Consider the following 288,358-nt stretch of genomic DNA (forward strand, 5'->3'; position numbering starts at 1 on the left):
AAAATGATACTAAAGTACTCTCCCATCTTTTCAGATTGAGAAACTTTTATCTTTCTGCCTAATTTGATTCTTCTCATTCGTTCTGCCATACATCGAGACTTTTCCAATGCTTCAGAATTATACTTAAACTTATAAGTGTAAGTATATTTACTAAACTTTAGTAAATCATGACGAATAGTCTTAATGAGCTTTATGGTGGACTTGACCAGTGCACAAGAATGTGTACTCGATCCCTTAGTCCTACACTTGAGTCACATATACATGTGAACAAGGACTTAGTCTTAATTTCCCAAAGATGACAATTCTCATTCATCATACTATACAACTTGCATGATTCCAAGTTTCGGTCCAATTGAGAACTTGGGTGATGAGAATCTTTCCTTATTTGGTAAATTTAGACACTACCACAAATGAAAGAATCAATTTCATATTCCGATGTTGCTATCAATGGAATCATATAAACAATAATTTTCCACAAATGCCACTGTAAGGATATATATAAAAATAAATAAAACAAAATTTTCTTTTATTTAAAACTTGCGGAAAAACTTATCCTTACAATGCAAATGCATATGAAAACTATGTTGTTATCTATTCCTAAGCAATCTATCACAACTCTTAAGCAGTAGCTCAAAAATTCTGATCACCGAACCATGCAATCGAAATCTATCTTCGCGATCAGAATCAACATATACTTCCTTTAAGTTTCTTCACATTTCTTCGATTCTTAAAACATCAACATGTGACCCAGTCATATCATGTAACAAGAATCTCAGAATAGAAACTTAACAGAGTTAGATAGTGGACTTTACTTGAAGTAGAGTCAAACTTCTTGACTTGATCAACCTTATGATCTTTCAGGTAAATAGGCAGCTTCGCAATCAATGCCTCTTCCTTTGGCAAGAGAAACATATGGACTCTTTGGGAATGGTGTACTGGACTATCACAGACTTGCCTTTTTTCTTTACCATTTGGTCAACCGAGTTGACTATGGCCAATCCCTTTCCAATGGGAAGCGAATGCTTTTTTCTGGGTATCCAATGTTACCATTGTCAATGTCCATTGAAGGTTTTGGGACGTTGATCTACTAATCAAATTTGCTTTACTAGTCCTTAAATCATTTCTGATTCAGTAGCACCTAGCAAATAGATAAGATCATTTAAGGGTCATGTCATAGTCTATTTCATAGTAGTCCCAAAGGAACTCACTATGTGACTTAGAGAGTGATTGAACATCCAACTTTCTCAAGACTTTGACACCCAGCTCTCCCGGCTTGTCAATATGTGACTTCATCTCTAAGATGTGATCACACATAGACCTTGCTTGCCATTAGGGCTTGAGTGACCTTGAACTTGTGGGTTAGGGAGAATAATTGGAGGAGGTGGAGGAAGTAAAGTTCTTTAAAGTCCTTAATATAACACCCAATATGAAATATTAAGGCTAAACACAATATTTTATAACTTGGAAGAGGGATGCCGTAATCCAGGCTATAAAATATTTGAAGGTAGGTGAATGACGATTCACCAATTTCCACCATGAAAACGAAATAATTTATTAGGTTTTAATTGGTTTTGAAACTCCTTGTTCCTTTGAGATTCATTGAACTGTTCAATGGCATGTTTCAATCTCGAGTGTACCCTTCAGGTTTTGTGATTGGGATGCCGAGGATCACAAAATAAGGTGTGAAGTAACCATGCAAATTACTTGGTACTATTAAATGTTTATCACCCAACCGATGTGCTGGTAAACCACACACGCTCCACCGGCCTATGATAAACTTTAAGAAACCCTTTACCTACCTTGTTAAATCAAGCTAGTGTGCCGGTAAACCACACGCGCTCCACTAACCGACTTAAGCAAAGTGCAAAGTGTAATTTCATGGGTTAGCACCTTATTCACATTTTCCTAAGTAACTAAGATTGGGAATTTATAAGTGTTTAGTTACTTAGTATTTATCATTAATACTTTTAATGAAGGGAGAATTATAGTCCTTGTCCTACCTGTTCGGCTAACGACCCTCCACCAGTCAAGGAAGCTGTGGGTGAGAGTGGACACCCATTAAGCTGCCATTTTATAGGCAACAACCTTATACCCCCTTATAGACCGGCTTCGTGAATGAGGCCTACTAATGGTAAGACTGACTTGCTCTTACATATATATATATATATATATATATATATATATATATATATATATATATATATATATATATATATATATATATTATTCACTTATAATATTATAAAGTATAAGGGTTGAATTTTAACTTTTAAAATTCTAAGGGCTTAACTTGGAATTAAAGTATTCTTGAGGGAAACTTTACAAATTCCAAAACTTGAGGGCAAGTTTTTGAAACTATTCAAAACTAATTAATTCCATAACTTATGTGTTTAAAGTAGTTTTAATTAAAACTCTTCAAGTTCCATAACTTGAGGACAAGTTATGGAAGACTTTAAACTATTAAAGAATGTAACTCTTCTTCTTTTGCAACTTATGGAACTAATTAAGGTTACACATTTTAATGATTTAATGAAGTGACTCTTGAACCTCCATAACTTGAGGACAAGTTATGGAGTCATAAAACCATTTAATGAGGACAAGACTCTTCATTTTGTAACCATTGCCAACTTTTATGAGTTTTAAGAAACTTTAATGTGACTTTTCATGTAACTTGAGGACAAGTTACACAAACACATTTTAGAATCCACTCTTAGATTAAAATGGATCAAAGACACATAATCAAACAACCTTTTCTAATAATCTAAGAAACTCATATGAACAAAATAATTGGAATCAAACTTTTTCATGTAATTAGGATAACATTTAAACTAATACAAAACATGAATCTATTGACAATTATCTTTGAAATTCGAATAGTATGAACATTACCACATCAAAAACAAGTTTATAAGTTCAAAAAAAGCTTAGGGTAATGTTCCTAGTCCATTTCTAGCCAAAACAGTCGAATATATGCTGTCAGGGAGTCCAACTCGTCGAGTGCATGAACCAACTCGGCGAGTTGGATGCATTTTGCCTTGGACTCGTCGACTCCCTTCATGGACTCGGCGAGTCTGCTGTTCAGACAGCAACAAAATTCGATTTTTCAGCCATTTTTTCAAGTATAACAAGAAAACAAGCCTTGGCTCTGATACCACTGTTGGGTATTGAGCATTCTAACACTCCTAAGTGTACATGCAACCCTAAATACGTTGGATCTATGTTTTCTCTATTATACATGCAAATATGAACTTTCCAAGGTATTCATCCTAACTAGCATAATAACATTGATTCATATGAATATATCAAGTTAGAATTACATACCTCTTTGATGTAGAATGACTTCATGAAGCTTGAGTGCCTAGTGCCCCAAGTGTGACACCTCAAATGGTTCACACAACACCAAATACACTTGGAATAACTTGAGAGAATTAGAACACTTCATCAAATCGGCTAGCCCTTTTTATCACACATAGTAGCCGATTTTGTCAACAATAAGATGCTAATATAGTTAGTGACAATTAGGGTAAACCCTAATTGTCATGGCTTTCCATTTCCTTGGATCCATGGGTTCAAACATACCATGGAGCATCCATGGAGCATCTTATGGATTTTAGCCCAACTTGACAATCTATGGAGCATTAGCCCACTATACAAGTATGGGTGATTTACACAATCAACCCATATATTTAATTAGTCTTCTTTTGATCACTTAATTAATTCCAAACTAATTCTTGATCAATACTAATTAAATAATCTTATTAATATATTATAACTTATAATATATTAACAAATCTTAAGTGTTATTTCTCTCATTATAGTCTATCCAAATGCATGATGCCATGCAACCCAAATGGACCATGCCGGGTCGGGTCAAGTCTTACCAATTATAGTTATGGACTTAGACATTAATCCAACAGGTACTTCGGTGGATACTGACTTCTAAGACTACTTCGGTGTTTTTCGTTTGTAGTTTCCTGTCTACTGAGTAGGATAGAAGGGCGTGGTACCCTTCGCATGGGTACTTCTGAAGTTTTGAAATGAGAGACAACCTAAGGGTTTGCGTTATGGATTGGAAGAATTTCATCTTACGGCTGATTAAGGAAAAAGTTCTCTTACACAGTATAAGAATTTTCACATGGTAAGGACCAGGCCAAACCATGTCGAATGAGGATGTCGGAATTTTCTCGACGAAACAGATATTAAGTCGTTCTGGGTGGAATGATTACTAGGATGATGAACTATCCTATGTACATAAGTTTTTAGCGCTTCTAGTTTTATTCTGTTATTATCGCTACGAACCCCTTTTTGATTCGAAATTGGCGGGTACTACCAATACGAGGGTTCTGATAATTTCAAATTATGAACTTTCATGAAACGATCCTTACTAGGTCTCTCTATAATCACTTGGTGTATACAAGTCATGTATAATTAAGATTGGTAAGACTTTTGACTGAGCAACCCAGCCCTAAATCCACAACCAAACAAGGAACAGGAAATGAGGCGGGATTACTCACTCTAAGTCTACAAATCTTAATTATAAATAACCCTTATCTATATACTAAGCCATCATAGCTTACCTGTTAGGGTTTGAAATTTTATATGAATGCTATGATTTAATTTGAACAGGAGAGTAATATAGATAATTATCGGGGTTTGGAAGTGTACCAAAATATAGCAGGGTTCTTTGATGCCTTCCCATGCATTGGGGTCAAACTCCTCCCGCTCCCCCGTCGTTCTTCTCTGTTGGACAGTCCCTCTTGTAATGTCCTATTTCACCACAATGGTGACATATAGGAATGGTTCCAACATTGGTAGTTGAAGTGATGAACTCAACCGAAGTTCTACAGATGCGGGCGGTATGCTCCTTCATGTTGCATCTATTGCAATGCAGCTCTCGACAAACTCCATGATGATGGTAATTGCACTTGCTGCAGTGTGGGAGGTTTCCTAAGTACAGCGTGGTCGGTGCTAGAATAACAGGGATGATGGGGGTATTGACTGCCCCAGTTCGTTGCCCTATGTTAGGTTCTTGAGTTGAACAACTCCCATTCTTGTTCTCGAACTTTCGTTTCAGGATATTAGGCTTAAGGTTCGAAGTGTCCTTACAAATAGGTACTCGTTGCTGTACTTGGTCATCACCACGATCGGGATTGCCGATAGTATTACCACTAACATTTGCGTTGTTAGCATTAAGGTGTGCCATGACAGCTGCTACAACTGCTGTGGCTGCAGCTTGAAACGTAGCCGCATCTATTTGAAGGATTGGTGTTTTGCCGGTAGGTTGGTTTTGTTTCTTCGGAGGCATGATTCTGTTACATGATAAGAAAATGAGCTCGTGAGCGACTATCGTTGGCTCTAGATGTATTCTAATCATTTGTATCTACATATAAATCTTTCGTTTTGTTATACTGTTCTTAATGATTCGACCTGCATCCCTATTCTAATCATTTGTATCTACATATAAATCTTTCGTTTTGTTATACAGCGTGGTCGGTGCTAGAATAACAGGGATGATGGGGGTATTGACTGCCCCAGTTCGTTGCCCTATGTTAGGTTCTTGAGTTGAACAACTCCCATTCTTGTTCTCGAACTTTCGTTTCAGGATATTAGGCTTAAGGTTCGAAGTGTCCTTACAAATAGGTACTCGTTGCTGTACTTGGTCATCACCACGATCGGGATTGCCGATAGTATTACCACTAACATTTGCGTTGTTAGCATTAAGGTGTGCCATGACAGCTGCTACAACTGCTGTGGCTGCAGCTTGAAACGTAGCCGCATCTATTTGAAGGATTGGTGTTTTGCCGGTAGGTTGGTTTTGTTTCTTCGGAGGCATGATTCTGTTACATGATAAGAAAATGAGCTCGTGAGCGACTATCGTTGGCTCTAGATGTATTCTAATCATTTGTATCTACATATAAATCTTTCGTTTTGTTATACTGTTCTTAATGATTCGACCTGCATCCCTATGATGCAGTCCTGGTAAGGATCAAAAATAAGTTTCTAGAATGGTTATGAACTGAGTGTCATCCGAACTAAGTTACCTTCGATTGGTGGATATCGTTTTCCAACTTTTGAAATGATTTGAAAACAATTCATAATAAAGTCTACATAAAATAGACTTATGAATTTGAGAAGTAATCACTATCAATTGAGATTTCGTGATCCGATTTATTGTTATTAGTCGTGACAGGAAAAGAAGATAAGCTCAAAACCTAACGTGAGTGGTATAAATACTAACTCACTAGGTTGTATTATTTATTAGTTATTACTTAGATGAAAAGGCGCTCAAACACTTTACATGAATCATGCGTGGTTTTCCTCTGTTCTCAGTTCTATTCTGGGCGGTAATGATTTGTTCTCTCCTGGTATCTATTGGGTTTCCTTCTCCTGCGTAGGTATATTGAATTCCTGAGTTGTCTTACTTCCGATTCTGACACTGATCCCCATTACTTTGTAATGAAGATTTTGAATCTCGGAAGTTCATGCGAATCTCTCATCGGTGTCCTTAATAGGTTAAGGGCACTAAATGATTTCTATAGTTTCTTTACTTCTCATCTGTTTCTTTCTCGGTATTCTCCTAATGAAATTCTGTTGGATCCTCCTTGACTCTTCTATTGATTGCTGGAGTGACTACATTTATCTATGGGGTTTATACGAGAATGGGAATGTCTATGAGAAAATTTAAATTTTTACAAAGATGATCCTTTCTGGTCCTTCTATAATCACATGGTGTGTACCAATTATATATAATCCAGATCAAATAGACCTTCGAATAAGTAATCCTACTCTAAAACCACATCCAAACAAGGAAAAGGAAATAGAGTGAAAATCACATATTCTAAGTCTATAAAATCTCAACTATATATAACCTTAACGTATCCACTTAGTAATTATAGACGTACCAGAGAAGATCTTTTTAACATTTCCCAAAAGTTTATTTATGGTATCTAAAATACTTCCTTGGTATTTTAATTATAAGTTTAGACTTCTAGATATAAGAAGTTGATAAGTTTTCAGTTTTCTTGTTATAGCATCCTAAAATACTCCTATAGTATTTTAACCTTTATGTTTGGTTCTAGAATTCTTCTGGTACCTAGGTAAGTTTTAGACTTGTTGCAACACTACAATCACTCCCAAAAACATGTTGGTCATATATCAAATGATTATAGCTGATCAGGCTATATTGATCCCAGATATGATTACGTCACTGTCTAGGTTTAACTGTAATGTCCAACATCCAAATACTGTTGTTTTGTTCTTCTTGTGATACTCATTCTAGTATATATATTTTGCATGTACTTATACTTTTATAAAATATTGTTATATTTTTAAAGTATAACTCTTGGTCAGAGTGTTTTTATGCCAATGGGTTTATAGTTGTATATATCTTTTATGACTGATATAACGAGTTCACTATAAACAATGCTCTGATACCAATCTGTCCCACCCCCAAACCAGAACGGCGGAAACATTCGGGGGCGGAGGACTTCATGTAAGTATCACAACACATGCAATATATTAATCAAAGTACAAACAATCATTGCATTAATAAGTATAAGTTTTACATAAGTATTTAAACATTACATATTCAAACACCAAAGTAGATATAGTAGAAGACAAGAGTCGCAGTACGGTACTAGGTAGTCTTCTCAAAAGCTTCGGGAGTGTACCCGTCTACTGGATTCCTGAGAATACAAGTTATTTTAAAAGAGTAGATCAGCATTTAAGCTGGTGAGTTCATAAGTATTTTAGTTCTATAAAGTATACTCTAAGTTCTTGGAAAAGTTTGCTGGTTCCTCCAGAAAATCCAATATTTCCTGAGCTGATAAACTGATAACCTCAATAGTTCCCTCTACAATTACTTAGTTTATTCTAGTTATATATAACCTAATATCGAATGGACAGTTAAATGGGTGTATCTGCCCTAAGCCCACAACCAAACAAGGAACAGGAAGTAAGGCGGAAGTCACACATTTCACTGTCAATCGGATATTACTTATGTATAACTATGATGTAAAAACTAAGGAATTATAGAATTAACCACTAAAGGTCCTTCATGTTATACTAGTTTAAAGAGAGTGAATGACTAAGTTCTATCTGATAAGTAGTTTTAATTCCCCATAAAACCGTTTCTGAATAGTAGTTTGAATTCCCCATAAAACCGTTTCTGAATAGTAGTTTTAATTCCCCATAAAACCGTTTCTGAATAGTAGTTTTAAATCCCCATAAAACCGTTCCATTTGTAAAAGTAGTTTAATCCCATAAACCGTTTCATTTGTAAAAGTATGCTTAGTTATATCTGTTCTACAATAAAACATTGGTATTAATCCTGGAAAATATTATATTATCCATAATACTGATTTGTGGTTTTAAATGTTCCAAAACCAAAAGTACAAGTACATTTGCCATACTTGATTTCATGATACATAGTTCTTACTGTAAGTAAAAACTAACAGAAGGTATATTTGGTCAGTAAAATAGATAGGATGTAATTATCTTTTCTTACTGTTTTAAGAGAAGTATATTACTAAGTAATTTACTCGTTGTTTTTGTTGGATTAGGTGTCTAAGCCCATAACTATAATTGGTATGTACTTGAATTGATAGCAGCACAGTCCTTTTAGGTTGCCCTCAACCTAGCAACTGGACAAGGAAATTATAAAAGGAGAGATATTAATTTATAAGATTAATAAATTAATATATAAATGATTTATTAATATGTTAATGGATTAATATATTAATTAGAAATCATTATGTTTAATTAATAGTTAGCCATAAATTAATCAGAATTAATTTTGGGGTTAAAAGAATTAATTATAAAGTGCAGGGACTAGTTTGCAATTAACTAATAGTTGAGTGGAAGGATCCAGAACCTCCTTGGAAGGAGGTGGACGAAATCCATAGGGGAAACCCTAGAGATTTCGTCCAAGGGTTCTAGATAAGGCCCTTGGGCTTTGCTTAGGCCTTAAGCAAGGAGCATTAGGGTTTTCCTAAAACCCTAGATCCCTCAGCTATTTAAGGAGCCTCCTGGCTCTCATTTTCGACCACTCTGTTCTTTGGAATAAACCCTAGGCCGAATTTCATACTCCCTCCCTCTCTCTCTTCTTCTACTTTCCTTCTTGCTAGTTCTTGGGTGTGATTCCATTAGAGGCATTACACTTGTGGTCCTAAGCTTCCAAGAAGATCAAGATCAAGATCAAGGGAATTATCAATTGTTTGCTATAACAATTGAAAGGTATGTAACTCCTAAACCCTAGTTTACTATTTTCGAAAATAGCCTCCTCCTCTAGGGTTCTTGTTTTGCAATTCAAAGTTGTATGTTCAATAGTTAAAACATAGATCCAAAGTAGGTTGCATGTGAACTTAGGAATTGTTTTTCTGGTTTATTTGTTTTACCTAAAACCCATCAGTGGTATCAGAGCCATTGTTTGTTTTAAATTGAATTGCTATAATTGCTGAATTGCAAAATAGGGTTTATAGCTATTAAACCCTAAAGGCCAAATTTTCGCAATTAGGGTTTTGGATTGAAGGGTTTTCGAAAACCCTAGCCTCCAAAGAACCCTAATCGAAATTAGGGTTAGGGTTTTGAAAACCCTAGCCTCCTCCCTTGTAAATTTCGAAATATGCTAGAAGTTTTAGGGTTTCTTGTTTTGGATAATTGTTACTTGATTAGATTAATTGGATAATTATCCTTACCCTAATTTTCGAAATTTAGAGGGATAAGGATTAGGATTAAATTAATTGATTAATTTGATTAGATAATCCTTACAAGATTTAATAAATTGATTAAAAGTTAATTAATAGATAAAATATTAAATCTAGTTAATTGGTTTATTTAAATTCAAATTTAATAGTTTGAATTTCGAAATTTATATAAACCTTAAAGTTTTAAAAGGTTTAAAACACACCTTATATATGTATTATAATTAAAAGTTTAATATTATATATTTATAAGAATATGGTCAGTCAAATCGCTAGTATGCCTCATTTACGAAGCTAGTCTATAAGGGGGGTATAAGGAAACTGTCTATAAAATGGTAGTTGAATGGGTGTCCACTCTCACCCACCGCTCCCTTGATTAGTGGAGGCTCGTTAGCAGAACGGATTTGATAGGACAACTACTTCTCATTAAAAGTATAATGCTATTAAAGAAAGTACTAGAACATTATTTTTCAAAAATCCCAACTCTAGTTACTTTAGGAAAAATGTGAAAAGTATGCTAATCCATGAAATTGCACATTATGCTTTATTGGTCGTTAGTGGAGCATGTGTGGTTAACCAGCACACTAAAAGGCACTAATAAAGAGTAGTAATGGGTATCTCATAATTGTCATTTTGATGGAGCATGTGTGGTTTACCAACACATCAATAGTTAATGATAAAGACAATGAGGTTACCAAGCACATTTGCATGGTTATTCACATCTTGTTTGTGATCCTCGGCATCCCAGTCACAAATAGAAGAGCATAATCTGAGATTAAAACATACCATTGAATAGTTTCAATGTATCTCAAAAGAATTAGGAATTTCACTTCGTTTGTTTCGTCTAATGGTGGAATTGGTGAATCGTCATTCACCTACCTTTATGAAATTTACTCTTGGATCTCGGCATCCCATTTCTAAGTTGTGAATCTTCATAGTTGGATCCTAACCTTGATATTTTATCTTTGGGTTATTATATTGAGGTATCTTGAAATCTAACTAAAACTTTCTTTCTTTTCAGATGTCTACTCCTGGACACACTTCTGCTTCATCCTCCTCCAACCAAAACTTCTCTTTGCTCAATATCTGCTCCAAAGTCGTTATGGATGGCTCTAACTATAACGATTGGATGCGCAACATCAAGATGGCTCTTCGTTTTGAGAACAAAGAATATGTTCTTGAAAAGGAGCTCAAAGAACTTGATGAGTCTGAAGCTACTCCTGAAGAACTTGCTGCCTACAAGAAACATTACGATGGTGCTACCAAAGTGGCATGCATCATGGTAGCAACTATGTCCCCAAAATTGCAGAGGTACTATGAGGACTACTAGCCTTTTGAGATGAACAAGGACCTTATGGAAAAGTACCATAAGCGAGCTCGTCAAGAAAAGTTTGAAGTAGTCAAGTCACTCATGGCTTGCAAGATGAAAGAAGGGGAGTCGGTTGTGTCACATGTGCAAAGAATGCAACGCTACATAGAGCGTTTGGTCAAGCTCAACATTCACTTTGATGAGGAATTGGCCATTGACATGGTTTTGAACTCACTTCCTGAATGTTATGGTCAGTTTATTCTAACTTACCATTTGAACAACACTGAGCAGACTCTGGCCCAATTGCACAACTTGTTGCAGACAACTAAAGCAGGGATGAAGGGTAAAAGTATACCCTCCACACCTGCAAGTGCCCCTCTCTTGGCTATTGGACAGGGAAAGGGGAAAAAGAGGAAAGGTCCTCCCAAGCAAAACTGGAAGAGCAAGGCTCAAGCTGGGTCATCTAGCAATGGCCCAAAGGCTAAGCCCAATGGTTCCACTCCCCATGTTTCTGATCCAAAAGAGGCCGTTTGCTTTTACTGCAATCAAAAGGGGCATTGGAAGAGATCTTGCCCACAATATCTGCAGGATATCAAGGATGGCAAAGTGAAGCCATCTTCGGCAGGTATTTACATTATTTCTACTAATAACTCATTATCTTCTCGTTCATGGGTCCTTGATACAGGATCTGGTTTTCATATCTGTTCTGATATGCAGGGGCTAAAGGAAAGTGAGGAGATAGAGCGAGGAAGGATAAACTTGATCATGGGAAACAGAAAGTCTTCACCAGTAACCAAGATCGGAGTTTATCAGCTTTTGCTCAGTAATGATGTTAGATTAGATTTGATAAATTGTTGCTATTCGTCTGAGATGACGAGAAACATTATTTCATTTCATGCATTGTTCAGACAAGGTTTTAAATTTTCTTTTAATGATTTGAATGGTTCAATTTCTGTTTATAAGAATGGTGTTTTTATGTTTGAAGCTTTACCTTGTGATGGTGTGTATGAAACAGTGACTTGTGTTGATAGCTTAGTAAATAGTGTACTTAATATTGACTTGTCTAATAGTGTAGACAAGGCATGCTTGTGGCATTGTCGTCTTGGACACATTAACAAGAAACGCATAGCCCAACTCCAAAAGGATGGAGTGTTGGAATCATTTGACCTAAAATCATATGATATGTGTGAATCTTGTCTTTTGGGAAAGATGACAAAATCACCATTCATAGGGTCTTGTGAAAGAGGTGAAGGTCTGTTGGATCTCATACACACAGATGTGTGTGGGCCCTTCAGATCAACTACAAGAGATGCTAATCGATTCTATGTGACTTTCACTGACGATTACAGCAGATATGGTTATATCTACTTGATCAAGCATAAGTCAGAAACCTTTGAAAAGTTCAAAGAGTTTAAGCATGAGGTCGAAAATCAATTGGACAGGAAGATAAAGATACTTAGATCCGATAGAGGCGGGGAGTATCTTAGTATCGAGTTGAACGACTATCTGAAAGAATGTGGGATAGTTTCACAATCGACTCCTCCTAGGACACCACAATTAAATGGTGTAGCTGAGAGGCGTAATCGGACCTTGTTAGACATGGTTCGTTCTATGATGAGTCGTGCTTCGCTTCCTATTCACTTCTGGGGCTATGCCTTAGAGACAGCCGCCCACATCCTCAATCTTGTCCCTACAAATAAGGTTGCCAAAACACCTCACGAAATGTGGACATGGAAAGTTCCCTCGTTAGCACATATTAAAGTCTGGGGTTGTGAAGCTTTCGTAAGACGAGAGACTCACGACAAGCTAGCGGCTAGAAGTGAGAATGTGTTTTCACTGGTTACCCAAAACAGTCTTTTGGATATTTGTTCTACAGGCCTAGTGAAAACGTGGTCTTTGTAGCACGAAGAGGAGTCTTTCTAGAAAGGGAGCTCATATTCAAAGAGGACAGTGGGAGCACCATTGAACTTAAAGAAATTCAAGAGTTAGCCAATGAAGGAATCTTAGATGACACTAGCACTCAACCAGAGGAAACAGTTCCTGTTGAACCAGTTGACAACTCATTTCCTCTTCGAAGGTCCACTAGGGTGAGTGTGCCACCTGAGTTGTATGGTTTTCATATTACTTCAGATGGTGACACATTCATAAGTGACAGAATACTGGTAAACTTAGATGAACCAGTCACTTATAAGGAAGCAATGGCAGGCCCAGAGGCTTCCAAGTGGAAAGAGGCAATGGACAGCGAGATTAAGTCCATGTATGACAACCAAGTTTGGAATTTGGTTGATAGTTCACCAGGTCGTAAGACAGTTGGGTGCAAATGGATCTTCAAGAAGAAGACATACATGGATGGGAATGTGCATACATTCAAGGCTCGACTGGTTGCAAAAGGTTTCACTCAAACCCCAGGGGTTGACTATAATGAGACCTTTTCGCTAGTAGCTAAGATTAAATCTATTAGGATATTGCTCGCCATAGCTGCCTTTCATGACTATGAAATCTGGCAGATGGATGTCAAGACTGCTTTCCTTAACGGGAAGTTGGCTGAGGATGTTTACATGAATCAGCCAGAGGGTTTTGTTGATGCAAAGTTTCCCAATAAAGTGTGCAAGCTTGAGAAATCCATTTATGGATTGAAACAAGCATCTCGCAGCAGGAATCTTTGCTTCCATGAGAAAGTCAAAGAGTTTGGTTTCTCTAGAAGTGAAGATGAGTTTTGTGTGTATATCAAGGCTAGTGGGAGTATAGTAACTTTTCTGGTGTTATATGTCGATGACATATTACTTATTGGTAACGACGTTCCAACCTTGAAAGAAGTTAAGTCTTGGCTTGGATAGTGTTTTGCCATGAAAGACCTTGGAGAAGCTACCTATATTCTTGGGATTAGAATATTAAGATATAGAAAGAAGAGACTAATTGGACTTAGTCAGAGCACATACTTGGATAAGGTACTAAAAAGGTTTAGTATGGAAAATTCCAAGAAGGGAGAGCTACCTATCCAGAGCAATTTCAAATTGAGTAAGACTCAATGCCGGAGTACAGATAAGGAAATAGATGACATGAGTCGTGTACCTTATGCTTCCGCTGTCGGATCGATCATGTACGCTATGACATGTACTCGCCCTGATGTGGCATTTGCTTTGAGCATGGTCAGTTGCTATCAGGGAAACCCAGGTAGAGCTCATTGGATAACGGTAAAGAATATACTCAAGTATTTGCGAAGGACGAAGGACTAGGTCCTTGTGCTTGGTGGCAATGATACTTTGAGAGTAGATGGTTACAGTGATGCCAACTTTCAGACGGATAGAGATAACTTCCGTTCTCAATCAGGCTGGGTATTTTTACTGAATGGAGGAGCAGTTACTTGGAAGAGTTCCAAGCAAGATACTGTGGCTGATTCTACTTGTGAATCAGAGTACATAGCAGCGAGTGAAGCGTCGAAATAAGCAGCTTGGTTGAGGAACTTCATCGGAGATCTCGGAGTTGTTCCAACCATCCAGGAGCCTATGGAACTGTTCTGCGATAATGAAGGAGCGGTTGCCTTGACAAAGGAACCGAGAGATCATGGTAAAACCAGACATATCGACAGAAAGTACCATTTCATTAGACATAGAGTAGAAGAAGGCCATCTTGTAGTAAAGAGGGTGTCATCTGAAGATAACCCAGCAGACCCCCTCTCAAAGGGTCTGAGTAGGGCTAAGCATATTCAGCATGCTCGGAGCATAGGACTGAAAGATGATATTAGTTTTAGTAGTTAGATTAGTTTTGTTCTGAAACTCGTAACAAAGTAAATGTAATTGACTTTTGGTGATTAAATAATAAAATATTATTTATAAGTTTGTTTTTTGTCTTTTGTCAATTGTTTATTGTTGTGTTTCATTTTTGCATGTTTTACTTCCCGAATAATAAGATTATTCAAACTCCACAGTCGCTCGTACTTTTGGAAGTAAGTAGTGAATCAAGACTGTTATGAACTAGATTGTAGATTGTCTATGGATAGACATGGCAATAGAAGTGTTGCAACGTTCATGAGTACTCAGAAATTGAGATTTGAGTATTGGATAAACCCTCGCTCAGAGTATCACTTCATGGAATTCATCACGAGTAATACTGAGACGATAATATCTTATAATCTTGAAACGAAGATATATGAGTTGTAATTTACAAGTCAGTCATGCATTGGTGATACGAAAACGCATCAGTAACTTGGTGTTATAAAACGTATTGTCATCCATAATTTGATGAGTAAAAGATACAAGCATATGAGTCAACGTTTATTCGTTCCTTTTGCCCTAACAGGAAAAGCGATATATGTGGGCCCCTCGATGATTTGGTGTTGACTTATGTGCTGGGCCCAGCCAGGACTAAATTGATGTGTTCAATTAGAAGTCCTACATCATCACAATCAGGAATCGGGAAACATAGATTCTGGACAAAGAGATTGATTATATTCCATGTCTTTTGTCTGGGGATATCCAACAGAACGAAGGATTATATGATTACTTATCTTAGGACACGTAACTGACTGGGTCAGAGTTTGGCAGCAGCTTTTGGAAGCTACAATTTGCTGGTCAAATTTAGAAGGCATACTAGCAATTATAGTTACAGACTTATCCAAGTGGGAGACTGTTGGATTAGGTGTCTAAGCCCATAACTATAATTGGTATGTACTTGAATTGATAGCAACACAGTCCTTTTGGGTTGCCCTCAACCTAGCAACTGGACAAGGAAATTATGAAAGGAGAGATATTAATTTATAAGATTAATAAATTAATATACAAATGATTTATTAATATGTTAATGGATTAATATATTAATTAGAAATCATTATGTTTAATTAATAGTTAGCCAGAAATTAATCAGAATTAATTTTGGGGTTAAAAGAATTAATTATAAAGTGTAGGGACTAGTTTGCAATTAACTAATAGTTGAGTGGAAGGATCCAGAACCTCCTTGGAAGGAGGTGGACGAAATCCATAGGGGAAACCCTAGAGATTTCGTCCAAGGGTTCTAGATAAGCCCCTTGGGCTTTGCTTAGGCCTTAAGCAAGGAGCATTAGGGTTTTCCCAAAACCCTAGATCCCTCAGCTATTTAAGGAGCCTCCTGGCTCTCATTTTCGACCACTCTGTTCTTTGGAAGAAACCCTAGGCCGAATTGCATACTCCTTCCCTCTCTCTTCTTCTACTTTCCTTCTTGCTAGTTCTTGGGTGTGATTCCATTAGAGGCATTACACTTGTGGTGCTAAGCTTCCAAGAAGATCAAGATCAAGATCAAGGGAATTATCAATTGTTTGCTATAACAATTGAAAGGTATGTAACTCCTAAACCCTAGTTTACTATTTTCGAAAATAGCCTCCTCCTCTAGGGTTCTTGTTTTGCAATTCAAAGTTGTATGTTCAATAGTTAAAACATAGATCCAAAGTAGGTTGCATGTGAACTTAGGAATTGTTTTTCTGGTTTATTTGTTTTACCTAAAACCCATCAGTTTTATCCATGTGAGTTCTATTAACCATACTAATATGAATGATGTGCCTGATGCGACGTTCTTCAGGCGTCAGAAAAGATATGACATTTGTCACCCTAGGCCTGCCGGCCAATCTGTTGCGAATAGTGAAGGTGCGGGATTGTCAGTCCCATATAGATCTATACAAAAATTCACGCTCTCCTTCCAGGAGATTCTGGTTAATAAGTCAGGACTTAAGGTCGTACTTAGATAAGTACACCATGAAGAGTCTCACAAATTTATTGTTTCAACGAGACTACGATGTATTATTACCCTGTGATTGCTAACCCTGGTACGTTGTATTGTACCCTAGTTAATACAAACCCAGTATGATGTATTATTACCCCGTGATTGCTAACCCTCGTACATTGTATTTGTACCCTTGTTAATGCAAACCCAGTATGATGTATTATTACCCCGTGATTGCTAACCCTTGTACGTTGTATTTGTAACCTTGTTAATGCAAACTCAGATGTATTATTACTTCTTTAATATATTATCCATATACTAAAAGTATTATACGTATCCTGGTATAGATAAATGAATTTTTAGTAATTTCTTTGGAATAAAAAGTATACAATCGTGAATCATACTTGTATATTTAGTTTTGAATCATAAATTATACCTATTATAATTTATATGTTCTATCTGATTAGCATGATTTCTCATGGATGAACACCTTTGCTCAGCATGATACAAAGGTAATGATACCGAATGAAGTAACCATTTATATTCATATATGTATAATATATATATACATACAATTAAGAAGGGAACGACCTTCGGACAAATAAAACAACCTTAATTTCATATCCAAGCAAGGAAAAGGAAATAAAATAACTCCTTAGTCCTAAGCCCTTCAAATCTTATTTATATATTTATCCATATATAAACATGATTTTGGCAATTATAATTTGAAATAGTTTATAAACATTTTTCAAAGAATTTAACAGTATTATAAGAGTTTACATGACTTTAAAGATTTAACATGGCTTTAAGTCATTTTGGAAGTATTTGGTAATCCTTAAAAGCATAAGGAAACCCTTTGTGTGATTATTATCACATATAATTATTAACACAATTTAGATTGTGTTCAACTTGTATTCCCCCCCCCCCTAAAAAGCATTTAAAACCATTAAAAAGGTAGATTATAGGTGTATGAACTCACTTGATAAGTGGTTATTTGGGCAGCGTTTCGTTTCTATAAATGATATTTCTCGAAGAAACCGCGAGTTTTTGATTAAAAATCGGGCTTTATGCGGGCAGCACTTCGACTGGAAAGAGGTTAGCTTCTTGAGAATTCTGGGGCTTCGGGGCTTGATTCGGGTTTTTGATACGATACCGAGGCTTCGGGGGGTTATAAGGAAGTTTACGGGGGTGAAATATGTGAAAAAGGGTGAAATTTGGGTGAAATGGGTGAAAAATCCGAGAAGTCTCACACCCTTTATATAGGGTTGCGAGGGTTCGGTCCGAACAGAGGAGTGGCGATGCGTGTTCGGACAGGTGGCGAGGGGGAGGAGGAGTCAGCAGCCACGCGTCAGAAGGAGAAGCGAAGCAGGAGGCGGTCTCGGATGCGCGTGGAATCAAGAGTGGACCGAACTTCGGTCCAATCAGGAGTTGCCACGAGCAACTTCGGTCCAATCAGAAGGTGACACGCGTCGGACACGGGGAAGCTTCGCATGCGAGGTGACGTGGCCAAAGGGTGTTCATGCGATTTTTCCCGGTTTTCAACATTTTTCGATTTTTGTGCCAAAAACTTGCGAAATTCATAACTTTCGCATACGAGCTCCGTTTTCGACGTTCTTTATATGCACGCGTAGGTAAAGTTATACTCTACGACTTTCGTTTAGACTTCGTCGGCTAATTTTGATTTTAGTTTTATTATTATTATTTTTAACAGACCGGGACAGGAAATCCGTTAAAAAATCATAACTTTTTCATCCGACTTCCGTTTTTGTGTGTCTTTTTTCCGTTGTACTACTTTTGACGAGACCTTCGATTCTCGTTTAAGTTGTGTTGGCTAAATATCGATCGATTTTTATTTTGAATTTTTAGCTGTCTACTGCTAAACCGAAACTTAGAAAAATCATAACTTCGTCATACGAAGTCAGATTTTTACGTTCTTTTTACGAAAGTTCTCGGTTTAACATATTCTACAACTTTCATTTAGATTTTTAAGGTTAAAAATTCTTTTATCGAAAATTCACATTTTACACTGAACAGTGTTTTGCCGGTTTTGTCGCGGATCTTCGATTGGTCATAACTTCTTCGTTATAACTCGGATTTCAGTGTTCTTTATATTTTTGGAAACCTTGTTACAATTTCTACCACTTGGTTCATCCCAATCACGATTATTGATCAATTTATTTTTGACCTAAATTTGACTGGTGCTACATGTGGGAAGACCGGTCATTACGCCAACGAGTGCACCGCCAGCAAAAGGATGTGTTATGAATGTCGTGAATAAGGGCACGTTGCTAGGGATTGCCCGAAGAAGAAAGAGGCGGCAAGACCAAACATTCCACCGAAACCGAACGCAAGAGCGTTCCATATGATCCTTGACAAAGCAGAAGGCAATGAAAGGGATCAGGAATGAGGATCTATGACGTAGTCGTGTAGATAGTACCACATGGTGTAGCCGATTAGAGGCATAATATAGGGTGAACTTGAACGCCTATGTAATCGTTTCAAGGAATAATATAAAACCTTCGTTTTGTTATCTGATGTGTCAAGTTGTTATGTGATTTTCTTGTATGGTGACTTGGGTGAACTGCGAGACAATATTTGGGACGAGTATGAGTAGGTGTGAAAGGTAGTAGAGGCCTATACTACCGAAAGCACATGACTCACACTTGGATCACAGAAAGTCACAAGGTTACCAAGAAGCTAGTAACTGATTTCGTTTTATTCGAGTATGTCGTTACGATTGTTTCGGTAATGATTAAGAAGATGATTGTTATTCGGATCCTAGTGGTTATATCAAATTGAGTCCGACTACGCTGAGTATGTTACGTGGTCCAGAGAAGCAAGTTCGATGTAGCATCTAACTTAAGCCAGAAGATTGAAGTGAAAGATAATCGAAGCGATCAATAGAAGTATCGCGCTCGTTGTTAAAGGAGTTGATAGCAAGAAATGATACATGTTCAAATGTGATTTTATCACATTAGAACATGAAGGAAGGTATAGTCTGTTATGGAATTTAACTCTAAGAGACCTGAGTCTAAGTTTTGCAACATACGACGAGAGGTCATTAGAACGAGGCACATCAATCTATTACAGAAATCAAAGAATTTATTCTTAAGTTTGTTAAGAAGAAGAAGGAGTCTCCAGTAAGGATCGAGATGGTGACTTGAAGGTCATAATTTGGAGTCTAATGCGAGATAGGGAACATGTGCAAGATCGAGCACCGCCTGTAGTCAAGGAGTCTAAGAGTTAGATACTCGTTCGAAGCAACATGGAAGTTACGATTATTGCCTAGGATGAAGAAATAACGTATGGGATCATTATACAAGCCCTATTTCGTTGATGATTCCGGGACGTAATCATCCTAAGGGGGAGATAATTGTAACGCCTGTAGATCCGGGCTAGTCATTATAGACACAATAAGTGTTGAAAACGACTTTTTGGTAGAAGATTATTTAGAATGAATAATCATAATAAAAGTTGTAGTGTATGTTACAATGGTTCCGTACATATAAAGAACGCCGAAATCCAAGTTATAACAAAGGAGTTATGGCCTGTCGAAGTTTCACGACAGAACCGGCACGGCACCGGGAAGCATAAATAGTGAATTTACGATAGAGCGATTTTTAGCATTAGCGATCTAAACGAAAGTCGTAAAATACGTTAAACCGAGAGCATGCACAAGAAGAATGCCCAAATTTGACTTCGAATGAGGAAGTTATGATTTTTCGAAGTTTCAGCTTAGCAGTGTACAACCCGAAATTCGAATATTAGATCGAGCGGTTTTTAGCCGACACAACCTAAACGAGAATCGAAGATCTCGTTAATAGTAGCGTAACGATAAAAAGACAGACGAAAACGGATGTCAGATGAAGAAGTTATGAATTTTTAACGGACCAACCCTGTCCCGACCTGTTAAAAATAAAACTTTAAAAATAAAGTCAAAATTAGCGGACCGAGCCTAAACAAAAGTTGTAGAGTACGGCCTCGTCTACGTGTGGATATAAAGAACGTCGAAAACGGAGCTCGTATACAAAAGTTACGAATTTTAGAAGTCGAGTATGCAAATTGCGAAACTTATGCGAGATTGATGACGTGCATGATCTAGGACTGTAACGCCTGTGTTTCTAGGCTAGGCATTAATATTGACGTAATAGTCTAGGTTAACCTTTGTAACTCATTTTGAAGAAATGAAAAGGAATTATGTGAATATTATGTGTTTTATGCTTAATTATTAGGATTTAATTAATTAAGAATAAAAATGAGCGTCAAAAATAAATATTAGATAAAGCCGATATCTATTAAGAAACTTGTAGTGGGCGTGACAAAGATTACGGATATATAAAGAATACCGAAATCCGAATTATAACGAAGAAGTTATGACCTGTCGAAGTTTCGCGACAAAACCGGCACGGTGCCGAATGACGTAAAAAGTGAGTTTTTGATAAACTACTTTTTAGCCTTAGTGATCTAAACAAAAGGCGTAGTGTTCGTTAAACCGAGAGTATGTATAAAAAGAACGTCCAAATCTGACTTTGTATGAGGAAGTTATGATTTTTCTAAGTTTCAGCTTAGCACTAGACAGCAAATTACTCGAATTTTAGATCGAGTGATTTTTAGCCGACAGAACCTAAACGAGAATCGAAGGTCTCGTCAATAGTAGCACAACGGTAAAAAGACAGACGAAAATGGACGTCGGATGAAGAAGTTATGAATTTTTAACGGATTTCTTATCCCGGTCTGTTAAAAATAATAATATAAAAATTAAAATCAAAATTAGCCGACGAAGTCTAAACGAAAGTTGTAGAGCGTAATTTTACCTACGCGTGCATATAAAGAACGTCAAAAACGGAGCTCGTATGCGAAAGTTATGGATTTTAGAAGTTTTTGCACAAAAATCAAGAAAATTCGCATAGTCATACTTCGGCCACGTCACCCTCGCTGCATGCATGCCACGTGTCCGAAAATGCTGAGTCACCGAAGCCAGCTGGCGAGGCGTGTTGCCTGCCCTCGCATCCGAAGTGCGGTCCAATGGGGAATCCGACGCGTGCCCAGGTGACTCCTCGCATCCGAAGCTGCCTTACCTCGCACCGACGCGTGTCGCACCAGCTGTCCGAACTTCGCAGGCCCCACCTCCCACCCCTCGGACCCTAGACCTCGGTCCAATCAGAGGCCAACAGCTCACCCCTCGGACGTGCGAGGCACCTGCCTTCTCTTCGCATCTGCTGCCGCGTGGATTCCTCTCAGCCGTCCGATCAGAAGCCTCGCACCTATAAATAGAAGGGTGCGAGACCTCCCGGGTATATTTTGGAAACTTGTCATTTTACACCCCAAAACCCATATTTCTTTCATTCCAACTTCCCCCAAAGCCCCGGTATTATACCAAACACCCGAAACACGCGCCGAAGTGCCCGAGAAGCCCGAGAAATTTATCTTTTCGGTTTTGAAGCCCGACCCTCGCAGAGCCCGGTTTCTCAATAAAACTCCCGGTTTTATTAGAAACGATCGTTTTAGGAAACGAAGTGCTGCCCGATTATCATTAAATCATGTGAGTGTGTAGTTACTTTCACCTTACACATAGATATGAAGTATTTTATATAAAATACGTGTTGTGTGAATATATATTGTTTGTTTATTTGAGATGGATGTCGAAGGAATGATTTATACAAGTTTTTAAATAATTTAAACTGTATATGTATTTTTATCTACAAAAATGTTGGGTAAAACATGGGTAGATGAAATAGTGGGTGTGTGATGAAAGATGAGTTGGATAAATGAGATGATCAGTGATATAGATCATGGGTTGAGGGTGAGTGGTGAATTATGAGAGAATCACCTACCCAAACGTTGGCCCCCGTCATTCAGCAGAGTATGGATGACAACCATGGACTATTCTAGATGATCTGTGGAACACTAGCAGGCTCGCAACCTTTAAGTTTGTGAACTACATGTTCATCAGTCGTACTCTGAAAACCCATTGACATGTATTACAGGGAGATTCCTGTGAATAATATCGTCGATAAATAAGAGCTATGGACTTAGCACATGTTGTATAAACCCTGGCAGCTATGGACTTAGTGCCTGTTGTTTAATCCCTGGCGATGATGTGACTTCATGCCTATTCCTTAGGATAAATCCTTAGGAATGAGTGATAGTTGATTCTTAGGGTAAATCCTTAAGAAATAAATAAGATAATGGGGTTGGGGTAATTTGGTTGATTGTTTGATGTTTAAGCATTATAAATTTATTTATTGTGGGTTGAAAACCCTATATGTTCACCAGGCTCCCAAGCCTGACCCACTCAGCTTTTTATATTACAGGTAGTGGACCCCGAGCATAGTCGGATGATGATGAGTGATTTTTGGATTATAGGCCAGCAGTTGTAAATAACTGTTGTAAGGCTTATAATGTCTTGTTTATGCTTTTGATCTGTATCGGAACATGACATCCCGAGGTTTGATATAAAATGACAATATATATTTCTTAAAGAAAGGTTTTGATAAATTTTATCATGTTTTGTTTTGGGAACAAATTCCGCAACATCTTTTAAAAGGATTACTCTGATTTTATTTTAAAAAGCATAAATTAAATCGGTCTTTTCTGGCCGAGAAATTAGGGGATGTCACAAGGACGTCACTTGCTGATCACGGTGCTCGCTTCAGATGATGACACGTCGCACTTCTGACGCCCAACGTAAGCTTCGGACGCCCCGCGTACCGTGTACGCCTCGCGTACGAGCCTCGCACGCCCAGCGTTCTACCCTTCCTCGGTCCACAAGCCTCCTTGTCGCTCCACCGAAGCCTCGACACCTGGAAGCCTTATCCGAGACTACGCCCCGCGTAGTGTTGTTGAACGCCCAACGTAAGTCCGAACTTTGGCCTATAAAAGGGGGCCGAGGCTGCCATCTTTTTCACACCAAAAATCTTCTCTTTCTCTCACTACTTTCTCTTTCTAGCCTATCTTAAGCCCCCTAAAGTCTAGGTAAACCCCCTAGCACCCGAAGGAAACCCCGAGGCTCCCGGAGTCCCGAGGAAAAAGGGTCATTCGGTTTGGAAACACTGCTCCAAGCGAAGCCCGGTTTTCGAGAAAACCCGCTGTAAGTGAGCTACGCCTATGCTATTTTTAATATAGCTTCTAATTAATTATAGTAACATTATTAGGACCTTAAAATAATTATTTGGGCTATTATTATGGGTTATATAAGAGTGTTTCTTAACGCTTATATAATAGTAATAATGGGAAGACTATCAATTAGTTTCGGTAAATATTAGACTAAACCCTAGTGGTAATGATACTAAGTTTTGTCGAAGGAAATTGTTTTAAAAGTAACGAAGTGCTGTCTAAGTGCAGAGTCACCACCTAATCCAGTGAGTATGCATATTATATGTATACTTGCTATCTATGCTGGATGAACGATTTTATACATGTTTTAAATGATTTAAATTGTATATGTATTTTATATCTACAAAATGTGTTGGGTAAAACATGGGTAGATGTAATAGTTGTTGTGTGACAAAATAAAATAATGCGAGGCCTCGTTATAGATGTTATTTATGATCTAGTCATCTAGCGGAGTATAGATGACGACCACAGACTATTCTAGACAGTCCAATGGAACGTTAGCAGGCTCGCAACCTGTAGGTCTTTATTTGAACTGTGTGCTCACCAGCAGTACTTCATCCCCCACATGGTTGCCTTATTTGACATGAATTGCTGAGGAACCCCCAAAGCATGTGTTGTCGCCCCGATAAAAATTCTTAGGCTAGGTCCCTTATGTTAGATGTTCTAGGGACGTAAAGTGAGGATAACGGGAACGGGTAATCGGGTTTGTTTGGTTGATGAAAATAATAAACTTATTTACTATGGGTTGAAAACCCTATGTGCTCACCAGACTCCCAAGTCTGACCCACTTAGTTTTTGTATTACAGGTAGTGGCTTATGAGCATAGATATGATGTTTGGGATGAGAGATTACGGATATAGGCCTGTAAATATGAATAAATGTACTAAGGCTTATATTGTACTGTTTATGCTTTTGATCTGTATCGAACATGACATCCCGAGGTTTTTAATGAAATACATTTCTTTGGAAATGCTTTGATAAATCTTTATCATATTTTATTTTGGGAACAAATTCCGCAACACTTTTATTTAAAATGTTACTCTGATTTTCAAACAAAGCATAAACAAAATCGGTCTTTTCTAGCCGTGAAAATGGGGATGTCACAAATGACCCTTCCCGCACTTCCCACAAGTGCGGCTGCTCTGGCCCCCAGACCTAGAATCAGCGGTCTTGGACCACTTTGGCGCAGGCTGTGACTGTGCCGAGACCGGCCTCTGCTGTCTAAACTGTAGCTCGATCTCAAGCTCACGCCGCCTAGCGGCCTCCTGTAACTCAAGTAGTGTATCACAGTGCTGGGTAGCAACAAACTATCTGATGTCAGTCTTGATCATGCTCAAATAACGTGTCATCTAAGCTTGCTCTGAAGCAAACTCCAGGCAGAACATCGCCCTCTCAGTGAACATACAGGTGATCTCCGTCACCGACTCCAAACCCTGTCTCAAATCCCGAAACTATTGTGCCAGCCGCTCTCGCTCAACCCCTGGAATGTAGCGAGCGCGGAACATCTCCCTGAACTAATCCCAAGTGACCGCGGCTCTCTGATCATCAGTATACAACCCTGTCATCAACCTCCACCAGTCCTTTGCTCTAGACCTCAACAGGTTCAGAGCACACCTGACCTTTTGGTCAGCAGGACATGAGCATGTGAAGAAACATACCTCCACATTAGATAGCCACATCATGGCTACGATCGGGTCCTGAACCCCATCAAAAGTCGGGGGCTTCGTGTTATCGAAGTCCCGGTACTAAAAGCCCGGCTGATCTCACCACCAGCGGCTGCTACACCTGCGGAGGCCGCAGCGGCAGCCGTCTCAACAATGGCTGTATAGCGCTCATCAAGGTACTCTACCATAGCGGTCTTGATAGACCCAAACATCTCTGGTAACTGTGCTCGGAACAGTGTTGCAACCTCATCATGCATGATCTCTCGAATCCTAGCGTCCATCTCATCTGACCTCATCTGACCAATAGTCTCGAGCACGGCTGGTCTACCCTGACAGCCCTCTCCCGATCCCGATCCAGATCCGGTCACCCATCTTCTCTTAGTCACCACACTGAAAATATACCAGGAAGATATCAGATATTCCATATAACAATGGGGAACCAACTCCCAACAAAGCCCTAGGTGTTCTGACTTCCTTGCTACGCGTATGGGTCCTGTGTTTTTAGTAGTACGGGCCCATACTACCTTCTACACCTACCCATATTTGTCTCAAGTATCATCACAACGCCCTAACAATATACATAAACATAGGCGAGCGCTCAATCCTCACTCCTAGTGGAAGGCTAAATATCTCATAACTGGCCGACTGACCCCTCGACACTCATCCATGAAACTTCCACCAACCTTGCAGCCCTAGTGTATGCTAGCCATACATAACGCTGGACCCTATAGACATCCGAATATTTGATCCTACGCTAAGCCCTTCATCAAACAAGAATAGGAATAAGGCCAAACCAAACATTCTCATGCTATAAGATCTTAATTATGTACAACTATGATGCATACACTAAGAAACTATAGTAATGATGTCAATTTCATATAAGGAAATCCCTAGGCTATCTGGCATCATATAAACAGGCAATTATATCATGCAATTACTGAGGATCCCTACCCTATCACTAACATGTTGTTCAAACATACCACAATATCAAATATCCGTATGGTATTTTGGGGTCTACTTATTGGCTCCGACTGATCGTACACTCTACATCATCCTTTAGTATTTTGAAAACAATTTGAAAGCCATTTTGAACATCTTTTCCTTAGTTTGAGACTAGATTCACATGAGTGTTCCTCCAATTCACTCAAACTAAGGCTCTGATACCAACTTGTAACATCCATAAAATTCACGAAAATTTAAAACTTTTTCAAGCATTCAAAAACCATTACTTATTACAAAATGTTTTCAAAATAGTTTCATATCAGAGTATCCCAGAAATCAAATCATAAAAACATGAGGAGGTGCACGATTAAGCCTTCTCCTTCCCGCAATCATTTGAAGTACATGAAACAAAATCCAAAACTGTAAGCCCGAAACTTAGTGAGTTCCCCAAAAATACCAACGTCATACAAACCATGACAATATCATAACAAACAGCATGCATATAGATTATACATTATGTTTGGACCGCCCTCACCGGGCCTTCAGCTTGTCTGGCCCACTCTCAGAACCTTTAGCATGTCTGGTCCGCCCTCCCGGGCCTTCAGCTTGTCTGTACCGTTCTCCAGACCTTCGGCCTAACTAGTATGCCCTGATGGGTCTGCAGTCTATCCGGGCCGCCCTGAGTATGTTGGCCTTCAGCACAAAGCAGGACTGCCTCAACCCACCCCACATATACAATCAACACATAGATAACAATGCTAGCATGTATAAACAGTCAGACCGATCTACATATCACTAATGATAACATCATCATATATAGCAAGATACCGACCTAACATGTCACATAACATCATCCTATATATCAGGATACCGACCAAACATGTCACATATCATCATTCTGTATACTAGGATACCGACCTAACAGGTCACTAAACATAGCATCATCCTATATACCAGGATACAAATCTAACAGATCACTAAGCATATCATCATGTGATAACCAGGATAACAATCCAAAAGGGTCGGCATTGGTGCCTTCGACCCTGTTAGTATAGTGAGATAAACTCACCTCACAAGTAGCACTGGATGATAATGTCAAACTCCAAAATACAACTCCAACTCAACCACCTACAATTATCATAGGACCAATTCTATGAAGATCCAAATTACCAATGTACCCTCAAAGTCAACGGTCAAGGTCAATAGTCCATGTTGACCCAACTCGTCGAGTTCATCTACTTACTCGTCGAGTTCCTTCAGAACTCAGAAACTGAAAACTCGAGTCAACTCGCCGAGTTACCAAACAACTCGTCGAGTCCATGCAATGTCCAGAAGATCGGGAAAACCCTAACCAACTCGTCGAGTTCCTTCAGCCCTTTTCTCGTTCAGATGCTTTTAAGCGAAACCAATGCTCTTAACTGTAGATCTAGCATCCTAGGGTATAGTTACCACGTAAAGTTTCCAACTAATCTTAGGAAGCGGTTTAGGGCATGGAGAAGGGCCAAAGCTTGATAAAGACGATAACTTTATGACTATGGGGGCCTAGAGGAGTCCAGATGTGAAGTTACAACTTTAAATCAAGCTCAACTTCCAAAAATGGATCCAAAGTGGACTAAAAAGGCCCTAAACTCTTGAATGGTTATATTTGGATTTGAGTAAATGATATTTTTAAATGAGTCCAAATACACTTTTAAAACTCATTTATTTTTATACGTTTGATAGAAAGATACGTATTTATAAAAGCTAGTCAACTAGAGAAATTTTATAAAACACTTTTGGGTTATAAAAATACTTTGTGTCAAAACCTGTAGAACTCACCAACAATTTTTGTTGAGTTATTTTAAATGCATGTATTCTCAGATTATTTAGCAGGTCGTAAGTGTTCACTCAGAAGACTCACCATTAATAATATTATACATTTTGTAAACACGGGATTGTTAGATGTGTGTCTTGATTTAGCAATAACCATTATCAATGTAATTTCTACTTCGGTTATAATAGAATATTATATTTTTATCATTCAATGTATGTTCAGTATCTGTGATTATTTATTTACGTCGCGCACCTCGGCGTTTCTGCCGATAGCTGGGGGTGTGACACTTAAATATCTAGATTTATGCTTCAGACTCTAGTAATGATGTGACACAAGGTGTGTCACGATGTGACCATGAAATATCCCGTTTCTGCTGAGTCTTTTGGGGTTCACGACGTGAAAAAGGGATTTTCACGTCGTGAGGTCAACCCAAAGGGGTTTGTCTGTGACTAAGTTGGTTGGGTTATGCGAGTTAAGTTGGAATAAGGTCGAGTGAACTCTCACGACGTGACCAAGGGAGGGTCACGATGTGAGGATCATTAGTTGACATTATGGGTTGTTAACTTTGACTTTGACCGTTGACTTTGGACATTAGTTGACTTTTTGGTCAAATTTCTATTTTTTTAGAAGGAAGACTTAGGGTTTATCTTGTGTGGATGGTAGGAGATGTTTAGCACCCATCTTTTCACGGAAAGAGTTAATAGCTGTGGTCGACGCAATATTAGGTTAAGTTTTAATTGGCTTTCTGAGTTAGGTGTGTCTCTTCACTATACTTGTGGGTTGATCTGCACAAATTATACCTATCTAGCTTTAAATTTGGAAACCTAACTACTTATTTACTAATGCACCTATATGTAGTGTACCTAGTTAGTAAGTAGGGTATCGAACACAGAGAACATATTTAGCTAAAAATTTAACTACTAAAAATTAATCTAAAAACAATTTACTAAAGTGGGGGTTTTATCTGATTTTGCTAGTTCAGATTAAATTAAAAAAAACTCTTAACTAAAAATGGATGTAATCAAGATAGTAAAAACACTTTCGTTTAGTTTTGAATCCACCTTTTTCCTATGGTTGGTTCTTATTTATGGATTAATGAAGTGGGTTATCAATTTATATGTAATTAGCAATTTTGGTCCAATCTACTAATATTTTTACCAATTCATGGTCTATTATGCAATGGTCATACACAAGCAAACACATAATTGATTATTAACAGTGATTGGGCTATGTAAGATATATCTAAGATAATTATCTGTGGTCAAGATAATTAATCAAGCACAATTATGATCACAATTATGTTCTCCAACATAGTTAAAGTTCTTACCTTTATTAATCTATCTAAGATGTGGTCACTCCTAGCTCTAGCAATTTAATGGTCACTAAATTACTAGGTAACAAGTTCATGTAATTTAATGGTAACTAAGCCACACTTAACTTGAATCAAAGCAACAAAGATTCAAACTTTAACATGCTAGGTAATGAAAATCAAACACATGCATAAACCAAATTCATATAATTCATAAAGTATGAACTAACTCATAGTTTTAGGTTTCATCTAACTAAACGAAAGTCTACTAAATTAGCTACTCATGGCAGTAATCACACAAAAAAACTCAATAGGAATAAAGCTAAACATAATCAAACCGAAAGAATTGATGATGTTTTCTTGTAGATCTCTTCAAATCTTGAGCTCCAATCATTTCCTCCTCTTATAATGGTTTTCCAGAGGGTTTTTGTCTTAATAATTCTCCAGAAATTCACCTCCTAATGTTCGGATATATATATATATATATATATATATATATATATATATATATATATATATATATATATATATATATATATATATATATATATATATATATACACTTGCCTAAAATCTGGCCACCAAGTCGTGGTAATGGCACTGTTGGGTCAAAAATATTTGTTTATACTTTACTTTTCTAGCAAAATGTATTTTTCAGTCATGTAATAGGTGTTTGCGGTTGTGTTTACGGCCGTGAACCCATTCACGGCCCATGTGTCATATATATAGATGTTAGGTGGGTGAGGAGTGTACGGCTAGACATGGAGAGCATATTATAGAGAGAGAAAGTTAGAGATAAGAAGAGTGTGTGTGACAGAATCTTATGTGTTGGAGCATCAATCTTATTGAATACATAATAGATTCATCATCATCTTCTTCTTCTTCTTCTTCTTCTCTATTTTGATCTGGCATCTTCCAATTGATCGGGATTCCGCACCATCAAGTGGATCTGATTGATACACAAGCAGATTTGGGACTTACAAGTGGTATTAGAGCTTGGATTGTATCGATCATTTTTTCAGATTTGGAGCGTATTTGATCTTATTTTTGAAGGATTTCTGTGTTTTTAGATAGATCTTGGCAAAATAAGGGGGGTTTGTTCTTTGCATTTTTGATAAAAATGAGTTTTTGATTGCATTTTGGAGCAAAAAGGGTGAAAAATGTCGTTATTTTTCGTAACTGTTGAAGGGTTTACGGCCCTTGAAGGGTTTACGGCCCTTGAAGGGTTCACGGCCAGTGAAGGGTTTACGACCGTAACCCCATTTACGGATAGGGGCGTTTACGGCTAGGGTTTCTCGGCGGCAGCCGTAATCTCGGATTAGGGTTCCTCGGTGTTTTGGGCTTCCGAAGTCGGCCCAAATCGTTTACGGTCCTCGGATCTTCGGCCCATCAGGAGTTCACGGCCAAATCGTTTGCGGCCGAGCAGGAGTTCACGGCCCACTTGCTCGTTCAACAACTTCCTTCTTATTCAGCAATCTCGATTCAGCGCTTATTAAATAAAAATGGGGACATATTTTTGGAGGTGCCAGGGATCGAACCCGGGTCTCCTGCCAACTCAACCAAGCGCCTTACCAGTTGGACTAGCCAATACCTTGTTCCAAACCGTCCGAATTTAATTCAAAAGGACTCCCATTCCAACCCAATTTCGCAATTTTGACACTTTCAGCCCAAAAATTAATTTCTTTTATTTTTAAATTTCATTTTCAACCAAAAAAAAATTAAAAAAAATTAGTTTTTAATTTTTGACTTTTGACCTTAAAATTTTGACTTTGACTTTCAAGTTTGATCTTTGACTTTAAACTTTGACTTTCTCGTTTAACTTTCAAAATTTCAAATTTAGCTTTTCGGTTTGACTTTTAAGTTTGACTTTTTAAGTTTGACTTTTAAATTTGACTTTTAAGGTTGACTTTTGAGTTTTCAGTCAAAGGGCATTTTTGGTAAAAATGAGTTCCTCAAACATTCCGGTAAATGAAGTTTCATGTACTAAATCTTGTGAAGCCAGAATTAAAAATTTACGTGAACACATAGATTTATTAAAAAGAGAAAATGAGGAACTTAAATATGAGGGGTACCAAATTAGAAAATGCCAGAAACCATTGAAAGAACAACTAGAGGCTAAGTCTAAGGACTTTAGGAAATTACAGGCAGAGTACAGTGACAAGTGTGCTCATTATAGATATCTTAAGAAAGATTTTGCTGCTGTGACTGCCGAACTTGATGCATTAAAAGCAAAATATAAAGATGCTGAATTCAACTTTAAGAAATTTGATGTGTCAAGTGAGGTAGTTGCATCGATGATTGAAAAACAATTAACATTCAAAGATAATCAAACTAAGGGGTTAGGGTATCACAATGTACCACCTCCCTTCAATGACAACTATAACCCACCCCTTGAGACAAATAAGGAAGAAATTCCTACTCATTTTGGCCAAACCCCTGAACCAGCTTCAGTTAAGACTGAACAATCTGGGCCAACTGAGGGTGTTGAGGTGCAGAATTCTAATGATTCTGTTACATGTGCAAGTAAAGTAGCGTAATATGAGAACAAGGAGAACACTATTGAACAAACCAATGTCTCCTTGAACTCTGAACCTGTTGCTTCAAACTCAGTCGCTCCTAACAAACATGCTATTGAGAATTACAGGCCACCAATTCTAGTGAAACAGAGTGCCTGTTGCAAGTGTGCTTGTGGGAACAATAAAAGACAAGGCAAGGATACGCCACCAGGGGCAGGAAGAAACAACTTCCCAGTGAAGAAAAAGACATGTTTTCACTGTGGAACACCTGGACACATTGCCAGAAATTGTCCAAATCGCGCATGCGTTCCCTACTACGCACGAGGCTGGCAGAACGCGCTAAGAGGGAGATACCCGAAAAGAAGCCCTTCAAGGTCAAAATCGCGAAATGGCGATTGGAATGTTAAAAAGGCCAAGAATCCAAATCCCACGACCAAGAATCAAAATCCCAAGGTCAAGAAGGGAATGCTAGCCAAGAAGACAAATCCAAGAGATGCTCCAGTGAAATCAAGATCAGTCAGATCAAAGTCATCTCAATGATCGGCTTCCAGTTCAAAAGAAAGTACTGAGGCACCCATCGGATCGAACAAGACATAGGTTAAACCCAACTACAGATGGGTACCAAAGGTTCAATCTCCTAAATCTCCTAATGCTTCTAATATTTCTACATCTTCTAAACCTGATAAGCAGGATATGTCATGGGAGAGAGTACCTTGAAAAGATGACAAAGGTCAACCCAGTTTCAAAATGGATTGGGATCCAAAGACCAACCAATCTCGCTCTGTGTCGGAGCAGCTATGGAGGCATATCATCAGACTTCGGTTTGTTGAAAGTGGCTGTTCTAGGCACATGATAGGAGGCATCTCTCAACTGTACAACACTTATAACGTTGTTTGAGAGTATGTGTCCTTTGCGGGAAGGGAAGAAAGGAAGGGATCACACATGGGGTTTATGCTTAACGATGTGAAGAATTTTCGGATCTGTTCTGAGACTATGTGTGCTGTTCTCAGACCTTCTGGATGCAAATTCAATCGATGAATTACGGTTTGAGTTTTTCTTCTTAATACTCCTGAGTTTATCTTAAACTGATTCGTTTTAAAGACAATTTTTTTATTTTCTTATAGTTTTTCGTTAGTAGGTATTGTTTGGGAAGTGATATCAAGATAAAGTGATAACGGGCAGTCTAAAACATGTGTAAGGGACTGAATCTGAATTGTCTAGACTCTGTGTTTAATGTGCTAGTAGGCACGAAGGATTTGACAGTGTTGATTTAGATAGGATCGTTTGGACTGGCCATACGACGCTCGGGCAGATTGAGCAGTGAGATAAACACGGGAACCCACGGGATACACTAAATTAATACGCATCTAGAACTGTGGCTTAACTTTTACTTGATGTACGGACTTATGTCCTTAATTCTGGTTCTGATAGGGCGACTGGGGGGTTCTGATAAAGTAGGACTATAGGAAATTATATTCTTGCTTTCTATCTGTCAGTCATATGTTGCTTCCTCCGCGTGATTGGAAGAGATCCGACCTCGAATGCAACATATGCAACTCTATTTCTACGCATCTCCTTATCTATGAAATTCTTTATATCTGTTAGCCATATGTCGTCCCCTCTGCGTGATCGGAAGATCCGACCTGGGACACAACATATGCACCCTATTATCTCTATAACCCTCTATCTCTGTTAGTCATATGTTGTCCCCTCTGCGTGATTGAAAGAGATCCGACCTGGGACACAACATATGCACCTATCTTTAATTCTGTCTTCGTTCTTAATAATTGTTTACTCACCTAAAGTAAGGAGTTCTTTGGAAGTTCTTGATAACCAGGGTATATCAGGAAGTGGGGAACACCTTCTAGTGCAACTAAAATTGAACCATTTAGAGGTTGTCTGTAGATCTCGCTGCTTAATTTAAGTGGACAATAATACCCGTGGTCGTCATCAACTAAATGGTTTATTCAGAAAAGTTTGTCAATATTCTTCATGTTTAGGTGGACTACAATACCGACAATTGATCAGATCTATTCATGAAGGTGATGGTACTGATAAACAAAGTTAAGACTGTCTCACAACTTTGATCCCAAATATTTTTGTTTTTGTTAAATTTGTCCATAGTTTTCCTCTATGCACAAACTAAGGGGGGGATATTAAAAAAAAATTAAAATCCAAAAATATTCTTGTTTCTGTTTTTATTTTTCCAGAAAATGTGAAAAATTCAAAATATTGTGTGCTAAGTTTTCTTTTAGTTTTGTTTTGCCTTAAAAAGTGAATTCAGATGTAGATGAAACTCATGGAGTCTGTGTCGAAAATTTCTGAGGCAAGGCTTCGTCCGTGATCATCGAAGAATTCTCATTCGAAGGAGCAAGAAATGAAGATTATTCTTCCAACATTCAATCTTTCAACCCCAGAAGCAAGGTGAAGCTGTACTTGAAGATTATGTGACGGATTGCATTGAAGCCTCCTCAATCAATTTGCTGCTATTCTTGTACCTGCTGAAGTGATCTATAAGATTAAATCTCTCTATTGTTCTCTCTACAGATTCTCAAGCTGAAAGCGCTATTGTAACACCTGGTTTGAATTGGAAAGGATTTGAGCATGGACTCGGCGAGTTGGGAGCTCAACTCGTCCAGTAGGGTCGTATTTCAGGGGCACGAACCGGAAATGACTCGGCGAGTCAGAAGTCTGACTCGACGAGTCAGTGTTGTTTAATGAAAAACCCTAATTTTGGGGTTTGCCCCTATATAAGCCTCATTAAACGCTCTTGTAGCCTCCCTTAATATCATAAGAGACTGTGTACGGCCGTAAACTCCCTGGTGTGTGAAGTATGTGCATTTGAGAGCTTAACTTTGGGAATTTGGGAAGGAATCCAAGCCTGGAGAAGAAGAATCATGGGGAAAACACCGGATCTAGCATCTAGTTCGTCTTGGGCATTGATTTTGAGGTATGAATCTGTTACCTTAAGCATAAATTCTATTTGAGAGTTGTGACCAACTTTGAGGAAATGGAAGCAAGCTTAGATCTGGACCTATCACAAAGATATAGTTCCAGATCTGGACCTTCTTAGGCCCCAAATATCATAAAGTTGCATCTTTTATTGAACTCATTCCCTCTCCATGCATAAGAACCTTGTTTGAAGGTTAGTTTTGGTGTTATGGCCATGTGAGGCTATGCATGCACGTAAAGTTTGCAACTTTACGTGATATCTTCACTAGGAGAGTATGGATCTGAAGTTTGAAACCTTAATTCCCACTGGAAAGAACTGATTATGTGAGAACTCGTCGAGTCCCTCTGGTGACTCGGTGAGTCGATAGGGTTCACGGCCAAGGGTTTACGGCCAAGGGTTCACTGCCAAGGGTTCACGGTCAGGGGTGTACGGTTGGCGGTTTACGGCGTGAACATCAAGGAACTCGACGAGTCCCTCGGGTGACTCGGCGAGTCGGTGAGTGAAGCAGGGAACCCGACGAGTGACTGATTGTACTCGACGAGTCAAGGTCAATATGGACTGTTGACCTTGACTTTGACCAGGGTTAACCCTGTGGGTATTTATGGGATTATGCTGAGATATTTACTCATTGATTATAGACAGTTTGGGAGGAGCAGCGTGGGATATATCCGACTACAGTTTCCCGGTTCAGCCTTTGAGAGGTGAGTCTTCTCACCATATCAATGGGTCTAAGGCACCAAGGCCAGCCCATTATGTGATTATGTTATATGTGATGGTCATTATGTGATTTGATATGGAATGTGATTGTTATGATATGTGATTGTGTGTTTTTGCATGGAAGACCCCGGGGGGAGCCCGTGGCGTTGGATATAAGACCATGTGGGGTAGCCCATGGCATTCCTAGGTAAAGACCATGTGGGGGATCCCATGACATTGGATGTAAGACCATGTGGGGTATCCTATGGCAGTCCTAGGTAAAGACCATGTGGGGTAGCCCATGTCATTCTTACAGGTTTTATGTATGCATGGCTTATTTGTTACGTGCGTAGCTTTGATTAGCTAACAGGATATGTGTATGTGTGTGGTATGCTCTAAGGGACTCACTAAGCATTCACTTACAGTTTGTGGATTTGTTTCAGGTTCATCTGAATCCAAGGGCAAGATCAAAGCTTGATGGCACGACGTGCACTCTCTCTCAGGCGACCTTGTGGGACACTCTGATATTTGAAAAATAAAGTTGTAATGAATATGGATTTGAAACAATTGTTTTGGAATTTCTTGATTTATGGGAATGTGTTTGGTTAATTAAAAATGAAAAAATTTCTTTGAAAAAATTGGATTGTTACAAGTTGGTATCAGAGCCTTGGTTTGAGGGATTCGGGCATAATCTCGGGTGTGTCAGTACTCAAACTAAGGAAAGGGTAAATTTGTTTTAAAAAATAACATAAAAAGCTTTTGAAAGAAGGAAAAGATGAGAGTGCAACGCGCGTGATCAGCCGAGCCAAGTAAGTGTATCCCCAATATGCTAGTCATGCTATTTTGATATTTGAACTTGGATGATCGTATGGAATTTGCTATGTGTATGCTTTTAAAATTATATACGGTTAGGAGCTTATATCCTTAGAATGATTGATTTGGCGTTACTTCCTGTTCCTTGTTTGGTTGTGGTACTAGGGTAGAATCTTTTATTCGAAAGTTTATTTGATCCTCTTCTGTGTATAATTTGCATGCATAAATGCAACATGTGATGATTGGTCGGTTGATGTGGGTAGAGGGAATCTTAGAACAGTCTAGGATGTGGGTTACGTGGTGGTTGGTAGTATATGGTTTATTTAAGACGAATTGGAATTATCAGGTCGAGCCTTGGGGAAAGGTACAGGTAGGTGTAAAAGACGAATTGGAATTATCAGGTCGAGCCTTGGGGAAAGGTACAGGTAGGTGTAAAAGGTAGTATTGGGCCCGTACTACTGGAAGCACAAGACCTGTACCCAAGCCAATGTTAGATCTGAAAACTTCAAGGAGGGCCGGTGTGGAGAGATCCGTTTTATGAAAATCCTGATCGTTGTGATTTATGATATTCCAGTTCAGCATGGTAGTGACACGTTTCGGGGCGGGAGGATCAGGATCGGGATCTGGATCCGGGAATAGATCGGGTGACACCACAGATGTCATAGATGAGAGGCTACGCAAGCTTATTGCAGCCGAGGTTACCAGGGGCATCCTTGACGCAACCCCAGTCATTTTTGGGACGGTCAAGGAGGGCATAATGGAGATCATGGAGGAGAGACTCAGATCATTCAGGACTGAGATTTTTGCGGGCTAGTTGGGGGCCCGAACTCCCTCGTTTCGGGAGTTCAAGGCGTGTGGGGCGCGGGAGTTTTTCGGGGTCAGGGACCCCATTGTCAGCCGACGCTGGGTGGCGGATATCGAAAACGCCCAGCGCACAAGTTCTTGCCCGGATGTGGCAAAGGTTGGGTTTGCTTCTTGCATGCTGAGGGACAGAGCCCGGGATTGGTGGGGCGAGGTTACTAGACAGGTGGGACCAGCCGGGGTGGCTGAGATGACATGGGCTGAGTTTGTCCAGCGGTTTGATTTGGAGTGTGCACCACCCATTGAGGTGCAGCGACTAGTGCGAGAGTTTCATGCTTTGCAGCAGACCATCGAGACTGTGGCGGAGATCACCGCCAAGTTTCGGGAACGAGCTTTGTTGATCCCACAGTATGCTACCGATGAGGAGATGAGACGGACCCGATATCATTCCATGCTGAGGGATGATATCCGGGAATTCGTGAGCTTTACGGGGTGCAAAACCTTGAACGCGATGGTGGAGAAGGCCCGTGAGAGGGAGATGGAGTTGGATTCCCGCACTAAGCGGAAGACTGAGCAGGTGCAGGCAGCAGGGGTTCAGGCTAAGAAGCCTAAGACCTCTGATTCTAAAGGTAGAGGCCAGCAGGGTCGGGGCCGATGTGCCAAGTGCGGGAGGTTTCATAGTGGGGAGTGTCGGACAACTGGGATATCGGGATGTTACTCTTGTGGTCAGTAGGGTCACGTGAGCAGGGATTACCCTAAGAAGGGCTTGATATGTTTCCACTGCAACCAGACTGGCCATAAAAAGGCCGCTTGTCCGAGATTGCAGGGAGGAGGGGGAGGAGTGTCGGCGCCCGTGCCCTCCACAATGAGGATTACCGATGGTCGCCCTGCCAAGGCGGAAGCTCCAGTAGTGAGGAGCCGTGCATTTCAGCTGACTACCGAGGAGGCACGACAGCGGCAGACGTTGTGGCTGGTACATATTCATTCTTCCCTACTCTATGTAGTTGTTTTGCTTATGTATACTACATGCTTGTATAGGGACCTTTTTGGTCAATGGTATGTCTGCTCATGTCTTGTTTGATTCGGGTGCTACCCGTTCGTTCGCATCTCTTGCGCTCAACAAGAAGTTTCGGGATGCGCCGGGAACTTTGGATTCCCCGCTCGAGGTGGAGATTGCGGATGACCGCACCGTTAGTGCTGCGAGGGTGTATCGGGACTGTGTCCTGAATGTGCTTGGTGAGAGATTTCGTGTCGACCTAGTCCCGATACCATTGCGAGGGTTGAAAGTGATTATCAGAATGGATTGGTTGGAGGCCAACGGGGCCATGATTGACTGCGAGTACCAGTTGGTGTACGGTTGGCGGTTTACGGCCGTGAACATCAAGGAACTCGACGAGTCCCTCGGGTGACTCGGCGAGTCGGTGAGTGAAGAAGGGAACCCGACAAGTGACTGATTGTACTCGACGAGTCAAGGTCAATATGGACAGTTGACCTTGACTTTGACCAGGGTTGACCCTGTGGGTATTTATGGGATTATGCTGAGATATTTACTCATTGATTATAGACAGTTTGGGAGGAGCAGCGTGGGATATATCCAACTACAGTTTCCCGGTTCAGCCTTTGAGAGGTGAGTATTCTCACCATATCAATGGGTCTAAGGCACCAAGGCCGGCCCATTATGTGATTATGTTATATGTGATGGTCATTATGTGATTTGATACGGAATGTGATTGTTATGATATGTGATTGTGTGTTTTTGCATGGAAGACCCTGGGGGAGCACGTGGCGTTGGATATAAGACCATGTGGGGTAGCCCATGGCATTCCTAGGTAAAGACCATGTGGGGGGAGCCCATGGCATTGGATGTAAGACCATGTGGGGTAGCCCATGGCAGTCCTAGGTAAAGACCATGTGGGGTAGCCCATGGCATTCTTACAGGTTTTATGTATGCATGGCTTATTTGTTACGTACGTAGCTTTGATTAGCTAACAAGATATGTGTATGTGTGTGGTATGCTCTGGGGGACTCACTAAGCATTCGCTTACAGCTTGTGGATTTGTTTCAGGTTCATCTGAATCCAAGGGCAAGGGCAAAGCTTGATGGCGCGGCGTGCACACTCTCTCAGGCGACCTTATGGGACACTATGATACTTGAAAAATGAAGTTGTAATGAATATGGATTTGAAACAATTGTTTTGGAATTTCTTGATTTATGGGAATGTGTTTGGTTAATTAACAATGAAAAATTTTCTTTGAAAAAATTGGGTCGTTACAAGTTGGTATCAGAGCCTTGGTTTGAGGGATTCGGGCATAATCTCGGGTGTGTCAGGACTCAAACTAAGGAAAGGGTAAATTTGTTTTCAAAAATAACATAAAAAGCTTTTGAAAGAAGGAAAAGATGAGAGTGCAAACCGCGTGATCAGCCGAGCCAAGTAAGTGTATCCCCAATATGCTAGTCATGCTATTTTGATATTTGAACTTGGATGATCGTATGGAATTTGCTATGTGTATGGTTTTAAAATTATATACGGTTAGGAGCTTATATCCTTAGAATGATTGATTTGGCGTTACTTCCGGTTCCTTGTTTGGTTGTGGTCCTAGGGTAGAATTTTTTATTCGAAAGTCTATTTGATCCTCTTCTGTGTATAATTTGCATGCATAAATGCAACATGTGATGATTGGTCTGTTGATGTGGGTAGAGGAAATCTTACAATAGTCTAGGATTTGGGTTACGCGGTGGTTGGTAGTATATGGTTTATTTGGGACGAATTGGAATTATCAGGTCGAGCCTTGGGGAAAGGTACAGGTAGGTGTGAAAGGTAGTATTGGGCCCGTACTACTGGAAGCACAGGACCTGTACCCAAGCCAATGTTAGATATGACAACTTCAAGGAGGGTCGCTGTAGAGAGATATGTTTTATGAAATTCCTGATCGTTATGATTTATGATATTCCAGTTCAGCATGGTAGTGACACGTTTCGGGGCGGGAGGATCAGGATCGAGATCTGGATCCGGGAATGGATCGGGTGACACCACAGACGGCATAGATGAGAGGCTGCACAAGCTTATTGCAGCCGAGGTTACCAGGGGCATCCTTGACGCTACCCCAGTCATTTTTTGGACGGTCAAGGAGGGCATAATGGAGATCATGGAGGAGAGACTCAGATCATTCAGGATTGAGATTGCTGCGGGCCAGTTGGGGGCTCGAACTCCCTCCTTTCGGGAGTTCAAGGCGTGTGGGGCGCGAGAGTGTTTCAGGGTCAGGGACCCCATTGTCAGCCGACGCTGGGTGGGGGATATCGAAAATGCCCAGCGCACGAGTTCTTGCCCGGATGTGGAAAAGGTTGGGTTTGCTTCTTGCATGCTGAGGGACAGAGCCCGGGATTGGAAGGGCGAGGTTACTAGACAGGTGGGACCAGCCGGGGGTGGCTGAGATGACATGGGCTGAGTTTGTCCGGTGGTTTGATTTGAAGTTTGCACCACCCATTGAGGTGCATAGACTAGTGCGAGAGTTTTATGCTTTGCAGCAGACCACCGAGACTGTGGCGGAGATCACCGCCAAGTTTCGGGAACGAGCTTTGTTGATCCCACAGTATGCAACAGATGAGGAGATGAGACGGACCCGATATCATTCCATGCTGAGGGATGATATCCGGGAATTCGTCATCTTTACGGGGTGCAAAACCCTGAACGAGATGGTGGAGAAGGCCCGTGAGAGGGAGATGGAGTTGGATTCCCGCACTAAGCGGAAGACTGAGCAGGTGCAGGCAGTAGGGGCTCAGGCTAAGAAGCCTAAGACCACTGATTCTTTGGGTAAAGGCCAGTAGGGTCCGGGCTGATGTGCCAAGTGCGAGAGGTTTCATAGTGGGGAGTGTCGGACAGCTGGGATATCGGGATGTTACTCTTGTGGTCAGCATGGCCACGTGAGCAGGGATTGCCCTAAGAAGGGCTTGATATGTTTCCACTGCAAACAGACTGGCCATAAAAAGGCCGATTGTCCGAGACTGTAGGAAGGAGGGGGAGGAGTGGCGGCGCCCGCGCCCGCCACAATGAGGATTACCGATGGTTGCCCTGCTAAGGCGGAAGCTCCAGCAGTGAGGAGCCGTGCATTTTAGTTGACTACCGAGTAGGCACGAGCAGCGCCAGACGTTGTGGCTGGTACATATTCATTCTTCCCTACTCTATGTAGTTGTTTCGCTTATGTATACTACATGCTTGTATAGGGACCTTTTTGGTCAATGGTATGTCTGCTCATGTCTTGTTTGATTCGGGTACTACCCGATCATTCGTATCTCTTGCGCTCAGCAAGAAGTTTCGGGATGCGTCGGGAACTTTGGATTCCCCGCTCGAGGTGGAGATTGCGGATGACCGCACCGTTAGTGCTGCGAGGGTGTATCGGGACTGTGTCCTGAATGTTCTTGGTGAGAGATTTCGTGTCGACCTAGTCCCGATACCGTTGCGAGGGCTGAAAGTGATTATCAGAATGGATTGGTTGGGGGCCAACTGGGTCATGATTGACTGCGAGCACCAGTTGGTGAATGTTCGAACCCCAAGTGGGGGAGAATTGGTGATACATGGTGATAAGGCATCGCAGGGACCGACCCTCTGTTCGGCCGCAAGGGCTAGGAGCTTCGTGCAGCAGGGTTGTACGGGATTTCTGGCATATATCTCGGATACAAGGGTAGAGATCACGAAGGATGTAGGCAGTGTGCCCGTTGTTCAGGACTATCGGGACGTTTTCCCCGAAGAGTTACCAGGGGTGCCTCCGGAGAGGCAGGTGGAATTTCACATAGATTTGGTGTCGGGTGCCGCTCCGATAGAAAAGGCACCATATCGGTTGGCACCACCTGAGATGCAGGAGTTATCTACACAGCTTCAGGAGCTGTTAGACCGAGGGTTCATTCGTCCGAGTAGTTCCCCTTTGGGAAGTACCAATCCTTTTCGTGAAAAAGAAGGATGGATCCCACAGGATGTGTATCGATTATAGAGAGCTAAAAAAGCTAACGGTGAAGAACCGTTATCCGTTGCCAAGGATCGATGATTTGTTCGATCAACTGCGGGGTGCGTCTTGATTTTCCAAGATTGATCTTCGGTCGAGATACCATCAGATGAGGATTCGGGATGAAGATATACCGAAGACAGCTTTCAGGACTCGGTATGGGCATTATGAGTTTGTAGTGATGTCGTTTGGCCTCACCAATGCCCCAGCAGTATTCATGGACCTTATGAAGAGGGTGTGTAGACCGATGCTGGATCGGTCGGTGATCATTTTCATTGATGATATCTTGGTCTATTCTAAGACCACGGAGCAGCACGAACAACACTTAAGGGAGGTGCTGGAGACCCTAAGGGCGGAGAAATTGTATGCCAAGTTCTCCAAGTGTGATTTCTGGCCGCGAGAGGTACAATTCTTGGGGCATATCATCAATCAGGAGGGTATTTCGGGTGATCCAGCCAAGGTTGAGGTTGTGATGCGGTGGGAAGTACCGAAGAATGCATCAAAGATTCGTAGCTTCTTGGGTTTAGCGGGTTATTATCGGAGATTTATTCAGGACTTCTCCAAGATTGTTGTGCCATTGACACAACTAACCAAGAAGAATGTGACGTTTCGGTGGGGTACGGATCAGCAGTTGGCCTTCGAGACCTTGAGGTGGAGATTGTACGAGGCTCCGATCCTTGTTTTACCAGAGGTATTAGATGATCTGGTGGTGTACTGTGACACATCGATTTTAGGGTTAGGTGCGGTACTGATGCGAAGAGGGCACATGATAGCATATGCCTCGCGACAACTGAAGCCTCATGAGCGAATTACCCCACTCACGATCTGGAACTGGGGGCAGCGGTATTTGCCCTCAAGATTTGGAGGCATTATTTATACGGAGTACGGTGTACCATTTACACCGACCACAAGAGTCTGAAGTATTTGATGGACCAGCAGAAACTCTACATGCGACAGAGAAGGTGGTTGGATGTGTTGAAGGATTATGACTGTGAGATCCTTTACCATCCAGGGAAGGCCAACGTAGTGGCCGACGCTTTGAGCCGTAAGACGACAGGTTCCCCAATTGGGAATGTGTGTTTGAGGATGACAGTGATGTCTCCATTGTTGGAGATCATCAAAGAGGCTCAGGTTGAGGGAGTAAATAAAGAGAATTGGAAGGTAGAAAGGATCCGAGGGCAGTATCCTTTGTTTGTTAATGATAGTCGAGGCCTATTGACACAGTGTGGTCGGGTGTGGGTACCGACGACTGGGGGAGTGAGACAAAAGATATTGGAGAAAGCGCAGAAGTCCAGGTTCTCTATACATCCAGGAGCTACAAAAATTTATAGGGACTTGAGGCTTAGTTATTGGTGGCCATGCATGAAGCGGGAAATTCGGAGGGTTGTAGAGCGGTGCTTGACCTGCAGGAAGGTCAAGGCCGAGCATCAGCGGCCAAGGTCCAGCCGCTACCCATTCCCATGTGGAAGTGGGAGGACATCACGATGGACTTCATTACCAAGTTGCCAAAGACGGCGAGGGTGTGGATGCCATATGGGTGATTGTGGATAGACTAGCCAAGAGTGCCCATTTCATCCCGATATCAGAAAGTATATCCGCAGAGAATTTGGCGGATATTTACGTGCGTGAGGTGGTGGCTAGACATGGGGTTCCTGTTTCGGTAGTTTCTGATCGTGATGTTCGGTTCACATCCAGGTTCTGGAAGAAATTCCACGAGGATTTGGGCACTCAACTACATTTTAGCACAGCGTAACACCCCCAGACCGATGGTCAGAGTGAGAGAATGATCCAGACACTGGAGGATATGCTACGGGCATGCGTGTTGGATTTTAGAGGGAGTTGGGATACGTATCTCCCACTAGCGGAGTTTTCGTACAATAACAGTTACCATGCCAGTATCGACCGAGCTCCATTCGAAATGTTATATGGTCGGAGGTGCCGAACCCCGGTTTGTTGGGATGAGGTTGGTCACCGGGTCATGGGAAGCACCGAAGTAGTGCTTAAGACTACTGGGTTGATTCAGCATGTGCGCGACCGGTTGCGGGTCGCGCAGAGCCGTCAGAAAAGCTATGCCAACCGACGGCGATCAGATCTTGAGTTTCAGGTGGGGGATTTCGTGTTGCTGAAGGTGTCGCTCTGGAAAGGGATCATCTGGTTTCGGAAGAGGGGCAAGTTGGGGCCACGGTATATAGGCCCGTTCAGGATCACGACCTCGGTGGGCAAAGTAGCATATCGCTTGGATCTGCCAGAGGAGCTTAGCCAGATTCACAACACGTTCCATGTGTTGCAACTTCGAAAGTGTGTCACAGACGAGGCTACGGTTGTCTCATTGGGTGATATACAGGTGGATGAGAGCTTGAACTACATTGAGAAGCCCGTTTCCATCTTGGATAGGGAGACGAAGGTTTTTCGGAATAAGGAAGTAAGACTAGTAAAAGTGCAATGGCATCATCGGAAGGGCTCCAAATGGACTTGGGAACCGGAAGAGGAGATGCGAGATCATTACCCCAATTTGTTTGAGTCAGCAGACTTCGAGGACGATGTCTAGTTCAAGTGGGGGAGACTTGTAACACCTGGTTTGAATTGGAAAGGATTTGAGCATGGACTCGGCGAGTTGGGAGCTCAACTCGTCGAGTAGGGTCGTACTTCAGGGGCACGAACCGAAAGTGACTCAACGAGTCAGAAGTCTGACTCGACGATTCAATGTTGTTTAATGAAAAACCCTAATTTTGGGGTTTGCCCCTATATAAGCCTCATTAAACGCTCTTTTAGCGTCCCTTAACATCATAAGAGACTGTGTACGACCGCAAACTCCCTGGTATGTGAAGTGTGTGCATTTGAGAGCTTGAATTTGGGAATTTAGGAAGGAATCCAAGCTTGGAGAAGAAGAATCAAGGGGAAAACGCTGGATCTCGCATCTAGTTCGTCTTGGGCATTGATTTTAGGTATGAATCTGTTACCTTAAGCATAATTCTATTTGAGAGTTGTGACCAACTTTGAGGAAATGGAAGAAAGCTTAGATCTAGACCTATCACAAGGATATGGTTCCAGATATGGACCTTCTTAGGCCCCAAATATCATAAAGTTGCATCTTTTATTGAACTCATTCCCTCTCCATGCATAAGAACCTTGTTTGAAGGTTAGTTTTGGTGTTATGGCCATGTGAGGCTATGCATGCACGTAAAGTTTGCAACTTTACGTGATATCTTCACTAGGAGAGTATGGATCTGAAGTTTGAAACCTTAAATCCCACTGGAAAGAACCGATTACTTGAGAACTCGTCGAGTCTCTCTGGTGACTCGGCGAGTCGAGAGGGTTCACGGCCAAGGGTTCACGGCCAAGGGTTCACTGCCAAGGGTTCACGGTCAGGGGTGTACGGTTGGCGGTTTACAGACGTGAACATCAAAGAACTCGACGAGTCCCTCGGGTGACTCGGCGTGTGATGACTGAAGAAGGGAACCCGACGAGTGACTGATTGTACTCATCGAGTCAAGGTCAATATGGACTGTTGACCTTGACTATAGACCTTGACTGTGATCAGGGTTGACCCGGTGGGTATTTATGGGATTATGCTGAGATATTTACTCATTGATTATAGACAGTTTGGGAGGAGCAGCGTGGGATATATCCGACTACAGTTTCCCGGTTCAGCCTTTGAGAGGTGAGTCTTCTCACCATATCAATGGGTCTAAGGCACCAAGGCCGGCCCATTATGTGATTATGTTATATGTGATGGTCATTATGTGATTTGATATGGAATGTGACTGTTATGATATGTGATTGTGTGTTTTTGCATGGAAGACCCCGGGGGGAGCCCGTGGTGTTGGATATAAGACCATGTGGGGTAGCCCATGGCATTCCTAGGTAAAGACCATGTGGGGGAGCCCATGACATTGGATGTAAGTCCATGTGGGGTAGCCCATGGCAGTCCTAGGTAAAGACCATGTGGGGTAGCCCATGGCATTCTTACAGGTTTTATGTATGCATGGCTTATTTGTTACGTGCGTAGCTTTGATTAGCCAACATGATATGTGTATGTGTGTGGTATGCTCTGGGGGACTCACTAAGCATTCGCTTACAGCTTGTGGATTTGTTTCAGGTTTATCTGAATCCAAGGGCAAGGGCAAAGCTTAATGGCGCGGCGTGCACTCTCTCTCAGGCGACCTTATGGGACACTATGATACTTGAAAAATAAAGTTGTAATGAATATGGATTTGAAACAATTGTCTTGGAATTTCTTGATTTATGGGAATGTGTTTGGTTAATTAAAAATGAAAAATTTTCTTTGAAAAAATTGGGTCGTTACAAGTTGGTATCAGAGCCTTGGTTTGAGGGATTCGGTCATAATCTCGGGTGTGTCCGGACTCAAACTAAGGAAAGGGTAAATTTGTTTTCAAAAATAACATAAAAAGCTTTTGAAAGAAGGAAAAGATGAGAGTGCAACGCGCGTGATCAGCCGAGCCAAGTAAGTGTATCCCCGATATGCTACTCATGCTATTTTGATATTTGAACTTGGATGATCGTATGGAATTTGCTATGTGTATGCTTTTAAAATTATATACGGTTAGGAGCTTATAGCCTTAGAATGATCGATTTGGCCTTACTTCCTGTTCCTTGTTTAGTTGTGGTCCTAGGGTAGAGTCTTTTATTCGAAAGTCTATTTGATCCTCTTCTGTGTATAATTTTCATGCATAAAGGCAACCTGTGCTGATTGGTCTATTTATGTGGGTAGAGGAAATCTTAGAACAGTCTAGGATTTGGGTTACGCGGTGGTTGGTAGTATATGGTTTATTTGGTACGAATTTGAATTATCAGGTCGAGCCTTGGGGAAAGGTACAGGTAGGTGTGAAAGGTAGTATTGGGCCCGTACTACTGGAAGCACATGACCTGTACCCAAGCCAATGTTAGATCTGACAACTTCAAGGAGGGCCAGTGTAGAGAGATCCGTTTTATGAAAATCTTGATCGTTATGATTTACGATATTCCAGTTCGGCATGGTAGTGACACGTTTCGGGGCGGGAGGATCAGGATCGGGATCTGGATCCGGGAATGGATCGGGTGACACCACAGACGACATAGATGAGAGGCTGCGCGAGCTTATTGCAGCCGAGGTTACCAGGGTCATCCTTGACGCTACCCTAGTCATTTTTGGGACGGTCAAGGAGGGCATAATGGAGATCATGGAGGAGAGACTCAGATCATTCAGGACTGAGATTGCTGTGAGCCAATTGGGGGCCTGAACTCCCTCCTTTCGGGAGTTCAAGGCGTGTGGGGCGCCGGAGTTTTTCGGGGTCAGGGACCCCATTGTCAGCCGACGCTGGGTGGCGGATATCGAAAACGCCCAGCGCACGAGTTCTTGCCCGGATGTGGCAAAGGTTGGGTTTGCTTCTTGCATGCTGAGGGACAGAGCCCGAGATTGGTGGGGCGAGGTTACTAGACAGGTGGGACTAGCCGGGGTGGCTGAGATGACATGGGCTGAGTTTGTCCGGCGGTTTGATTTGGAGTTTGCACCACCCATTGAGGTGCAACGACTAGTGCGAGAGTTTCATGATTTGCAGCAGACCACCGAGACTGTGGCGGAGATCACCGCCAAGTTACGGGAACGAGCTTTGTTTATCCCACAGTATGCTACCGATGAGGAGATGAGACGGACCTGATATCATTCCACGCTGAGGGATGATATCCGGGAATTCGTGAGCTTTACGGGGTGCAAAACCCTGAACGAGATGGTGGAGAAGGCCTGTGAGCGGGAGATGGAGTTGGATTTTCGCACTAAGCGGAAGACTGAGCAGGTGCAGGCAGCAGGGGCTCAGGCTAAGAAGCCTAAGACCTCTGATTCTTCGGGTAGAGGCCAGCAGGGTTGGGGCCGATGTGCCAAGTACGGGAGGTTTCATAGTGGGGAGTGTCGGACAGTTGAGATATTGGGATATTACTCTTGTGGTCAGCAGGGCCGCGTGAGCATGGATTGCCCTAAGAAGGGCTTGATATGTTTCCACTCCAACCAGACTAGCCATAAAAAGGCCGCTTGTCAGAGCTTGCAAGGAGGAGGGGGAGGAGTGGCAGCGCCCACGCCCTCCACAATGAGGATTACCGATGGTCGCCCTGCCAAGGCGGAAGCTCCAGGAGTGAAAAGCCGTGCATTTCAGCTGACTACCGAGTAGGCACGAGCAGCGCCAGACGTTGTGGCTAGTACATATTCATTCTTCCCTACTCTATGTAGTTGTTTCGCTTATGTATACTACATGCTTGTATAGGGACCTTTTTGGTCAATGGTATGTCTGCTCATGTCTTGTTTGATTCGGGTGCTACCCGATCATTCGTATCTCTTGCGCTCAGCAAGAAGTTTCAGGATGCGCCGGGAACTTTGGATTCCCCGATCGAGGTGGAGATTGCGGATGACCGCACTGTTAGTGCTGCGAGGGTGTATCGGGACTGTGTCCTGAATGTGCTTGGTGAGAGATTTCGTGTCGACCTAGTCCCGATACCGTTGCGAGGGCTTAAATTGATTATCAGAATGGATTGGTTGGGGGCCAACGGGGCCATGATTGACTGCGAGTACCAGTTGGTGAAGGTTCGAACCCCAAGTGGGGGAGAATTGGTGATACATGGTGATAAGGGATCGCAGGGACCGACCCTGTATTCAGCCGCAAGGGCTAGGAGGTTCCTACAGTAGGGTTGTACGTGATTTCTGGAATTTTTCTCGGATACATGGGTAGAGATCACGAAGGATGTAGGCAGTGTGCCCGTTGTTCAGGACTTTCGGGACGTTTTCCCCGAAGAGTTACCAGGGGTGCCTCCGGAGAGGCTGGTGGAATTTCGCATAGATTTGGTGCCGGGTGCCGCTCCGATAGCAAGGGCACCATATCGGTTGGCACCACCTGAGATGCAGGAGTTATCTACACAGCTTCAGGAGCTGTTAGACCGAGGGTTCATTCGTCCGAGTAGTTCCCCGTGGGGAGTACCAATCCTTTTCGTGAAAAAGAAGGATGGATCCCACTGGATGTGTATCGATTATAGAGAGCTAAACAAGCTAAAAGTGAAGAACCGTTATCCGTTGCCAAGGATCGATGATTTGTTCGATCAACTGCAGGGTGCGTCTTGGTTTTCCAAGATTGATCTTCGGTCGGGATACCATCAGATGAGGATTCGGGATGAAGATATACCGAAGACAGCTTTCAGGACTCGGTATGGGCATTATGAGTTTGTAGTGATGCCGTTTGGGCTCACCAATGCCCCAGCAGGATTCATGAACCTTATGAATAGAGTGTGTAGACCGATGCTGGATCGGTCGGTGATCGTTCTCATTGATGATATCTTGGTCTATTCTAAGACCAGGGAGCAGCACGAACAACACTTAAGGGAGGTGCTGGAGACCCTAAGGGCGGAGAAGTTGTATGCCAAGTTCTCCAAGTGTGATTTCTGGCTGCGAGAGGTATAATTCTTGGGGAATATCATCAATCAGGAGGGTATTTCGGTTGATCCAGTCAAGGTTGAGGCTGTGATGCAGTGGGAAGTACCGAAGAATGCATCAGAGATTCGTAGCTTCTTGGGTTTAGCGGGTTATTATCGGAGATTTATTCAGGACTTCTCCAAGATTGCTGTGCCATTGACATGACTAACCAAGAAGAATGTGACGTTTCGGTGCGGTACGGATCAGCAGTTGGCCTTCGAGACCTTGAGGTGGAGATTGTACGAGGTTCCGATCATTGTTTTAACAGAGGGATTAGATGATCTGGTGGTGTACTGTGACACATCGATTTCAAGGTTAGGTGCGGTACTGATGCAAAGAGGGCACGTGATAGCATATGCCTCGCGACAACTGAAGCCTCATGAGGCGAATTACCCCACTCACGATCTGGAACTGGGGGCAGTGGTATTTGCCCTCAAGATTTGGAGGCATTATTTTTACAGAGTACGGTGTACCATTTACACCGACCACAAGAGTCTGAAGTATTTGATGGACCAGCAGCACCTCAACATGCGACAGAGAAGGTGGTTGGATGTGTTAAAGGATTATGACTGTGAGATCCTTTACCATCCATGAAAGGCCAACGTAGTGGCCGACGCTTTGAGCCGTAAGACGACAGGTTCCCTAATTGGGAATGTGTGTTTGAGGATGACAGTGATACCTCCATTCTTGGAGATGATCAAAGAGGCTCAGGTTGAGGGAGTAAAGAAAGAGAATTGGAAGGTAGAAAGAATCCGAGGGCAGTATCCTTTGTTTGCTAAGGATAGTCGAGGCCTATTGACACAATGTGATCGGGTGTGGGTACCGACGACTAGGGGAGTGAGACAAAAGATATTGGTGGAAGCGTATAAGTCCAGGTTCTCTATACATCCAGGAGCTACAAAAATGTATAGGGACTTGAGGCTGAGTTATTGGTGGCCATGCATGAAGCGGGAAATTACATGGTTTGTAGAGCGGTGCTTGACCTGCAGGAAGGTGAAGGCCAAGCATCAGCGGCCTCATGGTAAGGTCCAGCCGCTACCCATTCCCATGTGGAAGTGGGAGGAGATCACGATGGACTTCATTACGAAGTTGCCAAAGACGGCGAGGGGTGTGGATGCCATATGGGTGATTGTGGATAGACTGACCAAGAGTGCCCATTTCATTCCTATATCAGAAAGTATATCCGTAGAGAAGTTGGCGGATATTTACGTGCGTGAGGTGGTGGCTAGACATGGGGTTCCTGTTTCGGTAGTTTCTGATCGTGATGTTCAGTTCACATCCAGGTTCTAGAAGAAATTCCACGAGGAGTTGGGCACTCAGCTACATTTTTACACAGCGTACCACCCCCAGACCGATGGTCAGGGTGAGAGAACGATCCAAACACTGGAGGATATGCTACGGGCATGCGTGTTGGATTTTGGAGGCAGTTGGGATACGTATCTGCCAATAGCGGTGTTTTCGTACAATAACAGTTACCATGCCAGTATCGACCGAGCTCCATTCGAAATGTTATATGGTCGGAGGTGCCGAACCCCGGTTTGTTGGGATGAGGTTGGTCACCGGGTCATGGGAGGCACCGAAGTAGTGCTCAAGACTATTGGGTTGATTCAGCAGGTGCGCGACCGGTTGCGGGTCGCGTAGAGCCGTCAGAAAAGCTATGCCGACCGACGGTGATCAGATCTTCAGTTTCAGGTGGGGGATTTCGTGTTGCTGAAGGTGTCGTCTTGGAAAGGGATCATCTGGTTTCGGAAGAGGGACAAGTTGGAGCCACGGTATATAGGCTCGTTCAGGATCACGACCCGGGTGGACAAAGTAGCATATCGCTTGGATCTGCCAGAGGAGCTTAGCCAGATTCACAACACGTTCCATGTGTCGCAACTTCGGAAGTGTGTCACAGACGAGGCTGCGGTTGTCTCATTGGGTGATATCCAGGTGGATGAGAGCTTGAACTACATTGAGAAGCCCGTTTCCATCTTGGATAGGAAGACGAAGGCTCTTCGGAATAAGGAAGTAAGACTGGTGAAAGTGCAATGGCCTCATCGTAAGGGCTCCAAATGGACTTGGGAACCGGAAGAGGAGATGCGAGATCATTACCCCAATTTGTTTGAGTCAGCAGACTTCGAGGACGAAGTCTAGTTCAAGTGGTTACAAATCAGACAGAAAAAATAAATGCAGAAAACCTATAGCAATTAAATTAAAAATCAAATAAGCTGTTCCCCGACAACCACGCCAAAAACTTGATGTGCACAAATTATACCTATCTAGCTTTAAAATTATAAACCTAACTTCTTATCTACTAATGCACCGATAGGAAGTGTACTTAGTCAGTATATAGTATAGTAAAGTAAGTTGAGTACCGAACACAGGGAACAAATTTAGCTAATAATTTAACAACTAAAAATGAATCTAAAAGCAATTAACTAAAGTGGGGTTTTTATCTAATTTTGCAAGTTCAGATTAAATTAAAACAAACTCTTAACTAAAAATGGATGTAATCAAGATAATAAAAACACTTTCGTTTAGTTTTGAATCCACATTTTTCCTATGGTTAGTTCTTATTTATGGATTAATGAAGTTGGTTACCAATTCATATGTAATTATCAATTTTGGTCCAGTCTACTAATGTTTTTACCAGTTCATGTTCTATTATGCAATGGTCATACACAAGCAAACACATAATTGATTATTAATGATGATTGGTCTATGTGAGATATATCTAAGATAATTATCTATGGTCACGACAATTAATCAAACACAATTATGATCACAATTATGTTCTGCAACACAGTTAATTTTTTTTCCTTTATTACTTTATCTAAGATGTGGTCACTCCTAGCTCTAGCAATTTAATGGTCACTAAATTACTAGGTAACAAATTCATGTAATTTAATGGTCACTAATCTACACTTAACTTGAATCAAAGCAACAAATATTCAAACTTTTTTTTTAGAAAGAGGATATTTAACATGCTAGGTAATGATAATCAAACACATGCATATACTAAATTCATATAATGCATAAAGTAAGAAACTAACTCATAGTTTTAGGTTTCATCTAACTAAACAAGAGTCTACTAAATTAGCTACTCATGGAAGTAATCAAACATGAAAACTCAATAGGAATAAAGCTAAACATGATCAAACTGAATGAATTGATGATGTTTTCCTGTAGATCACTTCAACTCTTGAGCTCAAATCGTTTCCTCCTCTTCTTAGGGTTTTCCAGAGGGCTTTTGTCATAATACTTCTCCAGAAAGTGACCTCCAAGTATCTCAATTCGTCCTAATGTTCGGATATATATACTTGCCTAAAATCTAGCCACCACGTCGTTGTCCTCGAGTTTATCCCGTATTCTCCAAGTCAGCGTCAAGAATCACGAAGATTCCATTCACCACTTCGTGGTGTGATAACCACGTCGTGGTTATCGAGAATCAACATTTTCTCAAAACATTAAAGTTGTCTGAAATTGTGTCTAGATTTCAGATCATTTTGAATCACGTCAATCGGAGTTGTGAGTCATGAGATCCGACCAAAATATTGACAAGTGGTCAAGCTGTCCAACAACATTCTTTTTGTGTCTTCGACTTGCCTAAGCTCGCATTTTCCTGCTTCTAGCTTCCATATTGCTTCCGAGCGTGCCTTTTACGCTACATAACAACATATAATAGATTAAGTACCCTTTTTTCTATAATATAGCATAAAATATTAAGATAATGCATGAAATATATGGCTAAATATGCACATACCATGGGTCGAAGGCACGAATGTCGACCGACTAGATTATGTTATGTAGGAAGACTAGGTGGTGGCCCTTGGCAATTGTATGAAAAACTTGGATATGGCTCCTGGAAAATTGTATGCGAGACCAGGGTCTGGACCCTGACAGTTATATGTAGGATGCTGGTTGTCTTTGTGATACTTGCATTGGAGACCAGGAGGTAGTTCTTGGCACTTGTTTGTAAGGCCTGTGTTTTCTCCCCCGTCTTGGCAAGGAAAGACCATGATACGGTTCATGGCATGTTTGTAATTGTAAGACTATGGTTGGAACATAACTCACTAAGCTTTGTGCATACGGTTTAATGTTTATGGTTTCAGGTACTTTCGGTTTAAAGGGAAGCGTCCGAGCTGATTACACAACATCCCCTAGAGTTTTTGGCATTGGTTATTTGTGATTTTTCCTCTAATATTTAAACGATATATTCACTTTGTTGGTTTTGGAACAACTATTTTGTATGCTTAATTCTTATAAAAATTAAAATTTTACTATGATTTTTTGGGACGTTATAGTCATGCATTTTGCCGCCTGTGCGTCGTGCATACGGTCGGCCCTGGTGACGTGTCGTCCAATCGCTGGTGCCATGTGTCATTCAGTGTGTGGTTTGTCAATTGCACGTCACTCCCCTGGTCGGTGCACACGGCTGCACACAAGTTTTCTTGATTTCTTAAAAAATTCGTGACTTGCTCATATGAGCTCCGTTTTCGACGGGTTTTACATCCACATGTAGCTATCGACGAGATCTACAATTTTCATTTAGAATCCGTCGGCTAATTTTTATTTTATTTTCAAAGTTATATTTTTATAGGCTTAGACTGTTATAGTGCGTGTAAAAATCATAACTCTCTCATTCGATATCCGTTCTCGACTGCCTCTATATTGACGGATAGGTATGGATAAGATCTTCAACTCTCGTTTTGATTGTTTTTCCTAACAACCAATTTCTATATCAGTGTTGAACACTGTTGCGTTGAATCTAAGAAAAATCATAAATTCCTCATACGAAGTTAGATTTGGACGTTCTCTATATGCACGCTCTCGGTTTAACGACTACTATGACTTTTGTTTAGATCACTTAGGCTAATAAGCGAGATATCTCCAATTCATTATTTTGTGACATCTGTAGCCGAATCGGATTTAATACGAAATTTCAACGTACCATAACTTTTTCGTTCTAAGTCGGATTATTACTTTCCTTATATCTCCGGAATCCTTATTACGTATGCTATAGCTAGGGTAAGATTATTTGTCCTAAATAATCTTTTATTTTTAACACGTAGTTTAATATTATTTTTTATTATTAAATACTTATATAATTTGCATAAAATATTGTATAAAACACATAAACACATAAATACAAGAATAATCATTTCATATTTGATCTTAAAAAGATTACAAAAGTTGACCAAAGTGATTACAGACTATGACTAATCTAGCAGGAAACGCCGGCGTTACACAATTACACTTAAGTCAGGGTAATACTTCTCATTGTTATTTCACACTTTGAATCATAAAGTAACATTTTTATATAATCTGATAACTTTTCATTTTTATATAAAATTGCTCTTTTAACAAAACAAACAGAATCAAAACCTGTAGAACTCACCAACAATTTCGTTGACATATTTTCAAACGCATGTATTCTTAGGAAATTAGAAGTTGGATTTCAAGCCTCGTGAGTTATGGAATAACCTATTTTTCCTTTTTCTTTGTTGTTAGCCAATCTGTTCAGGTCTTTTGTTTTTGCATTATAGTTTGCTAGACTTGCATTTTCATGTAATCCTTGTATTCAAATCTATGAAGACGTGTAATTTTATTCAAGTTTTATACTATTTAATGCATGTTTGTTAACTGTGATCCAATTTTCGACGTCGAAACATCGGCGCTACTGCCACCGACCGGGATGTGACACCAAAGCCTTCAGCAGATAAAGGCAAGAAGGAAGTGAATATGGGAGTAGCTTTTGAACATGATGCACTCAATTATTGTGTTCAAAACTCAATAGAATCTTGGGTCATGGATTTTGGTGCATCGTTTCATGCCAATCATTCTAAGAGTGTGATGCAAAATTTTAGGCACTGTAGAGGGGAGGTTTGACTTGTAGATAACAAAAGTTTTGACATCATGGGTGTTGGGGATGTTTTACTCAAGGTGACTTGGGTACGAACTGATGGGTTTTGAGCATTCTAACACTCCTATGGTGTACATGCAACCCTATAAACCTTGGATCTATGTTTACTCTATTATACATGCAAATATTCAATATTCCATGGTTTCATCCTAACTAGCATAATATGAAGCAACTACACTACAAGAATCTAGTAGAATGACATACCTTTTGATAGAGCTTGAAGTCTTGAACTTTAAGAGCTTAGCCCCAATAGTGTGGAAGCCTCAAGTGGAATCACAAATCACCAAAAACACCTTGGAAAACTTGAGAGAATAGTAAGCACACTGGAAATGACCCACTCTTGTATCCTCACACACTACTGCAATTTCTTGTGCCAAATACCTCTTTATATAGTATGGAGGATTAGGGTTTCATCCACGTAAACCCTAATACCCATGCCCTTTCAGTTCCATAGGATCCATGGGTTAAAAACTCCATGGACTATCAATGCAAGCTTAGCCCAACCTAAATGAACTTGGCCCATACTATATATATAAGAGTCCATATTTAATTAGTTCCTTTTGATCACTAAATTAATTCTAGATTAATTCTTTATCACTACTAATTAAATAATATGATTCCATATTAATATATTAGAACTTATAATATATTAATATAAATCATAAACATACTATTCTCAAAATACTATCCATATAAATTGTTCCGGTGAAGTGTAACCCAAATGGACCATGCCAAATCGGGTCAAGTACATAGCAATAATAGTTATGGGCTTAGATACTAATCCAACACCAACTAGACTTTAAAGAATGTCAAGTACATTCCAGATCTAAAGAGTGTTGATATTAGTAGGGAAGCTTAATGATGAGGGTCACTATGTTACTTTTAGTTATCATCAATGGAAGGTGACAAAGGGGGACTTGGTGGTTGAAAAAGGTTAGAAACGGGGTACACTTACATGGTGGAGGGTTTTCAAAATGAAGCAAATGTAGTGGAAGAAACATGAGGCCTCCACTCTATGACACCAACGACTTAGACATATGAGTGAGAAAGGGATGGATATGTTTGCCTCTAAAGGAAAGATTACATACTTGAAGAATGTGATAGTTGACTTCTGTGAGCTATGTGTTCTTGGAAAACAAAATAAAGTTAATTTTGCAAAGATGGATCAACAGACCAAGACTAGAAAGATGGAGTTAGTATATGTTAATCTATATGGTGCCACCTCAGTTTCTTCAGTGGGAGGTTATAGGTATTATGTCAATTTCATTGACGGTTGCACAAAAAAAAGTTTCGGTTTATATCTTGAAGAACAAATCTAAGGTATTTAATACATTCAAACAATAAAGAGCTATTGTGGAGAATGAAACATGTCTGAAGATCAAGTTTCTTAAATCCGATAATGGGGCTTAATACAACAACAAACTATTCATTGGTTATTGTGATAAACATGGTTAAAAAAACTCCCCAACAGAATGGTGTGGTTGAGAGAATAAACCGTACACTGAACGAGAGGGTAAATACACGCAGGGCTTCCAAAGATGTTCTGGGCAGATTCGGTCCACACATCAGCATATTTAATCAATAGAGGACCATTAGTTCCTATAGGGTTCAGAATTCCAGAAGAAGAATCGCGGGGTCTTAAAATTTCTATCAAACACTTGAAAGCGTTTAGTTACATCTCTTACGCCAAAATCAAGGATTCTGGAAAGAGACAAGCTCAAGGAGAAGGCGAGGAAGTGTACCTTCATAGGCTATGGATTTGATGAAATGGGTTACCGCTTCTAGGATAACCAAAATAAAAGGGTTATCAGAAGCGGAGATGTGGTGTTCAATGAAAGTGCCTTATACAAGGATGATACTGCAACAACCCTCAGCAAAGAAAAGAAACCAAAAGAGAAAGATTAAGTTGAGTTTCATGAAATTTCAAAGATGACATTGTAAAACCTATAAACACCCCTGAGATAGGTAAAAGTTTAGGAAGGAGTGGGAGCTTAGAATAGGAGGATGATATTGGAATGATTGGGAGTCCCCTTGGAGGAGAAGCTGCAAATAGTGAATCCATAGCCACAAAGTCAGCAGTAGGAGGACTCTCAGATTCACTCAAGTCCATAGACCTCTTATACGATATTCTCCATCGGCAAACTACTTATTGTTGAAAGAATATGGTGAACCTGAATGTTATCTAGAGGCTTTAAAGATGACAAACTCCATACATTGAAAGGAGGCCATGGAAGACGAATTGAGCTCACTTGACAAGAACCAGACTTAGTCCTTGGTCACATTACCAACTGGGAAGAAAGCATTACAGAATAAGTGGGTGTTCCATGTCAAAGATGAGATAGATGGAACCAAAATATATATGGCTCAATTGGTGGTAAAAGGGTTCCAATAGATTAGACGTCGATTATAATGAGATCTTTTCTCTAGTTATGAAGATGACGACTATGAGATTGGTCTTGGGTATTGTGGCTGTAGAAGATCTCCATCTAGAGTAGAAGGAAAAACAACTTTTCTTCATGGTGGCTTAAAAGAAGACATTTAGGTTTAAACAAAATTTAGGGTTTCCCGCGTTTGACGTCGATTATAATGAGATCTTAGGGTTTCCCGCGTTTGACAAAGAAAATTTGGTGTGAAAATTGAACAAAAGTTTATATAGGTTTAAACAGGATCCAAGACAGTGATACTTGAAGTTTGATAGCTTCATGCAGCAGAATGGGTATAGGAGATGCGAGATGGATCATTGTTGTTACCTGAAGATGTTCGGCTCCTTGTACAATATTCTCTTATTGTATGTTGATGACATTTTAATTGTTGGGGAAAACATTCGGGAGATCAACAAGCTGAAAAAGTAGTTATCCAAAGAGTTTGAGATAAAAGACCAAGGGGTTGCTAAGCAGATATTGGGTACGAGCATAGCAAGATTTAGAGGTGCATGTACTTTGAAACTTTCCAAAGCAAAGTACATTAAGAAAGTTCTAGTGAAGTTCAACACGGTTGATGCCAAACTGATAAGTACACCTTTGGGGAGTCACTTGAGAATCTCAAAGAAATAGTCTCTCCTAAGAAGGAAGAAGAAAAAGAAGAGATAGCTAAAGTTCCTCACGCCTCATCAGTTGGTAGCTTGATGTATACAATGGTATGCACCAGACCAGATATGCAACATGTAGTAAGAGTTGTGAGGAGTTTTATGTCTAATTCATGGAAAGAGAATTGGGAAAGAGTCAAGTGGCTGTTACACTACCTGAATGGTACTTCTGAGGCTGCCTTATATTTCATAGTGAAAGAGGTAGTTTTGGAAGTTTTTGTTGATGCAGATCTAGGAGGCTATATGGAGTCAAGAAAAAGCACAACCAGGTATGTTTTCATAATTGGAGGTACTGCAATTAGTTGGATTTACAAGTTAAAAAAAGTGTTGCTCTTTCAACCACAAAAGAAGAGTATAGATGGTTATTACAGAAGCAATCAAGGAGCTTATATGGTTGAAGAATTTCTTATCAGAACTTGGTATACATCAGTAAGATTGTGTACTACATTGTGACAACTAGAGTGCATTTTATTTGGCAACAAATCTAGTTTTTCAAAGTAGGATGAAACACATTAAGATAAGGTATCACTTTATTCGTGAGTTGATAAGTGATGGGACTTTGAATCCAAGGAAAATCATTGGTAATAAGAATCCAGGAGACATATTTACCAAGGTGGTGACTACATATAATTTGAAGTTGTGCATGGCTTCAATGCGCCTTCCAGATGCTTGAAGGGAAGGTAAGAGAGAGAGAGAGAGAGAGATAGAGTGATAGAGAGAGAGAGATGGGGGTTACAACTTTTTGTTGTTAGATTAAAGTGTCTAAGCTAATAGCCAAATGGTATATTCTTGAATTAGAAGCAAAATCCTTTTTGGGTTGCTCTCATTACCAGTAATTATTTGAAATAGTAATGATTTACTAATATATTATATGATTAATAAATTAATTAGAAATTAAAATAAATGATTTACTAATATATTATATGATTAATATATTAATTTGAAATAGTAATTATTAATTAAGAATTAATTAGAAATTAATTGGAATTAATTTTGGGTTAGTTAGAATTAATTGAAAGCGCAGGGGCTAAGTTAAAATTATTTAATAGTTGAACAATAGATGTTCCAGAACCTTTCCATGAAGGAGATGGATTTGGGGAGCCTCTTAGGGTTTTTATAATGATCCTTATATATAGATAAGGAGTTGGATAATTACCTAATTTAATATATTATTATAATATTAAATTAGAGTTATCCAAGGTTTCCTTATCAGCTATAAATAGGTCCCCCTAAGGTATCTATTTTTCATGCACTCCTCCTTACTCCTATAGAGCCAAAAATATTCTCTACCTCTCCTTCTCCTCAAGTCTTCTAGTTTTTAGGGTTTTAGGTACAAGCCATTAGAGGCATTCAAGTTTTATGTGCTTGTTTACCAAGGAACTTCAAGAGGATTTTATTTGAATATTTTCTATAATAATTAAAAGGTATGTATCCCTACGCCTACGTAAATTTTGATTACAATAGGGTTTCCCTAGGGTTTCGTGATGTTCATAGTTTATTTCTTTAAATAGAGAAAACATAGATCATTTCTAGATTGCATGTGAACTTAAGGGTTCAAGTGTTTTTCTGCTCATATGTAATTTTTTTATAACCTAGAAAACCCATCGGTGGTATCAGAGCCTTAGTTTTATATTTGATTGTGCATAATAATGAATGGATCAAAATTAGGGTTTATGGAAATTAGAGCCTAATAGCTTAAATTTTCGCAAAAGGTTGGGGTTCTTGAAACCCTAGTCTCCACCCCTTATTTTTGAAAATTGATAGATATCCCTTAGGGTTTCTAGTTTCCTTAATTACAATTTTAAATGCCTTCACATTTGGATAATTAAAAACCTGAATACCCTAATCCCTTATTTTCGAAAATTAGAAGGGTTCTTGGGATTAGAATTAAATTAGAATTATTTTATTAATTGTTTAATAGAAGATAATTATTTAATCCATAATAATTTAAATTTGAATTATTTTATTAACTGTTTTATCGAAGATAATTATTTAAATCCTTAAATAATTTAAATTAATTTAATTGGTTAATTAAAGGATAATTGGTAAATCATTAATTGGTTAAAATTAATTAATTAATTGTAAATTTCAAAAATTAATTTTAAAACTAGTATTTTTGAAAAGTTTTAAAATACACCTTATATTATATGTGATTAAATGTTTAATATATTATACATATAAGAAAATTAAGTCAAATCACTAGTATGTCTCATTCACGTAACCATAATATAATGGGGGTATAAGGAAACGACCTATAAAATGATAATCAAATGAGTGTCCACTCTCACCCACCTCTTCCTTGTATGGTGAAGGGTCGTTAGTCGAACGGATTTGATAGGACATAAACTCATTAAAAGTATGATGCCATAAAGTACTAGAACCTTTTAGGTAAATCCTATCTCTAGTTACTTTAGGAAAACTGTGAAGTGTATGCCAATCCATGAAAATGCACATCACTCTTTATATGTCGTTAGTGGAGCGTGCGTTTTTAACCTGCACACTAATCTGAGACTATAAAGTTGAGTGATTGAAAAATCAAAAATTATCATTACTGATGGAGCATTTGTGGTTTACTAGCCTATCAATTTGAGATGATAAAGGACCTCGAAGTTTTCAAGTGGATTTGCATGGTTATTCACATCTTATTTGTGATCCTCAGCATCCCAGTCACAAACTGAAGAGCGTAATCTGAGATTAAACATGTCATTGATAAGAATCAATGAATCTCAATTTATGTAGGAATTTTATATTATATTGAAATTGGTAAATTTGTATTATCTACCGTGATAAATTCACAATTAGATTACGGCATCCCATTTCTTTATTGTGAATTGTATTTTGGATCCTAGCCTTGAATATTTATTTTGGTTTAAAATATTAAGGATTTATATCACTGAATAAAACAATGTCTCTTTATATAGATGTATGGAACCAGTGATCTCGCTACTACTCAATCTACCACTCCCTAAAGCTCTAACTTCACTCTTCTCTTGATTTTGTTAAAAATAATCTCATTGATTCAAACTATATAGACTGAATGAGAATTCTAAAGATGACTCTTCGATTCGAGAACAAGGAATAGGTTATGAAAAGCCTCTTGGTGAAATAAATGAATCCACCCCTACTCCTAAAGAAATAGTTGCTTTCAACAAGCATTCTGATGACGCCACAAAAGTTGCTTTCATCATGGTTGCTACCATGACGCCAGAACTCCAAAAGTCCTATGAGGACTACTGGCAAAATAAGATGTGCCTCGACCTTGCTGGAAAGTTCCACAAGAAGGCTACAACAACGCTATGAAGTGGTCAAGTCTCTCATGGCGTGCAAGTTGAAGGCAGGAGAATCTTCTTGAGCTCACGTGCAAAGAGTGCAAAGATACGTGGATCGTTTGGAAAAACTTAATGTGCCGTTTGACCAAGAGTTGGCCATTGATATGGCCCTTAACTCTTTGACTCCTAGTTATGATCAATTCATATTGACTTATCATTTGAACAATATGGAGACGGGATTGACTGAACTCCACAACTTGTTACAGACTACTTTATCAAGGATGAAAAAGAATCAAGTCCCTTCTGCTACAAGTGCTCCTGTCCTGGCCATTAGATCTGTCAAAGGGAAACAAAGAAAGGCTCCTTCCCAATCCAACTAGAAAGGGAAGGCCCATGATGGAGGGTCTGGTAGTGGGTCCAAGTTGAAGCCTAACTTTGAAGTTCCTACTATTAGTAACCCAAAGGAGGCCACTTGCTTTCATTGTGGCGAAAAGGGTCATTGGAGAAGAAGACGACCCAATGACTGGACTTGAAATATGGAAAGAGCAAGGCATCTAGTTCAGGTATTTATAGTATTCAAGTCAATAACCCACAACTTTCTCATTCTTGGGTCCTTGACACACATTTTTTCTAATTTGTAGGATCTAAGAGAAACTGAGGAAGTGAAGCATAGAAGCTTGAACCTCATCATGGAATATAGGCGGACTACACTTATTTCCAAGATCGGGAAATATGGTCATATGCTTACTAGTCGTGTTAAGATTGATTTGTTAAATTGTTTTTATGGGTCGGATACGAGGAAGAACATTATTTCATTTCTTGCATTGTTCAAGAAAAGGTTTTAGATATTTATTTAATAATGATATTGGATCTATTTATACTTATAAAAATGGTGTTTTTATGTTTGAATCTTTACCTTGTAATAGTGTGTATGAAACTGTGATTTGTGTTGATAACCTAGGCAATAATGTGTTTCATATTGATTTGTCTAATGGTGTAGACAAGGCATGTTTGTGGCATTGTCGTCTTGGTCACAAAAACAAGAAACACATCACTCAAATCCAAAATGATGGAGTGTTGGAATCATTTGATCTCAGGACAGACGATGAATGCGAATATTGTTTACCGAGCAAGATGACTAAGCCACCTTTCAATGGGACATTTGAAAGAGATGAAGGATTATTAGACCTCATCCATACGAATGTGTGTGGGTCATTCAGATCTACCATAAGAGATGTTAAACGATATTATGTGATGTTTATGGATGATTATAGTAGATATGGTTATATCTACTTCATCAAACATAAGTAAGAAACCTTTGAAAACTTCAAAGAGTTTAAACATGACGTCGAGAATCAATTAGGTAGGAAGATAAAGATGCTCAGATCTGAAAGAGGTGGTGAGTATCCTAGTATCGAGTTTCATGACTATCTTAAGGAATGTGGAATTGTTTCACAACTGACTCCTTTTAGAACACCACAACTTAATGGTATGGCTAAGAGGCGTAATCGAACCTTATTATATATGGTTCATTCCATGATGAGTTGAGCTTTTCTTCCAGTATTTTTTAGGGAATATGTTTTAGAAACAGCTGCTCATATCATTAATCTTGTCCCAACTAAGAAGGTTGCCAAAACACCTCTTGAAATGTGGACGGGGAAGGTACCCTCGCTCGCACATATCAAGGTTTGGAGTTGTGAAGCTCTCGTAAGATGAGAGACTCATGAAAAACTTGAACCTAGATCCGAGAGGTGTTATTTTATTGGATACACATATAAGTCCTTTGGATACTTTTTCTATAGACCTAGTGAGAACGTGGTCTTTGTTGCTCAAAGAGGATTCTTTTGCATGCGTGCACACGTGATATATATATATATATATATATATATATATATATATATATATATATATATATATATATATATATATATATATATATATATATATATATATATATATATATATATATATATATATAGAGAGAGAGAGAGAGAGAGCGAGAAGGAGAGAGAGAGAGAGAGAGAGAGAGAGAGAGAGTGTGTGTGTGTGTGTGTGAGAGAGAGAGGGAGAGAGAAAGAGAAAGAGAAAGAGAGAGATAGAGAGACAGATAGAGAGAGAGAGAGAGAGAGAGAAAAAAAAGAGATAGATTTTGAAGAAATTCAAGAGTAATCCAATGAAAGAACCTAGGACAAGACTAGCACTCAACATGAGAAATAAATTCTAGTTAATCCAGTTAACAACTCATTACGTCTTCGTCGATCCAGTAGGGTTAGTATGCCACCTGAGTTCTATGGTTTCCATATTGCTACAGAGGGTGATTTGTCTGTCAGTGATCGTACACTAGTAAATTTGGATGAACCTGCTAACTACAAGGAAGCGATGTTAGGCCTTGAAACTGCTAAATTGAAATAGGCAATGGAGAGTGAGATTCAGTCTATGTGTGATAACCAAGTATGGAACTTGGTTTATCATATACCCGGTCGAAAGATAACGGTAGCAAATGGATCTTCAAGAAGAAGACCAAAATGTATGGGAAAGTACACACTTTCAAAGATAGGATGGTTGCTAAGGGCTTTACTCAAACCCAAGGGATTGACTATTGTGAGACCATTTCACCAATAGATAAGATAAAGTATATCTGGAAAATGCTTGCTATAGCTACCTTTCATGATTATGAAATATTCGATGGATGTGAAAACCACTTTCCTTCATGGGAAGTTATTAGAGGACGTCTACATGATTTAGCCAGAAAGTTTTGTACATGCCAAGTTTCCTAAAAGAGTGTGTAAGCTTGAGAAATATATTTATGGATTGAAACAAGCATCTCGCAGCTGGAATCTTTGCTTCCATGAGAAAGTCAAAGAGTTGGGATTCTCTAGAGGTGAAGATGATTCATGCATATATGTCAAAGCTAGTGGGAGTATAGTGACCTTCTTACTCTTGTATGGTAATGTCATACTCCTTATAAGAAATAATATTCCAACTTTGAAAGAAGTAAAGTCTTGGCTTGGAAAGTGTTTCGCTATGAAGGATCCAGGGGAAGCGACCTATATTTTTGGAATAAGAATTCATCAAGATAGAAAGAATCATCTTATTAGTCTTAGGCAGAGTACATATTTGGATAAAATGCTGAAGCATTTCAGAATGGAGAATTCAAAGAAAAGAGAATTGCGTATTCATAGTACTGTTAAGTTGATTAAGACTGAAAGTCCCGGTGCTGATGAAAAGATAGTTGACATGATTCGAGTCCCATATGATTCGACTGTAGGATCGATCATGTATGCAATGACATGTACTCGCCCTGATGTGTCTTATGCTTTAAGCATGGTTAGTCAATTTCATGGAAATCATAGCAGAGCCCATTATATTGCGCTGAAGAATATTATAAAGTATCTGCGAAGAACAAAAGACATGTTTCTAGTTCTTGGAGGTAGTGATACACTAAGAGTAAATGGATAAAGTGACGCCAGTTCAAACATATAACGATAATTTTTGTTCACATTCTGGTTGGGTATTCTTATTGAATGGGGGAACGGTTACTTGGAAGGGTTCCAAGCAAGTCACGGTGGCTGATTCCACCTATGAGTCAGAGTACAATGGAGCGAGTGAAGCATTGAAGGAAGTGGCCTGGCTAAAGAACTTTATCAGAGATTTTGGAGTCGTTCCAACTATTCAAGTGTCGCACCCCCAAACCAGAACGGCGGAAACGTTCGGGGGCCGAGGACTTTAGGTAAGTATCACAACACATGCAATATAGTAATCAAAGTACAAACAACCATTGCATTAATAAGTATAAGTTTTACATAAGTGTTCAAACATTACATATTCAAACACTAAAGTAGGTACAGCAGAAGACAAGAGTTGCGGTACGGTACTAGGTAGTCTTCTCAAAAGCTTCGGGAGTGTACCTGTCTACTGGATTCCTGAGAATACAAGTGATTTGGAAAGAGTAGATCAGCATTTAAGCTGGTGAGTTCATAAGTATTTTAGTTCTGTTAAGTATACCCTAAGTTCTTGGAATAAGTTCACTGGTTTCTCCAGGAAATCCCATATTTCCTGAGGTGATTAACTGATAACCTCAATAGTTTCCCTCTGTAATTACCTAGTTTATACTGATTATACATAACATAATATTGAATTGACAGTTAAAAGGGTGTATCTGCCTTAGGGCAACAACCAAACAAGGAACAGGAAGTAAGGCGGAAGTCACACATTTCACTGTCAATCGGACATTACTTATGTACAACTCTGATGTAATAACTAAGGAATTATAGAATTAACCACTAAAGGTCTTTTATGTTATACTAGTTTACAAAGATTGAATGACTAAGTTTCATTTGATAAGTGGTTTAATCCCATAAACCGTTTCATTTGTAAAAGTGGTTTAATCCCATAAACCGTTTCATTTGTAAAAGTGTTCTTAGTTATATCTGTTCTACAGTAACAACCTTAGTATTAATCATGGAGAGTATTCTATTATTCATAATACTGCCTTGTAGTTTTAAATGTTCAAAACCAGAAGTACAATACTTGATCTCATGATACATAGCTCTTACTGTAAGTAAAAGCTACTGAAGGTATATCTGGTCGGGATGTAATTAACTTTTCTTACTGTTATAAGAGAAGTATATTACTTTGTAATTCACTCGTTGTTTTATCCATGTGAGTCCTATCAACCATACTAATATGACGGAAATGCCTGCAGCGACGTTCTTCAGGCGTCGGAACGGTATGATATTTGACACCCTAGGCCTGCCGGCCAAACTGTAGCGAACAGTAAAGGTGCGAGATTGTCAGTCCCATATAGATCTATACACAAATTCACGCTCTCCTTACAAGAGATTCTGGCTAATAGTTCAGGACTTAAAAAGGTCGTACTTAGATAAGTACACCGTGAAGGGTCTCACAAATTTATTGTTTCAACGAGATTTCCGATGTATTATTATTATTACCCGATGAATGCTAACTCTGGTACTTTGTATCGTACCCTTGGTTAATGCAAACCCGGTAAGATGTATTATTACCTCGAGTTCGCTAACTCGGGTACTCTGTATAGTACCTTTGCTAATGTCAACCCGGCAGAATGTATTATTACCCGTGATTGCTAACTCTGGTACTCTGTATATCGTACCTTTGTTAATGCAAACCCGGTATGATGTATTATTACTCGTGATTGCTAACTCTGGTACTCTGTATATCGTACCTTTGTTAATGCAACCTGGCATTACCATGTGTTTGCTAACCCTGGTACTCTGTATCGTACCTTTGTTAATGCAAACTAGGTATGATGTATCTTTACTTCTTTAATATGTTGTTCGTATATTAAAGGTATTATACATATCTTGGTATAGTTGAATGAATTTTGGTAATTTCCTTGGAAAGTATACAGTTGTAAATCATACTTGTATCTTTAGTTTTGAATGATAAATTATACCTATTATAATTTATATGTTCTATCTGATTAGCATGGTTTCTCATGGATGAACACCTTTGCTCAGCCTGATACAAAGGTGAAGATACCAAAAGGAGTAACCTTTGGTACTCATATATGTATAATATATATATATATATATATATATATATATATATATATATATATATATATATATAATTAAGAAGGAAACGACCTTCGGACAAACAATACAACCCTAATTCCACATCCAAACAAGGAAAAGGATATAGGATAATTCATTAGTCCTAAGCCCTTCGAATCTTATTTATATATTTATACATATATAAACATGATTTTGGCATTTATAATTTAAAATAGCTTATAAAACATTTTTCAAAGAATTTAACGGAGTTTTTACATGACTTTAAAGATTTAACATTGCTTCACGTTATTTTGGAAGTATTTGATAATTCTTAAAAGCATACGAAATCATTTTGTGTGATTATTATCACATACAGTTATTAACACAATTTAATATTGTGTTAAACTTGTATTCCCCCCCTAAAAAGTATTTAAAAACCATTGAAAATGTAAATTATAGGGGTATGAACTCACTTTGATAGGCGGTGATTCGGGCAGCGTTTCGTTTCCCGGAAATAGTTTGTTTGACGAAAAACCGGCTCAAACCGGGCAGAGTCTCGACAGGAGAGAGGATGACTTCGAGAGAATTATGGGGCTCCGGGGCTTGCTTCGGGCTTTAGACACGATACCGGGGCCTTGGGGGGCCGTGAGAAAGTCGGGGGTGAAAATGTGAAATTGGGTGAAAAATGGGGTGAAAAAGTCCTCTTAGCCGAGGAGTCTCGCACCCTTTATATAGGGGTGCGAGGGTGCGGTCCGAGAAGAGGAGTCAGCAGGACACGCGTCATACATGCGAAGTGTACACGTGCGAGGCTCGGACCCAGTGGCGAGGCGGTGGCTTCGGACCATGTGCAAGGCACGTGACTTCGGACAGGTGGCCTCTTCTAAGTGGACCGAAGTTCGGTCCAATGGGGAAAGAAGGTGACGACTTCGGACCAATCAGGAGACGACACGCGAGGCTGCAGTCCAATGAGAAGTGAACACGTGGAGGCCTCGCATGCGAGGTGACGTGTCCGAGGTGACTCATGCGAATTTGCCCGGTTTTCCACATTTTCTTGATTTTTGTGCCAAAAACTAGCGAAAATCATAACTTTCACATACGAGCTCCGTTTTTGGCATTCTTTATATGCACGCATAGGTAAAATCATACTCTACGACTTTCGTTTAGACTTCGTCAGCTGATTTTGACTTTATTTTTAATATTATTATTTTAAACAGACCAGGACGGGAATCCGTTAAAAATTCATAACTTATTCATCCGACGTCCGTTTTCGTCTGTCTTTTTACCGTTGTGCTACTTTTGACAAGACCTTCGATTTTCGTTTAAGTTGCGTCGGCTAAATATCAATCGATTTACATTTCGAATTTTTAGCTGTCTACTGTTAAACCGAAACTTCGAAAAATCATAACTTCCTCATACGAAGTCGGATTTTTACGTTCTTTTTATGAACGTTCTCGGTTTAACATATTCTACAACTTTCATTTAGATTGTTAAGGCTAAAAATCCTTTTATCTAAAATTCACTTTTTACACTGAACAGTGTTTTGCCGGTTTTTCCGCGGATTTTCGATTGGTCATAACTTCTTCGTTATAACTCGGATTTCAGTGTTCTTTATGTTTTTGGAAACCTTGTTACAAACTCTACCACTTGGTTCATCCCAATTACGATTATTGATCAATTTATTTTTGACGAAAACTTGACTGGTGTCACATTATCCCCCCGTTAGAGGGAATTTCGTCCCGAAATTAAGTCTAAAGTGATACTCATGGACTAGGTCTAATCTTTCCTTTCCCCAGTGAATTCAGGTCCCTGGTTTGTAGTCCAGCGAACCTTCACTAACGGGATAAGATTTTGCTTGGTTATTTTGATTTCCCTATCCATGGTTTTCATTGGTTCTACTATAGAGTGTAGACTTTTATTTAACTTGATTTCATCGAGTGAAATAACAAGTGTTTCAGCGGGTAGACACCTCTTTAGATTAGATATGTGAAAGATGGGATGAATGTTATTAAGTTTTTGGTGGTAGTTTAAGTTTAGAAGTACAAGACTGATTCTGGTAAGAACCTCAAATGGTCCTATGTACTTTGAGTTTTGTATTTCACGCTTTCTCAAGCGTATCTTGTCCTTCCTGAGTGAGACCTTCACATGACAAGGTCATCAATCCTGGAATTCCAAGGGTTTTCTTTTATCGAAGCCGTAGCTTCTCTGGTTAACTTTGGAAGCTTTATGGCGCTTCCTGATTCGTATTTTGTTTTTGGTAGTTTCTCGGATGAATTCCAGATCAGAAAGGGTGCTGTGTGGAAATTGGATCTCTAGCTAGTTGCGTATTACCTACTTTAGTCCAGTGCAGATAGAATCTGCACTTTTGACTGCAGAAGGTTTCGAATGGAGCAACTTGAATGCTAGCGTGATAAAGGACTCGACTAATTGGTAAATGGATATCCCATTCTTTACCACAGCCGATCCCATAGAATCATGACTACTCTGGTTCCTAGAGGTTTTTGAGTGATGGCCTGAACTGGGAGATGATTCTATTATCTTAGTGGAGATAACAGATATTGGCATACCGTACACTCACACGTTCTAGTTATCTTCTCTACTTACCATATTTTCAGGTTTCAAGGCTTCCTGTTGAGCCTCCTTACTTTGTGTGGAGAGATTTGAAAGGGTTATCATAGTCCGTGAGTGGCACTATGACCTGGGTACTCTTTCCGACTTAGGGTGTCAGCTACTATATTGGCTTTGTCGAGATGATAATGAATTTCAAATTCGTAGTCATTTAGTAGCTCGACCCACTGTCGTGGTCTCATGTTGAATTCTACCTGGTAGAATACGTGATGCTGGCTTTTGCTCTGAAGTTCATGATTAGACTCATACTTGGCTCATCCACCATAACCTCGTGTATACAATTCGTATATAATCTAGATTTCATAAAACGTTCGGATGGGTGACTCTGCCCTAGGTCCACAACCAAACAAGGAACAGGAGATAGGGCGGAATCACACATCCTTAATCTTGTTAAGTATAACGTATATACCACTCTCGTGTATACACTTAGTAGCGATAGATTAACTCAATGAGTTCTTAGTCTCTATTCTTGAACTTAACCTATGGTTCGATGATTTTCCTATGAGATCTATTGAGGTACTTCGGTAGTTACTGACTTCCAAGACTAATTCGGTGCTTTTCGTTTGAAGTTTCATGTCTACTGAGTAGGCTAGAATGGCGGGGTACTCTTCGCATGAGTACTTCTGAAGTTTTGAAATGAGAGACAACATAAGGGTTTTGCGTTATGGATTGGAATAATTTCATCTTACGGCTGATTAAGGAAAAAGTTCTCTTATACAGCATAAGAATTTTCACATGGTAAGGACCAGGCCAAACCATGTCGAATGAGGATGTCAGAATTTTCTCGACGAAATAGATATTAAGTCGTTCTGGGACGAATGATTACTAGGGTGATATCCTATGTACCTAAGTTTTCCGTTCTTCTGGTTTTATTATGTTATTATCACTACGAACCCCTTTTGATTCGAATTTGGCGGGTACTACCAATACGAGGGTCCTGATAATTTGAAATTATGAACTTTCATGAAACGATCTTTATTAGGTCTCTCTATAATCGCTTGGTGTATACAAGTCATGTATAATTAAGATTGGTAAGACTTTTGACTGAGCAACCCTGCCCTAAATCCACAACCAAACAAGGAACAGGAAATGAGGCGGGATTACTCACTCTAAGTCTACAAATCTTAATTATAAATGACCCTTATGTATATACTAAGTTATCATAGCTTACCTGTTAGGGTTTCAAATTTGTATATAAGTAATTATAGATAATTATCGGGGTTTGGAAGCGTACCAAAATATAGCAGGGTTCTTTGATGTTTTCCCATGTATTGGGATCAAAATCCTCCTGCTCCCCTGTCGTTCTTCTCTGTTGGACAATCCCTTTTGTAATGTCCTATTTTGCCACAAAGGTGACATATGGGAATGGTTCCAACATTGGCAGTTGAAGTGATGAACTCGACCGGAGTTCTATAGATGCAGGCGGTATGCCCGTTCATGTTGCATCTATTGCAATGCAGCTCTCGGCAAACTCCATGATGATGGTAGTTACACTTGCTGCAGTGTGGGAGGTTTCCTAAGTACAGCTTGGTTAGTGCTAGAATAACAGGGCTAATGGGGGTATCGACTGCTCCAGTTCGTTGTCCTCTGCTAGGTTCTTTAGTTGAACAACTCCCTTCCTTGTTCTTGAACTTTCGTTTAAGGATATTAGGCTTAAGGTTCGAGGTGTTCTTACAAGTAGGTGCTCGTTGCTGTACTTGGCCATCACCACGATCGGGGTTACCGATAGCATTATTACTAACATTTGTATTGTTAGCATTAAGGTGTGCCATGACAGCTGCTACAGCTGCTGTGACCGCAGCTTGAAACGTAGCCGCATCTATCTGAAGGATTTGTGTTTCGCTGGTGGGTTGGTTACACTTCTTTGGAGGCATGATTCTGTTACATGATAAGAAAATGAGTTCGTGAGCGACTATCGTGTCTTTAGATGTATTCTAACCATTTGTATCTATGTATTAATCTTTTGTTTTGTTATATTGTTCTCAATGATTCGACCTGCATCCCTATGATGCAGTCCTGGTAAAGAACATAGTTAAGTTTCTAGAATGGTTAGGAACCGGGTATCATCCGAACTAAGTTACCTTCGTTTGGTGGATATCGTTCCTAATTTTCGAAAATATTCGAAAACAATTCATAACGGTGTCTACATAAAATAGACTTATGAATTTGAGAAGTAATCACAATCAATTAAGATTTCGTGATCTGATTTATTGTTATTAGCTGTGACAGGAAAAGAGGATAAGCTCCAAACCTAATGTGAGTAATGAAATCACTAACTCACTAGGTTGAACCGATTTACAAGTTATTACTTAGATGAAAAGGTGCTCGAACACTTCACATGAATCATGCGTGGTTTCCCTTTGTTCTATTCTGGGTGGTAATGATTTGTTCTCTCCTGGTATCTATAGGGTGTCCTTCTCCTCTGTAGGTATATTGAATTCCCGAGCTATCTTACTTCCGATTCTGACACTGACCCCCATTACTTCGTAATGAAGATTTTGAATCTTGGAAGTTCATGCGAATATCTCATTGGTGTCCTTAATAGGGTAAAGGCACTAAATGATTTCTATAGTTTATGTACTTCTCATATGTTTCTTTCTTCGGATTCCCCTAATGAAATTATGTTGGATCCTCCTTGACTCTTCTATTGATTGTTGGAGTAACAATGTTTATCTAACGGATTTATACGAGAATGGGAATGTCTAAAGAATCTATGAGAAAATTTTTACGAAGGTGATTCTTTCTGGTCCTTCTATAATCACATGGTGGGTACCGATTATATATCATCCAGATCAAATAGACCTTTGAATAAGTAATCCTACTCTAAAACCACATCCAAACAAGGAAAAGGAAGTAGAGTGAAAATCACATATTCTAAGTCTATAAAATCTTGGCTATATATAACCTTAACGTATCCACTTAGTAATTATAGACCTATCAGAACAGATCTTTTTAACATTTTCCCAAAGGTATGAAACATACCTCCATGTTATTTTAGTTATGATTTTGATTCTTGGACTCCTAGATACAAGAACTTAACAAGTTCCCAGTTTTCTTGTTATAGCATCCTAAAATACTCCCATAGTATTTTAGTCTTTATGTTTGGTTCTAGAATTCTTCTGGTACTTAGGTAAGTTTTAGACCAGTTGCAACACTACAATCACTCCCCTAAAAACCTGGAGGTCATATCTCGGATGAATATAGTTGATCAGGCTATATTGATCTCAGATATGATTATATCACTGTCTAGGTTTAACTGCAATGTCCAACATCTAAATACTTTTAGTTTTGTTCTTCTTGTGATACTCATTCTGGTATACGTACTCTTCATGTACTTATACTTTTATAAAATATTGATATATTTTTAAAGTATAACTCTTGGTCAAAGTGTTTTTATCCCAATGGGTTTATAGTTGTATATCTTTTATGACTGATACACTGAGTTCACTATAAACACTGCTCTGATACCAATCTGTCGCACCCCCAAACCAGAACGGCGGAAACGTTCGGGCGCGGAGGACTTTAGGTAAGTATCACAACACATGCAATATAGTAATCAAAGTACAAACAACCATTGCATTAATAAGTATAAGTTTTACATAAGTGTTCAAACATTACATATTCAAACACTAAAGTAAGTACAGCAGAAGACAAGAGTTGCGGTACGGTACTAGGTAGTCTTCTCAAAAGCTTCGGGAGTGTACCTGTCTACTGGATTCCTGAGAATGCAAGTGATTTGGAAAGATTAGATCAGTATTTAAGCTGGTGAGTTCATAAGTATTTTAGTTCTGTTAAGTATACCCTAAGTTCTTTGAATAAGTTCACTGGTTTCTCGAGGAAATCCCATATTTCCTGAGGTGATTAACTGATAACCTCAATAGTTTCCCTCTGTAATTACCTAGTTTATACTGATTATACATAACTTAATATTGAATTGACAGTTAAGTGGGTGTATCTGCCCTAAGCCCACAACCAAACAAGGAACAGGAAGTAAGGCGGAAGTCACACATTTCACTGTCAATCGGACATTACTTATGTACAACTCTGATGTAATAACTAAGGAATTATAGAATTAACCACTAAAGGTCTTTTATGTTATACTAGTTTACAAAGATTGAATGATTAAGTTTCATTTGATAAGTGGTTTAATCCCATAAACCGTTTCCTTTGTATAAATGGTTTAATCCCATAAACTGTTTCATTTGTAAAAGTGGTTGAATCCCATAAACCGTTTCATTTGTAAAAGTGTTCTTAGTTATATCTGTTCTACAGTAACGACCTTAGTATTAATCATGGAGAGTATTCTATTATTCATAATACTGCCTTGTGGTTTTAAATGTTCAAAACCAGAAGTACAATACTTGATTTCATGATACATAGCTCTTACTGTAAGTAAAAGCTACTGAAGGTATATCTGGTCGGGATGTAATTAACTTTTCTTACTGTTATAAGAGAAGTATATTACTTTGTAATTCACTCGTTGTTTTATCCATGTGATTCTTATCAACCATACTAATATGATGGAAATGCCTGCAGCGACGTTCTTCAGGCGTCGGAACGGTATGATATTTGACACCCTAGGCCTGCCGGCCAAACTGTAGCGAACAGTAAAGGTGCGAGATTGTCAGTCCCATATAGATCTATACACAAATTCACGCTCTCCTTACAAGAGATTCTGGCTAATAGTTCAGGACTTAAAAAGGTCGTACTTAGATAAGTACACCGTGAAGGATCTCACAAATTTATTGTTTCAACGAGATTTCCGATGTATTATTATTATTACCCGATGAATGCTAACTCTGGTACTTTGTATCGTACCCTTGGTTAATGCAAACCCGGTAAGATGTATTATTACCTCGAGTTCGCTAACTCGGGTACTCTGTATAGTACCTTTGCTAATGCCAACCCGGCAGAATGTATTATTACCCGTGATTGCTAACTCTGGTACTCTGTATATCGTACATTTGTTAATGCAAACCCGGTATGATGTATTATTACTCGTGATTGCTAACTCTGGTACTCTGTATATCGTACCTTTGTTAATGCAACCTGCCATTACCACGTGTTTGCTAACCCTGGTACTCTGTATCATACCTTTGTTAATGCAAACTAGGTATGATGTATCTTTACTTCTTTAATATGTTGTTCGTATATTAAAGGTATTATACATATCTTGGTATAGTTGAATGAATTTTGGTAATTTCCTTGGAAAGTATACAGTTGTAAATCATACTTGTATCTTTAGTTTTGAATGATAAATTATACCTATTATAATTCATATGTTCTATCTGATTAGCATGGTTTCTCATGGATGAACACCTTTGCTCAGCCTGATACAAAGGTGAAGATACGAAAAAGAGTAACCTTTGGTACTCATATATGTATAATATATATATAATTAAGAAGGAAACGACCTTCGGACAAACAATACAACCCTAATTCCACATCCAAACAAGGAAAAGGATATGGGATAATTCGTTAGTCCTAAGCCCTTCAAATCTTATTTATATATTTATACATATATAAACATGATTTTGGCATTTATACTTTAAAATAGCTTATAAAACATTTTTCAAAGAATTTAACGGAGTTTTTACATGACTTTAAAGATTTAACATGGCTTCACGTTATTTTGGAAGTATTTGATAATTCTTAAAAGCATACGGAATCATTTTGTGTGATTATTATCACATACAGTTATTAACACAACTTAATATTGTGTTAAACTTGTATCCCCCCCCCCCCTAAAACGTATTTAAAAACCATTGAAAAGGTAAATTATAGGGGTATGAACTCACTTTGATAGGCGGTGATTCGGGCAGCGTTTCGTTTCCCGGAAATAGTTTGTTTGACGAAAAACTGGCTCAAACCGGGCAGAGTTTCGACAGGAGAGAGGATGACTTCTCGAGAATTACGGGGCTCCGGGGCTTGCTTCGGGCTTTAGACACGATACTGGGGCCTTGGGGGGTCGTGAGAAAGTCGAGGGGGTGAAAATGTGAAATTGGGTGAAAAATGGGGTGAAAAAGTCCTCTTAGCCGAGGAGTCTCGCACCCTTTATATAGGGGTGCGAGGGTGCGGTCCGAGAAGAGGAGTCAGCAGGACACGCGTCGGACATGCGGAGTGTACACGTGCGAGGCTCGGACCCAGTGGCGAGGCGGTGGCTTCGGACCATGTGCAAGGCACGTGACTTCGGACAGGTGGCCTCTTCTAAGTGGACCGAAGTTCGGTCCAATGGGGAAAGAAGGTGACGACTTCGGACCAATCAGGAGACAACACGCGAGGCTGCGGTCCAATGAGAAGCAAACACGTGGAGGCCTCGCCTGCGAGGTGACGTGTCTGAGGTGACTCATGCGAATTTGCCCGGTTTTCCACATTTTCTTGATTTTTGTGCCAAAAACTTGCGAAAGTCATAACTTTCGCATACGAGCTCCGTCTTTGGCGTTCTTTATATGCACACGTAGGTAAAATCATACTCTACGACTTTCGTTTAGACTTCGTTGGCTGATTTTGATTTTATTTTTAATATTATTATTTTAAACAGACCGGGACGGGAATCCGTTAAAAATTCATAACTTCTTCATCCGACGTCCGTTTTCGTCTGTCTTTTTACCGTTGTGCTACTTTTGACGAGACCTTCGATTCTCGTTTAAGTTGCGTCGGCTAAATATCGATCGATTTACATTTCGAATTTTTAGATGTCTACTGCTAAACCGAAACTTCGAAAAATCATAACTTCCTCATACGAAGTCGGATTTTTACGTTCTTTTTTTGAATGTTCTCGGTTTAACATATTCTACAACTTTCATTTAGATTGTTAAGGCTAAAAAGCCTTTTATCGAAAATTCACTTTTACACTGAACAGTGTTTTGCCGGTTTTTCCGCGGATTTTCGATTGGTCATAACTTCTTCGTTATAACTCGGATTTCAGTGTTCTTTATGTTTTTGGAAACCTTGTTACAAACTCTACCACTTGGTTCATCCCAATTACGATTATTGATCAATTTATTTTTGACCAAAACTTGACTGGTGTCACATCAAGAACCAATGGAACTATTCTATGATAATGAAGGTGTGATTGCTTTGACAAAAGAACCAAACAATCATTGTAAATCCAAGCATATCGAAAGAAACTACCATTACATTCGACATTAGGTTGAAGAAGGACACCTTATGGTGAATAGAATATCATCAGAAGATAATGTTGCAAATTCTTCCACAAAGGCTCTGAGCAAAGTCAAACACTACCAGCATGTTAGGAGCATAGACTTAAGGGACGATGTTAGTTTTAATAGTTAAATTACATTTTTGAAACTTGTATAAAAATAATGTAGTTAACATTGGTGAATGAACAATAGAGAATTGGTATATTATTGAACTAGAAGCAAACTCCTTTTTTGGTTTCCCTCATAACCAGTAACTGAATAGAATGACTTTTGAAAAGCACTCTTTGTTGTTTGATTCAAGGTCTATACTTGCAACTGTAGTTACAGATTTATGCAAGTGGGAGACTATTGGATTAAGGTGTCTAAGCCAATAACTAAATTTGTATATTATTGAATTAGAAGCCAACTCCTTTTTGGGTTTCCCTCATAACCAGTAACTGAATATAATGACTTTTGGTGAGTGAGGTTGATTTGTTAATTAATTATTTGATTAATAAATTAATTATAAATTGAAATAATAGATTTATTAATATATATTATATGATTAATATATTAATTTGAAATAGTAATTATTAATTAAGAATTAATCATAAATTAATTGGAATTACTTTTAGGTTAATTCTACTTAATTGAAAGTGTAGGGGCTAAGTTGTAATTGTTCAATAGTTGGTCATGCGAGGACCATTGACATGAGAGTAGATAGTGATTTGACGTCATAGTTTAGTGTTTAGTTTGAATTATTTTGAAACATTTTTTACAATATGAATTCTAACCATTTGACGTTTATTTTGTAGTGACTTAATAAACACCTTTTTCAATGCTATCAAATTGGTTTAATTCAAATACTATGTTTCATTTTTGTATGTATTGAACGTACTACCAGAATATTTAATTATATTCGAATCTCCATAGTCGGCCACATTCTAGGAAGTGAGTGAGTGATTTAAGACTATCATGGGTTTTGGTTGATTGGTCAACTTGTTTTGAACATTACAATAGAGATTGCGTTGAGACTCATGAGTTTCTGAAAATATAAATTTTAAATATTAGAACAACCCGCACTTAGAGATTATTTAGTCACGAGTAATTCTAAGTAGACAATATATTCTATTCTTCAAACCAAGATACATATGGGGTTTTGTTTGCGACATTTGTTGTGCATTGGTGTACTCCAACCCAATCCGTAATTAGTAGTCATTAAGAATATGTCCATGTATGATTAGACGAGTAGGAAAAAAACTATGTAGTTAAAGTTTATTTGTTCCTTCTCATAACCGGGAAGCGATATATAGGCCCCTCAATGATTTGGTGATGGCATCTGAAGTGCATGGTTGATCCCTGACTAAATTGATGTGTTTAACTTAGGAGTTAGATATGTTATCAGAAATTGTTAATCGGGAACGGAATGTTGAACATTGAGATTGACCTTATTCATGTATCATGTTCATAGAGGTATCTAGAACAAATGAATAATTGATCACTTGTCTTAAGGACTGAATTTTGATTATGATTAGAGTTTGGCAGTTGCATAGGATGACTGCTCTCCATTGATTGTTAGTGAAATATTAAGACCATGAAAACTTAATGACTTGTCCAAGTGGCAGACTATTGGAAATCCTGTCCAAGGTCATTAACTGTATTGGTAATATTTCTAATATTATCAGGTTCACTTTGGGTTGACCTCGTGACCCAAATAGCATTAATGAAATTGAGAAAATAAGTTATTAATTTATTAAGGAATTAATAAATTAATTAGAAATTATTTGATATTAATTAAATTCTTTTAATTAATTAAACGGCTTAGATATTAACTAATTCAAGAGATGAATTGGAATATATCAGAAGCTCTCAAATCATTGATATGGACAGCTTTTACTACATCCTTGATAGGGATAAGGCAACGTTCATATATGATAAGGATAAACCCTAAGAATGTAACATCCCCTAAATGTAGCATAATTTGTCCATTTGTTATTACAAACATCTGTTCCACTTCCAACTTCAAGGATCTAAGTAAATTATTTGTTTCAAAACATTAATTAGAGTATAAACATAAAAGTTATTATGTGCAAAAATCTCCAATGGATCCGATACAATCAAGTTGTGCCCTTCCTTCGTTACCAGAAAACCTGAAACATTTTAAAATGAAAACCGTAAGCACAAAACTTAGTGAGTTCCCCAAAATACCACATACAATCATACATAAAGTAACGGGTTTGTTTCAACCCAACAACCCATTTCAGTTAATGGGCATGTTTCATCCCTTGTGAATGATATGTACCCCTATAGTCTTACAATCACTTTTGTTGCTACAATCACCATGTAGTCTTTCCTACTATGGTCCCCCATAGTCTTTCATATAGTTGCTATGACCCCCTATAGTCTTTCAAGAAAAAAAATCATAAAGACGGTCTAGCATATCATGGCACCTAGTGTCCTACACAGTATAATGAGAAGACTCACCTGAAACAAGAGTTGAATTCGGCTACTCAAATTCCCAAAAAAACCAGCTACACGAACCACCTAAATTAATGACAAACCAAACCTCATACTTCAACTCAAAACCCCCCAAACTTTAACCAAAAGTCAAACAGGTCAAAAAGTTAACGGTTGACCCACCGTGTCGTGGCCAGCCCCATGACCATACCGTGGAAACAAGGAGAAAAAATAAATGTGGCTGGAACTTATCACCATGTAATGCCCGCAACTTCGGGCTAGACATTTTAGATATAATAGATAATAATTATAATATAAATCCTCGATAAGGATTATCGTTAGTCGTACGCGTTACAAACTACGTATTATCAAGCGCTTTTAGTAATTTATCGATAAGCGACAAAACGGAAATCTTGATAGAAGATTATTTAGTACAAATAATCTTGACATGAATTGTAGGAGTTACGATAATAACTCCATACACATAAAGCACACTCAAATCCGACTCTGTATGCTGAAGTTATGTACTTTCGAAGTTTCACGATTAGTTAGTGAATCGTAAATAATGAATTAGAGATAGGTTGCTTTTTAGCCTAAGTGATCTAAACAAAAATTGTAGTAGTCATAAAGCCGAGAGCGTGCATATAAAGTACGCCTAAATCCGACTTCGTGAGAGGAAATTATGATTTTTATAAGTTTCATCGTAGCAGTATGCGACACAGAAGCCGAAATTAAAATTGACCGATTGTTAGGAAAAACAATTTAAAAGAGAATCGAATATCTAGTTATAGGAGTCCGTTAATATAAAGACAGTCGAGAACAGATATAGTACAACAGAGTTATGATTTTTTTAATGGACTTTAGTCTAAGCCTGTTAAAAATATAACTTTAAAAGTAAATTCAAAATTAGGCGACAGAGTCTAAATGAAGTTATAGATCTCGTCAATAGTTACGTGTGGATATAAAACACATAAAAACAGATCTCGTATGAAGAAGATATGAATTTTCAAAGATTTTATAAAAATCCGCAAAGAGTCGCGCGCGCGAGACAAGATGGGTGGCACCATTCTGACGGAGGCAATTACTTAAAAGTACTTTTTATGCTACAGCCCTTCCTACCTTACAGAAAAGGACCCCATGATCCTGGACCGATCTTACCTGGGGTCGCAAATTCCAATTTTGTCTAAGAAGATCCACCATATTTTCACCACATGTCACAACTTCAGTGGAGCCATATCATCATCCGACCGAGAGCACGGCGTGCATAGACAAGGTGTGTGGCATGCATATGCTTTTTTTCGTATATAAATAGTAGTAGAGGATGAGATCGTTTCCCATACCTTTTCAAACTCTATCTCGAAGTTCCTATCAATATTAGCCCCCTTTTCCTTTTGCTTTAGTCTTCAGTGCAGCCTTGCGGTGTCAGATAGTCGGTGAATAGAAGCTCCATGATCAAAGTTCTGCCTGCATAAATCTCGATTTTCACTAGATTACTTTGTAAGTGAATCTATGCTTATTTTATTTAAGTGTAACTTTTAATTATAGTCATAGTTGTTATTATGAATCTATAATTATGATTTATCAGTGATTCCAAGTCATTATATTGATTGATCTACTTACAGAGTGATGTCTAGGCTGGATTTAGTGAGGTTTTTAAAGTGGGATTTCCAAACATTATACTTGGTATACCACACGGACCCTACCTCCGATACGATCCTACCTGGTTATTCCTTACTTGATAGATCTTGCTGTAGACATTAGGATTACTGAGGAATCTAGACTATCATTAAATATTCGCCGGGATTATGAAACTATACTAAGGCTTAGTCCTTTATACGTCTAGGTCTATTTTGAAGTGCGAAGCGAAGCGCTACCGAAATCATCAGTCACCCATTTTATCAAGTGAGTGCAGAGTCCATTTCAAGTACATAATTTTAATGCAAATATTTATTGAATATATTAGATATCTGTGAACTATATGCTTATTTCCTGGAATATGTGGTAGAATTATATGTTTATATACAAGGTGCGAACCAGATATGGTTCTATATGTGTTATAGTATATAGATAATATTATTACATGATAATAATTAATCGAAGTATTATTAGTGTAAAAGATAAAGAAAAATATAAATACCTAATACTCTATGTTAATATTAAAATAGGGTTGCCTAAAATAGAGTTGGTATTTCAAGGAAAGTTTATAAGTCAGGTAGTATTGCCTATTAGGGAAATAAGACTTCTAAATGATGCTTAGTTTAATTAAGTTTAAATAGTAGGTAGCAGCATGTTATGGGTATGTACGTTAGGAACGGAGTGTAGAAATCTATCCTATGACACTATTAGCTTTCGATGTATGGTAGCTCCGTACTGGAGTACATCTTTTTATTCCTTATGGATAACCAGAAATGGTGGGTCCAGATCAAACAACTATAATGGTATGTATGGTCATCTCCCAGAGTAGGATGACAATACTTGACCATTCTAGGTGGTCTTGTGAATTACATTTGTAACAGCTCAAATTTTCAAACAACTTTTTTCATTTTTAAGTTTCCCAAAAACATAGTTTTAGCACCAACCCATGTCCAATATAATTGTCAAATACATAACATCATAAAAAAAGGTCAAAGTATCCCAGAATCCACATTATCAGAAGAGTGTGTACAATCATGCCGACGCCTTCCCGCAATCCTGAGATGTACCTGAAACACATTTAAATCAACACTATAAGCACGAAGCTTAGTGAGTTCACCAAAATACTACATACACAAATAATTATCCTCTCATGGATATATCTCAATAAGGACCCTCCGGTCATGTGTCTCAGTGAAGACCCTCCGGTCTCATGTCTCGGTATCGACCCTCCGATCATAACTCAATATATATACCCAGAATAATATAGTCGCATAAGTCAAAAAGACTGAATGAACATATATAACAATTAAGATCCTCCAGTCAATAACATGAATAAGACCCTCTTGCCACACATAAATTACCAAATGGTAAGTATAGTGAGAAGACTCACCTCACGTAGAAAAGCCAATAAATCTCGCACCCGAACTGCCGGTCTAGACTCTGCCTAAAATATGCCACATATAACTTTAATTAATTAATAATATTAATAACCCCGTAATGCTAGACCGAGCCTCTCAACTAAATCTCAGAAGTGTAACAATATCATTTTGCCCCTCCTTGGTCAAATGTCCACAAATTGACCCAAAACTCAAAATTCAATGAAACTCAACACCCAGCGCGTACGCTGGGCGTACTGCCGGCTAAGCATGCGACGAGGATTTTTGACTCTACGTTAGGCATAGCTGGGAGTACGCACGGAGTACTCCTCGGCATCCCATTTCCCAATTTTCTTGGTCTTAATCCGCTAAGACCAGTATTCCAACTATAGATCTAAGCTAAATAAGGCCTCTTAATTCATAAAGTTGCTGACTTTAAGCCTTTGCAAGGCTAGTCAAGTCCCAAATCCAAAAAATCTAACTTTCCCAATACAAAAGACCATACCACTCATGCATGGAGTGATCTAGACGTCCAAGCATCCATTTTTATGGATCAAGACACTCTAATACACCTAAAAGAACAAAAGAATATCTCTGGAGTTCATCAAACTCACACAGTTCCATACTTGGGACATAAAACCCTAAAATGGGCCCAAAACAAGAACTATGAGAGAAAAAAATAGATCTGATGCGCAGGGACAAGGTTTGATGACTCAAACCTTGAGTGAATGCTTAAGATCAATGTCTGTTTGCTAATAAATGTTCAAGTCAAGCCTGGAAAGACCAGTCAAGTCTTAGATAATGTATTCAACAAATGATCAAGTCATAAATGAAGTATGAGAATGAATGATCAAGGTAAAGCTAATAAATGAAGAACAAGAAGAATGTTTGAAAGAAGTTTGAAATAACTTAGTAAACGCCAAAAGTTGAGTGAATGATCCGTGTTTGACTTTTCATTGAAAGCTCCTATAAATAGGAGTGAAGGTTACAGTGAATTAACTAGAAAACTTACATAGGACCGGACAATAGAAATGATTCTGACATTCTGATTGTCTAATATTACAAAAGACTAAGTCCTATGAAACGTTACATCAATACAAAGACAAACTTAATAAATGCACAAAGACAAAATATCGCGACTCTGGATCAGCATCCATTCCGGACATGAGAGTCATTCTGGAATGCCTTCAGCTTCCCATCTTCTTCTCTTCTGGTCCGGACAGATTCCGGACCACTCTTCACAATTGACTCCAGACCATTTATTTCGGAACACAAGTACATCGGAATTCAGACTTAGGATTGCTAGAGGTTCACTTTCAGGTTCCAACAATCTCCCGCTAAGTGAACTTAGCAATCCATTCAATTACTGCTTCTTCCTTGATGAAAATGTAAGCTCGGAACAATCATTCTCTGACTTTAATATACCAGGCCAGTTGACTCACAAACTTTGCTTTGACTTTTTCCGAAGCTTTAGACTTTGATGCACGAGAGATGAACTTTCGAAGTGCTTTGATTGGGACTAGGTGTTTGTCAAGGACACGGAAAAATTCCTTCTTGTTTGTCTTTCTGGTTGTGTAGACAAACCCTAGAACCGGATCATCAATTGGACCATCTTCGAGCAATTCAGCTTCGGGAAGAACATAGGTGATCTTTGCAATGAAGTCTTCAACTTCGTAGAGATGAGCCAGCTCATAGTCGTATCTGCAAAATTCTGCGACGTAATCTTTGAGGAAGCTTAGTGCAGCATGAAAAGCACCCATGCCGATATCGTTGTATTGCATTCCTCGAAAGTGAGCAGCCAGAGTCAGAATGTCGTTCAGATTCAAGGAAGGGAAGTCCGCATCAGTAATGGTTCGGTAGGTAGGCTTGTTCCGGAGGTCGTGAAATCGAAATAGTGGGCAGTTAAGTTCGAATTTCACTAGGATTTTTCTTGCAAATCCATGGACTTGGGTGATTCTTTTTCTAGTCCATGCCTCCTTAAACGATTGATCATTCTTGTAGTAGAATGTTTCAAGCCTTTCTCGTTCAGTCCGGAGGATCACTTCCGGATCGTCATTTGGGTGAAGAGGAGCAAATTTGATGTAGTACTTGCTGTATGGAGAGAGAGGAAGATCGAGCTGTTCAGAATCGTTGGTGGGAACATCGTAGTACATATACGGAACGATTCAGAAGGTCTTTTTAGGATCTTAGTGGGAGCAAGGGAGTTTTGACTATGGGTTGATGCATGAGAATTTCGGGATACACTCGGTTTGGAGTTTTCAATGAACCTGGAATTTTGTCTAGTCTTAACTTCCTTCTTATGTGCATTTCGATTCTACTTTGGGATCTACAATATCCTTTCTATTAAACATTGGTTTTCTCTTTGGGTGAAATGAGGATTTTGAAGTTTGTCCTCCGGATGGATTACTAAACTCAGGAGTAATGGGAAACAATTTTGTTTTTGAGACTACTAAGGAATCAGATTCGCAAGAATCAGAGGAGACACAGCTTGATTTTTCAACTTTATCATCTAAGGATGCCCATACAAACTCAGAGGTATCAGTTTCAGTTGTCACCGGAATGATTTCTTCAACCACACAGTTGTTCGTATGATTACTCCTAGGAACATAATCTACGCAATTTGAAAGATTGTGATGAAATTTCGTGGTCCGATTCAGGTCCAGGTTTATCAGAGGCGGAAGTGGCGTGGAATCAGGACACTTGACAACAATTGGTTTGAACTCAGGAATTAGGGACTCAAAATGGTCTGTAGTCTCAGGAAGTGGTGACAAGGGAGAAACAGGGGTGTCCGAATGTTTGATGTTCGGAACCTCTCCCATGAATGTCAAATTTTGCAATTCCTTCAAGGGACTAGCAATTGGTTTCGGAAACTCGCTTCCGAGACCAGATGCTTTAGACCATGGATGAAGAAAATTATGAGTCATCCGAATGTCCGCTTCAAGCATGTCTATGGAATTATGCAACACATCTATCTTAGCATTAAGACGTTTGTTCTCAGAAATCAAAACATTTCGTTCGGAATAGGTGATTTCACATTTGTCTTTTAAAATGATATATTCATCGTTTGACATTACAAGTTCACGCTCTAAAGACTCGATTTTGCTATAGACATTAGGATTACTGAGGAATCTAGATTATCATTAAATAGTCGCCAGGATTATGAAACTATACTAAGGCTTAGTGCTTTATACGTCTAGGTCTATTTTGAAGTGCGAAGCGAAGCGCTACCGAAATCATCAGTCACACATTTTATCAAGTGAGTGCATAGTCCATTTCAAGTACATAATTTTAATGCAAATATTTATTGAATATATTAAATATATGTGAACTATATGCTTATTTCCTGGAATATGTGGTAGAATTTTATGTTTATATACAAGGTGCGAACCAGATATGGTTCAATATGTGTTATAGTATATAGATAATATGATTACATGATAATAACTAATCGAAGTATTATTAGTGAAGAAGATTAAGAAAAATATAAATACCTAATACTCTATGTTAATATTAGAATAGGGTTGCCTAAAATAGAGTTGGTATTTCAAGGAAAGTTTATAAGTCAGGTAGTCTTGCCTATTAGGGAAATAAGACTTATAAATGATGCTTAGTTTAATTAAGTTTAAATAGTGGGTAGCAGCATGTTATGGGTATGTACGTTAGGAATGGAGTGTAGAACTCTATCCTATGACACTATTAGCTTTCGTTGTATGGTAGCTCCGTAGTGGAGTACATCTTATTATTCCTTATGGATAACCAGAAATGGTGGGTCCAGATCAAACAACTATAATGGTATGTATGGTCATCTCCTAGAGTAGGATGACAATACTTGACCATTCTACGTGGTCTTGTGAATTACATTTGTAACAACTCAAATTTTCAAAGAACTTTTTTCATTTTTAAGCTTCCCAAAAACATAGTTTTAGCACCAACCCATGTCAAATATAATTGTCAAATACATAATATCATAAAAAAAAGTCAAAGTATCCCAGAATCCACATTATCAAAAGAGTGTGTACAATCATGCCGACGCCTTCCCGCAATCCTGAGATGTACCTGAAACACATGTAAATCAACACTATAAGCACGAAGCTTAGTGAGTTCACCAAAATACCACATACACAAATAACTATCCTCTCTTGGCTATATCTCAATAAGGACCCTCCGGTCATGTGTCTCAGTGAAGACCCTCCGATCATAACTCAATATATATACCCAGAATAATATAGTCGCATAAGTCAAAAAGACGAAATGAACATATATAACAATTAAGATCCTCCAGTCAATAACATCAATAAGACCCTTTTGCCACACATAAATTACCACACGGTAAGAATAGTGAGAAGACTCACCTCACGTATAAAAGCAAATAAATCTCGCACCCGAACTGTCGGTCTAGACTCTCCCTAAAATATGCCACATATAACTTTAATAAATTAATAATATTAATAACCTCGTAATGCTAGACCCAGCCTCTCAACTAAATCTCAGAAGTGTAAAAAGATCATTTTGCCCCTCCTTGGTCAAATATCCACAAATTGACCCAAAACTCAAAAGTCAATGAAAGTCAACACCCAGCGCGTACGCTGGGCGTACTGCCTGCTAAGCATGCGACGAGGATTTTCGACTCTACGTTAGGCATAGCTGGGAGTACGCACGGAGTACTCCTCGGCCTCCCATTTCCCAATTTTCTTGGTCTTAATCCACTAAGACAAGTATTCCAACTATAGATCTGAGCTAAATAAGGCCTCTTAATTCATAAAGTTGCTGACTTTAAGCCTTTGCAAGGCTAGTCAAGTCCCAAATCCAAAAACTCTAACTTTCCCAATACAAAAGACCATACCACTCATGCATGGAGAGATATAAACGTCCAAGCACCCATTTTTATGGATCAAGACACTCTAATACACCTAAAAGGACAGAAGAATATCTCTGGAGTTCATCAAACTCACACAATTCCATACTTGGGACATAAAACCCTAAAATGAGCCCAAAACAAGAACTATGAGAGAACAAAATAGATCTGATGCGCATGGACAAGGTTTGATAACTCAAACCTTGAGTGAATGCTTAAGATCAATGGCTGCTTGCTAATAAATGTTCAAGTCAAGCTTGGAAAGACAAGTCAAGTCTTAGATAATGTATTCAACAAAGGATCAAGTCATAAATGAAGTATGAGAATGAATGATCAAGGTAAAGGTAATAAATGAAGAACAAGAAGAATGTTTGAAAGAAGTTTGAAATAACTTAGTAAATGCCAAAAGTTGAGTGAATGATCCGTGTTTGACTTTGCATTGAAAGCTCCTATAAATAGGAGTGAAGGTTACAGCGAATTAACTAGCAAACTTACATAGGACCAGACAATAGAAATGTTTCTGACATTCTGATTGTCTAATATTACAAAAGACTAGGTCCTATGAAACGTTACATCAATACAAAGACAAACTTAGTAAATGCACAAAGACAAAATATCGCTACTCCGTATCAGCTTCCATTCCGGACATGAGAGTCATTCCAGAATGCCTTTAGCTTCTCATCTTCTTCTCTTCTGGTCCGGACAGATTCCGGACCACTCTTCACAATTGACTTCGGACCATTTATTTCGGAACACAAGTACTTCGGAATTCAGACTTAGGATTGCTAGAGGTTCACTTTCAGGTTCCAACAATCTCCTGCTAAGTGAACTTAGCAATCCATTCAATTATACTGCTTCTTCCTTGATGAAAGTGTAAGCTCGGAACAACCATTCTCTGACTTCAATATACCAAGCCAGTTGACTCACAAACTTTGCTTTGACTTTTTCTGAAGCTTTAGACTTTGATGCACGAGAGATGAACTTCTGAAGTGCTTTGGTTGGGACTAGGTGTTTGTCAAGGACACGGAAAAAGTCCTTCTTGTTTGTCTTCCTGGTTGTGTACACAAACCCTAGAACTGGATCATCAATTCGACCATCTTCGAGCAGTTCAGCTTCCGGAAGAACATAGGTGATCTTTGCAACGAAGTATTCAGCTCCGTAGATATGAGCCAGCTCATAGTCACATCTGCAAAATTTCGTGACGTAATCTTTGCGGAAGCTTAGTACAGCATGAAAAGCACCCATGTCGATATCGTTGTTTTGCATTCCTCGAAAGTGAGCAGCCAGAGTTAGAATATCATTCGGATTCAAGGAAGGGAAGTCTGCATGAGTAATGGTTCGGTAGGTAGGCTTGTTCCAGAGAACATGAAATCGAAATTGTGGGCAGTTAAGTTCGAATTTCACTAGGATTTTTCTTGCAAATCCATGGACTTGGGTGATTCTTTTTCTAGTCCATATCTCCTTAAACAATTGAGCATTCTTGGAGTAGAATGTTTCAAGCCTTTCTCGTTCAGTCCAAAGGATCACTTCCGGATCGTCATTTGGGTGAAGAGGAGCAAATTTGATGTAGTACTTGCTGTATGGAGAGAGAGAGAGGAAGATCGAGCTGTTCGGAATCGTTGGCGGGAACATTGTAGTACATATAAGGAACGATTTCTTGATCACGGAGTATGCCTTCACGGCAAAGAGGAGATATCCCACGCATCGGATCAGGATTATCCTTAAGAGCTTGGATCCGGATGTTGTCCTCCAGTGCCTTGTTGATTTCCTCCTAAGACCATCCTTGTTTTTGCTTGAGAGGATGTCCGGAGTGGAAGGCTTGTTGTTCAGCAGTCATTGGCATTTTGCCTTTGTCTCTTTTCAGTGCGCCCATGATGACCTGCCTGTTTTCATCCACCACAAATTCTGGAGTGGGGTTTGGAAGAGGATCTTCCGGAATGTCATCAGGGATCCGGAGTGGAGAGCCCTGGTGTATTGCAGCAATTTTTGGAGCCGGAATTGGTGGGAGCATAGAAGGAGTGGCTCGGAAGGCTTGAGCTGTGACGAAGGATTTGGCTTTGGCCATTTGAATAGCCCTTTGAAGAAGGTCTGGTAAAGAGGATAGCCAAGAGGTTGCGGACCATATCCTCTTCTCTTCCTCAGTCAATGCCTTTGGGAATAGCTTCTTCGGAGCCTCGAGACCTAGAACTCCTTTAGTGACGTATTTTTCTTCTTCATTGTCTTCTTCATCATCTGAGGAATTTCCTAGAAGTCCGGACACAACTTGGACTTCATCGTCGGAATTCAAGTCTTCATCTCGGAGTGTAAACTATGAGGCAGGTTTCCATAGTTGGCTTGGACCTTCTCCCCCTCTTGCATCGGGAAACCTTCGGACCGGTGCAAGCATCAGTGACTCCTTCATTCCATCGAACTTTTCAAACACTTTTTGGAGACTAGTGTTGAGCTTCTTGGTGAGAGCATCATAAGCCTCGGAAGTAGGTGCTTGAGCAGCAAGGTGATCGAACAGATGCCCCATGATGGCTAACATCTCATCAAACTTTCGATTCGGAACATCGACAATGTTCCAAGTGGATCGAATCCGTTTGATGAGGACTTGTTGAATGATGAGATTCATCTCGTCCTTCTTCTTTATTTCCTTCTCCAATATTTGTATTTGTTTCTCATGATGCACATGGGTCTGCTTAATGAGATCGTTGGTAGCAGACACCAAGTCATAATGGACTTTGAGCATAGAGGTGATGGTGTCAAGATAGTGTTCAACTTAAGCATCGTATTTAGCTTCAACTTCTTCCAGTGAATGCTTGAGCCGGATAGAGATCAGTTGATCAAGTTGGGCTTTTCGTTCCGCAACTAAAGGTCTGGACTGTTGTGAGAGAGACTGAAGGATGGCATCGAGTTTGGAATCAAGTACGGAAACCTTTTGATCCATTTTTGAGTTGAGCTCTATTACGGATGTTTCGATGGAGGAGACCTTCGTTATAGTGTCTGACACATTAGTTTGAATTTCGAGGAGGGAAAAAGGATTAATGTAATCACCAGCAGAGGATTCAGAGTCAGAATCTGAGTGTTGCGGCTTAGCTTGATGTGATGAAGTATTTGTGGATGGACCAGGCTTAGTAGCGGCATCATCTTCATGTAGCTTGGAGTTGGATCCACCATCCAGAGTGGTTGAAGAAGATGATCCGAAGTCAAAAGCAGACTTGGAGGTTGATGGCTTGGATTGAAAGCGGATGGATGACATGAAGTGGGGGTCCGAAACAGATTTGCCTTCATCATTGAGCATTATTTCTTCGGAGAGTTCTTCACCCGGATCAGTTTGGAAGACGCTGGTGTGAGTGGTGATTTGTGGTAGTTCCGAAGTCAGCTCTCTATCAGCATTATCATCTGTAGGAGTAACATACGGAAGATTGGTTTGATGAGCTCTGTTGTACATTGAAGTGAGAGTGGTCTCCACTTGAGCTCTTGTCAGATCCAGACGTCTAGAAACAGCCCTGTTTACATAATCTTCCCATTTGGGATCGTTAGCCCCTGGTCGTCCTGTACACCTTCCGGGTATGATACCAGTTGAGGCATCCGGAGTCGGAGAGACTGCTCCAGCTCTGGAATGATTAGGGTCCGGAACAGGGGTTTCGGAGTGTGTGCTTATGTGAGAAACGAGAGGGATATCAAATGAGACTCGTGGGTGTGTTCCAGGGGGCTGCAGGGAACTATTGTCAACACCGGTATCACCTTTTTGGGAAGGTGAGGGTGGATTATGTGGAGACTCCCCGTGAGTGTGTGCATGTGATGTTGAAACATTGAGGGGTACCTCAGATGAGTGGGCAGGTGGGGTGTTCGGACGGCCAGAGTCAACCTGAGTGTCATGAGCATCTTCATTTGTAGAGGAAGAGCCGACTTTGGGTCTCTTTTGAGGCTTTGGCTTTGTGGGAGAATTCTTCCATTTGGCAGATTTCTTAATCTTGGATCCGGACATGGATGTTTTGGCCTTTTCCGAAACAGGCTCAACGGAGACTAGGGTAGGTTGTGTTGGGTCAAACACAACCGAAGTCTCCAGATGATGTTTCAAATAAATGGAATTGGAAGGTATGGAGGCCAGCATATGGTCCGGAAGTCGTCTTACCGGACCAAAAGAGGATTGGTCCTTAATTCTATAAGCCTTGACAACTTTAAATGAGACACATACCTCCAGAGGAATTACGGAAACAGGAAGTGGTTCGGAAATCTTCTTGAAAAGTTGTTGAATCGTCAGTGTCCAGAATCTAGGGCTTGAAATCTCATTATCCTTCCTCTTGATGGCAAACTTGCAGAAATCTTGCCATATGACCTCCGGAAGATCAACTGCATTAGCGCGTCCGGAGAAGATGTTGTAGACCACATGTAGCCAGTCCTTGTTGAGGGTGTCCGTACCACCGTGCTTGCCGGACAGCCCTCGAATAATGAAGTGCATTAGCACCGTCCATAGTCCAGAGACGCTGTTTTCTTGAAGTCTTTGGCCCTGTAATCTTGATTATAGCCAATGTGATTCAGAAAGTTCTGAAACTCTTCAGTGGTAGGCTCTTGAACTCTGAAACCCTGGGGGTTTTCTTCCACACCGATTGCCTTGAGAAAAGTGGACTTGAAAATAGGCACAATTCTGTCACCGATGATCTTCGTCTGCAACACACCTTCATCAAGTTTGATGCTTGTGAATGCTCTGTGGAGATGATGAAGTGGAAGAGGTGGCTCGGGAACTTTAGTGAGAGGAACAGAGATTGGATGATTCGCGATAAACTCGATCATAACACGAACAGATTCATCATAATCTTCAGGATTTAGGGAAAACAGTTGCGTCGTGTCCCTTAGAAACAGTTCAGGGGATATTGATGATGAAGAACCTTTTGATTGTTTCTTCTTCGCAATGGACTTCTTGGGAGTTGAGGCAGTTGGAGCAGTTTTTGGTGGTGAAGAATGGGAAGCCATTGTTGCAGAGTTATGAATGCTTGATGAACACGAAGAAATCAGAGAGAATTTAAGGGTTTTGGAAGTATTGGGCGCGTAAAGAGGTAAAAGGGGGTTTTAATTGGTATTTATAGGTAAGGGGAGTGGGTCGGGTCAGTGGGGGTAATGATGAGGATCCGAGTTCGAAACGGGTTGCATTAAATAAGTAACTGCTTTTGGGGGTTGAGTTGACCTGGGAGGGGAAAGGTTGGGTTGTTTATAGCTTGAAATGGAAAACCCTAAACGGCGATTCGATGGTTGCTTTATTGGGGCGTGCAATCGTGTCACGAAATTCGAAGAAGATAGGATAAGGATCTTCTTAAAAAGTAACCGTTGCAAAAACGTTTCGCCTTATTAACCTTTGGAATTCCGGATGAGCGGTTCCGGACAGAGTATGATCCGGAGGATAAAGAGTTGTTCTCCGGAACATGGTTGTTTTGAAAAGTGGTCCGGAATGAGAAATAATCCGGAGAGAGTTTCGATTCCGGAGTCAAAAACTCGGTGCGATTTTGGAAAAGGTTTGTGATTCCGGAGCAAAAATTCCGGAATAATGATTTTCAATAAATTCCGGAGTGGTTTTGAAAAAGTTTCCGGAACATGATTTGGAAAGCATTCTGGAGTGAGATTTGAGAAAACTTCCGGAGTGAAATTTGAAATTCCGAAGTGCAGAATGCAATACCTTTCCGGAGTGGAATTCCGGGATGCCATTATGAAGTATATTCTGACATGAAAATTCAAGCACTATGACAATGTGGACTTTCAACAAAAAATAATCAGGATGAACTGTACAGCTTAAAAAACTCAAGTGATGGTCAGAAATAAAGACAAGTAAAATGATCATATGTATTCCGAGAGAAAGTAGTTCCGAGATGAAATTTTTTTTTGAGATCGGAACTAATTTTCTTTCTAATACGTCTATCAAAGAGAACAAGTCTCTTGAAAGAACTGAGGATCTGGTATCATCATCCCTATCTTGTTCAGAAAGCCATTGAATTTGGTTTCGTCTAATGCCTTAGTAAAGACATCAGCAATCTCATCGTCAGATGGAACAAAAATGAGTTCAATGTTACCATTTAGAACATGATCTTTTATGAAATGGTACCTTATATCAATGTGCTTAGTCACTGAGTGCTGAATTGGATTGTGGGAAATCGCAATGGCACTTTGATAATCACAATAGATAGGAATGCGTTGAAAGCGGTAACCATAATCCAAGAGTTGAGATTTCATCCACAGAACCTGAGATGTACAGCTGGCAGTAGTGATGTATTCTGCTTCGGCTGTAGAGAGTGCAATGCAGTTCTGTTTCTTGGATGACCAACTGACCAAACGACCACCTAAGAATTAACAGCCACCTGAAGTGCTTTTTCTATCAAGTTGAAGATCATCATAGTTTGAATCTGAATAGGCTTGAAGTAGGAAGCTCTCGTTTGCTGGGTACCAGATTCCGAGACTCTTTGTACCTTTGAGGTATCGGAAAATTTGTTTCACAGCCAACAGATGAGACATCTTTGGGTTGACTTGAAATCTGGCACATAAACATGTGGAAAACATGATATCCGAACGACTTGCTGTGAGATAGATCAAGGATCCAATCATTTCACGGTACTTCTTTTCATCAACTGAAACACCTGAAGGGTCGGCAAAGATCTTGTGTCCAAAGCCCATTGGTACCTTGGCTGAGGCATAGGTGTCCATTGAGTATTTCTTGAGGAGTTCCGAAATGTACTTCTCTTGGTGAATGAAGATTCCTCTGTTCGTCTATTTGACTTGGAGGCCAAGAAAGAAGCTTAACTTCCGATTCATGCTCATTTGGAATCAATTGATCATTAGTTTAGCAAAGTCAGCAACCATAGATGAATCCGTAGATCCAAAAATGATGTCATCCACATAAATTTGTACCAGCATGAGATGCTTTCCATTTGATCTTCGGAACAGGGTAGGATCTAGAATTCTTCTTTGGAAACCGGAGCGCTTGAGAAAATCAGTGAGGGTCTCGTACCACGTCCGAGGAGCCTGCTTGAGTCCGTAGACTGCCTTCTGGAGTTTGTAATACTAGTTCGGAAAGGAGAGATTAACAAAACCGGGGGGTTATTGAAGGTATACTTCAGTGTCAAGCTCACCGTTAAGAAAAGCACTCTTAACATCCATTTGGTAAACTTTGAAGCCTTTGTGAGCAGCATAAGCAAGAAAGATTTTGATGGCTTCAAGACGTGCAACAGGAGCAAAGGTCTCATCGCAGTCGAGCCCTTCAATCTGTGTAAATCATTTTGCCACCAATCTTGCTTTATTTCGAATAATAACTCATGCGTCATCTAGCTTGTTGCGAAATACCCATCTCGTACCGACAATGGGATGATTCGGAGGAGGAGGTACGAGAGTCCAAACTTCATTTCGGTCAAATTCTGCCACTTCTTCTTGCATGGCTGTAATCCAGTCAGCATGCTCTAATGCTTCCTTGATGGATTTGGGTTCAACCATAGATATAAATGTTGAGAAATGACATTCATTTTGGATACTTGTAGCAGAACGAGTCTGTACACCAGCATTGGGGTTTCTGATTACTTGGTTCGGAGGATGATCCTTTGTCCAGACGTGTAACCTTGGGAGTTCTTGTGCAGCTGTCGACCCGATATCAACAGTGGAATTGATTTGCTCCCGCTGAATGGTTTGAATGTGAGGATGATGCTCCCCCTGAACTTCTGAACCAGAGAGATTGACATCATCATCAAAAGGGAACTCAAAGAAATTTTAATATTCATCATTGTTGAAAGGATTGGAGTCATCGAAATCAGCAGCTGCATCTTGGAAGCCATCCACATTTTATTCAAGAGAGGGATGAGCATTCTCCCCCTCAACATGAGAAGGTTGAAATGGTTCAGAATCAAATGGAGGGAGGCTTGGGATCAAACCGGAGACGTTTTGCGAGACAAGGGCTTCCGAAGGAGAGATTGGATTGGGAGTTGGCCTTGTTCGAGATTCTGAATCAAGTGCGGTTTCGAAAGGACCAAAGAGAGTTTCAAAGTCAACTTCAAGAATTGTTTGAGGGTTCGGACATCAAGGCGGAGGAGCATCGGACTCCATAATGTGAGTTGTAATATGGGTTGGGCCTGAATTCCGAATGAAGTTGTCATCGAAAGTAACGTCAAAGCTTTCTTCCAAAACACGAGTTCTCCGGTTAAGAACTCTGTAAGCTTTTGATTTTGAGGAGTACCCAAGGAAGATGGCTTCATCATCTTTAGGTTGGAACTTGGTAAGCTGATCACGGTTGTTCTTGATGAAGCATCTGCATCCGAAAACATGTAAAAACGAGATTGTTGGCTTCCGACCATTCATTGCTTCGTACGGTGTCATGTTGAGGCGTCGATTGATGATACTCCGATTTTGAGTGAAGCAGGCAGTAGATACGACTTCAGCCCAAAGGTAGAGTGGTAGATTTGCGAAGTTCAACATGGATCGGGCAGCTTCAACGAGAGTTCTATTGCATCTTTCGACTACACCGTTTTGTTGTGGAGTATAAGGAGCTGAGAAGTTGTGGTCGATTCCTTTCTCAGTGAGAAATTTCTCAATGGTGGAATTAGTGAATTCCGATCCATTATAACTTCGGATTCTCCTAACTGGGAGTTTGATAAGAACTTCTATTCCTTTGATAAAATTGATGAGCTCTGAGGCTGTTTCGGATTTCAGCCTTAGGAAGAAGACACAAGTGAACCTTGTAAAATCATCAACAATCACAAGAATGTATTTCTTGTGATGAAGACTTTCTACAGTGGATGGTCCACAAAGATCAATGTGTAGAAGTTCCAATGGTTCCGAAATGGATTTTTCGATGATAACAGGATGACCCTTCTTCGATTGCTTACCATACTGACAAGCAGCACACAAACGATCATTTTCGAATTTGAGAAGAGGTAAACCTCTCACCATTTTGTTGGATACGAGATCATTCATGTACCGAAAGTTTAGATGAGCGAGCCTTCGGTGCCATAACCAACTGACGTCAGGAACGACTTTGGTGAGAAGCCAGAGTTGCGGTTTGCCAATAATCATGTTGATGTCGAGCGGGTACATGTTCTTGTTGCGAAGCGACTTGATTAAGCACTCTTTCCGGTCTTCGATCATTACATAGCTGTACTTTTTGCAAAATTCCACACGTCGATTTGAATCAGTGAGCTGAGCAACACTTATCAAATTATATTTCAGATCAGCTACATAAGCCACATTTGAGATAGAGAAGTTTCCATTGGTTAGAATTCCAAAAAACCACGAATTTGGGAGTTGGAGTTGTTGCCATATGTCACGTAACCAGCGTTTGGAGAAAGCTTTAGATCTCGCAGAAAGTCTTTCTGCCCCGTCATGTGCATGGAGAAAGCACTATCAATATACCATATTGTTTCTTGCTCCGAAGCACAAAGTGCCTGCAAAATTAGTGAGTAACGGAGTTTTTAGGCTCCGAATTAGACCTTGGGACGTAGGCATGGTCTTTGGACTTTGATTATGACTTAGGAACAACTTTGTGTTTCTGGGTGGTATTTTTCGAATTCTTTGGAAACAGACAGAAAGCTAATGTCTTTTCATCTATCCAGTAGTCATATTCAATGACTTGGGGGTTCCAAACAGTCTTCTTCGGACCTTTGACTTCCGGAGTGTTGGAAACAGTTGTATCCTCCGGAATTGTTGTTTCATCAATAAGAGATTTGACTTTCCACACAAGATTTTTCTTTGATGATTTTGAAAAATTTTCTTTCTTTGCATTTGTGCATTTGCTTGATGACACATTTGTTTTGGAAAGATTGGGTTTCAAAATTGTGCCGTCAGATTTAGCAATAAAAACAGATGAAACAGTCCGAGGAGAAGTGTTTTGGACGGTCGTGGCATTCACACGAGATTTAGGCTGAGTATAATTGACTACATTCTTGGGTTCTATAGGACTGAGAGATTCAGAAGGTCTTTTTAGGATCTTAGTGGGAGCATGGGAGTTTTGACTATGGGTTGATGCATGAGAATTCCGGGATACACTCGGTTTGGAGTTTTCAATGAACCTAGAATTTTGTCTAGTCTTAACTTCCTTCTTATGTGCATTTTGAGCTTCTACTTTGGGATCTACAATATCCTTTCTATTAAACATTGGTTTTCTCTTAGGGTGAGATGAGGATTTTGAAGTTTTGTCCTACGGATGGATTACTAAACTCAGGAGTAATGGGAACCAATTTCGTTTTTGAGACTACTAAGGAATCAAATTCGCAAGAATCAGAGGAGAGACAACTTGATTTTTCAACTTTATCATCTAAGGATGCTCATACAAACTCAGAGATATCAGTTTCAGTTGTCACCGGAATGCTTTCTTCAACCATACAGTTGTTCGTATGATTACTCCTAAGAACATAATCTACGCAATTTGAGAGACTGTGATGAAATTATGTGTCCCGATTCAGGTCCAGCTTTATCAGAGGCGGAAGTGGTGTGGAATCAGGACACTTGACAACAATTGGTTTGAACTCAGGAATTAGGGACTCAAAATGGTCTGTAGTCGCAGGAAGTGGTGACAAGGGAGAAACAGGGGTGTCCGAATGTTTGATGTTTGGAACCTCTCCCATGAATGTCAAATTTTGCAATTCCTTCAAGGGACTAGCAATTGGTTTCGGAAACTCGCTTCTGAGACCAGATGCTTTAGACCATGGATGATGAAAATTATGAGTCATCCGAATGTCCGCTTCAAGCATGTCTATGGAATTATGCAACGCATATATGTTAGCATTAAGACGTTTGTTATCAGAAATCAAAACATTTCGTTCGGAATAGGTGATTTCACATTTGTCTTTTAAAATGATACATTCATCGTTTGACATTACAAGTTCACGCTCTAAAGAATCGATTTTCAATTTTTTATCCTCAAAACGTAACCTAAGACGATTTAACTCACACTCCTTCTTCTCACTCGCGTCTATGGCAGACTCATAGGCTTTATAGATGGTGCTCATATCTGTTTGAATCTGGGTTAGATAAGGTTCACAGAGAGACAAATCAAAATTATTATCATAAATCATAGATTTTACATGCTGAACGATGCTTCGACCTGGTGGATCGTTGGTGGCCATGTAGCAATAGTGAGGTTCAGCAACATCATCTTCATCTTCTGACCCAGAAGAACAATACCCTTCATCACATTCAACAGTTTGTCTTACCATCAGACACATATTCCTTCCAGTTACCATGTCATCATCATCCCCGGATGACCAATATCCTTCAACGTCTCTTGAAACCGTTGTTACAAAGGCTTTTTCGCTTTCAGCCATCTCTTGGGCTCTTCGGACGTAGTAGGCAGAATCCTTGATTTTTGGTTTCTGCAGAGCATCAGCCAGGAACTCTTTAGCAAAATGGTTTGCATGTCCACACTTATGACACATAATTTTTGGTTTGTTCGATTTGGAACTCTGAGAAGGTTTTGGAGTAGAGTTTGGCTTAGAGAGGTTCAATTTGTATGCGGGAGGATTTTCCGAAGTGGGTTTAGGTTCCGGAGCTGAGTATGGTTGAGGATTGTTGTGGTGAGGAGCGTGGAATCGGTTTTGGTATGGTTTGTAAGAGGGATTGAACAAACGTTTGTATTTCATTGAGAGAAGAGCAAACTGCTATTGTAAACGGAGTTCAGAGTCCATGGCTTCGGAATCATCAACATGATAGATTTGTGTGGGTAAGATGGGTGTGGATGATTGAACAGATGGAATAATGGGTTTAAAAGGATCCGAAGTAGACAAGTTCGGAATGGTTGGTTCGAAAGAGCTGACAAGAGCAAGAGGACCTCCGGAGAGTTCCCTTATGGTTTGAGCAACATTAGACTCGTGTCTTTGAAGTTCATCAAAAAGTTGCTAGAGCTTCAACTTTTTCAAGGAACCATTTCTTTGGAGACAAGATTTCACATTTCCCCATCCTTTGCCGAGACTGTTTATGAATTTGAGATTGTACTCCAAAGGAGTTTGGACAATCCCATGAGCAGTGATGTTGTTGACCATGATTCGGTAACGGTTGGAGGCTGAGGCCACTGATTCACCAGGAGTGGTTGTGAAGGTATCAAAGTTGTTGACAACTGAGGTGAGGCGCTTGTTTTTCATATTTTACGAACCTTCAATCAGGTTCTGAAGAGTGTCCCAAATCTCTTTGGCTGATTTGCACAACTTGATGCGCTCGAAGAGTGAGGGAGGAACACCAAACACCATTTCTGAGAAAGCAACTTGATCAGCAGACAGCTTCTCAATATCATCTGCAGTTAGAGGAGCTGGACGATTATCATCTTGACCCATAAGCTGAGCAGCAGCATCTCTCACAACGATTCTCACAGGAACATGAGGACCTTCTTTGACGGATCTCCAGATTTCTTCACCTTTATCTTTGGCCAGTAAAAACCTTTCCATTCTAACTTTCCAGTGATCATATTCTTCCACAAGTAGTAATGGGGAACGTGTAGGGCCACCCACACTATTTGCGATTTGCATAATCATTTGTTGAGGATTAGAATCAGCCATTGAAGTTAAGATATCTTCAAGCTAAAGTGGTATATAGAAGAACTTTTATCCTTATCACAGAAATGGTTGAAACACCAAGGTGATTTCAAACCAACTATAATTTGGTCTTATGGATTCAAAGGACAACCAATCAAGCTCTGATACCAATTGAGAGAACAAAATAGATCTGATGCGCAGGGACAAGGTTTCATAACTCAAACCTTGAGTGAATGCTTAAGATCAATGTCTGCTCGCTAATAAATGTTCAAGTCAAGCCTGGAAAGACCACTCAAGTCTTAGATAATGTATTCAACAAATGATCAAGTGATAAATGAAGTATGAGAATGAATGATCAAGGTAAAGGTAATAAATGAAGAACAAGAAGAATGTTTAAAAGAAGTTTGAAATAACTTAGTAAATGCCAAAAGTTGAGTGAATAATTTGTGTTTGACTTTCCATTGAAAGCTCCTATAAATAGGAGTGAAGGTTACAGCGAATTAACTAGAAAACTTACATAGGACCGGACAATAGAAATGTTTCTGACATTCTGATTGTCTAATATTACAAAAGACTAAGTCCTATGAAATGTTACATCAATACAAAGACAAACTTAATAAATGCACAAAGACAAAATATCGCGACTTCGGATCAGCATCCATTCTGGACATGAGAGTCATTCCGGAATGCCTTCAGCTTCTCTTCTTCTACTCTTCTGGTCCGGACAGATTCCGGACCACTCTTCACAATTGACTCCGGACCATTTATTTCGGAACAAAAGTACTTCGGAATTCAGACTTAGGATTGCTAGAGGTTCACTTTCAGGTTCCAACAAACTAGAACAAATAATGTATAAGTTTTAAACTTGATACCTCTTGAAGATGCACCAAATGAAGAAGAACTCAGATCTAAGACCTAGAAGCACCAACTATCCTTCCCTCAAGGCTTCTTTTTCACCAAAAGATTCACAAGGACACCCAAAAGAGTCACAAATACTCACACAAGTTAGAGGAACGAGATTAAGGTTTAGGGGAGGTTGGAGGCTGATAATAGTGGCTAGAAATGAGGCCATCATGTTCCTTAAATAGGGACACAAGAAAATATTAGGGTTTCTCACTGAGCCTATTACGCCCACCATACCCTTTGGTACACCAAACGTACTAGGTGGCCTCCGCGACAATGCTAAGTGCATGAGTACGATGCGCGTACCCATGCGTACGCCCCGCGTACTCAAATGTCACCTTTTACAAAATAAGGACTAATCTTGACATATAATAAAAAGGTTAAGGTCCGAGAAGTTATACCTCATTCTGGTATGTTACAATGCTCCCCAATAGAATCCGACTTCGCCCTCGAAGTCATCCTCCGAAAATAGCTCTGGATACTGCTCACACGTCTCGGAATCTGGTTCCCAAGTCCACTCTGAACCTCTACGGTGCTACCACTGAGACCAAGTCCACTACCTTGTTCCTCAAGGTCTTCACTCTCCTATCCAATATTGTCACCGGCCTCTCAATATAATTCAGGCGATCATCAACCTGAATGTCCTCTAAAGGAACCATAGGCGTCTCGTCGGCTACACACATCCTCAACTGGGATACATGGAAGGTGTAATGAATCTGACTCAGCTCTTCAGGCAGCTCTAACCGATAAGCTACCATTCCCACTCGAGCAACCACCATGAAAGGACCAATGAATCTTGGGCCCAACTTGCCCCGCTTCCTGAATCGTATCATACCCTTCCATGGTGATACCTTCAGGAGAACAAAGTCACCGACCTGAAATTCAAGTTCAGAACACCGCCAGTCTACATAACTTTTCTGACGAATCTGGGTCGTCAACAACCTCTGCCTGACCTGTTGTATATGCTATGTTGTCTTGAGCACTATCTTGGCGCTCCCCATAACTCTCTGTCCGACCTCCCCCCAACAGATAGGAATCCGACACCTCCTCCCATATAAAATCTCAAAGGGGGCATCCTAATGCTGGAGTGGTGGTTGTTGTTGTAAGAAAACTCGGCCAAGGGAAGGTAGGAGTCCCAACTCCAACCAAAATGAATAATGAAAGTGTGTAGCATATCCTCAGGCGTCTGAATCATCTGTTCGCTCTGCCCGTCCGTCTGCGGATGGTATGCGGTGCTAAAATGTAGCCGGGTACCCAATTCCTCATGAAATCACTTCCAGAACATAGATCTCTACCAAATTCTGCCGAGCCCCGTGCTAAGCCACCACCTCTCGAACATATATCTCTACCAACTTCTCCGCGGAAGAGTTCTCACTTAGCTAATAAGTGAGCACTCTTTGTCAACCGGTCCACTCTCACCCAAATAGTGTCCACACCCCTGGCAACACTCAGTAACTTGGTAATGAAATCCGTAGAAATCCATTCCCACTTCCATTGGGGAACCTCCAGAGGCTGCAACTTGCCATGAGGGCGCTGATGCTCTACCTTGACCTTGTGATAGGTCAAACATCTTTTTACAAACCATGTCATATCTCTTTTCATGCAGGGGCACCAATAATTGTGCTTCAGGTCTAGATACATCTTTGTGGCCCCCAGGTGGATAGAAAACCTCGACTTATGGGCCTCCTCCATCAAAATCCGTCGGGCTCCACCCGTATATGGCACCCATACTCGCCCATGGAGAGTCAAAAGTCCCCTGCTATCTGTGCCAAACGCTGAAACTTTCCCGATCATCCGCTCCCTCTTGCGGTTTTCTTCTTTAATGGCCACCGCTTGGGCCTCCTTGATGACCACTAAGACAAGAGTCATCATTTTCATCCACATACAAACATCTCGTATCGGGGCACTCGCTGCTCTGCGACTCAGGGCATCGGCCACCACATTAGCCTTGCCTGGATGATACAAAAATCTCATAATCATGGTCCTTCACTACATCCAACCACCTCTTTTGCCTCATATTCAGGTTGGGCTGATCCATAAGGTACCTCAGGCTCTTATGGTCCGTGTAAGTGTTACAACGGACACCATAGAGATAATGATGCCAAATATTGAGGGCAAACACCACCGCCCCCACCTCCAAATCATAGGTGGGATACCTCATCTCGTGAGGCTTTAGCTGCCTCAACACATATTTAATCACATGCACTCTCTGCATCAACACAGCACCCAATCTTGATATCGATGCATCATAAAAAACCACGAAGTCCTCCACCCCCTCCGGGAGGGCTAGCACTAGAGCCTCACACAATCTCTGGTGAAGGGTCTCGAATGATGCCTGCTGCTCAGGCCCCCAAATAAAAACAACATCCTTCCTGTTCAGCTTGGTGAGAGGAATAGAAATCTTGGATAAATCCTTGATAAATCTCCGATAATAACCTATCAGGCCAAGGAAACTCCTAATCTTGGATGGGGATCTCAGCGCCTCCCACTGCATTACTGCCTCAATTTTGGTTGGGTCAACCTGTTGGATAAGGTGTCTAAGTCCATAACTATTTCTGGTATGTATTTGACCCGACCCGGCATGGTCCATTTGGGTTGCATGGCACCATGCAATTGGATAAACTAAAATGAGAGAAATAACACTTATGGTTTATTAATATATTATAAGTTCTAATATATTAATAATATTATTTAATTAGTTTGATCAAGAATTAATTTAGAATTAATTAAGTGATCAAAAGATAACTAATTAAATATATGGGTAGATTATGTAAATCTTTCATATCTTATATAGTGGGCTAAGAGGCTCCATGGATTATCAAGTTGGGTTCCACCCATAGGATGCTCCATGGATGCTCCATGGGAGTTACAAACCCATGGGTCATGGAAATGAAGAGTCATGACACATTAGGGTTTACATGGTGTAACCCTAGATGTGTCAGCACTATATAAGAAACCCATTCTCCACCAAAATAGGCTACACATAAGAAACAAGAGGGCTAGGCCGATTTTAGAAGTGTGTATTCTCTCTAAAGTCATTCCAAAAGCATTTGGTGTTGTGTGAAGCATTTGAGGCATCACACTTGGGGTGCTAGGCTCACAAGGTTTCAAGGATCATAAGCAACAACAAGGTAAGTTATTCTATCTTTCATGCAAGTTAAAATTTGTTCCCCATGTATGCTAGATAGGAATATAACCTTGGAATTCAACTTTGCATGATAATTAGACAAACATAGATCCAAGGTTATTAGGGTTGCATGTACACTTAGGAAGTGTTAGAATGCTCAAAACCCATCAGTGGTATCAGAGCCAGGTTTGTTTGTTTTTTTTTTTTGTGTGTGCAAACAGCTTGAAAAAAAAAATCATTTTTATGTTTTCTGCTCGTATGAAAGTTTGCACATTTGTTGCTGGAAATGGACTAGAAACATTACCCTAAACTGTTTTGATGTTTTAAAGCTTGTTTTAGATGGTGTAATGTTTATGCTAATCCATTTACAATGGCAATTATTAAAATTACAAGTTTTTTTTAAGTGTAATTTTTTATTCTTGAAAGTGTTCATATTCATGTTCTTGAACTTATGAAGATTAGATGATCATAGGAATTGTTTGTAACCTTCATGGTAGTTTAATTCATGATCATAATGTGTTTTAATGGAGTCCATAACTTGTCCTCAAGTTATGGAAAACCAAAAGTCTCACTTTTATTAAAGCCATTAAAAGAACACAAGAGTTATAAAAATGAAGAGTCTTCATTTTTATTACTCAATTAATTCATAAGTTATAAGAAATGAAAAGTTTTGGAAGTTTACAAAACTTGCCCTCAAGTTTTGGAACATGTAATGTCTTGATTAAAACTTTAGTTCCAACCCTTAGAATTTTAAAAAGTTAAAATTCAACCCTTATACTTTATAATATTATAAGTTACTAATAAATATATGTATAACGACAAGTCGTCTTACCGCTAGTACGCCTCATTCACGAAGCCGGTCTATAAGGGGGGTATAAGGTTGTTGCCTATAAAATGGCAACTTAATGGGTGTCCACTCTCACCCACCGCTTCCTTGATCGGTGGAGGGTCGTTAGCCAAATGGGTAGGACAAGGACTTATAAATTCTCATTAAAAGTATGATGAATATTATAAAGTAACTAAATGCTTTTATTAAATTCCCAATGTTAGTTACTTTAGGAAAATGTGAATAAGGTGCTAATCCATGAAATTACACTTTACACTTTGTTTAAGTTCGTAGTGGAGCTCGTGTGGTTAACCGGCACACTAACTTGGACTTAACAAGGTAGGTAAAGGGTGACTTAAAGTTTATTATAGGTCGGTGGAGTTCGTGTGGTTAACCGGCACATCGATTGAGTAATAAACATTGAGTGTACCAAGTGATTTGCATGGTTACTTCACACCTCGTTTTGTGATCCTCGGTATCCCAGTCACAAAACTTGGAGGGCACACTCGAGATTGAAACATGCCTTTGAAAAGTTCATTGAATCTCAAAAGAATCTAGGAATTTCTAAGAACCAATTAAAAACCTAATATCTATATTTCGTTTTTCATGGTGGAAATTGGTGAATCGTCATTCACCTACCTTTCAAATATGTTATAGCTTGGATTACGGCATACCTTTTCTAAGTTATAATATATTATGATTGGATCCTAGCCTTAATATTACATTTGGGTGTTTTATTAAGGACTCTCTTAATATCTAAACTAATCTTGTTCTCTTCTTTCAGATGTCTTCAAACAATGCTGCTTCTGGCTTTAATCCTAATGGCTCCTTTACCCTTATGAACTTGTGTGGGAAAGTCACTTTTGATGGATCCAACTTCAATGAATGGATCAAAAACATCAGGATGATTACCCGCTATGAGGACAAAGAATATGTCCTTGACAAGGAGCTTAAGGAGATTGATGAGACCACTGCAACTCCCCAGGAGATCGCTGACTTCCGGGCACATGAAAGGGATGCTACAAAAGTGGCATGCATCATGTTGGCCACCATGACAGCGGAACTCCAAAAGTCCTATGAGGACTTCTACCCTTTTGAAATGCACCAAGATCTGATGGAAAGATACCATCAAAGTGCACGACAAGACAGGTATGAAATCATATGCTCTATCATAACAACCATGATGAAGGACGGGGAATCCGTCACGAGCCACATGTAGAAAATGCAAAGGTATGTGGATCGGTTGCTGAAGCTTAATGTGAACTTCCCTGAGGAGCTTGCAATAGATATCATTTTGCACTCCTTACCATCGTGCTATGATCAATTCCGCATGACATATCACATGAATAAGGAAGAGGTCACACTTAGCAAACTTCAGGGACTCCTCAAGACCGCAGAAATAGGTCTTAAGGGTAAGTCGGTTGTTAACACTCCTACTCCAAACTCCGCCCCGGTTTTGGCAATCGGGAAAGGTAGAGGGAAGAAGAGGAAGAGCTCTTCGAAGGGTACCAAGGCTAGGACCCTTGATGGCTCTTCTTCAAGTGGAACCAAGAAAGGTTTTGTCACTCCTTCTTCTGACCCTAAAGAGGCTGAATGCTTCTATTGCCATGAAAAGTCACATTGGAAGCGGAACTGCCCAAAGTACCAGCAAGATGTGAAGGATGGGAAAGTTAAACCCAACCATGCAGGTATTTACACTATCTTATCTAATAACTCACCCCATTCTAACTCTTGGGTCCTTGATACCGGTTGTGGTATTCATATCTGTTCTGATTTGCAGGGACTAAGAAGAAGTGAGAATGTGGAGCATGGAAGAATAAACTTAATCATGGGGAATAGGAAAGCTTTACCTGTCACCAAGATTGGAGTTTATACTTTATCGCTAAGTAGTGGGTTTAGTTTAGATTTGAATAAATGTTTTTATTCGCCAGAAATGGCAAGAAATATTATTTCCTTTCATGCATTGTATAAACAAGGTTTCACCTTTTCATTTGATAATGAAGATGGTTCGATTAATGCTTTCTTTAATAATGTTCTTTATTTTAAAGCATTACCTTGTGATGGTGTGTATGAAACTGTATTTGTGGTTGATAACTTAGGAAATAATGTATTGTGTATTGATTCTGTTAATGATAATAACTTGGATAAAGCATCATTATGGCATTGTCGTCTTGGACATATAAGCAAGAAACGCATAGGCCAACTCCAAAAGGATGGAGTATTGGAGTCATTTGACCTAAAGTCAGATGATAGTTGCGAATCATGCTTACTTGGAAAAATGACAAAGTCACCCTTCACAGGTTCTTGTGAGAGGGGTGAAGGTTTGTTGGATCTTATACACACGGATGTGTGTGGGCCCTTCAAACATGCCACAAGGGATGCTAATCGTTATTATTTGACGTTTACTGATGATTACAGTAGATATGGATATGTCTACTTAATCAAGCATAAGTCAGAGACTTTTGAGAGGTTTAAAGAGTTTAAACAGGAAGTCGAGAATCAATTGGGCAGGAACATTAAGATGCTTCGATCCGATCGAGGTGGTGAGTATCTTAGTTCAGAGTTCCTCGACTATCTTAGGGAATGTGGGATTGTCTCACAATTGACACCTCCCAGGACACCGCAGTTGAATGGTGTAGCTGAGAGGCGTAATCGAACCTTGTTGGATATGGTTCGTTCCATGATGAGTCGAGCTTTGCTACCAATCTCATTTTGGGGGTATGCCTTAGAGACTGCCGCCCATATCCTTAATCTAGTTCCTACAAAGAAAGTTGCCAAAACTCCTCATGAGATGTGGACTGGTAAAGTACCCAAACTAGACCACATTAAGATTTGGGGTTGCGAGGCTTTCGTGAGACGCGAGACTCATGATAAGCTTGAACCTCGAAGTGAGAGGTGTATTTTCATCGGCTACCCACATAAATCCTTTGGTTACCTCTTCTACAGACCTAGTGAGAATGTGGTCTTTGTAGCTAGGAGGGCGTTCTTTCGAGAGAGAGAGTTCATAAGCCAAGGAGACAGTGGGAGGCAAGTTGACCTTGAAGAAATTCAAGAGTCAAGTGGTGAAGGAACTTCAAACCCTAGCACTCAACTTGAGGAGGAAACTTCTGTTGAGCCAATTGACAAGTCTGTACCTCTGAGGCGTTCCACAAGGGTTAGGAATGCACCTGAGCATTACTATGGATTCCATATTACTGCGGAAGGTGATACACTTATCAGTGATGAGACGCTGATAGGTCTGGATGAACCTAACAGTTACGCGGAAGCCATGGCAGGCCCTGAGTCAGCCAAGTGGAAAGAGGCAATGGACAGCAAGATACAGTCCATGTATGACAATCAAGTTTGGAACTTGGTTGAGAATGTACCAGGTCGTAAGACTGTAGGGTGCAAATGGATCTTCAAGAAGAAGACCGACATGGGTGGTAATGTACACACTTATAAGGCACGACTGGTTGCAAAGGGTTTCTCACAAACTCCGAGAGTTGATTATGATGGACCTTTTCTCCAGTGGCCAAGATTAAGTCTATTAGGGTTCTGTTAGCCATAGCCGCATTTCATGACTATGAAATATGGCAAATGGATGTCAAAACCGCTTTCCTTAATGGAAAGTTGGCTGAGGATGTTTACATGAGTCAGCCAGAGGACTTTGTCAACACAGAGTACCCTAATAGAGTGTGTAAGCTTGAGAAATCCATTTATGGGTTAAAGCAAGCACCTCGCAGATGGAATCTTTGCTTTGATGAGAAAGTCAAGGAATTTGGCTTTTCTAGGAGTGAAGATGAATCTTGTGTATATGTCAAGGCTAGTGGGAGTATAGTTAGCTTTTTGGTATTGTATGTGGATGACATACTACTCATAGGAAATGACATCCCAACTCTGCAGGAAGTTAAGTCCTGGCTTGTAAAGTGTTTCTCTATGAAGGACCTAGGAGAAGCTGCCTATATTCTAGGGATAAGGATCTTGAGAGACCGGAGTAAAAGACTAATTGGACTTAGTCAGAGTACTTACTTGGATAAGGTGTTGAAGAGATTCGGCATGCAGGACTCCAAGAAAGGAGAGTTACCCATCCAGAGTAATGCCAGATTGAGTAAGACACAAAGCCCTAGTACTGAGGCTGAGATAGCAGAAATGAGTCGAATACCTTATGCTTCGGCTGTAGGATCGATCATGTATGCTATGACGTGTACTCGACCTGATGTAGCCTTTGCTTTGAGCATGGTTAGCAGGTATCAGGGGAACCCTGGCAAGGCACACTGGACTGCGGTAAAGAATATCCTCAAGTACCTACGGAGGACTAAGGACTGGGTCCTTACCCTCGGTGGGAGTGAAGACTTGAGAGTTGTAGGGTATAGTGATGCTAGCTTTCAGACTGATAGGGATAATTTCCACTCTCAGTCAGGCTGGGTCTTTACCTTAAATGGAGGAGCAATTTCTTGGAAGAGTTCCAAGCAAGAGACAGTGGTTGATTCAACTTGCGAATCAGAGTATATAGCAGCTAGCGAGGCAGCAAAGGAGGCGATATGGCTGAAGAACTTCATTGGAGACCTTGGAGTTGTACCAGCTATTAAAGAGCCAATGGAAATTTTCTGTGATAGTGAAAGTGCAGTTGCCTTAGCCAAGGAACCAAGGGATCACGGGAGATCCAGACACATCGACAGAAAATACCATTTCATCAGACATCGAATAGAAGAAGGACTCCTCGTGGCAAAGAGGGTATCATCGGATGAGAATCCAGCAAATCCCCTCACGAAGGGACTGACTCGGGTTAAGCATCTCCAGCATGCTCGGAGCATAGGGCTGAAGGATGATATTAGATTTAGTAGTTAGATAACCTTGAAATTTGTAAAGTGTAATTGACATTAGATGATGAATAAAAGGTGTTTTATTTATGAGTAAAGTGTTGCTATCTCTTGTCGATCGTTTACTATATTTCTTTTGCATGTTTTGACTTCCAGAATAATTATGTTTGGTATATCATATTATTCGAACCACCACAGTCGGTCATATGTCGGAAGTAGGTATGAATCAAGACTGTCATGATTGGTTGCAGAGGTCTAAGTTGTTGGACATGGCTACAACACTCATGAGTGCTCATAAGTTCTGAGCATTGGACTCAACCCACGCTCACTGGAATCACTTCATGGAATTTATCTCGAGTGATCGTGAGACGGTAATATCATATAAGTCTTCAAACCTAGATATATGATTTGTTACTTATGAGTTGGTTATGCATTGATTGTACGAAAACGCATTGGTAACTCGATGTTATAAAACGTGCTCTTGTGTATAATTCAATGGGTAGTAGAACAAACATATGAGTCGAAGTTTATCTGTTCCTTCTTGGATTAGAAGCTAATATATGGGCCCCTCGATGATTTTGTTTTGACCTATGTACCGGGCCCGATCAGAACTAAGTTGATGTGTTCAATTAAGTTCTTTGTCAAACAAATCGGAAATCGGGAAACAAACTGCTGGACAATAAGTAAGACATTGTTCCATGTATTTGTCCGGCTGATATCTAGAACAGAGGATTATATGATCAGTTATCTTAAATGGCGTATCATCATCTTCTCAGTTCCGAGAGACCTTGAAAGAGCTACGATTGCCGATCGGTTCCTGAAGTATTGCAGTTATAGTTATTAGACTTATCCAAGTGGGAGACTGTTGGATAAGGTGTCTAAGTCCATAACTATTTCTGGTATGTACTTGACCCGACCCGGCATGGTCCATTTGGGTTGCATGGCACCATGCAATTGGATAAACTAAAATGAGAGAAATAACACTTATGGTTTATTAATATATTATAAGTTCTAATATATTAATAATATTATTTAATTAGTTTGATCAAGAATTAATTTAGAATTAATTAAGTGATCAAAAGATAACTAATTAAATATATGGGTAGATTATGTAAATCTTCCATATCTTATATAGTGGGCTAAGAGGCTCCATGGATTATCAAGTTGGGTTCCACCCATAGGATGCTCCATGGATGCTCCATAGGAGTTACAAACCCATGGGTCATGGAAATGAAGAGTCATGACACATTAGGGTTTACATGGTGTAACCCTAGATGTGTCAACACTATATAAGAAACCCATTCTCCACCAAAATAGGCTACACATAAGAAACAAGAGGGCTAGGCCGATTTTAGAAGTGTGTATTCTCTCTAAAGTCATTCCAAAAGCATTTGGTGTTGTGTGAAGCATTTGAGGCATCACACTTGGGGTGCTAGGCTCACAAGGTTTCAAGGATCATAAGCAACAACAAGGTAAGTTATTCTATCTTTCATGCAAGTTAAAATTTGTTCCCCATGTATGCTAGATAGGAATATAACCTTGGAATTCAACTTTGCATGATAATTAGACAAACATAGATCCAAGGTTATTAGGGTTGCATGTACACTTAGGAAGTGTTAGAATGCTCAAAACCCATCACAACCAAAACACCATTCTGATTGACGAGATGTCCCAAGAACTGGACCTCTCATAAATCGCACTTGGAGAATTTGGCATAAAGCCTCTCCATCCTCAACACCCCAAGAATCTCCCAAATATGCTCCTCATGTTGTTCCCTGGTCTTCGAATATACCAGAACTTCATCAATGAAAACGATCACCGATCGATCCAACATGGGCCTACACACCCAATTCATGAGATCCATGAATGCTGCTGGTGCGTTGATGAGCCCGAAAGGCATCACCACGAACTCATAATGCCCATAACGAGTCTGAAAGGCCGTCTTCTGAATATCCTCCTCTCGACCCCTCATCTGATGATATCCGGATCTCAAATCAAGCTTGGAAAACCAAGATGCCGCCTGCAACTGGTCAAAGCGATCATTAATCTTGGGAAACATATAGCGGTTCTTCACTGTCAACTTGTTCAACTCCCGGTAATCAATGCACATCCGGTGTGAACCATCCTTATTCTTGACAAAAAGGATCAGGGCTCCCCACGCCAAACTACTCGGTCGAATGAATCGCTTCCCCAACAGCTCCTGAAGCTGAGAGGATAACTCCTGCATCTCAGGCGGCGCAAGACGATACGGTGCCTTGGCGATAGGCGTCGCCCCCGGAATCAGATCAATCTGGAGCTCCACCTGCCACTCGGGAGGTACACCCTGTAACTCCTCGGGGAAAACATCAGAAAAGTCACATACCACCGAAACATCAGAAACAGAAATCAACCCCTTCTCCACACCCCGAGTATCCACCATATATGCCGGAAAACCGATGCACCCATGCTGTAAAATCTGTCTTGCCCTGGTGGAAGAACATAAAGCTGATCCCGATCTAGTACTCTCACCACAAATAGTAAGCACTCCACCACTTGAGTCCCGAACCATCATCAGCTGTTGCTCGCAATCAATCAAAGCCCCAAATCGGCTCAACCAATACATGCCCACTATAACACAGACATCCCCCATCGCTATCGAAACCAGATTAATCGGAAACTCGACACCAAAAATCTCCAAAACACAGCCATGAAAGACATCGGTAGAAAAAACTGCGTGCTCGTGAGCTATGGAAACCCGCAATGGCTGACTCAAGGCCTCACGCCTAATGCTAAAACAATGACTAAAGGATAAAGACACAATGGATCGACTCACACCCGTTCAAATAACACCAAAGCAGGAACATAATTTATAAGAAAAGTACCTACATGAAACACATGATAAGCATAAATAGATCAAATCAACAACATAAATAAGGAGATACATACCAGCAACAACATCAGGTGCTGCGTGGACCACCTCAACAGTCAACTGAAAAGCTCTCCCACGAGCTCTCGGAGCCTCGGCCTTCCCCGACCGACCATCAGTAATACGCAAGGTAGAAGGAGCAGGGGCCTAAGCTGAACCCTGAGTGAGCTGAGGACACTGAACCTTCATGTGGCGAGTCTGGTTGCAATGAAAGCAAACTGAAAATCCCTTAGGGAAATCCTTCACCATATGCCCTTCCTTGCCGCATTTGAAACAAATCCCCGACCGGAAAGATCCCTCGTGACTCTTCCCACACTTGACACAAGTGCGGCCCTTCTGGCCTCCTACTCTAGAATCAGCGGGCTTGAACCGCTTGGTCGCTGGCTGCGACTGCACTGGCCTCCTGTCTCTCCCCTGAGACTCTCTATCTTCCTTCATCTGGGTCTCCAGCTCGATCTCCCTCCTCCTGGCATTGGTCTGCAGCTCAGCTAATGTCCGATATGATGAGTTCTCCACGAACACCCAAATATCCCTCCTTAAAATGGTCAAGTACCGGCTCATACGCGCCTGCTCCGTAGACATGTGCTCAAGGCAGAATAATGTCCTCTCGTGGAACATCCTCGTGATCGCAGTCACCGTCTATATCTTCTGCTTGATAGACAGAAACTACTAGTCCAATCGTTCCCTCTCCACCTGGGGAACAAACTCATCTCAAAACAGCTCAGTAAACCTCTGCCAAGTCACTACAGCATGCTCTGCAGGAGAATAATCATTCATCACAAACTTCCACCAGTCCTTCGCCCCGAAGCGAAGCTGGTTCAGCGCAAATCGAACCTTCAGGTTCTTAGGGCATGAATAGGTATAAAAACATCCCTCAACATACGATATCCATCTCATCGCAGTAATCGGGTCATGGGTTCCGTCAAACTCTAGTGGCTTCGTGTTGCTGAACTCTTGGAACATCAATGCATCACCCCCAGAGGCCTCGCAGCTGCAAGGGCTGTAGTGGCTGCAGCAACGGCAGGCTCAGTGATGACAACATAATGCTCGTCAAAAGTCTCAATCAACGTGGTCTTAATAGACCCGAACATCTATGGGATGGCCTCCCTTATAGCTGCGGCCACCTCCTCAGAACTGATCCTGTGGATCTCATCGTCACTAGTACTCGGCCTGTCGGGGTTGCTGGAGCCTGAACCTCGGGTAACCACCATATTCTCTTAAACAGAAACACGGAAATCATCAGAGATGGGATAAAACGCATGCACAACACTTACATATCAGGGCAAGCTCCTTAGCATCCTAAGATTCCTTCTTGTGTCGCGTACGAATCCGGTGCTTTCAGTAGTACGGGCCCAATACTACCTTCCACATCAATCTGTATTCGTCCCAAGTCGTCCTCTTAAGACCCTAAGTCACAAGTACTCTATCCCACATGGATATCTATCTATACCCTCACCAGACTTCTCGAACTAAATATCTAGTCACTCATCCTAGACTATTCCTCAATGCCAAACTGCATCGCAAGGATCTCCGCTATTCTCGCCATCTACTCCACGCACACCAATCTGTTGGTTCATATTTAAATAGTTTATGTCGGGCTTCTAGTTTATTATTGTACTTAGGAGTTCTAGTAGTTTTTCATTATTGTAGTATTCGGCTGTTAAGAGGTTCTTGGCGTACCATACGATTTCATCTAATAAATCGTGTGCATTAAGAGTTATTTGTGTGTTCTTGAATCACTATCTGATTTATATTCTGCATTCTTTAGATAGTTTGATTGATATCATATTGATCTAAGTGTTTTGGGACTTAAAATTGGTATCAGACCTTTGTAACGGTATCAATCGATTCAAAGACCTTGGGGACTCGTTTTTAGCTGTTTTGAGATCTTTGGTTTAATCGAAAATTGATAAGTTTCGACTTAAATTGATAAAAAATTTGTTGTTCATCGATTAACTGTTCTTGGGATTCTTAATATTCATCGTGTTCTTCGTGGATTCATCAGAATTTTCAGGATTAATTTGGATCCTTATCAATTAAAATCATGAAATTTAAGGGCTTTCGGTGACTTCCTGATAAGAAAGCAAGGTTTTCGGTTCCAAAAATCTTAAGGGTTTTCGGTGGGTCTTGGTCAAAGTTGAAGATATTCGGTCAACGGTTTGACAGAAATCTGTACAAGAAATAAGCACTTTTCGGTTTTCGTTCTCGGCAGAAATCAACAGTTCTCGTTCAACATTTTTGTTTTTTTCGGTCAACACTTTTTGGAGTTTTCGGTCAACTCACATGCTGAATTTCCTTGTTTTCGGTCAACTTTTTGATTTTTGGGTGTTCTTGGTTTTGTTAATTAAAATGAAATATCAGTACAAGAGTTCAGTGCATCAGGAGTTGGATTCTATTATGAGGACTACGACTCGAATTCCTCGTCTTTTGTCCGCTGATGGGTTTCCGGAATGGAAATTCAGAATTGAGAAGTACATTAAAATGAAGGATGCCAAGATATGGAGGAGCATTCTCAGAGGTCCAGTCATGATTACAACAACTTTGGATGATGATGCTAAAACTGTGGTTGATAAAAGGATAGAGAAGTACACGGATGAGGACTTTGAAAAGCTTGAACAATATGACAGAGCTCTTTCCACTTTTACCATGGCCTTATCTCCTGAACTTGCCCAAGGCTTTAGGCAATATACATCTGCAAAGGATTTATAGGAGGCTTTGATTGAGGTTTATGATGGAAATGAGAACATGAGGCGGAGCAGACAAAACCTGCTTCGACGGAGGTTCAACTTGTTTAATCATGTTCTAGGGGAGTCTCTTGAAGTTCATCTACAAAGATTTTTTACTCTCACTACAGAGATGAGTACAACTGGGATCGATCTACCACGCACATAGATTAACAAGAAGTTGTTGAATTCTCTTCCATGTAGCCGGGACATGAATGTGTCAGTGATCAAGAATACTAGAGATTTGTGCAAGCTTTCCCTTGCAGAAGTGATGGCTATAATCAAGGCATGTGACATGGATGATATGCAGCGTGAAACAACCATGTGAATTCCTATTCTACTGCCAATCTAGGAATCTCAACAAATTGTGACTTCTCAGCTCAACAGACACATTTTGTTCATCCTGTCATACCTCATCAACATCTGGAACCTTCAAGTTCTTCTGGTTCAAGTTCTAAAGCCACATCTACAGTTCAAACTTCATCAATTCCAAAAGATGTTGAAGAGAACATGCCTTTAATATCTGGGTTCATGAATTGCTACAATGCTCTCTTGGCAGGAGATTTAGGTCCTCCAATCATGGTTGGAGAACTGGATCAGATTCATCCTGAGGATGTGGAAGAGATGGACATCACGTGGCAAATAGCTATGGTTGTGTTCAGGGAAAAGAAGTTTACTCAGCACACAGGGAATAACTACTGGGGAATGAACGTGGAGAAGAAGGTGGAGTTCAACAAGAGCAAGCTCTGGTGCTTCAACTGTCACGAGCCAGGTCATTTTGCTTGTGAATGCACCAAGCCAGATACCAGGAACGATCCCGATATGAAGCTGGTGCCTGCAGGGAACAGCAGGAGAGCTGTAACCAGTAATGAAACAACTAACCTGGAGATGGTGGCACAAAGATTCGACTGGGAGGATCAATTGCAGGCGCTAAATCTGATAGGACATGAAACAACAAATTTGGCACAGATCAGTGAGAGTTCAAAGGTGGAGGAAGCTGAAAAAGAGATGATGGAGTTATAAATCGCCTTCATGGTCTCCACCACATCTGCCACAAAAGAGGTTAGTGAAAGTTTCTGTACTCAAGCCTGTAGTGATACGATTAAACATTATCGCGATCAACATGATTTATTAATTAGGGAAATTGAGGACCTTAAATATGAAGGATATACTCTCAGAAAGGCCCAAAAACCCTTAGAAGAAAAATTAGAGGCCCAAACCAAAGATCCAAAAAGAATTAAGGAAGAATACAACACTAAATCTGAACACTATGATTATGCTCAAGAAAAGATTGTCAGTCTAACTGACGAGCTTGACACATTGAAAATTAAGTTTGAAAATGTAGATTTTAATTTTAAAAAATTTAATGTGTCAAGTAAGAAAGTTGAGAAAATGATTGAAAAGAAACTTAGATGGCAAGGTAAAAAGAATGCAGGTCTTGGTTATGATAGTGTTCCACCTCCATTCAATAATAACTACACTTTTACTCCTATGACTGAGGAAGAAATGGCAAGGGAAGCACACCTACAGTATGGCAAACATACTATAGTTGAACTAGTAAATAATGATAAGGTGAATGATACTAATGTTTCTACCTCATATGCAGATGAACCCGTAGTGCAAGACAGGAAAGAGGATGGAGAAAGTGTTTCTGTTTTGAAAAATGACAGTGCTTTGAAAAATAATGTTTTGAAAACTGATACTGCTATTTTCGTTAATTCTGTTGATTGTTCAAACAATGTCTCTTTGAAAACTGATACTTGTTTTGTTTCTAATTTTGTGATGATGAGGTTGTGAATTCTGATATTAATGGACTTGCTGTTAGTAAATATATGCCACCAAAACAAGCCAAACAGACTGCTAATTGTAAGTGTGCTTGTGCACACAATCTGGACACGCAACCAGGGACAAGCGGTAATAGCCTTTATGTGAAGAAATTGTTGGATTAGTGTCTAAGTCCATAACTATAATTGGTATGCCTTGACCCTACCCGGCATGGTCCATTTGGGTTGCACTTCACCAGAACAATTTGTATGGATAGACTTATGAGAAAAGGATATTTATGATGTATTAATATATTATAAGTTATAATATATTAATATGAAATCATATTATTTAATTATTATTGATCAAGAATTAATTTGGAATTAATTTAGTGATCAAAAGAGGCTAATTAAATATGGACTCTTATATATATATATATATATATATATATATATATATATATATATATATATATATATATATATATATATATATGGAATGGGCCAAGGTTTATTTAGGATGGGCTAAAAGTGTATGGAAGTCCATGGATAGTTCATGGAGCTTTTAACCCATGGATCCTATGTAAATGAAAGGTCATGGGTATTAGGGTTTACATGGATGTGACCCTAATCCTCCATAATATATAAAGGGGTCTTTGGCTCACAAAATTGGCACTAGTGTGTGTGAAAGAAAAGGTGGCCGATTTTAGTGAGCTTCATATTCTCTCAAGTTCTTCCAAGTTGTTGATGGTGATTTGTGATTCCACTTGAGGCTTCCACACTATTGGGGATAAGCTCTTAAGGCTAGATACATCAAGACTTCAATCTCCACTATAAGGTATGTTATCCTAACTAGATTCTTGTGTGGTATATGTCAATTGTATGCTAGCCATAGGTTTAATACCTTGGAAACACCATTGCATGTATGATTAGTGAAAACATAGATCCATAATATTTAGGGTTGCATGAACACCTTAGGAGTGTTAGAATGCTCAAAACCCAACAGTGGTATCAGAGCCTAGGCTTGTTTTCAAGTTATACATGTTGAAATAGCTTAAAAATCGAAAATTTTGGCTTCCTGGGCACTGGACTCACCGAGTCCACTGATGGACTCGTCGAGTCCATGAAGAAATTCATTCTACTCGTTGAGTAGGTTCATACACTCGACGAGTAGAAGCCCCTGACAGCATATTTTCGACTTTTAAGGGTGGAATTGGTCTAGAATCATTACCTTAAACTGTTTTGGACTTATAAGACCTGTTTTTGATGTGGTAATGATCATTCTAATCCAATTCAAAAGATAATTGTCAAAAGTTTCATGTTTTGTATTAGTTTAATGATTAGGCTAATTACATGAAAAATTGTTTGATTTGAATTGTCTTGTTCATATGAGTTTAATCAAGATTATGAATATTGCTAGACATGTTTGTGATAGTTGTTTTCAATCCAAATTAATCTAAAAGTTATTCATAATATGTGTTTTTGTAACTTGTCCTCAAGTTATATGAAAAGTGACATTAAAAAAGGTTATTAAAACCATAGGTTAAGAAACTTGAAGAGTCTTTTCCTCATAAATAGTTTTATGAACTCCATAACTTGTCCTCAAGTTATGGATGTTCAAGAGTCTCTTCATTAAAAGTTTTAAAAACCTACATTAAACTCATATGTTATGAATATGAAAGGTTTTGAATAGTTTCAAAACTTGCCCTCAAGTTTTGGAATTTCTAAAGTCTCACACACATTAATGCTTTAATTCCAAACCCTAGAATTTTAAAAGTTAAAATTCAAACTTTATGGACTTCATTAAATTAATAAAGTGTTTAATTAAAAGAGTTAATAGTTCCATAATGACATGGTTTAAGTTTAATTAAATTAAGAGTATAGTTTAATTAATAAGATTAAACCACCAAGTATTTTAAATGTGTAAAATACACCCTTATATTATTATAATATTAAAAGTTAATACTTATATATATGTATAAGAGTAAAGTCAATCTTACCGTTAGTAGGCCTCATTCACGAAGCCAGTCTCTAAGGGGGGTATGAGGTTACTGCCTATAAAATGGCGGTTTAATGGGTGTCCACTCTCACCCACAGCTTCCTTGACTGGTGGAGGGTCGTTACCCGAACGGGTAGGAAAGGACTATAATTCTCCCTTCATTAAGAGTATAATGATAAATACTATGTAACTAAACACTTATAAATTCCCAATCTTAGTTACTTAGGAAAATGTGAAATGGTGCTAACCCATGAAATTACACTTTGCACCCTTGTTAAGTCGTTAGTGGAGCTTGTGTGGTTAACCGGCACACTAACATGGGACTGACAATGTGTGGCAAAGGGTGACTTAAGTTTTGATAAGTGTATTTTATGAATGTATTAAATTATTATAAATCTGTTGAATTGATGTATAATTGTCCAAGAATGTCACTACTTTGATGAGCTGTTGAGCTTTATATGCAGGTCAATATATAGTGCTAAAGTGGGCGAAACCAGCAAGAAAAACGAGCAAAAGGAAGCTAACACGCATGGGTGACGAATTGCTAAAGGAATGAAGAAAAATGGTGCTGAGAAATTTGACCACTCTTCAATGTTTTGATCATATCTCAAGATCTAGAGCTCCGATTGATATCAATGAAGAAGTTCTGGAAACTAGACAAACTTTCCTACAACTTTCATGTTTTATGTTTTTACTGATTCTACCGTTTTCATCACCAAAAAGGGGAAACAATGATGAGGGACGTCCTATAACGCGTCTAAGACGCCCCCTAGGACGCCTAACGTTTTAGGCCATTTTCAAGTGCAAATCAAGGACGACAGAAATACATGTAAAATGTCCCGAAGGACGCCCAAACGTCCTATATGACGTCTAAGACGCCCGCTATGACGTCGACGCGGAAAACAGCTCCGAAAATCAGTTTTTCAGCACCTATTTAAAGGAGATTTAACCCTAATCGACTTTGGACTTCTCCCCTGCGATTTTCACCAGTTTTGGAGGGTTCCAAACCTTCTTCAAACACACTCTTGATCATCAATTTCCGAATTAAAGCCAATAAATCATCAAGTACACAATCATTCGACGTTTGAAGATTGTTCAAAGGGTGGATCTACATCAATTCTATCAAGTTCCAGAATTGATTACTTTCTCCCCAAGGTCCCGTTGTTCTATGCTTTAATAATCATCAAACATCATTATCTTTATGATTCTTAGTTTCTTTATGGATCTTACATTAGATTTCATTGTTTTTATCCTAGTTGTGTGTTTTGTGAATTTTATGGAAGACTAAATCATTAGGGTTACTTCCAGGAATGTTTAAGATTATTTGGTGAATGTGTTCTGATTATTACTTCTACTCCAATCAACTTTTAGTTATTGTTTGTTCTTAAATTTATGATTTTGATTAATGATAATTGAAGTTGGGTTTTATTCATGTGTTTTATTTTACAATTAAGATAGTATATTGTCAAATTCACTAATCATGCCGAGTTCATATAGTTTAGGAACTAAGACGATCGGTTGAATCAACATACACTATTCCAAACTTGTGATTTTAAATTCTAAACATTGTAAGGTAACCATAAGACATAATATTTCTAAACCACTCATTGTTCCTAATCCAATTAGAAATAGGGAGTAAGACAATTAGTAGGAATAACATATTGTGTGCCCAAAGTTATTTATTGCATATTAATTAACCTTAGTTATGTTTTCATAATTAATTTGGAATTTAAGGGAAGATGAACACGTGAGTCTTAATCATCCGACACTGAACCTGAAGTAACCTTCTTTTTCTCATTGGTAATCGTTTACAATATAAAGTTTCTAGTTTTTTTTATTTAAATCTTAGTTTTAATATTTTTCGTGACAATTGCAAGTATTAGTTCTTTTCATTGACTACTATAGCACAAAGTTTGACCACAAACTCCTCGTGGATTCGACCCTTACTTACCCTAGCTATCTAGTGTGTGTGTGAGGTTTATTTTTTACCGAGACAACGACCTCGATCAAGTTTTATCATAGATCGGTGGAGCATGTGTGGTTAACCGGCACATCGATTGGGTGATAAAATTAAGGGTACCAAGTCAATTTGCATGGTTATTCACACCTTGTTTGTGATCCTCGGAATCCCAGTCACAAACTTGAGAGGGCACAATCGAGATTTAAACATGCCATTGAAAGTTCAATGAATCTCAAAAGATCTAGGAGTTTCAATCCAATTAAAACTTAATAATTTATTTTGTTTTTCATGGTGGAAATTGGTAAATCGTCATTTACCTACCTTCAAATATTTTGTAGCTTGGATTACGGCATCCCTCTTCCAAGTTATAAAATAGTTTGTTGGGTCATAGCCTTAATATTTCATATTGGGTGTTATGTTAAGGACTTAAATCAACTGAAACTTGAATTTCTCCCTCATAGATGTCTAAGTTCAGACAACTATGGTCTTCCTCATCCTTCTGGGTAAAGCTTTCCTAATGAAGATGATGTCCCGTGGTTGGCTCATGGAAATCATACTTCACTTCCTCCACCTCCTCCAATTATTTTCCCTAACCCACAAGTTCATGAATAGTTCAAGGTCACTCAAGCCCTATTGGCAAGCAAGGTCTATGTGTGCTCACATCTTGGAGATGAAGTCATATATCGACAAGTCGGGAGAGTTAGGTGTCAAAGTCGTGAGAAAGTTGTTTGTTCAATCACTTTCTAAGTCATATAGTGAGTTTCCTTTGGGACTACTATGAAACAGACTATGACATGTCCCTTAATGATCTTATCTATTTGCTTGGTGCTGCTGAATCAGCAATGATTTGGAGCAATGGTAAATCAAATTTGATTGAAAGATCTACTTCACATGCTTCCATGGACATTGGTAATGGTAACATTAAAAGTCCAGAAAAACTTTCTCTTACCAATGGAAAGGGATCGGCCATGGTCAAGTCGTTTGACTCACTGGTAAAGAGAAAGGCTAAGTCTGGACAATCAAGCGTACCATTTCCAAAGGGTCCATATGTTTCTTTTGCCAAAAGAAGGGACATTGGTTGCGAAGCTGCCCATTTTACCTAAAAGATCATAAGGATGGTAAAGTCAAAAAGGTTTGACTCTACTTCAGGTAAAGTACACTATCTAACTCTATTAAGTTCTTATTTGGAGATTCTTAATACATGATGTAATGTAATTACATTTTGATGTTTTGTAGAATCAAAGAAAAGTAAGGAAGCTTAAAGAAAGAGTAAGCTGATTCTGATCGCGAATAGATGGATTTCGATCGCAATGTTTGATGATCAGAATTTTGAGCTGTTGCTTAAGAGTTATGATATATTTCTTAGGAATAGATAGCAACATGTTTTCATATGTATTTGCATTGTAAGGAAAAGATTTTCTGCAAGTTTTAAAATAAAAGAAAACTTTTGATTTTATTTATTTTAAGTATCCTTACGATGGCATTTGTGAAAATTTGTTGTTTATTTGTTTCCATTTGATAGCAATATTGGAAAATGGATTTGATTCTTTCATTTGTGGTAGTGTCATAATTTACCAAATATGGAAAGATTCTCATCACCCAAGTTTCAGTTGGATAGAAACTTGGAATCATGCAACTTGTATTGTATGATGAATGAGAATTTTCATCTTTTGTAAATTAAGACTAATTCCTTGTTCACATGAACATGTGAGTCAAGTGAGGGACTAAAGGATTGGGTACACTTGGTTGTGCGTTGGTCAGTTCCACCACAAATATCGATCAGATTATTCGTTATGATTTACTAAAGTTTAGTAAATATGGTTATACTTACAAGTTTAAGTGTAATTCTGAAACATTGGAAAAGTTTCAATGTATGGTAGGACGGATAAGAAGAATCAAATAAGGCAGAAAGATAAAAGTTTCTCCAATCTGAAGAGATGGGAGAGTACTTGAGTATCTTGTTTTATGATTATCTTAGTGATTATGGAACCATACCACAATTGATCCTCTAAGAAAACCTTAGTACATTTGTTTGGTCAAGGAGAGGAATCGTGAAGTGTGGAAATGGTCAAATCAAAAGATAAATCATACCAAAACAAGTCTTAGAGTCATACTCTAAGATTGTAACTTGAGTGACATAATTTTAAGAAAGGTTTCTAACACTTTTCAAATGTAAGAGTAACATGTTTCTTACTCTTGTACATTTAAAATTGGTAAGCTGTGATATTTTGGATAAAACAGAGACCAACTAAGACCAATTGTGAGAAGTATTTATCTTGATAAGAATCCACACTAACTCTTGAATATTTGTTTTGTCAAGGAATGGTTCTTGACAAGAGAATCTCATATGTCAAGAGGACAGTGGGAGTCTTAAAGATCTTGGAAAAGTTTCAAGAACTAATCAAGAATAAAACCTATTGTTTAATCGCTAGCACACAACTTGAGGTTTGTAACCCATTGTGTTGACATATTTCTGTTTCTGTGCCCATTCCAGTTTAAGTTGACTATGCTTGTGAGTTCTATAAGTTCTCAATTGTTTGCATAACAATCTGGAAGCATTGGTAGGCACTTGTGCTGCCGGGTGGCAAGAAAATGAGGTTGGGCAAGTTCAGTCCATATGAGTTTGGATTTGTCACTAACCTTGTCTCATGATTATGGTTATGACAAATTCACATGGATAGGAACACATACACCATAAAATCTAAGTGTCATAAGGTTTTTCTCTCTGATTCATGAAAATGATGGTGAGGAAACGCTTTCACTAAGTAGATTTTAGGAAGATAGCAAGTGCGATATTTGCATTCTCAAAGTTGTTAGTGGAGCGCGTGTGGTTAACCGGCACACTAATATAGACTTGTGAGAAATGGCAAAGGTCTAAACAATTGAGACTATGATTACGGCATCCCTGTTCTAAAATTTTTTAGACACACATGTGAGCTATCTAAGGAAAGGTGTATGATTTTGATAAAGTCTTATCAAAGCAATCTCGTATCAGAAATCTGAACTTTGGTAATAAAGTCAATAAAGTATTGATTTCTAGAAGTACAGTTGATTTCTGGGAACATGTCAAAGCTAGTGGGAGCATAAGTGTTATGCTAATAATCATCATGTTAGTGGGAGAATGATAGTTATGATAAGTGTTGCAAGTTAGCAATGTTAATTATAGAAAACAAAAGTTTCAATTCGCTTTGAAAAGTTGTTTTGCTATAATTAAGGGAGAGGATTTTATACTTCATTCCAATTCTACAAGCTTAGATTGAGATTTTAATCAACTTTAGTCAAAGATATATATGAATGTTATGTTGGAAAGGTTCAACATAAGGAAATTCTATATATGTTGCGTTCTCAAAATTCGATTATGATTACGGCATCCCTCTTCATAGTTCGAATTGTGAGAACATGGCAAATAAAAAAATTAATAGCATGAATCGTGTCCCATATGCTTCGGGTATAGGATCGATTACATCCATTCTAAATTTTCCAAATGTTGAGGGCATTAAGAGGGAAAAAGGAATAGAATTGGATATGACTAAAATGATTAAGCAATTGTCGAGGACAATCTAAGGTTTACCAAAGATTGGTTGCTCGTGGACAATTGGAAGTATAATGTAAAATTTGGAAAGGACCATATTCTGAAAAAGAGGCAACTCTTGTTCAGAAGTGATAGTCAAAATGGTAATATGGAATTGTTTCCATAGGTGGAAGTTATTCTTTGAATCTGTGTAAGATTAGAAAGCTTAATGCAAGAAGGATGTTCAAAGGAATGAACTTTGAATTTGGGACTTCGGTTCCATGGAATTGCTCTCCATTGGAATACTTTGTAATGTCTGTTGCCAAGTCTTTGTGACTTTTGTGCATATTCATTACAAGAGAATCATTGCATATAACTATATAAGTTTAGAATCTAACAGATTACAGTAAATGGAAAGAGTTTGGTATTCTTACATTTACAAAAGGGATTGGGATTGTGAAATGAGCATCATTGGAGTCGTGTTCAATTGATCTATTTCACAAAAGAAAGGATCATAGGTAAACATAGTGTGCATGCTTGGAGCATGGCATGACTATTGTTTTAATTTAAGTATTAAGTTGATAAATCGAAACATTATACAATGAATAATAAGTAATCAATATGATGCTTAGATAAAAGGGTTTTTTATTTACACTCAAGAGTTTGGGGCCATATAGGATTAGTATTATTCTTGTGTTTCACTTTACATGTTTTGACTTCCAGAATAATTATTTTATTCAAACTCTCCACAGTCGGTCATACGTTGGAAGTAGGTATTGAATTAAGATTGTCGTGAATCTGGCTTGTAAGATTTGTATAAGGTGCATTAGACATAGCAATGGTTGCTACAACATTCATGAGTGCTCATAAGTTCTGAGTATTGGATTAAACCCACGCTCATTTGAATCACTTCATGGATTTTATCACGAGTGAATCATGAGACGATAATATATTATATTCTTCAAACCTAGAGATATGAGTTGTTGACTGTGAGTTGGTTATACATTGATTGTACGAAAACGCATCAGTAACTTGATGTTATAAAACGTGCCTTTGTGTATGATTCAACAAGTAGTTAGTACAAGCATATGAGTCGAAGTTTATCCATTCCTTTTACCTCATAAGGAAAAAAGTGATATCTGTGGGCCCCTCGTTGATTTAGTAATGACACCCCTAAGTGCTTGGCCAAGCCTGGACTGATTTGATTTGTTCAATTAGTCAGTTGTCATAAATCGAAAATCAGGAAACAACAAATGGACAGAGAGAATTATTATAATCCATGTCTCAGTCCATATGATATCTAGAATTGAGGAATATATGATCACTTATCTAATGGACGCGTCATTTGATTTGTTCAGAGTTCGACAGCGGCTTTAAGAGTTATGATTGCTAATCGGGTTATGAAGACGTACTTGAAATAATAGTTATTAGACTTATCCAAGTGGGAGACTGTTGGATTAGTATCTAAGTCCATAACTATAATTGGTATGACTTGACCCGACCCGACATGGTCCATTTGGGTTGCACTTCATCGGAACAATTTGTATGGATAGACTTATGAGAAAAGGATATTTATGATTTATTAATATATTATAAGTTATAATATATTAATATGAAATCATATTATATAATTAGTATTGATCAAGAATTAATTTGGAATTAATTTAGTGATCAAAAGAGGCTAATTAAATTTGGACTCTTATATATATATATATATATATATATATATATATATATATATATATATATATATATATATATATATATATATATGGAATGGGCCAAGGTTTATTTAGGATGGGCTAAAAGTGTATGGAAGTCCATGGATAGTCCATGGAGCTTTTAACCCATGGATCCTATGTAAATGAAAGGTCATGGGTATTAGGGTTTACATGGATGTAACCCTAATCCTCCATAATATATAAAGGGGTCATTGGCTCACAAAATTGGCACTAGTGTGTGTGAAAGAAAAGGTGGCCGATTTTAGTGAGCTTCATATTCTCTCAAGTTCTTCCAAGTTGTTGATAGTGATTTGTGATTCCACTTGAGGCTTCCACACTATTAGGGCTAAGCTCTTAAGGCTATATACATCAAGACTTCAATCTCCACTATACGGTATGTTATCCTAACTAGATTCTTGTGTGGTATATGTCAATTGTATGCTAATCATAGGTTTAATACCTTGGAAACACCATTGCATGTATAATTAGTAAAAACATAGATCCAAGGTATTTAGGGTTGCATGAACACCTTAGGAGTGTTAGAATGCTCAAAACCCAACAGAAACAAACATGTTTCCAATGAGGAACATCTGGACACATTTCCAGAAACTGCCCAAATCGTGCATATGTTGTTGGATTAGTGTCTAAGCCCATAACTATAATTAATATGTACTTGACCCGATTTGGCATGGTCCATTTGGGTTGCATGGAATCGGAACAATTTGGATAGACTTTTGTGAGAAAAAGGATATTTATGATTTGTTAATGTATTATAAGTTCTAATATATTAATATGAAATCATATTATTTAATTAGTATTGATCAAGAATTAATTTGGAATTAATTTTGTGATCAAAATGAGACTAATTAAATATATGGGGATTGATTGTCGAAATCATTCATTCTTATTTATGTGGGCTTATGCTCCAGAGTTCTTCATGTTGGGCTAAACCCATGGAGTAACCCATGGATACTCCATGGAGGTTTTAACCCATGGAGCATGAAGAATATGGAAAGACATGAGTTACATGGTGTAACCCTAATAGCCACAATATATAAGGACCCCATGGCTCAAGAAATTGGCACAAAAGGTGTGTACACATGAGGGATGGCCGATTTAAGCATAAGAACTTCTCTCTCAAGTTATTCCAAGTTGTTGGTGGTGTTGTGTGAACCATTTGAGGTGTCACACTTGAGGCACTAGGCTCTTAAGCTCCATGGAATCAAGCTACCACATCAAAAGGTATTTCATTCTACTAGATTCTTGTAGTATAGTTGCTTCATATTATGCTAGTTAGGATGAAACCTTGGAATATCAAATATTTGCATGTATAATAGAGAAAACATAGATCCTAGGTTTATACGGTTGCATGTACACCATAGGAGTGTTAGAATGCTCAAAACCCAATAGTGGTATCAGAGCCCAGGCTTGTTTCCATTTACACTTGATGCAAATTGCTGAAAATTGCTGAAAAAATCGATTTTCTGCTGTTCTGGACAGTGGACTCGCCGAGTCCACTGATGGACTCGCCGAGTCCATGCATAAATTCATCCAACTCGTCGAGTTGGTTCATGCACTCGACGAGTTGGACCTCCAGACAACATATCTTCGAGTTTTAAGGCTGGAATTGGTCTAGAATCATTACCTTAAACTGTTTTGGACTTATAAAACTTGTTTTTGATGTGGTAATGATTATGGTAAACCAATTTCAAGGTTGTTATCAAAATTTCAAGTTTTATGTGTTTTTATGTTATTCTTGAAATTGTTGATATGATTGTTCATACACTTATGACTTTTGGTAGATCATAGGAATTATTTGCAATTTTGTTTGTTAGTTAATTCTTGATCTAAATGTATTTTAATGGAGTCCATAATTTGTCCTCAAGTTATGGATTACCAACAGTCATTTCTTTTAAATATTCATTAAAATGCATAGGTTACAAAATTAAAGAGTCTTTTTGTTTTATGAACTCCATAACTTGTCCTCAAGTTATGGATGTTCAAGAGTCTCTTCATTAAAGTTTTTAAAACCTTAATTAAACTCATAAGTTATGAAAATCCAAAAGTTTTTGAATAGTTCAAAAATTGCCCTCAAGTTTTGGAATTTGTAAAGTTTCTCCTCATGAATACTTTAATTCCAAGTTAAACCCTTAGAATTTTAAAAGTTAAAATTCAACTCTTATACTTTATAGTATTATAAGTTAATAATATATATATATATATAAGAACAAAGTCAGTCTTACCGTTAGTAGGCCTCATTCACGAAGCCGGTCTATAAGGGGGTATAAGGTTACTGCCTATAAAATGGCAGTTTAATGGGTGTCCACTCTCACCCACCGCTTCCTTGACTGGTGAAGGGTCGTTAGCCGAACGGGTAGGACAAGGACTATAATTCTCCCTTCATTATAAGTATAATGATAAATATACAGTAACTAAACCTTTTATAAATTCCCAAGCTTAGTTACTTTAGGAAAATGTGAATTTGGTGCTAACCCATGAAATTACACTTTTCACTTTGCTTAAGTCGTTAGTGGAGCGCGTGTGGTTAACCGGCACGCTAACTTGGATTAACAAGGTAGGCAAAGGGTAACTTAATGTTTATCATAGGATCGGTGGAGCGCGTGTGGTTAATCGGCACATCGATTAAGTGATAAATATTAAGGGTACCAAGTATATTTGCATGGTTATTCACACCTTGTTTTGTGATCCTCGGCATCCCAGTCACAAAACTTGAGAGGGCACAATCGAGATTGAAACATGCCATTGAAAAGTTTAATGAATCTCAAAAGATCTAGGAGTTTCAAATCCAATTAAAACCTAATAAATTATTTCGTTTTTCATGGTGGAAATTGGTGAATCGTCATTCGCCTACCTTCAAATATTTTATAGCTTGGAATACGGCATCCCTCTTCCAAGTTATTAAATATTGTGTTGGGTCCTAGCCTTAATATTTCATATTGGGTGTTATATTAAGGACTTAAATCAACTGACTTGAATATCTCCCATATTAGATGTCTGGTTTAGACATCTATGATCTTCCCAAATCCCTTTGAACAAGCTTTCCTAATAAATATGATGTTTCGTGGTTGGATCATGGAAATCATACTTCTCTTCCTCCACCTCCTCCAATTATTCTCCTTATCCCACAAGTTCTTGAATAGTTCAAGGTCACTCAAGCCCTATTGGCAAGCAAGGTCTATGTGTGCTCACATCTTGGAGATGAAATCACATATTGACAAGCCGGGAGTGTTGGGTGTCAAATTCTTGAGAAAGTTGGTTCTTCTATCACTTTCTAAGTCACATAGTGAGTTTCCTTTGGGACTACTATGTAACAGACTATGACATGACCCTTAATGATCTTATCTATTTGCTTGGTGCTGCTGAATCAGCTATGATTTGGAGCACTGGTAAAGGAAATTTGATTAGAATATCAACTTCCCAAACTTCCATGGACAATGACAATGGTAACATTGGATATCCAGAAAAGCTTTCCCTTCCCAATGGAAAGGGACCGACCATAGTCAACTCGGTTGGCCAAATGGTAAAGAGAAAGGCTAAGTCTGAGATAGTCCCATGTACCATTACCAAAGAGTCCATATGGTTCTATTGCCAAAGGAAGGGGCATTGGTTACGAAGCTGCCCTAACTACCTGAAGGATCTGAGAGAAGATCAAGTCAAAAGGTTTGACTGTGCTTCGGGTAAGTCCACTATTTAACTCTGTTAAGTTCCTTATTGATGACTCTTAATACAAAATGTGACTCGGTTACATTTTGATGTTTGGCAGGATCAAGCAAAGGTAAGGAAGCTTAAAAGAAGAGTATGTTGAATCTGATCGCGAAGATGGATTTCAATCGCATGGTTCGAAGATCGGATTCTTGAGCTACTACTTAGAGAGTTGTGATAGATTGCTAGAAAATATGTAATACCGTAGTTTTCATTTAAAGTTGCATTATAAGGAAAAAGTTTTTCCGCATTTATAAATAAATAAAATTTTGTTTTATTTTATTTATATCTCCTTGCAATGGCATTAATGGAAAATTTATGTTTGTATGTTTCTAGCAATGATGGATATATGAATTTGATTCTTTCATTTGTGGTAGTGTCTAAATTTACCAAATAAGGAAAGATTCTCATCACCCAAGTTTCAGTTGGATAGAAACTTGGAATCGTGCAAGTCATATGATGAATGAGAATTTTCATCTTTGGAAAATTAAGACTAATTCCTCGTTCACATGTATATGTGAGTCAAGTGAAGGACTAAGGGATCGAGTACACAATCTTGTGCACTGGTCAAGTCCACCACAAAATATCGATAAGACTATTCGTCATGATTTACTAAAGTTTAGTAAATATGGTTATACTTACAAGTTTAAGTATAATTCTGAAACATTGGAAAAGTTTCGATGTATTGCAGAATGAATGAGAAAAATCAAATTTGGCAGAAAGATAAAAGTTTCTCAAATCCGAAAAGATGGGAGAGTACTTTAGTATCATGTTTCATGATCATCTTAATGATTGTGAGACCATATCACAATTCATCCTATAAGGACATCTTAGTGCATTCTTATGGCTAAGAAGAGGAGTCATGAATTGTTGAAATGGTTAAATCAAGAAGATGAGTCATACTTTGTTCCAAAAACAAGTCTTAGAGTCATACTCCAAGATTGTAACTTGAGTGACACATCTTAAAGAAGGCTTATTAACACTTGTCAAATGTAAGAGTAAAATGTGTTCTGCTCTTGTACATTTGAAATTGGCAAGTTGTGATGTTATGGATAAAAAAAGACCAACTAAGGCCAATTGTGTGAAGTGTTTGTCTTGATGAAGAATCTGCACTATCTCTTGAATATTTGTTTGTCAAGGAATGGGACTTGGCAAGAGAGTCTTATATGTCAAGAGGACAGTGGGAGTCTAAAAGATCTTGAAAGAGTCTAATCAAGAATAAAACCTGTAGTTTATCACTAGCACACGACTTGAGGTTTATAACCTATCGTGTTGACATATTCCTATTTCTATGCCCATTCTAGTTAAAGTTGGCTTTGCATATGAGTTCTGAGATTTCTCAATTGGTTGCATAACAACTTGAAAGCAATGATAGGCCCTTGTGCTGCCAGGTAGCAAAAAGTTAAGATTGCACAAGTTCGGTCCATATGAGTTTGGATTTGTCACTAACCTTGTCTTGTGATTATGGTTTTGAGAAATTCACATGGATAGGAACACATACACCATAAAATCTAAGTGTCATAAGGTTTCTATCCGATTCATGAAAATGATGGTGAGGAAACGTTTCCACTGAGTAGATTTTAAGTAGATAGCAATTGTGATATTTGCATTCTCAAAGTCGTTAGTGGAGCGTGTGTGGTTAACCGGCACACTAACATGGACTTATGAGAAGTGGCAAAGGTCTGAACAATTGAGACTATGATTACGGCATCCCTTTTCATAGTTCTGAAATTGTTTAGACACACATGTGTGCTATCTAAGGAAAGGTGTATGATTTTGATAAAGTTTTATCAAAGCATCTCGTATCAGAAATCTGAACTTTGGTAAGAAAGTCAATAAAGTATTGATTTCTAGAAGTCCAGCTGATTTCTGAGTACATGTCAAAGCTAGTGGAAGCATAAGTGTTATTCTAATAATCATCATGTTAGTGGGAGCATGATAATTATAATAAGTGTTGCAAGTTAGCAATGTTAATTATAGAAAAACAAAAAGTTTCAATTGGGAAAAAGTTGTTTTGCTATAATTAAGGGAGAGGAAATTGTACTTCATTTCAAATCTAAAAGCTTAGCTCGTGAGATTTTAATCAAATTTAGTCAAGTATATATATGAATGTTATGTTGGAATGGTTCAACATAAGGAAATTCTATATATGGGAACATTATTTGTGTTCTAAAATTCGATTATGATTACGGCATCCCTTTTTTATAATCTGAATTTTGAGAACATGGCAAATAAAAATAGAAATATTATTACAAAAGACTGGTCTAGTATCATGTCTTTATGTGAGACATCATGAATCGTGTCCCATATGCTTCGGATATAGGATCGATTGCATGTGCTATAATATTTATCTTTTCTAAATTTTTCCAAATGCCTAGAGCATTAAGAGGGAAAAAGTACTAGAACTGGATATGACTAATTTGATTAAGCAATTGTCGAGAACAATCTAAGGTTTACCAAAGATTGGTTGCTCAGGTACAGTTGGAAGTATAGTGTTAATTTTGGAAGGACCATATTGACATATTCTGAAAAGAGGTAACTCTTGTTCAGAAGTGATAGTCAAAATGAGAATATGGAAATATTCCCATTGGTGGAAGTTATTCATTAAATCTGTGTAAGATTAGGAAACTTAATGCAAGAAGGATGTTCAAAGCAATGTACTTTATATTTGAGACTTCGTTTCCATGGAATGTTCTCCATTGGAATACTCTGTAATTACTGTTGACAAGTCTTTGTGACTTTGTGCATAATCATTACAAGAGGATCGATGCATATAAGTTTAGAATCTAACAGATTTCGGTAAATGGCAGGAATTTGGAATTCTTGCATTTGTAGTAAGGATTTGGGACTGTGAAATGAGAATCATTGGAATTATGTTCAATCGATCTATTTCACAAAGTAAAATATCATAGATAAACTTAGTGTGCATACTTGGTGTATTGCATAACTAATGTTTGGAAAAACATAGTGTTCATACTTGGTGTATGGCATGACTAGTGTTTAGAAAACATAGTGCACATGCTTGGAGCATGGGAAAACTATTGTTTTAAATCAAGTATTAAGTTGATAAATTTGAAACAGTATGCAATGAATAATGTGTAATCAATATGGTGATAAATAAAAGGTGTTCTATTTATATTCATAAGTTCTGAGACCATATTGGATTCGATTATTCTTGAGTTTCACTTTGCATGTTTTGACTTCCAGAATAACTAGGTCATTCTTCCTGAATGACTAAGTTGTTCAAACCATCCACAGTCGATAATACGTTGGAAGTAGGTATTAAAGACTGTCATGAAGCTGGTTTGTAGATGTCCAAGGTATTGGACATAGCAAGAGTTGCTACAACATTCATGAGTGCTCATAAGTTCTGAGTATTGGATTAAACCCACGCTCATTTGACTCACTTCATAGATTTTTATCATGAGTGATCATGAGACGATAATATCTTATATTCTTCAAACCTAGAGATATGAGTTGTTGCCTATGAGTTGGTTATACATTGATTGTACGAAAACGCATTGGTAACTCGATGTTATAAAACGTGCTTTTGTGTATGATTCAACAAGCATATGAGTCGAAGTTTATCCATTCCTTTTACCCTTGTAGGGATAAAAGCGATATTTGTGGGCCCCTCGATGATTTAGTGATGACACCCCGAAGTGCTTGGCCAAGCCTAGACTGATTTGATTTGTTCAATTAGTCGGTCGTCATAAATCGGAAATCGGGAAACAAAAAATGGTCAGAGATAATGATTATAATCCATGTCTCAGTCCATATGATATCTAGAATGGAGGAATATATGATCCCTTATCTAATGGACGCGTCATTGATTTGTTCAGAGTTCGACAGCGGCTTTTAAGAGCTACGATTGCTAGTCGGGTTTTGGAGTCATATGCAATAATAGTTTTAGACTTATCCAAGTGGGAGACTGTTGGATTAGTGTCTAAGCCCATAACTATAATTGGTATATACTTGACCCGATTTGGCATGGTCCATTTGGGTTGCATGGCATCGGAACAATTTGGATAGACTTTTGTGAGAAAAGGATATTTATGATTTTTTAATGTATTATAAGTTCTAATATATTAAGATGAAATCATATTATTTAATTAGTATTGATCAAGAATTAATTTGGAATTAATTCTGTGATCAAAATGAGACTAATTAAATATATGGGGATTGATTGTGTAAATCATTCATTCTTATATATGTGGGCTTATGATCCATAGTTCTTCATGTTGGGCTAAACCCATGGAGTAACCCATGGATACTCCTTGGAGGTTTTAACCCATGGAGCATGAAGAATATGGAAAGACATGAGTTACATGGTGTAACCCTAATAGCCACAATATATAAGGACCCCATGGCTCAAGAAATTGGCACAAAAGGTGTGTACACATGAGGGCTAGCCGATTTGAGCATAAGAACTTCTCTCTCAAGTTATTCCAAGTTGTTGGTGGTGTTGTGTGAACCATTTGAGGTGTCACACTTGAGGCACTAGGCTCTTAAGCTCCATGGAATCAAGCTACAACATCAAAAGGTATGTCATTCTACTAGATTTTTGTAGTATAGTTGCTTCATATTATGCTAGTTAGGATGAAACATTATAATAGAGAAAACATAGATCCAAGGTTTATAGGGTTGCATGTACACCATAGGAGTGTTAGAATTCTCAAAACCCAACATATGTTCCCTACTATGCACAAGGTAGGCAGAACGTATCACGAGGAAGATCTTTCAAAAGAAATTCCTCGAGGTCACGTTCCGGTGATGGTGATTGGAATGCAAACAAGGACAGAAATCAGGATGTCAAAGAAAATAAGGACAAAAAGATTTTGAAACAAAATTCAAGAGATAATTTAGCGAAACTAAAATTGGTCAAACCAAGATCGGTGTCACCGAAGTCATCTCATGGGTCATCATCTAACCGTAGATGGATACCCAAAAGATCAAACACAAAGGACAAAAATTCTTCAACATCAAATGTCAAAGCCCCTACCTATTTCAGTAATAAAATTCTTAAACCTGACTATAGATGGGTGCCCAAAAGTCCCGCGGCCCAATCACCTCACCGTCCTTTAAATTCTCCATGGACATTATTTGATTCAAAGGATATGGTATGGCAAGACGTTTCATGTGTAGATGGAAATGGTCAACCCAGTGTCACTATGGATTGGGTTCCCAAATCTAACTAATCTCGCACATTGTGCATAAACAGCTATGGAGGAATATTATCAGACCTTGGTATGTTGATAGTGGCTATTCCAGGCACATGACAGGAGACATCTCTCAATTGCATGATATTCAGAACTTTAATGGAGGGTATGTTTCCTTTGCGGGAGGGGAAGGAGGAAAAATCACTTAGAAGAGTATGGTTACTAACGGCGTTTTGAGCTTTGAGAATGTTAATTTTGCTCTCAGATCTGTGACAAAGGTTTTGCAACTCATTTCACAAACAATGAGTGTCTAATTTTGAAGCCTGATATCATAATACCAGAGGATTGGATTTTTGTGAGATCTGAACGTGAAGGGAATGTTTACAGCATCGACATGAATCACAACATTCCCGAGCAAGTTACATGTCTATTTTCAAAGGTCTTAGAACACAATTCTATGCTCTGGCATCGTCGTCTCGGTAACGCAAATGCTAAGAACCTCAATCGTCTTGCTAAGAATGACATTGTCTATGATCTTCTAATAAAGGACTTCATCACTTTTGTGAAATGTGTGGCCTGTGCTCAAGGCAAACATCATCGCAAGCCACACAAGCCCAAATTGGTCAACACAATCAACAAAACCCTCCAGCTACTACATATGGATTTATTTGGTCCCGTGAATGTTATGAGCATCAACAAGAACTCTTATTTCTTGGTCATAATTGATGATTACTCACGGTACACCTGGGTTTTCTTCTTGCCCAATAAGAGTGAAACTGTTGAACTTATCAAGACGTTTATTATGCTCATTGAAAATCAGACCAACGAGAAGGTGAAGGGGATTCGAAGTGATAATGGCACAGAGTTCAAGAACTCTGTCCTGGATCACTTTTGTGCTGAAAAAGGAATATTGCGTCAGTACAGTGCTGCTCGGACACGTCAACAAAATGGCATAGCGGAGCGGAGAAATCGTACTTTAATTGATGCAGCAAGGACCATGCTTTGTGATTCTAAATTACCGGTCTTTTTCTGGGCTGAAGCCATTAACACAGAGTGTTATGTTCAGAACCGTGTTCTGATCAACAAACAGCAAATGAAGACCCATATGAAATTCTATATCGTCACAAGCCAATGGTTTCTCACTTTAGGATCTTTGGATTCCCTTGCACGCTACTTCACCTGGAGTCAACTCCTAAGTTCAATTCAAAAGTTGATGACTTCTATTTCGTGGGATATGTTGGACGCACTGCTTATCGAGTTTACAACAAATCCACCAAACAGATCGTGGAGTCATTCGATGTGCGCTGGCTGGAAGAGAATGCGGCGGACGCTCGAGTTGGACCATACTGGTTATTTGATTACACTTCTTTGTTTAAATCATTTAATGTGTTTTCACATGATGTTTCAGGTTCATACTCAGGTTCGTGTGCAGTTGTTGAAGATGATGAGGAAGATGTTGTCATTGGCTCATTCAAACCATTTGTGGTTATTCCTGAGTCCCCTACGATGGATGCAGCTACACCAAGTACACCTCCTTCCTCACCAGTCCAAAAGTCTAGTTCCGACACCGAAGCCACTCCCTTTACTCCCGAAGAAGCTGAGATTCTCTCAAGGGACAATGTAACTACCACACAAACTTTCATGGAATTTCTCTTTCCAGAGTCGTTCGTAAATGAATTTATGGCAAGTACTTCTCATGATCACAGACCATCTGAAGGGGGTGATTCGACAGCGGCCAGATTTAACAAAATCACAAATCTTCCAGTCACAGTCAATGATGTCAGTCATCCAATCCCAACCAGTGTTCAATGCGATCATCCTATCCAGAACATCATCGGTCCACTACAACATGGGGTTCAGACCAGAAGTCAAAGTGGATATGTCAATGAGTGTCTTTACTCGTGCTTCATATCCCAAATCGAACCAAAGAATGTGGACATGACTTTAAATGAACCGAGATGGGTGGATGCAATGCATGAAGAGCTAAATCAATTTGAGAAGTTCAAAGTATGGTAGTTGGTAGAGCTACCGAAGGGCAAGAAGTCTTTGGATACACGTTGGGTGTTCAAAAATAAGCAAGATGATAGCGGGGTGATTGTATGCAACAAAGCTCGTTTGGTCGTTCATGGATTCAGACAAATAGTGATGGGTTTTGTATACTACAACATCCTATGGTGCACATACAACCCTAAATGCTTTGGATCTATGTTTTCTCTAATTATACATGCAATATTGTTTCCAAAGCATTAAGCCTACAACTAGCATACAAATGACATAAACAACATAACATACTAGTTAGGAGTTTACCTCTTTATGTAGCTTGTAGAACTTGTTGTGTTTGACCTTTAAGAACTTAGCACCAATAATATGAATGCCTCATTATGGAATCACAACACACCTAGAACAAGGATGACTTTTGAGAGAATATCCTAACACCAAAATCGGCCCAATGATCTCCAAGAACACTAGGGTATGTAGTAGCCAATTTTGGATGCTAAGGGGCTTTTTATATAGTGTGGCAAGATTAGGGTTACACCATGTAAACCCTAATGTGCATGACCTTCCATATTCCTTAGGCTCCATGGGTTTAAACCCCCATGGATCATCCATGCATTGTCACATGGGTTTAGCCCAACCTAAGGAATCATGGATCATTGGCCCACACCATAAGAATGAATGATTTACCAAATCAATCCCCATATATTTAATTAGTCTCTTTTGATCACAAAATTAATTCCAAATTAATTCTTGATCAATACTAATTAAATACTATGATTTCATATTAATATATTAGAACTTTTAATATATTAACAAATCATAAATAACCTCTTCTCAAAAGTCCATCCTATCAAATTGTCCTGGTGATATGCAATCCAAATGGACCATGCTACACTCGGGTCAAGTACATACCAATTATAGTTCTGGGCTTAGATACCTAATCCAACAAATAGAGGGTCTTGAGTACACCGAAGTGTATGCTCCTATGGCGCGTTTGGAAGCCATTCATATATTCCTAGCATACGCTTCCCACATGGGGTTTACGGTTTATCAGATGGATGCCAAGACAACCTTTTTGTACGGAGTCGTGAAGGAGGAGATTTATGTTGATCAACTACCAGGGTTTGTTAATCGAAAGTTTCCAAATCATGTCTACAAACTGTACAAGGCTCTATATGGTTTGCATCAGGCTCCTAGAGCTTGGTATGCTACCTTAACTGATCATTTTTTGGAGCACGGGTACACAAGGGGAACGATCGATCAGGCGTTATTCATCAAGAAAGTGGATGCAAATTTGATTGTCGTCCAAATCTACGTAGACGACATCATTTTCGGGTCGACCAGCATAGAGCTATGAAAAGAGTTCGAGGAAGTAATGAAGAAAAGGTTTGAGATGAGATCATTGGGTGAAATGCCAATGTTTATAGGGTTACAAGTTCGACAGGATTCGGCCGAAAATTTACTACATCAAGGCAAATATGTGGAGGACATGCTAGAAAAGTTCGAGTTTAAAGATTCAAAATTTGCTTCCACTCCAATGGCCGAAAGACCACTGTTGACGCCAGATCCAGAACGAGAATTCGTAGATCAAACTGAATGTCGATCAATGATCGGATCTCTGATGTATCTGACTGCCAGCAGACCCGACATCATGTTTGTCATCTGTCAATGCGCTCTTTATCAGGCTAATCCTAAACTTTCCCATTTAATTGTTGTTAAAAGGATTTTTAGGTACCTTAAAGGTAGCCCTAAATTGGGTCTTTGGTATCCTAAAAATCCCGAATTTGATTTATATGCTTTTGTTGACGGCAACTATGGAGGTTGTGATCTTGACAGGAAATCTACATCAGGTGGATGTCAGTTCTTGGGGGACCGATTGGTGTCATGGAAATGCAAGAAACAACAAAGAGTGTCAACCTCGAGGTCTGAGGCTGAATACGTTGTCGCCTCAGCCTGTTGCTATCAGGTTATCTGGATTCAACATCAATTGCTGGATTACGGTTTGAATTTTCTTGACACCTCCATTTTCTGTGATAATGACGCGGCCATTCAAATTGCCAAAAATCTCGTTCAACATTCAAAAACCAAGCACATCGACATTAAAGTTCATTTTATTCGATACTGTTATGAGCGTAAGCTCATTCGTTTGGAACAAATACACACCGATAACAATGTGGCGGATTTGTTCACCAAACCTTTCAGTAAGGCTCGTTTCGATGTGCTTTTGGGTTTTTTGAAAATGATTCGTTTCAAAGACTAATTTTTTTTCTTTAAATATGCGCATTTATTTTATTTCCTTTCTTTCCTACGCACAAATTTAGGGGGAGAAATCAAAAACAAAAAAAATTTATAAAATTATAAAATAAAAATATTCCAAAAATATGCCTTCTTTCGTAAGTGTTCTTGGGAAGTGATATGAAGTTTAGCGTTAAAGGGCAATATGAGATACGTGTAATGCACTGAAGCTGAATTGTTTAGACTCTGTGTTCAATGTGTTGGTAGGCTCGAAGGATTCAAAATGAAAGGACAAGACACTGTTGACAATGAAAGGACTTGACAGTGTTAACTCATCTGGACTTAGATAGTTACATTTGGACTGACCATACGACACTTGGATAGATTGAGCATTGAGATAAACAAGGGAGTCTGCGAGATACATTAAGGTTACTTATCATATAGAACTGTGGCTAAACAGTTCTTCGATATACGGACTTATGTTCTTAATTCTAGTGTTGATAGAGTGACTGGGGGGTTCTGATAAAGTAGGTCTGTGTGAAATTGTTTTTCTTTCTTATCCTCTATGTCAGTCATATGTTGCCCCCTTTGCGTGATTGGAAGAGATCCGACCTGGGACACAACATATGCATCTCTATTTCTATGCATCTCTCTATCTATCAATGTCAGTCATATGCTGTCCCCTCTGCGTGATTGGAAGAGATCCAACCTGGGACACAACATATGCACCTTTCTATCTCTCTATCCCTCTATCTATGTTAATCATATGTTGTCCCTCTGCGTGATTGGAAGAGATCCGACGTGGGATACAACATATGCATCTCTATACTCATCTTCTCTTTCAAATAATTGAACACTCAGCTAGAGTAAAGAGATCTTTGGAATTCCTTGATTGCTAGGGTATGTCGTGAAGTGGGGAACACGTACTAGTGCGCTTAAAATTGAATTGGTTCATGACTAAAGCTTGACTATAGACCTCACTGCTGAATTTAAGTGGACAACAATATACTTGGTCGTCGTCAACAAAATGGTCTATTTAGGAATATAATCGCAATGTCTTTTCACTTATAATCTGTCCAACTTACAAATATCCTTTGTGTTTAAGTGGATCACAATATTGGTGATTGACCATAGTTATCCATGCAGGTGTGTGCTAATAAACGATATTAAACTTTCTTCATAATTTTTGATCCCAAAAGTTTTTAAATTTAGTTATTAAAATGTGTTTGTTTTATTTATTTTATTTTTGTTTCTAAAAATTTAATGTTATTTTATTTTTATTTTGCATTTAATTTGCATTCATTTCAATTTTTAAATTTTAGTTTTATTTTATTTAATTTTTAATCTAAGAAACGAATTGTTTAATGGATTTTCTCTTGGGGCCCACCGAATTCAGTGGCCCAAGGGCCGAGAACCCATTTTAGGGTTTAATAGGGTTTTTTCTATTTCAATTTCTTAATCACCGCCAAAATCATTTTTTCTCCCAAAATCTAAGCGAAAGCCTTTTGCTCACTGTTCATCTGTTCATCCTCATTCTCGGCTCAAATCATTAATTTTTCTTTGATTCTTCGAAAATTTTACTAGGTATGTGGATTTCGAGTAGCATGCTTCAAGTTTTATGTCCTTTCATGGAGTTTTTGTAGGTGTTTAAAGGTTTTCCAGTGAATGAACGGTTGTTTTCCGGCGAATGTTTTTAGGGTTTCAAAATTCGAAATGTCGGGTTTTCGGTTTGACCCGAATCCGACCGAAAACAGCTTGGTCCGACCGAAAACAGCTTGATCCGACCGAAATCGTCCCTCTTTGACTGAAATCTCAAGTTTGACCGAAATCGCTTACTTTTGACCGAAATCGACATTATTGACCAAACTTTGAATTTTTTGAGAAAATAAAATTTTGATTTTAATTTTTATTGTTCTCACTTGGCTCGTTTGGTGCAGATAAATGGCGGATCAGTTGAAGTTTGTTGATTCTCACAATATCTTTGGATATCTTCTGGATCCACCTGATGTGCATAATGAATTCAAATCCATGATCGTGGGTTTGAACAATTGCAGAATTTCCCTTGCTCTACGTGTCAATCCAGTCATACGCAAGGACCTGATTAATTATTTTCTGGAGGAATGCATCATTCAACTGTGCAGGAACGTTGGCTGATTCTAATGTTCATCTTGTGGAGAAGCCGTAAAGTCAGCCAACAATAAACCAAGGGGGAGATTGTTGGGTCATATTTAAATGGTTTATGTTGGGCTTCTAGTTCATTATTGTACTTGGACTTAGTTATGTTTATAGTTAGTGGGCTTATGGTGTTTTCGGTTATGGGGACCGAAATCACATAGTGATTTCGGTCAGCTTGGGCTTGGGATTGGGCATGTTAAGGCTTTGTACTAGGTTTGTATAAATAGCTTTTTAGCCATTTAAGAGTTCTAGTAGTTGTTCATTATTGTGGTATTCAGCTATTAAGAGGTTCTTGGTGTACCAAACGATTTCATCTAATAAATCGTGTGCATTAAGAGTTATTTGTGTGTTCTTGAATCACTATCTGATTTATATTCCGCATTCTTTAGATAGTTTTATTGATATCATATTGATCTAAGTGTTTTGGGACTTACACAATCGTACATGATATAGGTCTTAATATACAGTCGAATAAATGATTCTTGATCAAGTCCACAACCAAACAAGGAACAGGAAGAAAGGCTAAATCATGCATTCTAAGGCTATAAAGACTTAACCATGTACAACTAAGCAACATACACAGAGCAAATAGCAATGATAGGTTCAATCAAAGAAGCGACCTCCTACGCTAAGGCATCACGAATTTGGAAACTCTAGCTCATACTTCCTGAAGATACCTAGCCTACCATATAGCGTGCAGTTCTAACAGCTCAAGAATAACTCATCTCATAATATAATCAAGTAAGGGTATTTTGGGAAATCACTACTCAGGCTCTACAAGATTGTACACACTGCTTCGTCCTTCTTTTCTCTTAAAAGTCCTTTACTCCTTTGGAAAAATCTTTTTAAGAAAATCATTTCTTTTTGAAAACTTTATCAACTCCTCGGTTTGAGTCCAGACATACCCGAGGGTGTGCCCGAATCCCTCAAACCAAGGCTTTAACAACTGGTAACAACTCAAATTTTCAAACAATTTTTTGTTGGATTAGGTTTCTAAGCCTATAACTGTTGGGATTGAAACCCTAATTGAGATTTGATGAACAAGATGCAGAAAATAAGAACAAACACAAATATGAAGATTAGGTCGAATGATCACTCGATTTATTCAAACATGAGGAATAAATTACACTTTCAGCATAGACTAAAGAATCTAACACTACCTAAGAAACCTCACAACGTGGCGGCTACATTTTGTCTCACTCTTAACCCTAATAATGAATAATACATGACTATTTATAGGGAAAATACAAGTCTTGGGCTTTTAACCTACACTTCATCAAGGGGGCCCATTGTCATCATCCATGGAGTGCATTGAAACCCTACAATCTCCCCCTCAAAGTATGGAATGGATGACAATGCTTTAACTTCCAAAACAAGCATCTAGCAAATAAAAAGATCTGCAACGAGGAATATATGAAGGAATCCATAAATCTTGATTCTTCAATAGTCTTCAAACACAGGCTCTAGGATATATAAACCAAGCACTGAAGTAATGTCTTTAAACTTCATTTTCGAATGTAATCCCAAAAAAATCTTCATGAAAACCAAACCCGCCATAAAAACCAATTTCAGAACAAAGAAACTGAATCACTTCTTGTCTTTGAAGAGCTCCCCCTCCAAGTCACAATGATCTTCAAATAAGCTAATGATATAAGCCATCAAAAAATATCATGTAACAACCCAAACTTTAAGATTCGTAATGCCACTTGATCGAGAAAATACTAGAAGTTGGAGATATAACAAGTCCTTAGCAGAGCTCGATAAAGAACTTCCGATGTAAAGGATACTTCTCTGTAAAAGCTTTAGAAGAGCTCGATGAAGAACTTCCACTGTAAAAGCTACCTTCATAATTCTACCACAAGCTTTATCAAAAATCTTCAACTTTGAAAAGTCACAAATCCAATTTCGAATGGCCATACCAAATTCTCCCCCGATTTATAATTGAAAACGTGATTATAAAACCTTCTTATGGTCATGAGAATGATCTTGAATGGATAAAAATTATTGTGCTCCCCCTCGACAAAATGATATATACAATGAAGTATAAAATCCGAAAAGTCGTGAAAATTTGTCGTTATCACGAAAAACGACTTTCCGAACCGCCAAGACTAGATGGAATCTTTATTTTTCTGTTCACGAAAAAATACGTGCGTTAAAAAAAATCCAAAACTGTTCACCAGCCCATAAATTTGCGAACTTTTCTGAATATTAGGCAGAGACTGTCACTTGCTGAAAGACAGGGGCTGAAATGGTAATTCTGCATCAATATACCCCTTTATTTGTAACAAAAACTGGAATTGGTCCAAAAAAACCAAGCTGTGAAAACAACAGGGACCAAAAGTGTAATCATTAGTCATCTTCCCCATTTAGATGAGATTGAATGAACACTGCATCATACTCCAGTTGATCTTTCAACGATGACTCAAACTAGACGCGAAACCTTGAAATTGGCACATATAAACATCGACTCCAATAGGTTCGCTCCGAGTACAAGCAACCGAAACCAAGTTCGGTCCAGTTTCATTGAACCGAAACCATGTTCGGTCCGAGCACAGGTTCGCTTTCGGTTCATCCTCCGTTCGCTCCAACCATTAACAAGCGAACCCAAGTTCGTTGTTCCAGGTTCGGTCCAAGATCATCAGCATTTACCCCAAGGCGAATCCACTCATAGATTCGCTTATTGTTCTCACTCTGCATTCGCTCCTAATTAATTGATAACAAACCCGATGCGAATCCATGACAACGAACGTTCGTGAAAAAGGAGTGTGAGTCCAGACTGACGAGCTCCGATTGTTCGTAGTTAATCCATTTGTAATTTTGACTATTCGCATTGACCACCAAGAACATCTGCTCAAATTGTTCCGATTGAGTTCCAAATCCGATTTCAATTTCGAATACTGAAAGTTCCGAGTGACAAGCGCTTTCGATTAACCCTAATATTCTGAGCACAGAAACGTTTCCGATTGCAGAAGAATGTTAAGATTCCCAGCAGAAGGTAATTCGAAAGCGAGATAGATTCAACTTGCAAAAGGTGTCAAGATTCGCTTTTCTTTCATTGTTCTGATCGTATTAGCAGCACCAATTTAATTTCATCATTGATTTTGACTTTTCTGGTTTGACTATACATAACAGTCTCAATTGATTAACGATTGTGAGTTAATCACACAACCATTACGACTGAGATCTAACCTCGATAGCGAAACCCTTCATCATACTTGAAAAACACGAAAGTCATCTTCTTCAAATTGTTTCCAGATCAACAATCTATTTTCAATCAAATCCATCACCATGTCCATCTGTTCTTCACCAGTTCTCAAAACAAAACAATCAATTATAAATAACAATCCCTAAGTAACATCGATTGGCAAATCTAAACCCAGTGTCACGATCGATCATACAGATACCAAGAGATGATTCCAAGAACATTTTAATCTAATTTTTGGTTCAAACAAAAACTCGAGAACAAAGTCGATTAGGTCATACAAAATCGCTTTGAAGACCAAAACTCAAGAGCAAGACCAAAATCGAATAGAAAACGAGAATCGTAAGATACAGCAAAACAAAAGAGTATTCAATTGCCATGAAGTAATCCAAAAAAACTTTTGATTTGCGAGATTTTGTGATTTCAATCAGCAATAAAGGAACAATGAACAGTGCACGAAATATGTGGGCAATTTGAGTGAAACAAATGAATAGTAAACAGCGATGATGGGCTCCATCGGATGAAAGAATATAGATTAAAAACAGTTGGGCTAAATTAATGGAATAGATCTGTCAATGTAATATGTTGATTACGAATTGAACTCACTGATCAGATCCAATCAGAAAATACAAAGAGAATATGAATCAGAATAAATTACCCAGATGAACAGTAGAAGAAAATTATAGATCTTCATGAACAGTAGAACGAACAAGAACCTTGATTCCAAACCGCCAAAACACCAAAAATCTTCAATAACTTGTGCAGAAAATCATCAAATCAAGAACCGATACTTCAAAAATCAATAGATCTTCAAAGACCCGCTCTGATACCACTTGTTGGGATTGAAACCCTAATTGAGATTTGATGAACAAGATGCAGAAAATAAGAACAAACACAAATATGAAGATTAGGTCGAATGATCACTCGATTTATTCAAACATGAGGAATAAATTACACTTTCAGCATAGACTAAAGAATCTAACACTACCTAAGAAACCTCACAACGTGGCGGCTACATTTTGCCTCACTCTTAACCCTAATAATGAATAATACATGACTATTTATAGGGAAAATACAAGTCTTGGGCTTTTAACCTACACTTCATCAAGGGGGCCCCTTGTCATCATCCATGGAGTGCTTTGAAACCCTACAATAACTATAATTTTTATATACTTAAATTGATAGTAGTACGGTCCTTTTAGGTTGCCTTCAAACCTGGAAATTGAATAGGATGACTGTTACAGAGAGAAGAGTGATTTATTAATTTATAACTTGGTTAATAAATTAATTAGAAATCAAAATAAATGATTTATTAATGTATTATTGAAATAATATATTAATTATAAATCATATTGTTTTAATTAATATTTAATCAGAAATTAATTTGGAATTAATTTTGGATTAAAGGAATTAATTGAAACTGCAGGGATTAAAGGTGACAATGTTCAATAGTTGAGCATTGGGCAATTCTAGAACCTCCCTATAGTAGGGGGAACGGATTCTAGATGCTCCTAAGGTTTCCATGGGCTCTAAGGGTGCATCGGATGCCTTATGGAGGAAGTTAAGGGATTAGGGTTATCTTGGATACAGCTGCCTTATCCAATACCTTCCTAACACCTATATAAACCCTCCTTAGGGTTAAATTTCAGTTATGACTCTTGTAAGAGCCTAAGGGCCGAAATTTCTCTTCTATTACTCTCTCTCTCTCTCTCTCTCTCGTTTTCCTTGGTTGCTTGAGTTTGTTTGTGAACCATTAGAGGCGCGACACTTGTGGCGCTTGCTACCAAAGGTCTTTCAAGCAAGGATTCAAGATTGTTTACAATAACAATCTAAAAGGTATGTATCATAACCCTTCTGATGGGATTTTCAATTATTATCCATAGATCTAGGGTTTATACTTTGTTGTTCATTATTGTATGTTCAATTAGAGAAAACGTAGATCTTCAATTAGGGTTGAATGCACACATAGGATTGTATGATTTGCTCAAAACCCATCAGTGGTATTAGAGCCTAGGTTTAGTTTTCTATTGAATTGATACTAATATGAACTTCAACAAGGAGGAAAAAACAGAATCATCATTCTGTTCTTCGAACTCGTCGAGTTTTTTTCTTCGGACTCGACGTGTTGGACTACAACTCAACGAGTTGGTCCTCCAACTCGGCGAGTTTGTGCATCAGATCCTGATTTCGGATTTTCTTGCCTAACTTGATTTATTTGGTTAATATTTGGTAATTATATTTTGTTAAATCTGCCATAGTCCGAATTTGGTAATGTTAGATAATTAAATATGACATGAATGTTAGGAGATAATTATGAATTGGATAAGGTTGTGTTTATTTGATTATAATTATCCATATCGATATGATTAATAATTTAATTAATTGTTTAGTTAAAGGATAATTAATATATTCATAATTGGTTACTAAATAATTAATTTGATTATTAATTAAAGTTAATTTTTGGGTTGTTTGAAATTCAAATTAAAAAGTTTAATTTTTGAAATTTAAAATGTAAACCCTAAATAACATTCTTATAGATTTTGTTAATAACTTAATTAAATGATTAATTAAGGATAATTAATAAATCCATATATGGTTTAAATTTAATTAAATTAAAAGTTTAATTTATTAAAATATTAAACCCTTGAAATTTTAAAATGTTTAAAATTCACCTTATATTATATATATAATTAAGAGTTTAATATATATTATGAATTAGATAAAATTGATTTTATTTGATTATAATTATCCTTATGGATTTGATTAATAATTTAATTAATTGTTTAATTAAAGGATAATTAATATATCCATAATTGGTTACTAAATAATTAATTTGATTATTAATTAAAGTTAATTTTAGGGTTGTTTGAAATTTAAATTAAAAGGTTTAATTTTTTAAATTCAAAATGTAAACCCTAAATTACATTCTTATGGATTTTGTTAATAATTTAATTAAATGATTAATTAAAGGATAATTAATAAATCCATATATGGTTTAAATTTAATTAAATTAAAAGTTTAATTTATTAAAAGATTAAACCCTTGAAAATTTAAAATGTTCAAAATTCACCTTATACTATATATATAATTAAGAGTTTAATATATATTATACGTATATGAAAAGTCAGTCGAATCGCTAGTATGTCTCAATCACGAAGTCATACTATAAGGGGAGTTTAAGGAAACGGCCTGTAAAATGACCACCATTAGGTATCCATTCTTACACACCGCTCCCTTGTATGGTGGAGGGTCGTTAGCCAAACGGGTTCGATAGGGACTATTAATCCTCATTAAAAGTATAATGATAAAGTAATTAAACCATTTTCTAAAATCTCACTCTTAGTTACTTTAAGAAAAATGTGAATTTGATGTTAACCCATGAAATTGCACATTGCACCTTATTGGTCGTTAATAGAGCGTGTGTGGTTAACCGGCACACTAATACGGGACTAATATTGTTGGCAATGAGTGTCTCGTAAATTATCATTGAGTTAATGCAGTGCGTGTGGTTAACCGGCACGTTAATTTCAGATGATAAATGACATCGAGTATACCAAGCTAATTTGCATGTTTATTCACATCTCGTTTGTGATCCTCATCAACCCAGTCACAAAGTGAGAGCATAATCGTGATTAAACATGTCATTGAATGGTTCAATGAATCTCAACAGATCTAGGGTTTTCATAAAACTGAAATTGGTAAATGTTTTACCTACCCAAAATAGATTTGAATTTTATTACGACATCCCTCTTCAGAATTCGAATCGAAAATATGGATCCTAGCCTTAATTTAAATTTTTGGGTTAACAATTAAGGATTAAAATCAACTAACTTGAATTCTCTTTTCTCCCTATTATAGATGTCGAGTTCAGACAACAATCGTCTTCCTCGTCCTTCTGGAAATGTTTTTCCTTCTGAAGATGATCTTCCACATGTTGATCAAGGTGAAAGAATGTTCCCTTCTTCAAGATATGGTGGAACTGGAAATCATGCTTCTCCGACTCTTCCTCCACCTCCTCCAGTAATTCTCCCTGAGCCATGTTTTTTTCAACCTGAAAAATACGAAGTCACTCAAGCCCTATTGGCAAGTAAACATCAAGATGGAAAGTATGTATGTGCGCATGTTTTGAAAATGAAATCGCACATTGACAGATTGCGAATGTTGGGTGTCGTTTTCCTAAGGGAGTTGGCCATTGATTTGGTTATACTTTCGCTTTCTGACTCATATAGTCAGTTCATGGACATTGACAATGGCAACATTGGTAGTCCAGAAAAGGCTTCTCTGCCCAATGGAAAGGGATCGGCGAAGGTCAAACCATTTGACTATATGGGAAAGAGAAACTAATTCTGAGATAGTCCCATGTGCTATTCCTGAAAGGTCCATATGTTTCTATTTCCAATTGAAGGGGCATTAGATGCGAAGCTTCCCGGACTACCTGAAAGATCTTAGAGATAGTAAATTCAAGTTGTGTGACTCTACTTCAGGTACATCCACCATTTAACTCCATTATTAGTTTCCAATTCATTATTTCGTAATACATGATGTGATAGTCACATTTTGATGTTTTGAAAAATCTAAGAGAAATAAGGAAGCTTAAGAAGAGTAAGTTGAAACCAATCGTGAGAGATGGATTACGGTCGCATGGTTCGACGATCAGATTTTAGAAGCTGCTGCTTAGGAGTTATGATAGATTAATAGATTGTTTAGTAAATATGTAGAAACATAGTTTTCATATATTTGCGTTGTAAGGACAAAAAATTTCCACTTGTTATCAATAAAAGTGAATTTTTGATTTATTTACTTTATATATCCTTGCAATGGCATTTATGAAAATTAGTGGTTATATTTATGTTATTAGCAGTGTTAATTATGGATTTGATTCTTAGTTATATCATTTGTGGAAATGTCATAATTAACAAAGTGAAAAGGAATTCTCATCTCCCAAGTTTCAGTTGGATAAAAACTTTGAGTGATACAATTCGAAATTGTGTGATGTATGAGAATATTGATCTTTGGAAGATTAAGACTAATTCGTTGATCACATGTTTTATGTGAGTCAAAGTGAAGGAAAAATGGATCTAGTACATACTAATATGCACTGTTCAGATCCACCACAAAGGACGATAAGTCTATTCGTCATGATTTACTAATGGTTCAGTAAATATGGTTATGCTTATAAGATTAAGTGTAATTCTGATTCTTTGAAAAGTTTCAAAGAGTGGCAGAATGAATATGAAGAATCTATTAGGCAGAAAGATAAAGGTTTCTCCAATCTGAAAGGAAAGGGGAGTACTTTGGTATCGTGTTTTATGATCATCTTAATGATAGTGTAACCATGTCACAATTGATCCTTGAAGAACATCTTAGTGACATTGTTTCGACTAAGAAGAGGAATAAAATATTGTTGAAATGGTTTAATCGAGAGATGAGTCATATTTCATTTCCAATCAAGTTTTAGAGTCATACTCTAGTAACTACAAATCGTATCTTTAAGATTATTTCAAACTAAGTAGGTTTATAACACCTCATGAAATGTGGAGTAGAAATGTTTTCATACTCTAGCACATTTGGAAATGGTAGTTGTCATATTTTGAATATTTGTTTTGCTCGTCAAGGAATGCTCCTTGAGATAGAAAATTATATGTCAAAAAGTTAATGGGAGTCTTATTGATCTTGAAGAGTTTCAGAAGTCAATCAAGAATAAACCTTTTAGTTATCTCTAGCACACGAATTAAGGTTGATAACCTATCGTATTAAGTTGACACATTCTTGTTTCTGTGCACCTTCCATTTGAGTTGTCAATGCTTATGAGTTTTGTGTTTCTCATTCGACTGCAAAAGGCAAAGCACGTTGGTCAGTGATAGTACATTGGTCAATATGGGTGAGCTGCTTAACAACATGGAAGCATTAGTAGGCCCTTGTCCTACCAGAAGGCAAGAAATTAAGAACAAGCAAGTTCAGTCCATGAAAGGAAAAACCTAAAATTGATTTTGGTTTTGTCCTCAACCTTATCTTGTGATTGTAGGTTGGAATTGATAAATTCAAATGGATAGAAATGTATACACCATAAAATCTTGGTGGCAATAGGTTTCGCTCTAATTCATGAAATGATTATGAGGAAATACTTTTGCTAGCAGATTTTAAAGATTTGATAAATATCATTATGATTAGTGGTTGTGTTAATTGCATTCTCAAATTCGCAATATGATTACGGCATCCCTTTTCATTGTTTGAATTGTGAGAAATGGAAAGAAATAGTTTGAACGTTCAGGACTTATAGCTATAAGTTCTGAAAGGGTTTAAACACATGTATATGCTATCAAATGAAAGGTGTATGAGCTTGAGAAGTCTAGATGAAAACTTATCGAAGCATTACGCATTAGAAATCTGCACTTCAGTAAGAAAGTTAAAAAGTATTGATTTCTAGAAGTCCAGTTGATTTCTGGATACATGTCAAAGCTAGTGGGAGCATAATTGTTATACTAGTGGGAGTATAATTGTTATACTAGTGGGAGCATAAGTGTTATGTTTAGTGTTGCAAATTGGCAATACTATTTATAGGAAATAAGGTTTTCAATTTTCAAATTGCAAAATTTGGGAATTGTTTCGCTACAAAAGGATTTAGGCGAGAGGACACTTTTACTTCATTTCAAATCTTAAAGTTTAGATTAAAGGATTTAATAGAACTTGGTCATGGGCATATATGAATATCATAGGAAATTCAATATATATCGAAATATTATAGCAAGAGACTGATCAAGTATCATGTCTTTATGTAAGACATTATGTGTTGAATCCCATATGTTTTGGATATTAGATTGATTACATATGCTATAATATTCACTTGTTCCGATTTTCCTAATGCCTAGGGCATTAAGAGGGAAAAGGACTAGAACTGGATATGACTAGAGTTGTTAAACAACTGTTAAAGGACAATCTGAGGTTCGCTAAAGCTTGGTTGCTTGTGGATAGTTGGAAGTATAATATAAAGGGACCATAGTGACATGTTTCAGATTGGGATAATTCTTGATCAGAATTGATAGTCATATAGGAATAGGGAAATGTTTCCATAATGGGAGTTGATGATTAAAATCCACATGTGAGTTAGAAACCTTAATGCAAGGAAGATGTTCAAGGAGTGTACCTTGAATTTAATGCTTCATTAGCATGAAATTGTTTTAAGCAACAAAGTTTCAATGGAACATTTTGACATTGTTGGCTAAGTATCGGTGACTTTGACGCCACGTCATCACAAAAGGATATTGCGTGCAAGGTTAGACTCTAACACATTTAGTAGTGAAAAGAATTTGGAATTCTTACACTTATAATAAGGATTTGGAATAGTGATATGAGCATCATTGGAATTATGTCCAATTGATCTGTTTACAAAGGAAGGACCATAGAGAGACATAGTATGCCTGTTTATAACATGGCATGACTGATGTTAATTCAAGTGTTTAGTTTATTAATCGAAACATTATACAATTAATAAAGTCTAATTAATATGGTGATTAAATAATAAGTGTTTTATTTATATTCAATAGTTTTGAGACCATAGTTAATTAGGTTATTATTGTGTTTCACTTCGCATGTTTTACTTCCCGAATAATTGGATTAGTCAAATATCCACAGTCGATCACACTTTTGGAAGTAAGTAGTGAATTAAGACCGTCATGAATTGAATTGTAGATTGTCTATGGAGATTAGACATAGCAACAGTTTTGCTGCAATGTTCATGAGTACTTTGAAATGGTGATTTAAGTATTGGATTAATCCACGCTCAAACAATTACTTCATGGATTTTATCACGAGTAATTTTGAGATGATAATATCTTATATTCTTGAAACGGAGATATATAAGTTGTTGTTTATGAGTCAGTTGTGCATTGATAATACGTAAATGCATTAGTAACTTGATATTATAAAACGTATTGTTATGCATGATTTGATGAGTAAATAGTACAAGTATATAAGTCGAAGTTTATCCGTTCCTTTTGCCCTAACGAGAAAAAGCGATATTTGTGTCCCCTCAATGATTTGATGACGACATCTAAAGGGGTTGGCCAAGCCTGGACTGAATTGATGTGTTCAATTAGTAATATGATATCATTCGTCATAAATCAGAAATCGGGAAACAAATATTGGACAGAGAGATTGATTATAATCCATGTCTCATGTCCATGCGATATCTTGTAGAACGGAGGAATATTTGATCACCCATATAAGGACACGTAAGTGACCAAGTTATTAGACTTGCAACTATAGTTATTAGACTTATCCAAGTGGGAGACTTTTGGATTAGGTGTCTAAGCCTATTACTATTAGAGAGAGAATAATGATTTATTAATTTATTACTTGGTTAATAAATTAATTAGAAATCAAAATAAATGATTTAGTAATGTATTATTGAAATAATATATTAATTAGAAATCATATTGTTTAATTAATATTTAATCAGAAATTAATTTGGGATTAATTTTGGATTAAAGGAAGTAATTGAAACTGCAGGGGCTAAAGGTCACAATGTTCAATAGTTGAGCATTGGGCAATTCTAGAACCTCCCTATAGTAGGGGGAAACGAATTTTAGATGCTCTTAGGGTTTCCTTGGGCTCTAAGGGTGCCTTGGTTGCCTTAGGGAGGAAGTTAAGGGAGTAGGGTTATCTTGGATACACCTGCCTTATCCAATACCTTCCTAACACCTATATAAACCCTCATTAGGGTTAAATTTCGGTTATGACTCTTCTAAAAGCCTAAGGGCCGAAATTTCTCTTCCATTACTCTTTCTCTATAGTTTTCCTTGGTTGCTTGAGTTTGTGTGTGAACCATTAGAGGCGTGACACTTGTGGCGCTTGCTACCAAAGGGCTTTCAAGCAAGGATTCAAGATTGTTTACAATAACAATCTAAAAGGTATATATCATAACCATTCTTATGTGATTTTCGATTATTTTCTATATATCTAGGGTTTATACTTTGTTGTTCATTATTGTATGTTCAACTAGAGAAAACATACATCTTCAATTAGGGTTGCATGCACACATAGGATTGTATGTTTTGCTCAAAACCCATCATTTTTTTTCATTTTTAAGTTTCCCAAAAACATAGTTTTAGCACCAATCCATGTCAAATATTATTGTCAAATACATAACATCCTAAAACAAGTCAAAGTATCCCAGAATCCACATTAACAGACGAGTGTGTGCAATCATGTCGGCACCTTCCCGCAATCCTGAGATGTACCTGAAACACATTTAAATCAACATTGTAAGCATGAAATTTAGTGAGTTCTCAATAAGGACCCTCCGGTCATGTGTCTTAATGAAGACCCTCCGGTCTCATGTCTCGGTATGGACCCTCCGGTCATAACTCAATATATATACCCAGAATAATATAGCAGCATAAGTCACAAAGACGAAATGAACATATATAGAAATTAAGACCCTCCGTTCAACAACATCATTAAGACCCTCAGGCCACAAATAAATTACCACACAGTAAGTATAGTGAGAAGACTCACCTCAAGTAGAAAAGCAAATAAATCTCGCACCCGAACTGCCAGTCTAGACTTCGCCTAAAATATGCCTCATATAACTCTAATTAATAAATAATATTAATAACCTCGTAATGCTAGACCGAGCCTCTCAACTAAATCTCAGAAAGGTAAAAAGACCATTTTGCCCCTCCTTGGTCAAAAGTCCACAAATTGACCGAAAACTCAAAAGTCAATGAAAGTCAACACCCAATGCGTACGTTGGGCGTACAACTCCCTACGCTAGGTATACTCTTGGCTAAGCATGCGACGGGGATTTCGACACTACATTGCGCGTAGTTGGGAGTATGCACGGCATACTCCTCGGACTCCCATTTCCCACTTCTCTTTGTCTTAATCCGCTAAGACAAGTATTCCAACTATAGATATGAGATAAATAAGGCCTCTTAATTCATAAAGTTGCTGACTTTAAGCCTTTTCAACGCTAGTCAAGACCCAAATCCAAAAACTCTAACTTTCTTAATACAAAAGACCATACCACTCATGCATGGAGAGATCTAAACGTCCAAGCATCCATTTTTATGGATCAATACACTCTAATATACCTAAAAGGACAGAAGAATATCTCTGGGGTTCATCAAACTCACAAAGTTCCATACTTGGGACATAAAACCCTAAAAAAGAACTAAAACAAGAACTAGAAAAAACAATGAACAAGTTTTAAACTTGATACCTATGGAAGATGCACCAACTGAAGAAAAATTCAGATCCAAGAGCTAGAAGCTCCAACTATCCTTCCTTCAAGGATTCTTCTTCACCAAAACCTTCACAAGGACACCCAAAAGAGTCACAAACACTCACACAAGCTAGAGGAATGAGATTAGTGTTTGAGGGAGGTTGGAGGCTGATAATGGTGGCTAGAAATGAGGCCAACATGTTCCTTAAATAGGGACACAAGAAAATATTAGGGTTTCTCACTGAGCCTAGTATGCCCAGTGTACTAGGTGGCCTCCGCGACAATGCTAAGTGCATGAGTATGTTGCGCGTACCCATGCGTATGCCTCGCGTATTCAAATGTCACATTTTACATAATAAGGACTAATCTTGACATATAATAAAAATGTTAAGGTCCGAGAAGTTATACCTCATTCTGGGATGTTACAACGTTGCTAGTGTAGGCTCATAACCTATAAACGTAGATGAAAGGTAATACTCTATTCATGAAATTGCTCTGAAGGCTCGGGTGCCATATGACTTACACCGAACAAGGAAGCCCCTAGCTTTGTATTCAAACCCGTACCTTAAACGGTTTGTTAGGGAGATAACTCTCCCTAACAATCGTGTACTAAGATCTATGTGGATCGACTGGGGATGGGTATGTTTGGATAAAAGCTCTTATATATATTAAGTTTGTGATATATCTATATTGTTTGGTAACAATTGGTTTTGCAAGTTTGATAATTAAGGAATATTATCATAAAGATATTATGGGATTGAAATCCCTATGTATCTCACCAGGTTTCCCAAACCTGACCCACTTAGTTTGTATGCATCACATGTATCAAGATTAAGCTATTATATGAGTGATTAAGAGACAGCCTGCAATAGAGTTCAGGACCATTAGGTCTTTACGCTGCAACTTATATATCTGTATTGATTATGACATCCTTAGGGTTTTATTAAATTAAGACTATCACTTGTACTCAAAATGTTTCAAATATACTAGGATCTTCCGCAATAATGAAAAAATGAAATTGAAAGCATAAAGAAAACGTTGAAATTGGTTCTAAAAATTAGAGGATGTCACACACCATGCCCACCACTCACTGTTGTATTGAGCATCCAAAACAGCTTAATGGATTACGCACTTAACCGTTAACCTTTAGAGCTCCAAAGCTCATATTTGGATCGATTAGTGTTTTGCATAGATAATGTTTGCAACTTTATCCATCCCTTGACCGCAATCCAAAAATATCTCAACCTTGACTTCTTAAGGGGCCAAAGACCAAAAAGGCAATCTTGACTTAAAAAGGTCAAATCTGAATTCTAATATGAATCTAAGATCATGGAGTTGTCTAAACTCCCAAGATCAAACCATAAAGAGACCATAACTTCATAAAAATGGACATAAACACCAAATACACATGGTTCTATAGATGAAAACCAATAAAGCTTGATTATTTGGAATATACAAAGGTCTAGAAGAGGAATGAGGGTTGATCTCTTCAGTTTCAAAGCTTCAAAACCAAGTCTTTTAAGAACACAACACCCAAAATCCATAAAAACTCAAGAACATGGATGAGAGGAGATATGAGGAGCACAATCTATGAAAAGGGAGGCTAGGGTTTTCTCTGATGGAGCTCTTGAGGAGATGAAGGTTGAAAATGACCTAAAACATCCAACAGTGCCTTTAAATATAGAGAAAACCCTAATTTTATGGCCTTGGGTTGCACAGTTCACCACCCCGTGGTAACCTTCTCACCACATCATGGTGATGGATTTTCACATATTCATTTCCAACTTCAAACAATCATAACTTCTTCATTCTAAACCTATTTTCAATTATCTTTATATGAATGTGAATACATTAACAAGCCCCACAATTATATCCAATAACTTTTGACTTAAAGCATACCGAACTTATTTTTGGATTAAGGTGTCTAAGCCTATAACTAAATTAGTATATTCTTAAATTAAAAGCAAAGTCCTTTTTAGGTTGCCCTCATAACCGATAACTAAATAAAATGACTTTTGGAGAGAGATGTTGATTTGCTAATTTATTATATGATTAATAAATTGTAACAAATTATTTATTAATATATTATATGATTAATATATTAATTAGAAATAGTAATAATTAATTAAGAATTAATCAGAAATTAATTAGGATTAATTTCGGGTTAATTATAATTAATATGAAGTGCAGGCGCTAAGCTGTAATTTTTCAATAGTTGATCAAAATAGGGTTTCTAAAACCTTCTAATCATGACCAGTTTTGGCTAGGGATTTTAAGGTTTCTAGATTAATCATATTAGATAATTATGGAGTTGGATAATTACCTAATTCAATATTATATATATATATATATATATATATATATATATATATATATATATATATATATATATATATATATATTATAACCCAACGTGCTTATCAACAGTAAACTTCTTCAGTTTGACAATTTAACCACAAGAGTGTACGAATTCATGCTTTTCGTACTCTAAATTACCAACTACCTTCTTGCCCAATCCAGTATTCCCATTCTCATCATTCCAACGATCCAAATTCTTAGAACATCTCCTTCGTTTCCGAATCTCTGCAACTTTCCGTACTCAAAAGGTATGTCAATTACAATCTCTTTCTAACTATCATATGCACACGGTTAGCAATATGATCATGGAGTTCCTCCAATCTTTCTGAATTTGGGCAAAAACATCGACAAATATGGTTTTTTGACATGTAAATATGGGTGATTTTTGAAATAATACTTCAATCATGCTCCCACTCGGCAAAAAAAACGGCTTAATTCCTCAACAACGGAAAATACCCAACATCCGATTCTTTCGAATCCGAAGATTTGAAGATGAATCATGAAAATTGTCTTCACTTTCATCAATTATACTTTAATTTCTGATTCATAAGGTATCAAATCAATTTCTTCCTGTCTCTCATACGCACACAATAAGGCAACTTCTCTCTCATTTTGAATTTGTGCAAAAGTAGAATTGTCTCCACTTTCATCAACTAGGGTTTAATTTGTGATTCATAACGTATCAAATTCATTCTCTTCCTCTCTCGCATGGCCAAATCTGAGACTAGAAAAAACCAACATATTTCATGGATTTAAAGAAGCGTTAATATATATAAGTTCAGAACTTCTTATTAGGAAAAATTATTGGCCATGATTTGAAAACCTATAAGCATCCATGAAGGGTAATTTGGGCAATTTTTCAATATTGTGATAGTGTCATCGACTTATTAATATTTCCACTTGATAATTTTTTTTAATATCAACAAACAAAGAATGAAAGCCACGTACAATGTCTAATAGGAATAAAAGAAACAATATTTCCAACTTTAATCTAACATCTTCATTTCCTTTCATAATCATCATTTGAAAAATTTTGAGTCTTCATGTCTTTGAAACCATCAATTGTATTTTTTATGTTACCTCCATTCCACGATAGTCTCTTCAATTCTTCTATAGCCAAATACTACTGATAAGCATTCTGCATGAAATCACACATTTCATAGTGAACAAAATTAACAAATTGCATTTAAGTGTCAAAAAACATTATTATAAACAAAATTCATGCTGGTAATATAACACAAAAATTAAATTTGGTCCCCATGTTTGAGATCCAAGGAATTTCCATAAGGATAGGTTATTAAAACTAAATCCATATTAAAAAAATTTCTTATTAAAGCATTATACTTTGATTTTACAATTCTATAATTAGGAGTGTGTGTATGGTGTGTGTGTGTGTGCATGTGGCTCAAACTACAATGCTTTAATTGAAAGATTTAGTTTTTAAATTTTAGCTTTTTCACATGTGCAATAAAAAATCCACATGCTAAGTTTTGCAATATTTGACTCTTTCAATTTAATTATTTTAAACTCCCAATTTATAAGCATCATACTTTAGAATTATTGACAACCAGATCATACAGATCTACGCATGTAGAAGTAGTACAATAAGTTTTACATCCAACAAGGTTGCACATGTTAAACGCTTACCATCAAAAGGTTCCATATAATCAAGATTTATGTCAAAAAAACATACCTGAAGTTTCAGCAGATTTCACCAGAGCTGGTAATTATCATTATATTCAAATTAGGGTTATCTAAGGCTTCCTTATCACCTATAAATAGGACCACTAGGGTCTCATAATTTCGTCCACTCTTTTCATAATCTCAAGAGCTAAAAAATTTCTCTAGCCTCCCCTATCCTCAAGTCTTCTAGTTATTACGGTTTGGTACAAGCCATTAGAGGCATCCATGCTTTTGGTGCTTGCTTTCCAAGGAACTACAAGAGGATTCTATTCGATTATTTGCTATCATAGTCAATAGGTATGTAACCATAATCTTTATGTGATTTTTGATTTTCGTAACCTCTCTCTATGGTTTCTTGATATTCATTTTTTATTTCTATCAATAGAGAAAACATAGATTCAAACTAGGTTGCATTTGGACTTAAGGGGTAAGTATTTTTCCGCTCATATGTGATTTTTATAACCTAGAAAACCCATCACTTAATTCATTAACACACGCAATGAGTCCAAAATATCACTTTTCACATTATACCCCTTTTGGCTCCAAAACACAATTCAAAGGCTTAAATCACTTAACCAACATTATCAACATCTAATAACGTCTAAACTTTATTCCCTTGATGTTGTATTAGGTGTCTAAGCCCATAACTATAATTGGTATATACTTGAATTGATAGTAGCACAGTCCTTTTGGGTTGCCTTCAAACCTGGCAATTGAATAGGATAACGGTTGGAGAGAGAAGAATGATTTATTAATTTATTACTTGGTTAATAAATTAATTAGAAATCAAAATAAATGATTTATTTATGTATTATAGATATAATATATTAATTAGAAATCATATTGTTTAATTAATATATAATAAGAAATTAATTTTGGGATTAAAGGAATTAATTGAAACTGCAGGGACTAAAGGTGACAATGTTCAATAGTTGAACATTGGACAATTCTAGAACCTCCCTATAGTAAGGGGAAAGAATTCCAGATGATCCTAGGGTTTCCTTGGCTCTAAGGGTGCCTTGGATTTCTTAGGGAGGAAGTTAAGGGATTAGGGTTATCTTAGATACACCTACCTTATCCAAAACGTTCTTAATACCTATATAACCCTCCTTAGGGTTAGATTTTGTCTAGGCACTCCTCCAAAAGGCCGAGAGCCGAAATTATTCTTCCCTTTCTCTCTCTCTAAAGTATTCTTTGGTTGCTTAAATTTGTTTGTGAACCATTAGAGGTGCGACACTTGTGGCGCTTGCTACTAAAGGTCTTTCAAGCAAGGAATCAAGATTGTTTACAACAACAACCTTAAATGTATGTTTCATAACCCTTTACTATGTGAATTTTGATTATACACTATGGTTATAGGGTTTATACTTAGTGTTCATAGTTTGCATGTTCAATTAGAGAAAACTTAGATCCAATCAATTTAAGGTTGCATGCACACATAGGAAATGTTGTTATGCTCAAAACCCATCAGTGGTATCAAAGCCTAGGATTAGTTTTCTGTTGAATAGATGAAATTGTGAACTTGTTCAAAGGAGAAGGGGACATAATCGACATTCTGTTCAATGAACTCGGGTTAGTTGTTCTTAGAACTCGTCGAGTTGCATGAACTCATCGAGTTTGGTCATCCAACTCATCAAGTTAGTGCTTCTGATGCCTATCTCGGATTTTCTTGCCTAACTTGATTTACTAGGTTAATATTTGGTAATTATCTTTTATTAATTATGCCATAATTTGATTTTTGGTAATATAAGATAATTCATTAAAAACCTAAATGTTAAGAGATAAATATGAATTAGATAATGATGATTTATTTGATTGTAATTATCCTTATGGATATGGTTAATGATTTAATTAATTGATTAATTAAAGGATAACTGACATATTCATAATTGGCTACTAGATAATTGTTTATTGGATTAAATAATTAATATTTTGGGTTGTTTGAAATTTAAAATTAGAAGGTTTAATTTTGGAAATTTAAAATGTAAAAAACCTAAAATATACATTCTTATGGATATTATTGATAATTTAATTAAATAATTTATTTAAAGGATAATTAATAAATCCATATATGGTTTAAATTTAATTAAATTAAAAGTTTAATTTATTAAAAGATTAAACCCTTGGACTTTTAAAATGTTTTAAATTCACCTTATAGTCTTATACTATATTATAAAATTAAAAGTTTAATATTTATAAACGTATAAGAAAATTCAGTCGAATCGCTAGTACGCCTCATTCACGAAGCCATACTTTAAGGGGAGTTTAAGGATGCGGCCTGTAAAATGACCGCCACCGGGTATCCATTCTTACCCACCGCTCCCTTGTATGGTCAAGGGTCGTTAGCCGAACGGGTTCGATAGGACAATTAATCCTCATTAAAAGTATAATGATAAAGTAACTAAACTATTTTCTAAAATCTCATTCTTAGTTATAGAAAAATGTGAATTTGATGCTAACCTATGAAATTGCACATTGCACCTTACCGGTTGTTAGTGGAGTGTGTGTGGTTAACCGACACACTAATATGGGACTAATATTGTTGGCAATGGGTGTCTCGTAAGTTATCATTGAATTAATGGAGCACGTCTGGTTAACTGGCACGTTAATTTCAGATGATAACTAACATCGAGATTAAACATGTCATAGAATAGTTCAATGAATCTCAAAAGATCTAGGAGTTTCATAAGATTGAAATTGGTAAATGCTTTACCTACCTGAAATAGATTCAAATTTGATTACGTCATCCCTCTTCAGACTTTGAATCGAAAATATGGATCCTAGCCTTAATTTAAATTTTTGGGTTAATAATTAAGGATTAAAATCAACTAACTTGAATTCTATTTTCTCCCTTTATAGATGTCGAGTCAAGACAACTATGGTCTTCCTCGTCCTTCTGGAAATGTTTTTCCTTCTGAAGATGATCTTCCACATGTTCATCAAGGTGAAAGAATGTTCCCTTCTTTAAGCAATGGTGGAACTGGAAATCATGTTTCTCCAACTCTTCCTCCACCTCCTCCAGTGACTCTCCCTAGGTCATGTCTTCTTCAAGTTGAAAAGTACAAAATCAATCAAGCCCTATTGGCATGTAAACATCAAGATGGAAAGTCTATATGTGCGCATGTTCTGAAAATGAAATCCCATATTGACAGATTGGGGATGTTGGGTGTCGTTTTCCCAAGGGAGTTGGCCATTGACTTGGTTCTAGTTTCGCTTCCTGAATTGTATAGTCAGTTCGTTAAAGATTACTATATGAGGGACTACGACGTGAACGTAATTGATCTAACATATATGTTGATTGCAGTTGAAGCAGAAATGCTTAAGAGCACAAGTAAAGCAAATATGTTTGAAGGATCTGTCTCCCAAGTTTCCATGGACATTAAAAATGGCAACATTGGTTGTCCGAAAAAGTTTTATCTTCCTAATGGAAAGGGATCGGCCAAGGTCAAACCATTTGACCATATGGGAAAGAGAAAGGCTAATACAAAGATAGTCCCATGTGCCAATCCTAAAAGGTCCATATGTTTCTATAGCCAATTGAAGGGGCATTGGATGCAAAGTTGACCAGAATACCTGAAAGATCTGAGAGATGGTAAAGTCAATTCATATGATTCTACTTCAGTTATATCCACTATATAACGCCATTATTTTATTAAGCTCATATTCATAGATTCTTAATAGATGATGTGATAGTCACATTTTGATGTTTTGCAGAATCTAAGAGAAAGAAGCTAACTTAAGAAAAGTAAGTTGAATCTGATCGTGAGAGATGGATTTCGGTCGCATGATTCGATGATCAGATTTTGGAAGCTGCTGCATAGGAGTTATGATAGATTAATAAATTGCTTAAGAAATATTTAGAAACATAGTTTTCATATTTTTGCATTGTAAGGACAAAGTTTTCTGCATATTAGCAATAAAGTGAATTTCTGATTTATTTACTTTGTATTTCCATGCAATGGAATTTATGAAAATTGGTGGTTATATTTCTATTATTGGCAATTTTAAATGTGGATTGATTCTTAATTATGTTGTTTGTGGAAATGTCATAATCAACCAAGTGAAAAGGAATTCTCATCACCCAAGTTTCAATTGGATAGAAACTTGGAGTCATACAATTCTAATTGTGTCATGTATGAGAATCTTGATCGTTGGAAGATTATGACTAATTCGTTGATCACATGTTTATGTGAATCAAAGTGAAGGACTAATGGATCTAGTACACATTAATATGGACTATTTAGATCCACCACAAAGGACGATAAGTCTTTTAGTCATGATTTACTAATGGTTCAGTAAATATGGTTATACTTCTGAGATTAAGTGTAATTCTGATTCTTTCAAAAGTTTCAAAGAGTGGCAGAACGAATATGAAGAATCTATTAGGTAGAAAGATAAAGGTTTCTTCAATCTAAAAGGAAAGGAGAGTACTTTAATATCATGTTTTATGATCATCTTAATGATTATGGAACCATGTCACAATTAATCCTCTAAGGACATCTTAGTGCATTTGTATGACTAAGAAGAGGAATCGGATATTGTTGAAATGGTTTAATCGAGAGACGAGTCATAGTTCATATCAAAAGAAGTTTTAGAGTCACACTTTAGTAACTTCGAATCGTATCTTGAAACTTATTTCAAACTAAGTAGGTTTATAACACCTCATGAAATGTGGAGTAGAAATGATTTCTTACTCTAGCACATTTGGAATTAGTAGTTGTGATGTTTTGGTTAAAACAAAGTATAAACTAAGAACAATTCAGTGAAATGTTTTTCTTGTCGAAATCCACACTAACTTTTGAATATTTGTTTTTTTCTTTTTAAGGATTGTTCTTTGAGAGAGAAACTTATATGTCAAGAAGTCAGTGGGAGTCTTATTCTTCTTGAAGAGTTTCAAGAGTCAATCAAGAATAAACCTTTTTAGTTATCACTAACACACGACCTGAGGTTGATAACCTATCGTGTTAAGTTGACACATTCTTGTTTTTGTGCACCTTCCAGTTGAGTTGGCAATGTTTATGAGTTTTATGGTTCTCATTTGACTGCAAAAGGCAGAGCACGTTGGTCAGTGATGGTACATTGGTCAAGGTAAGTGTGTTGCTTAACAACATGGAAGCATTGGTAGGCCCTTGCGCTACCAGAAGGCAAGAAATTAAGAATAAGCAAAGTTTAGTCCATGAAAGATAAATTTGAATTTATCATAAACCTTGTCTTATGATTGTAGGTTGGAAATGATAAATTCAGAGCGATAGGAACGCTTACACCATAAAAACTAGGTAGCAAAAGGTTTTGCTCTAACTCATGAAAATGATTATGAGGAAATACTATCGTTGGTAGATTTTAAAGATATCATTTTAGTTAGCAGTTGTGATAATTGAATTCTCAACTTCATATATGATTACGACATCCCTTTTCATAGTTCGAATTGTGAGAAATGGCAAGAAACAGTTTGAACGTTCAGTACTTATAGTTATAAGTTCTGAAGGGGTTTAAATACACACATATGCTATCTAATGAAGGTGTATAAGCTTGAGAAGTCTAGATGAAGACTTATCAAAGCACCACGTATCAAAAATATGAACTTTAGATAAAAAGTCAATATTATTGATTTCTAGAAGTCCAGTTGATTTATGGGTACATGTCAAAGCTAGTGGGAACATAATTGTTATGCAGATTGAAGCAAAAGTGTTATGCTAGTAGAAGCGTAATTGTAACGCTTGGTCCAGGTAATATTATTTTCTTTTCAAGATTTTTAGGGTTTTACACTAGAACTCGACGAGTTGGGGAGCCCAACTCGACGAGTAGAGATCGTTTTGGGGATACAAGACTTAGGACCTACTGGACGAGTAGACGCTGTAAAGGAAAACCCTAATTTTCAGGGATTTGTACCCTATTCAAAGAACTTATGGCTCATTTGTAGCCTCCCTCGTCATCCTTACAGTCCAAAGAGAAACCCTACCCGTGTCTTAGCGCCTTCTTGAGTGTGTGTGAGCTTTGGAGAGTGAATCTTGTGCTTTTTGGAAGGAAACTTGAAGATTGTAGAGATTGAAGTGAGGAGAGGGCTTTAGATCCGGAATCTACCTTGTGTTAGCATCCATTTGTAGGTAAAAAGTTACTACCATGACCTTTATTAGCTTAGATCTCACTTATGGAAGTATAGTGTCATTTTTGGAGCATAATGGTGTCATCCTTGGATTTGGATTGGTCATGACGATATGGTTCCAAATCTGGACACTCCTAGGCCTCCATGGATATAAAGTTGCTCACTTTACCAAGCTTTGGCTCTTCTTCATGCCCTAAACCTATTATCAAGTTTGGTTTTAGCATTTTAGCCTCTTGAAGCCTTGCATGCACGAAAAGTTGGCAACTTTACGTGGAAACTACACCCTAGGGGACTGGATCTATAGTTTGGAGATTTAGATTCGACTAAAAAGGGCTGAATAGGTTTAGACTAGGGAAAACTCGTCGAGTTGCCCTAGTAACTCGACGGGTCAGATCGAGTTACCCTGTTTTCTAGATCCTGAAGGAACTCAACCAGTTGATGAGACAACTCGGCGAGTTGGCTAGGGTTTTCCCAGGTCTTCTGAACACTGAAGGAGCTCGACGAGTTGCTATATGCACTCGACAAGTTGGGGTCAAAATGGACTGTTGACCTTTACTGTTGACTTTGACTTTGACCATGGTTGACCAAGTTTGACTTTGAGGGTATTTTTGGTAGTTTGGGGTTTTAACAAGTTAATCACATGTTGGTTGTAGACATTTGAGTTGGAGCTGCAAGTTGGGACTTATCTTATCAGTTCGGCATTTCTTGAGAGGTGAGTCTTCTCACCATACCAATGGGTCCAAGGCACCAAGGCCGACCCATTTCATGATATATGGATTATTAGTTGATTATGTGATATGTCGGTATGATATTTGTACAGAAGTCCCCGGGGGGTTCTCGTGGCAGTAGATTAAGACCATGAGGAGGTTCCTATGGCAATTGGTATAAGTCCTTGGAGGGCTTCCACAGCTTCCTAGTAGGTTTACATGTTTAGCTCGTATGTTATTTCTATGGTTAGTGAAGACCGTGTGGAGGTTCCCACGGCAGATAGCCAAGACCATGTGGGGGTTCCATTGGCGGCTAGCAAAGACCATGTGGGGGGTTCCCATGGCAGATAGTTAAGACCATGTGGGGTTTCCAGTGGCACTTGGTATAAGACCTTGGAAGGTTTCCATGGCATCCTTATATGTTTATTGTTGGATTAGTGTCTAAGTCCATAACTATAATTGCTATGTAATTGACCCGAGAGTACATGGTCCATTTGGGTTGCATATCATCAGGACAATTTGATAGGATGGACTTTTGAGAACAGGTTATTTATGATTTATTAATATATTATAAGTTCTAATATATTAATATGAAATCATATTATTTAATTAGTATCGATCAAGAATTAATTTTGTGATCAAAAGAGACTAATTAAATATATGGGGATTGATTATGTAAATCATTCATTCTTGTAATGTGGGCTTATGATCCATAGTTCTTTATTTTGGGCTAAACCCATGTGGTGGCCCATGGATGATCCATGGAGATTTAAACCCATGGAGCATGAAGAATATGGAAAGTCATGCACATTAGGGTTTACATGGTGTAACCCTAATGTTGCCACACTATATAAGAAACCCCTATCTCATGAAATCGGCCTATGCATGTGTTATTGGAGAGCCATAGCCGATTTTGAGCGTAAGACTTCCTCTCTCAAATTATCCTTTGTCGTAGATGTGTTGTGATTCCATTTGAGGCATTCATACTATTGGTGCTAAGCTCTTAAAAGTTCAAGGCTTCCAACTACACTAAAAGGTATGCCATCTAACTTGTATTTCATGTTGTTTATGCTTCATTGAATGCTAGTTATGATGATGCTTTGGAATATTGAATGTGTGCATGTATAATAGAGAAAACATAGATCTAAAGCATCTAGGGTTGCATGTACACCATAGGAGTATTAGAATGCTAAAAACCCTTCAGTGGTATCAGAGCCTAGGGTTGTTTCCAATTATACTTGATGCTACTTGTTGTTTAAGCTAGAAAAATCGATTTTCTGCTATTCTGGACAGGGGAATCGCCGAGTCCACTAGGGGACTCGCCGAGTTTCTTCTTGCACTCGACGAGTTGGTGCTCCAAAATGCATATTTTCGATGTTTTTGGCTAGAATTGGACTAGGATCATTACCCTAAGCTGTTTTTGAACTTATAAACCTGTTTTTGATATGGTAATGATCATGTTTATCCAATTTATAAGATAATTGTCAAGGTTTCATGTTTTGTATTAGTTTATATGATTATGCTAATTACATGAAATTTGTTTGATATGAATTATCTTGTTCATATGAGTTTAATCTAGATCATGGACATTATTTGACATGCTTGTTAATTTATTTGATGATCTTTATGGCCTTTAATGTACTCCATAACTTGTCCTCAAGTTATGGAAAATGAAAAGTTTTTCTTTTAAAAGACTTCTTTAAACTCATAGGTTATGGTCTTGAAGAGTTTTTTTTTTCCATAAATGTTTTTATGAACTCCATAACTTGTCCTCAAGTTATGGATTTCCAAGAGTCTTTTCATTAAAGCCTATATTAAACTCATATTTTATGGATTCCAAAGGTTTTTAAATAGTTCAAAACTTGCCCTCAAGTTTTGGAATTTTTAAATGTAGAGTCTTCTTTTGACACATTTAGTTCCAAACCCTACAATTTTAAAAGTTTAAATTTCACCCCTTATATTGTTATAATATTATAGGTTTAATATTTATACATATGTATAAGAGTAAAGTCAGTCTTACCGTTAGTAGGCCTCATTCACGAAGTCGGTCTATAAGGGGGGTATAAGGTTACTGCCTATAAAATGGCAGTTTAATGGGTGTCCACTCTCACCCACCGCTTCCTTGACTGGTGGAGGGTCGTTAGCCGAACGGGTAGGATAGGACTCTAATTCTCCCTTCACTAAAAGTATAATGATAAATATAAAGTAACTAAACACTTATAAATTCCAAATCTTAGTTACTTAGGAAAATGTGAATATGGTGCTAACCCATGAAATTGCACTTTGCACCTTGGTAAGTCGTTAGTGGAGCGTGTGTGGTTAACCGGCACACTAATCTGGACTGACTGTGCGTGGCAAAGGGTAGCTTGATTTTAATCATAGATCAATGGAGCGTGTGTGGTTAACCGGCACATTGATTAGGTGGTTGTAACATTTGGTGTACCAAGCTAATTTTCATGGTTATTCACACCTTGTTTGTGATCCTCGGCATCCCAGTCACAAACTTGAAGGGCACAATCGAGATTTAAACATGCCATTGAATTGTTCAATAAATCTCAAAGGATCTAGGAATTTCAATTCACTTAAAACTAAAAAAAATCGTTTTTCGTGATGGAAATTGGTAAATCATCATTTACCTACCTTCAAATAGTTTACAATCCGATTACGGCATCCCTCTTCCGAATTGTAAAATATTGTGTTGGGTCCTAGCATTAATATTTGATTTGGGTGTTATATTAAGGACTTAAATCAACTGACATGAACTTCTCCCTTGTAAATGTCTAGTTCAGACAACTATGGTCTTCCTAAATCTCTTGGAACAAGCTTTCCTCTTGAAGATGATGTTCTAGAATATCATGCTTCACTTCCTCCACCTCCTCCAAATATTCTCCCTGACCCACAAGTTCAAAGACTTGAAAAGTTCAAGGTCACTCAAGCCCTACTTGCAATGAAACATCAAGATGGAAGGCCTGTGTGTACTCACGTCTTAGAGATGAAGTCACATATTGACAGGCTGAGAGTATTGGGTATCGTTGTCTCGAGGAAGTTGGCTGTTGACTGGGTTCTTCAATCACTTCCTGAGTCATATAGTGAGTTCATTAAGGACTACTATGTGACAGACCACGACATGACCCTTATTGATCTTACCTATTTGCTTGTTGATGCTGAATCATCAATGATTTGGCGCAATGGAAAAGCAAATTTGATTGGAAGATCTACTCCCCAAACTTCCATGGACATTGACAATGGAAACATTGGAAGTCCAGAAAAGATTTCTCTTTCCAAGGGAAAGAGAAAGGCTAAGTCTGAGATTGTCCCGTGTACCATTCCCAAAGAGTCTATATGTTTCTATTGCCAAGAGAAGGGGCATTGGTTGTGAAGCTGTCCTGACTACCTGAAAGATCTGAGAAAAGGTAGAATCGAAAAGTTTGACTCTGCTTCAGGTAAGTCGACTGTCTAACTCTATTAAGTTCCTAATTGTTGATTCTTGATACATGATGTGACAAGGTTGCATTTTGATGTTTTGTAGGATCATGCAAAGGGAAGGAAGCTTAAAGGAAGAGTATGTTGAATCTGATCGCGAAGATGGATTTCAATCGCATGGTTCGAAGATCGGATTTTTGAGTTGTTGCTTAGGAGTTATGATAGATTGCTAGGAAATATGTAATAACATAGTTTTCATTTGTAATTGCATTATAAGGAAAAGTTTTTCCGCATTTTATAAATAAATAAATTTTTTTTTATTTTTATATCTCCTTACAAAGGCATTTATGAAAAATTGATGTTTGTATGTTTCCATGTTAGCAATATGAATTTGATTCTTTCGTTTGTGGTAGTGTCAAGTATTTTCCAAATAAGGAAAGATTTTCATCACCGAAGTTTCAATTGGACAGAAACTTGGAATCATGAAAGTTGTATTGTATGATGAATGAGAATTTTCATCTTTGGCAAATTAAGACTGATTCATTGGTCACATGTATATGTGATTCAAGTGAAGGACTAAGGGATCAAGTACACATTCTTGTGCACTGGTCGAGGTCCACCACAAAGATCGATAAGACTGTTCGTTATGATTTACTAAAGTTTAGTAAATATGGTTATGCTTACAAATTTAAGTATAATTCTTAAACATTGGAAAAGTTTCAATGTATGGCAGAACGAATGAGAAGAATCAAATTAGGCAGAAAGATAAAAGTTTCTTCAATCTGAAAAGATGGGAGAGTACTTTAGTATCATGTTTTATGATCATCTTAATGTTTATGGAAAACCATATCATAATTGATCCTCTAAGGATATCTTAGTGCATTCGTATGGCTAAGAAGAGGGATCGTGAATTGTTGAAATGGTTAAATCAAGAAGATGAGTCGTACTTCGTTCCGAAATCGAATCTTAGAGTTATACTCTGAGATTGGAATTTGAGTGACATGTCTTAAGAAGGTTCATAACACTCATCAAATGTAGAGTTAAATATTTTTACTCTTGTACATTTGAAATTGGTAAGTTGTGATGTCTTGGTAAGGACAAAGGCCAAGTAAGACCAATTGTATGAAGTGTTTATCTTGATAAGAATCCACACTAACTCTTGAAGATTTGTTTTGTCAAGGAATGGTTCTTGACAGAGATTCTTATATGTCAAGAGGTCAGTGGGAGTCTTAAAGATCTTGACAAGTTTCAAGAACTAATCAAGAAGAAAACCTGTTGTTAGACACTAGCACACGACTTAAGGTTTGTAACCTATCGTGTTGACATATTCTTGTTTCTGTGCACATTCCGGTTAAGTTGACTATGCATGTGAGTTCTATGAATTCTCAGTTGTTTGCATAACAACTTGGAAGCAATGGTAGGCCCTTGTGTTGCCAAGTGACAAGAAATTAAGATTGAACAAGTTCAGTCCATATAAGTTTGGATTTGTCACTAGCCTTGTCTTTTGATTATGGTTATGAAAAATTCACATGGATAGGAACACATACACCGTAAAATCTAAGTGTCATAAGGTTTCTCTCCGATTCATGAAAATGATAGTGAGGAAACGCTTTCACTAAGTACATTTTAAGGAGATAGTAGTTGTGATATTTGCATTCTCAAATTTGATTATGATTACGGCATCCCTTTTCATAATTCGAATTGTGTGGAATGGAAAAAGGTCTAAACATTTGAAACTTATTGGTGTAAGTTCTTAAATAGTTGAGACACACATGTGAGCTATATAAGGAAAGGTGTATGAGCGTGAGAGGCCTAGATAAAGTCTTATCAAAGCATCTCGTGTCAAAAATCTGAACTTTGGTAATGAAAGTCAATAAGTATTGATTTCTAGAAGTCCAGCTGATTTCTAACTACATGTCAAAGCTAGTGGGAGCATAAGTATTATGCTAGTAAGATAATAATTATTATGCTAGTGGGAGCATAATCAATTATGATAAATGTTGCAAGTTAGCAATGTTAATTATAGAAATTAAATTGTGAGATTTTAATCAAATTTAGTCATGATTATGTTAATTGCATTCTCAAAATTCGATTATGATTACGACATCCCTTTTCATATTCGAATTATGAGAACATGGCAAATAGAAATATTGTAGCAAAAGACTGGTTAGGTATCATGTCTTTATGAATCGTGTCCAATATGCTTCGGGTATAGGATCGATTACATGTGCTATAATATTTATCTGTTCTAAAATTTTCCAAATGCCTAGGGCATTAAGAGGGAAAAAGGACTAGAACCGGATATGACTAATGTCACACCCCCGAACCAGACGGCGGAAACGTCCGAGGGTTCGTGTGACTTAAATTGAAATATCATCACAATGAATACACATGAAACATAACATAAACATCACCATGCATTAATACAATACAACTGACCTTGTTCACATCAAGTACATTGTTTACATGACATAATTCAAAACATAAATTGTCTGATGATTAACATTTCACACAAAAGAAGTTTCCTGAGACACACTTGGAGGTTCTTCGGTCTAACGATTTCCTAAGAATACAAGTTATTTTGAAAACGGTCAACATATATAATGTTGGTGAGTTCATAAGCATGTTTGATATAAAACTAGTTTGTATTGTTTGTGAAACCCAGAAAATCCGATATTTTCTATAACAAAAACTGTTTGCGAAAAAGATGTGATGATCCCATAAGTGCATATGTATGTGATTTCAAAACATGTAAAATGAATGTTCTTCATAATTGTTCCTTGTATTATAGTTGTTGTATGTAGAAGTGAATAATGTCGTTTCCCCGGAAAACCCGATGTTTTCCAATTTAAATGGTATGATAGTTATGTATTATTGTATGAATCACTTTGTATCGTCACCGTGTATGAATATGATTTCCCATGAATACTAAAATGGTATTGGATCTCTATGTGAGTCGTTATAACCATGCATAATAATGACTAATTCGCCTGTCTTGGCATTTTTCCAAACGCCGGTTTTGATCAAGATTTTGTCACCCTAGACTGGTCGAGTCTAACTGTAGCGAACAGCTCAGGTGTGGGGGAGTCACCCCCGTATAGATCTATACACAAACTCTCGCTCTCCCTCCAGGAGACTCTGATTATAACTACAGACTACGACCGACACTTATTGGTGTCACCCGTTATTTCTCACTAAATCCAAATGAAATTGAATAACATTGTTTTGCAACCCGATTTATGTTTACTTGAATAAAAGGTAAGCCTAACAGACTAAGAAAAGAGGACAACGGAGGCCCACTAACTTTGTACGTTATTACAGGCTGTCGAGTATGCTACGGACACGCTATAGCCCATTGAGCATATTATGAATGTCTAGGGTCTTATTAGCAATGCAAATGGACCATTAAGGCCCAATAGCATGTTAAAGCTGATAAAGGCCCATTGGGTATGTAATTGGGTCACCGGAAGCCCAATAAACATGCTTGAATATATTGGGCCCAATAATCATGATCTTGGCCACAAAGGCCCAATAGCACGAATAGAAGATATTTGAGCCCAACCATTGAATTATTTATAATTTATTGATCTTAAGTTCGTAATGTAAGTATTTGTTGTGAGCTAAATGTTTATTCGAAGTTTAAAATACTTTGACGTTTGATTTATAACGAAGCTTTGGTTATACATACATATATATATATATATATATATATATATATATATATATACATATATATATATATATATATATATATATATATATATATTTAAAAAGAACCATGCGTTATAAACTTGATATTTTTAACCCAAAAATTTATATTTGTCCATTCGGCCCAAAAACATTTAGTTTGACCATTGCAGCCCCTTTATCTATAAAAATGGCACTTTTAGTCCCTTTTTATGAAAATTGACATTTTTGGTCCTTAAACCATTTTTCTTGACATTTTCGACCCAAACTTTATTTAAATAATAATTTCAGCCCAAAACTCTTGTATTTGCCATTTCCAGCCCTTAGTTGTAAAATTTTTACACTTTTGGCTCAAATTCCGTAAGTTTTACAATTTTGACCCCAAAATCAAAAACTTTGCATTTTTAGTCCAATTTTTGCATCAAAGTCATTTTCAGCCCCTAAAAATAGTTTATTCACGTTTTAGACTCATAGTTTGTTAAGTTTTCCATTTCAGACCCTCAACATTTCATTTTTTGCAACTTTGGGCCCAAAAACTCGTGAGGCCCAATTTAAAGCCCAATAAGCTAAAATTTGTGTTTTGACCCCTAGAAAAGTGTTATTTTCATAAAAGTCAGATTTTTATGTAAATAATACCATTTTATCCTTATAAAACCGAAAATATCATATTTTACCCAAATCATTGTTATTTTTGCAAAAATGACACTTATAAGGATTTTGACTTTGTTTTCACTTCTTGAGCCTAAAGATCCTTAGATCTTTGAAGTAAGTTGTTTATTATGTAATTTGTTTATGTACTCTTCACACTTTATCCATAGATTTCAAGATTTAACAAATAATATCATATTTTCACAACATAAACCAAAGAAATCACATATAACAAGCATACACACATAGATCAACACATAGTACTTGTATTCTCCCCCAAAAACAAGTGAAAACCGAAAACAAGGGGGTATGCACTCACATTTGCTTGTTGTTCTCGGTTTTAAAGAAGAATGGAAGAAGATGAGGGAGTTCTCGGCCCTAGTGAGCTCCTTGAGGTGATGCTTGCACTTAGATGGTTCTAAGGAAGTATGATCATGAAATGAAGCCATATAAGAGAGTATTCTTATCTTAAGAATAAAAATCAAGGCTTATGTATGATAACAACTTACCAAGGATGGTTATACTTGATGAAGAACTCTTGGAATCACACACCAAGATCACGAAAATAACAAAGAAATAAGAGAGTTTTCCTTGATCTTGAAGGAGAGTATGAGTGAGTTTGAAAATGAATTGTTGGTGTGTGTTTGTGGAGCTCTCTGCCGAGAGTGATAAGAAGAGAGGGAGAAAGAGAGAAATGCATGGATACATGAGATCGTGCATGGTTATTTGTTGGGTAATTCCCTAATTAACCCATGAGCAAAAATGATGTGTCAGAATTCTATTTATTCATTCATTTCTCTTTATTTTTAGCTAGGGCCGAGAATGGCCAATCGGGATGAAGGAAAATGATTTTTGGGCTCAAATCTTGGCTTTGATCGAATTTCCATAGGCCCAATATTATTTTGCGGCCCATTGGGCCTTTAGGGTAGCTCACGGCCCAATTTTTGTATAATAGAATGGATTTATGGCCCATTAGGGCTAATTAGGTTTGTTATGGCCCAACAAGGCCCATTAAAGGTAAACTAATTCATTTTAGGCCCATTATAGCCCAAAATGTTAAGTTTCATGCAAATGGGTCTAATTAGAGCCCATTTAAGGGTCCTAAGCCCAAAATAGTCAAATTGGAGGCTTATTGGTCCATTAGGCCCAATAAGAAAATCCTAGTCCATAATGGACTTAAACCGGGATTTTTAGGGTTTCCAATCTGTAGTTGACTATTTGAAGTGTTTGTATAGAGTGTTTGATGGAATTTTGGTGTCATTGAATGAACATCATGCATGTTTTCAAATTTTTGGTTACAAATGTTATCATCATTATTGTTACAAAAGCATAGAATTCCTAGTTGTGACAACTAAAGTGGTTAAACAACTGTTAAGGACAATCTAAGGTTCGCCAAGGGTTGGTTGCTTAAGTACAATTGGAAGTATAGTAATGGATGGAACATATTGACATTATTATGAATAGACAGGAGTCTACTAATAATGAATTGTCGTATGGCAAATATGGAATGTTTCCATATTGGGAGTTGAAGAATAGATGAGAAAGTTAGAAACTTTTATGCAAGAAGGATGTTCAAAGGAATGTACTTTGAATTTGAGACTTCATTTACATGGAATTGTCGTGTAACAATATCCAAAGGAACATTTTGTAATATCATTGGTCAAGTCTCTGTGACTTTTGGTACCTAGACATTACAAAAGAATCATTGCACGATAGTTTAGAATCTAACACTTTCTAGCAGTGACAAGAATTTGGAATTCTTACACTTGAAATAAGGATTTGGAATTGTGAAATGAGCATCATTAAAATGTTTTTCAATTGATCTATTTCACAAAGTAAGGACCATAGACAAACATAGTGTGCATGCTTGGAGCATGGCATAACTATTGTTTAAAGAAACATAGTGTGCATGCTTGGAACATGACATAACTATTGTTTTAATTCAAGTATTAAGTTGATCATTCGAAACATTATACAATGAATAATGAGTAATCGATATGACTCAAAAGTTTTGGGGCCATATAGGATTAGTATTATTCTTGTGTTTCACTTTGCATGTTTTGACTTCCCGAATAACTAGGTTATTTAAACCATCCACAGTCGATCATACTTTGGAAGTAGGTATTGAGGCAAGACTGTCATGAATGGGTCTGTAGTTTGTCTAGGACATAGTTGCAGTGTTCATGAGTGTTCCTGGAATAAGATTCGAGTATTGGATTCAACCCACGCTCATCTGAATCACTTCATGGATTTTATCACGAGTGATTGTGAGACGATAATATCTTATATTCTTGAAACGGAGACATGTGAGTTGTAGTTACGAGTCGGTTGCACATTGACGTATGTAAACGCACCAGTAACTTGGTGTTATAAAACATATTGTTGTGTGTAATTTGGTGGCTAAGTACAAGCAAGCATTTGGTTCGAAGTTTATCCATTCCTTTTACCCCATGTGGATAAAAGCGATATCTGTGGGCCCCTCAATGATTTAGTGATGACACCCCTAAGTGCTTGGCCAAGCCTGGACTGATTTGATTTGTTCAATTAGTTAGTCGCCATAAATCGGAAATCGGGAAACAACAGATGGACAGAGAGAATGGTTATAATCCATGTCTCATTCCATATGATATCTAGAATGGAGGAATATATGATCCCTTTGATGGGTTTTCAACATTCTAACACTCCTAATGTGTACATGCAACCCTAGAAACCTTGGATCTATGTTTTACTATGATACATGCAAATTTGATTTTCCAAGGTTCATAACCTATCTAGCATGGCATAGGGAACATGGAATGTAAAGCTAGTAAGAAAACATACATTTCTTGTTGCTTGAATTCCTTGAGAACCTTGTGAGCCTAGCACCCCAAATGTGATGTCTCAAATGTTTCACACAACACCAAAACACTTGGAATAACTTTGAGAGAAAATGCACACACACTCAAAATTCGGCTAGCCCTCTTGTTCTATCTCTAGTAGGCGATTTTTCATGGTATGGGGTTTCTTTTATAGTGTGTCACAAGTAGGGTTACACCATGTAAACCCTAAATGACATGGCTTTTCATTTCTAGGATCCATGGGTTCAAAACACCATGGAGCATCTTATGGGTCTTACCCAACTTAATAAACCATGGATCATAAGCCCACTATTCAAGAATGGATGATTTACACAATCAACCCCATATATTTAATTAGTCTCCTTTTGATCACAAAATTAATTCTGAATTAATTCTTGATCAATACTAATTAAATAATACTATTAATATATTAGAACTTATAATATATTAATAAACCATAAGTGTCCTTTCTCTCATTTTGTCTACCCAAGTGTCATGATGTCATGCAACCCAAATGGACCATGCCAAACCGGGTCAAGTACACACCAGAAATAGTTATGGACTTAGACACCTTATCCAACAGTCTCCCACTTGGATAAGTCTAATAACTATAACTGCAAGTATGACTTCAGGAACCGATCAGCAATCTTAGCTCTTTCAAAGTCTCGTGGAACTGATATAATGATGATACGCCATTTAAGATAAGTGATCATATAATCCTATGCTCTCAAGATATCAGTCGGACAAATACATGGAACAATGTCGTACTTATTGTCCAGCAACTTGTTTCCCAATTTCCGATTTATTTGACATAGAACTTAATTAAACACATCAATTTATTTCTGACCGGGACCGGTACATAGGTCAAAACAAAATCATCGAGGGGCCCAGATATCGCTAATCCAAGAAGGAACAGATAAACTTCGACTCATATGCTTGTTCTACTACTTGTTGAATTATACACAAAGGCATGTTTTATAACATCGAGTTACCAATGCGTTTTCGTATAATCAATGTATAACCAACTTATAGTCAACAACTCATATCTCTAGATTTGAAGACTTATATGATATTACCGTCTCACGATCACTCGAGATAAATTCCATGAAGTGATACAAGCGAGCGTGGGTTGAATCCAATACTCAGAACTTATGAGTACTCATGAATGTTGTAGCAACTCTTGCTATGTCCAACACCTTGGACATCTACAAGCCAACTTCATGACAGTCTTTATTCATACCTACTTCCAACATATGACCGACTGTGGAGAATTTGAATAAAGTAATTATTCTGGAAGTAAAAGCATGCAAAGCTGAAACAATAGTAAATAATTGACAAAAGATAGCAACACTTTACTCATAAATAAACAACAACTTTTATTCATCATCAAATGTCGATTATATTTTACAATTTTCAGAAGTATCTATCTAATCTGTAAAACTAATATCACCCTTCATCCCAATGCGCCTCGCATGTTGTAAATGCTTAACCCTACACAGTCCCTTCGTGAGGGGATCTGTTGGGTTCTCATCTGATGATACCCTCTTTGCCACGAGGAGTCCTTCTTCTATTCGATGTCTGATGAAATGGTATTTTATGTCGATGTGTCTGGATCTCCCGTGATCCCTTGGTTCCTTAGCTAAGGCAACTGCACTTTCACTATCACAGAAAATCTCCATAGGCTCCTTTATATCTGGTACAACTCCAAGATATCCGATGAAGTTCTTCAGCCATATTGCCTCCTTCGCCGCCTCGCTTGCTGCTATGTACTCTGATTCGCAAGTTGAATCACCCACTGTCTCCTGCTTGGAACTTTTCCAAGTAATTGCTCCTCCTTTTAAGGTAAAGACCCAGCCTGACTGATAGCGGAAATTATCCCTATCAGTCTGGAAGCTAGCATCACTATACCCAACTACTCTCAAGTCATCACTCCCACCGAAGGTAAGGACCCAGTCCTTAGTCCTCCGTAGATACTTGAGAATGCTCCAGTGAGCCTTGCCAGGGTTCCCCTGATATCTGCTGACCATGCTCAAAGCAAAAGCCACATCAGGACGAGTACAAGTCATAGCATACATGATCGAGCCTACAGCGGAAGCATATGGTACTCGACTCATCTCAGCTATCTCAGCCTTTGTACTCAGGCTCTGAGTCTTACTCAGTTTGGCATTACTCTGGATCGGTAAATCTCCTTTCTTGGAATCCTGCATGCTGAACCTATTCAGCACCTTATCCAAGTAAGTACTCTGACTAAGTCCAATTAGTCTTTTACTCCTGTCTCTTAATATCCTTATCCCTAGGATATAGGCAGCCTCTCCAAGATCTTTCATAGCAAAACACTTCCCAAGCCATAACTTCACCTCCTGCAAGATTGGGATGTCATTTCCTATGAACAGTATGTCATCCGCATACAACACCAAGAAGCTAACTATACTCCCACTAGCTCTGACATATACGCAGGACTCATCTGCGCTTCTTGAGAAGCCAAATTCTTTGAATTTCTCATCGAAACAAAGATTCCATCTGCGAGGTGCTTGTTTCAATCCATAGATTGATTTCTCAAGCTTACACACTCTCTTAGGGTACTCTGTACTGACAAAACCCTCTGGCTGATTCATGTAAACATCCTCAGCCAACTTTCCATTAAGGAAAGCGGTTTTGACATCCATTTGACATATTTCATAATCATGAAATGCAGCAATGGCTAACATAACCCTAATAGACTTAATCTTTGCTACTGGTGAAAAGGTCTCATCATAATCAACTCCCGGAGTTTGAGAAAAGCCCTTTGCAACCAGTCGCACCTTATAAGTGTGTACATTACCATCCATGTCGGTCTTCTTCTTGAAGATCCATTTGCACCCGACTGTCTTACGACCTGGTACATTGTCAACCAAGTTCCAAACTTGATTGTCATACATGGAGTGTATCTCGCTATCCATAGCCTCTTTCCATTTAGAAGCCTCAGGACCTGTCATGACTTCCGTGTAGCTGTTAGGTTCATCCAGATTTACCAGTGTGCTATCACTGATAAGTGTATCACCTTCCGCAGTAATATGGAAACCATAGTAATGCTCATGTGCAATCATAACTCCCGTGGAACGCCTCAGAGGTACAGACTCGTCAGTCGGACCAACAGGAGTTTCCTCATCAGGTTGATTGCTAGTGTTTGAGGTTCCTTCACCACTTGACTCTTGAATTTCTTCAAGGTCAATTTACCTCCCACTGTTTCCTTGGCTTATGAACTCTCTCTCGCGAAAGACCCCTCTCCTTGCCACAAAGACCACATTCTCACTGGGTCTGTAGAAGAGGTAACCAAAGGATTTCTGTGGGTAGTCAATGAAAATACACCTCTCACTTCGAGGTTCGAGCTTATCGTGAGTCTCGCACCTCACGAAAGCCTCTCAGCCCCAAATCTTGATGTGGTCCAAGTTGGGAACTTTCCCAGTCCACATCTCATGAGGTGTTTTGGCAACCTTCTTTGTAGGGACTAGATTAAGGATATGGGTGGCAGTCTCTAAGGCATACCCCCAAAAAGAGATTGGTAGCAAAGCTCGACTCATCATGGAACGAACCATGACCAACAAGGTCCGATTACGCCTCTCAGCCACACCATTCAGCTGTGGTGTCCTGGGAGGTGTCAATTGTGAGACAATCCCACATTCCTTAAGATAGTCAAGGAACTCTATACTAAGATACTCACCACCTCGATCGGATCGAAGCATCTTAATGTTCCTGCCCAATTGATTCTCTACTTCCTGTTTAAGCTCTTTAAACCTTTCAAAAGTCTCTGACGTATGCTTGATTAAGTAGACATAACCATATCTACTATAATCATCAGAAAAAGTCACATAATAGCGATTAGCATCCCTTGTGGCGGTTTTGAAGGGTCCACATACATCAGTATGTATAAGGTCCAACAAACCCTCACCCCTTGTACAGGTACCAATGAAGGGTGATTTTGTCATTTTCACAAGTAAACAAGATTCACATCTATCATCCGACTTTAGGTCAAATGAATCCAAGACTCTATCCTTTTGGAGTTGGCCTATGCGTTTCTTGCTTACATGTCTAAGACAACAATGCCACAATGATGCTTTATCCAAGCTAGTAGAAGAATCAATACACAACACATTATTTACTAGGTTATCTACAACCGACACAGTTTCATACACACCATCACAAGGTAATGCTTTAAAATAAAGAACATTATTAAAGAAAGCATTAATACCACCACATTCATTATCAAATGAAAAGGTAAACCCTTGTTTGTACAAACCATGAAAAGAAATAATTTTCCTCGTCATTTCAGACGAGTAACAACATTTATTCAAATCTAACTTTAACCCACTACTTAGCAACAAAGTATTAACTCCAATCTTGGTAACAAGTGAAGCCTTCCTATTCCCCATGATTAGGTTTATCTTCCCGTGCTCCACATCCTCACTTCTTCTTAAGCCCTACAAATCAGAACATATATGAATACCACAACCTGTATCAAGGACCCAAGAGTTAGAATATAGTGAGTTATTAGACAATATAGTGTAAATACCTGCATGGGATGGTTTCACTTTCCCATCCTTGACATCCTGCAAGTATTTTGGGCAGTTTCGCTTCCAGTGCCCCTTATTCTGGCAATAGAAGCAATCAGCATCCTTAGGGTTGGCAGAAGGAGTAATAGAACCACTTTTGGTTCCAGATGAGGAGCCTTCAAGAGACTTTCCCTTGGTACCCTTCGAAGGGGTCTTCCTCTTCTTCCCTTTGCCTTGCCCGATAGCCAAAACAGGGGTAGCTGTAGGAGTAGGAGTAGTAGGAGTAACAACCGACTTACCTTTAAGCCCACTTTCGGCGGTCTTCAGAAGTCCTTGAAGTTTGCTGAGGGTAACTTCCTCCTTGTTCATGTGGTATGTCATGCGGAATTGATCATAACATGAGGGTAAGGATTGCAAAATGATGTCAATTGCCAACTCCTCAAGGAAGTTCACATTCAATTTCTGCAAATGGTCCACATACCTTTGCATTTTCTGCATGTGGCCCGTGATGGGTTCACCATCCTTCATCCGGGTTGTTATCATGGAGGAGATGATTTTATACCGCTCTTGACGAACACTCTGATGGTACCTTTCCATCAAGTCCTGGTGCATCTCAAAAGGGTAATAGTCCTCATAGGACTTTTGGAGTTCGGCTGTCATCGTGGCCATCATGATACATGCCACTTTAGTGGCATCTCTCTCATAAGTCCTGAATTCAGCGATCTCCTTAGGAGTAGCAGTAGACTCATCAAGTTCCTTAAGCTCCTTATCGAGGACATATTCCTTGTCCTCGTAGCGAGTGACCATCTTGATGTTCTGGATCCAATCCATAAAGTTGGAACCATCAAAGATGACTCTCCCACAAAGGTTCATGAGAGAGAAGGAGTCGGTAGGGTTAGAGCCCGAAGCATTGTTGGAAGACATCTGAAAAGAAAAAAACAAGTTTAGATTAGATATATAGAGTCCTTAATAAAACACCCAAATGTAATATTAAGGCTAAGACCCAATACAATATATTATAACTTAGAAGAGGTATGCCGTAATCTAAGCTATAACATATTTGAAGGTAGGTGAATGACGATTCACCAATTTCCACCATGAAAACGAAATTAATTAATAGGTTTTAATTGGTTTTGAAATTCCTAGATTCGTTTGAGATTCATTGAACTTTTCAATGGCATGTTTCAATCTCGATTGTGCCCTTCAAGTTTTGTGACTGGGATACCGAGGATCACAAAACAAGGTGTGAATAACCATGGAAACGAAAAGTCCATGGATAGTCCATGGAGCTTTAACCCATAGATCTCATGGAAATGAAAGGTCATGGGTATTAGGGTTTACATGGATGTAACCCTAATCCACCACACTATATAAAGGGGTCCTTGGCACTTGAAATGGCACTAGTGTGTGTGAGAACTAAGGTGTGGCCGATTTCTAGAAGTGTGTTACTATTCTCTCAATTTTCCAAAGTTTGTGGTGATTTGTGACTTCCATTTGAGGCATCCACATTATTGGTGCTAGGCTCTCAAACTCCAAGCAATCAACCACTACTAAAAGGTATGTAATTCTACTAGTGTTTTATGATTTAAGTACCCCATAACATGCTAGTTAGGAAGTAAACCTTGGAAAATTATTATTTGCATGTATCTTAGAGAAAACATAGATCCAAGGTTCCTGGGGTTGCATATACACCATAGGAGTGTTAGAATGCTCAAAACCCATCACCTTCTTCATGCCCTAAACCTATTATCAAGTTTGGTTTTAGCATTTTAGCCTCTTGAAGCCTTGCAAGCACGTAAAGTTGGCAAATTTACGTGGAAAATACACCCTAGGGGACTGGATCTATAGTTTGGAGCTTTAGATTCGACTAAAAAGGGTTGAATAGGTTTGGACTAGGGAAAACTCATCGATTTGCCTTGGTAACTCAACGATTCGGATCGAGTTACCCCATTTTCTGGTACTAAAGGAACTTAACGAGTTGATGAGACAACTCAGCTAGTTGGCTAGGGTTTTCCCAGATCTTCTAAACACTGAAGGAACTCGACGAGTTGCTAGATGTACTCGACGAGTTGGAGTCAACATGGACCGTTGACCTTGATTGTTGACTTTGACTTTGACCATCGTTGACCAAGTTTGACTTTGAGGGTATTTTTGGTAGGTTGGGGTTTTGACAAGTTAATCACATGTTGGTTGTAGACATTTGAGTTGGAGCTGCAAGTTGGGACTTATCTTATCAGTTTGGCATTTCTTGAGAGGCGAGTCTTCTCACCATACCAATGGGTTCAAGGTACCAAGGCCGGCCCATTTCTTGATATATGGATTATTAGTTGGTTATTTGATATGTCGGTATGATATTTGTATGGAAGTCTCCGAGGGGTTCCCGTGGTAGTAGATTAAGACCATAAGGAGGTTCCTATTGCATTTGGTATAAGTCCTTGGAGGGTTTCCACGACTTCCTAGTAGGTTTACATGTTTAGCTCGTATGTTATTTCTATGGTTAGTGAAGACCGTATGGAGGTTCCCACGGCAGATAGCCAAGACCACGTGGGGGTTCCAATGGCGGCTAACAAAGACCATGTGGGGGGTTCCCATGGCAGATAGTTAAGACCACGTGGGGTTTCCAGTGGCACTTGGTATAAGACCTTGGAAGGTTTCCATGGCATCCTTGTATGTTTATATACATGGCTTATGTGTTATGTGTAGCTTATAAAGCAATTATGGATTATGTGATTATGTGGATTGTATGGGGTATGCTCTGGGGAACTCACTAAGCATTAGCTTATAGTTTGTTGTTGTTTCAGGTACTTCAGAGCCTAAGAGCAAGGGCTCGGCTTGATGGCGCAACGTGCACTCTCTTCGACCATTTTACTTTGGGACACTCTGATATATTGAATAAAATATTTGATGTTATCAACTTTGAAAACAATTGTTATTGAGATTTCACATTTATGGGAATGTTTTGGTTATCTAAAAATCAAAAATTTATTTGAAAATTTTGGGATGTTACAGTAATTATGAAACTAAGTGTTGCAAGTTGGCAATACTATTTAAAGGAAACAGGGTTTTCAAGTTGCAAGTTGCATAGTTTGGAAATTGTTTCATTATAATTAAGGCTTAAAGGAGAGGACACTCATACATCATTTCAAATTTAAAAGTATAGATTGAAAGATTTTAATGGAACTTAGTCGTGAACATATATTAATGTCGTGTTGAAATGATTCAACATAGGAAATTCGATATATGAAAATATTATAGCAAGAGACTGATCAAGTATCATGTTTTTTATGTGAGACATTATGAATCGAGTCCCATATGCTTCAGATATAGGATTGATTACATATGCTATAATATTCGCTTGTTCTGATTTTTCCAAATGCCTAGGGCATTGAGAGGGAATAAGGACAAGAACAAAATGTGAGTAAAGTTGTTAAACAACTGTCAAGAACAGTCTGAGGTTTACCAAAAGATTGGTTACTTATGGACAGTTGGAAGTATAGTATTAATTTGGACAGACCACATTGACATAATTCTGAATGGAGGTGACTCTTGTTCGGAGTTGATGGTCATATGGTAATATGGAAATATTTCCATAGTGGGAGTTGGTTATTGAAATCTACATGTGAGTTAGAAACCTTAACGCAAGGAAGGTGTTCAAGGAATTACCTTGAATTTGATACTTCATTACCATGAAATTGTTTTAGTAACAAAGTTTCAATGGAGCATTTTGTGACGACATCGTTGGCTACGTCTCGGTGACTTTGACGCCATGTCATCACAAAACTACAACGCATGTAAGGTTGGACTCTAACACATTTAGTGGTGACAAGAATTTGGAATTCTTACTAGTTCTAATAAGAATTTTGAAATTGTGAAATGAGCATCATTGGAATAATGTCCAATCGATCTATTCACAAATGAAGGGCCATAGAGAGACATAGTATGCATGTTTAGAACATGGCATGACCGATGTTTAATTCAAGTGTTTAGTTGATTAATCGAAACATTATATAATTGATAAAGTCTAATTAATATGGTGATTAAATAATAAGTGTTTTATTTATATTCAATAGTTTTGAGACCATAGTTAATTAGGTTATTATTGTATTTCACCTCGCATGTTTTACTTCCCGAATAATTGGATTATTCAAACATTCACACTCGATCATACTTTTGGAAGTAAGTAGTGAATTAAGACTGTCATGAATTAGACTGTAGATTGTCTAAGGGGTTAGACATAGCAATGGTTTGTTGCAGTATTCATGAGTACTTTTGAAATGAGGATTTAAGTATTGGATTAACCCTCACTCAGAGAACTACTTCATGGATTTTATCACGAGCAATTTTGAGACGATAATATCTTATATTCTTGAAACGGAGATATATGAGTTGTTGTTCACAAGTCATTTGTGCATTGATAATACGTAAACGCATCAGTAACTTGATGTTATAAAACGTATTGTTGTGCATGATTTGATGAGTAAATAGTAAAAGAATATAAGTCAAAGTTTATCCATTCCTTTTGCCTTAACGGGAAAAGCAATATCTATGGGCCCCCTCGATGATTTGATGATGACATCTAAAGCGCTTGGCTAAGCCTGGACTAAATTGATGAGTTCAATTAGTAGTCTGATATCAGTCGTCATAAATCAGAAATCAGGAAACAACTCTTGGACAGAGAGAATGATTATAATCCATGTCTCATGTTTATACGATATCTTGTAGAACGGAGGAATATTTGATCACTTATCTAAGGACACGTTACTGACTAGGTCAGAGTTCGACAGTGGCTTTTGGTAGCTACAATTTGCTAATCAATTTTTGAAGTTATTCTTGCAACTATAGTTATTAGACTTATCCAAGTGGGAGACTGTTGGATTAGGTGTCTAAGCCCATAACTATAATTAGTATATACTTGAATTGATAGTAGCACAATCCTTTTGGATTGCCTTCAAACCTGGCAATTGAATAGGATAATTGTTGGAGAGAGAAGAATGATTTATTAATCTATTACTTGGTCAATACATTAACTAGAAATCAAAATAAATGATTTATTAATGTATTATGGATATAATATATTAATTAGAAATCATATTGTTTAATTAATATTTAATCAGAAATTAATTTGGAATTAATTTTGGGATTAAAGTAATTAATTGAAACTATGGGGACTAAAGGTGACAATGCTCAATAGTTGAACATTGGGCAATTCTAGAACCTCCTTATAGTAAGGGGAACGAATTCTAGATGCTCTTAGGGTTTCCTTGGGCTCTAATGGTGCCTTGGATGCCTTAGGGGGGAAGTTAAGGGAATAGGGTTATCTTAGATACACCTGCCTTATCCAATACTTTCCTAACACCTATATAAGCCCTCCTCAGGGTTAAATTTCATCTATGTACTCCTCCAAAAGGTTGAGAGCCGAAATTCTTCTTCTCTTCTCTCTCTCTAAAGTATTTATTGGTTGCTTGAGTTTATTTGTGTCACAACTAGCATTTTAGCTAGGAAATTCTATTCTTGTGTAACCATTCAACTATTGTAAATCATATACTCTAAGTAAATCTCACTCAATGCTCATTTAGATTCATCAATTATGTTCATCAAAGAGTCTGAAGCCCTAAGAACCATGGTTTAAGTCCATATTGGACTAGGATTTCCTTATTGGGCCTAATGGACCAATAAGCATCCAATTCAACCATTTTGGGCTTGGAAACCTTATTTGAAGTCTAATTGGACCCACTTCCATAAAACTTAGCATTTTGGGCCATTTTGGGCCCAAAACAAAGTAGTTTACTCTTAATGGGCCTTATGGGCCATTAATGAACTAATTTGCCCTAATGCGCCATAAACTCCCTTTTTCTTTCAAAATGGGCCGTAAGCTATCTAATGAGCCCAATGGGCCGAAAATTTCATGTTTAGGTTCCAAAAATCCTAACTAAATGTTAATGGGCTCAAACTATTCCATTCCCACTCCTTGGCCCAAAGATCTCGGCCCAACATCAATTAAAAAAATGTAATAAGAGTTGACTTAGGAGGTGCCACCTCCATATGGTCCAACATATATCAATGCAAGGACTCCCATACTTCCATGCAAGTCACCTCACTACCTCTCTCCCTTTTCTTCTTCTACTTACGGCCGAGAGGCAGAACACACACACACACTACACCAAATTCTCTCTATCACTCTCAAGAATCATTCTCCTTCTTCCTTCAAAAATCTCGAAATATTGCTTGTGTTTCAAGAGGATTCTCACAAGAATATCATCATTTCTTGGTAAGTTTTTACATATCCAAGCTATATAACTCCTTTCTCATGTTAGATCACTTCTCCTAAACATTTTGGTGATCATACTCTTAGAAAACCTCCATAAGCTCGAGATCTACAACAAAGGTGTTGCTAGGACCAAAAATCTTTTCCACTTCTTCTTCAAAAACCAAAACATCAAGCAAAGGTGAGTTCCTACCCCCTTGTTTTCGGTTTTCATATGATTTTTGGGGGAGAATGCAAGTAAAATGTGTAGATCTATGTGTTATATGCATGTTTTGTGTGAATTCTTAGTTTATTGGTAAAAATATGTTAGATCTTAGCAAATCTCGAAGTTTTAAGTAATATTGAACAATGATCTATGAACTATGACATTATATACATCACATTATCAAGCCAAAAGTGATTACATGTTTGTGATACAAAAGATTTCAACAAAAACCTTGTTAAAGGTCAAAAATTGTCAAGAAAACAAAAGATAAGGGCAAAAAGTGACATTTATGTTTTTATAGGGACCAAACAGGTCCTACTTGTATAAAAATAGATTTTTATGATAAACATACTTTCCAAAGGGCCAAAAATGTAAATTTTAGGTTAATGGGCCAAAATTTTGGGCCTCACAGTTTTGGGCCAAAATTGCAAAAAAACGAGGTTTTGGGGATTAAAAATGTAAATTGGCCAAAGTTTGAATCATAAATGTAAATAAACCAAATTTTAGGGTAAAAATAACATTTATTCCTAAATTGGACCAAAAATGTAACTTTTATCAAAGATTGGGCCGAAAGTGACAACTTTTACAAACAAGAGGCTGGAAATGCAATTTTCTGCAAAACTAGGCCATAAATGTCAAAATATAAAATTTTGGATTAAATTTGTGAATTTCTAAACATTTGGGACAAAATTGCAAATTTTTATAAATTATGGACTAAAATGTCATTTTTACAAAACTTTGGGCCTTAATTGAAAATTTGTAGGATTATTGGCCAAAAATGTCATTTTTACAAAAAGAAAGCTTCTTATCATCAATCTAGTAAACCTCGAGCTAAAACAAACAACGGAACAAAACAAATGAACGAAATACGTCGATAACTATTTATTGGACCTAATATTCACGTTACTTGGCCATTGGGCCCTAAGGGCCCATTTAAGTGTATATTGAGCCCAATGTTTTCCATGACGTGTTTATTGGGCCTTGCGACCCACTTACATGTTAATTTGGGCCTAAGTTATGGATTACATGTTTATTGGGCTCTTGTGGCCCGTTTACATGCCTATTGGGCCCAGATTACCCACTTACATGTTATTGGGCCTTTGTGACCCATTTACATGTTAATTGGGCTTGGACTGAAACTTACATGTTTAGTAGATTGAAATTATACCTTTACATAACTATTGAACTTCGTATACTTATATATGTACCTATGGATTTGATAACATACAACATACACGTAAACACTAAACATAGTACGAAAGGTTGAGAATCTAGTGAGACGTGGCGGTTGACACCTTTGAGTGTACAATCGTAGATTGTAGTTATAATCAGAGTCTCCTGGAGGGAGAGCGAGAGTTTGTGTATAGATCTATACGGGGTGACCCCCCACGCCTTAGCTGTTCGCTACAGCTAGACTAGGCCAGTCTAGGGCGACAAAACCTTGAGCGAATACCGGCATTTGGAAAAATGTTAAGACAGGCAACCTAGTCATTATCATGTATGATTATAACGGCTCATATAGAGATTCAATACCAACATAACGTTTCGAAGATTAACCCTGCGATTGTGTCAATACAAAACAACTTATTTAACGATACAAGAACCCCGGCATTTTAACAAATCAGAAAATATCGGATTTTCTGGGGAAATACTACTATTCAATTTATCACTTACTTACAATACAAATATATCAACACTACATTCATATATGTTACAACTAATAAATTCACACATGCATTTATATTTGATTTTCACATCATTTTCAGACACTTTACAAAAAATATCGGATTTTTTGGGTTTTTACAAAGGATACAAAAACTTTTATTCAAACATACTTATGAACTCACCAATATTATATATGTTGACCGTTTTCAAAATAACTTGTATTCTCAGGTAATCGTTAAGCTAGAAGATTTGCAAGTGTGTATGGTTTTGTTTTATGTAACGTCACTTATCGTACTTTTAACAATTTGAACTTATGTATTTTAACAATGTACTTGATGTGAACAATGTTGGTTGTAATATGTAATGTTGGTGATGAATGTGTTATGTTTCATGTATATTCATTGTGATGATTATTCAATTGTTAGTCACACGAGCCCCCAGACGTTTCCGCCGTCTGGTTCGGGGGTGTGACAATTTGTGAACCATTAGAGGCACGACACTTGTAGCGCTTGCTACCAAAGGTCTTTCAAGCAAGGAATCAAGATTGTTTACAACAACAATCTTAAATGTATGTTTCATAACCCTTTACTATGTGAATTTTGATTATACACTAGGGTTCTAGGGTTTATACTTTGTGTTCATAGTTTGCATATACGATTAGAGAAAACTTAGATCCAATCAATTTAGGGTTGTATGCACACATAGGATATGTTGTTATGCTCAAAACCCATCACTTGAAACCCATGACCTTTAATCGATCAAATTACGCTCCACTATCTCGAAATTAGAAACATCCCAAAATTGGATGTTATAAAGAGTTTGTATCCTTTAGGGTTTTATCAGCTACCTATAAATAGACTACTATGGGTCAAACCCTGGTGCTATTTTTTCACTCTAGAAATCGACCACTCTCTCTCTCTCTCTCATTTATATGCAATTTCTAGCCTCTCTCCTAGGGTTAGAGAATTTCGACTAAACCTTATTCTAGGGTTCTTTTTTTTTTCTTTTGGAGTTTCTAGGTCTGACTTCATTAGAGGGGTTCTACTTTGGATCCTTCATCCACTGCAACAATTGCCAATCATAAGATCTCAAGCAAGAATCCTAGAGGTTAGTATATTCTTTCTTGTAGTTTTAAAAAGCATGTTGTTATTACTAGTAAAACATAGATCTAGGGTGCATGTGGGATTCAGTAAATATTTAGATTATCCTGCTACCTTCTCGATGTGTATGGATGTTAATGAAACCCAACAAATACCATTAATATCATAAAAAAAAAATAGGTTAATATAATTAATACAACACTAATCATTCCTCAAATAGTTTCTATTGAGATGTAACATCTTCAAAGTGTTAAAATTTCATCGTTTGCTACTGCTTCGCTCATTGTGTGCGCATGAAATAATCGTATGCGTCTTCTAGTCGGTCAGGTAGCGCCTAGGTACTAATCAGAGATTTGGGTATTTAATACATTCGACAATTATATTTTTCCTATAAATGTCCCCAAGATTCATTACCATGACTGTGAACATATATGATAGTGTTACAGGCATGTGATCCTTAGGGAAAAAAAATCCTACATATTTGAAGAGAATGTCTCCCTACACTTAGTATCGGACGAATATAATGATCGAGCTAAGGCCTTTGGATATGCGGTTTCTTGATGTCGAAAGGGTGCCTCAACATGATTGTATGTCACCCCCGCGAAATTTATGACATGTTTTTAAAATGATTTCGTTTTTGTTTGAATATTAAGAAGAAGTTAATATTTTTGGTTAGGCTTGTTTTTCTTTTTCTATAATATTATTCAATATCAAATATGACAAGAAAATCCTAAAAAATTATTTTATATATTAAAGAATAATCAACACAATATTTTTTGATTAAATAATGGACTTATCACTTTAATCCGTTAATTAACACGGATTTAAGACCTTTATTTGGTGGGAAGTTAATTAAACAATTAATGAATTAAAAAAAAAAAAAACACAATGTTTAGATTAGAGCAAAAGGCTATTTATGGACCGTATGGGGGGAGAAGACTACGAAAATATGCCTATCTAATCTATCTATCTATCAACTTTATTGGGTTTAGTTAAAGATGTTATAATATCAATAAGCTTGGTTTTCCTTGTTTATCAAAAAAACAGTAGCCACTTTTAATTTTATATATAATTATACAAAAGTAACCTTTTTATAAAACATTACTTTTCTACATAGTGACGTCGATTGTCGAGTTAAAATGAAAAAAAAAAAAAAAAAAAAAAAAAGTGTTGTGTTTGTGTGAACAAGTTCAAAAAGAAAGCAAAGTTTCAATTATAATAGGATATACTATATACCCTTGATTTAAAATGTGATACTTTGGATTGATGGTAGTGTGGTAACCCATTAGATGTTAGTGTGGTAACCCATTAGATGTTACGTTTATTAATTAAAAAATCAAATTATCTGACATATATAAAAATGATGATTTACATAAATCTTGTTAACTAATTAATCATATACCTCGAGTATCATAATTCGTAAGTACTAAATTATATGTATTGTTTTCGTGAGAAAACAAAAAAGCCCAAAGGAATCTTGGAACATCGGTCAATTCAAAGACACAGACAAAGCTACTAGAGAATAAAATACGAAAACACGTCTTACAAAGCATTTCCTTTATTTTTGTTATTCAATTATTTGACCCATTAACTAGGTTAATGTCCAAAAATACATATAGACAGCTAAAAATAAGTTTACAATAAGGTTGTACGCTAATCATGTCATGTACGGCATACTAGTATTATGTTGAGATGGTCATACCACTACGCTTCTAAGTTCTAACAAAGCCTCCCACTAGCATGATAGTTGGTTGGCATGGAAGGGTGTTGTCACACCCCCGAACCAGACGGCGGAAACGTCCGACGGCTCGTGTGACTTAAATTGAAATATCATCACAATGAATATACATGAAACATAACATAAACATCACCATGCATTAATACATTACAACTGACTTTGTTTACATCAAGTACATTGTTTACATTACAACATCACAGAACATAAATTGTTTAACGATTGACATTGCACAAAAGAAATTTCAGAAACACGCTTGATGATTCTTCATTCTAACGGTTACCTGAGAATACAAGTTATTTTGAAAACGGTCAACATATATAATGTTGGTGAGTTCATAAGCATGTTTGATATAAAAATAGTTTGTATTGTTTGTAAACCCAGAAAATCCGATATTTTCTGTAACAAAAACTGTTTACGAAAAAAATGTGATTATCCCATAAGTGTATATGTATGTGATTTCAAAACATGTAAGAGTGAATGTCTTTTATAATTGTTCCTTGTATTGTAGTTGTTGTATGTAGAAGTGAATAATGTCGTTCCCCGGAAAACCCGATGTTTTCCAATTTAAATAGTATGATAGTTTTGTAGTATTGTATAAATCACTTTGCATCGTCACGGTGTATGAATATGATTTCCCATGAGTACTTAGATGGTAATGGATCTCTATGTGAGTCGTTATAACCATGCATAATAGTGACTAATTCGTCTGTCTTGGCATTTTTCCTAACGCCGGTTTTGATCAAGATTTTGTCACCCTAGACTGGCCGAGTCTAACTGTAGCGAACAGCTCAGGTGTAGGGGAGTCACCCCCGTATAGATCTATACACAAACTCTCGCTCTCCCTCCAGGAGACTCTGATTATAACTACAGGCTACGGCCGACACTTATTGGTGCCACCCGTTATTTCTCACTAAATCCCAATGAAATTGAATAACCTTGTTTTACAACCCGAATGATGTTTACGTGAATATGAAGTAAGCCTAATAGACATGAAAGAGGACAACGGTGGCCCACTAATCATGTATGTTATTATAGGCTGTCGAGTATGTTACGGACACATTATAGCCCATTAAGCATATGATGAATATTTAGGGCCATATTAGCAATGCAAATGGGCCACTAAGGCCCAATAGCATGTTAAAGCTGATAAAGGCCCATTAGGCATGTAATTGGGTCACCAAGGCCCAATAAACATGTTTTGATTATATTGGGCCCAACAATCGTATAATTGGGTCATGAAGGCCCAATAAGCACGAGTAGGAAATATTGGGCCCAACCATTGTATCGATTATCTGTTTGTCGATATAAATTGTAGTATAGGATTCGTTTTACACTTAGTGTTAACTTGCGATATTGAAATACTTGATGTTTGATTTTGATGAAACAAAGAATCGAGTATGAAATGAATCAGAGTTTAATGATCAAAGTAGGATTGTGAGATTTGAACACAAATGTAAATATGATCTTGTTTCAGCTCTATTACGCTCTCAAGTTTTACAGAGTACAAATGACAATCCTGTAAAGACTCGTCTCTATGACTCTAGTAAACACTCCTATTTATAGGAGAGGAAAGCGTACAAAAAATATACTAAGGACTATGCGTTAAGCTTTGAATACAATGCCCTAGTAAAATAGATTACATAAGATACGAAGACTCAGTACATTTGAAGACATGAAACCCTTCGACTGATTACAACTCTATTTACCCTTACAATCTCCCCCTTTGTAATCAAAGTCGAAGTCTTCAACTTGTAAGCAGTTGAATTGAATACATCATCACTCTTCGTATCTCTGTGTACCATGCAATGACCTTCTTAATCTCCTTCTTGTCTCCTTCATTATTCTTCATGCATTGGTTCATACGAACAATTAAGTTCTTATACTGAGAAGTTGCATATCTCTCCACTTCGCACGTTTGGAACAAGAACCGCTTTGCTCTACCAGCTTTGTCTTTTCCTGCGAAGACAATCCCCAATGGTTTTAAGCAGATTTCACCATCTTCATATTTCTTCAGATCTGCTTGTTTCTTCGTAGGAGCCATTGGTGCAGTAATTTCAATACCTTTCGCAGTAGCCAATTCCACATCAGTTTGAGCAAGACACTCAAAATAATTTTCAATAAAGATCTTGATGTGTTTGACTCCAAGTTGGAAAACATCTGGCTATGTTTCTTGTAGAAAGGAGAATGACTTGTCTTTCCGGATTAATGCAACTTGTATAAGATCATACAAGTTCATTATCGGAAAATCAGCAATGGTAAACTCATAAATTTTTCCATTTGATCTGATCACTGTGTATTTAAGATTCTGAATAACATTTTCGAAAACCATGTCTCTTTTGATGCTTATAACTTTCTTGATTTTTAACAGTGACCAGACTTCTTCAGGTGCTTTCGCCAACACTGAATGAAAATGAATTTTTATCTTCTTCCCTTCTTTGTCTTTACACACAATTTCTGCTTTAAACTGAGGCATGATGAACATCATTTCATTTATAGGAAAGTCAAGCTGACTTGCATCAGTGTTTGAAACCACATAACTCTGTTTTGGCACCTTTTCAAATGAATACATATGATCAAACATGACTTTTGCCTCAATTGTTTCATAGTTGTATTGCTTCGAAGGATCTCCTTTTTCCAAACCCACAGGGTCTTGTGCACGAAGAGCCATAACACTTTGAATATGCCTCATCCTTTCCAACTCCGCATCCACTTCAACCTTCTTTTCTTCCTTAGTCTTTTCTATGATCTTGGCTTTACCTTTATCTTTAGACTCAGACTCTCCCACCACAATCTTTGGTTTCGAAGCACTTCCAGCAGCTTCTCCAATCACAACACCTTTAATAACTGATCTGGTCATCGGAACCGTTGTGACCACAGTTGAAGTCACTGAACCAGCAGATACAATAACAGGCTTTGTAGTTGGAATCTTCGAAGGAAACACTTTTCCCACCACCTTCGAATCTTCTTTACTCGCCTTTACTTCTTCACCAGTCTTCTTATATTCATCTATCTTTTCTCCCCCTTACACCCCTGTGAAAGCAGGTGGGGCATCTGATACTGTTGGAAGAAGACTTGAAATGCGAGTAAGATGAGATAATTGTTTGTGAAGAATAGCTTCGAACTGGATGAATTTTTGAGATAAAAATTCTGGAGTGATAAACGAAGTGAACACTGGTTTCACAGACAACTCCTTCAACTCTTTTAGCAAAACAATCAACTCGCTAAAATTCTTGTTCTCCAATTCAGAAAGATGAGTAAGTTGAGGACTCATGCTTTCGTATAATTTGACAAATTTGGTGACAACGTCACAAATAATGTCAACCTTTTGATGGATTGAAGTATAACCTTGTTGAACACTTTAAACTTCTCTCTGCATGTCTTCACGAAGTTCACGAATTTGCATGTTGACATCTTCGCGTACCTTCTTAACTTCTTGAACAAAAAGAACATGCCGTTCTTTTGTTGTGCTTTTCAGATCCTTGACCTCACCCATAAAATCAGATCTTTGAGATTTAACACGAAGTTCGTTATTCTGATCAGTGTAGTCAACCTTCTCCAAAATAACAGACTCGGAATCTTTCACCATTCCGGAGACTTTGCTGATTATCCGTGATTCCATCATCTTTAACATAGTATCAACTTCCAGACTTGATACTGATGAACCTCCCCCAAAATCAGCTTGAGATTGAATGATAACATTCAACTTCGTATTCAAAATTTTGTACTGCTTCATGGTCATCAACATATGATCTGGAAAATTTTCTTCTTCTTCATCAAACTTTAGATCTTCAAAAGTTCCTCCAAAACCTTCGTTATCAGTTTCATTCTCCAGCATCATTGTATCATCGACAGGTGAAGTAGGTTTGGGTGGATCAGTAGATTGTGAAGAAAAGATGGAAGTGAAAGGGGTATTGATTATGTTGTTGAATGTGGGTGAATCAGTTGTAGAAGTTACTGGAGGTAAAGATACGATAATATCAGAAGTGACATTAAGATTACCTTGAGCATCAGTCTTCGCACCTTCTTCACCCATGTTAACATTTGTATCCGTATTAGATACGTCTACAGTGATGTCAGAAGTTCGTGTCTCCTCATTAGATGACTTGACATGCGAAACTTCGGGTGGAATAAGACTTATGTCTTCAGGAATCGAACTTTCTTTGACAAGATCAGCTTCCGGAGTTTCAGGAATTCTTTCTTCGTCTTCTGTTGAAGTAGTGGCAATGATAAGTTTTCTAGACTTCTTCGTTTTCTTTTGTGTCAACTGTTTTGCCACATCTTCAGCCCTTCGTTTCTTTGATGATGGAGAAACAGGCGCTCGAACTTCCCTGAATAATACACCTTGATGTGTATGTTGTGGTTTACGAACAACGTGGGGTGAATATTTTCGAGACCTCATCTTAAATCTATGAAAAACCTCAGTCTTCGAAGGGATTATTTCTTTTTCTTGGGTTTCTTCAACAGTAGGTGAAGTAACTGGTTCTTTAACAGCGATAGACACATCCGTTTGAACAATTTGTTCGACTACTACGGGTTTCTTCTTAGATGACTTCTTGGGCTTCGTTTCCTTCACCGGTTTTGCAGAAGAACCAGCTTCATTCTTCTTCCCCCTTTTCGATTTCTTCTTCTCTTTTTCCAATAGAACACCAGTTTTCACTGTTGTATCTATTATTTGCAGATAAGTCAACAAAACTGAGTTCGTAGGATCAACTCTTTTTAGCATTGCATCAGGAATACGAGCAACTCTTGGGAACTCATCAGCATCATCAATCACCTCCTTTGGACTGCTATATACATGAAAAATGACTTTTTCTTCGTCATTGGCTACTAAAATACCCTCTTTGTTGTAGAAGTACTGCAAGATCAAACTCCATTATCTTGCACACGAAATACCATGTACAGCGTCCGTGTTGTCAACACTTTTCTTGAACTCCTTCCATAACTGCGAAGCATAATCCACCGGTAAATCATAGTATAGCCCTGCAACCATGGCGTATACCTCCATTCTTCCTTTGTCTAACCCCACTGTTCTACCAGTTAAGCAACGTAAAAAGATTCCAAAAAGAAAATTCCAAATCTTAGGAAGACCTGACTTCTTGAAATCACTGATTTTGGATAGTGGTGGTTGATGTCCCATCTCGTTGAACATGTGGACAATTTGAGGATAATTAAAATCCTCATACGGTGGAGAATTTGGAATATCAAGAATTTGACAGAAGAGTTTCTTTGTAAGTCTAACCTTCTTGTCATTGATTAGGTTAAACGTGACTGCATCAAAGGCTTTAGCGATTGAAGCTATTGATCCCGCCTGAGATAACCACGAAATCGGTACAGAGAAAGAATTGAACATTGCCTTGGATAAAACATAATTCTTCAAGGCAATCACGAGCATCTTCAATTCTTCAGGGTACTTAGATACATCAGCTTCAACTTGATAGTTGGTACCCTGGATCTTCATAATAGGCATGGAAGTAATATCTTCTGGAGTTTGAGAAGGTTCAGCATTGACATTAGCAGTATTCGCCATTGTTAGGGTTTTGAAAGCTTGAAAATTCAGAGAGAATTGGGAATTATCTTTGAATGCGTAAAGTGACAAAAGACCCTTGAATCCCCTTTTATATGTAGCCCTCGTGTTTGAAATAAAAGCGGGAGGTGCATTTAATGACTGCCGACGTGGCACCTTGAAAACCGGACCACTACTCCGTAGAAATAGCCATGCGTCAAAAAGTAACTGTCCCATCGGAATAAAACCCGGACACGATATCATACGTCATTGAAATACAGCCTGTTTTGTTTGCCCCAAGAGAATTGTAATCGTCAGACCCCTTCGGATGGAAGTTAGACTCTTTCACTTTTGGGATGAAAAGCGAAGTCATATGCCAGATGTTTGAAATCATCAGCCTGAGCTGGTGTTACTCAGAACCTCAAGGATTTCGTGAGTGCAATGTTCCAAAGAAAGTTAGACAAGAAACAATGAAATAAAAATTTTGGGATTTTGTGATGTCAAAAATTTAATTTGACACGAATGCAGTTAAACCCCGGGCAAAGGTTGCTTCGTTAATCATCAAGAGAGATGATCAACAGCTTGTGTATGTTCCCATGAATTACAATCGAAAACTTGTAGAGAAGTTTCGAAGGGCATCTTTTGTAAGGCTACATAGGCGGCTTAATAAATTTCGTTACATATCAGCCTTAACATAAGGTGAGTAATTGTAACAGAAATTACTTGTTTGACCAGTGTAGTCAGTGACAAGTATGTTTTGAAAAATGTTTAAAGTAACTTTGGGATTCGAAGTAAACTCACACGGAAATCATATTCATGAAAAAAATTTGTGCTGGATCTTGTTGGGTAACAAACATCGTGGGTTTAGAATGTTTGATCAAGATCACTTATATGAAATGAATATGATTTGGAGTTTTGAAAATAGGTACTGAAACAAATGTTTCGTAAAATCTGGAACATAGTTCCTCGTCAATTCCTTAATTTGCAAGAAATTTGGGTTTCACTTTCATCACGGTCTCATGATGTAAGATCATTAACACAGATTGTTGATATGTCTAAGTCTCGATTGGTTTGATCAGAGACCTCTCGGACATATGTCTTTGTGTGTGATTGCGAAAGAAATTTTAGATGAAAAAGATTGGTGAAGACAACGAAGTGTACCTCTGTTATATTTGGACAAAACAGTAAACTCTTTACTCATATGAGAAGAGTCAGGTAGCTCAGGAGACTAATGTGAATACAAGCCTGATTGGGAAGAAATCTTCGTATGAAAAGTTCATTAAGGCTTTTGTACACACACATTGAGTCATTGGAGGCTTCGGACAACATGCAGCAGCATGCTTCTAGGGACATCTTAACTAGTTCAAAATAAGTAAAATGTGAAGAGTTGTAAGATACATTTACCTGACCTTAGATCTGTAAGCATGTGCCTCTTCGTATGTTCAGAAAGATCTGCAACAAAGTTCTTAAAGGAAAAAAAATATAAAATCTTTTTGTTGTTTTGAATTTTCAAAAATAAAGAACAAAATAAAGTGAAAATCTTTTTGATGTTTTTGATTTTTCGAAAACGAAGAACAAAAGAAAATGAAAATATTTTTGATGTTTTTGATTTTTCGAAAACGAAATTACTCAAATAAACGAAAGTACTTGTTGCAAACATACTACATTTTACCAATTCACTGAAAAGTGACAATCATACGAATTCGAAGCGTTCGAAGAGTTGACTATGAACAGTAACCTCTGAACACTGAACGATGACACGTGATCACTGATTCAGAGCCTCTGAACCATTCTCGATCAGTCACTCTTCTCCTTTTTCACATGGAACAGAATTTCCATCGATCATTCCAAGTCCTTCTATAATTCTTACAAGAGATTTTTCATCTAACGCTTTCGTGAAAATATCAGCTAACTGATCAGTTGTTTTCACGAAATGTACTTCAATATTTCCATCCTCCACGTGATCCTTGATGAAGTGGTAACGAAGAGCTATATGTTTAGTCTTCGAATGCTGCACAGGATTATGACAAATTCGTATTGCACTTTGAGAATCACAATATAATGGAATCTTTTTCATATTAATTGCATAATCACGTAATTGACTTTGAATCCATATTATTTGTGAAGTGCAAGCAGCAGCAGCCACATATTCTGCTTCAGCTGTTGAAATGATTACACATGTTTGCTTTTTCGATTGCCAGCTCACTAATTTGCCATCAAGTAATTGACATCCACCACTTGTACTTTTTCGATCAAGATTACAACCACCCAAGTCTACATCCGAATATGCTTGGACGAAGAATCCAGTTTTCGAAGGATACCACAATCCTAACGAAATTGTTCCTTTAAGATAACGAAATATGTTCTTCACAGCAGTGAGATGTGGCTCTCGTGGATTAGACTGATACCTGGCACAATTACACACAGAAAACATGATATCAGGTCTACTTGCTGTGAGATAAAGTAATGAACCAATCATGCTTCGATAAAGAGTTATATCAACGGCAGGTTTATCTAACGATGGTGTCAACTTTATGCATGTTGCCATTGGAACACGTAACTTCGTATTATTTGTCAATCCAAACTTTTCGAGCAGATTCTTCGTATATTTTTCTTGATTGATGAAAATCCCTTCTCTATTTTGACGAATATTCAATCCAAGAAAATTATTGATTTTGCCCATCATGCTCATTTCGAACTTACTTTTCATCAAATCTTCGAATTCTTTAGACAAATCAGGATCAGTTGAGCCAAAAATAATATCATCAACATAAATTTGAACAAGCATTAGATGATTCCCAACTTTCTTTCGAAATAATGTGGGGTCAACAGATCCTTGTTTAAATTTAGATTGTTTCAAAAATGAAGTAAGAGTGGCATACCATGCTCTTGGTGCTTGTTTTAACCATAAACTGCCTTATCTAAAATATAAACATGATTTGGATATTCTTCGTTAATAAAACCTGGGGGTTGTTCCACATAAACAGTCTCTTCAAGCTCTCCATTTAAGAATGCACACTTCACGTCCATTTGATAAACATCAAAATCTTTATGAGCTGCATAAGCCAGAAATATTCGAACAGCCTCGAGTCTTGCGACAGGGGCAAAAATTTCTTCATAGTCGATTCCTTCTTGTTGTGAATATCCTTTAACAACAAGTCTGGCTTTGTTTCGAACAAAGTTTCCATCTTTGTCAGTGTTATTTTTGAAAATCCATTTTAACCCGACAATCGAAACATTTTCAGGTTTAGGAATTAATCTTCAAACCTTGTTTCGTTCGAATTCAGATAATTCGGATTGCATTGCAACAACCCAATCTGAGTGTTCCATTGCAACCTTAATTGTTTTTGGTTCAATTTTAGATATGAAAACATTGAACATGCAAAATTCTTGATGAGTATTCAATACCTCATTCTTTGCACGAATTTGAGCTCTTGTTAAAACTCCCTCTTGTGGATTCCCAATTACTTGATCCTTCGGATGATCTTTTGTCCATTTTTCCATTGGTGGATATGTTGGATCAAATTCCAAAGGAGCATCTTCGTATATATCATCATTCTCAGAACCTGCAATCAAACAAACATCATCAAAATCATTATTATTTTCAATATTTTCTATATGCTCCCCCTCAACATTATGCTCCCCCTCAACATCATCATTTAATGTTTCTTTCTCCCCCTCGAAAAAATGCTCGTCATTATCTAATGTATTCGAATCCAAGTGCTCCCCCTCCACTGGATTGTTTTGTATACTTTCGTTTATTTCTTGAGTAGTTGATGTTGATTCATCAGTAAACTTCGCAAATTCGGGTATGTGATTATCAGGAGCATGAATTTCAGCATCGACTGCATGATCTGAAATTCCAAAAATCAAATCATAATCAATATCATCCATTTGTAAAGATTCAGTTTCAACTTGTGTGTCTTGTAAAATTGGATGATTTGCAAATTTATGCTCATTTTGTTTAACATAGTAATCATCGAATGTGAGATTGAAAGTTTCTTCCACTTTTCGTGTTCGCTTATTTAACACACGATATGCGACAGAATTGTGCGAATATCCAAGAAAAATCCCTTCATCAGCTTTTGCTTGAAATCTCGAAAGATGATCCTTGAGATTCATAATAAAGCACCTACATCCGAAAACATGAAAGAATTTCACATTAGGTTTACGATTATTCAGAATTTCGTATGGTGTAATATTAAAACGCCTGTGTATGAAAGATCTGTTCTGAGTAAAACATGCAGTGGATATTGCCTCAGCCCAAAGATATTGAGGTAAATTCGCATATGCCATCATGGTTCTTGCTGCTTCGCACAGTGAGCGATTCCTTCGTTCTACAACACCATTTTGTTGTGGTGTGTAAGGAGATGAAAAATTATGCAAAATCCCTTTGTCTACCAAAAATGAATCAAGAACATTGTTCTTAAATTCAGTTCCATGATCACTCTTGATTTTTCGAACAATCTTCTTTAATGTTGTTTCCATCTTTTTGATAAAATCAATCATGATTTGTGCAACTTCAGATTTAAGCCTGAGAAAATAAACCCACGTAAATCTGGAAAAATCATCAACAATAACTAAAATGTACCGTTTCTTGTTGAGAGTTGAAACAGTTGAAGGACCACACAAATCAATATGTAAAAGCACCAGAGGTGCAACAATTTTTGAATCTATCGTAATTGGATGACCTTGTTTATGTTGCTTGCCAACTTCAGAAGCTGCACATAAAGAATCATTATCAAATTTAAGTACAGGTAAAGCTCTTACCAGATCTTGTACCACCAGTTTATTGATGTTTCGAAAGTTGAGATGTGAAAGTCTTCAATGCCATAGCCAGCTTAGATCAGATGTGGCTTTCGAAAGAAGGCATACAGCAGGTTTGCCTACAATAGGATTGATGTCCAGAGTGAACATGTCACCTTTCCTTTTGGATTTCAGTAACACTTCGTTTGTGTTGACATTCTAAATAATACTTCCTTCTTAGTTAAAGAGAACTTGATTGCCAGTGCCCACAACAAGTTGAGAAACACTTATCAAGTTATGTTGGAGACCTTCAACATATGCAACACGATTCACTGTGAATTGTCCATTTGTGATCTTCCCATATCCTTTAACTTGACATTTTTGATTGTTCCCAAATTTTACTACTCCAGCATTTTTGAGACTTCGAAAATCTCGTAAATTTTCCTTCTTCCCAGTCATGTGACGAGAGCAACCACTATCAATGTACCACTTGTTATCATATTGCTCGTCACATAGTACCTACAATCAGTGGAAAAATTTAGGTACCCAAGACTTTTTGGGTCCTTGGAAATTAGATTTCAACATGGAATTAAATGAAGAATTTTTGACCCAGTCACAAACTTTAGTTTTGAAACTATCAATAGTGTCCACATCATCATTTGTAGGAACCGAAACATAAGATTTTGTTGGTTTCGGATGTACACTGACTTTACCCTTCGCATTTTGAGTTTGTGACTGAACTGTCTTCGCTTTTGTGACTGGTCTCCAAGCTTTGATGGAGATGTTCGAATCTTTTGAGGATGAACTTCCATTCGAAGAAGTATTGACATACTTTTCATAAGCTTCGTTGATTTGTTTTTCTGAGTATTTGTTGGATCGATAAACTTTTCCTCGTCCTTCGAGCCAGTGATCTATATTTTTCCTTGAAGTTATTCCTTTTTCATGCGAAGCCTTTAGTGTTTGTTTCTTCGTATGATTAGGAAAATTTGGCTTTTGAGGAACAAAATTAACTTTGGGATTTGTTAGAGAAGAATGAGCATATGATGTATCAACAGTTGATTTAAAATGTTGATGTTGAAAGACTTGTTGATTTGAATTAGATTTATTTGAAAATGCTCTTGATTTGTTAGTGTCAGAAACTTTCGAAAACTTTGGTTGCTTATTCACTTCAGACCTTGTATGAGTTGATTGAGATGAATGTTGGGTTTTTGTTGAAAAAGAGGAATTTTTAGCTTTGAAAACATTTTTGGTTGATTGTGATTCAGACATCTTTTGAGACTCAACATTTTGCCAAAATATTTTCTTTCTTGCTTGTCGTTTTGAAGTGTTGTTTTCCTTTGAAAATTTGTCAATTTGATCTTTAAATTCCTTAGAGTTCAGTTTGACAACTTTTTCATTTTCCTTTTCAACATGTTTTGTATTTTCTTTTTCAATTTTTGATTTTTCAACCCATTGGCTTTGTGGTTTTTGTCGTTGAAACACATACAAATTCTTTGCTAAGTTGTTTTCAACTGTGTTTTGATTTGCGAAAAAGCCTTCATCAGTTGTTTTTGAATTATCCTCCTCAACTAACTTCTTTAATTCGGGTTTGATATTTTCAACATTTCCAGTAGTTACGAAGACTTGGTTTGGAAAAACAACATCATCAGTACACTTGAAAATCGGGTAAAACCACCGTATTCGCTTCTAGGTAATGAGTACCTTGTTCAGTCAGCACTTTTTCGAACTTTTTTGTATCTCCATACACTTGGTCAACAACTATACGAGAAATTTCTTTTTCCTTTGTAACTTCCTTTTTCTTCGTTTGTTTCTCTTCTTTCTCATCATCACTATCATCTGTTTGGCTGTCTCTGACTTCCACAAAGTTCACATCACAAACTTTCGATGTTGAGGGTTGATCAGTGTCAATCTCAACCAACAAATCCATACCTTTTTCTTTTCCTTTAAATGATGATGCAACATTTATAATAGACAACTGAGAACAATCAACATCCTCAATATCACTGATTTCACTAATATTGTCAGAATTATCCTCAATATCAGCAAAATTAGATTGAGAATCAGATATTGAATTCTCAGTCTTTTTCAAGATGTGAATTTGTTCAGACTTAGTCAAAGTGTCATTTACAATTTTAACCAATTCAGTTGAATCAAGACATTCATCTACTTTGACTATTCCATATCTATACTTATCATTCGGAACTTTGTTAAAATCAGCTATTTCTTTTTCACAGTCATACGAAATGTTATCTACCGTAGCTCTTTCATAAGCTAAAAATGGCAGCAATTTACTATGTTGTTCTTTACTGATTTCGCACGAATGATGTAGTTCAGTTAATTTCCCATACAATCTTTTAGCCGAATTACAGTAAATGTTCCTCTGAGCTAACAACAATTTAGATTCACTAGACAAGTTATCCCTATCAACCATGATATTAGTTATTTGAAGTTCTAAACAATCTATCTTAGTAATTTTCGAATCTAGTTTCTTCTGTGTCTCTAGCATTGCATGGACAGCTTCTTAGCCTCATTGCTAGCATATACCACAATTGAATCAAAATAAGTAACAGTTTCATCGAAAGATACTAATTCAGAATTATAAGCATGTACTGGAATATTGAAAGATTCAAGAATATTACGTACCTTCATGGTCATCGGAGATTTGTCAGCGGCTTTTGATACGAAGCATCTCCCATGAACTTCGTATGCCTCCTCATCTGATTCTTCTTCCATCTTTGCAAACATTGCTCCATGGGTTGGATTTCGCATATCCTCATCATCTGATCCAGATGACCAAATTTGATAAGTTCCATCTTCTTCTTGTTCACCACGAGCAACTAATGAAAGATTCTTTGCCTTCGCACGCACCTCCTCTAACTTTTCCACATAGTACGCTTCATCCTTCGTCTTATTCTTTTTCTCATCTTTCTTCCTCAGCATGCAATCATTAGCTAAATGATTAGCCCCGTTGCAATAATGACAATCAATCCCAGCATCTCCCTTTAACTTCTTCTCTGTTTTTCCCTCAACAAACTTCGTATCTTTCTTCTCTTCCTTCTTCTTCTCATCCCCAACACTTTCACTCATAAAATTCCCTTTTGTCTCAGATGACTTTGCCTTCGGATTGAATGGCTTTTTGAAGAACTTTTTCACACGATTGTTTGAATAGAAAGCAATCGCCTCATCATCTGAATTCATGATGAACCCTTCGTCTTCGTCTGAAACATCTTTCTCAGCTTCCCTTTCAGAGATCTTCGAAACCAAAGCTAGTGGACCTCCCAAACTTGCCTTCGATTCTTCAGCAATTTCGTTCACTTTGCTTTCATGAGACTTCAGCTGATTGTACAAGTCATTCAAAGTTGACGTATCAAAGCTCTGTTGATTCTTAACTATCATGCTCACACTACGCCACTCCTTACGAAGACCCATAACAAAAATTAAATTGAACTCCATGGCAGATCTGGTGATACCATATCGATTGCATCGATAGATTAATTCATTAAGACGATCATAGTAAACTTCAATCGTTTCACCATCTTTCTGTCTGAAGTCCTTCAGTTCCACTAAGCATTGCTTCACAGAGTTAACTTTTGTCTTCTCACTCCCCTGAAATTTCTCCTTGAGAATGTTCCAGATCTCCTTTGCAGTTGTACAACTCCTCACATAGTTGTAAACAACTGGAGGCAAAGCACCTCTTAGCTCTCTCACGCATCTCTTCTCTAGCTTTTTCAGACGATCAGACTGATTCTCAACTTCGGAACTTCCAGAAGATGATCCAATTGGTTGAACATTCGTTGGTGGATTGAGATTGCCAGAAATGCAATTCCACAGTTCTTCATCCAATCCGTTGAGATAATCCTGCATACGATCAGCCCATTGATCGTAATACTCAGGGATTAGCATAGGAATTTTGGTGGATGATCCTAGAAGATGAGAAAATGAAGTCATGGAATTAAGATTGAAAGACGCCATTGATGTACGGAATAAATCCTTGAGAATTTTTTAAGAAACTTTGAGAATTTGACAACAAACTATATGATTCAAATCAGAATCACTAGCATAACACTCGATTCAATGATTCAAGTGCAGAATCGAATCACAGACTTAGATCCAATGAATTTTTCACTTTCAAAAATTGCGGAATTTCTTAAACCAAAAAGTTGATTTAAAAACTTTTGAAAAGATGAAAATCAGATCAGAGATATGATTCCCGCTCGATACCAATTGATGAAACAAAGAATCGAGTATGAAATGAATCAAAGTTTAATGATCAAAGTAGGATTGTGAGATTTGAACACAAATGTAAATATGATCTTGTTTCAGCTCTATTACGCTCTCAAGTTTTACATAGTACAAATGACAATCCTGTAAAGACTCGTCTCTATGACTCTAGTAAACACTCCTATTTATAGGAGAGGAAAGCGTACAAAAAATATACTAAGGACTATGCGTTAAGCTTTGAATACAATGCCCTAGTAAAATAGATTACATAAGATACGAAGACTCAGTACATTCGAAGACATGAAACCCTTCGACTGATTACAACTCTATTTACCCTTACAGATTTATAACGACTCTTTGATTATATATATATATATATATATATATATATATATATATATATATATATATATATATATATATATATATATATATATATATATATATATATATATTAAAAATCATACGTTATGAATTCAATATCCTTAGCCCAATTGTTTAAATATTAGCACGTTGGACCCCAAAATATTTATTTGACCATTTCAGCCCCTTTTTCACATAAAGTTACATTTTCAGCCCTTTCTTAATAAAATGACATTTTTAGTCCTTTTTGATGGAAAATGACATTTTTGGTCCTTAAATCACTTTCTTGGCATTTTCGACCCGATCATAACTTATATTACAAATTCGACCCAGAAATATTTTATTTGCTATTTACAGCCCCTAATTGTAAAAAGTTTACATTTTTGCCCCAAATTTCGTAAGTTTTACAATTTTGGTCCAAAATCCAAAAAAAAACTTTACATTTTTAACTCAATTTAGGATTAAAGGACATTTTCAGCCCCTGAATGGGTTTGTTTACGTTTTTAGACTCATACTTTGATGAATTTACAATTTCAACCCCACAACCACATTTTTTCGCAATTTGGGCTCAAAAACCCGTGAGGCCCAATTGTAAGCCCAATAAGCAAAAATATATATTTTTGACCCCTTAAAAGTATTATTATCATAAAAACCCAAATTTTATGAAAGTAATACCATTTTTATCCTTAAAACGTCGAAAATGTCATTTTTATCCCAATACTTTGTTATATTTGCAAAAATTGATACTTGTACAATCTTTTGCTTTGTTTTTCATTTCTAACACATGAAAACACTTATATCTTTGAAGTATGTTGTTTAATATATTTTAGTTTCTGAATCTTATACATTTATGCTATAGATTTCGAGATATAACAAGTATTATCATATTTTTCACAACAATAACCAAGGAAATCACATATAACATGCATAAACTCATAGATCGACACATAACACTTGTATTCTCCCCCAAAAACAAGTAAAAACCGAAAACAAGGGGGTATGAACTCACCTTGAGGTTTTTTGGTTCGGTTTTGAGGAAGATGTGGAGAGATTTTTGGTCCTAGCAACAACTTGGAGGTACTTTCGAACTTAGAGGAGTTCTAGTAAATTAGATCATGAAACAAAGCTATGTAAGAAGGAGTTTTAGTATTTACATGGAAGTAGATGTTTGTGTTTGATACCAACTTACCAAAGGTTGAAAAAAAAACTTGATGAAGATCCTTAAAAACTCAAGCAAAATTCGAGATATCTTGATGGAAGATGGAGGATCATCGTGAAGGTGGTTTGGAGAGGATTTGAAAATGTGTGTGTGTGTGTGTGTTATCTTCGACCGAGAGGAAGAAAAAGGGGAGGGGAAGAGAGAAGTGACCTTGCATGGAAGTATGAGAGTGTATGGATACATGTTGTATAAAAGCCTCATTATCCCTTAAACAACAATGAGGTGTCACTTCCCTTAATCCTCCATAAACCCTTTTTTTAACTTGGGCCGAAATGGGCCAAAGGAAGAAGGAATGAATTAATTTGGCCCACTTCAATCCTTGGTTCGAGATTATGAGGTTTATAGACAAAATTTTCGGCCCATTAGACCTATAGGAGGGTTCACGGCCCTAAATGTGTAGAGGAAATTGATTTTTATGGCCCATTAAGGTTAATTAAATCAATTATGGCTCAATAAGGCCCATTAGGGTAAACCATTTCATTTTAGGCCCATGATGGCCCAAAAGGTTATGTTTTATGAATGTGGGTCCATTTAGAGCCCATTTAAGAGTTCTGAGCCCAAAATAGTCAAATTGGAAGCTTATTGGCCCATTAGGCCCAATAAGGAAATCCTAGTCCATAATGGACTTAAACCGGAATATTTAGAGTTTTAAACTCTTTGTTGGTCATGAGAGGTGTATCTGAATGAACATTGAGTGATTTTTACTTAGAGTACATGCTTTACAATGGTTGAATGATTACATGAGAATAGAATTTCCTAGCTAAATTGCTAGTTGTGACATCATCCCCCCGTTAGAGGGAATTTCGTCCCGAAATTCTTTTGAAAACTAGGTTTGGAGATGCGAGAATAGGTGAGGGTACTTCTGCTTCATTTGGTCCCGCGTTCCCATGTGAATTCCGGTCCACGCTTTGCGTTCCATCGAACCTTCACAATTGGAATGCAACTTTGCTTAGTACGCTTTACCTCCCTGTCCATGATTTCAACTGGTTCTTCAATGAACAGGAGATTCTCGTTGATTTCGATTTCTTCCAAGGGAACAACAAGAGTTTCGTCGGATAAGCACTTTTTTTCAAATTGGAAATATGGAACACGGGGTGTATGTTGCTGAGCTCCGCAGGTAGCTGTAGCCTGTAGGCCACTGGACCGATTCGGGTAAGAATCTCGAATGGTCCAATGTTGATGGGTTTTTAAGCATTCTAACACTTCCTAAGTGTACATGCAACCCTAATAACCTTGAATCTATGTTTTCTCTATATACATGCAAATTTCTTTTTCAAGGTTATTTCCTAACTAGCATGGCATGGGGATTACATAAAACATAAAAACTAGTAGAAATACATACCTTGTTGTTGCTTGGATTCCTTCAAGACTTTGTGAGCCTAGCACCCCAAATGTTGTGCCTCAAATGCTTCACACAACACCACAAGACTTGGAATAACTTGAGAGAATGTCACTTAGCCTCAAAATCGGTTATGCCCTCTCTAGTAACGCTAGGTCCACTAGGTCACGATTTTGCTAGCCATAGGGTTCCTTTTATAGTGTTGTCACAATTAGGGTTTACACATGAATGCCCTTAATTGTCATGACTCTTGATTTCTCATGACCCATGGGTTTGTAACTCCCATGGACTATCCATGGAGCTCCATATGGTTATAACCAAACCCATAAACCATGGATCATTAATCCACCATAAAAGAATTGATGATTGTCATAATCAACCCTATATATTTAATCAGTCTCACTTTGATCACCAAATTAATACTAGATTAATACTTGATCAATACTAATTAAATAATACTATTATTAATATATTAGAACTTATAATATATTAATAACCATAAGTGCCTTATTCTCTCATTTAGTCTATCCAAGTATTGCAATGTCATGCAACCCAAATGGACCATGACGGATCGGGTCAAGTACATACCAAATAAAGTTATGGACTTAGACACTATATCCAACAGTCTCCCACTTGGATAAGTCTAGTAACTATATTTGCAAATATGACTTCAAAATCCGACTAGCAATCGTAGCTCTTTCAAAGTCTCTCGGAACTGAGATGATGATGATACGCCATTTAAGATAAGTGATCATATAATCCTCTGTTCTCATGATATCAGCCGGACAAACACATGGAACATGGTCTTACTTATTGTCCAGCATTTGTTTCTCGATCTCTGATTTGTTTCGACATAGAACTAAATTGAACACATCAATTAGGTTCTGACCGGGCCCGGTACATAGGTCAAAACCAAATCATCGAGGGGCCCAGATATCGCTTCTATTTCTAGAAGGAACAGATAAATTTCGACTGATATGCTTGTACTAACTACTTGTTGAATTATTCACAAAGGCACGTTTTATGACATCGAGTTACCAATGCGTTTTCGTGCAATCAATGAATAACCAACTCATAGTCAACAACTCATATCTCTAGGTTTGAAGATTTATATGATATTACCGTCTCACGATCACTCGAGATAAATTCCATGAAGTGATGCAAGTGAGCGTGGGTTGGATCCAATACTCAGCCCTTATGAGTACTCATGAATGCTGTAGCAACCATTGCATTGTCCAAAGCACTTTTAGACAAATCATACAAGCCAAATTCATGACAGTCTTAAATCAATACTTACTTCCAAAGTTTGACTGACTGTGGATGGTTTGAATAATAACATAATTATTCTGGAAGTAAAAACATGCAAAATTGAAACATAATAAACAATCAACACAAGATAGTAACACCTTACTCATAAATAAATAACAACTTTTATTTATCATCAAATGTCAATTACATTTTACAAGTTTCAGGAATCTAATTATTGAAACTAGTATCATCCTTCAGCCCAATGCGCCTCGCATGCTGTAAATGCTTAACCCTGCTCAGTCCCTTCGTGAGGGGATCTGCCGGGTTCTCATCTGATGATACCCTCTTAGCCACGAGGAGTCCTTCTTCTATTCGATGTCTGATGAAATGGTATTTTCTGTTAATGTGCCTAGATCTCCCATGATCTCTTGGTTCCTTAGCCAAAGCAACCGCACTTTCGCTGTCACAGAAAATTTCCATTGGCTCTTTTATAGCTGGTACAACTCCAAGGTCTCCGATGAAGTTCTTTAGCCATATCGCCTCCTTAGCTGCTTCACTTGCTGCTATGTACTCTGATTCACAAGTAGAATCAGCTACTGTCTCCTGCTTGGAACTTTTCCAAGTAATTGCCCCTCCATTTAGGATAAAGACCCAGCCTGACTGAGAGCGGAAATTATCCCTATCAGTCTGGAAGCTAGCATCGCTATATCCTTTCACTCTCAAGTCATCACTGCCTCCGAGGGTAAGGACCTAATCCTTAGTCCTCCGCAGATACTTGAGAATGTTCTTTACCGCTGTCCAGTGTGCCTTGCCAGGGTTCCCTTGATATCTACTGACCATGCTCAAAGCAAAGGCCACATCAGGGCGAGTACAAGTCATAGCATACATGATCGAGCCCACAGCGGAAGCATATGGTATTTGACTCATCTCAGCTATCTCAGCCTCTGTACTCGGACTCTGAGTCTTACTCAGCTTGGCATTACTCTGGATTGGTAATTCTCCTTTCTTGGATTCTTGCATGCTGAACCTCTTCAGCACCTTATCCAAGTAAGTACTTTGACTAAGTCCAATTAGTCTCTTACTCCTATCTCTTAATATCCTTATCCCTAGGATATAGGCAGCTTCCCCAAGGTCCTTCATAGCGAAACACTTCCCAAGCCAGGACTTAACCTCCTGCATGGTTGGGACGTCGTTTCCTATGAGAAGTATGTCATCCACATACAATACCAAGAAGCTAACTATGCTCCCACTAGCCCTGACATACACACAAGACTCATCCTCACTCCTAGAAAAGCCAAACTCTTTGACTTTCTCATCAAAGCAAAGATTCCATCTGCGAGATGCTTGTTTCAATCCATAAATGGATTTATCAAGCTTACACACTCTATTAGGGTATCTTGTATCGACAAAACCCTCTGGTCGAGCCATGTAAACATCCTCAGCCAACTTTCCATTAAGGAAAGCGGTTTTGACATCCATTTGCCATATTTCATAATCATGAAATGCAGCTATGGCTAACAATACTCTAATAGACTTAATCTTCGCTACTGGTGAGAAGGTCTCATCATAGTCAACTCCCGGAGTTTGAGTAAAGCCCTTCGCAACCAGTCGCGCTTTGTAAGTATGTACCTTTCCATCCATGTCGGTCTTCTTCTTGAAGATCCATTTGCACCCAACTGTCTTACGACCTGGTACATTGTCAACCAAGTTCCAAACTTGATTGTCATACATGGACTGAATCTCGCTGTCCATAGCCTCCTTCCATTTAGCAGACTCAGGGCCTGCCATGGCTTCCCTGTAGTTATTAGGTTCATCCAAATCTATTAGTGTACTATCACTAATAAACGTATCACCTTCAGTGGTGATGTGATAACCATAATAAAAATCAGGTGTGTTCCTCACCCTAGTGGAACGTCTTGGAGGTACAGACTCATCTATCGGATCAACAGGAGTTTCCTCCTCAGGTTGGTCGATAGCATTTGAGGTTCCTTCACCACTTGACTCTTGAAGCTCTTCAAGGTCAATTTGCCTCCCACTGTCCCCTTGGCTTATGAATTCTCTCTCACGAAAGACTCCTCTTCTTGCTACAAAGACCACATTATCACTGGGTTTGTAGAAGAGGTAACCAAAGGATCTCTGTGGGTAGCCGATGAAAATACACCTCTCACTTCGAGGTTCAAGCTTATCATGAGTCTCACGCCTCACGAAAGCTTCACAACCCCAAATCTTGATGTGGTCCAAATTGGGAACTTTCCCAGTCCACATCTCGTGAGGTGTTTTGGCAACCTTTTTAGTAGGGACTAGATTAAGGATATGGGTGGCAGTCTCTAATGCATACCCCCAGAAAGAGATTGGTAACGAAGCTCGACTCATCATGGAACGAACCATATCCAGCAAGGTTCGATTGCGCCTCTCAGCTACACCATTCAGCTGTGGTGTTCTGGGAGGTGTCAATTATGAGACAATCCCACATTCCTTAAGATAGTCAAGGAACTCAATGCTAAGATACTCTCCTCCCCGATCGGATCGGAGCATCTTGATGTTCCTGCCCAATTGATTCTCTACTTCCTGCTTAAACTCTTTGAACTTTTCAAAGGTTTCTGACTTATGCTTGATTAAGTAAATATATCCATATCTACTGTAATCATCAGTAAAAGTCACATAATAGCGATTAGCATCCCTTGTAGCAACTCTGAAGGGCCCACACACATCCGTGTGTACAAGGTCCAACAAACCTTCACCCCTATCACAAGTACCTGCGAAGGGTGACTTTGTCATTTTTCCAAGTAAACAAGACTCGCAACTATCATCTGACTTGAGGTCAAATGATTCCAAGACTCCAGCCTTTTGGAGTTGGCCTATGCGCTTCTTGTTAACATGTCCAAGACGACAATGCCACAAGGATGCTTTATCCAAGCTATCTGAAGAATCAATATACAACACATTATTTCCTAGATTGTCTACAACATTCACAGCTTCATATACACCATCACAAGGTAATGCTTTAAAGTAAAGTACATCATTGTAATAAACATTAATAGCACCATTTTTATTATCAAATGAAAATGAAAAACCTTGTTTGTACAAGCCATGAAAAGAAATAATATTTCTCGCCATTTCGGGCGAGTAACAACACTTATTCAAATCTAACATTAACCCATTATTAAGCAATAAAGAATAAACTCCTATCTTGGTAACAAGTGATGCTTTCCTGTTGCCCATGACTAAGTTTATCTTCCCGTGCTCCACTTGCTCACTTCTTCTTAGTGCCTGCAAATCAGTACAAATATGAATACCACACCCTGTATCAAGCACCCAAGAATTAGCATTAGATGAGTTGTTAGACAATATTGTGTAAATACCTGCATGGGTGGGTTTAACCTTCCCATCCTTTAGATCTTGTAGATATTTGGGGCAGCTTCGCTTGAAGTGTCCCGTATCCTGGCAATAGAAGCACTGTGCTTCCTTTGGGTTTGAAGAAGGAGTAATGGGACCTTTCTTTGTCCCACTTGAAGAGGAACCATCAAGAGTCTTACCCTTGGTACCCTTCGAAGGGCTTTTCCTCTTCTTACCTTTTCCCTGCCCAATAGCCAGAACAGGGGCTGTTGAAGGAGTAGAAGTAGCAACCGCTTTACCCTTAAGGCCATTTTCAGCTGTCCTTAAGAGTCCTTGAAGTTTGCTAAGTGTCACTTCCTCCTTGTTCATATGATAAGTCATACGAAACTGATCATAACTTGGAGGTAAGGAATGGAGAATGATGTCAATCGCCATTTCCTCAGGAAAGTCAACATTTAGCTTCAGCAACCGGTCAACGAACCTTTGCATCTTCTGCAAGTGACCGGTGATGGGTTCACCATCCTTCATCCTTGCGGTTATCATGGAGGAGATGATTTCATACCTCTCCTGACGCGCGCTCTGATGGTACCTTTCCATCAGATCCAGGTGCATCTCATAGGGGTAGAAATCTTCATAGGATTTTTGAAGTTCAGGAGTCATGGTGGCCATCATGATGCATGCTACTTTAGTAGCATCCTTTTCATGTGCAACAAACTCCGCAAACTCTTCAGGAGTAGCAGTGGCTTCATTCACAACCTTAAGCTCCTTATCGAGGACATATTCTTTGTCCTCATAGCGGGTAATCATTCTGATGTTTCTGATCCACTCATTGAAATTGGATCCATCAAATATGACCTTACCACACAAGTTCATTAGGGAAAAGGAGCCTGTTGGGTTTGAGCCAGAAGCATTGTTGGAAGACATCTGAAAGGAAAGAAAGACAAGTTTCATTAGATTAGGAATCCTTAATAATTCACCCAAATGAAATATTAAGGCTAGGACCCAACAAACTATTTATAGTTGGAAGAGGGATGCCATAATCCATACTATAAAATATTTGAAGGTAGGTAAATGACGATTTACCAATTTCCACCATAAGAACGAAATATTTTATTATTAGGTTTTATTGGTTTTGAAACTCCTAGATCTTTTGAGATACATTGAACTTTTCAATGGCATGTTTGAATCTCGATTGTGCCCTCTCAAGTTTGTGACTGGGATGCCGAGGATCACAAACAAGGTGTGAATAACCATACAAATTGACTTGGTACCCTCAACAATATTACCTAATCGATGTGCCGGTTAACCACACACGCTCCACCGATCTATAATAAAGTTAAGTTACCCTTTGCCACTCTTACTAGTCCATGTTAGTGTGCCGGTTAACCACACACGCTCCACTAACGACTTGGTAAGGTACAAAGTGTAATTTTATGGGCTAGCACCAATTTCACATTTTCCTAAAGTAACTAAGATTGGGAATTTATAATGTATAGTTACTTTATAATTCATTATACTTTTAACGAGTATTTAAAGTCGTATCCTACCCGTTCGGCTAACGACCCTCCACCGATCAAGGAAGCGGTGGGTGAGAGTGGACACCCATTAAGTCACCATTTTATAGGCAACAACCTTATACCCCCCTTATAGACCGGCTTCGTGAATGAGGCCTACTAACGGTAAGAATGACATATTCTTATACATATCTATACAATAAAATTATAATAATAGTATAAGTGTTGATTTTTAAACCTTTTAAAAATCTAAGGTTTAATTTGGAATTAAAGTATTAAAGTGTAAGACTTTTCAAATTCCAAAACTTGAGGGCAAGATTTGAAACTATTCCAAGTCTCTTCAATTTGTAACTTATGAGTTTTAATGGTTCATAAAAATGAAGACTCTTCATTTTATGAAACTTCTTTAGTTCTTTAATCATAATTAAAAGAAGTGACTTTTGGTTATCCATAACTTGAGGACAATTTATGGACACCATCATAGCCATTAAGATCATGAATTAAACATACATGGAGGTTACATATAATTCCTATGATCTTCTAAAAACTCATAAGAACACAAATTCATGTCAAGCAATTTCAAGAAATCATATAACTATATACAATACTTGAAAATTGATAAAAGCCATGTAAAATGGGTTAACATAATCATTATCATTTTGAAAAACAGATTTTACAAGTCCAAAACAGATTGGGATAATGATCTTAATCCATTTCCAGCAACAAAACTCGAAAAAACTGTCCAGCACGCTCCTACTCGCCGAGTGCATTATTCTACTCGGCGAGTAGAATGAATTTGTTCATGGACTCGGCGAGTCCTCCCCATGGACTTGGCGAGTCCAGTCGTCAGAATGCAGAATTTTCGATTTTTAAGCAGTTTTGCATCAAGTATACAGAAAACAATCCTAGGCTCTGATACCACTGATGGGTTTTTAAGCATTCTAACACTTCCTAAGTGTACATGCAACCCTAATAACCTTGAATCTATGTTTTCTCTATATACATGCAAATTTCTTTTTCAAGGTTATTTCCTAACTAGCATGGCATGGGGATTACATAAAACATAAAAACTAGTAGAAATACATACCTTGTTGTTGCTTGGATTCCTTCAAGACTTTGTGAGCCTAGCACCCCAAATGTTGTGCCTCAAATGCTTCACACAACACCACAAGACTTGGAATAACTTGAGAGAATGTCACTTAGCCTCAAAATCGGTTATGCCCTCTCTAGTAACGCTAGGTCCACTAGGTCACGATTTTGCTAGCCATAGGGTTCCTTTTATAGTGTTGTCACAATTAGGGTTTACACATGAATGCCCTTAATTGTCATGACTCTTGATTTCTCATGACCCATGGGTTTGTAACTCCCATGGACTATCCATGGAGCTCCATATGGTTATAACCAAACCCATAAACCATGGATCATTAATCCACCATAAAAGAATTGATGATTGTCATAATCAACCCTATATATTTAATCAGTCTCACTTTGATCACCAAATTAATACTAGATTAATACTTGATCAATACTAATTAAATAATACTATTATTAATATATTAGAACTTATAATATATTAATAATCATAAGTGCCTTATTATCTCATTTAGTCTATCCAAGTATTGCAATGCCATGCAACCCAAATGGACCATGTCGGGTCGGGTCAAGTACATACCAAATAAAGTTATGGACTTAGACACTATATCCAACAAATGTATCATGGGTTTAGTTTACCCCGTTTCCCGAAACGAAACACCCCTTTCCAGGGAGAGACCTTCAATAACACCCGATCCCCGACTTGAAATTCTAGGGGCTTTCGCCGTTTATCAGCATAGCTCTTATGTTGGTCTCGTGATGCCTGAATTCGAGCTCTGATTTGAACTATCTTTTCTGTTGTTTCACGTATGATTTCTGGCCCTGTTAAAGCATTGTTTGGTGTCTGTCCTCTTGCTAATTGAGTATCCCATGAATTGCCTAAGTCAATCATACATGCTCGAAGCATATCTTCAAGTGTTTGAATGGTTCGTTCGCTTTGACCATCTGTCAGTGGATGGTTAGCAGGGCTCATGTCGGGTTGTTTCCTACTGCCTTTTGCAGTGATTGCCAGAACCGTGAGGTAAACCTACTACCTCGATCCGAGATAATACATACTGAGATTCCACGGAGTCTTACTATCTCCTTTATGTAGATTCTGGTCAATCTTTCCTTCTTGTAAGTTTCCTTTACTGGCAGGAAATGAGTAGACTTAGTCAATCTATCGTCGATCACCCAGATAGGTTCCCGGTCCAACTCCAATTTCGTGCCCCTTTGGCTTCGAAAGTATTATCCATCCCACGTAGTGCATTCCTTCGCGGTATTTCCTGGTTTTGATGTCTCCAGGGCAGGTCGTAGGTGTTGACAGTGTTTGTTCTTGTTTCGCGAGCAAACGAGTATGTTATCGAGGAAAATAAATAAAGGTTGGCTAGGAATGATTGGGAAAACTCGGTTTGTGGGGTTCATGAATACCGCGGGGGCATTCGTTAGACCGAAAGGCATCACAACGAATTCGAAATAAACGTATCGAGTTCGGAAAACAGTTGTTGGAATGTCCTCTTCTCGGATTCGGAGCTAATGATAACCGGATCTTAGATTTATTTGGAGAAGTAATTAGCTCCTTGGAGCTGGTCAAATAGGTCGTTAATCCGAGGGAGTACATAGCGATTCTTGATAGTGAGCTTATTCAGCTCTCTATAGTCGATGCTACATCCTGAAGGATCTGTCTTTCTTCTTAACGAAAAGAATCGGAGCTCCCCATGGCGAGAAGCTGGGTCTGATGAATCCTTTGCTCAAGAGTTCGCTTAATTGGCTTGACAATTCCTACATATCTGCAGGAGCCAACCTATAGGGTGAATTGGCAATTGATGTGGTTCCCGGTATGAGGTCGATTCGAAATTTGACCTGTCTCTCTGGGGTATTCCCGGAAGTTCTTTGGGAAATACATCCAGAAAATCGCATGCTACTGGAATACCTTGTATGCTTACTTCTTCCTTGGTCTTGTCCACAACATGAGCGAGGAAAACGTAGTTCTTCTGATGCAGGCACTTCTGTGCCTTGATGCACGAGATAGGACGAGGATTGGCGCCAGGTTTATCACCATAGATTATTAGAGTTTTGTGATTAGGGAGGTGAAGGAAATGATGGGTTTTGCGCATTCTAACACTCCTAAGTGTACATGCAACCCTAAATACCTTGGATCTATGTTTTCTCTATTATACATGCAATTATGAACTTTCCAAGGTATTACCCTATCTAGCATACAATACTTGATACTTGGGTAATCAAATGGATAGAATACATACCTTTGTTTGATGTAGCTTGTCTCCATGAAGCTTGAGTGCCTAGTGCCCCAAGTGTGACACCTCAAATGGTTCACACAACACCAAATGCACATGGAATGACTTGAGAGAAATGGAACACTCCTTGAAATCGTCTAGCCCTCATATTCACACATTAGTGCATGATTTCTTGAGCCATGTGATTCTTTTATATGGTGGCTATTAGGGTTACACCATGTAACTCATAACTTTACCCATTCCTTATGCTCCATGGATTTTAACCTCCATGGAGTATCCATGGGTCACCCCATGGACTTAGTCCAACATAAGAAATCTTGGATCACAAGCCCACATATATAAGAATGAATGATTTACACAATCAACCCATATATTTAATTAGTCTCCTTTTGATCACTTAATTAATTCCAAATTAATTCTTGATCACTACTAATTAAATAACCTTATTAATATATTAGAACTTATAATATATTAACCAACCTTAAGTGTTATTTCTCTCATTATAGTCTATCCAAATGCATGATGCCATGCAACCCAAATGGACCATGCAGGGTCGGGTCAAGTCTTACCAATTATAGTTATGGACTTAGACATTAATCCAACAGGAAAACGGCCTTCTCGTAACACATAGTATCAGCATGGTGGGGGCTTAACCCAACCATGTCGATTATCACATCAAAACTCCTAATATTTACTAGTATCAAATCTATTTGAAATGAATGGTTGTCTAGTGTTAAGGTGTACCCTACATAAGTATCTTTGGTTGATTCGGTTTTTCCCATTAGCCATCTCCACCATGAAGGTTTCGTTTAGCTTCTGGGATTGTTGTTTTAGTATGTGTTCGAGTTCATATATATATTCTTGACTAAAGATGATTAAGGTCTCAATCTAAGCCTTTAGAACTGAAATGAAGTATATCCTCTCCCTTAATTATAGCAAAACAACTTTTTTAATCCCTGCAGCCTCACAAATTGAAACTTTTGTTTTCTATAATTAACATTGCTAACTTGCAACACTAACAATAATTATCATGCTCCCACTAACATGATGATTATTAGCATAACACTTATGCTCCCACTAGCTTTGACATGTACTCAGAAATCAGCTGGACTTCTAGAAATCAATACTTTATTGACTTTCTTACCAAAGTTCAGATTTCTGAAACGAGATGCTTTGATAAAACTTTATCAAAATCATACACCTTTCCTTAGATAGCATGCATGTGTGTCTAAACAATTTCGGAACTATGAAAAGGGATGCCGTAATCATAGTCTCAATTGTTTAGACCTTCTGCCATCTTCTTCAAATCTACTTGGTGGAAGTGTTTCCTCACCATCATTTTCATGAATCGGAGAGAAACCTTATGACCCTTAGATTTTATGGTGTATGTGTTCTTATCCATGTGAATCGTCAAAACCATAGTCACAAGACAAGGATAATGACAAATCCAAACTCATATGGACTGAACTTATGCAATCTTAACTTCTTGCCACCTGGCAGTACAGGGCCTGCCATTGCTTCCAAGTTGTTATGCAACCAATTGAGAACTTTCAGAACTCCTATGCAAAGCCAACTTTAACTGGAATGGGCACAGAATATGTCAACACGATAGGTTATAAACCTCAAGTCGTGTGCTAGTGAAGAACCTTAGGTTTTATTCTTGATTAGTTCTTGAAATTCTTTTTAGGATCTTTAAGACTCCCACTATCCTCTTGACATATAAGACTATCTTGCCAAATATTCAAGAGATAGTGCAGATTCTTTATCAAGACAAACACTTCACACAATTGGCCTTAGTTGGTCTTTGTTTTATCCAAAACATCACAACTTACCAATTTCAAATGTACAAGAGTAGGACACTTTTACTCTTAAATTTGACAAGTATTTTAAACCTTTCTTTAAGATATGTCACTCAAGTTACAATCTTGGAGTATGACTCTAAGAATTGTTTTGGAACGAAGTATGACTCATCTTCCTGATCTAACCATTTCAACAATTCATGACTCCTCTTCTTAGTCATAAGAATGCACTAAGATGACCTTTAGAGGACTAATTGTGATATGATTTCTAAATCATTAAGATGATCACAAAACATGACACTAAAGTACTCTCCCATCTTTTCAGATTTGAGAAACTTTTATCTGTCTGCCTAATTTGATTATTCCCATTCGTTCTGCCATACATTGAGACTTTTCCTATGTTTCAGAATTATACTTAAACTTGTAAGTATAACCATATTTACTAAAATTTAGTAAATCATGACGAATAGTCTTAACGAGCTTTGTGGTGAACTTGACCAATGCACAAGAATGTGTACTCGATCCCTTTAGTCCTTAACTTGACTCACACATCCATGTGAACAAGTCTTAATTTTCCAATGCTTGAAAGTTCTCATTCATCATACTATTCAACTTGCATGATTCCAAGTTTCTATCCAACTGAAGCCTTGGGACTGAGAATCTTTCCTTATTTGGTAAATTATGACACTACCACAAACGAAAGAATCAAGTCCATTTTTTTTCAAATATTGCTATCAATGGAATCATATAAACAACCATTTTTCACAAATGCCACTTGTAAGGATATTTAAAATAAATATAAAATTAAAAACTTTTATTTTATTTCAAAACTTTGCGGAAAAAACTTATCCTTATAGTGCAAATGCATACGGAAAAACTTGTTGTTATCTATTCCTAAGCAATATATCATAACTCCTAAGTAACAGCTTCAAAATTCTGATGCGATCGAAATCCACCTACGCGATCAGAATCAGCATATACTTCCTTTAAGCTTTCTCTCTATTCTTTGATTCTTAAAACATTAACATGTGACCCAGTCACATCATGTAATGAGGATCTTAGAATAGAAACTTAACAGAGTTAGATAATGGGCTCTACCTGAAGTAGAGTCAGACTTATTGACTTTAACATCCTTAGGTAAACTTGGCAACTTTGCAATCAACGCCCCTTCCTTTGGCAAAATAAACATATGGACCCTTTGGTAATGGGACTATCTCAGACTTAGCCTTTCTCCTTACCATTCGGTCAACCGGGTTGACTATGGCCAATCCCTTTCCATTGGGAAGAGAATGCTTTTTCTGGATTTCCAGTGTCACCATTGTCACTATCCATAAAGTTTTTGGGAAGTTGATCTTCTAATCAAATTTGCTTTACTATCGTTCCAAATCATTGCTGATTCAGCAGCACCAAGCAAATAGATATGATCATTAAGGTTCATGTCATAGTCTGTTTCATAGTAGTCCCAAAGGAACTCACTATGTGACTTAGAAAGTGATTGAACATCCAACTTTCTCAAGACTTTGACACCCAACTCTCCCAGCTTGTCAATATGTGACTTCATCTCTAAGATGTGATCACACATAGACCTTGCTTGTCATTAGGGCTTGAGTGACCTTGAACTTGTGGGTTAGGGAGAATAATTGGAGGAGGTGGAGGAAGTAAAGTTCCAAGAGATTTGGGAAGATCATAGATGTCTGAACTAGACATCTTTTGGGAGATATTCAAGATAGTTGATCTAAAGTCCTTAATATAACACCCAATATGAAATATTAAGGCTAGGATCCAACAACCTATTTATAACTGGAAGAGGGATGCCGTAATCCGAGTTATAAAATAGTTGAAGGTAGGTAAATGACGATTTACCAATTTCCACCATGAAAAACGAAATAATGTAATTAGGTTTTTAATTCGATTTGAAACTCCTAGATCTTTTGAGATTCATTGAACTTTTCAATGGCATGTTTCAATCTCGAGTGTGCCCTTCAGGTTTTGTGAGTGGGATGCCAAGGATCACAAAACAAGGTGTGAAGTAACCATGCAAATATATTTGGTACCCTTAATATTTACCCCTCAATCGATGTGCCAGTTAACCACACGAGCTCCACCGATACTATGATAAATATTAAGTTACCCTTTGCCTACTTTGTTAAATCCAGGTTAGTGTGCCGGTTAACCACACACGCTCCACTAACGGTTTAAACAAAGTGCAAAGTGTAATTTCATGGATTAGCACCTTATTCACATTTTCCTAAGTAACTAAGATTGGGAATTTATAAAAAGTTTAGTTACTTAGTATTTATCATTAATACTTTTAATGAAGGGAGAATTATAGTCCTTGTCCTACCCGTTCGGCTAACGACCCTCCACCAGTCAAGGAAGCGGTGGGTGAGAGTGGACACCCATTAAACTGCCATTTTATAGGCAGTAACCTTATACCCCCCTTATAGACCGGCTTCGTGAATGAGGCCTACTAACGGTAAGACTGACTTGCTCTTATACATATATTTATTATTAACTTATAATACTATAAAGTATAAGGGTTGAATTTTAACTTTTAAAATTCTAAGGGCTAACTTGGAATTAAAGTATTCATGGGGAAAACTTTACAAATTCCAAAACTTGAGGGCAAGTTTTGAAAATATTCAAAACTAATTAATTCCATAACTTATTTGTTTAAAGTAGTTTTAATTAAAAAAAAACTCTTCAAGTTCCATAACTTGAGGACAAGTTATGGAAGACTTTAAACTAATAAAAGAATGTAACTTTTCTTTATTTTTGTAACTTATGGAACTAATTAAGGTTACACATTTTATCATTTAATGAAGTGACTCTTGAACCTCCATAACTTGAGGACAAGTTATGGAGTCATAAAACCATTTAATGAGGACAAGACTCTTCATTTTTGTAACCATTGCCAACTTTTTATGAGTTTTATGAAACTTAAATGTGACTTTTCATATAACTTGAGGACAAGTTACAAAAACACATTTTAGAATCAACTCTTAGATTAAAATGGATTGAAAACACATAATCAATTAACTTTTCTATTAATCTAATAAACTCATATGAACAAAGATAATTCACATCAAATTTTTTTCAAGTAATTAGCATAACTTTTAAACTAATACAATTCGATTTTTCAGCTAATTTTGCAAGTATAACAAGAAAACAAGCCTTGGCTCTGATACCACTGATAAGTTTTGCGCATTCTAACACTCCTAAGTGTACATGCAACCCTAAATACCTTGGATCTATGTTTCTCTATTATACATGCAATTATGAACTTTCCAAGGTATTACCCTGTCTAGCATACAATACTTGATACTTGGGTAATCAAATGGATAGAATACATACCTTTGTTGGATGTAGCTTGTCTCCATGAAGCTTGAGTGTCTAGTGCCCCAAGTGTGACACCTCAAATGGTTCACACAACACCAAATGCACATGTAATGACTTGAGAGAAATGGAACACTCCTTGAAATCGTCTAGCCCTCATATTCACACATTAGTGCACGATTTCTTGAGCCATGTGATTCTTTTATATGGTGGCTATTAGGGTTTCACCATGTAACTCATAACTTTACCCATTCCTTATGCTCCATGGATTTTAACCTCCATGGAGTATCCATGGGTCACCCCATGGACTTAGTCCAACATAAGAAATCTTGGATCACAAACCCACATATATAAGAATGAATGATTTGCACAATCAACCCATATATTTAATTAGTCTCCTTTTGATCACTTAATTAATTCCAAATTAATTCTTGATCACTACTAATTAAATAACCTTATTAATATATTAGAACTTATAATATATTAACCAACCTTAAGTGTTATTTCTCTCATTATAGTCTATCCAAATGCATGATGTCATGCAACCCAAATGGACCATGCAGGGTCGGGTCAAGTCTTACCAATTATAGTTATGGACTTAGACATTAATCCAACAGGAAAACGGCCTTCTCGCGACACATAGTATCAGCATGGTGGGGGCTTAACCCAACCATGTCGATTATCACATCAAAACTCCTAATATTTACTAGTATCAAATCTATTTGAAATGAATGGTTGTCTAGTGTTAAGGTGTACCCTACATAAGTATCTTTGGTTGATTCGGTTTTTCCCATTAGCCATCTCCACCATGAAGGCTTCGTTTAGCTTCTGGGATTGTTGTTTTAGTATGTGTTCGAATTTGTTACTAACGAAGCTTCGCTCAGCTCCACTATCGAGTAAAATGAGAGGTGAAAGAGTTTTTAAGTGGGAACGTACCGGTGACAACGGTAGGGTCTTGGACTGCTTCGCCTTGTCCCGGAGTCAAAACCCTTCCTGATCCTCCATTTCCTTGATTGTTGACATTGGGGCAGTTTCGCTGGAAATGCCCAGTCCGTCCACATCCATAAAAAGTGTGGCTAGCCCCAGCGTTGTTGCCGTTGTTGTTGTTGGTGTTGGTGTTGTTGTTGTTGCGGTTGTTGTTGTTGTTTCCCTGTTGTTGGTTCTGGGGAGGATAGGTCCTACAGTATCTTGCTGTATGACCCTTTCGGTTGCAACTGGTATAATGCATCTCCCTGCATTCACCATTGTGATGGAGATTGCATTTGTTGCACTTTGGGAGATTTTCGGAATACTGCTTAGGGGCACTTGGGGTGGATGAGGCTGGAGCATGTGGTTTGGAGGGGACTTGGGTGGTTGCAGCATGAACTGTCACTGTTTGTTGTTTCTTTGACGACTCTGAGCCTTGTCGTCCCTTCCGCTTGTTATTCTTTCCCTTCTTATTATCGCTCTCCTTCTTGTTTTCAGTTTCCCCTGCTTTTTCGCCCTTCTTGTTGTTGCGGTCGTACAACTTCTTAGCCAACCTCTTGGCGCTGTCAAAGGTTTCAGGGTTTGCGGCTATCACGTTTCCTTGAATTGGGGAGGTTAATCCCCAGATGAATCGTTCGATCTTCTTTCCTTCCGAGGTAATCATTTCAGGGCACAACAGAGATAGTTCACTAAACCTTGATATGTAGGCATCGATGTCGGAGTTTCGGTCTGTGAGGTTCCATAACTCTTGCTCCATTTTCTGAACCTCGCCACGCGGGCAGTATTTAGCCATTAGCATTTCTTTCAATTCCGCCCATGGCATGGCATTAGCCACCGGAAGAGTCATAGCTTCCACATGTCCATTCCACCAGGTGAGGGCTTGATCAACAAATGTACATGCTGCAAACTTCACCTTGAATTCTTCAGGGCATCCGCATATCTCGAACATCGATTCCACCTTTTCAATCCATCTTTTCAGGGTTATTACTCCCCTGTACCATTAAAGGTTCGCGGTTTGGCGTTGGTGAAATCTTTGTAGGAGCATGTCTTGGTAGGCCCCTGGTTCATTCCGTTGTTTGAACTTCTGGCCCCCTGTCCGTTGCCTCCACCATTGTTTCCATTGTGAAACTACGCCAGTGCTGCTGCGACTGCAGCAGATACAGCCGCTTGAAATGCAACTGAGTTGATTTCTGGTGGCGGCGGTGGTTGATTGTTTCCACGGTTTGGTCTTTGCGGCATCTTGTTGTCACGGAACAGAAAGATGTTGGGTACGCATCGTATTTAAGTTGGGAATTCCGTGAATCGATTGTGCATCTAAGTGGTTCCATATATTTACACCAAATAATAAGAATATAAAACACATAGCAGATAACAACATCACAATAAAACACATAATATTTTCCACTAATAATATCCGCCTTTGATACATGAAAATTTGCCCGAAAGGGCATACATAAGGGTACAAATTTTGGCAGCATAACGACTCTATGAGTAGTGTGATCACTTAAACATAGAGTCGTCAATACATAACGTAGTGTGCATAAAAGAAACATAACACTAGTAGGGAGGTCTACTGATCCGGAGTGCGCCGAGATGTGTCGGGTGGTGGGGCTGATGACGTGGATGCGCCCTAAAGACGCGCCACCTGTCGTTCTGTGGCTCGTAGTCGATCCTCCCAAATTGCTTGACGTACATGAAAGTTATGGATTACTTCCTGAGTTTCTCGTTCCGCTCTTGCCACTACGGCTCACATCTGATTCAGTTGCTCGGCTGTGTCCTGGGCAAGGTTGCCAGTGTTCCGTAACCGCCTCACCATGACAGGAAGTGCCCGGTCGGCTGGCCCTCCGTCTCTCAGATCATGGAATTCCCTGGCCATCCCATATGGGGGTCGCTGCCCCTGCTGCCTGCTCCATCTCCAAATATCAACACCCCATGGAGGCATGGGGCCATTTGGGTCCATCCGATGAGCGGGCACCCTAATCGGGTAAGGTGGGTTGATGACTTTGAACTCCGCGTCAGAATCACCATCGTCGTCATCACTGGGTTCTTCCTCCTCCAAGTCTACCACTAGAGCGGCAGGTCCGCCCTCAACTTCCACTTCAGGTTCTTCTTCAGACTCCTCCTCGGGGTCTTCTTCGGGTTCTTCTTCAATCATTTCGTGGGCCACCAGGGCCTGGTGAAACTGAATGCCTTGATGCTCCTCCTCCATGGTGACTGTGCGAGAAATTTGTGATGAGGAACGCGTAAAGAGGGTAAATTTTTGTAGAAATGAAATTTTCTCCTTCTGGGTATTAAGTTTTTGCTTTATCGATCATTACAATCACACCCGAGCACATGACAGTCGTACCTTGGGTGAATGTAGTTGATCAGGCTACATTTACCCCCAATACGGCTTCATAACTGTCCAAGCACAATCGAAAATGTTCGAATCCTCCAAAGACTTTTAAATGTTGTTATATTGTTGTTTTTAATATAAGCACATAAGTATGAAATTTTATTTTTGTTCAGAGTTATTTATTCTCATTATGTTTATAGTTGCATATCATGTATGGTTAGATATGCTAGTTCACTATAAACAAAGCTTTGATACCAACCTGTCACACCCCCGAACCAGACGGCGGAAACGTCCGAGGGCTCGTGTGACTTAAATTGAAATATCATCACAATGAATATACATGAAACATAACATAAACATCACCATGCATTAATACATTACAACTGACTTTGTTCACATCAAGTACATTGTTTACATTACAACATCACAGAACATAAATTGTTTAACGATTGACATTGCACAAAAGAAATTTCAGAAACACGCTTGATGATTCTTCATTCTAACGGTTACCTGAGAATACAAGTTATTTTGAAAACGGTCAACATATATAATGTTGGTGAGTTCATAAGCATGTTTGATATAAAAATAGTTTGTATTGTTTGTAAAACCCAGAAAATCTGATATTTTCTGTAACAAAAACTGTTTACGAAAAAGATGTGATTATCCCATAAGTGTATATGTATGTGATTTCAAAACATGTAAGAGTGAATGCCTTTCATAATTGTTCCTTGTATTGTAGTTGTTGTATGTAGAAGTGAATAATGTCGTTCCCCAGAAAACCCGATGTTTTCCAATTTAAATAGTATGATAGTTTTGTAGTATTGTATAAATCACTTTGCATCGTCACGGTGTATGAATATGATTTCCCATGAGTACTTATATGGTAATGGATCTCTATGTGAGTCGTTATAACCATGCATAATAGTGACTAATTCGTCTGTCTTGGCATTTTTCCTAACGCCGGTTTGTATCAAGATTTTGTCATCCTAGACTGGCCGAGTCTAACTGTAGCGAACAGCTCAGGTGTGGGGGAGTCACCCCCGTATAGATCTATACACAAACTCTCGCTCTCCCTCCAGGAGACTCTGATTATAACTACAGGCTACGGCCGACACTTATTGGTGCCACCCGTTATTTCTCACTAAATCCCAATGAAATTGAATAACCTTGTTTTACAACCCGAATGATGTTTACGTGAATATGAAGTAAGCCTAACAGACATGAAAGAGGACAATGGTGGCCCACTAATCATATATGTTATTATAGGCTGTCGAGTATGCTACGGACACATTATAGCCCATTAAGCATATGATGAATATTTAGGGCCATATTAGTGATGTGGATATTTAATGCACTAGTTTTTTATTTATAATTCCTATTTTATCGCATCTAAACCACAGCTTACAGGCAGTGAACCCGATCGAGTATAGTATAGATTTGATAAGGAAGAGTGTCGAACTCAAGGGGAACGGTAGTGAATTAATTTAAAATGTTTGATTATAGGTTACACAAAACACACAAAAGCAGTAAAGAAAGGGTTTATTAAATGTCAAACGAACAACTAAATAGCAAATCTCGATAAACTGACAGAAAGACAAATTTCTTTAGGTACTTTGGTTTAGACAAATTACACCTTAAAATCATAGACAATTGCACACACAAATTTATTTATTCATGTTCATCGATTTCTAAAATGATTAGATTCACGTTCGCTATTACTAATCTTTTAGCAAACAAGTCAATTCAAGCAGTGATCAGTTGATTAAACTAACATGTTTCCTAGTGTTCAGTTCGTATCAAGCAAGATTTGTAATAATAGTTAATTAAATTTGTCAATTCAATCAACTTATATGTGATTGGTTGTCACATATACTCACACATTAATTTACTTATTTTCTAGTTAACCCTAGTTTCATGTTCACTATTCCTAGGCATATAATCTTGATGGTCATCAAAATCATAAGAAGCAAGCAATCAAGCAGATGTTCATACAACTCGATATACTTAATATTTAACAGAAATAATTGTCATTAACACATAAGGATCTTTTAAAAAGCTTAACAAGATAAATTAAACATGAATAAAACAATCAAATATAGCAATTAATCCAATAATCAAGGTTTCATCTAATCACAAACTCAGAGCAAATGGTTTTGACCCCAAAATCAGAAAGTAAAAACATAATAGTATCACAGTAGAATGCTAAACATGGTCACGATAACAAACCACATGATTACCGAAACGAATCCGCTCTCTAATCCTTCAGATCTTCGCTCATGTCAGCTTAACGGCCTTCCGACCGCCTTCTAGACCCTCAAAACGGCAGTTATGAAGTTTTCTTGCCGCACAAGTCGAAGTGGAATATCATAGATTATGAAAATGGTGGAATGATACGGGGTATTTATAGTTGAATGGAGATGGAATTAATATGGAATATTAGAGTTTGATTGGAATAAGGAAACTATTGGTGGCTTAGGGATTAAGCAAATAAAAATAAGGTAAATGGTGCTTGGGGAATAAGTAACTTGGAGGGAATTTCCGTCCAGCTTTTATGCTTAATCTTTAAGGCCGATTTTGGATAAGATAAATGCCGAATTATAAAAAAGGCCCTCTCACATAAGTTGTAGGAAATTTCGTCTAGTTTTCAGAACATTTTGAATCTCGTCAATTGGACTTACGAGTCATCATATATACCCAAAACACTGAAGAGGAGTCAATCTGTCAGCAATATCCTTTTTGCATCTTTTCAGCTCCATTCTCTTCCTTTTGTATTCCAGCTCCCATTTTAATCCCATGGGGTAGTAGTGGCGAGATCGACTGGGGCTGCTAAAAGTTGCTCCATAAATGTGCTGGAAGATAGAAAAATGGAACTGCTGCTTCTGAATGTGCCAGAAAATAAAATCAAGAACACCGACTTCTGAAATGTGGTGCAAAGAATTGCAAACTAATGCAATGTGTAGTGTCCACGACGTAGGAAAGTGTCGACCACGTCGTGTCGTCGAGTGAAGTAAAATCTATATTGCGAATAATAGCATAGCCACGACGTGGTAATTGGTGGCCACGTTGTGGTATCGAGAACGGCGGCCTCCTTTCGCGATGAAAAACTCCCCCACAACATAGGAAAGTGTCAACCATGTCGTGGCAGCCGGGACAATAATTCTGCTTTGCGTCAAAATAAAACTTCATGGTGTGGGAACAGCTCATCCATACCATAGGAATCAATATATGGTAGAAACGCCACTCTTCTAAATAATAAACTCTCACGAAATCGTCGTGTACCCCACACTTATTTTAAAATAGTGGGTCTTGATTATAAACTTCAAATTCTCACACGGCTTTCTCTCTCGTGACAAATCAGCATTTGACCCCATTTTTTGAAATTTCTGAAAGCATCCGAAGGGCAAAATTTCTGCAAAGATCTGAATCATCAAGAGCATCAACATGAAAAACAAAATTTAAACAAACTAAAAATAAAAATAAAAACTCATTAAAATAAATAAAAAAATAGCAAACCAAAATAACTAAAAAGGATATCACGATCACTCGTATTCATCGAAATCAAGCTACAATTGTTGATTAAATCTCTTGCATGCAAGAGGTGGTTTGTGAAAACAATAACTTTCAGGACCTGTTAGACTATTTCCTTTGTTTTCTTTGCACCATTAACTAATAAGTAGAACAAGAGTTGACCCAACTAGTCAAGAGTAGCAAGAGTTCGGTCTTCCACTTAACCACCACGATACGCCTCGCTATACTACGCCTCGTGGATTGAGTTGGGCAAATCACCAAAGTAGTAGACTAAACAAGTCAAGAATTCCCTAATCGCTTGCAATCTCGAAACCCATGCAAAAAGTAAAACCAAGCAATGCGTATGATCACGAATTCCTGCAAATAACAACAAGAACCTTCCCTACAAGTGAAATGATATCAACGAAAATAAAACTAAAAAAAATAAAAACAAACTAAAAATTAAAAACAAATAACGAATAATCAAATAAAAAAATTAATTGAAAACCGTTCCCCGACAACGGCGCCAATTAGCAATGCAAATGGGCCACTAAGGCCCAATAGCATGTTAAAGCTGATAAAGGCCCATTTGGCATGTAATTGGGTCACCAAGGCCCAATAAACATGTTTTGATTATATTGGGCCCAACAATCGTATAATTGGGTCATGAAGGCCCAATAAGCACGAGTAAGAAATATTGGGCCCAACCATTGTATCGATTATCTGTTTGTCGATATAAATTGTAGTATAGGATTTGTTTTACACTTAGTGTTAACTTGCGATATTGAAATACTTGATGTTTGATTTATAACGACTCTTTGATTATATATATATATATATATATATATATATATATATATATATATATATATATTATTTATTTAAAACAATACGTTAGGAATTCAATATCCTTAGCCCAATTGTTTAAATATTAGCACGTTGGACCCCAAAATATTTATTTGAGCATTTCAGCCCCTTTTTCACATAAAGTTACATTTTCAGCCCTTTCTTAATGAAATGACATTTTTAGTCTTTTTTGATGGAAAATGACATTTTTGGTCCTTAAATCACTTTCTTGGCATTTTCGACCCGATCATAACTTATATTACAAATTCGACCCAGAAATATTTTATTTGCCATTTACAGCCCCTAATTGTAAAGGTTTACATTTTTGCCCCAAATTTCGTAAGTTTTACAATTTTGGTCCCAAATCCAAAAAAAAAAACTTTACATTTTTAACTCAATTTAGGATTAAAGGACATTTTCAGCCCCTGAATTGGTTTGTTTACGTTTTTAGACTCATACTTTGATGAACAATTTCAACCCCACAACCACAATTTTTCGCAATTTGGGCTCAAAAACCCGTGAGGCCCAATTGTAAGCCCAATAAGCAAAAATTTATATTTTTGACCCCTTAAAAGTATTATTATCATAAAAACCCAACTTTTATGAAAGTAATACCATTTTTATCCTTAAAACGTCGAAAATGTCATTTTTATCCCAATACTTTGTTATATTTGCAAAAATTGATACTTGTACAATCTTTTGCTTTGTTTTTCATTTCTCACACATGAAAACACTTATATATTTGAAGTATGTTGTTTAATATGTTTTAGTTTATGAATCTTATACATTTATGCTATAGATTTCGAGATATAACAAGTATTATCATATTTTTCACAACAATAACCAAGGAAATCACATATAACATGCATAAACTCATAGATCGACACATAACACTTGTATTCTCCCCCAAAAACAAGTAAAAACCGAAAACAAGGGGGTATGAACTCACCTTGAGGTTTTTTGGTTCGGTTTTGAGGAAGATGTGGAGAGATTTTTGGTCCTAGCAACAACTTGGAGGTACTTTCGAACTTAGAGGAGTTCTAGTAAATTAAATCATTAAACAAAGCTATGTAAGACGGAGTTTTAGTATTTACATGGAAGTAGATGTTTGTGTTTGATACCAACTTACCAAAGGTTGAAAAAAAACTTGATGAAGATCCTTAAAAACTCAAGCAAAATTCGAGATATCTTGATGGAAGATGGAGGATGATCGTGAAGGTGGTTTGGAGAGGATTTGAAAATGTGTGTGTGTGTGTGTTATCTTCGGCCGAGAGGAAGAAAAAGGGGAGGGGAAGAGAGAAGTGACCTTGCATAGAAGTATGAGAGTGTATGGATACATGTTGTATAAAAGCCTCATTATCCCTTAAACAACAATGAGGTGTCACTTCCCTTAATCCTCCATAAACCCTTTTTTTTAACTTGGTCCGAAATGGGCCAAAGGAAGAAGGAATTAATTAATTTGGCCCCCTTTAATCCTTGGTTCGAGATTATGAGGTTTATAGACAAACATTTCGGCCCATTAGATCTATAGGAGGGTTCACGACCCTAAATGTGTAGAGGAAATTGATTTTTATGGCCCATTAAGGTTAATTAAATCATTTATGGCTCAATAAGGCCCATTAGGGTAAACTATTTCATTTTAGGCCCATGATGGCCCAAAAGGTTAGGTTTTATGAATGTGGGTCCATTTAGAGCCCATTTAAGAGTTCTGAGCCCAAAATAGTCAAATTGGAAGCTTATTGGCCCATTAGGCCCAATAAGGAAATCCTAGTCCATAATGGACTTAAACCGGAATATTTAGAGTTTTAAACTCTTTGTTGGTCATTAGAGGTGTGTCTGAATGAACATTGAGTGATTTTTACTTAGAGTACATGCTTTACAATAGTTGAATGATTACATGAGAATAGAATTTCCTAGCTAAATTGCTAGTTGTGACAGGTGTCACGGACACGTTGGTCCAAGCCAATTTAAGGCTCATGAATATGATGCCCTTCAAAATACATAAAATTATAATCAAATAATTAAAACTGGAGTATAATAAGATTTAACAATTATGTAAGAATAGTATACCCGTGCAAATGAAGTTGAACCTATAGGATCTCATTTCAATATTTCAAACATCTCTTCTTCGATGCTTTTACCCCTTATTTTCCAAGAACATGTCTCACTACATTAGATGGAGTTTTAGGATTTTGATCACACAAATTTACTAGTTTTTGTACCTATCTAATTGGGCCAAATTAGGATTTTGAACAATTTGAGCAACTTTATCATAAACACCTATTAACATTGCATTTATAAGTAAAACAAAAGCATAATCATACAACCAATTTTGGATACCCATATTGAATTGCAACTTATAGTCTATACAAATAAATAAAGAATAACATCAAACAAAATCCTAAAATCGTGCCAAATCTAAAAACTTGTAATGATTCACCACTTTATACCCATCAAACTAATAAAAATTCATCATTTTTAGCAAATGGTCATGCAACAAAAAAACAAGAAACCCACAAAACTAAAATGGAACTATAATTAATTATATACACATGAAAAAAATGATGAAATTAAATTAACCTTAAGAAATAATCTACTCATATCATGCTTATGGTATATCTCCCAGTCTTTATCTTTTCGATATTTTTTATTCTTTCTCAAAACCAAGATTAACTTGAAACATATAAAAACTTAAGAGCGAGGAGAATAATAATTAAGCATTTAACTTACTTAACTTACCATCAGATTCAGATTTGGAGAGGAGATAATAAATTCATAAAGACAGAGAAATCAGTTTCAAATGAGAATTGAACTTTAGGACTTCACATTTCAGAAATCATTATTTAGAACTTGTAGAACTTCAGGGAATTAGAAATTAGAACTCAAATCAACAATGGATTAGCAAATCAGTTGAAAAAATGAACAATCATAAATCAGAAAACTCAGAAAGATAGAGTCGCGGTCTCATTGGGGGTTTAGCTTCAGTTTGGCCACTTTGCTTAATTGTTTGGGAATTCGTCACTAATGCATCGATTTTTGACGCTTCATTACATGTGTGAATTTGATGATGCATCGGTTTTTGACGTTCCAATATCTTTGTAAAGTTGATGAACTCCCTAGACGCTTCAAATTGGACTATGTAACATCCGGATTTCCAGGTATCATTTTTGAAGTTATCTTGTGCTAAGACTTGGACTTTTTGGAAATTAGTCTTCCTATGACGTGATGTTCATTTTCCACGGTGTGGTGGTGATAGGTCATCACGACACAGTGGTTAAATGAAGCCGCGGCGCGGCGCCACAATATGCACAAAACCCTAAGTTTCGAGCCTTGGCCCTATATATGGAACATAAGGGAAAGGGTTTTGACCACCCTTAACCCCGATTACCCCAGAAGCATCCTTTGCAAACCTTAACTCACTTACATCCATTCTTGAGCTCCTTTTTGGTGTTTTTAGTCATTTGAAGGAAGAAGAAAGAACTTTGGAGCAAAAGATCAACAAGCAAGCATCACCCCAACCCCTTTGAGCATCTCTTGGACCTTTGTAAGTCTCCAAGACTAAATCTTTGTGGTTTTTTCCTTTTAGATATGAGATTTGTGGCTAGTTCTTCTTGTTTGGATGATTTGAGTGAAGGGTTTCAATAAAGTTATCAAGTTTATGGATCTTTGAGGTCCCTTGAGTCTTATATATCTTAGATCTAGACTATTATGTTGATTAGGTGCCATCCACGGGATTTTGGCCCCATTTATCATAATTTTGACCTAACTTGGAGTGTGACATGCATGTCTATAAAGCAATGATTTTTATGGATCATTTGAGTGCTTAAAAGCTTTTTGGAAAGTATAAGTGTTGGGCTAAATGGATTAAGAGCTTAATCCACTAAGCTATTTTGGCCAATCTCCATGGCGCGAAGGGTAGCTTGCCACGACACGGTGGCGGGTTTCAACTGTGTTTGTTTTGTCGTGTGGCTGCCACAACGCGGTGGCTGGCCGTTGACCATTGACTTTTTAATCAGGTTGAATTTTCCCCCATCTGTTAGTTTTAGATGGTAGACTCAGGTTTGAACTTTTGTGTTACCTTAGGTGGTATGTAGCACCAGGCATACGATTTTATGAGCTGTGGTGTAGTCTACTGTCGTAAAGAGGTGAGTCTTCTTACTATACTATGTAGGACACTAGGTGTCATTATGTGTATGTTTGTATTTATGACTTGCATGAAAGACCATAGTTAGATCATGGCTGTAAAGAATGCATCGGTGCTATAACAACGAAAGTGAATGTAAGACAATGTTTGGATCATAGCATTCACATTGCTGAAATATGCCCTTGGTTGAAATAGACCATTGGGCGGGCCCCTTTTGCTGAAATAGACCATTATTTATATGGTATGTTGCATTTTGGTAACTCACAAAGCTATGTGCTTACCGTTTTATGTTTAAATGTTTTAGGTACTTCTTGTAGCAAATAGAAGGGCCCGACATGAATGCATCATATTCGTTGAACATTCCGCACTTTTGGTTTTTAATACTCTGATGTTTATTTGGAACTACTTTTGATACTTTGATGATCTTTCAATGAAATGAAATGAACGGTTTAGTTATTTAAAAATAGAAAATTTTCTACGAGTTTTGCGACGTTTCATACTAGGCCCCCAATCGATTTTTGATGCTTTAATATTTTTTTTTTTAAGCCGATGCATCAATTTTCACATTAAATTTTTAAAGAAGAATAATAAAATAAAAATTAATTTAAAATTTAAAAGATTTTTAAATAAAATCACACTAAAATAAGTTAAAATAAGTTGAACATAATTTTAAAATAAGTTTGAAATAATAAAACTAATCTCAGAGAATTACTATTTACATATATAATGAAAAAAATAACAAGCACATAGAATTTGTATGATATTTACTCCCATCATAGTTTGTTTATATATATATATATATATATATATATATATATATATATATATATATATATATAAAGTAAACTACACGAATGGTCCCTATGGTTTATGATAATTTGTGTATTTGGTCCCTAATTTATTTTTTTAACTCGAAAGGTCCCTATTGTTTGTTTTTGCTACGCTCTTGGTTCCTTTCTTACCTAAAAAGACTATTTTGCCCTTGATTTTTTAATTTATTTAAATAAACACACCCCTGACCCAACCCCCTCACCTTACCTTACCTACCCCATCTTTTTTCCTTATTTAAATAATATTATTTTTAGGTAAGACATGAACCAAACACGTAACAAAAACAAACAGTAGGGACCAAGCATGCAACAAAAAAACAGTAGGGACCTTCCGAGTTAAAGAAATAAGTTAGGGACCAAGCACGTAAATTACCCAAACCATAGGCACCATTCGTGTAATTTACTATATATATATATATATATATATATATATATATATATATATATATATTGTTGGGGTGTGAAGTTATCCATGTATCACTTTGTAATGTTTGACTTTTGTAGACCCACTTGCATGTGGTGCATTAGCCTTGTGACATGAGATAGAGAGTGAGAGAGAGACATGTAAACACCTCTATATAAGGTGGGTTTATTCCACATGAAGATGTGTGCTTGAGAGATGTAAAATTGAGTGTATAAGTGTGTGTTATTTATGTAGATTTAGATCTAGATCCCTTTTTGTAACACCATACATAATCGAATGTATCTCTTAAACACCGAAATCACCATGTTCATTATGTGTTCTTTAATTCCGCATGTCAAACCAATATTCATAATTCACATCATATATATATATATATATATATATATATATATATATATATATATATATATATATATATATATAGGCAAAAGTTCAACAAGGAACCATTTTAAACCATAGAACTAAGGAACCATTATTTTTTTCAAGTTTTAGATCTTAATATTTATCGGAAAAAAATTCTAAAAATATAGAAATTTATAATTTTTTATCTTCTTTCCATTGATATCAAATTTGATAATTTTTTTTTACTTTTTTTATCTGTTCAGATTCACATTGTGAATCTGCACTATAAATCATTAATTTTGTATAAATTCACTGTATGAATCTGCACAAATTCACAATGTGAATCTGAACAAATTCACAGTGTGAATCTGAACAGATCAATTTTTTTTATCAAATTTGATATTAATGGATGGATGATAAAAAAGTTATGAATTTCTATATTTTTAGTTTTTTTTTTTGATTAAAAATTTGTTCTAAAAGTTGAGAAAAGATTGGTTTCTTGGTTCTACGGTTTAAAATGATTTTTTGTTGAACCCAAACCTATATATATATATATATATATATATATATATATATATATATATATATATATATATATATATATATATATATATATATATATGTCTCCAAAATTTAATAATACATTATTTTTATTAGATTTCCATGAGCACCTTCGTTTGGCTGAAGCAAAGGAAACATAAATAGGTCCAAGTTGTTATGGAATTTGTGGTGTTTATTCCCATTTCATGCTTCCATTTGTAGCTTCTAAATTAAACTAATCTAACATCTTACTAGTTCTTAGAGCATACGGTGTGGGTCTCGCGTGTCTCGTTATTGCCTACGTGGAGGCTGAAAACGGCGTCACGACGAGGTGCACACCCCCCCCCCCCCCCATCTCGTTGTTGCTCGTTGTGGCTTTTCTCGTTGCCGTCTCCACCCGATGAAACGAGAAAAAATCGAACGTTAACCATTTTAAACCGTTTGAATACGGTTATTTTAATATAAAAAATTTTAATTAATTATTTTTTTCCTATATAAATATCTATTATATCTAAACAATTTTTTAAACACATAACTTCTCTCTTTCTCTCTATAAATCTCAATTATCTTCAAAAAAAAATTATGGATCCTTTCGACTCGTCCGATGATTCCAATGACGATATATTCTTCAGGATGATGTACCGGTATTATACTAACGAGCTGCTACAACCAGACCCAGCCCCGCTACTAACAAGACGTGCGATGTTAAACAGAAATCGTGAGGAATGACACGAGCATGTATATCGCGATTACTTTGCGGAGAATTGTGTATACGGGTCGAAGGACTTCAAAAGAAGATTTCGTTTGAGTAGGAATGTGTTCCTACGGATCGCCAACGCCTTGGAAAGCCGGTATCACTTCTTTACTATACTTTTATACGAAAAAAAATCTAGTACATGTTTCTTTAATTTTACAACATATACAATATATTTTTAAACTGTAGTTAATATATGTTTAGGTATGAATTTTTCCAATTGAGACATGATGCTAGAGGTAGACGAGGGTTTACAACTTTGCAGAAATGTGTTGTGGCCATTCGTTTGATGGCTATGGGGGAGTCACCGGACACCATGGACGACTATATGAGAATATTCGAAAAACCGCAAGGGAGAGTTTGTATACATTGTCAAGGGGTGTTGTTGAAACATTTGGAGACGTGTATTTGCGGAAACCTTCGTTGCATGATTTGCAAGAATTGTATGCGGCGCATGAAGAACGCCATGGGTTTCTCGGAATGATCGGAAGCATTGATTGCACACATTGGAAATGGAAAATTGTCTGGTATCATGGAAAGGGCAATACGCAAGTGGTCATCATGGATCACCTTCGTTGGTTTTAGAGGCTGTTGCTTCTCAAGATTTATGGATTTGGCATGCATTTTTTGGGGTTGCGGGTTCCAACAACGACGTCAACGTTCTTGATCAGTCGCCAATATTCGACGATCTTTTGAATGGAAAGGCCCCGGATGCTCCTTTCACGGTGAATGGAAACGAATACAAATATGGATATTACCTTACAGATGGAATATATCCTCAGTATTCTACATTAGTGAAGGCATTCCGCCACCCGGTTGAAGAACGAGACAAATTTTTTAAGAGAAGACAAGAAGGAGCACATAAGGATGTGGAACGTGTTTTTGGAGTGCTGAAGGCGAAGTGGCATATAGTTGAACATGCAGCACGACCATTGGATTTAGAAACTCTACGATATATCATGTATGCATGTATCATAATGCATAACATGGTAGTAGAAGATAAAGAGCGAAATATAGCACACTATATCCCAACGGAGCCCAGACACGTTCAGTTTCAACCAGGAACAGCAGAGTATTTGCATCGAGTTGTTGACATTCAGGATGCAAATAAACACAGACAACTTCGAGAGGACTTGGCGGATTATATCTTCTATGGTAACAATAACGATAACGAATAGCGTTGTATTTTTTTTTTTGGAATTTGGATGTTATGTGTAGTTTAATTTCTATGTTAATTTTAATCTTTAAAAATTGTTTTTTATTGTATGTTATTTATAATTTTTAAACATTATGTTTTATTTATTATGTTATATTTAAAAAAATATTTGTCTAAATTAAAAAAAATCGAAAAATAAATAAAAAATAAATTGTAAAATGGAAAAAAGTTGGTGTTATAACAAGATGCAACATGGTGACCATTTCCCCACTTGGTGTTATAACACCATTGGTGATGTGGCATGTGAGGTGACATCAAAATGGTGTTATGATCATTTCCCCACTTGGTGTTATAACACCATTGGTGATGTGTCATGTGAGGTGGCACCAAAATGGTGTTATGACTAGTTGCCCACACCTTATGCTCTTATAAAATAACCTTGCCTTTCAAAAAAAATTAGTTTATATATGTTCTATATGACTTTTAAAAACTCTGTCGTGATATAATTTTGGGTCAATGACACCCATGTGGTCCAAGTTATGTCATGATTACAAGGAAGAAAGCTTAGGGTTGACAAGGCCCTTTGCCTACCCCATGCTTTGCCTAGACCAAAAGCAAAAGTTAACTAAAACACAGTTCAAATCAACCCTTTTGTTTTTGTAGGCCAAAATTCCCTTCCTTCTCTAAACTCTATGCTTTATATCGTGTAAAAACCAGCTAAGCATTTCATTCGAGGCCCACTACATATCACGTAATGAATCTTTCTGGTGAAATTCCTATTTGGTTCCAAAACATTGTATCAACTCCAAATTTAGGCGTTATCAAGTTTTTATTAATGACGGAAAGAGATTTCAACTTAGGATCTTTACGATATTGTTGTCTGAATATTATGTTAAATATCCAGAAGGTAAATATATAATGGCTTTAAAAAAATGTTATTGACACAAAAGTATAAAGTTTGTCAAAAAAAAATGGTTTTATCCTAAAATCAGTTTTAGGTACCTTAAAACATAAGGTTTTATAGTTTTTTTCTACTGTTATCTTCTCACTTGTTATCATAGGTTTTCGAGTTGTTTCGAGTTGCTATGAAATAAAATTAACAAAAAACCTTTATGTTTGTAATTATTCTTTGTTTTTACCCAAAATATGTTTTTCTTATCATATATATATATATATATATATATATATATATATATATATATATATATATATATATATATATATTCCATTAGAACTATATTTTTTGCATTTATACACTAAAAACTATTTAATTAAATATCATATTTATATATTTCTAAATACTAATTTTATATATGTTTATTAGTTTATTTATACGGTTTAAAACGTAAAAAATACGTTTTCATAAAAGGGTTTGAAAAAATATATAGTTGTTATATACCTACGCTTATATATAAAACTCTCAAATATGTGTAGTTTTGATTCAAATATATCCAAACTAATCATAATCTTTTCGTTACTATTTTTTCTAAACTCATGTACCGTTTGAAATCGTTTGAATGTGTTTTATTTTTCTTCATTATGCCTAAGAACCTAAAACATTGCCCAATTACTAAATCTTGTCATTTAAAGAAAAAAGGAAAATAATAGAATACAATTGAAAAAGAAACACACACATATATATATATATATATATATATATATATATATATATATATATATATATATATATATTTGTGTTTAGAAGTAAAAATTTATTTTTTACGTTTTTAGTAAAAAAAATTAAAATATAAATATGTATTTTTATGTCTTTAGAAATGTAAATACATCTTTTTATGTTTTTTAGAAATATTTATTTATGTCATCAAAAATATAAATGCATCTTTAGAAGTATAAATACATATTTATGCTTCTAAAAAACATATATATATATACATTTAAAAACATAAAGGGCATGTTCGGCACAGAGCTTTTGGGAGCGTTTGAGAGCTTCTAGCTTCTAGCGTTTGACAAAACGCTCCGTTTTGAACAGAAAGCCTTGTTTGGCACTACAAGCTTCTAGCGTTTAGTTTAAACAAAACGTTCTAAATCCAAATGTTACTTCATGTAGGGTTTAACAAAACGCTACAAGCTACAAGCTACCCGCCACCCGCTACAAGCTATCCGCTACCAGCTAATTTTGTCGAACACGCCCAAAGTATATATATTTATACTTCTAAAAATATAAGGATACACATTTACGCTTCTAAAAAATATTTATACTCTTACAGACATAAAATTATGTATTTATATTTCTATAAACCTGAAATATACGTAAAAATATATTTATACTTCAAAAATGAACATTTTTAAGAATGTTAGTTTTTAGCCATTTTATAAAAACATAAATACGTACTTTGATACTTTTTAGAAGCAAAATAAATTTTTACATCTTGAGAAGTATAATACGATTTAAACCAAATTAATAAGCCATAAAACTTACACAAATAAATAGCATTTTCTAAGAAAACATTAATATAATGTTTAATTAAACAATTTTTAGTGTATAAATACATAAAATACGTATACTATATTAATATGAAAAAATACGGTAAAAACATATAAGAATTACAAATTTAACGATTTTCTCTTGCAAACGTGAAAATCTATAATAACATATCACATCGATAATAGTAGAAAATATTGAAATTTAAAAATGACTTTTGGATAAACCTGTAATTTTTTTTTTGAACAACTTTAGGGATTTTGTGTCGATAACCCATAATAAACAAGACTCGGGGAAAATTGACATAAAAATGGGTCTGTAAGGGAAATGGCATAAAAATGGGTCTGTAAGGGAAAATGAAAATGAATTTTGATGACCTTTAAGCGTTTACTAGAATATGACATGACATAACATAACAATACAATTGTAACACCCGTTTCCCTAAAAAGGTTGGCCAAGATTAAGGAATCAAAATAAGGTTTTTGGAGCAAACCCTCAGCCACGATGTGGGCATGGATGCCCACGACATGGCGTGAAATTAATGGATGACGTGCTTAGAGGGCCGCCACATCATGGCAATGGATGCCCATGGCGTGGCAACGGTAGCAACCCAAGACCATGTATTTTAGGCTTTCTCCCATATTTAAGCCCCTTAACTCTCATTCTAGGTCAGTTTCTTCAGCCTCCCTCTCCCATTCCGAGACCCTAGCCCATTTTTCTTAATGTTGAACTTGGTGACTCTATCTTGAGGTTGTTTGCTTCATTTGGTGAAAACTTGGGGAAGAAGGTGGTTCATTTTGGTAAAAGGAAGCAAGGAGCAAGCTTGGATCCAAGATCTTCTTCACATTTCTGAGTTGTTGGAGGTAAAAAGTTCATACGTTGTCATTTGTTCTTCTTGTGTCAAGTATGAGCACATTTATGGATGTTTTGGTCTCGTTCTTGGGTACTCTTAGAGTTTGGGAAACTCCAGAGTTTGATGTGGTGCTCATCTGAACTTCTGATCTAGTGAGAAAAAGGTCTTAGCTTGAGTATTCTTAGCTGCATGGTGGAGTTTTGGTCATATTAAGGACTTTATGGACTTAGGGCTTAAGATCTTGTCTTATAGTGAGATCCTAATGGATAAAGTTAGAAACCTTATCCATTAAGTCAGTATGGAGAAGTAGTTCTGGAAGTATGAGCTTAGATCTGAAAAGATTAAGCTCTTAATGAGAAAATGGTGATATCCCCATGGCCACGACGTGGCCAAGGTAGCCATGGTGTGGCGAAGTCGAAAAACACTATTGCCTTGTTCTGGCCGTTGGCGTGGCAATGCCTTGCATGTTGATTATTTGACTTTGTGACCCCCATGATGTGGTCAATGAGGGCCACAATGTGGCGTTGACTTTGACCAAGTTTGACTGTTGACTTTTGACCATTTTGACTTAGGGTTAAACTTGAGGATTTGGGTTGTTAATTAAGGTTATTCCAAGTTTTGGTACTAGAGGGTTCAAGGGAGCAGGGAGTGCAGAAATGGGATCACATCGCAATGTTTCTTGATTCTTCGATTCAGGTGAGTTTTCCTCATTGTACTTGTAGGTCGAAGGTACCAATATTGGCCCACTAGGTTATGTATCCTGGTATATAGGATGTTGTTATGTTGTGATGATATGTTAGATATGTATCCTGGTATATAGGATGTTGTGTGTGTCGTAGTGATTTTCTAGATTTGTGTATATATCCTTATATGATAGGATGTTGTAGTAGTGGTATGCTAGTTAGAGTGCTAATGGCCTGGTTATCATCTAGTGGAGTGCCCTAAGGGTTGTATGTAGTCATGTAGGATAGCCTGAGAACTCTTGATCTAGGCTTTTGTAACACCTGGTTCTTGGTACGTATTCTTTTATCAAATCTTTAAATGTTTAGCATTTTGGGTCTTGGACTCGGCGAGTTGAAGGACCAACTCGCCGAGTAGAAGCGGGATGGGACGCGGGGTTTAAGTGATGTACTCGGCGAGTCGGGTCCCCGGACTCGGCGAGTAGACCCTGTTTGGACAAAAACCCTAATCCAGGGGTGTGCACCCTATTTAAACACCTTAACTCGGCCTCCTTCGTCCCATTTACTCCCAGAAGACCCCCCATAGCAAACCCTAGCCGTTATTGAAGAGTTTTAAGGCATTTAGAGTGATCTTGGTGATTTTGTGGTTCAAGGAAGAAGGAAAAGCTTGAAGGATCAAGAGGAGGCTAGAGGGATTCAGTTGTGAGCATCATTTGCAGTCTTCAGAAGGTATAAAGTCTATACCTTGCTCTTTCATTTGTTAGATCCCTCTTTGGGAAGATTTAGGGCTTTTATGAGCCATTTTGGTAGCCAACCATGTTTGCAAACGTGGTTGGGGGTTTGAGCTTCTGAATGACATCATTCAGAGCGTCACTAGGCAGATTTGGGTTGCTTTTGCACCCATGAAAGGTTCCATGTGCCATATGAGCTTGTTTTATGTCCTTTTGAGCTCAAAGTCCCATGCAAGCACGTAAAGGTTGTAACTTTACGTGTTAGATCGATTGTAGAAGCTTGGATCTATCTTTTGATCAAAGGATGTACATCAGAAAGCAAAGATTTAGGGTATGGACGTGACCAACTCGGCGAGTCCACTATTGAACTCGGCGAGTCTAAGGGTTTTGCCCTTTCTGTTGAGGGTCAAAAGAACCCAGTTGAGTGTGGAAAGGTTTTAAAGGGGTCCCAGGGAGTGACCCAACGTTCTGGACTAAGCCATTGTGCTGGAAGTTCATGGGACTCGGCGAGTGCATAAACGGACTCGGCGAGTCCAAGGCAATCTCCTTAGAACTCGGCGAGTTGTTCATCAACTCGGCGAGTTGAGGACAGATCTGGTTCATCAGATAAAGGACAACTCGACGAGTTGTTCATCAACTCGGTGAGTCGGATGAGTTTTCATGGGGCGTTCGAATGAGAGAAGAACTCGTCGAGTTGGCGGCCCAACTCGACGAGTAGGGTCACGGATGAGGACGAGTAGAGAGTGAGGGACTCGGCGAGTTGACGGCCCAACTCGGCGAGTCAGGTCAACTGGAAGTTGACTTTGACTTTGACTTTGACTTGACTTGGTTGGGGGTAAATGGTCATTTTACCCTAAGTATAGAGATCAGTTTCTAACTGAGTGTTTATGGGGTTTGTAGCCGGAGGATTTCCGGAGCAGCAGCGGACGGAGGTTTCCCGCACAGATTATCAGCAGCCACTTGTACGAGGTGAGTTACCTTCCAGTAGCGGTGGGTCTACGGCCACAATGCCGGCCCACCAGTAGGAGTTGCATGATAGATGATTGTCTCTGTGATATTCATCTAGGGTTGTTACTACCTGTGATATGTTATGTGCTAAAATGATATGACGCTATGTACTAGTGACGGTAGGGGGAGATAGTCCCCAGATTACCGGCCGATAGGGTCGAAGGGGCGGTCGTGCCCAGACATGCTAGATAGATTATGTGATAAATGTGTTATGTGGTAGTAGTAAGGGGGTGAAATAGTCCCCAGTACCCGGTCGAGAGGACCGAAGGGGAGACCAGCACCCAGATATGCTAGTCAGTACCCGGTCGAGAGGACCGAAGGGGAGACCAGCACCCAGATATACTAGTCAGTACCTGGTCGAGAGGACCGAAGGGGAGGCCAGCTCCCATATATGCTAGACAGTATCCGGTCGAGAGGACCGAAGGGGTAGGTCGGGCACCCAGATATGCCGGACAATATATGTATGTTATGTAACTGTATGGTATGTGGTACGATGAGGGAGCTCACTAAGCTTTGTGCTTACAGTTTATAGTTTTGTTTTCAGGTACCTCTTCGTCGAAGGGGAAAGAGCCGGCGCGGTAGCGGCACATCATACACACACATTGATTTCCGCATCATGAGTTATTCTGGGATTTGCACTCTGACATTATTATGTTTTTATAAAATGGTTTCCGAACACGCGACATTTTTATGAAATGATATGATCAGTGAATGTTTTATTTCTAATGTTTGCTAAGTATATGTTTCAAAAATGAATTTTTTTGGCTCGTATTTTGGGATGTTACAGCTTTCTTACATGTTCCTTGTTTGGTTGTGGCTCTAGAGTATGATCATCTGTTCGGGTGGCTATCTCACCTCTGGTTACCTATGGTTACGCATTTCATGGAGGTTAGCTGGTAGCGAAACAGTGAGTTGTGAGAGGACTAGTAGGCGGTAGTGAGTTATATGATTAATTTTTTCTTGTGTTATGTGCCTACTTGATCCTTGATTATTTATATGTCGACATATGGTGGTAGTGGGTTGAGGCTGTCCTGCTCTATGGTGGTAGTGGGTTGATCCTTCATTGAACCTCTAGAGCTTCTTCACATCGATCTATGTGGTCCATCAGCCATAGAAAGCATAGGTGGAAGTAAGTACATTTTGGTTATTGTTGATGACTTTTCACGTTTCACCTGGGTTTTCTTTCTTAAACAGAAATCAGAGGCAACTCCAAAGCTCAAAGCATTTATAAAGCAAGTGGAGCTTCAATTGCGAAAGGTGGTTAGAAATGTCCGAAGTGACAATGGGCTCGAATTCAAAAACCAAGAGTTTGAAGAATTTCTCGCTGAAAAGGGAGTTTCTCACAACTTCTATGCTCCCTATACTCCACAGCAAAATGGCGTAGTTGAAAGGCGAAACCGTTCGTTGTGTGAAGCGGCCCAAACCATGCTAAGTTTCGCTTCTCTACCTCTGTACTTCTGGGCTGATGCAATTGTTGCTGCCTGCTATACCCAGAACCGAACGTTCCTCAACAAGAGATTTTCCATCACTCCATACGAAATCTTGAATAATCGCAAACCTAATGTCAAGTTCTTCCACGTGTTCGGTTCAAGATGCTTTATTTTCAACTCCAAAGAGAACCGAAACAAGTTTGATGTCAAAGCTGATGAAGGAATTTTTCTTGGTTACTCACTAACTTCAAAGGCATATATAGGGTTCTGAATAAACGATCAAAGAAACTTGAAGAAACCTACTATGTTACCTTTGATGATAGTTATGTGAAGAAACTGCAGTCCAGTAAAGGGTTAACGGAGGAAATCTTTCCTGAATCAGGTCAAGTCTCCGTTCCTTTTTCCAATCTATTTGAAGAATACATGTTGCTCTTTGATGAACCAGAGAAGGAAATTCATTCTGAGGCAAAAGCTGCTGACAACAAGATCGACAACTTGAAGAAAATTATCGATGAAGAAGAAAAAGAAATGGAAAGCGAACACCAAGGACCAACCGAACAGCCAAGTCAAAGCGAACCTCACAGTTCCGGCGAAACTCAAAGCTCAAGCGAACCTCCAGTTCAAGGCAAACCCCAAAGCTTGAATGCTCCTTCTCATAAATTTTCTGCATTCCAGGGGGAGAGTTCATCGACACCAAAGCGACCTGACTTACCATTCCAGGGGGAGAACCCATCTCCATCAATGACCCATTAAAGTCCAATCGAGGGGGAGAATTCTGAACCAGATGTGAGGTTGTTTCGTCATTCGAGGGGGAGAAAAACAATACAAATGACGAAGATTCTCAATCAGAATTCGAGGAAGAAATAAATGTTGAACTGGATCCTGCCTATGATCCAAACTATCCTCCTCTCACAAAATGGACAAAAGATCATCCAAAGACTCAAGTAATCGGTGAAACATCATAAGGCGTTCTTACTCGGTCTCAAATAAAAGCGAAGCAAACTGCTCTGTTCTCTCAAGTAGAATTTTGCATGTTCAATTCATTCATCTCGAAAATAGAACCAAAAACGGTTTCTACTGCACTCGATCACTCCGATTGGGTACAGGCAATGCAAGACGAACTCCACGAGTTTGAACGAAATTGAGTCTGGAGACTGATTCCCACACCAAAGGGTGCATCTATGGTTGGGTTGAAATGGGTATTCAGGAACAAGATGGATAAAGAGGGAAATGTTATTCGCAACAAGGCAAGGCTAGTGGTCAAGGGATATTGTCAGGAAGAAGGTATAGATTACGAAGAAACCTTCGCTCCTGTAGCGAGGCTAGAATCAGTTCGGATCTTTCTGGCATACGCTGCTCACAAGAATTTTGAAGTCTTTCAAATGGACGTCAAATGTGCATTCTTTAATGGAGAACTAGAGGAGACTGTATATGTTTAGCAACTACCGGGTTTCGTGAACGAAAAGTACCATGATCATTGCTATATTCTGGATAAAGCTGTCTATGGTTTGAAGCAAGCTCCTAGAGCCTGGTATGAAACCCTTACTCGATTTCTAAAAATGTCAAAGTTTAAAAAAGGTTTGGTTGACCCAACCTTCTTTCGCAAGAAAGAGGGTGACCATTTAATGATCATCCAAATTTACGTTGATGATATCATCTTTGGCTGCACGAATCCCAGCCTCACAGCTGAATTCAGGAAGTTGATGGAGACTAAGTTTGAGATGAGCTCAATGGGTCCAATTAACTGTTTCCGTTGCTTGAACATTAGACAGGGACCCGAAGGCATATTTATCAATCAGGAGGCTTACACAAAAACTCTACTGGCTAAGTTTGGCATGATGGAGATTCCAAAGTAAAGGTTCCTGTGGCATTTGGAACGAAGTTAACACCATCTTTGGAGAAACCAACTGTAGATATGACCCTATATCGGCAAATGATAGGGTCTCTAATGTATCTAACGGCTAGTAGACCAGATATTATGTTTTCTGTTTGTTATTGTGCCAGGTTCCAAGCTAATCCACGCGAACCTCATATGGTGGTTGTTAAGAACATCTTCAGATATTTGAAGCGAACCTCATCTCTCGGTCTATGGTATCCTGCTAAATCAGGATTTTTTGTTCAAGCATTCTCTGATGCTGATCTTGGAGGATGTGGTTTGGGCCGAAAGAGTACTACAGGCGGATGTTAATTCCTCGATGGTAAACTCGTCAGCTGGCAGTCCAAGAAACAAACCTGCGTTTCACTCTCAACAGCCGAAGCTGAATATATTGCTGCAGCATCTTGCACTTCTCAGGTCATTTGGATACAAAGCCAACTTAGAGACTATGGCCTGAATATGAAGAAAATTCCTCTTTACTGCGATTCTGAAAGCGCAATCAGGATTTTTCATAATCCAGTGCAGCACTCCAAAACGAAACATATTGCACTGAGATACCATTTCATCAAAAATCACGTTGAAGATGGTAATGTGGAAATCCATTTTGTTAGATCTGCTGATCAACTTGCTGACATCTTCACGAAAGCCTTACCTGAAGTAAGTTTTAATACAATTCTCCAAGGCTTAGGAATGATGGAAGCATAATCAGTACCGAAACTACTTTCGCCTCATTAAAATTTATCAAGCGAAATAGAGCGAACGTTCGGTCTATTTCGGCTCCAGAATTTTCGGGAACCGAAATGGACCGAACGCGAAATAGAGCGAACGCTCGGTCTATTTCGGTTCCTGATTTTTTGGGAACCGAAATGAACCGAACGCTCGGTCTATTTCGCTTCACTACTTTTAGATGAAGTTTCGGTTGTATAATTTGTACATTGTCTATGTCTTTTCTCACTTCGTTTCTATTCATAAAAATCAAAAATATTTTCCTTTCTGTTTTTAATTCTTTTTCAGAAAATTCATAAAAATCAAAAATATTTTCCTTTCTGTTTTTATTTCTTTTTCAGAAAATTTATAAAATCCAAAAATATTTTTTTTGTTTTGTTTTTGTTGCTTTTCATTAAAGTCAAAAATTTCCAAAAATATCACTGAAAGGTATCATCGATCATTCAAATGATGGAGCTGGGACAGGTATACATTTCTTTATCTTAGTACTAGCTAAGTGTCCCTAGAAGCATGCTGCTGTATGTCGACCAAAGCCTCAACGACTTCAAGTGTAGCATTACTGATTTGATATACACAAATCAAATCTTCCCAATCAGGCTGATAAAATCACTTATGTCATGAGCTACCTTACTCGTCTCACATTGAGTTAAGTGTTGTCTGCTCGGTCCTTACTATATAGCAGAGGTACTTTCGGTTCTTTAACCTCCTTATCACAATTCTCCATCTCATTTTGGCTCATCATTGTAACCCTTGAGACTCTCAGAATTTACCACTGAGGTTTATGGTTACACAACATCTGTGTTGATGATCTTAGCTTCGTTTCGCCACGTGCTAAGTGAAACCCAAAATCCAACACCAATAACGAATTTACGGTGAACAATCAAATGTTCTAGTTTTCACCCACGCTTTAACGAAACCACTTTAGTGGAATGTACCACGAAATCTATGTTTTATTTTTGTGCGATCTTTATGAAACTGTCTAACACCAAGGCATTTCTTCCCATAAGATCCAGTTTAATTTTGTTTTTGAGATTTCTACAAATTATCACAAAGTCACTGAATATATTAACTAACCTACTTGTTTAAAAGGCTACACTGGTCTCACAAGTACTTTATCCCACTTTCGGTCTTATGTCAAGTACTGAAGTTCGGTTGAAGATCAGTCACCCTTTATAGCTTAAATTTGAAAAGATGCCTTTCAATGTTTCTTAATAAACATTTGATCGTAGTTCAACGGGAAACCACACATACACTTCTAAGTCTCTCTTGACTTTGAAGGAAGCGATTCGTGCCCGGGATCCATAGTTTCGTGTCTAAATAAACATCACTTACATCCCACAAAAACTTTGCTTTATTTCTTTTCTATTGGCACACTCTTGCACGAAGATCTTTATGATTTTCCAAATTCTTGCTCGTGGTACTAATGGCTATTTTTCGGAATTGTTGTTTCGGTTGTTAATGCCATGGAAGTATATCATGTTAAGGAGCGAACATTGCTAGTCCTATATGAAGCGAAAGGGTTGGTCACAGTTTGAAAAGGAATTTGAATTGATTTCGAAGTTGAAACGGTGGTACCAAGATAAGATTTCAAAACACGTCATTAGATAAGATTTGAATCGGGTGCGTGAATTTGAAACGGCTCCTAACATCACGCCTGATGACGTCTTCCTAGGGAAACCCAGCTGTCAAATCACGCTTTTTCAGGCGTCGATTCAGAAGATCATCGCATCATTACTGTGGATTCTTTCTCTCTCCTAGAGATGGTATAAAAGGTTTTCTCACACCTCTTGGACTACTTTACCAATTCTCATCACTTCTCAACTCCCTCAAGAACACACCGGCAAATTTCTACTGTTCATCTTCTTCTTCTCACCTACAACAATGGCTGAATCTTCATATGTTTATGAACAAACTGCTCAGTCCTCTCTTCTCACCATTAAACCGAATCAAAACCTCATCATTGAACTCTCACCTTTCCAGTATGATCCCTACATGCTGCAAGTGGTTGAATGCCTCAAATATTCACCACTCGTCATAGCCCTAACCCAGGTGGAGTGTGTTCCAATGTCACTACTTTCTCAAGTCTACTCATCCGTTGTCTACGATAAAGCAAAGGAGCGTATTTTCTTTGAGATCGTCAATCAAAAGACGTCGATTACAAAAGCAAGGTTTTGTTTGTTGCTCAGGCTTGCTGTCGATGACTCCATGATCAACCCTGATTCCATTACCACTACTCAACTCTTCACGATGTTCTATGATATGGGGTACACTGAGATTCTCACCACTGTCACAAAGTTCAAGAAATCATGTCTTCCTCCTCAGTGGAACGGTCTATTTACCCTCCTTTCCAAGGGTTTATCGGAGAGGGTTGCAGGTTCTGATGGAACAAGCAGGGCGTTCATGACCCTTCTTTATGGTCTGTACCATGGGGTTAACATGGACTTTGGTACTATCTTGTGGTCTCAACTGTTTCAGAGTATAAGCTCTACTTCACGCTACTCTGAAATCTCTTGTGCTAGGTTTTGGACTCTTGTTACTCAATGGGCGATGGAAACGTTTCAGGTTCCAACAATGGTAGACTCACTAATGTCATCTATTGCTACTTTTCACACGACGAGGATACTTGTCTCAGATCCATCGAAGTTTCTCTTTATTGGTTCGGTTCCGGAATCTATGTACAGGTGTGTTTCCAGGGAAAGCAAGGTGATAACTGAGTACAAGAAGCTACCTCCTACAGGGCCAAGGCAGCTTACTCCAGAAATGCAAAGCTCACTAGACGCAGCAGATAAACCAGCTAAAAGAGGAAAGAAGCTTGAAAGAAAAGGGGAGAAGGAAGGTCAATCCTCAAAATTCTCTACTCCCAAGAAGCGAAAGTCTAAACAAGAAGCTCCTACTGCTCCAAAGAAACAAAAGACCAAGAAGAAAGCTCACAAGCTGAAGTCTCCTTCCCCTTCTTCAAGTGACTCTGATTATGTTCCCTCTTACCCACAACCCGAACCAGAGTCCAGTGATGATGACGTTTCTCTTCATGAAAGTCCACCTCGAGGTAATTCGCGTCCACTCTCACCAACTAATGAAGGTAACCGAAACTCACCTCCTCACTCTCCTACACAATCGGTTCCTATTACTATTGCTCCCTTTCCTCCACCCATCTCCTCTTCCACTACAACCTCGATTCCAATTCCAACTCCTTTATTTACAGAGGTTACCACAACTACTATTCATCCAACCGAACCTACTGTTCGTGTCAACGTATCTGATACGGGGGCATCTACTTTCGGTTCTGACACCCCAATTACCTCAAAACCTTTATCCCCACCTCCTTCACACGAATCTGAACCTTTCTTGGAGGTGAAGAAATGGAATTCGATTCTATTTATTATAGTCCATATAGAGTACAGAGCAATGATGATGATGACGCTCTTGTCATGAAGAAGCATTTAAAGGCTATGAATAACAAGCTTGATCAACTGCTTTCTTCCTCTTCTTCTGGAAGTGCATACTCTGAACCTGTTATCAAGGCTCTCTTGACAACCTTTGTCAAAGAGCATGATACATCCATTTCTAATGATATCAAAGCTATCAATGCTTCCACTTCCACTTGTCAAAAAGCTTCTATTGCAGTCGAAGCCTCCACCAAATATTGCAAGCAAGCGACCACAAACGTCGAAAAACTAGTTTCTGATGCTCAACTTTTTCTTGATTCTCTTCAGGCTACCGCTCAGAAGAATGCTCAAACGGTGAATGCTTCGGTTGATAATCTTACACGTTCGCTTCAGGCTGAGAAGAAGCATTTTGAAGAAACACGCAAAGCAATCCACACTGCCAATACCGAGCTTCAAACATCAGTTGATGCCCGTCTCACTCAACTTGAAGCCGAACTAGCTGTGGAAAGCAAGATCATGGATGAGCTTGATAAACGAATTTCTCAGCTTAAAATTCAGAATCTGAAGCTCAAAACGGCGACCAAGGAGATTGAAGAGCTTAACTCTGAAAGAGCAGTAGTCAAAATCTCGGTTGGTGATGTGCACTCCATTCTTCTACATCTTTTGGAAGCCCATGACTCGGTCCTTACTATCTCAATTCGACGCCACTTGGCTGAGAAATTGAGACCTGTTCTAGACATTCTTAGCAGGATTGGGGGTGTTCCGGAGTCCGTTGTCCCTCCGAAACAAGGGGGAGAAAATGTCACTCAGAGTCAATCGCAACATCCTCCAAAAAGCAAACGTATCACCCAACCGAAAGGCACTGCTGAGACGAAGGGTAATGAAGCTTCGGGCAGTTTGAAGGACAAACGAAAGAAGAAGATTGGTGATGATGATGAGGATGAAATCGATGATGAAACTGATACAGAAGAAAAAGCTTCTAAAACCGAAAGCCTCAAAGTCAAGCCTGATGATCGAGAAATTGAGGCAAAGATTCGAAAAGCGAAGGAAGTATTTGATAAGGAGAGGGAAGCGAACGAAGTGCTAGAACAGAGGAAATCTATGTTTCCTCTGTGGTCTATGGAAAAGCTTCAGAGGGAGGTAATTGAAGCTCCAAGCACACATTGGCTCGAACTGGTCCTTTCATTCGCTCTTGAGAATTCCAAGGATTCTTAATTTGATATGCCAATCACCCGAAAGGCATTCATCTTTCATTGTTTTAAGTCAACAGTTGCCATCCCCTCTCCTGACCCGAAGGTTGATCGAGATCTGCTTGAGTACTATCTTGAATTCGCTCAACCTCAATACCTGACTTGGAGTAATCAGAAAATCACAATAGTCAAGGTGTTGAAACCCACTTCAGCAGGGAAGTTTATCAATATCAAGTTTAAAGTGACCCGAGGCTCAGACAGTTCGGTTCATATGATCTCCCTGGCTGACTTACCAAATTTGAATCCTCATGATTGGATTCTCCTTAACAATATCTTGATGACTAATCAAAAGGAGTATGAGCCTATTATAGATCACATCAAGCGAATGCTGGTGTGTTACATTCTTGAAGTCGCAAATATGGATCAGGAAATCGCCTCTGCCATAAATAAGAAGCCCACTATCAATCCAATTGGGAAGGCAAGCGACATCAATGTGATGATTAAGGGTAAAATCGACCCCAAGTTTCATACAGTCATTTTCATTAGGGGCGAAGGTCAAAAATGTCTGTTCGCTCTTGTTGACAAACACCTGTTCTCCACTGCCTGCTTGGAGCATATTCTCGATATCATACACGGGTGTAATCAGAACAGCGGAGCCGATAAAAAGTTGTTTACTGATATGCTTCGATGGTATATTCTTTTTCGTCAAACTCTTCTTGCCATCATCCCCAAGCTGTTCAAGACTGTGAGGAAAACAACAGTTACTCAACCGAAGTGATATCTCGCCTCAATTGGCGCAAAGGAGGAGATTGTTGAGTTCATGTGTTGCGCCATTGGACTTTGTTAATTTCGGTCCATATGTAATCACGGTTTGGGCCTGTCCAACTGTGTGTTTGTTTTTAGGGTTTAGTATTTATGGTGCATGCATGCATCTTGATTGTTACGTTTTTTCTGAATATTTCCTTTGACAAGTATTGTAACCCTAGCACCCTCTAAAGTAGAAGTTCTTCATCGAGATCTTCTGGGGGTTGCTGTTTTAATCATTCGACATTCGTTTGATTCACATTGGTGTTCATTGTTTCATATTGCTTGTTATTGTCTCATTAATATCTGTTTGAATCTATCGATCTAAGAGAACTTAATTCTCATCAACCAGAAGTAGCGAAAGTCTAAAAATATAAATATAGGAGATGTGCATGCATCACAGTCGCGCGAGAGTCGTCTTACTACCTGAAGCCCAACCTGAAAAATATTAATCAATAACTATACGTACAAAGCTTAGTGAGTTACCTTAAATATCACATTCATCACAATAATAATTATACATAACCATATAGGGTCTATTTAGCTCACGGCCTACTCTGGTCTTGCTATCATCCCAACCGGACATGTTTGACTCACGGCATATTTCGGTCTTGTCATCATCCAACCAGGCGTGTTTAACTCATGACTTGTTTCAGTCTTGTCAGCAGCCAAACAATGCATATATACATACAAACAAACAAGCAAGACCCTACTAGTCTAGCTAAGCGTACAATCATGTCATAGTATTACACAAGCATCCAATATACAGAGGATCTAAACATGACATAATTAATATAATTAGAATACTCATCTAATCTACAAAAAGAGACCCACCTAGAAACCAAATAGAAGTCCAAACTCAGCCTATAGCTCAAACTCAACAAGTTTCACCAAAATTCAAACTTAGTAAAAAAAATTCAACATTCAATAGACATGCGCACCGCATAGCCTTCAACTATACATATTATAAACTAAACGCCAAAACATGTGTGAAACCCAAATGCTACGTGCCGCATAGCCTTCAGGTACACATAACATAACATTGTTCACATCAACCAACTTTTTAAGTGCTTAATTCCTTAATACAAGAGCCTAACTTTCCATATCTCAAAGAAATAAGGTATTAATAGATAAAGTTTCCAAATTTATCCATTTACATGTCCCAAACACCAACATCTCTCACCTATGTCAAAATAGGACCAAAAGCCACCAATTCCTTACATGGCACAAGGTAGAAGACCAAAATACAATCTAAGTACCACAATAGGTCCAAAAGAACCCAAGACTTAAGCTTTTTATTTGGATTTGTCCAAACTTCATCCAAATATCATCAAAAGGACCAAAAAATGATCTAAAACCTAGATCTACAAAGCAAGGAGAACAAAGCTTGGAACTTTGACATTTATAGATGTTAGAAGTATAAGGAAAGATTGAATCTTCAATGAATCAAATTTCCAAGCACCACCAAGGTCTTTCTTCTTCTTCAAGCATCAAAATGGGATTTAAACACTCAATACTCAAGAACACAAGAGAGGGAGGCTAGGGTTTCTTTATAGAGGGTAGAGGCTAATAATGGCACAAAACCGTAAGAGTTAAGGTAATTATACAGGGTCCCATGCCCGAAATAAGGGTTTTCATGAAAAGAGCAGCTACGCACGGTGTGGATAAATCTACACACAATGCAAACCAATGTGTAGTGTGGCTAAATCTACGTGCAGCGTAGACCCATAATTTTAATTTTTATATTTACCAAAATGGGTAAACCAGGAAAATGGTGTTACAACTAAGCTTAAAATATTCCTTTCAACTCTCATGAGAATAAAGTATTACACATTTGAGAGCACCTTCCCAACCAAACACACTTGTAGTTCATGGAATATATATGGTGTGACAAATGAAGATGATCATTTTCAATAAACATAAAGTAGGGCAAGATAATAGTTGATCTAAAATTGTAAATATTGTGTGATATACAAAAATAATTATTGAAAGTTTCATAGATTGTAGATAGTGTGTCATATGCAAATGATAAATTTCAAGAAGAAAAAAGTATGATAAATAATGAATTTGAAAGATGACAGAAAATCAAAAGTAGAAAACTAAAGTTGGTTCATAAAGTATTTTGGAACATCATCCCCTTCATAAGAGATAATGTAAATGAGTAGGAGGAGAAGTTGATTTTATGTCGAATGCGAGGATATTTTAGTTAAAAGTCAGAAAGATGAGAATGTGCTCCATTTAGTTCCTCCGATTTAGGTGGAACTGTTTTTTAAGAAATGGACTCATTTCACAAGGTTAAATTTTAGTGTTTTCTTGTTCTATTCATGTCGAACACCATTTAAAATTTTTTGTTATGTTCTATCCCATCCTATTATGCCCACCAAACTTTACCTAAATGGAAAAAACACAATGGCTTCAAACACAGGTTTTCAAAGGAAGCCTAGATTTTAAATCATGAACTTTCATAAAATTATTAAACAAAATTGTTGAATATTGTTAGGTGAATTTTTTGCACCTTTTGCTCTCCTTTTAGTCCCTTTTGTGCATCCATTTAGCATAGTTGTCTTTCATTTTTTCTTGCATTTCATCAAATTCATGTTAGTCTCTAGAACAACCTTATTTGCACGCTTTTATGGGCTTTTCAGGTAAACCGGAGGTTGAAACGCGTTTTGGGAGGTGCCGGGAAGCACGGGTGAAGATTCCCGGATGATTGGATGCAAAATGGAAAAGTTGGCAAAATCAAGATTGGACTTGGAAGCAGGAGCGTACACGGGCGTGTTGGATTTGTACTAAAAAGTGAACACGTGTCGTGTTTGACCAAAAAGAAGCTGTTGACCATGCTGAACACGAACCGTGTCAGTTTAGCTTATTTTGACACGGGCCGGGTTGACCATGTTGAACACGACCCGTGTCAGTTTAGCCTATTTTGACACGAGCCATGTTCGACCCAAAAACTGCCTTTTGACAGTTTTTCCTATCTTTCGTATTACGGGATTAGGGTCATTTTTAGAGACAGACATCATACCAGAGCATTATTGGTGGGAGGATTTCGAAGGTTTTTGCAAGGATTTGATCATTTGTCATTTGGAAACATTATCTCTCTTATTTGTAAGTTGTAATTGCATACTATTTCCATCTTTTGACTTGTGATCTTGTTCTAGCCATGTGTGGCTAGAACCCTAATTTCTCCAACTTCATGTTTTGACTTCTTAGTTGTTTGCTTTTAATTTCTATCTAGTGAATTTGATTTTGCTTTAATCAAATGTTTGATTCTAATTGTGATTCTTATTGGCCATTTGAATTAGGGTTAGATCATTCGAGTTATTTGGTTGCAAAATCGTAATTGTTTTGTGAATTGTACTAAGTAACAAGCACTAAACTAATTTCCATTGAATGAATTTAGTGTAAATCTAATTCACACACTCTTACACTCCCGAGCTTGTGAAGAGTATTGGGTGTTGTTGGGAACATTCACATAAAGTTTAATGCAATCTTCTAATCTGATTCTAAGAGGTTGTTTAGATTAGGTTAGTAAGGTTATGGTTAATCAAAGAGCTTGTTTTGGTTAATTAATGTGGTGAATGGGAAGTGTTAGAGCTTGTTAACACTTTCAAGTACCAATTTAGATAGAATTGAGCAAGTATCTAGTCATCTTCAAATCACATTGCTAAGTTGTCATGCATAGAGTTGGAGTCCTTAAGATTTCTGAATTTAATTCACTCATTTAGCTGATTACTTGTGTTTTTAATTGTTTGTCTTAATCATTTCATTCAAAATCCCCCCTCTTTACTGTTGGTGACCAAAGTACCTAGTGCAAAGAGGTATAGACTAATTGTCATGTGTCTCTGTGGATCGACCCTACTTGCCTTGTACTACTTTTTAGTGCAATATAATAGTGTTCTTTCGGAGTATATCGTACCCCTTATTTGTTTGGTTTGACACGCCCTAACAAATTTCTTAAAGATAAATGCATAACATTGTTAGGCTTTTATGTATATATGTATTGAATATGTTGAAAGATCTTTATGCTTGAGGATCATTATGAAATGATATTTGCTAATAACATATGATCATATAGGGTCACACCATATAACAAATAAACACTAATTGATTATTATTAAATTAATATGATTATTAATAAATTAAATCATCACTTGTATTTCATTGGGTAATTATTGTTTTTGAGAAAACAATATTTAAATGTATCCTAACTAGTTACATTTTAATCACATTATATGATTAACTGCCATATACATAATATTAGACCTATAGTACATCATTTAATATATTTTGTACATATTATAAGATTGATGATGTGAATTCCACTTATCCTCCTTGTTGCCTTTCTTGAACATCTACAAGGACAAACAACATGAGGTTGCTTCTTTGACTTTGTGACTCTTACTCCATCCTTATTACTTGCAAGAAAATCTTTCATTAAATGACATCATGGGCTTTCATATTAATGACTATGTATATAAATGTGTGTAGAGACTTTGAACCAGTTTACTCTTCTTTCTTCTTTTTGCCAAGAAAAGCCGAGAGTTATACTCCCCTCCTTCTCCATTCTCTTGTAAAGTAGATTACTAGTTTTTTGGTGCTTGAGTTTGTTCTCCTTTGAAGACTTATTTAACATAAATCTTAGAGGCTTAAGAAGAACTCCATACAAGTCAAGTACTAGCATCCATTGGTCTCTTTGGTGACTTGTTTGGTGGATACATATAGAGAGATTCTTGCTTGGATATTTGCATTCTCCATCAACCATCAAGTCTCCCCTTAAGGACTCAAAGGGATTCAATTGTTGTTAATCTTTAAACTCCTCTATGGTTTTTGTTTTCTTTCCGATCTTTGCAAGTAGATCCTTTGGTGCAAATAAAACTAGTTTTATGTTGTTCAAATTTAAAGTCTTCCATTGCTAAATCTTTTGTTTTAGAAACAATTTTGGATAAAATCTCAACAATTGGTATCAGAGCCATTTTGCTAGCTTGGTTAGAATTTATGGTTATTTAGATAATCTTGGTTTTTGGAAAATACGTATAGCTTTGTTTTTGTTAAAAACAAGTTCATACATATTTTTTATGACAACTTTATTATTATTATTTTATGTGACAAAAGTTTACATGCATATTTTTTCATTTAAAGTTGTCTTAGAAAAAGAAATGTTGTTTTATGTTTATATGTATTTTAGAGTGTATAAACAAGTCATAGACCATTTGTGTTGTTATTTTGTGTTGACATTTGAAATGGTTTGTAATATTCTATTATTCATATGGTACGTAATAATAAATAGCTAGTTTTCTTCTTTATTATTTTATAACTAATAGATTAGTATTCGACTAGTTTTATTTTATATAAAATGTAACAAGATGGAGATGATTGCCATTTTGAAGATTCTTGGAGGTGCCCACGGTTTTATGATATTTTTATAATAGTTCATAACTTTTATAAAAGTCTTATAAAATTGCTACAAAGTAGATTGTCAAAGCAAGTGAGAGCATGAAGGCAACATGAAGATTATTTGGTCCATTTGTCCCTTTAGGAAAGGACTTGACACTTTTGTTTTGGCTCACAAAAGTGTCACTAGATCATGGCTTGTTTTATGTCTTAATGCATGTTTGTGTTGTTTATTTAAAATGTTGATTATTATGTGTGGTTAATAAATTAGTTTTCACATGCTTAAATATTTTTTGTACAAAATAACATCACATTGAGTTTGGTTTTCAAAATTTATAATAATAACATAAGATGTAACAAGTTATTGTTTAAAAAAAAAATTTGGTTGTATAAAAACGTTAATAACGACAAATTTTGAAATACTAAATTATAAGTCTAAAAATGACGATTTTAAAACTTATGCAAACTACAATGTCTAAATAATAAAAGGAAGTTTTATTAAAAGATATAAAAGGTTCTATAATGCTCAACTTCAAACTTAATATTAGATATTAACTTTAAAATTGAACCGTGTCGAATTATATAAAAACTAGATTTTATATGGAACATTTAAATGTGATTTTTTTTTAAATTGGTATCATGGTTAATTGGATGCATGCAATTACCATGATATCACATGTTTTAAAATGGAATAATAAAACATACAAATCCCTTTTAAAAAATGCAAGTATATATTATCCAACTATAGAAACATTTTCTTACCATTTGCATAATACTTGTGAGATAAAGGTCACCTAACCATTTGTATTATCTTTTGGTGGCCAAGTGTATTCGCGATTGCTATAACTAAGTTATAGGTCGATTATACAAGTTTCTCTAATTGGATGACTTGATCGGAAACCTCTTGTGCTTAAGGTCACCTAAGCAATAGTGTTTTGAGGCAAAGATGGGATCAAACATGTCATTAACAAAAGGATTGTTAAATGATCACATACATCTAGGAATTAAAATTGGTGTAATTAATAAAAACTCTTTACCTTGTTGAAATCAAGTGGATGGGATAAAATTCAGTTAATCATTCATTTGATTTGTAACTTGGATCTAGACTTTAATAATTAATGTTTTTGTAAAAAAAATGGTACTAATTTTAAATAATTAAATACTAAATAAAAAATTTGTTAAATTTTGTAGATGACCCCACCTGCGACTATAACACATCATCACCCAATGAACATTCGATATGTCTTAGACAAAGGAAAACCGGCTCATTCTAATTTTTGGATTGGTAATAAAACTTAAGAATCGTTTTGAAACAAGAAAATAAATATTATGTTCTTGAGACTCCACTTCTCTAAGAACCCAATCCCATCTCTAATGCAGCTCATGATGCATTGGTGAAACATGCATATGACTCCATTGATGTTTTTTGCCTCATGCTTGCTACCATGATTCCAGATCTTCCGCGGGCTCAAGAACATCATATTGCCTATGACATTATTGAACATCTCAAGCAGATGTTTGGTTAGCAAGCTAGAACTGAAAGGTTTAAAACTGTTCGATCTGTTCATAGATGAAAAATGGAGGATACTGGAAATGTGAGCACACATGTTCTCAAGATGAAAACTTATTTGGATCAACTGGAGAGATTGGGCTCCCCATATCCATAATACTTGGCCACAAATTTAATTATGAACTCATTCCCTAAGTCTTATGATACTTTCATCATGAACTATAACACGAATATGTGAGAAAACCCTATCTCAAGATGCAGCACAAGGGCCTACCGGTGCTTCCATGTTGTTAGCAGTTCACCCATATTGATCAGTGTACTTTCACTGACCAACACACTTTGCTTTTGCAGTTAAATAAAAAACATAGAACTCGTAAGCATTGCCAACTCAACTTGAAATGCACAAAAATAAGAATGTGTCAGTCAAACACGGCAGGTTATCAACCTCAGGTCGTGTTCTAATGATAAGTAAAAGATTTATCTTACTCTACTTAAGTTTCCTTCTTTCTCTTAGATCTTAAAATATCATCAAAATGTGATCATCACATCATGTATTAAGAGTCTATGAATAGGAACTTATAAAACATTGGAGTTAGATAAGGGATGTACCATCTCTAAGATCCTTCAAGTACTTTGGGCAGCTTTGCAACCAATGTCCCTTCAATTGGTAGTAGAAACAAATGGACTTTTTGGGGTTAACACGTGAAACGATCCCAAAACAAGCCTTTCTCTTTACCATATGATCAAACGGTTTGATCTTGGACGACCCATTTGTTGGATATAGTGTCTAAGTCCATAACTTTATTTGGTATGTACTTGACCCGACCCGGCATGGTCCATTTGGGTTGCATGGCATTGCAATACTTGGATAGACTAAATGAGAGAATAAGGCACTTATGATTATTAATATATTATAAGTTCTAATATATTAATAATAGTATTATTTAATTAGTATTGATCAAGTATTAATCTAGTATTAATTTGGTGATCAAAGTGAGACTAATTAAATATATAGGGTTGATTATGACAATCATCAATTCTTTTATGGTGGATTAATGATCCATGGTTTATGGGTTTGGTTATAACCATATGGAGCTCCATGGATAGTCCATGGGAGTTACAAACCCATGGGTCATGAGAAATCAAGAGTCATGACAATTAAGGGCATTCATGTGTAAACCCTAACTATGACAACACTATAAAAGGAACCCTATGGCTAGCATAATGGTGACCTAGTGGACCTAGTGTTACTAGAGAGGGCATAACCGATTTTGAGTGCTAGAAGTATTCTCTCAAGTTATTCCAAGTCTTGTGGTGTTGTGTGAAGCATTTGAGGCACAACATTTGGGGTGCTAGGCTCACAAAGTCTTGAAGGAATCCAAGCAACAACAAGGTATGTATTTCTACTAGTTTTTATGTTTTATGTAATCCCCATGTCATTCTAGTTAGGAAATAACCTTGAAAAAGAAATTTGCATGTATATAGAGAAAACATAGATTCAAGGTTATTAGGGTTGCATGTACACTTAGGAAGTGTTAGAATGCTCAAAACCCATCAGTGGTATCAGAGCCTAGGATTGTTTTCTGTATACTTGATGCAAAACTGCTTAAAAATCGAAAATTCTGCATTCTGACGACTGGACTCGCCGAGTCCATGGGGAGGACTCGCCGAGTCCATGAACAAATTCATTCTACTCGCCGAGTAGAATAATGCACTCGGCGAGTAGGAGCGTGCTGGGCAGTTTTTTCGAGTTTTGTTGCTGGAAATGGATTAAGATCATTATCCCAATCTGTTTTGGACTTGTAAAATCTGTTTTTCAAAATGATAATGATTATGTTAACCCATTTTTGCATGACTTTTATCAATTTTCAAGTATTATATATAGTTATATGATTTCTTGAAATTGCTTGACATGAATTTGTGTTCTTATGAGTTTTTAGAAGATCATAGGAATTATATGTAACCTCCATGTATGTTTAATTCATGATCTTAATGGAAATGATGGTGTCCATAACTTGTCCTCAAGTTATGGATAACCAAGAGTCACTTCTTTTAATTATGATTAAAGAACTAAAGAGGTTTCATAAAATGAAGAGTCTTCATTTTTATGAATCATTAAAACTCATAAGTTACAAATTGAAGAGACTTTGAATAGTTTCAAATCTTGCCCTCAAGTTTTGGAATTTGAAAAGTCTTACACTTTAATACTTTAATTCCAAATTAAACCTTAGATTTTTAAAAAGTTTAAAAATCAACACTTATACTATTATTATAATTTTATTATATAGATATGTATAAGAATATGTCATTCTTACCGTTAGTATGCCTCATTCACGAAGCCGGTCTATAAGGGGGGTATAAGGTTGTTGCCTATAAAATGGTGACTTAATGGGTGTCCACTCTCACCCACCGCTTCCTTGATCGGTGGAGGGTCGTTAGCCGAACGGGTAGGATACGACTTTAAATACTCGTTAAAAGTATAATGAATTATAAAGTAACTATACATTATAAATTCCCAATCTTAGTTACTTTAGGAAAATGTGAAATTGGTGCTAGCCCATAAAATTACACTTTGTACCTTACCAAGTCGTTAGTGGAGCGTGTGTGGTTAACCGGCACACTAACATGGACTAGTAAGAGTGGCAAAGGGTAACTTGACCTTATTATAGATCGGTGGAGCGTGTGTGGTTAACCGGCACATCGATTAGGTAATATTGTTGAGGGTACCAAGTCAATTTGTATGGTTATTCACACCTTGTTTGTGATCCTCGGCATCCCAGTCACAAACTTGAGAGGGCACAATCGAGATTCAAACATGCCATTGAAAAGTTCAATGTATCTCAAAAGATCTAGGAGTTTCAAAACCAATAAAACCTAATAATAAAATATTTCGTTCTTATGGTGGAAATTGGTAAATCGTCATTTACCTACCTTCAAATATTTTATAGTATGGATTACGGCATCCCTCTTCCAACTATAAATAGTTTGTTGGGTCCTAGCCTTAATATTTCATTTGGGTGAATTATTAAGGATTCCTAATCTAATGAAACTTGTCTTTCTTTCCTTTCAGATGTCTTCCAACAATGCTTCTGGCTCAAACCCAACAGGCTCCTTTTCCCTTATGAACTTGTGTGGTAAGGTCATCTTTGATGGATCCAATTTCAATGAGTGGATCAGAAACATCAGAATGATTACCCGCTATGAGGACAAAGAATATGTCCTCGATAGGGAGCTTAAGGTTGTGAGTGAAGCCACTGCTACTCCTGAAGAGTTTGCGGAGTTTGTTGCACATGAAAAGGATGCTACTAAAGTAGCATGCATCATGATGGCCACCATGACTCCTGAACTTCAAAAAATCCTATGAAGATTTCTACCCCTATGAGATGCACCTGGATCTGATGGAAAGGTACCATCAGAGCGCGCGTCAGGAGAGGTATGAAATCATCTCCTCCATGATAACCGCAAGGATGAAGGATGGTGAACCCATCACCGGTCACTTGCAGAAGATGCAAAGGTTCGTTGACCGGTTGCTGAAGCTAAATGTTGACTTTCCTGAGGAAATGGCGATTGACATCATTCTCCATTCCTTACCTCTAAGTTATGATCAGTTTCGTATGACTTATCATATGAACAAGGAGGAAGTCACACTTAGCAAACTTCAAGGACTCTTAAGGACAGCTGAAAATGGCCTTAAGGGTAAAGCGGTTGCTACTTCTACTCCTTCAACAGCCCCTGTTCTGGCTATTGGGCAGGGTAAGAAGAGGAAAAGCATGTCGAAGGGTACCAAGGGTAAGACTCTTGATGGTTCCTCTTCAAGTGGGACAAAGAAAGGTCCCATTACTCCTTCTTCATCGGCTACCCACGGAGATCCTTTGGTTACCTCTTCTACAGACCCAGTGATAATGTGGTCTTTGTAGAAAGAAGAGGAGTCTTTCGTGAGAGAGAATTCATAAGCCAAGGGGACAGTGGGAGGCAAATTGACCTTGAAGAGCTTCAAGAGTCAAGTGGTGAAGGAACCTCAAATGCTATCGACCAACCTGAGGAGGAAACTCCTGTTGATCCGATAGATGAGTCTGTACCTCCAAGACGTTCCACTAGGGTGAGGAACACACCTGATTTTTATTATGGTTATCACATCACCACTGAAGGTGATACGTTTATTAGTGATAGTACACTAATAGATTTGGATGAACCTAATAACTACAGGGAAGCCATGGCAGGCCCTGAGTCTGCTAAATGGAAGGAGGCTATGGACAGCGAGATTCAGTCCATGTATGACAATCAAGTTTGGAACTTGGTTGACAATGTACCAGGTCGTAAGACAGTTGGGTGCAAATGGATCTTCAAGAAGAAGACCGACATGGATGGAAAGGTACATACTTACAAAGCGCGACTGGTTGCGAAGGGCTTTACTCAAACTCCGGGAGTTGACTATGATGAGACCTTCTCACCAGTAGCGAAGATTAAGTCTATTAGAGTATTGTTAGCCATAGCTGCATTTCATGATTATGAAATATGGCAAATGGATGTCAAAACCGCTTTCCTTAATGGAAAGTTGGCTGAGGATGTTTACATGGCTCAACCAGAGGGTTTTGTCGATACAAGATACCCTAATAGAGTGTGTAAGCTTGATAAATCCATTTATGGATTGAAACAAGCATCTCGCAGATGGAATCTTTGCTTTGATGAGAAAGTCAAAGAGTTTGGCTTTTCTAGGAGTGAGGATGAGTCTTGTGTGTATGTCAGGGCTAGTGGGAGCATAGTTAGCTTCTTGGTATTGTATGTGGATGACATACTTCTCATAGGAAACGACGTCCCAACCATGCAGGAGGTTAAGTCCTGGCTTGGGAAGTGTTTCGCTATGAAGGACCTTGGGGAAGCTGCCTATATCCTAGGGATAAGGATATTGAGAGATAGGAGTAAGAGACTAATTGGACTTAGTCAAAGTACTTACTTGGATAAGGTGCTGAAGAGGTTCAGCATGCAAGAATCCAAGAAAGGAGAATTACCAATCCAGAGTAATGCCAAGCTGAGTAAGACTCAGAGTCCGAGTACAGAGGCTGAGATAGTTGAGATGAGTCAAATACCATATGCTTCCGCTGTGGGCTCGATCATGTATGCTATGACTTGTACTCGCCCTGATGTGGCCTTTGCTTTGAGCATGGTCAGTAGATATCAAGGGAACCCTGGCAAGGCACACTGGACAGTGGTAAAGAACATTCTCAAGTATCTGCGGAGGACTAAGGATTGGGTCCTTACCCTCGGAGGCAGTGATGACTTGAGAGTGAAAGGATATAGCGATGCTAGCTTCCAGACTGATAGGGATAATTTCCGCTCTCAGTCAGGCTGGGTCTTTATCCTAAATGGAGGGGCAATTACTTGGAAAAGTTCCAAGCAGGAGACAGTAGCTGATTCTACTTGTGAATCAGAGTACATAGCAGCAAGTGAAGCAGCTAAGGAGGCGATATGGCTAAAGAACTTCATCGGAGACCTTGGAGTTGTACCAGCTATAAAAGAGCCAATGGAAATTTTCTGTGACAGCGAAAGTGCGGTTGCTTTGGCTAAGGAACCAAGAGATCACGGGAGATCTAGGCACATTAACAGAAAATACCATTTCATCAGACATCGAATAGAAGAAGGACTCCTCGTGGCTAAGAGGGTATCATCAGATGAGAACCCGGCAGATCCCCTCACGAAGGGACTGAGCAGGGTTAAGCATTTACAGCATGCGAGGCGCATTGGGCTGAAGGATGATACTAGTTTCAATAATTAGATTCCTGAAACTTGTAAAATGTAATTGACATTTGATGATAAATAAAAGTTGTTATTTATTTATGAGTAAGGTGTTACTATCTTGTGTTGATTGTTTATTATGTTTCAATTTTGCATGTTTTTACTTCCAGAATAATTATGTTATTATTCAAACCATCCACAGTCAGTCAAACTTTGGAAGTAAGTATTGATTTAAGACTGTCATGAATTTGGCTTGTATGATTTGTCTAAAAGTGCTTTGGACAATGCAATGGTTGCTACAGCATTCATGAGTACTCATAAGGGCTGAGTATTGGATCCAACCCACGCTCACTTGCATCACTTCATGGAATTTATCTCGAGTGATCGTGAGACGGTAATATCATATAAATCTTCAAACCTAGAGATATGAGTTGTTGACTATGAGTTGGTTATTCATTGATTGCACGAAAACGCATTGGTAACTCGATGTCATAAAACGTGCCTTTGTGAATAATTCAACAAGTAGTTAGTACAAGCATATCAGTCGAAGTTTATCTGTTCCTTCTAGAAATAGAAGCGATATCTGGGCCCCTCGATGATTTGGTTTTGACCTATGTACCGGGCCCTGTCAGAACCTAATTGATGTGTTCAATTTAGTTCTATGTCGAAACAAATCAGAGATCGAGAAACAAATGTTGGACAATAAGTAAGACCATGTTCCATGTGTTTGTCCGGCTGATATCATGAGAACAGAGGATTATATGATCACTTATCTTAAATGACGTATCATCATCATCTCAGTTCCGAGAGACTTTGAAAGAGCTACGATTGCTAGTCGGATTTTGAAGTCATATTTGCAAATATAGTTATTAGACTTATCCAAGTGGGAGACTGTTGGATATAGTGTCTAAGTCCATAACTTTATTTGGTATGTACTTGACCCGACCCGGCATGGTCCATTTGGGTTGCATGGCATTGCAATACTTAGATAGACTAAATGAGAGAATAAGGCACTTATGATTATTAATATATTATAAGTTCTAATATATTAATAATAGTATTATTTAATTAGTATTGATCAAGTATTAATCTAGTATTAATTTGGTGATCAAAGTGAGACTAATTAAATATATAGGGTTGATTATGACAATCATCAATTCTTTTATGGTGGATTAATGATCCATGGTTTATGGGTTTGGTTATAACCATATGGAGCTCCATGGATAGTCCATGGGAGTTACAAACCCATGGGTCATGAGAAATCAAGAGTCATGACAATTAAGGGCATTCATGTGTAAACCCTAATTGTGACAACACTATAAAAGGAACCCTATGGCTAGCAAAATGGTGACCTAGTGGACCTAGTGTTACTAGAGAGGGCATAACCGATTTTGAGTGCTAGAAGTATTCTCTCAAGTTATTCCAAGTCTTGTGGTGTTGTGTGAAGCATTTGAGGCACAACATTTGGGGTGCTAGGCTCACAAAGTCTTGAAGGAATCCAAGCAACAACAAGGTATGTATTTCTACTAGTTTTTATGTTTTATGTAATCCCCATGCCATGCTAGTTAGGAAATAACCTTGAAAAAGAAATTTGCATGTATATAGAGAAAACATATATTCAAGGTTATTAGGGTTGCATGTACACTTAGGAAGTGTTAGAATGCTCAAAACCCATCACCATTTTCATTGGGAAAAGAAATCTTTTCTGGACCACCAATGTCACTATTGCCAATGTCCATGGAAACCTTGGAATCGGACCATATAAGCATCTCTGCTTCATATGTGTTCTTAAGCATTTCTGCTTTAGCAACCATCAACATTTGGTTCAGATCAATTAGGTTCATGTCGAGGTTCCTCACATAAAAGTTCTCAATGAACTGGTTATATGACTTTGGAAGCGATAGAAGAACTAAATCTATGGCTTGCTTCCTTGGGAAAACGACACCCATTCTATATGTACGACTTCATTTTCAGAACATGCGCACATACAGAATTTCCAATTTGATGTCTACATGCCAATAAGGCTGGAGTAGTCTTATATCTTTAAACTTGGGGAAAATGTGACTTTGTGAGAGTCACGGGAGGAGGAGGTGGAAGAGTTGAAGAAGCATGATGTCCAGTTCCACCATTACTCGAAGAAGGGAAGACATTTTCACCTTGATCGGAATGTGGAAGACCGTCTTCAGAAGATTGAGGAAAACCATTTCCATAAGAACGAGGAAGATCATTTATATCTTCATATGACATCTAAAAATGGAAAAGGAGAGAATTCAAGTTAGTTGATTTTAATCCTTATTTATTAACCCAAAATTTAAATTAAGGCTAGGATCCATATTTTCTATTCGAACTTTGAAGGGGATATCATAATCAAATTCAAATCTATTTTAGGTAGGTAAGGCTTTTACTAATTTCAATCTTATACAACTCCTAGATCTTTTGATATTCAATGAATCTTATCAATGACATGTTTAATATCGGATTCTGCTCTCACTTTTGTGACTGGGATGCCGATGATTACAAACGAGATGTGAATAATCATGCAAACTCGCTTGACAACATTGATGTCTTTTATCATCTCAACTTGATGTGTTGGTTAACCACACGCGCTCCATCAACAATGATAATTTACGATTTGTACCATCATTCAACTTTATAGTCCCAAAATTAGTGTGTTGGTTAACCGCGTACGATCCACTAACGTCTAATAAAGAATGATGTGTGTTTTTTCATGGATTAACATACTTTTCACATTTTCCTAAAGAAAATAGAGTCGGATTTTTTTAAAGAAGGTATAAGTACTTTTATAACATTATACTTTAAATGAGATTGTGTTCTATCAAATCCGTTCAGCTAACGAACCTCCACCATACAGGAGAGCGGTGGGTGAAAAGGGCATACATTCAACGGTCATTTTATAGCTCGTTTCCTTATACCCTCTTCATAATATGGCTTCGTGAATGAGGCTTACTAGTGATTCGACTGACTTTTCTTGTACATATAGTAATTAAACTTTTTAATATTATATATAAGATGTATTTTAAAACTTTTTCAAAATACAAGGTTTAAATATTAATTATTCAGATTAAACTTTTAATTAATTAATATTAAAGCAATTATGATTTAATCCATATCTTTTAATTAAAGTATTGATTAAATTAATTCAAATCAGTCATGATTTAATCTTTATCTTTTAATTAAGCTATTAGTTAAACTAATTTGAATCAAATCTGATTCGGTCTTTATCTTTTTATTAAACTCTTAGTTAAATTAATTTAAATCATTTAGGGATTAAACAATTATTTAAATTAAACAATTAATAAAATAATTCACATTTAATCTTTATCCAAAACCCTACTAATTTTTGAAAAGTAGGGTTTAGGTTTATCAAATTTTAATTATTCAAATTTGAAGGCATTTAAAATAATAATTAAGGAAACAAGAGAAACCCTAAGGAAACCTTAGAGCCATATTTTCGAAAATAAGGATGGAGGCTAGGGTTTCAAGAACCGTAGCCAAAATCGAAATTTTTATGGTTATGGTTTATTTTCGATAAACCCTGATTTTGATCTATTCATTTTATGCACAATCAACATAAAACAATGGTTCTTATACTATTGATGGGTTTTATAGGTTATAAATATATGCATGAGGCAGATTCCACTTCCAGAATATTTAATTATGTTCAAAACTCCACAGTCGGTCGTACTCTTAGGAGTGAGTATTGGAATTTAAGACTGTCATAAGTGTTGGTTGATTGGACCATACGAGATTGAACATTGCATAATAAATTACGCTAACACTGCATGAGTACTTGAAATGAGGATTTTAAGTATTGGAACAACCCGCACTTAGAGATTATTTTATGGATCTTGTCATGGGTAATTCTAAGAAGATAACATCATTTATCTTCAAACCAAGATGCATATGGGGTTTTGCTTACAAAATCTGTTGTGCATAAGTGTACTCCAACGCTATCTGTAACTAGTAGTCATAAAGAGTATGTCCATGTATGATTAGACTAGTAGACAAAAATTATGTAGTCAAAGTTTATTTGTTACTTCTTCCTTAATAGGAGAAGAGATATCCTTGGGCCCCATGATGATTTCGTACCGACATCGGATGTACCTGGCCGGGTCCTGACTAAATTGATTTGTTCAATTTAGAAATCAGATGTGATTGTCAGAAATCTTTATCGGGAAACAAATTTTTGAACTCTACGATTGTACATTATCCATGTCTCAAGTTCATACAGATATCTAGAAAAAGGAATAACGGGTCACTTATCTAAGTTCTAAACCTAATTAAGATCAAGTGTTTGGCAGTTGCATTAAATGATTAACTCTTTGTTAGTTATTTGAGAAGTATTAAGACCTTACAAAGTTAACGACTTATTTACGTGCGAGACTATTGGAAATACATTAACTAGTTGGTAATCTTTCTGGATAATAATAAAGTCCTTTTGGGTTGGCCTCGCGACACAAATAACATTAAGGAAATGGAGAAAATAAGTTGTTAATTTATTAAGGAATTAATAAATTAACTAGAAATTATTTTGGTAATTAATTAAATAGTTCTAATTAATTAAATGGGTTGAATTTTAATTAAATCCTTGGAATTAATTGAAATTTTCTAGAACCATCCAGAAAGAGGAGGTGGATGATTTTAACTATATCCCAGTGTCACACCCCCGAACCAGACGGCGGAAACGTCCGAGGGCTCGCGTGACTAAAATTGAAATATCATCACAATGAGTATACATGAAACATAACACATTCATCACCAAACATTACATAGTACAACTGGCATTGTTTACATCAAGTACAAGGTTTACATTACATGATTTCAAAATATAAAGTGTTTGGTGATTAGCAACTACAAAAGAAACTTTCAACACACTGGAGGCTTCCTTGTCTAACGATTACCTGAGAATACAAGTTATTTTGAAAACGGTCAACATATATAATGTTGGTGAGTTCATAAGTGTGTTTGATGTAAAGTAGTTTATGTCATTCGTAAAAACCCAGAAAATCCGATATTTTCTGTATTAAGACTTTTCTTGAAAAATGTTGTGATGATCCTGTAAGTATATGCGTGAATGATTTCAAAACGTGAATAAATGAGAAGTTTTACATTATAGTTTTTGAAGTACAAATGAGTAAGATTGGTTTCCCCGGAAAACCCAATGTTTTCCGATAAAAAGTTATGATTGTTTTACATTATTGTATCGCCACATCGAATGAATATGATTTCCCTTTATTAATGATATTGGATTTCTACGTGAGTCGTTATAACCATGCATGATAATGACTAGTTCGTCTGTCTTGACATTCTAATGAACACCGAAATTTGATCTTAAGATTTTTTCACCCTAGACTGGCCGAGTCTAACTGTAGCGAACAGCTTAGGTGTGGGGGAGTCACCCCCGTATAGATCTATACACAAACTCTCGCTCTCCCTCCAGGAGACTTTGATTACAACTACAGACTACGACCGACACTTATTGGTGTCACCCGTTATTACTCACTTAATCCACATGAATTTGATTAACCTTGATTAATGACCTGATTTTAGTTTACTTGAAGAGAGGATAAGCCTAACAGACGAGGAGAAGAGGACTACTAGGCCCTACTAATTTCGTATGTTATTTAGGCTGTCGAGTATACGAAAAGTGCGTTGGCCCATTTCGCATATGATATATTTGGACCTTACTAGTAATGCTAATGGGCCACTGAGGCCCAATAGCATGTAAAAACCATTGAGGGTCCCTTAAGCATGTAATTGGGTCACAGGAGGCCCAATAACATGTATTATTTATGTTGGGCCCAAAAGTCATGTTAATGAGTCACGAAGGCCCATTAAGCATGATTAGAATCTCTCAAGCCCAACCATTAGAATGTTTACTTATTTTGTGTAGTATTAATGCTGCGAGTTGTTTAATCGATATGTCGTAAAAATCACAAATTTGTTTTATAACGATTCATAGATTTATAAAAATAGTTATTTTTCTATTTAAAACCCATAAGTTATAAAGTTTTGCATATTTTGACCCAATTATTTTATTATTAACATAATTGACCAAAAACATTTGTTTGACCTATTCAGCCCCTTATTTTGTCAAGTTGGCAATTTTAGTCCTTTTTATAAAAAAAATGACATATTAGATCCTTGAACTATTTTTCTTGACCTTTTTGACCCAAACACTTATTTAAATAATGTTTTAAGCCCAAAAGTAAATTTTCAGAAAGTTTCAACCCTTTAGTTAAAATACTTGCATTTTAATCCACCTTTTTCGCAATTTTTACACTTTTTACCCAAAATCCAAAATCTTTGCATTTTCAATCCTTTTTAGCAATTAAAGTCATTTTAACCCCAGAAATAGATTTATTTACTTTTCTACCCACTGTTTTGAGAAATTTACCATTTCAGCCCCCTTAAAACCATATTTTTCGCAACTTTGGGCCTTTGGGTCGAAAAGTCCAATAAGCTACAAATTTCATTTTTAGTCCTTTGAAAAACATGATGTTCATAGAAACTTTCATTTTAACTGTTTTGACATTTTTGAGCCTTGTAAAAACCGTAAATGACAACTTTTTCCCAAACTTTTGTTTATTTGACAAAAATAGTCCAATAATAAGTTTTATGTTGTAGTGTGTTATTTTAGAGCTTGTATAGTAGTTTATCTTGACATGTTAAGTGAAATAAGACCTAGATCACATATTTTTCCTTCTTGAACTATAGATCTCGAAATATCTTTCATTTTTAGCACATATTTACCACCAAACACAAGAAATCACACATAACACACAAATACACATAGATCTTCACATTTTACTTGTATTCTCCCCCATAAATCATATGAAAACCAAAAAATAGAGGGGTAGAGGTTTGTGGGTTCTGTTTTGAAGAAAGGAAATGGAAGAGTTTGGTCCTAGCAACTTCCTTGAGTAGATCTCGAACTCAAGAAGATTTCTAAGAGTATAAACACCAAAAACTTTGTGTAAAGGAATGATCTAACAAGAGAGTGAAGTTATGAAGCTTGGATGTGTAAAGACTTACCAAAGATTGACAACACTTGATGAAGACTCTTGAATCCAAGCCAAATTTTCGAGAATTCCTTGAAGGAAGGAAGGAGATGGCCTTAGAGAGAAATGGAGAGAATTTTTGTGTAGTGTGTGTGTGTGTTGTGTGTCTTCGGCCGAAACAAGAAGAGGGGAGAGGGGAGAGAGTGGGATGAGTTGACATGCATGGAAACATGAGAATAATGCATGGATACCCTATGTATATTTATGAGGTGGCACCATTAAAAGTCAACTCTTCTCCCATTTTTTTGTAGTTGGGCCGAGAGAGAGAGAAGGGAAAGAAAGGCTTGGGCCTTTTATGCTAGAGTCCATAATATGAAGCCCAAATTGATGGTGTTTCGGCCCATTGGACCCTTAGGGTAGTTTACGGCCCAAATTGCATAAAAGAATGAGTTTTACGGCCCATTAGGGCTTATTGGATTTGTTATGGCCCAACAAGGCCCATTAAGATAAACCAATCCATTTTAGGCCCATTATGGCCCAAAAGTTAAGTTTCATGAAAGTGGGTTGAATTTCAAGCATAACATGAATTAGGGTTTACGAGTTTACAGTAGATAATGTTTACAAGAGTACAGAATTTCCTAGCTAGAATGCTAGTTGTGACACCCAGATAGGGATAAAGTAGCTTTCAGATAATGAAAAGATAAACCCTAAGAGTTTGAATCTCTTGAGGATTTATCTGTTAGATGATCTTTCCTTTAAATTTTTGTTTTTCTCCCCCCCCCCCCCTCTCTCTCAATATGGACAAAATTCATAACTCTCATAAGGTTGGTGAATTTCGCATAAACCCCAATAGGGTTTGTTCCCTGTTCGCTTCTGGAGTCTTGGGTCTGACTGTATTAGAGGAGTTCTACTTTGGGCTCTATGTCCATTGAAAAAGTTGTCAATCACATGATCTAAGGATCAAGATGTAAGTGTTCTATTCTTTTATTTTGGTTTTAAAGTATGTTGCTTAAACTAGTAAAACCTAGATTCATGGATACATATGCACTTAGGTAAATCTTTTGATTATTCCGCTACTTTTAGATAGTGTGCTTTATGCAATAAATCCCCAAGAAAAAGTTGCTCATATCGGTCGATTACGAAGTACGCGGCAAACCATCGGCAACACTGATGGGTGGTGGTGTGAAGCAATTGTAGAGAGAGATGGAAAGTATGATGATACTTTCAATATATGGGTTTATTGAAGAAAAGCATGTGTTACATAGATGGAGGAAAGCTATTGCAACAACCGGAATACATGCATTGGAAGATAAGAACGATGACTTCAAATCCCGCCGGCTACAAACCACCTAGTTTTGGAGCCGGCTCAATACTTGTTTATGTTCATAAGACGCAACGACACAACGACTTTTATTGTGTATAATAATTATTTGTATTTCCGTTATTTAGTAAGTACGTATACCTTGTGATAAGAGTAAATTGAAAAACCTTATGATAGATTATTCTGTCGGTTCATTTAGAGTCGATTAAGCATTTATTTGGGTAAACCTTACCAAAATACTCGATAACCTAATAAGCCCAAAATAGAAAACTAAAAACCGAACCGCGTAACTTATTTGGTTAGGATCTAGTTTCGGTTCGGTTATTCAGTAAAAAAAACTCTCTCTAAATTATATAACTATATAATATTCAACAAACAAGTAGATGATATAACTGAATATTGTTTGAATATATATATTAAAGATTACGGGAAAATAACTAACAATATGTGGGTGTAGCTCATATGGTAGAGCGCTGGCTTCGCATGCGAGAGGCACGGGGTTCGATTCCCCTACCGTGGACTTGCATCGGAACACAGTCAACACAGTCGATTTTTACACTCTGCCTACTCGTTTCTGAGACCTTCTTCACATCCGTCGTTGTGTTTTTATTCCGCCGTTAACTAGTGTCATTCAACCACAGCTCAGTCGTCGAACTCTCCGACACACTTTAATCGATCAGCCGTATATCTGGCATGTCGATCCTAATACCATCACGTCAGTTATTCATCGATGGCGAGTGGAGAGAACCTGTTAGGAAGAACCGCATCCCCGTCATCAATCCAGCCACCGAGCAGATCATTGGTAATTTGGTACACCTATTCTCCTCTTCCTAGTTCCTAGTCCCGCCACTCCAAACACTCACACTGGAAGTTGTCAGATTATAGATCTGTATCCTGCTTTCTAATCATTGCAGTTTACATTCACTTGCTTCTGGATGTTTATTCTGGTTTAATTTTTCCAAAAAATTAAAAGTTATAAATTCGCGGATTATGCATATGTAATTATGTATTGTGCATATTGTATGCAGCTCACAGATTTCTAAATGTTCTTTCTGGTCTCATTTCTCCAAATAATTATGTTTTTGCGATTTACACATCTGTTATTGATTTCATGGCTGTGTAAGTTGTTAGGGTTTTTGTATGTTAACTTGGTTATGTTCGAAATATTGTGTTCAGGGGATATTCCAGCTGCTACAGAAGAAGATGTTAGCGTTGCTGTGGATGCTGCTCACAAAGCTCTTAAACGTAATGGAGGGAAAGAGTGGGCATCAGCATCAGGAGCTCATCGTGCCAAGTATTTGCGTGCTATTGCTTCAAAGGTGTAGGTGTGTGTGTGTGGGGTTATCTGTTACGCCTTGTTCCCCAGTTTTTTTGTAAATTCATTAAAGGAAAGGGAAGGAAAATTTTGACCTAAAGAAAGAAAGGGAGGGGAAGGAAAATATTCGTTATACCTTGTTCCCGAGTTCGAAGGAAATGAAAAGAAATGATAGGAAAATTTTAAGTTTTTGTGTTCCCGAGTTAGGAGGAAAAAGAAAATAAAACATGAAATTTTCCTTCCCCTCACTTTCTTCCCAAATCCGCCCAATTTGAGAGGAAAATTTGGAAGGAAAATATGACTCCAAAATCCTTCCCCTCCCCTCACTTTCCTTCCATTAATGAAACTCGGGAACACGATTTTCCTTCGACACCCCTCACTTTCCCTCCGTATCCTCCCATTTCCCTCCTTAAGTAGAACTCGGGAACAAGGCGTTACTTCATCTTCTTTGTCTCAAATTCATAAGTTCTATATACAGATAGTGGAGAAAAAATCTGAATTGGCAAAACTTGAAGCCATCGATTGTGGCAAACCACTTGAAGAAGCAGCTTGGGATATGGTATGTTAATTGCATATAATGACATCACTAGGTTCGTTAATGAACTAACTTGCTAATATATGGCATTTAATCATTTAGGATGATGTTGCTGGATGCTTTGAGTACAGTGCTGACCTTGCTGAAGAGTTGGATAGAAAACAAAATGCATCTGTTGCTCTTCCAATGGATACATTTAAGTGTCATCTTATCAGGGAACCTATTGGTGTTGTTGGATTGATTACTCCATGGTATACTTAATACTTCCTCTCTCTTCTGATTCAGTGAGGTGTAATGCAAAGTTCAAACAATCATCTCCTTCATTTTACCTATAGGAATTACCCTTTGCTGATGGCCACCTGGAAAGTTGCTCCTGCCCTAGCAGCTGGATGTGCTGCCATACTCAAACCATCAGAATTAGCATCTCTGTAAGTATGATTCTTTATGTATTTTTTAATGTTGTCTACTCTTGCTTATGTATATGATATGAGTTGCTATTCAATTTCAGTACTTGTCTGGAATTAGGTGAAATATGCAGAGAGGTGGGACTCCCTCCTGGTATTCTCAATATTCTGACTGGATTAGGTCAAGAAGCAGGTGCACCATTAGCAGCTCACCCCAATGTTGACAAGGTCTAGTTCTTGTTTCCTTTAAATGATATTATTCACCTCTTTTATGCCAAAATATTAAAATGATGAAAAATGATTCTTTTACAGATTGCATTCACGGGAAGCAGTGCCACAGGAAGCAAGGTCATGACTGCTGCTGCTCAAAATGTTAAGGTATTAATCAATTTCCCATGATTTCTGTTTCTGACTTTCAGTTCATTTTTTAATTTCCTTGTTATTTTATTTTTGTAATGGTTACTTTTCAGCCTGTTACACTTGAACTAGGTGGGAAAAGTCCAATAGTGGTGTTTGATGATGTGGACATTGATAAAGGTTTCTTGTTTCTGGATTTTATGTTAATTTGATAGTACTTTATTATAATGAAAAAAAGAAAGTAATTTTTTTTTTCTTTCTTGATTGGCATACAAACAGCTGTTGAGTGGACGCTGTTTGGTTGCTTCTGGACGAATGGTCAAATATGCAGTGCAACATCTCGGCTTATAGTACATGTAAGTCGTAAAATAATTTGAATTTTGAAAGTGTAAGTGGAATAAAATAATTATGATATTTGTTTCAGGAAAGTATTAGTGAGGAGTTTTTAGAGAAGCTTGTTAAGTGGGCTAAAAACATAAAGATTTGTGACCCTTTGGAGGAAGGTTGTAGGCTTGGGCCTATAGTTAGTGCTGTGCTGGACAGGTAATAATTTAAATAATAAATATATATTCCTTTTATGGGTTTTTGAAAACGGATTAAAAGAATTAATTGATTAATTGATATTTCAGTATGAAAAAGGTATTGAAGTTTTGTATCAACAGCCAAAAGTGAAGGTGCAACCATTTTATGTGGAGGAGAACGTCCTCAGGTATTTTAAAGTATATTTCTTTGTCTCCACACATAAGATGAAATAACATTGCTCTATTTTATTTTTTATTTTTTTAAATTTACAGCATTTAAAAAAAGGATTCTATATGGAGCCAGCCATCATTACTAATGTTACCAGATCCATGGAAATATGGAAAGAGGAAGTTTTCGGACCCGTTCTTTGTGTAAAAACATTCACCACAGAAGAAGAAGCCATTGAATTAGCAAACGATACTCAGTGAGTTAAGTTAACTCAACTCAACTCAAGGATTATATTATATTTCTTAATTTATTTTGTGATGGATGTATTCACAGTTATGGACTGGGTGCTGCTGTAATATCCAAAGATTTGGAAAGATGTGAGCGTGTATCAAAGGTAATAATATAAATCATTAGTTTTTCAATAATAATAATAACATATATATATATATATATATATATATATATATATATATATATATATATATATATATATATATATATATACTTATGAAGTATATGTATATATGTACAGGGTTTTGAGGCAGGTATTGTATGGATCAACTGCTCGCAACCATGCTTCTCTCAAGCTCCATGGGGTGGGAAAAAGCGGAGTGGTTTTGGTCGTGAGCTAGGAGAACGGTGATGATTCTAGAAACTTCTTCCATACATTCAAATTCAATACTAATTTTTTTTTTTTCATAAATTGTAAGAAAAAAAACATTTTATATTCAATCAAAGACAAACTTGTATTTTTTTTTTTTTTTTTTGTATATATTTTCAGGGGTCTTGAGAACTACCAGAATGTGAAGCAGGTGACTCGATATATTTCTGACCAGCCTTGGGGTTGGTACAAACCTCCATCTCAATAACCTGTAAGAGCTTTCTTGATATATTTCAAATGAAATAAACCATGAGAAGTTGGTTTATTTGAAAGAAATTTACCTTAAAAAGGTTAAGAATGTAGGGATGTGTTATAATAGTTGATTGATTTTGGTTCAGTTGATTTTTGTTTTAATTTTTAATGGTTTGCTTTTACGGTTTGTAATGATTAAAATCTACAATTTGTAATTATCAATTCATAAGGATTTTGTTTTTGTAGTTTCCAATCTTTTAATTCTTAAGGGTTGTAATCGTTAATTTTGATGGTTTGCAATGAGAAATTTTTGCAAAAAAATGGAACATAGTATCAGATAAATGGTTCTAGGACCTGTTCCAAACTCCTAAGAACCAACATAACTGGCTCCAATTTGGATTCCCAATATTTCAAAAATATTTTGTTCTAGTTATAGTTTTTTACTAAAAGCTCTTCAATAAAAAAATATTTTTGATTACAATAGTAATCAAACTATTTTTTTGATATCATCAATATAAAAGGGGAAGCCCCTTGTACCTAATTAAAGTGACTTTTTAAGAAATAAAGTTATCATGGTAAAGTCATAAAAAAATCTTTGAGATGGTTAAACTAAAAAAAAAAGTGTAAAATTATAGTTATTTTTAGAGTTCAAGGTTCTGCGGTTTAATAAAATTAACACAACTCTTTACAGCGGTTGTATTTAAAACAAAAATCAAAATCTCAATGGCTAAATTTGAATGATTTTATCAAGAAATTCTGAAACTAGTGTGGTTTTTATATAATTTGTCTTTAAAATTTCAAATATATGTGAAATTTACCCTTTGACTCGTTGTTCAATCCATCCACTCTATCACATATCACATATAGATATAAGATTTGGTTCAATCAAACTAACTTTTTATTTGTGACGCATCTTGGACATCTATCCACATTCTTCAAATCCCTTCTTCATAAAATTTTCTTTTGAGATTTCAAAGAAAATAAAAGCTACAATCAAGTATCAACACTACCAAACCAAAATAGGGCTTGGACTACAAGGTACAACACCACATGAAATCATTCTCTCTAGTTATGGCAATGTACTATATCAACTCTTGAGGATGGCCATTTCTAGCCATCTCTTCTCATCAATTTTCAATCAATGAATTGACTAATCTGCCCTTCTAAACCGCTTCTATTGGATCCATTTCAGCAACCTCAGAATACCATGAACTCCATGCATCCATGTAATGAACAAACAAATCTCTCAACGCTGCATCATTAGTCAAACTATAAGTCAAAGTACATTACCAATAATTAATCAAATTAAGTAAAAATGTAAAATCTACCCTGATTGTGATATTGTGGACGATGAGTCGATGCTAGACTTTCCCAATCTTGACTCTTCTTTACTTCCTTGCTCTCACCTTGAACCAGTCCGGTTAGATCTTTCAGACCCAACCGGTCTGAACCTGAACCAGAGTGTGAAACTCCCAGTTTCACACCCTGGTCCACACCTACATCTAAAACCGTTTTGTTTCTTTTGAAGGAAATGTTTGTATTTGTAAGATCAGTCCCAAATGCTCTTTTCTTGGATTCCGGATTAACTAATCCTGTTTTGCTATCTGTTTGACTTTGACTTTGACTTCTCATACCCAACCACCTAAAGGCTGGCTTTCGGGTTTCCGGGTGATGAATCTTCTCGATAAAATTCATGGAAGATAACACATTAGCAATGTCATATAGCCGTCTGACTTTAGCTGCAATGATTAATTACCAAAATGCCATCAGCTACAATGAGTAATTTTCTTTCGTATCAATGAATTGAAAGGATAGTCAAGAGTTTTTACTTCTTGTCAATGATGGATTCCGAGCATCTCCAAGCAATATTTTTGCAGCGTCCTCAAGAGAAAGTGTATCAGACTAAAAGAACATTGAGGAAATAATTAAAGGGTAGTCAAGATTTTATAGAATGAAAGAGTAATTGTGGAATTTACTTACAGGTGTGCATAGGAAAAGTTTGAGGAAGTTCTTAGTGAGAAGTCCCAGAGATTTCTCCTTCCGGTTTTCTGTTAAAAACAAATGCAAAGATTCTTTCAAAATCTTGAAATATCCATTTTTTATTGAAAATTTAAAGGGTAATAGTAATGATTGCAGTTTATGACAGATGGAATAACCTGATTTGAACAACCCGAGAGATTTATGCATGGAATCTGGATCTGCTTTTTCCTGGAAGGAAGCACTAGAATTGGAGAATCTTTCATCTTCATCATCTTCCCAAACCTAAAAGGAAAAATAACAACCCTAATTTCATTTCACAAGTTCTCCTTTGAAGTTGGGTTATGGAAAGGATGACGGTAAGTAAATTGTAAATTCATTGTGTAATTACCTTTCCAGATTTACAATCAATCGGTTCATCGTTGTTTCTGAAACCTTCTTCCTGTTACGCAATTAGGTAAAACGATAAAGAAAAGGTTCGATGAAAGATATATGGATTTGTATTAGATTATGCGAATACAAAACTAATCACCTTTAGCTCCTCTAACGCCTTTGGGATTGCTCCAAGTCCTTTCCAGTAATACGTATTTTTGGCTTTTCTTACAAGAACCTATTCAATTGAAACATCAAGAACTCAGATCTGAAATTTACTCAAATTCTTGTCATAAAACTTTATAGAATTATAAAAAAGGGAAGAAATCATACACCAACACTTTCCAAAACGTTGACAATATCGTAAATCCGTCGTCTCTCCACACCTGAAATCCCGTATTTTGATATCAGATCAAGATCTATAAATTTCTCACAAGAACCAACAAAAGGTGTAAAAGTAAATTTACTGCATACAATTCCTAAAAAAACAAAACGTGAAAGTACCTAGTCTTGATGCTGCGTCGTCCAATCCAACAGTTTCAACTCCATCTCGATTGTACAAGCTCAAGAAACTATATACAGCAATACGTGAACATGATTAGCTAAATTATAAACTCATAGATCGGAATGAAGGTTTCATGCAATAGAACAACTGTAGTACTTGGAACATAAAAGACCGAGAGATTTCTGCTTCCGGCAATAGGTAGTAGATCCAGAGGCCGGTTCTTTCGTAGCTAAGGAATATGAAGGCGAAGGAATCGCCATGTTTCGCACAGTATGTAGATCTAGCGTGTGGTTCACAAAGAGATGCAAGGTGGTTGACAATGGCGGGATATGGGGGTTTAAGATGTTAGATTTTGAGAGGGATTTGGTTTTAGGGTTTTGAAAATTTTGAAAATTTAGCTGAAGTCGATGGAGGGTTTGTTTCTGGTTGCAGGCGGGAACTCCTTTCGATTTCAGTTGCTCTTTTGAGTGGACGGCTTTGCCCCTGCTTTTCATTTGAACCTGATTGGTGGCTTCGGATCACGTGGGATGCCCAATCATATCACGTGTCATTTGTTAATCTACGGCTCCGATTTGAAGAACATAGTTAATTAGTTATTTAAATATTATTTTATTATATTGTAGTAGGAGGGTGAGTACAAATTAAACATTTAAAATATCTTTGTAAAAATATTTTACTCGAATTTGGACATTACATAAAATCTCTCTACATATTCAAACCTGATATGAACCCATAAACTATCTTTTTATAAATAATATATGGTACTTATCCAAAAGAAAATTATTTGTTATAAGGTTGTTTGTCACATCGGCTTTTATAACTACTTCTATATCAATATAAGGCCAAATGGTATACCAACGACGAGAGACATCGTGGTATATGTGGCCACGAAAACGATCCGTGCATACTACCCCAGCCATTCGTGGTCGGGTGTGGTCGTTGTGGCTCGTGTTCCGGACGACGAACGCAAACTGCCAATCAGGCCTCTCCTTCGATTTGGAATGGGATGTAGCCGTTGAACGACTATTTTTTTTAATTAAACAAACATTTTATATCTATAAATACCAAATTTTTAACCCTCATTTTTTATACCATTCTTTTCTTTCTCTATACACAAAATACACACAACATTTTCACAACCATCAAAAATGGATCCGAACCAACCCCCCCCCCCCCCAAAAGAAAAAAAAAAATTAAAAATCGCAAACCCGATAACGCTTTGCGTTAGATACCACTCATCGCCAATTCTCGACCATGGAATCACCTCAAGGTGGTTTTGCCAATTTGCTTCAAACCGGTTCTCATATCCAACAAACATCACTTTTCCAACAACAATATCAACATTTTCCTGCCTTTCAACAACAGTTCCAACAACAATTTAATCCACAATCATCACAACCACCACTTTCACAACCACAACAATCACAATCACCTCATTCGCCGGATTTCAATTCGGAAACACAACCTTCACCACCATCTCAACAAAAAAAGAAGAAAGGAAAAAAAACGGCTCGACCCACTACTACCCAAGAAAGGGTGCCACAGACAAAAGAGGAATAAGAAAAGCTAGCGGAGGCGTAGGTTTCGGCTTCCCAATACCCAATTGAATGAGATAATCAAACCTTCAACTGTTTTTGGGAGAAAGTTTGAAGCATTTTTTTATGCGTTAACGGGAAGTGAATCTCGAAATCCGATCAAATTAGCTCCAAGTTGTGCGATATTTTACTAAAATGCACGGAATTTTGAGGAATTTACAACAACCTCCAAAATATACGCAAAAGCGGGTCAAACGATTTGGATGTCTTCAAGGCCGCCTTGGGCCAATTTGAAAAAACAACGCCAACCCGCAAAGCTTTTTCGTATGTGAAAGCGTTGCTAAAATTGAAAGACGTTCCAAAATGGATACAACAAACGGAAGGAACTTCATAAACCTCTTCTGGTTCAATACGTTCAAGAAACCCGAATGCCACTTCCAAACAATCGGGCGGACGAACACACATCGACATCAACGATGATCTACTCGATCTTGAAAACAAGCAACCTCTCTGTCGGCCCGTTGGAAGAAATAAAGCAAAATAACCGAGTTCGACGTCTACGGGATCTAGTGTTATGGATCATTTTGAAGAGAAATTTGATCGATATGTGCAAGTTCAAGAGAACAAGGTTGAGATTATGATTTGGGTGGAACAAAAAATGATTGAAGCGCAAACTAGGTTTCAAGAGGCACAAGCTGATGGGTTTTTTAGCATAACAAACAAAAAACCTATGTGTGCATGCAACCCTAATTGAAGATCTATGTTTTCTCTAATTGCACATACAACATTTGAACAACATTTGGGAAACCCTATAAATCCTATACTATTTTTGAAATTAGCATCTAGGATTAGAAAACATACCTTTTATTGTTATTGATGAATAACAAGAAACCCTTGTGTTGTTGAAGCTTAGAGAGCAAGCACCACAAATGTCGTGCCTCTAATGGTTCACACCCAACACTCGCAAGAAATTGAGAGAGGAGATAGGAAAAAGGAGATGGGATTTGTAACATCCTGTTTCAGGACGTTTTCATTTCGAAGTGATGAACAAGGTTTGGGTATTAGTAGGGTTAGAATCCTTGAATAAGTTAGTTATTGGGCTCATTTGGAGGTGGATGTTATATTGGATGTTATGGGTATTCGGTTGTGACTTGGAGCAAAAAGAGTATTTCGATAATTTATCGATCGGGCTTTATGGGAAATGGATTTTAGATTCGGGATATCTGATGGTAAGTATGAATTGATAATAGTGTTGAGCGTCTCGATGCCTTTCTATGGATATATGGATGGTTGAGATCGGGGTTGTATCGAGTGAGTTATGGCATTCGGAAGAGTTAGGGTTTGGGGGAAAACCCTAGTATGCAGGGCGTACCGAGTGATACGCATGGCGTACCGAGGAGAAAGGTCTACGCGAGGCATAGCTGGGAAGAACGCGCAGCGTAGGTGCGAGGTTGAGTCGGGATGCGCAGCCTCGTACGCGGGGCGTACAAGAAGGTACGTGGGGCGTACGAGGGTCGGAATGAAAACCCTAACTTTAGGGATGGACACTATATAAAGAACATAATGCCTCAAAGATCAGCCTCCCTCTCACCCTTGGACAACTTTCACAAAACCCTAAACCTTCTTGTGTGTTCTTGGAGCTTAAAAGACCATTAGAATAGTGTTTTGGTGATTTTGAAGAAGGTGCTCACTCTTGAAGATTCATTGAAGAAGCTAGAGCCTTTAGATCCAGAACCTCATCAGCCTTTGGCTCTCTTTTGAGGTATAAAGTCTCAAACTTGGTGATTATTTTCTTAGATCTCTTTTGGGTTGAGTTCATGGACTCTTTTGGTCCCATTGATGAAGTCCCTTGGTTCCATGTCGTTTTTGGAGCTTAGAGTTGCCCCTCTCTGTCACAACTAGCAGTTTTGCCTAGGAAATTCTGTCTTCGTTTAATCAACTCTGGTGTAACATGTAATCTAAGTTGATGTTATGAACAAATGTTCATTCCAAAAACAATCATTTGAATTAAAACTCACTCGTGAAGTTCAAAACCTAATTCAATACATCTCATATACTCAATTATGGGTTGAAACCCTAATATCTGATTCAAACTCAGAATGGATTTGGATCCTCTTATTTGGCCTAAAGGGCCAGTAAACTTTCAATTTAGCTATTTTGGGCCAAGGAACTTCATTTGGGCTTAGTTGGACCTACATTCATCAAACCATAGCATTTTGGGCCATATTGGGCCTAAAATGTCTCACTTGGTTTCTTGGGCTTTATTAGGCCGTAAACCAATTCCTTTAACATTTTTGGGCCGTAAAACCTCATATGGGCTCAATGGGCCGAAAAACTTCCATAATTGGGCCTTATAAATTCAAGTATATTCAATACTAGCCCAAATAATTCTTCTCTCTTATTCCTTTTTCTCATTCTCGGTTATGTATGTATTTATATATATATAATACATGTAAACTAGTAGATTTGGGATTTATACACTCAAAATAGTAAAAATGAGTGTTGTGTTCAAAGATCTATAAACTAAACTAAAAAATCAGCCCTTCACAGAAAAGTTTTGGTCAATCTCGAACTGTTTTGACCACCTAAATGATAATATTTTTCAAAACTGTTTTACATGCAAAAAGTTAAATGACTACTCTCACGTTTTCATACGATTTTTCTACAATTTTTGGCGAATTTTATAAAACTGTCTATCAGATTTGATATAATTTCGGACCAGTCTGTAAAGGTGAGCAATTTCATACTTGTTAGAGACCATTAAAAACTACGAGAAAAATTGTGAACAAAGTAGACAAAATTTAAAAACTTCTAGAATTTACGGATCCAAATTTCGACTTACGATGATTTTTCTACAAATTTTCCAACAACTTGGTCAGAAAAGCCAAAAACCAGAAAAATGTGTGTTTCCACAAAAATCAAGCCAAAAATGATATTTTCGAGAAAAATGGGTTTAAAATGTTATTTTTACCACAAACTAGTCATAAACACAAGTTTTGAACAAATAAGGGTTGAAAATGCCAAAAGTTGTATTTTGGGCTGAAATTATAATTTAAGATTTTATTTGGGCCGAAAATGCCAAGTTAAGTAATCAAATGGACTAAAATGTCATTTTTCATCAAAAAGGACTAAAAGTATCATTTTGCACCATTAAGGGCTGAAAAGGTAAATTTTGTATGAAAAAGGGACTGAAATGGTCAAATAAACATTTTGGGCCAAATATGTAAATTTATAAACAATTTGACCAAAGATATAAATTTTTACAACATGAAGGTTTAAAAATGATATTTTTATAAAAACTAAGAATATCGTTACAAACCAACATTGAGTATTTAACATCGAAAGTAAATACTAAGTGTAAACCAAATCCCATACCACAACTTATATTGATAAACCTATAAATGATACGACGGTTGGGCCCAATGTTTCTTATTCGCGCTTATTGGGCTTCCGGTGACCCAGTTACACGATTATTGGGCCCAATATAATCAACACATGTTTATTGGGCTTCCGGTGACCCAATTACATGCCTAATGGACCCTCACTAGCTCTTACATGCTATTGGGCCTTCGTGGCCCATTTGCATCGCTAATATGGTCCAAATCAATTATCATATGCTTGATGGGCTAATGTGTCCGTCGCATACTCGACAGTCTGTAATAACATACATGATTAGTGGGTCATAGTTGTCCTTTTTCGTGTTTGTTAGGCTTTATTCATATTTATGTAAACATCAAATGGGTTGTAATCAATGTTATTCAAATTCATGGGGTAATAATAGGGATTTAGTGAGAATTATCGGTTGGCACCAATAAGTGTCGGCCGTAGCCTGTAGTTATAACCAGAGTCTCCTGGAGGGAGGGCGAAAGTTTGTGTATAGAT

The 288,358-nt window shown here is 37.6% G+C and overlaps 3 protein-coding genes across 3 annotated transcripts; 2 read left to right on the forward strand and 1 right to left on the reverse strand.

Moving 5' to 3' along the window:
- The first annotated feature begins 239,182 nt into the window (after nt 1–239,182).
- On the forward strand, nt 239,183–239,848 carry LOC145111296 (uncharacterized). Its single transcript, XM_079047588.1, has one exon. The coding sequence runs from the start codon at nt 239,183–239,185 to the stop codon at nt 239,846–239,848; it is 666 nt and encodes a 221-aa protein (XP_078903714.1).
- Nucleotides 239,849–276,605: 36,757 nt separating this feature from the next.
- ALDH10A9 (aldehyde dehydrogenase 10A9) lies at nt 276,606–280,332 on the forward strand. The gene is given in 15 exon segments (XM_079051138.1): nt 276,606–276,735; nt 277,110–277,252; nt 277,727–277,807; nt 277,886–278,034; nt 278,119–278,211; nt 278,292–278,415; nt 278,500–278,565; nt 278,658–278,724; nt 278,824–278,900; nt 278,969–279,087; nt 279,184–279,253; nt 279,339–279,490; nt 279,568–279,628; nt 279,767–279,873; nt 280,016–280,332. Coding segments are annotated over 15 exon segments (1,506 nt in total). The 5' UTR covers nt 276,606–276,626; the 3' UTR covers nt 280,104–280,332.
- Nucleotides 280,333–280,962: 630 nt separating this feature from the next.
- DEL1 (DP-E2F-like 1) lies at nt 280,963–283,390 on the reverse strand. The gene is made up of 10 exons (XM_079051818.1): nt 283,098–283,390; nt 282,941–283,008; nt 282,770–282,822; nt 282,597–282,674; nt 282,456–282,506; nt 282,244–282,349; nt 282,068–282,135; nt 281,917–281,989; nt 281,416–281,826; nt 280,963–281,339 (listed from the first exon to the last, which is right to left on the reverse strand). Exons 1-10 carry the CDS (start codon nt 283,199–283,201, stop codon nt 281,251–281,253), a joined length of 1,101 nt encoding a protein of 366 aa, XP_078907944.1. The 5' UTR covers nt 283,202–283,390; the 3' UTR covers nt 280,963–281,250.
- Between the last annotated feature and the right edge of the window lie 4,968 nt (nt 283,391–288,358).

Source organism: Lactuca virosa, chromosome 5, assembly GCF_052849685.1.
Source record: "Lactuca virosa cultivar CGN04683 chromosome 5, Lactuca_virosa_CGN04683_v6, whole genome shotgun sequence".
Taxonomy (NCBI): Eukaryota; Viridiplantae; Streptophyta; class Magnoliopsida; order Asterales; family Asteraceae; genus Lactuca; species Lactuca virosa.

Bases quoted from the DNA above. Each gene is read 5' to 3' on its own strand.
- LOC145111296 (XM_079047588.1), top strand. From the start codon at position 239,183: ATGGAAAATTGTCTGGTATCATGGAAAGGGCAATACGCAAGTGGTCAT.
- DEL1 (XM_079051818.1), bottom strand. From the start codon at position 283,201: ATGGCGATTCCTTCGCCTTCATATTCCTTAGCTACGAAAGAACCGGCC. The intron at 283,009-283,097 runs GTACTACAGTTG...TGCTGTATATAG, and splicing joins CTCGGTCTTTTATGTTCCAA to TTTCTTGAGCTTGTACAATC. The intron at 281,990-282,067 runs GTAAGTAAATTC...ATGTTCTTTTAG, and splicing joins AACTTTTCCTATGCACACCT to TCTGATACACTTTCTCTTGA.